At 49.3% G+C, this 280,754-nt stretch overlaps 8 protein-coding genes across 10 annotated transcripts; 5 read left to right on the plus strand and 3 right to left on the minus strand.

The window, feature by feature from the left end:
* The first annotated feature begins 10,496 nt into the window (after positions 1–10,496).
* On the plus strand, positions 10,497–14,488 carry ELOVL3 (ELOVL fatty acid elongase 3). The gene is given in 6 exon segments (XM_059821325.1): positions 10,497–10,519; positions 11,492–11,623; positions 13,319–13,470; positions 14,062–14,183; positions 14,185–14,286; positions 14,288–14,488. Coding segments are annotated over 6 exon segments (732 nt in total).
* Positions 14,489–23,243: 8,755 nt separating this feature from the next.
* On the minus strand, positions 23,244–31,033 carry PITX3 (paired like homeodomain 3). Its single transcript, XM_059821426.1, has 3 exons — positions 30,925–31,033; positions 24,785–24,990; positions 23,244–23,807 (listed from the first exon to the last, which is right to left on the minus strand). The coding sequence occupies exons 1-3, from the start codon at positions 31,031–31,033 to the stop codon at positions 23,244–23,246; spliced, it is 879 nt and encodes a 292-aa protein (XP_059677409.1).
* A 27,542-nt stretch (positions 31,034–58,575) lies between these two features.
* GBF1 (golgi brefeldin A resistant guanine nucleotide exchange factor 1) lies at positions 58,576–160,087 on the plus strand. Of its 3 annotated transcripts, none has more exons than XM_059821417.1 (40): positions 58,576–58,674; positions 59,980–60,046; positions 114,077–114,208; positions 119,348–119,466; positions 120,082–120,190; positions 120,552–120,612; positions 122,300–122,354; positions 123,822–123,920; positions 129,047–129,182; positions 131,432–131,661; positions 132,616–132,784; positions 132,955–133,166; positions 133,832–133,930; positions 134,342–134,536; positions 134,927–135,113; positions 135,551–135,691; positions 136,249–136,337; positions 139,796–139,998; positions 140,466–140,589; positions 140,895–141,020; positions 141,645–141,727; positions 143,967–144,203; positions 145,133–145,226; positions 148,118–148,294; positions 148,782–148,846; positions 148,948–149,065; positions 149,657–149,728; positions 150,388–150,482; positions 150,931–151,084; positions 151,302–151,524; positions 153,173–153,336; positions 153,635–153,881; positions 154,274–154,473; positions 155,468–155,618; positions 155,997–156,127; positions 156,488–156,589; positions 157,178–157,291; positions 157,530–157,707; positions 157,916–158,053; positions 158,403–160,087. In XM_059821417.1, exons 1-40 carry the CDS (start codon positions 58,579–58,581, stop codon positions 158,684–158,686), a joined length of 5,676 nt encoding a protein of 1,891 aa, XP_059677400.1. In that variant the 5' UTR covers positions 58,576–58,578; the 3' UTR covers positions 158,687–160,087. The 3 variants fall into 3 exon arrangements, with proteins under 3 accessions (XP_059677400.1, XP_059677397.1, XP_059677398.1); XM_059821414.1 differs by having other exon boundaries at positions 58,579–58,674; positions 154,274–154,461; XM_059821415.1 differs by having other exon boundaries at positions 58,579–58,674; positions 123,822–123,896.
* Positions 160,088–164,179: 4,092 nt separating this feature from the next.
* On the plus strand, positions 164,180–174,044 carry TMEM150A (transmembrane protein 150A). Its single transcript, XM_059821428.1, has 7 exons — positions 164,180–164,253; positions 166,418–166,465; positions 168,740–168,811; positions 168,971–169,038; positions 169,162–169,289; positions 170,281–170,458; positions 172,269–174,044. Exons 1-7 carry the CDS (start codon positions 164,189–164,191, stop codon positions 172,523–172,525), a joined length of 816 nt encoding a protein of 271 aa, XP_059677411.1. The 5' UTR covers positions 164,180–164,188; the 3' UTR covers positions 172,526–174,044.
* A 3,499-nt stretch (positions 174,045–177,543) lies between these two features.
* NFKB2 (nuclear factor kappa B subunit 2) lies at positions 177,544–185,789 on the plus strand. The gene is made up of 23 exons (XM_059821419.1): positions 177,544–177,776; positions 178,822–178,866; positions 179,334–179,412; positions 179,906–179,946; positions 180,049–180,147; positions 180,391–180,542; positions 181,336–181,442; positions 181,617–181,775; positions 181,880–181,984; positions 182,136–182,221; positions 182,350–182,488; positions 182,568–182,687; positions 182,800–182,982; positions 183,145–183,286; positions 183,434–183,548; positions 183,745–183,952; positions 184,043–184,212; positions 184,376–184,478; positions 184,611–184,840; positions 185,019–185,088; positions 185,192–185,364; positions 185,442–185,553; positions 185,638–185,789. Exons 1-23 carry the CDS (start codon positions 177,732–177,734, stop codon positions 185,757–185,759), a joined length of 2,805 nt encoding a protein of 934 aa, XP_059677402.1. The 5' UTR covers positions 177,544–177,731; the 3' UTR covers positions 185,760–185,789.
* A 1,234-nt stretch (positions 185,790–187,023) lies between these two features.
* On the minus strand, positions 187,024–223,747 carry PSD (pleckstrin and Sec7 domain containing). Its single transcript, XM_059821418.1, has 16 exons — positions 222,971–223,747; positions 222,788–222,890; positions 221,820–222,288; positions 214,878–215,321; positions 205,320–205,514; positions 204,717–204,797; positions 204,048–204,160; positions 203,162–203,220; positions 202,560–202,649; positions 192,772–192,815; positions 191,249–191,427; positions 190,325–190,395; positions 189,583–189,740; positions 189,093–189,237; positions 188,288–188,431; positions 187,024–188,026 (listed from the first exon to the last, which is right to left on the minus strand). Exons 1-16 carry the CDS (start codon positions 223,745–223,747, stop codon positions 187,787–187,789), a joined length of 3,312 nt encoding a protein of 1,103 aa, XP_059677401.1. The 3' UTR covers positions 187,024–187,786.
* A 14,558-nt stretch (positions 223,748–238,305) lies between these two features.
* On the plus strand, positions 238,306–240,471 carry FBXL15 (F-box and leucine rich repeat protein 15). The gene is made up of 3 exons (XM_009815709.2): positions 238,306–238,542; positions 239,299–239,801; positions 240,161–240,471. Exons 1-3 carry the CDS (start codon positions 238,360–238,362, stop codon positions 240,348–240,350), a joined length of 876 nt encoding a protein of 291 aa, XP_009814011.1. The 5' UTR covers positions 238,306–238,359; the 3' UTR covers positions 240,351–240,471.
* A 1,222-nt stretch (positions 240,472–241,693) lies between these two features.
* On the minus strand, positions 241,694–254,233 carry CUEDC2 (CUE domain containing 2). The gene is made up of 9 exons (XM_059821427.1): positions 254,042–254,233; positions 248,686–248,779; positions 247,693–247,836; positions 247,314–247,375; positions 245,745–245,878; positions 244,443–244,613; positions 244,038–244,099; positions 242,337–242,397; positions 241,694–241,944 (listed from the first exon to the last, which is right to left on the minus strand). The coding sequence occupies exons 2-9, from the start codon at positions 248,757–248,759 to the stop codon at positions 241,798–241,800; spliced, it is 855 nt and encodes a 284-aa protein (XP_059677410.1). The 5' UTR covers positions 248,760–248,779; positions 254,042–254,233; the 3' UTR covers positions 241,694–241,797.
* Positions 254,234–280,754: the final 26,521 nt, after the last annotated feature.

Genomic DNA, 280,754 nt, shown 5'->3' on the forward strand with positions numbered 1-280,754 from the left:
ATGCTCCAGCTGGTGATGCCCCATGCCAAGGGTTGACGGCTCTGCTCCGTGCTCTCAGCTGGGGCCATCGCAGTGCTGGCCCAAGCTGGAGAGTAACCTCATTGCCACAGCTGCTTTTGCTTCCACGTGTTTCTCTTTCCAGATGAAAAGCGCATTGTCACCTGCAACCTAGCGAACAGCAGTTTGGCTGGGCTCCTGGGATGCTCTGGGTTGGGACAGTGCCCAGCTCTAACTTGGTGGCTCCTCTGAGGCTCAGCAGTGCTGCCTTCCCTCCCCAAACCTCAGCTTGCAGAGGGGCTGCAGCGAAGGCGGCTTTGGATGAGAATCTCATTTGCTATCAAGGACAGATGAAAAGAGCCCATAGACCTAAGCTGGGACCTGTAACTATCCCATGGCAAGAAGTTGCTCTTCCTGGAGTCTCTTGCTGCCTCCTGGGATGCCCAAGCCTGATCATGGTCAGTGGTGGGTATGGCAACCCATCGGTCTTGCTCTGTAGCATTCCCATGTGGCTTCATGCCCTCGGAGCTGAGGATGTGGAGTCTAATTGTCCCCAATGGGGGATGGGGGGGAGATCAGAGCAAGGTGAACTGCTAACAGATATTAGGGGAGAAGCAGGGGTTGTAGATAAGTGGTAGAAGCACTGGCTACCTGGCACCTTTCTGCCTGCAAGTTGAAATTTAAAGGTTGATGGGGTTTGGGTTTTTTTGGGGGGAAAAAAGATATTGCCAATATGTTTTGCAGCATGCCTGCCTGTTGCCAGGTGCACTATGGTGGCTTTGTTGTCATGTCCTAGCAGAGGAGCGTGGACAAGGGTGCGGAGGTGAGGCATTTCGCTCAGTTCTTTGTCACCTCTGGGGTGGAAGAGGGAGATCATTACTGCTGCCTACATGAGAGTTTGGCAATTTAGGTTAAGGTTAAGCTGAATATAGCAAGCGGGGTGGGAAGTTTGTGGCTTGGTGACAGGATTGGATTGCTTTGAACTTAGAGAAGAAAAAAGAGCGAGAGGACAAATGCACCGTGTTTGCAAACTGATGCCTCAGCTGAGTGGCTTGTCTCCATCGCCCACATGGCAAAACACGCTGGAGGAGAGGGGCTGCTTCAGTTTGGCTGTCCCCCACAGCAGTCATCTCTGGCCTCAGAGGAGCTGCAGGAGAGGGTACCAGCATCAGCCTTGCCCAGCAAAATCCTCCAGGCTGGATGCAGCTCACCAGTGCTGGCACTGCAGACGAACGGGGCACCATGGCCTGATGGGGCCCGAGACCTGCGCGTTGTTTTGCTTGCAAGTAGAAGAGCAGAGAGAAATGATTGAGACCCAAGGAGCCTGTACGGGCTTACAAAGATTTGAGTTGATTTTCCAGCTTACTGAGGACACTGCGTTCTTGCTGTTCACAGTTTCAGAAAGAAGTTCAAGCCAGCACCAGGTGCAGCGTTAGCATGTTGTCTCCTATCAGATATGTTCTTAACTCCTTGAGCTTTTCACGACTACTTTAATTTCCAAATGCATAGCAGAGTTAGGAGGCATGTCTACCCAATGAGTCAAAATATATATAGTGTCTTAAAAAAACGATTTGACAATTTGGTGAGAACTACTTTTAATTGAGTAAAGCACAAACCTGCCCAAGGATCCTGTGAGTAAGAAGTGGCCATTCGAAAAGGATCCCTGAAGTGAAAAGAGTTCCCCAGGAAAAGCTGTATATGGGCTTAGAAATTGTCAGGAGCCATTCTTTGAGTTATGGGTTGTTCTGGAAGTATTTGGATATATTCGTTAAAGATAAGGGCTCCTCTAGCTTTTCCAGCTTTATTCCTGTCCTCTGTAAATCTTTTCTTTTCCTATTAAACATGTAACTTTCTCTCCTTACTTTTCTCCTTGTTATTCCTTCACTAGTCAATACAGAAGGAAAGTATAGCAAAGCCTTAAGCTAGTTATAAGGTTCGGTTATGAATAATAAGTAGCCCGTCACATACATTAAAAGCCTTGGTGGGGGAAGGGATGTAGGTGAGCTTTATCCTTCCGGCAGCTCTGCCGTCAGCTTGGTACCTGATCTCTGGACAAGGTGCCTCTCAGTTATCGTGTGCCCTCCCCTGTCACAGGCACTGAGGCAGGCAGGTAGGGCTGTGGCGTAACTTAGGAAATTAAAACCGTGGTTTATGAGGCAGCAGGCAGGGAACAAGTCTTCTTCCCTGCCCCCCCCCGCCCCCCCCCCCCCCCCCAAGGAAAAGTAGGACATGAGTCAATACTTTTCAGAGGGCTGAAGAAGCCTCACCCAGGAGCTGCAACCCCAGTTGAGCCCTGCGCTGTGCAAAGCTGCCTTCTGCCCCTCCATCTTGCTCTTGGCAAGGCGTGGGGGAGCCTGAGCAGGACGCAGAAACGCCAGCAGTCTCGCTGCTGTGTGCAGAACTCCCCGCGAGGGCCTCGGGTGGCTCTGCGGGCAGGGAGGCGTTCAGGGCGCGCGTGAGCCAGCTTTTCAGGTTTGCCCAGCACCGGCAGCTCCTCTCAAACCTGCTCAACACATGAGGCACAGCAGCCTTGTGAGCGGGAGCCGTCCCAGCGTTTGAGATAACCTGGGTTTGCAAATGCCTGTGTTTTCCAGGTGACGGACAGGTAGCTCAGCCCAAGCACTGGGCTGGGAGCAGCTCCTTGCTGGTGACGGGGAAGGGGTGAAGCCACAGGCTCGCACCACTCCTGTTGTAGCCCCTCTCTTAGGCCAGCGTCAGTGGCCGTGCCACCACTGGAGCACGCAGTGGTGGCTGCCTCAAATACTGCTCTCCTGCAGGACTTTGCAAGCAACTAATAAGCCACTGCTGCTTCATCCCCAGCACCTTTGTATGTGGGAGGGTCCTCACGTGTTCCCCTGGCAGCATCCCTACCAGAGACCCTGTTCATGGGCCACAGCAGGGCCACGTCAGCTCCGCGGCTGGTTTTTCTAGCCTGGTAAGGTGGTGGCACTGAACTGTGTCAACAAAATTTGGCTAATAAAGAGGAGCTCTCTCCTTCTGCAGGTGAGCGTGAAATCGCTCCAGCTGTGAGAGGAAAGCCTCAAGGAGGACAGGTTCCTAGAAGACAATGATTTTGACTCACCTCGCCATTAAATGATAGTGAGCAAAGAGCACCTCCGTGCCAGGAAACCCTTCTCTTTGGCTGATGCGGGGACCTGTGCATGGCTCAGCCCCAGCCACTCGCCCCTGACGGGCAGGCTCTGCCTACGGACTTCTGCCTCATGGTCTCCATGCACCCCTGATGCTCTTGAGATCATGGGCAATGCCTTCCTCTGATGCTTCCACATTGCAAATACTGCCCACAGCAGAAGGGAATGAACCCAAGTTTAGTGGCTGTCCAGTCCCCAGCAGTGGCCATTTGCCATTGAGACCACTGTTGGAGCGAGCAAGTCCCCCTGTCCTCACAGGGACCTCCCTGGGGCTGTGTCACGGCAGGTGGAGCTGCGCAGCAGGGCTTGCTGCTGATACCTATAACCACCCCTGTTCCCAGGAGCAGGGAATTATCAGATTGGTGCAAAGGTCCCAACCCTGATTTATTTGAGGAGAGAGGTTTCCTTGGAGAGGTGAGCTGTATTTCGGTGGTGGGGACTACCAGGCTGACCAGCTGTGTTGCAGGGGCCAGAGTGTTTCAGGCTCCTGGAGTTACAGGCAGTAGCTATTTGCCGCTGTGGTGTCAGCCCAAGGGGCAACACGTGGGAAGGGATATTCCAAAATAAAGCACCACTGTCCTCAGCATCAGTCTGCAGTTTGCTGTTCCTAGATCCTGGCAGAGAAAAGCCAGCTGCTAAGCTTGGCACAAGTTCCCAGCAAGGTGCGTAAGGGACAATATGACACAAGCCACCAGTGGTACCCGGCGGGAGTAGTCCTGCTGTCCGGCACAGGCAGTGGTGTCAGGCAGGGATGGGAGATGGAGGCGAGCTGCAGGACAGCAGCAGTGTGGTGGCACGGGGTGGGGGGGGCTTCTCTGTGGTTGGCTTACAGGAAAAGCCAGCTTGGTCACACTGGGCAGGGACCCTGCAGCAGCAGCTCCTCAGGTGGTCTGTGCCCTCTCCTGGTACTGGAAGTGAGAGAAATTCCACCCACAAATAGGGCAAAACTTTTGGACAGTGAAGTGATGAATTTTTGGCAGGCTTTAGTAGATGCACTCACACTTTTGGGCTTGTAAATCAGATTAGGTGCCTTTCAGAGAGGAGAGATGTAGCATGAATTACAAGTCACAACATCCTAGGGGTGCAGGGGGGTACGTGAATGGGCTACTCCTTGTTGGGGTGCAGGAAGGACCAGCCGCTCTGCGAGGCTCAGGGAGCCCAGTGTGATGGCAGTCAGTCGGGTAGCACCTCCTTGCCAGGGCCAGCCAAACCACAGGATGAGGGAAGCTCCCGCAGGGCCCTGACACTCATGGCAGCCCCGGCTTGTCTGGAGAGTGAAGGAAGCGAGTCCCGAAGGCAGTGCAGGAAAGCAGCTCTTCCCCCGGGCACTCGGGCAAGGCATGGTCTCAAACAACAGTAAGACCCGTGGTCCCTCCCAAGGTGTGCTTTGGAAGGGCTACCCGAAGGTGTGCAAATGCCGGGGAGACATTACACATGCCACAGGAGCTCCCGCACCGCCCAGCCGGCCGGGAGCTGGGCACCGTGCCTTTCAGGACAGCCGAGGGCAGTCAGCTGCTCCGAATACCTGTTGGGGTTCAGGAACCTCCTCCTTCCTCCCTCAGCCTCTTCCCTCTTGCTCAGGGACTGCTGCTGGGTAAGATGCCTCTCACCCTCCAGCTTGGCCTGTCCAACCCCAGCAAGGCCACTCTGCCTGCTCCTATAAAAGACTCTAGGTGGGAGGCAGCTGGGGTTAGTTCCTTCTCAGCTTCTTACAGCTACTCTCGGTGGTGTCTGTAGCAATCTTCTTAAGGAAAACTTTGAATTATCGTTTAATAATAAATTTGTACCAGTGCTATGGTAGCTATGCTGTTGATTAACTTCATCCCTGTCTCCTTTGAATTCAGTTAGATGTGTTCTTGTAAGGCAAGCTCTTCTGAGGTCGAACCATTTGCTGACATAAAGCTCAGCAATCTCAGTAAAGAGCTTTGCAGAATTGAATTTTCTTCTGTTATTGGTAATCCTGGAAGACCAGAGTGATCCTGCTTGATTGTGACAAGGTGAGTGTGCTCAAAGTGACATGTAGAACCATTTAGCACTGGTTCAAAGGAAACAAGATGACTTTTTGTTGTTATGAAATCCAAGAGAACAAGGAAGCTTGAAGGAGTTCTTAAAAACAGCATGGCAGCATTCACGAGGGTAATGGCAGCCCCATATATCTAATGTCTGGTCTTAGAAAAGTATGTCAAGTAATAGAAGAATAATAGCTAAACCATTCTTGAAAGCAACACAGATTAACCTGAGTATCTTGCAGAGCATGTAATGTTGTGTCTATTTTTTTTCTCTTTGTTGGCAAGTGGTAAACTCAGTGTTATAATCCCAATGATAGGAGTTCAACAGAGGCTTCGGCTGGAGTTAAACTTCAGTGCCCTTCATGCAAAGCTTCGGGTGAGGTGATCTATCAGTTCAAGCAGTAGTAATGCTGGATTTTGGACTCTAGGCAGGGAAATATTGATGGCTGTGCCCTGAACCCACCAATGAAGTGCATGGACTGCTATTAAGGCCAGTCTTTTTAAAATCTATACTAACTGAGAAGAAGGGTTGAATGGTTAATTTTCATTAAAACTAAACTGGCAAGAAGCTAAGGGCCCCAGCAAGAACAAAAGACCGAGATTGGTGAAAGATGATCTTAAAAATTAATTACTTTGCTCTCTTTTCTCTTGCACTTGCCCCCTGGATCAGCAGAGTGAGGGGTGGTGCTAAAGACATATTTTGGCAGGAGATGAATGAACAAAGCTGAGGGTAACTACAGATAGTAAAAAAATGTCTGAATTAGGATAAGGCCTGGAGGCATCTCAGAGGAAGTCTGAAATAATTAATTGTAAGCAGCGTGGCTGGGGTGGGAAGTTACAAGTGGCACAGGGCTGGAGCCGGCGGTGAGGAGAGCCCTGCAAGCCATGGGTGACCCTGTGTGCTGTGCTGCTGCCACTGCCCTCCACTGCTCACAGCTGCCTAACAGTAAAAATATCCCCCTTTTTGTCCCAGGTCTGGCTGAGGTGGTCTTCAGAGCCATGTTCTTGTTTCAGAAGAAAAATTTTTTTGTAATACCCCCACCTCCAGACCTGTGTGCATTCCCTCAGGCCTTGGCTCTGGATGCAAAGCTGTTTTCCCACTCAGCCTTAGCTCCTCTGAGTCAAATGGGCCATCCTTTTCCTGCCTGTATTTTGGGTTAGGAAGTGGGGAGGACCTGAAGAAACAACTGCAGACCTTTTGGGCAGCATGCAGATACCTTTCACAGTTCAGTGTTTGGATTATAACCCATCCACGGTTTGTCAGGGCTGCCCAGTAGCAAATGAAGCACCTAAATTGTAAGAAGAGGTTGAGTCTGATCAGGGAATTTGTATTACAGTAAGCCTTGCACCGAATGGGTTGGAAAAAAACCCAAATATCAAACCAAAGGGTTGAAGACTGTCCTCCTTCGCACGTCATACATTACCAACCAAAGAATCCTCTGACTGTATCAGTTCAATGCCAGATAAAGGAGTGTGGGCTCTTGTTAGAAGGACTTTCCAAAGGCATTTCACAAGGGGTTCTCCAAAAAGCTGCAAAACAGAAGGCAAGTAGCTGGTGGTGGTGAGCAAAGCTTTACCAGGGATCAAAATAGTCCCCGAGATAGAATCAAGTAGGATGAATGCTGATTTTTTTTTTTATTATTTTTATTTAAAGGCAGAAATGAGCACTTTCTTCTCTGGTTACAGGAACAGCATTTTAGTCCCACTTCTGTAGCCAGCGGGTTTTACAAAAGAAAGTGCTGAACTTTGATTTTGCTTTCTCAACTTTGCCTGGGATTGGCAAATAGACCAAGACTCTGCAGCCTTGATAGACTTCAGCTGGAGGAAAGAGATGATGTTTTGTGTGTGTCTGGTGTTGGTGTAACTTCTACTAACTGTAAGTGCAGTTGACTTAATTGGGCTTTGGAGCAGGAGAATGATGAAGTGGAGAGGGGCCAATATAGAGCCATTGGCAAGGCCTGGCTGTGTAAATGACCCCAGCGATATTCTGTTTGTCTTAGCAAGGGAGAAGATGCTTTGTATGTTTGAGAATGCAAGGTGGAGAGCTCTTACACATTGTAACCAATGTAGACAACAGCTCATGATGACAATTCGGTTAATGCAATGATGTTGTTATTGTGCTGTGGTTTATTTTACTCTTGTTTAGAGCACCAAATCTGTTCTGGCTGAGAAATTCTGAATGTTGTTTTGTACAAACTCTCTCTTTAATGAACAGTTCAGAAAACAGAAATAGGTACAGGCATGAATGCCTATAGATGTTTTTTTTAAACTCAGCCTGAGCTTTGAGACTTCTGTGATAAAGATGTAGCTGATCAGGTTGTTTAAAGGACACCTTCGATCTTAATCAGAAGTCCTTCAACAGGGTTTTTGTACATGTATTTGTTCAAGAACTTGTTAGGCAGTCAGACTGGTCTCCTTCAGCCTCTGAATTTTCAGCTGTGAAAACAGACATTGATGAATTAAATGGACAAATTCTCTACCAATCTCAGGTTCTCTGGATTCTGCCTGTGTATTCAACTGTAGTTTTCAGAACGAGGTTTTAAGACATAGCAACTCCAGGCAAAATCCCAGCTGCTCACTTAATGCACTTGTCTTAATCACTGTTTCCAAACACCAGCTGGCCTACTTACAGGCTTCAAAGAACAAAAGGTTTTGTAAATGGTACATGCTACCACAAAGCCAACAAGAAAGCGTCCTTAGAGGTGATTTTCATCATTGGTGTTTCATATGGGATTTGTAACCCTTAGCTTAGAGCTGTGATAGCATTCATCCGAAGGGTGATTGCAGATTATGACATCTTTGGGTTAATAGCTCTTGATGTCACCATCATTTTGTTTAACCCTTAGGACATTAGCTACCCCTTACGTTATTTTCTCTTTGGAGGTGTTTCACAGTGGTAAGAGCAACTAGGTCAGAGAGCAAGATCTAAATTGGAGCACTAGTAAGGACTCCAAGTAGTCCCTTCTGAGAGTTCTCATCCTCCCATTTAGTGGGTCTGCTTTGGTTTTGTCCTGTTTGGGAAACACTGTCTTGCCTGGCCGGCAGTGGGAAGGCGGTCCAGTCCAGCATGTTCTCCAGACCAGTCTTTTAGAGTACATGTGCATCAAGGAGACGATGCTTTGGCTAGCTCTATGCAAAATTGTTCTAAAATGTCCAGCTTTCTTGATCATCATACACATCCTTCAGAAGGACCATGCCAAAACACTGTACAGACATGAGGGCTGCTTCTTATGGCTGTATCTTGCCAGAATAAAGAGACGTTATTGCTGAACTGTGTCTCTTAATGACTGCCAGTCAAACGCCATTTGGGGAGCTGCAAGGAAGGACTATTTCCTCTGGTACCGTGAAGAATTTGAACCTATACTGTTTGTATCAGCCTATTTGGCTGACTCTTACAAAGAAATGCGGCTGACCAGAGGCTGGGGAAGCAGAAGGAAGACAGATGGACTGCTTGCAAGGAGCAGGCAATCCTCTCTTCTCCCTGGGCCTGAGGGCCCTGCTTCCGCAGAGGAGGAGAGCTAACAGCTCAGGAGTCTCAGGAAGGAGCGCAGCCAGCCTCCTGCCTGCTCTTGCATTTGGGGAGTGAAGGGCTCTGCTCAGTGGGTGATGCCTCCCTGCACTCCCGCGGGCTTTTGCTCCCCTCTAATGGCCAAAGAGCTGCCAGCCCCTTTGCTGGAGACCGCCATGTCACAGGCTCTGGTGACTGGTGCCAGCGGGTGCCCCTGTGCTAGCAGACCTGTGACCTGCCGACTGCAGCTTCAGGCTGGCTCGGGGGTTACCCAGCACTGCGTTGCGGACGGGGTCGGGGTCTCCTCCAGCTCTTCCTGCAGCTCCGAGTGCTGGGTTTTACCGTCCTTGGTTTTTGTTCCATCTCCCAAGAAACGCACCTGTGTCCTGGTGGCTGGGAGGAAGGGTTACAGCTAAACTTGGGAAAGAGGGGCAATGCAATCAGTAAATCTGCACAGATCTCAGAGTCCTCCCCGAGTCAGCGCCACCTCCTGCCTACACCACTGGCTGAAGCTCTCTAACTTGACGCTTGCACTGCAGCTCTTCCCTCGCCTTGGAACAAGTCGTGCCCACTGCCTGGGTTTTACCCAAACCAGCTACCAACAGTCTTTTGCAGACTGCTGTTTATGAGGCCTCAGTCTACGCGAAAATGTGCGTTTGTGCGCTCGCAGCTTTGGCTTTTGAACAGCTGTGCTATTTATTGTGTTGCACTACCTGCTGTTGCCCTTTTTTTAAAAAGCTCTTCAGAGCTGCCCAGCACCCAAAGCTGTGTGCTGCCCACACAGAAGTGCCAGAAAATGTAAATAATATCTCATTTTGCATCAGCTTTTGCATGTAGGGATTATTAGAGAATCATAGAATAGTTTGGGTTGGAAGGGACCTTTAAAGGTCATCTTGTCCAACCCCCCCTGCAATGGGCAGGGACATCTTCAACTAGAGCAGGTTGCCCAGAGCCCTGTCCAACCTGACATTGAATGTTTCCAGGGATGGGGCATCTACGACCTCTCTGGGCAATCTGTTCCAGTGTTTCACCACTTACGCAGGCATAAGCTTTGCATTAGCTGAATGTAAGCCTAACAGCCCAGGGTAATTTCTCCAGCATCTTGTGTCGAGTTCTTTGCTGCACTATGTGTTAAACCTAGGTTGGTTTCCAAAGTTAGGGAGTCAACCAGGACAGAAAGTTTGTTTCCTTATTCTTACCATTTCTTCCCGCCTCTTAAACCTACTTAAACCAAGCTGCACTATGTGTTACAAAATCATGGCTTACTTGCCATACCACCTCTGTTGGGATCAAAAGGGTTAAAAGATATTTTGGTCAAGAACACAAGGATTGTTCTTTGCTTTCATAGCATGGTCAGTGTGGTGGAGAAGCTGCCCCTGGGAAGGTCCATGTATGATATTACATTCTCTGCAGCCGAGAGGGACATATGGAATCAGGGCATTATCCTAAGCTTTAATGAAAGCTTGCAGTGCTTGTGCAAGGAGATCCCTCAATGGCTTCCACTGTGCTCTGATGTGTAAACCACAAGTAACAATCAATCACAGACAGTACGACAAGCTGATTTGGAGGTGGTTATGTGCCATCTTGGCCTGCTCACCCCTGCTTCCTGTGCAGAAAACTGGCTGTCCTCTGCACTGGTGGGGCTGGCAGGGTAGCTCAGACTAGTGTGGGTCTGTCTGAGCGAGGCTGGCTTTGTGTGCGCTCTCTCTTGTCCTGCAGAGACTGTCAGGTCTCTCTTATTTAAGGCCAGCCTGAACTAGCATATCCTACCTGGAATTAAAATAAATAAATAACATAATTTTTAAGAATCAGCTACTCTGCCTCCTTGTTTCCATGTCCCCACCTGTGTGGAGCAGGTACGTAACTGGTGACAGTACAGCTACAGAGTCAGCTAGCCAACGAGCAAGTGAAGACCTTGGTGGCCACACTGCCCCTGTCCCGCACGCTGATAACATTTTGCCACTGTCTTAGTTAGTGTAGCTGCTTTCTTGTCTCCCCCTGCATATCCACTGTGTTTAAGTCCTTCTACAGACTGCTCTGTACATCCTCTTTTGTGCCACTTGCTACGGAAGTGATTGATCTGCGAGGCCAAGGAGCCATAGATGGTTGTTGTTGTTTACCTTTCCCAAAGCTTAGTTTTTGTTAATTTGTCTGTGAGATTCTTAGGAGAGAGATTACCTACTCTATCTTCCCAGAAACCACTTCCCGCACTTTGGATTCTACCATGATTTGGCATGCTGTTACTCATCCTGGATGGTACCTGCAGTCTTTCACAAACACTCACGTGCTCTTCAGCCTTGGCGGAAGTCAAACGTGCTATCTGCTAGCAAAGTAGTCAATTTGTTGCTTACTGTCCTGAATTAGGGAATCTTTTAAGACTCAGGGTATAAAATGTGATATCTGGGCAAAAATCAATTTTCTTGTAATTTTGTCCACAGGGCGAATGAGACTATGCTCAGTCACCATATCAGAAACTAGTCCTCCCTCCACATGTACTGATGAAAAAGTGAATCTTTACTAGAAAACTGAAACTCTTGTTGCAAATAGCAATTTGAGCTTTAAATGAGCATTTAATGTATTTAGGGCTGCCTCAAATAAGATTTATTTCTCTAATGCTGTAGAAGCAATCTAATGGGAAACCCCCTCTCCAGAAGGATCCACAGCCTTATTTTACGGTCCTAAGGAAATTGCCCTTTCTCTTTCAGGTCCTACCTAGCCATCATGGGCTCAGATTAAAGGGATGGAGCCTTTAATGGGGCTACAGAAGTCCAGCTGGAAATAAGTCGGTCTGGATCTTTCCCTGACCGCTCCCTCTCCCCTACTTGCAGGCACAGGTCTCTATTTTTTGCTGTGGCTTATGTGATCCTGATCTTTGGAATCCAGCATTTCATGAAGGAATGGAGAGGCTACAAACTACGCGCACCACTGACCCTGTGGTCCCTCAGTCTGGCCTTGTTCAGGTAAGAGCCTTTGCAAAAGCCGGAAACAGCTGTAGACCTTCCCTCAGGACTGGATTGACGGGAAGTTCTGGATACCCATTATGTCATTAGGGAAATAAATGTTCTTTTTCCCCTTGGAGGCCTTTTCCCATAAGGGGAAGTGAGCTGCTCATACAGGTCGTTGGCTCCCCACCAGAAATACTCCAGCAAGTCAAATGAGTTGCAGAAGGACCACTGGGAACTGTGCTTGAAGATCATTGGTGGGTAGATTTGAATGTGAAGTCTGCAAGAGCAGAGATCCTTGTTCAAAGGGTGCCTGACAATTATAAGTTTGATTTGAGGTCTGTTACTCTTAAAAATGGAGATTTTTTTTCTCCCACCTTTTTCTAATCCTGTTGTGTAGGAGGTGGGGAAAATTCTGGTACTCTCACAGAAGCACCTTTCCTACTGTAAATCTAAAGAAGAGCATGAAGGAGGCTGGGAGGTCCTCTCTGGCCGGTAGCGTAAACCGGTTGAATGTATCAAAGTTGCTGGCAGTCACCAGTCCTTGGGTTGTCTTTCCAGTATGCTTTGATAGAGGGGAAAAAAGAAAAAAGTATGAGTAGTTGCAATGGCAGGAGAATGATGGTACAAAGACAGGGTTATTTTGCTGCCCATTTTTTAGAGACACCTTTTAAGAACAGCCTGGTACTACTGCCAGGTTCTAGCTCTGACTTTTTTTTTCCCCAGCCATGTAAGATGTGACGATCAATCTAAAATATCTACTTTCAAACTGTCCAGTCTTACGATACTTGTTTCCTGCAGTGACCATGAGAATGATTCAGCCCATGCTCTGTAATTAAACAAGCAGATGTCAATTTTCCAACATTACCCTCATCTCCACACCTTTTCAGTCTGTTTGGTGGGAGAGAACAAAACTAGACTACTGCCTCTGTAACTCCAGAGGAGTGTCTCTGCCTACATGCACAAGCTGGCTTTGGTCAAGTCTAAGGGACACTGGTTGCCCTCTGTGAGGGTAGGTGATGGCAGTGGTCTGTAAAATCACAAGTTGTGGGAGAGGGGGGCTCAGGGGATGACTTTTCACAGTCTGTTCGGAGACAAGCTCATACAAGTGAAACGTACAGGTTGATAACAAAGAAAAAGGGATGTTTCTTCTCATAAGCTATAGGAACTGCTTGCCACAGGAGGTTGTAGATGCTCCCTGGGCATGCACTGTTGGCCCCTGTCAGGAGGTGGGACACCAGGACAATTGTCCCCCTTTTCTGACCAGATGTGGCAGCTCTTACTCTTGAGTGCCTCTTCAAGCAGTGGAAGCAGAGGGTGTAACAGGAGAGCATTCTTCACTACTCGGACCTTGGCTGCTGCCGTCCTCCAGGAGCTGCTGCATGGCGCCAGGCAAGCCAAAGGGCCATGTTGGTGGCTCACAACCACCTTACTCCTTGTGCCTTGATGTTGTTCTGGTGTGAGCAGCAGCCCTTCCTTGCTTTGTCTTGCAGAAATATGTGTGTTTGAAATCCTGGCCTTGGGCAAGCCTGTGCTCAGCAAACGGAGAGCTGCAACCTGCTTGGAAGTCTAAGACAACAGTTTGTTTAGACATCCCCGAGACAGCCCTGGGCATTGAGGTGGAGTTAGCTGAACATTCTTGGGTGCAGAGCTGTTGGAGGCTCTGGTGGGGCCCTGGGCACGGTGTTCAGCTCTCCTCTAGTTTTCTTGCAGTGCCATTGGGGCCCATCGGAACTGGAAGCAAATGGCCTTCATCCTCCCTACCAAGGGATTTAAGCAAGTGGTGTGTAGTCAATCCTTCTATGTACACCCCATCTCCAGGCCTTGGGTCTATTTATTTGTGCTGAGCAAAGTCCTGGAACTGGGTGAGTCTGAAACTTCTTCTTATCCCATGTGTTCATAACTCCTTTGCTTTTACAATCAGGTTTTTTTACAGGTCTCTGTCCAAATGTTATTTGGAGAACAGGGCTGTCTAGATTTGCACGTGTCACTCATTTTCTCGCTCCCTGTTGCTCAGCCCAGACGACACGGTCTCTTTCCAGGTTGCAGCCTGGTGTTATTGCTCTGGTTTGATCCCCAGGCCAGCGCCTGGACTAGGCAATTATGCACTGGGACGACTGTGGCAAGGGCACTGCAGGCAAGCAGGCAGGAGAGGGCTGGGCTTTCCACCTGGTGTCCATCCAAAAAACTACAGAAGAGCTGGTCTGAAGTGCTGTGTAGGTGGAGCTAGGTAAGCAAGCCTGGGGCAAGGGGCTCTTGTACCACAAACGTGCCAGCGGGTAGGTGCCTGCATGGGCTTTATCGATACAGACAATTCCAATGGGAACCTAGGTTTTGGTGGGATCAAGCCACATAATGGCTTCAACATTGCAGCTTGCTCATTCTGCTTCACATGCAAACCTGCGCAACTGTTGTGCTTTTACCTGACTAACAACGCACCTCTCCCGCAACCCAAGGTGATGCTGTGTTCATTGTTCTCCAGAAAAAGCAGCTCATCTCTGTCCACTTGTACCACCACGTTACCATACTGATCGTCACCTGGTATGGCTATAAGGATGTGGTGGCTGGCGGTGGCTGGCTTTGCAGTCTTGAACTCCAGTGTCCATGCTGTCATGTACTCCTACTACACCATGTGAGCCGCAGGCTTCCAGGTATCCTGCTTCATCACCATGGCAATCACCTTTTTCACAGATGCTGCAGATGCTGGCATATATAATATTGAATGTCTTGATCATCTTCTGGATGGAGGATAAGGTCTGCCACAACACCTGGACAACTGTTTTCCTTTCATTCGTATTGTATCTCAGTTTCCTGGTGTGCTTCTGCAACTTCTTCTTCTTCAAGACTTATTGGAGGAGCACCCAGAAATCAAAGGGGGAATAAAATCAGGGAGGGAAGAGGAGACTGAGGTGGAGGCGGGGAGAGGGAAAGGGGAAACTTTTCACTCCTATCTGGAGATCAGGTGCCTGATGGGACAGGTGTGATGGGGGTTAGGAGGAGGTGACTCTGGATAACAGCCTTCAGATTAACTTGCACAATGGCCTTTGGTGTGTCTGCCTTGCAGTGGGTGTCAGAGTGAGGTGTGGGTTGTCGCAGGCTGATAGCAGGAGGAGAGGGGAGGTGGCCGGGGGTGCGAGCCCTCAGAGCTGTGGTTTTGCTTTTTCCTCTTCTCTGCAACACTCGGTTTTGCCTTGTGCCTTGCTGCCTTCCCAGGGACTGCTTGGATCCTGCATGCGCCAGGTCTCTCCTTGGGAAAAGGTAAGGAAACTCCTCTCAAAACAGCACTGCTCACTCCATAGTCCCCAATTCTGGGGGAGAGCAGGAGAGCAGAGCCTAAACCTGCTGCTACTCTCTGTGTGGGGCAGTAGGTTGCCCCAACCTGGTAGGTTGCCAGTGGGAACAGCACTGAACTGGAAAATCCCAGCTGTTTTTTAAGGTTGTGTAGGGAGGAGAAACAGGAATGTCTTTTTCATCCTGGAACCAAACTCGTAAGGCTCCTTCAGAGCTGCTCTTCCCCTTCAAACCAGGGGCTTCTGGCCAATATGACGCTGCCTGGTTTTAGGCTCACCCTGTTAACGTAGGGAGAGGAGGAACCATTCCCTACCTCATCCAGTGCCCCTCTCAGTCCTGTCCTGGGCCACGGTGAAGATCCCGCTCTTCCTCTGTACGCTGGTACTAGGAGGGCAGGATGCGGGCCAAGGTGCTCACGTGCCCTGGGACGAACCTCATCACATGTTTGTACTGTGGCCTTGCACAAGTCCTGCCTTCCATCTCTGTGCCTCAGCGTGTCCTCTTACCTTGGAGTAGCACCGACCCCTTCGTACCAACCTGTGGGGACAGGGGCTGCTTAAAGACCATTTTGTGGCCAGATGCTGCACAGACATTTAGCACTGTGCAGCACTCATGGCTCACCGTGCCCGGAGCAGGCAGAGACTGAGCTGGCTGCATGTCCTTTTTCCATCCAGGCCAGAGGGGTGACACCTTCCCCCCTGTGTCATCTTCCAACCCTGAAAGTAACCTGTGCCCTCAAACAGGGAAGCAGAGCGTGTAAGCCTCAAGCTTGTTGGCTAGCAGGTGAAACCCTGTCGGGATGCTTCCCTTCCCTAGTTCACACCAGTCTGGGCTTTACCAGTGCAGCAGTGATGTTGGCCCTCAGTCCCTGCCCCTCGCTCAGCTCCCTTCCCCTGGGGCTGGGGTAAGTGCTGTCCCCACTGGTATCTGCCTGGGCTGAGCTGGTAGCAGGAGGCCGATGGGACCCCTTGGGGGGACTGTGTGACCCATAGCCCCAGGAGGGGCTCAGTGGGGTCCTTCCCAAGTGCCACACACTCGCTGGAGCTCCCCAGGAGAGCCCTGGGTGAGAAGATAAGCAGTGGTGCTAAACATAGAGCTGGAAAAGCAACACTAAGACTGTGAACTGAGCCCAAGCAATGACCTGAGTAATGCTTTACCTGATCTGCTGTAAATGCTGAGGGGGTAGACACAGGTTTAAATGTTACCCCCCATACCGGTGATCCAGCTGAAAGCAGCTTCTGAGCGATGGGGTTATCCAGCGAGACGTGAGGGGCTCTGTCCAGGCTCTCCCTCCTCCTCTGCGGTGGAAAGAACTGAATCCTATGAACTTTAATGGCTGTTATCCAGGGTCTGCCCCTTGTGTGACATTAAACAATCTATTAAACCTGACTAGCTACTGCCTCAGACCCTGGAAGCTGAGCAGGGCCCAGCTCTGCCCTGCAGAGCGTGTCAGGCATTGCCTATGGTCCCAGCCCAGGGCCAGCCCCGCAGGCTGGAGGGAGAAGGGTCCCAGAGCCAGCTCCTCTCAGGGTGCATCTGCCACTGTGTGATCTGTAAAATCGACTAATAAATGCTGTCATGTATGTATTGATTTATTTGATGCCTTTTTCATACTTGACCTTTATTCTGAACTGTGAGAGAAGCGTTGCTTTCTCCATCTCGATCCTGTGTCTTCCTGAGGGTTAGCAACAGTGAGGTGTCCCGCAGGCTCTGTCCCTCTGTGCTTCCGCCTTCTGCAGTCATCAACAGCTGGTCCTGCTGCCCGAGCCCCTTTGCTCACCACCAGGGAACTAGAAATGAGAGGGAGATGGTAAAAAATGCAGGCTTTTGTTTTACCATCTGAACTGAGCATGTGGCTGCTTGAAGGCACTGTGCTTCATAAAGCCAAGATGAGCCTCAGAGTCTGAGCCTGGCCAGGAGCACCCCAGTGTCCAAGCCTCTGGGTGGATGCTGGCTCCTACCTGGTGAATGGGATTTGGCCCTTCCAGGCAGTGGGCTGGAAAGCTACTGCAGGGCTGTGGGCTGCACTTCCCACCCCGGGAGATGGCAGCAGCCTGCGCCCTGCCCAGCCTCCTCCGAAGAGCAGGGCCTCCGCTCTGGACTTCCCAGCATGGTGGGTGGGAGCAGAGCAACACCTTCCCTGGCTTTGGGAAATGCAGAAGCAGGCAGCTGAGGTGATGGTGTTTGGGGAAGAGGAATAAACTGGCCTCCATGTTTGGAAGCTCTCTTTAGAGAGGTATGGTGAACACATGGGAGTAATGGAGTAACCTCTCTCCTGCATGGTGCTATTTGGGGCACATTCTGTGACAGCTGTGGTCCCGGTGAGGCAGCCGCTAGCTCTCTCCTCACACGTGCCTACAGCTGCCCCAGCAGTGCTCCCTCAGCTGCGCCAGGCATCCCAGCGAGCACAAGAGCATTGAAGAAGCGGTGTGTTTCCACAGTTGCTCTTTTCTGCCTAAACTGCCTGATGTGCTCTTGGTACTCCAGAGGTGATGCTCTGCGGGATGAGGTCAGCCAGCACTGCCTCGCTCAGTGGTACAGAGCAGGGTGCTGGAAGCAGGGCTCTGCATCTCCAGAAGTTTTCACCTCAGGAAGAACTCTTTGCTGCTGCTGCATCCATGCAGGCTTCTGGGGTAGAAAGTATCTTTCATGGGTCAGGAATCTCCCCAGCAGAAGGAGGGTTTGCTGAGAGTGTCTTGTAGGGACTCTCTCCCCTTCCAAGAGGCATTGCAGCTTTTCAAACAGCCACATCCCTCCTCCCAGAATGAGGGTACCCCCTTTCCAATGCTGCCAGGTGGGCTCGCCTTACCCCGGCTGCCCTATGCCCTCCCCAGGGAATGCACGACGTGGGCCCAGCATCAGCCCCTGCCGTTCTCTCTGGCTAAACAAGAAATAAATTGCCCAGACCTAGGCAGGGGAAGACTTTGATTTCTCCTGTGTTTTATATTGCTGCTGCTGCTGTTTGGCAAGTTGTCTGGAGTGCTGAGCTGCCAGTGGGAGGAAGCGGTGGTGCTTGCTGGGGCTCGGGGAGATAATAACAGCAACCTCCTTCCCCAGGTCAGTACTATTTCCCTAAAGCTTTGTAGAAATGACTCCTCATGGTACTCTGTGAAGAAGAGGAAAGTCCTTCTTATGTGTTGCTGGTGAGCTGAAATAGCCAACAGACCTGTTTTGGAGGGGACGTATCTTGAGGTTTTGTCTATTTTGGTTCTTTTTTACTTTGAGGGCACAGAGAGCAATTAGTTGCCTCTCTTTTGCGGGAGTCGTTGCTCAGGGGGAGCCGTGGTCCCCACTGAAGGCGCCTTTGGGGACGCCTGTGCAGCTGGAGCCGCTTGGCTTCGGGGTGGCCGGAGCAATGCGGGGAGGATGCAGGGTGCGGGGGAGCAGCCCTGCAGCTCTGGCACAAGGCAGGGCAGGGGACGTGCTGCAGAGAAGACTTCAAGGGCAGGAGGAGACGGAGCCCCAGGCTGCGAGAGCCGGGGAAGCAAGGCTGGAGAGCCGGCGGGGGCCGGGAGAGGCGAAGGCTTTGCCCGGGGGCTTTTCCCGTCCTCCGGGCGCGGGCAGGAGCGCGGCATCCCCATCCCCGCGCTGCCCGGGCGCGGCTGCCGGCGGGGTCCGCCCCGGCTGCCCTGGGCGCTGGCAGCCGCTAGGTGGCACCACCTCCCCCGCCTTCAGCGGCGGCGCGGCGCGCCCGCGGCCGGGTCCGGCTGCCCGCCTCGCCCGCGGGGGTAAGGAGCGTGCCCCAGCCCAGCCCAGCCCAGCCTTTCCCGGGCCTGGCTGCAACCAGGTCCTAAAAGGCAGTTAAGACAGAAATTAGGTCCACCTCTTAGAGCTAGCTATCTACCTGAGCCCCGTTTTTAATAGCTCCAGCAGGAGCGTGGATGTTCACACCCAGCCCGCAGTTTGGAGCTCTATTTGGTAACAGCGAGCGTGCACCAAGCAAGAGACGTCAGAAAACAAGTCTCCGTTGTATTAACAGTAAGAGACTAACCAAGGACGGTGTTGTGCTGCTTTTTAGCAGAGAGGGGAAACACTGACGGCAGCCCCTGAGGAGACCCAACTGTTGGGTGCACTTTGCATTAGCCTTCAGATAGAGACAGCTATGGGGAAACGGACAGCACAAGCCATGCCGGTGATGGGGGCTAAAAGTCTGCCCTTGAATAAGGAAAGCGCAAGTAAGAGAGTATTTAGACAAACAGGAATTTTTCAGACCACCTGGGCATGGTGCACTTCACACAAAGTAATCCCAGAAATATTTCCTGTTATCTGTGAGAACTACTGGGGGACAGTGAGGCACGGAAAGACTGTAAAATGCAAGCTTTGTACCCCCCCTTCAAAATGGAGACAGGGGTCAGAAGCCAGGAGCTGCTGACAGTTAAATCCCCTCACCCACCCACCGCTCAAAAAATGCTGGAACAAGTAAACTCACTACTTGTAAGCAGTGGAGAGGAGTAGGAGCCATATGGACCTGTCAGAAACAGAATCTGGTCAAAATAATCTGATTTTCCTCTATGACAGGGTAAGGGCATGGTGAAGAAGAGACTTGGCTGCCATTTAAGTGGCTCTTGAGGATGATGTCAATGGGATATTGGGTAGATACAAAACCCATTGGATAATTATACCCAGCAAGTTATCTATGGTTCACTGTTGAAAAGGAAGGGGTCTGTTGAGTGAAGTTCAGGGACATCTGTTCTGAGTCTGGTTTTGTTCAGCATTTCCATTAATGCCCTGGATGATGGAGGAGAATGTGCACTTGCTAAATCTGCAGATTGGGAAGTATCCAGTGACAAAGTTACTCGCCTAACAGGTCTTTAGAATAAGCAGGACCCTGCTAAGAACCATCTGCTTGGGTTGCAGTACCAAGGAGATACAGCTAGGGAGGTACTGGGGACTTGGGGGAGAGAGAGGTCCTGGAGAAGGTCTGCAGGACACCTGCTGTACTTGTGCTGGACCAGAGAGCATGATGTCCGTGTGCTGGCCCCATGGGGAGGCTGTACTGGCTCAGCTGCATCAGGAAGGAAGGTGGCATTTGGAAAGCAGGGGACATCTCCCAGAGCTCTCTGCTGCTCACTTCGTTATTTACTGTTGGCCATCTCTGGTGTCTGCAGGTTTTAAGGTTTTCCTGAGGTTGTGTCAGTTATTTGGCGTCATTGTACAAAGCTCAGAGCTGGTGTGTGGTTTGCCATCTGGTTTGGATCCTACACGGCTACAGACCCCACCATCTTCTCTGTAGAGGATTGGGAAGGAGAAACTTGAACCAACTAGCCAGACTGCAGAGCCACTGGCCACACACTTGCATGCACCAGTTGCCTCGTATGGGTACTGAGTCTGTCCTGCTCAGAAATCAGACTGGTCTGACATAACATTAACTGAAATGTCTGCATGAAGTCCTCAGGCTGAAAAATCAGTACCTAAACTAGGTCTTCACTTTTGCACACTGGCTCCAACAGGAGATCATGAGAACCGTGTGCTGGATTTGGCCTTCTGCTCCGTATATTTGGGCATATCTTTCATCAGCTGAATCCTGCAACAGTCAGTAGCAGCCAGGCTTGTACATCCCCACCCCAACCAAACCTCATCTTCTCTGTGGGACAAGTAGAGGATCTTCACAAGCACCATAGCAACATGGAGAACAACCAAAGCTGCACAGAAACTGCTCAAGGCAAAGCACAGCTACTAGAGCAGTTTAAAAGGGAAGGATGAGTTCATCTTGCTCTTGGCTTCAGCTGGGGAGAGGAGAAGGGAGAATTTTCTTTCCCTCCATAGACATATCACCCAAGTGAAAGGGAAGCTGGGTCTCCCTTCAATTTCTTCTCCAGGCAAAGCTGTGTCTTTATGAGAGATGCTTGTTCTGGCTTTGCCATGTTCCCACCTGTGCTTGAGATCAGCATGGGCTGGAGGGGCAGGGTGCATGGAAAGGGTGCAGGGGAAGGACCAGATGTGCAAAGAGCTCAGCTCCTTCATCAGGGAATAGGAGAGGATTGTGGCACCACCTGGCTTGGGTTATCAGGGAGAGGAGTTGGACTCAGCTGCAACTCAGGCTCAGTGGAGGAGAGGGTATTAGAGAGAAGCCCAGGCCCTTTTTTTTTCCCTTAGGGGGAAGAGCCATGGCAGAGAAGGGAGTTAAGTACAATAGCACCAAGATGAGGTGTGTGTTTGGCGGGAAGGCTGCTGGATGGAGACTCCAGCACAGAATGGAGTCTAACCACTGAAGCTACCTCAGCGGCAAGGTAGGATCCAGGTTACAATGAAGGGTCTTGTCTATGTTTTAGATGTTTATGCTTGATCTTTGAATGCACTGTGCAGATAGAGTTGTACTTCCAGTGGTAGCTGTTTCAGTGTAGGCTAACTTGGCTCCCTCATTTTGGATTTGCTCAGAGCAAAGAATAATTTTGTTACAGTGAAGCTGGGCTGACATCTGTGACTGCTTTCAGCATCTGCTCACCAATGCCTTCAGCAGCAGCTGCTCCCTGTGGAATAGGCTTTGGCAAAGACTGAGCGGCTCATATGCTTTGCTTGTAAGGGACCCCTTACTGTGTCCTAGTGAGGATCCCTTCTTAGCAAAGAACTTGCTTCCTCTTTGCCTGCTAACAACATTACAGAAACCTGGTTTATGCCAGGTCTGCCTGTCCCTGTTCATCCAAGTAAGATATTTTGTTGTGATGTATTGGGTTGGCTTTTTTCCCTAAGAGAAGAGTAAAATACCAAGATTGTGTTTTCCCCTTGGAGCATGTGCCTGATGAAGGGAAAGGAGGCTGCACTGGGTAGTCGTGTCCTGCTCCCCTGCTGCATGTGGAGCTTCCTTGGGCCCTGGAGGAGCCTGTTGCATGCCTCTGCACTGGCTGAAGCAGCAGGTCACCTGCTGCATGGAAATCTCAAGAAAGCCACCTCTGTTTTACAGCTTTCTCAACAGAAACTGTGCAGGGACAGGCCAGCAGGGCAGGTTGCTGCAGTTGGCCCCTCCCTTGGGGACTGCTGTTTGGAACGGGAGTGCCTGGAGGGGCTCTCCTGCCCTGGGCTGCCAGGAGCCCAAAGGCACTGGCCCCATCCAGCACAGTGGGGAAGCCTAAGCCAGGAGAGGCTCGACCTTCCTGCCGCAGTGCGTGCATGCAGACAGGAGCAGGGAGAGGTCTTGTTTTCCTCTTCATACTGTATCTGCAGGCTTTTGTTCTCCTGAGGAACCAGGTGTTTGATTTGTAAGTGAGGAACAGAGATGGCTCCTCCAAACCTCAGGCCCCTGTTCTGACTCGGGCTGCCTCGTGCTGGCGCTCCCAAGGATGCTCGCTCTCACCTGGGCTGCTGGCGCTTGATTTCTGAGTCTTCAGATGCAGGTTCATGCTCTCAATAACCAGACAGGCAGAAGCCTTAAAGGGATTGTGCCAACTTTTATTTTATTATCTTTTTTGGAAATGGGATTTGGAGAAGGGAAGGGAAGGAGATGTGCAAGGGGGAACTGACTGTTGCAAAAGGGGATGCTTTGGATGTATACTGGCAAAGGTGTTCCTGTCTGACTGGAAATGACTGAAGCAGTAAAGCAGGACAGGCAGGACGCCGCCTCAGTGGATGTGCTTGCTTTACGGCGTTTTTGGTTTTAAGGTCTACTTTGTAGGTTATTTCACATACAAAACAAAAAAGCAGATTTTAATGTCTATATATGTATTTGTATATATGTAAGATATATACACACACATATTTTACATCCTCACAACTCCCAGTTCCTAAAGGCTTCAAGTGTGCAGGGCCATGCGTATATATGCATTATAAAGAGAGATGCCAATTAACTGAGACAAGGCTTTCCTTACTGGCTGTGTGATAATAAGCAGGCAAGATGCCTTTAACTGAAATCTCGCACGTGTGCAGAGAGAAGGGGTCAGCCAAGCACCGAACGGCAGCCCCTGCATTGCCCTGTCCCTGGCTGTTCCCTGCAGTGGTGGCGTCTGGCTGCCCGTGCTGTCCTGGGGATTTGGGGAGCTCACCCCTGTGGGGCTCGGAGGGGCAGACCGAAACACTTTTGGTTCTGCTGCCCGTAGGTCGGGCACCCCGCATGTCAGGGCTCCTATTTCCCCATGGGGCTTCCAGTAGGCTGTTTTGGTTTCTTTACCACGAAGGAGGATGTTTGGTGGGCAAGAGGGGAAGGAGTTTGGGAGGGGAAAGACAGTCAAAATTCACCATACAATAGTTAGACAAATCTTCACAGAGGTCCGTCTGCCTGCTCACTCTTGCTCGCTCTCGCTTTCTTGCTCTCTCGTGTTCACTCACATTCTCTGCAGGACGTACGCTGTTGTAGGGCTAAAGGTCTCCTTTTGTCAGGCTAAGGTCAAGTCCCTGGTTGGCGGAGGGCAGCCCTTCATACAGGCCTGTCCACGGCATATTGGCAAGGGCTCAGATTGGAAGCTGCCGTCTGCACCGCTGGGTAGGTGAAGTTAGCGTGCTGCTTGGCCTTCAGCCGCAGGCTGGCCAGGCTGGAGTTGCATGTGTCCCTGTACATGTAGGGGCTGGCTGTTGAGGCGTAAGGACAGGCACTGGATGAGACAGCAGAGTTGAGGCTCGGGCTGTTCAGGTTGTTTATGTTTCCCAGGTTGTTGAGGCTGGAGGCCGGTACTCCGGTCACCGCGGAAGGGACCATGGATGAAGGCATGGTCATCGACGCGATGGAGCTGGGTGGGGAGAACATGGGCTGGGAGGAGAGGGGACTGACGTTCATGGAGTTGAAGAACGGGAAGCTCTTGGCGGAGAGCGGGCTGGTAGCGAGCCCCTTGGTGGCCCAGTTGTTGTAGGAATAGCTGGAATACATGTCGTCGTAAGGCTGCATCAGTCCGTTGAACTGGGCTCCGAAGCTGTTCTTGCACAGTTCGGCCTGTTGGTTCCTCTCCCGTTTCCTCCACTTAGCTCTGCGGTTTTTGAACCAGACCTGCGAGAGAGAGAGAGGCAGGGGATGGAAATCTCTCTGGGCTGTCCCTGGAAGGGTCTTTGCCCAGCAAGATGAGAGCTGTTGAAGGGCCGGGGATGGTCCCAGGGAAAGGGTTGCAGCAAGACGTCTGGGCTTGCAGGGTCATCTCCCAGCAAGAATCACCACCTAGACCAAAACCCCGCCACTGCCATTTTACAAAGCACAGAATAACCCACCTCAATCAACAAACGGATGTCCTTTATATAGGGAAAAGGGAGGAAAATACTTGCTGTATTTCCAAGTGTCCGCAGCCCAGGAGGAGGGGTTGGGGTTGTGTTACTTGGGACCAAAGTATTTGGGGGATGAAGTTTGAGAGCTGCTGTGTGGAGGAAATAACATCTCTTGGTTTTGACTTCACCTCAGGACCAGCTTGGGGTGGAGTGTTAGAAGTCTGTCTTCTAACAGGAAAATCTGTTAGTGTTGGAGGGACTCAAACAATGTGACTTCCTAGGGCATGGAAGCTGCTGGAAGGCTATTCATGGTGCCGCTAACTCATATTTCTAGTAGCGGAGAGAAGCTCTCATTCCAGCTGGAGCCCTGCCATGCTATGCCTGTGACTGCACAGTGGTTTGGGAACCCCAAAGAGTGCCCTCCAGCAAGGCTAAGGCTGAGGGACGATGGCAGCACTGCAAGGAAGGGGTCTGCTGGGTCGGGGCAGCCAGCTGGTGGGGCTCTGTGGGGCAGAGCCTGGGCTTTGCATCTCCCTGTGTTATTGCGAAGTGGTACTGGATGGGGAAGGCACTGCCAGCACGGGGTATATGTGTGGCTGGATGTGACAAATCTTGGGTGTAGGGCCTGGTGAGGTGTCTTCAAGACAGGGAAATTTTCTAGCGCCCCTAATTCCTTCCTTGGTTTGGGGACAATTTGGTGGCTTGTATCACAGCCGGCTCCCTCGTTACAAGCTTGGCCCCAGGAAGGTGGGAGGGCTGCAGTCCTACCCGGACTCGTGCCTCCGTCAGGTTGGTCCAGACTGCAATCTCCTCCCTGGTGCTCATGTCTGGGTATCGGTTTCTCTGGAAAGTGGCTTCCAGCTCCTGGAGCTGCTGGCTGGTGAAGTGCGTCCTCTGCCTCCGCTGCTTCTTCTTGAGCGAGCCGTCTTCAGGGTTGGAGTCGTCAGTCTGGTTTTGCTGGGACTTCTCGGTGTCTACGCGAGAAACAGAAAGATGGGAGAGATCCCCTGAGTTAACTCAGGGGCTTGGATGCATTTGGGGAGCCTGTCCTTGGGGCACCCAGTGCATGCTAAATGAGGTCCTCCTCCGCTGCAGCCACCAGCAGCTCCAGCTGCACCCACAGGAGTGGTCCTGTCTCCCTTCCCCGCCCTTGCGAGCAGGCATCCACCCTGCCCCAAAACCAACGGTCCTGTGATGCAGCATGGCTGGACTCCAGGTGCCCACCAAAGCTGCTCTATCACTCCCCTTCCTCAGCTGGACAGGGGAGAGAAAATACCATCAAAGGCTCATGGGTTGAGATAAGGACAGGGAGATCACTCACCATTACCACCATGGGCAAAACAGACTTGACTTGGGGAAATTCGTTTAATTTATTACCAATCAAAATCAGAGTAGGATAATGAGAAATAAAACCAGATCTTAAAAACACCTTCCCCCCACCCCTCCCTTCTTCCTGGGCTCAACTTCACTCCTGATTTTTCTCTACCTCCTCCCCCTGGGCAGCACCAGGGGATGGACAATGGGGGTTGCGGTCAGTTCATCACACGTTTCTGCCGCTCCTTCCTCCTCACGCTCTTCCCCTGCTCCAGCGTGGGGCCCCTCCCATGGGAGACAATTATCCACAAACTTCTCCAACATGGGTCCTTCCCATGGGCTACAGTTCTTCACGAACTGCTCCAGCGTGGGTTCTTTCCACAGGGTGCAGTCCTTCAGGAATAGGCTGCTCCAGCGTGATGCCCCAGGGGGTCACAAGCCCTGCCAGCAAACCTGCTCCAGCGTGGGCTCCTCTCTCCATGGGTCCGCAGGTCCTGCCAGGAGCCTGCTCCAGCATGGGCTTCCCACAGGGTCACAGCCTCCTTCAGGCATCCGCTGCTCCAGCGTGGGGCCCTCCATGGGCTGCAGGTGGGTATCTGCTCCACCGTGGACCTCCACGGGCTGCAGGGGCACAGCCTGCCTCACCATGGTCTTCACCACGGGCTGCAGGGGAATCTCTGCTCCGGCGCCTGGAGCATCTCCTCCCCCTCCTTCTTCACTGACCTTGGTGTCTGCAGAGTTGCTTCTCTCACATGTTCTCAGTCCTTTCTTCTCTGGCTGCCATTGCACAGTTGTTTTTCCCCTTTCTTAAAAATGTTATCCCAGAGGCGCTACCACCATCACTGATGGGCTCGGCCACGGCCAGCGGTGGGTCTGTCTTGGAGCCGGCTGGCATTGGCTCTATCGGACATAGGGGAAGCTTCTAGCAGCTTCTCACAGAAGCCACCCCTGTAGCCCCCCTGCTACCAAAACCTTGCCACGCAAACCCAATAAACCTCATTTCACTGCTGTAATGGATGTCAGCTTCCAAGTGACTAGATTTGGATTCTCCAAACTTCCAATCTCTGGTTTTCATTTGTTGCAGTTAATATGGGTAATAGTGGCAGAACTTACCCAGGCCAGCCGTTTCCTACTCTGCCTAAAACTCTCTGCCTAAGACACCCTTTAGAAAAACTGAATGGAAATTGCCACTTTCTACAGAGCAAAAGACCCAGTAATGCTTTCGTGGACAAACGATGGGAAAAGGCAAATTGCCAATGATAGCAAGTTGAGGCTCTCAAATTAACTAAACCTGAGGAGCACAAATTTTTATCCTTCCTCTTTTCTTACTCCTTTACCTTCTTACTTAGGTGCATGTATTTCTATTTTTAAAAAGTAGGAAAAGGCCTCTCTTAGATCTTACCATGAAGTACTCCAGCATCTCCCTGTCCTTCTGCCCCTGCCTTCCTCCTCACTCAGAGATCCCTCTCCTAGAGGCAGGGTCTTTCATTTTGTTGCCCCTTACATGAACATCTTGAAACTCTCCAGTGTTCACACTAGTATCTAACTGAAAAGTACAGCTCAGCCTCCTCCTAGGCATTAAGCCCTGGCCTTAACGCTTGAGCTATGGGCTGCCATGGCTGGAGGTGGGCAGCCAGGTACTTCCCTGTGCCACAGCCCCTCCTGGGGCTGTCGGTACTCTGCAACAGGGGCAGAATGCAAATATAAATATATTCCATCATCAAATATATTCCATCATCAAAATGTCACATTTGAGCACTTGGGCAATCTATGGAGGACAACTACAGGGAGGAAAGCTACAGCTCATGTTTAATTCTGCTGGGAACCAAGACAAGTCACCATACAAGAAAGTAAGTCCACTGAAAATAAATAATTTCTCATGTTCATCTCCTCCTTCCTCTGATCTAGAAGCAAGGTGAAGCACTTCCAACTGAAAATCAGGTTTTCAGCAGGGAGGGGAGGTGTTCTTTTAGAGTGGGAAATACTCAGCTAAACTAAGTAGAAATTACTGCAAACAGTTGCCAAACTATTGCATCTGGGAGAAGAACCTTTAAGAAATCCTGGCATCACTCTGCTGAGATTCAGATTAAAAGGATTTTTTGTTTGGTTGTGGTTTTTTACATGGAAGCTAGCTTAAAAGGCTTCAAAGTCCAGAAAAATCCTAACATGGAAGGTGTCTTGTACAGCCCTTTAAAAAGCAGGGAGGCATGAAAACAGTAACCTGGAATACAGCTGGGCAAGGAAAAAAAGGGTTCCTCAAGTCAGATGGATGTGCTGTGGAAAAATACACCCCATAAAAGCTAAATGGAAAAGAGAGAGCCTAAGAGAGAGGCTGAAAAGCATCTGAGCCCTGACAGAGAAAGGACTCTGCTGCAGGGCAGTGCTGCACCCAACAGCAGGTGCTTTAACGGAGCCCGGCCCTGGGAGACACTCCTGTCTCAGGAACCTGGTGCCACTACCCATGGCATGTTAATTCAGAAACCTCTCCCTGCTGTTCCTGGGAAAACCCTCCTTGCACCTAACTTCCTCCCAAGGGAGCAATGCTGGTGTCACGGAGAGCATTTGCAGGAGAGGCACTCACTCTTCACGGAGGAAAGCCTGGGTGTAGTCAGAAAATGTTTGTTTCTATGTGTATACATTGCACCGACTGAAGCAATGTGGGTTCCCCACAGGCTCCCCACCAGCTGCCTCTGCTTCTGTGGCTCGTTTAATGCTATCCACCAGCAGGAAAGCTAAGGCAAGGAGAGCAAGCTGGCTATTGCTCGCAGCAGCAGGGCGCAAGCTGGTTCTGCTGAGCAGGAAGGTGCTGTCTCCCATTCCCAGGACCAGCTCGCGTTTTCATCCGCGGTGTACCCGCACGAGAACTTTCCCAGTGCACTCTTGAAACGGACAAAGCCATAGGACCCAAAAAGTGGAACGGTAGGAGCTGGCTGTGGTCTCATGGTACTCTCCTCATTCCCATGAGCATCTTCATGTGGGGCTCCCATGTTCAGCAGAAGTCTTGGAAGCATGCTCGTAATGCGGATCTATTTTATAATGGTTCTTGCCAAGAAGAGAAATCTGATTTCTCTAGCTCAGTGCTCTAAGACAGTGTTGGAAGAGGGAGATTCCTGCATTATCCATCTCTAAAACAGATTAAAAGGGGAGTGATGCCACCATGTCTGAGCTAGTTATTAGGAATGGCTCAGTACAGATGAAGGGACAACATTTGCTTTGTTTGTTCATCTGCTAAGTCTGGGTTAATTAAGAGCCTGATGCATACAGGGGATATGTTCCCACAGGAGCCCCTGACAAATGCAGATTTCCGAAGGGGCTGCTGCAAAGCAGGAGGCTGTGCCATAATTGGGGGCTCCTGCTCAGGACTGCCCTTCTTCATGCAGGAAGAAACTATACAGAGAGGGAAGGAGAATGGAGCAAAGATATCACTGGCTTATGGGCTGCATCTGGGTGGAAGAGTTCACCAAGTATCTTGCTTTGGTATTAGTCTTCTCCATACCATTTGGTGCAGAACTTTCTACAAATCTTTTGAAGTCCAAGGATATGTAGGAATTCTGTCTTTGAGTCTGGAAAAATCTCTGCAGCTACATGTTCCTCTTACTGTCTTCTCTGTTTCTGTACCTGCTACCTGTGGCTTTTCCTGAGCATCGCTTATAGAAAGTGTCATCTCTGTTTCTGCTTCTTCTCTATGCAGCGGTAAAGTGCCCTCTGTAAATGGTGCAGAGCTTGGGTGTTGCAGCGGGGACGAAAAGCGTGGCAATACAGGGAAACAAGGGATGCCACAGGAAGGACGGACCCTGTGGGTGGCCTGAATCAATGCTGAGGTGCATGCATACGGGGAGATGCAGGGCAGTGCCTCACCTCTTCCCTCCTCATCCTTGCTCTCCCCCTGACCTGTGCTGCCTGATGAAACCTAACATAAGGGGGTGTCACAAACCATGCCACACCATCGGAGGACACTTGGGATCTCTGAGAGCTGAGCCCAGACAAGCAAGGTTTGTGCTCCCTTCCTCTGACCCTGCAGATGAAGGAAGCAGAGCCAAGGAGGAGTAGGGAGGCTGCTCTCTTGAGGAGAGGCAAGAAGTGCTAGAAGCGCAGCCCTACCCCATCCCGTCCCGAGCAGCCCTCTGTGGCATGCTCTGCTCTGCCTGACATTGGTGACATGTGGCTGCCATCGGCCTCTCTGGTGCGAACGCACAAGCTGTCAGACTCTGCATGCAGGTACCACTGGCAAACACCCACCTCCCAGAACCATTTTATTTCTAGACCGTTTAAGACAGTGGGGAGTGACACAGCCAGGCACCCAGCGTTTATTGTCAACCCAAAATAGGCTGTGGAATATATCTCGTGCCCGTTCGCCCACTCAATGAAATGACTGCGGTCATAGCTGGAATTAGCTGCTCGTGCCTAATGGAAAAAAAGTCAGCTCCTAAATTGGCAGTTCTATGGAGTGCCAGGGTGGGCTTGATCGGGAAGGCCACTTGAATGGAGACGACTGCCGTGCATCCAAAGCAGCTGACGAGGAGCCACTGAGCTTGGGGATGTGCCCAACTAAGGTACGCGTGCAGTGGGGAATTTGGCGGGTGGATTCTCTGACCATAGTTATCCCAGCGTAACTCCTTTCACAATACTTAGTCTGGGGAATTTTAATCTGCATCATTATGCTTATTAGCTTTTGCACGTGGATGACCCTGGAGGCTTTAGGTGGGGAGCAGCAGTCTGTCCCTGGCCCTGGTCTCCCCTCGCGCTGCCACTAGCAGGGGCAGCTTTGCATTGTCCTGCCGCATCCAGAGCAACAAGAGATGGAGTGATCACAGGACAGATGCAAAATCCAGGGGAAGCCATAGCATTTGGTAGCTGATTTCTGAGTAGGTGTGAATGGTGATGTTTCTTCTTCAGAGCCTGATAAAGAATGCAGTAGACTTGGGGTTTGTTCAGCCTTTGGCAATGGTCAGAGACACTTCCTTGGGACAGGAGCAGCCCACTGTGGAGCCTTGCACCAAGGCACGGGTGACCAGGCTTTTTCAATTAAAGCAGTGGCAAGACAGTATTTCTCTTCCTTCTTACTGCCTGAACCTGGAAAGTTCAGCCCAAGGTTAACTCGTAGCATGGAAAGTTTCAATCTAAGCAATTTAAACAGAGTTAAAAAAAAAAAGGCAGTTTATAACTAGGGGTAGCCTTCTGTGCCTTGGATGAGATTTCCTATGTTGCGGGGAGAGCTATCCTGCTCTGGGGAGCCGCTTTAAGCAAATACAATAAAATCTTGGCTGGGCAGTGACCCAGCTTGCTTGAGTCCTGCCTGCCACAGGCTGTGCCCTCTGTCAACAGTGGCTTCCTGCAGCTGGGGCTAGGCAACCCCATCACTGGGATGGTGCTCTCTCCCTCCCGATGGCTGTCATTGCGATACGCGCCCCTGCGCCTCCCCCCTGCTTGCTGGGACATCCATGCCTTTGCGGCGCCGTGCTGGCTCGCAGTATGAGAGGAAGCTCAGTGTGTCCCCAGAAGCACCACAGCCAGCTCCTGCAAGCCACTGGCCACCTGGACCCACCCGCAAGGACAGGTCAGGGCCCCTCTTGCATCTTGAGCCTTGCACTCACCGCTGTGGTCCTGGCCTTTGCAGCTGTGCTCGTGTTGAGGGGTTCCAGAGTCCGAGAGAGACAAGGCTGGGCTGCGAGCCTCCGTGTCTGCCAGCAGGTTGAAATCCATGGGGCAGGGATGGAGGAGCGGAGGAGGAGGAATCTGAAAAAGCAGCAGGCACAGGGTGATTAGGGAGATGAATCTCTGTATGTGACCTCTCCCCACCGCCTCCGGGTGGGACTTGCCAACCCTTAAGGAAAGGTCTAGGAAAAGCAAAGGATCCCTGTGTGATCCTTGGACCCCTTTGAGTTTCCTGACTGGAAAATGGACATGCCAGGCTTTCTGCTGAGCTTCCCTATAAATCAAAGATCATCTAGTGACACTTCTATTTGCAGCCTTCAGAGAAAGAGCCTCCAATTTATAGGTGACATTCAGACTGAAATAGCAACGCCGGGAGCATGCTGTGTAACAGAGATCTGAGGAAGTGGTTCTGGGCCAGCCAAGGGCTGTTAGCACCTTCCCCAGACATCCCGCCTCTCCCATCCTCCCTGCCCAGCTTCCCTACTCTTTCTCCCTCGCTTCTGCACAAACCCGTCAAGCCCAAGTAAAGCTGTCCAGAGAGCACTAATGCAGGTGTACACGCACACATCCCAAAATAAAAGCACTCCTGTGCGTGGCACTGATAGGAAGGCACATCTGCCTGCACAGCCGCTGCCACAAGTAGGGACCCAGGCAGGGCAAGCGGACTCCTTTGGGGTACATAAGGGCCTCTGGAGCCTGAATTAACATGGGAATCGCATTACACACCCTTGGGCGCCTAGGAATGAGTGATCCTGGCTGCAGCAGCAGCTCTTTTTCACCCTTAGGTCATCTTGGCTGAAGGCTCCCTGTGTCCCCTCAAGTGACTGTCCTGTGCCTGCGAGCCACCTCCCCAGGCTGAAAGCATCCCAGCTGGGAGGCTGGCAGTGCTGCTCCCTGCAACTGCAGGCACCACTGGGACTCCTCTACCACCTCTCTCCACACCTCTCTGTCCCAGGATCAATTATTCCAATCATGTTCTTCCTTGGGGCCCCTGCACCCTCCACCTGTATTGCCCAACAGAGCTTGGCTGAGAGCACCACTTTGTTCTGGACCACACTGGACGCTCCTGAAGAGGCAGGCATGAAGAAGTAAGTGCTACAAGCCCAGCCACATCACCTTGGAAAGGTGAGCTGGCCCTGTGTCAGCCCTTAATCTGAGTTTTGGATCACAATCCTGCTGTATGCAGGACGATGCATTGCCACCAATGCAGGTGTAATGGTTTCTGAAGGCTGGACCGCTTCGAGGGGACCACAGCAGCTCCTGAAACTCCGGTCACCCCAGCTAATACCTCGCCTTCCTAGCTAGGGAGCCTCTCACTGTAAAACATAACAGCCACTGAGGCACCATGCTGGGATCTGGGGCCCCTGGGTTTAGCGTGGTTTGGACCAGGCGTTTGGGACGTCCAAACTGCAGGTGGAGGTCAGTTGTGAAGACTGGATTCTAGCTGGTGAAGGATTGCCTGGCCCCTCAAATCCATGCATGTCAGGAAGGGAGCCTGCCGAAGGCAGTATTTCATCTGGACTGCGCTAGCGTTTAGACATGTAAACAAGAGATTAATCACATAGCTGTTGCACCTCCTTTGGAGGTGGATGACAGTGACTAAGAATGTATTTTCAGAGCTGTCTAAAACCTCCTGTCAAATTGAGCAGGGCTGCGGCCAGGGCCCTTGGCAAGGCTGACCCCCATACCTGCAGTGTGCTTCCCAGGCTGTGGCGAGAGGGCAGGAAGCCATTTCTAATGGTTATCCACCTGGTTTCAGCAGCAGATCTCACTCACAAAACCTCCAGCAGTTTCCCTCGCCCCCCCCTTTGCTTGACCTCTATCCCCAGCCTTTCCCGGGCACTGACGAATCTGTCTCCACACCAGCCTCAATCAGCGCTCTCCGAAAGCAGCATCTAATGAAGGGACCTGATGCCGGTTTCCCAGACCTTTGCCTCGCTCCAGGCTTCTCATCTCCTGTGGGAGAAAAGTGGCAGGGGCTCCATCTTTGCTGTGAAGCTGGTTTCCATTTCCACCTCGTGGCGAGCCTGACCTTTGATGTCTGCCGGCTGTGTAAGCTCCTGGCAGCAGCAGGGCACAGCCCTGTTGCTTTCTGCCATGTGTACGTACACGAAGTGATGAGACAGAGGCTGTGTTTTCTTTAATACCTTTGCATGGAGTAGGGGGAGTCCATCTGCTGCTGATATTGCCATGGCTTTTAGCATTACTCTCGGAATTATGCAGAAACGCGCAGTGAATTAATTCCATGGATTAAGTCTTGATTAAGATGTGTGTCACTTTGCTGTCTCAGAATTTATTAAGAGCCCTTCTTGAGGCGGCGGCAGATGGAATTTCTGCCCAATGTTTGTAGATGATAATTTCCCCTCTTCTACAGCCATTTGCATATGATTGCATCTGTCAAGCACAATTTCCTCTCTTCTAGGGCTTGACTCTGTACTGGACCAGATTTAAGGAGGAATTCAGACTCTTGCCTTGCTCTAACTGAAGGACAGTGTCCTCCTGCACCGGGTCCTGTTTGCTTTGAGACTCTTTTGCACATCTCACATTGCTTTCATCTGTGCAAACTACAACAGAGATGTGAAAACCAGGGGGGAGTATTTTACAGCTGGTTCCATAGATGTAAATGACAACACAAGGGACAAGGCTCAGGGGAACCCAGTCCCAGTATTGCAAATTCATGCCCCATCCTGAACCGCACCAGTGCAGTGGTTATGAGGTTGATCCAACCCACTGAACACAACGCAGCGTGCTTGGTCTGCCTCAGAGATGCAGTGGGCACCTACATTAAAACTGGTTTTTAAAGTGTGGCCCATATTCAAGTTGAAAGTGGGACTTGCGGCTCAGAACAAGTTTGCTTTTTGAACTGAATTTAAAACTAGGAGGATTTTGGAGAGGAGATCTTGCATGTATATATGTAATTACATACCTGCTGCATGTGCCCTATGTGGTGGCATCAAGGAAAGCCACCTCAGCTCGCTGTGAGCAGGTCACGGAGAAGCAAAAGCAAAGGGAGAGGGGGATCTGCTCAGCATGGTTATGGAGGACCACAGGAAAAGTCTGCAATGGACAGCACATGAGCTCTGTACCAATGTATTTACCCAAAGGCAAACCCATGTCACTGACACAAAAGGCTGTAGGTATTATTCTAGATTATACAGCCTTTTCAGATTTAATTAAAGGAGCTTTCTTCCACATTGGCTAGATCTTGCTGTAGGCAGAGACATTAAGAAAGTCAACGCTAAACCTTCATGGCATTTCTACTAAGTTGTTTGCCTGGTCTCAGGGAGTTCCTGAAATTGGCACCTCAAAAAGTCTTTAGACAAAAAGAAATTTATCATCTCCATGTGAGTCTTCATCTCATTTTCTTTTAACATAAAAGAACTGTTTCTTTAGGGACAGCTCCTCCACTAGCAACATGCAGCTAGGCTCGCTCAGAGCTTTCAGTTTTATAAAAACTAGCCCTGGCTCCTAGCCTGCTCCGGCACCTGTAACTCCTTCCATCGATGTAAGTAATTGCTCCCAAGATAAAGGTTCCCAAATCTGTAACAAACACACCTTTTCTGCCAGTCGCTACCCGTGTTCATCCCCTCCCTGGCTGCTGTGCGACGGTGACGGTGGCCACATGGCGCAGGGCCCTCCGGCCGGCCGGAAAGCTGCTGTTCCTGCCCCACCGGCACAGTAGAGCGCAGGGGGAAGAAAGCAGCTCTGGTTCTATGCTTTTTCTCCTTTCAAACTCACCCCCTCTCTATTTCCATGTCAGTGCCAGGCTGCCCAAGCCAGGGCCATTGGGGTAGGAGGAGGAGGGCACTCCTACATGAGGAGGGCAACCTTGTTTACCCAAAAAGAGCAAGCGAGGGTCCCTGTGACCTCTCTCCTGGTTCTCAGTAACACGCTGCTCCATCACCCGGGAGCAAAGATGCCTTTGCTTGTTTTTTTTGGAGAGGTGGGAAGGAAACATAAAGGCTGACTGCGAGCCAAGTAAGGCTAATTATAGTGGTGGCTTTTGTGACATGGATGTTGCCCACTGAAAGCTGCCTTCAGATTGACAAGTGCGTGCTGCTCAACTCCCTCCGCTACCATCGGGGAGCAGGCTACCTGCTGAACCTGCTGCGGCAGGTTGATCTGGAGGGGAAAAGCTATCTCTTGGGTTGTTTTGATGTTACTTGGCTTCTCATGGGCATGCAGGGGTGCTTCAGCAGGGACCTGATACCTGGGGTCCCTAGGCAGCAGCACACGGACCACTGGTGACCCACGGGTCGGAGGGAAGCCCAGCTGGCCGGGCTCCCTCTGGCAGATCAGCACAGCCCTGTAGACCCGTGAGCTTCCCCCACTGCCTGTGCCTCTGGACAGGGCCACGGTAGCTGCAGCCTCTGCTTGGGATTGCTGATCCCCACAAAGGGTTCAGGGTTATCCCTCAGGCTGAAAGGTGCCCTGCAATCATTTGGGGGCACGGTGCCATCCCCTGAGGTAAAGGTATGATGTTACACCAGATGTCTTAGTGTCAGAGCTGCCTCTTCCTGCTCCACCAATCCCAGTAGTCAAACTGCAGGGAGTAACTAGATTCCTGATGGAGTCTGGCCGATTGCTTCACTCCTCTCATGCTCTCGTTCCATGTGTGCTGGCTTACTTTTAGCAGAGATAAACATTTGGGACTCTATTTAACTGTACATTTTCAGGAAGATGATCTGCCTCTGTACTTTGGTCCCCAAGAGGGGCTGAGCTAAGGTGGAGCAGCCCCTGCCTCTTCCTCTGCCCCATGTCAAAGGGGAAGGGGCTGAGGCTGCGCCTGTCCCCACCTGAAGAGCATTTTGTTCTCCAAATACATGCATTTGTTCAGGGGATGGTGCCAACAGAGTGCCCGCAGGCTGGGCTTTCAAGTGCCACAGCATGCACAGCACATGCATCGCACAGCAACCTGAGAGCCAAGTTCTCTTCTCCGGCTGACACGAGTGCTGCCTCTGAGGGGCTCTTTCCCTGCAGCTAGAGAGCAAAAAGGATGGGATGCAAGACAAGAGTTAATCTTCGTTTCCTCAGGACTGCAGAAATACAACTATGGGGAGACGAGGGTCACCCACTGCTAAACATCTCAGTGTAGCTTTAAGTCTCTAATCTTAATGGAATTGCAGCAGGAACCAAGAGCAACCATTAATCACTGGAAGATAAACAGCAGCAGCCAACCGGTGACCCAGAGCACAGAGCCATTATGGAACAGGAGAGCAAGCTGCCTGCCTCCAAAAACTTCAGGCTGTGCACATCCCAGGCTGGCTGAGCAACGCTTTCGGGCGCACACTCAGAAATGGATCATCGACCTACAGCAAGGGCTGACTCACAGGTTATAATAAACTTTATTTCTCGATTTAGTCCTTGCAGTTGGGCACTAACCCCTGAGCTCTGGCGCTGGGTGGTTTCGTAGCGGTGTGTGCTGCTTTGAAGCCTGGAACATGGTTTGGGGTTTTTTTCCTCCCATCAGTAGGAATTGCCAAAGCTCCCTGAGGTGCTTGGTATCTTACTGCTGTCAGAGCAAGTTGCCTGGGTTGGCTGGCACTTCCCCGCACGCGGTGTAGGCTGCAACAGCATGGCTGCAGCAGCATGGCTGCCCAGTGCACGGTGCCATACTAACTGCAGCAGCCTGGGCCCTTGCTGCCGGGATTCCCGCCTGCAGCCGGTAGCACAGGCTGGCTTTCTGAGGAGAGTGTCCAGGCTATTTCCACCCTCTTCGCTTTTTGTGCATGGCTCCGCAGAGAAGTTCCCGACAGCACGAGGCGGGGAGAGGATGGGGAGATAAGGTGCTGTCGCTGACTTGGCTTATGATGTAGGTAAAACCACTTGGCTGTTCTGGGACTCCATCCTTCATCTCAGAAATGATGTTAATGAGCCTAGCTGAGCTGGTAGAGGCAATGAAGCAAAATTCCTTTAAGTGCTTCCAGATCCTCAGATAAGAGGTGCTAGGGAAATGCCCAGCCTTGCTGGACACTGCCTAATGCATTCCCCAGGGGCTGGCGGCAGCCTGCAAGGTGAGAGCAAGCTGCTCACTTCCTCCGCTTCGACAGGAGCCTCCAGCTGTGAAGGTGGGTGACGGCCGAAACCTCTGCTCTGGGCAGCAGAGGGTTAATAAATTGCCCATATGCTGGAGGATTATCACAATGGAAACGTCCCAAGGATTGACAGCTCCATACCCATGTCCGCAGCAAAAAAAGCCCACAATGGAATGTGTCCCGTTCGCTTATTTGATGGGCTGCACTGTGCCCCTGCGCCGGGGAAGCGCCCTGCCGTAACCAAGCCCTGTACATAATGCATCATCCTCCCCAACGGGTGCGTCCGCGACCCCCAGACCAGACCGCTGCAGACCCCGCTGAGCTAAAGCGTGGGAGTCTGCAGAGACAGGGTGACGCACTTGGGCTTGGCTTAAAGCAAGCTATTTGCATTAATATCTTTGGACCCCAGTGCTGCCCTTAGCTTACCTGGATAGTTTTTGAAATGGCACCCAAAATTTGGAAACTAAAAGCTAAGCCTAACACAGAAGGAAAGTCCTGCCAGACTTTCTGCGAAGTTTTTTTTTCCCTAAACTAAACATTCATACTTCTTGCACTCTTGTAAGCATTGCACTGCAGATCTCGCCATGTCCGGCTGGGTTTCCGGTATCCCTTGGACGCTCTGCCTCAGGGGGGCTTTCAGCACCTTGGCTCCATCAACCAGGACTGGGATTTTCTTTCTGACAGACTATGCAGTTATATTAATAAAGCCATGCTTTGTTACGGCTTTTATTTTGTTTGTCAGGCATCTGGAACAAAATAAATCAGCAAAGGCTCAGTTTTGCCCAAATGAATTGCGATCGCACAAAGTTGCTGGCGCGGTGAGGCTCCACAGCACAGGAGTGCCGGGAGCGAGAGCATGGTCTGCAATTACAGGGGAAGAGAAGTCCTTCAGGGAAATTAATCCCTTTGCTTTGGGGACGGGAGAAAAGAGAATTACTTCAGTAAGAAATTCTGCCTGGGAGAATCTTGCAACCGAAACAAGGGACCCACTAAAGCGGAGTTCCAGCATTGGCCTGGCCCGGATGTACGGACCCCGCTCATCCCTGCCTGCCCTTGCCTGCTCCCGCAGCCCCGGCAGGCTGGCTTCAAAGCAACCCTTGCCAGCGCTGCGGGATCTGCCTGCGTCTGCATGGGAGAAATAGCTGCACAGCCACAGTGTACCAGGGACCGTGATTTCCCCTTGCACCCCCAACCTGAGCAGAAGCAGTGCCGGGAGTGAGACAAGACAGTTGCAAACCAGGATCCCAGGCAGGAGTGAGAGGCACAGGCAGCCTGCCTACAGCTCGGGGGCCGGGCACGCGCTGCTCGCGCAGCAGCAAAGGGCAGCAGGGGCTGGCATCAGCAGATCGGTATGCGTTGCTGTATTTATTTGGGCGATTGTACGAATTTGACTAATTATTCCGGCAGTCAAAGGAAACTGGCCCAATTCCCCTGGGGGCTGCGCTCGCAGCAGCGTGGCAGGGTCATTTCTGCCTCTGCGGCCGTAAAGTTGGCCCATTTTAGGGAGACTCAGATAGCGAGATCAAGGACTGAAGCTCTATGACTCCAGCTGCTGTCAGGAGTTTTGTATGCACATGGAGGGCAGCGGATGACTCAGACGTTACCGGAGATGTAAATGATTCTCACAATTAGTAAACAAGCTCAAGAAAGCCTCTAATCAAGCGGGTGATGCAGGGGGTTGAAGGTCAGGAAGGATCCCGCCATGCCGTTGGCACGTCACACCCTTACGGCTGGCCGACCTCGGTGCACTGTAGAGCTGCCCGTGTCTGCCATCCGTCAGCACTTCTGCTAGAAATCCTTTCTGGAGAAGTTTGACTTGATTATAAACATTTGTTCTGTGACAAAACTTGGCAAAATCAGCAACGAGAAAGCAGCTTTTTTTTGGGGTGGCGGTGCTCGATCATTGTTTTAAAACAACCTGGCGGAGCCTAGAGGGTTGCACGGCTGCAAAGGGAAAAGTACCGACTGCTAAGGGTGCCGTGACGGCCCCACCAGCCACCATGGCCAACAAGCGGCTCTGTTGGTTACGGCAGCGAGAGCCCAGAAGCGGCTGGCTCACTCCGAGGGATGTGTTGTCTCACAGTGCGAACCCGCAGTGCCGGAGGGAGCCGATGTCTGCTGTGCCTGGCTGTAAGGTTTCCTGATGATTTGTCTTTTTTTTTTTTTCTCCCAAGCAATTTATATTTAATTTTTTTTTAAAGCTCTCTGGCAGGAAAACCCGTGCAGGACGCAGGCTGCGGAGAATAAAACAAGCAGATGATCTCAGCCCGCAGTATCCCTCCCCTCTTCCTCGGGATACTGCGGCTGGTAGGGCTGGGGCAGGGGGAGGGTGGCTCCAGGAGGGATGCTGGCGCTCGCCCCCCCCGCCCCTCTGCCTTTATGGACCTTGCAACATGCCCTGAAGGTCAGCCTGTTTACCCAGACATTGTTCGAAGGGGGCTGAGGGAGGCAATTAGCCCTCCCCACTGCAAACACTGCTGGGTCCGATCCTGCAGCGTTTTGCAAGCGGCCCGTGCTGGCAGGATCAGGCCCGCAGATCGCCTGGTTTCCGCGCTGTGTGCCCGCAGCGAGCGCTTGGATCGTGCGTACCCCGGGCAAGGCGGAGGACCAGCGGGTGGGCGAGGAGGGAGGGCTGGCAGCCCGCCGGCCCCGCAGCCTCTCGCCCAGGTGCCCCGCTTGGGCTGTGGCAAACCGCCCCGTGTCCCTGAATCCGGGGGCACAACGGAGATCGCAAGCGGCAAAACAAGAGGTTTGAATTTCAGGATCCTGAAACGCACTGTGCCGCCTAAGGACCGCATACAAAGTCTCTCCCCCCGCCCCAATCCTTAGTTTTTCCATCTGCCAGAGGCTGCATCCCATGCGGAGCCTTGGGAGGTAGGCAGTTTGGGTGGGTAGGACAGCAAGCTGCAGAGCCCTAATTACTCATCCAGCCTGGCCCTCGGGCAATCCCATCAAAGCGGTTCAGAGAGAAAAGGGCCGGGGCAGGGGGAAGTGAGCTGTCTCAAAACACCGCCGCCTGGGTCACACCACCTCCCTCCCTTCCACCGCCCCGCCTGCTCTGGGGACGGGGACCTCGCACCCCCAGACACCTCTGCTCCCCCGGCCCCCCGCGGCAGCCTGCCAGCGCACCCCACCTGCAGCCCCAGGGCGGCCGGAGCGGCCTCCCCAGCCTCCACCGTGGCCTGGGACTAGCGGCACATCCGAGCTCAAGCACTGGCGGTTTTAAACACCGTTATTAAAACCCACCCAACACAAATTAAGCTGTAAACCCCTTTTAAACGGGACACAAAAGTGCCTATTGTTCGTCACTTGGGAGTTCCTCCCTGGTTAAGTATGGACCCATACCCAGACCGACCTTCATGGCTCGATTAATTTAGCTTAAAGATTTCGATTTTATTTTTTTAACCATCCTGGTACATCCAGTCCTCTAGGAAGTCTTACTTATTTTATTTTGGAGGAAAACTTCCATGAATTTACTTTAAAAAATAACCTTGCAATAAACGCATTAAAAATAAAAAACAACCCCAACTTGTACAACTGGAAGTTGGGATATTGTGGCACCAAAAATAAAACTGATGGAACAAAAAGGGAATTTCATGTGGTTTTCATTGTCAAGTCTAAGCTCAGAAACAAACAGGAAATAAAAATGGCTAAAACAAAAGAGATTTCTTTTCAAGTCTGTTCAAATCTAAGCGGGGAGCTGCTTTATTTGGGAGGGATTGTCTGTTTATTTGTTTTTCAGAAAGAGGAGTAAATAAAAATGTCCACACGCAGACAGGTCAACTTGATTTACGGTTAAATCCTCATGCTTCTCGCTGGTCATTTACAAGAAGCTTTTTTAAGAAAATTAGACTTGCATAAATGGCAGCACTGGAAGGGGGAGAAAAGGCGATGGGGGGTTGCTTCTACTTGAAATGAAGCTGGGGGGGGAGAAGGGACAAAGAGGGAGAACGAGAGGCGAAAGTAACTATGAACTCTCCGGCCATTTGTTTCATTTCATCTTTGTACTTTTTCAGCTTTTGTAGGCAGCTCTGCAGGCGCTGAGACTTCCAGCCCATGCCATCCCACTGAAGCTCCCCAAGTAGCAAATAAATGCGTGCGTTTAATAAGAGTAGTCTGCAGGATCAGGGCTATGTGAAATAGAGCGGCATACGTGCTATACCCTGCAGGCAGAAGTGTTTCTTAGGCGCTCAGATTTGGGATTGTGGAACTTGTTTGATAGGGGTTTACAAACAAGTGTCTCAATCACAGTAGCTCTGATGGTAATTTTGAGGGGTTAATTTAGTGCAGGCACGACCCAGCACCCCACATCAGCTGAGATCCCCACCAGCTACAGCCCCGTTAATGCATCTCTGAACACTTGGAACAGTTGAAAAATCAGATGGACAAAATTAACAGCAGCTTCTGCAAATTCAGCTCTGGTTTCCCTCCTCTTTTGCACTAGTTAACAGGCTGTAAATGTTTATTTTCTGGTGGAGCTGCAGTTTGGGAGATAGCAAAGAGCATCGGATTGAGGGTCAAGGGACAGAGGTTGTATTTCTGGCTCAGATCAGATCAGGTAATTCTGCCAGACCTCAGTTTCTCCTCTGCACAAACAGGGATACTTCCCTTCATGCTAAAGCATCCAGAGATCCGCCTATGGAAAGGCTAGGTAGCTCCCGAGGAGAGACATTGGAAGGTGCAGCTCTTCAGAAATGAGGGCTCTGAGCTTGAACTTGTACTCTGCAAATCAGCAGGAAATTTCCTGTTCAGCGTGCGGAGGACTGGCCCTCTTCCCGAACCTGCTGGGCAATGCTCTGACACCAGTGGGGAGGGAAGAGGGGGACCTCCCTTGCGCACTCCCCATCTCTTTTTAAAGCCTAATAACAACAGAAACGTTTCTCAGCTTCTGCCCAGCTAGATATCCTAGTTCCTTCCTGAAAAGAACTTTTAATATTTAATTGTTGCTGAAAAACAGCAGATCCATCGCTAACCATCCCACGGGAATTTGCGGCTCTGGCCAGTCTGCCGTACCTGTCTTCCTCCGGGGCTGGAGGGAGATGAGGATTTCGAGCAAATCCTTTCCCACAGAAGCAACCCCCTCTGCGTTGAGTCCATCCCCGGTCCCTTATGCTGCCGAGCCTCCAGGAACAGCCTGTGGACTCCCTTAAATGCCCCAAGGAAGCCCAGAGCTAATAACCAGCTTCATTCAATTCCCAGTCACATTATTATCCAATCTGCCAGAGGCATTAATATTCAGAGGTGAGGCAGGAGGAGGGCAGGGGTGCTGGCGAGGGGGAACGGCACACAAAGGGGAGGAAGGGAAGCGCGGCGGGCTGGCCTCAGAAATCCTCTTTCTCCAGCCCTCTGAAACCCCAGCCCACTTCAGCTAGGTGTTGACAAGAGAGGGTTTTTCCTATGGCCTCAGCACTAACTTCGATGCCAGTTGGAGGCTGTCCCCCTGCTAACAGCAAATGCCCGGGCTTAGCACAGCCCGATGCCCTCAGCCCTGGCAGCCCACGGCAAGAGGGAGAGCTTTGCCCCCTCTGCCACCAGGCCCTAAGTAAATAGCAATCTGCCATTTCCAAACAGCCAGATAATCGCTGAGCCTGCTCAGAGACGCCACCGTCTCCCATTTCTGACCCCCCTCCCTCCATGGCCCCGCAGTTTCATCCCGCTGCCTTCCCGACGCAGGGCACACAGCATGAAACCGCCAGTTCTCCCCATCTGGGACTTCGTTCCCAGCCCAGGTACCTCCCCTGTCCCCAGTGCTGGGGCACATGTGCCAGGTCACGAGACAGACCTCATGTCCCCAGCTCATCTCATCTTCCTTTTGGAGCAGCCTCCTAGATCAAGTTTCTGGCTTTTTCTTTTTGGCAGTCTCCAAAGTCAGCCTCACCTCTCAATCTCAAAGTTTTGGGTAGCATCTGACAGAGACAGAAATGCCACTTTTTTTGCCAACTCTCCGTAGGGGACATTAACCAATACTTTTGCAATCCAGCCACAATTTGCAGATCTATTAATTGCCTGAATTATGCCCTTATAGAAATGTAATAAAGTGAGGCTTGCAATGGTTTCTCTGCCAGAGAGAGATCCTGGTTTTTAAACCAGTGCCTTGGACAGGAGACAACTCGGGAATATAGGTGGGCTTTCATGGGGGGAGCCTGGGCTGTAGGTCATGCAAACCCAGTAATACCAGTAACAGCAGGAACACCACCACCCTTGCCCAGACCCCTCTCCAGGCTGTTGGGGACCCCAAGATATGTCCCCGTGAGGGCTCCCTGTAAGGAGTACCAGGCATGGCGTGACCATTTGCTAATGAAAAAAATCAAACGCTGCTCCGCTTCTGCAGATATTTGTGGAGACTGAAAGCAGCTACCATGCTCTGCTGGTCCCTCAGGAGCCAGCAACAGCTCTTTGTCCCTCACAGCAAGGCACCATCGAAGCCTGCACAAACACCCATCCCTCTGGCTCACCAACAGGCCAAGGGTCTGGGAGGGAGTGTGGGGAGCCAGGGAGACCCTGATCCCATCGCCAAAAAGGCAGTCCTTTCCCTGCCTTTGGAAGGTGGGACAGAAACAGTGGTGACACTCCTGAAAGGCACTTTCCTGAGCTGTTGCTTTTAGCATCTCCTGAAATTCTAGAGGGGATAGAGCCGTTTCATCCCTAGCATCCTCCAGGCCATGGGCCAGGCATGGAGGACCCACAAGCTTGGCGGGGGGATGTTAAATTCCCCTTTGCCTTCAGCACTAGTCTCCACTTAGAAGGTGCACTGATCATGGGCCCATCAGTCGGCAGGCAGCCTCCCTCTAAGGCAAGGGGACGGGGAGGCAGGCGAGGGACTCATTTTGATTCCTGCACCACCAGCTCGAAGCATCAGCCGGCTGCGTTAGCTGGGGGCTCACACCCGGGCTACGCGGGCCCCGGGGTCCTGCAGCAGCCTGTCCCTCTGCGGCCGCCCCTGCCGAGCCCAGCTCTGCATCTCGTAACCCGCCGGGCCGGGTGGGAAAGACGTGCGGAGCCCTGGGAGCTCCGGCCGGGGGACTGCTGCTGCGGGCTGCCCAGCCCCGGCAGGGAGCGGGGGGCTGCACCGACCCCGCCAGCGCCTCTGCAGGACCCTGGCGCTGCTGGGGGGGGGGGGGGGGGGGGGAAGAGCCCCCCCCAACCGGTCCCCTCAGCTGTCCAGCCGCGGGGGCGCCGGGAGAGGGGCCGACAGGTGTGCCCCGCTCGGCGGCACCGGGCCCGCCGCCCCCCCGGGGCCCCGCCAGCAGCTGCGGCGGAGAGCGGGCGTCGGCCCCCGCCTCGGCCGCCCTCCCCCGCCAGAGCCGCGGTGAAGCCGTCCCTCTCCCCCGCTCCCAGGAGGAGGACGGGAGGGAGGATAAGAGGGTGCCGCACTGGCGGGCTAGCCCGCGCCCCGGAGCCGCACTCGTTGAGCGGAGAATAGCCGGGGCAGCCGCCGGTACCGGGCTCCGTCGAGCACCCGGTGCGGTCGGCGGGGCTTCCCGGGCACCCGGCGGACCGGCGAGACGCCGGTTTGCACCGTGCCCCCGGCGCCGGGGAGGCGGCGGAGCCCGTGCAAGCGCCCGGAGGTCCGACAGCCGGCTCTGCCCGCAGCCTCCCGGCGCCGGGCGGCCGCGCTCCGCCGGGGCGGCTCGGAGCTCCCGGCGGAGCCGCCGCGGGAGTCGGCGTTCCCCCCGCAACCCGGCCACGTCTGTTATTCCCGGTCGGGCCCCCGGGAGCCCCGGCCGCCGGGCCGCAGCAGCCAGCGGCGTCCCGGGGCAGGTTCGTCCCGTCCGCGGGGGCCGGCTCGCCCTCTCCCCAGCGCTGCAGGGAGGCCGGCTCTGCTGTAAACAGGAGCCAGCCCGTTACATAAATACCATTTATCCAACTGTCCAAAAGCCGTCGGGCTGCCTTCCTTTTCCCCGGCGGCGTCTCCCCGCCTCTGCTCCCCGCGCCCTTCTCCCCCGGACCCTGCAGACAGCTGAGCCGCAGCCTGCAGCGCCGTTATTTACAGCGAGCCCCGGCTAATTTAAACAGCCCCTGCCCCGCTCGGCCGAGTGGAAAATGACTAAGTTTAGCAACGGCGAGAGGCTCCGGGCAGCGCTCGCCGGGAGGGGCCCGCGGCGGCCCCGAGGGGGCGGCCGGAGCTGCGGCACCCCGGCGGCGGCGGGCAGGGGGCCGCCGGGCCCTGCAAGGGCAGAGCGGGGGAGGCGCCGCGACCCGCTGCCGGGCGGTCAGCGGTCCCGGCAGCGGCGGGGAGCAGCTCCGCCGCAGGCGGCCCCGGAACCCCTCCTGGACGGCAGGGCAGGGATCGATCCCCCCGCTCTCCCCCTGCTCCTGGCTGCCGCCCCTTGCCCCGCGGGATGCGGCGGAAAGCGGGCCCCGGGCGGGAGCGCGGCTGCCAACCGCGCTGCCGGGCAGAGCGCGCCGAGCCGAGCCGAGCCGCCCCGCCGGGGATGCTCTCCCCCTGCGCCAGTGTCCGAAGGGCTGCGGCCAGCCGGCGCCGCACGCCCGGGCTGGCACCGAGGGGCTCACGGGGAAAGAAGCGGAGAACCCCGCCCGGGAGGCCGGGGACGGAGGGGCACTTACAGCGGCTCCAGATGCGGGCTCGGCTGGGCGGCCTTAATCCTGCGAGAGGGGCGAAGCGGCCCGGGCTGCTCTGCCGCTGTCAGAAAGTATATCCCCCCGGCTCCCCGGACACTCTGCGCCTCGCTGCCGGCCCGCGGCTCACGGGGAGGGCGGAGGCGGAGGGCGCCGGCCGACTGCCTCCCATTCACCCTGGCCATTCACTTTATGGCGGGCGGCCGGCGCCCCCCGCCAGCTGCACCGGGCGCCCCGCTCCCGCCCGCCCCATTCCAGCTGCGCGCCCGCCGCCGCCCGCCCCGTCCAGCACCGCCCGCCCCGGCCCCGCCCCGCACCCCGCCCAGCGCTCCCACCGCCCAATTGCCCCGCGCTTCATTTACATCCCGCCGCACCCCGGCCCCCGGACTCGCCGAGGCGGGCGGTAGGCCCCGCCCCCGTCCCGCCGGCCCCGCCCCCGTCCCGCCGCACCGGCGCCGCCGCCTCGGCCGTGCCGGGGCAGGGCGAGCGGCGGGCGGGGGCCGTCTCCCGAGCGCTGGGCTCCCTGCTCTGCCAGCCTTGAGGGCACATAGCGCGTGTCTATGTGTATATATATATGTATATGCACACTTACGTATTTTGGTATCGCTGCCGTTATCGTTGCCCGCGTGCGTTGTTCGCTGCTTGGCGATCCGGTACCCTGGAGCCCGTGCTGGGCATCCGCTCCGCTCAGTACCGGCGCGGCGAGCCTGTTCGGGCTTTTCAGTTAGAGCCACGAGCCAGGCAGAGCTTTGCGGGGGGAGCCAAGCCCGTAGCCGGCTGCTGGAAGCGTTCCCCTGGACGATGGAGCAGCAGCTGCAGGGGATGCTAATTACAGGCTAATCACTGCACGCACCGCTCCGGCTTTCGGCCGTACCGCGAAGCGCTTCTCTGGCAATACCGTGCCGCTTTTCCCCGGGACACGGGGGCTGCCGGCTGTGCGGGGAACACGGCGCTCCCGCCCGCTGATGGCTCTCTGGGAACCCACATGCTCCTTGTAATTTAGGCTCCAGCCTGGCTCCTACCGAAGTTCATGGCAAAATCCCGGTGCAGTGGTGCAGGGGGCGATCCCTCCCTGAAATGTCCCCGAACGCTCGTCCCCGCTACATCAAGCCTTGGGCGTGTTTGCACCCACATTTCACCCCAAGCAGACACGTCCCCTCTCTCCCAGCGCTCAAAGGGAGAGGTTTGCAGAAGTCGGGCTTAGCCTCTCCGTCCTGCCCTGGGATGCCCGAGCCCAGGGGAGAGCTTTATCCCTGCCAGGCTCTTACGGAGTTGGATGCGTGATTCTATGGTCTGATTTTCATGAGGTCATTTCCATGTCAACCTGCTCTCCGATTTATGATGCCAAAGGTCACCCTCAAGCTCTTCCACTGACACGTTTCAGAGATTAGGAAATAATGTTGTGAGAATAGGAGTGAATTTTAACCCTGGGTGATTTACGAGCCATATTTAGGGAGCCTGCTAAATGCATAACGTGGCATATAGATATGTGTGGGAAGACAAATGCACACAAAGAAGCACAGGATGTAAAGAGAGGTTAAGTAGACCCAGGCATTATGGATTACAGTTCAAAAACATGCACAAACACGTTAATTCAGTAGAAACGCAGAGAGTTTAAAAGGAGTCACAATGTTGACAACGCTTATGAGAAATTACCGTGGTTTTTTAACAGTAGTAATCTGCTTTTTTGCCTGCCAAAAATGACAGCAAGCTAGACCACATCTTTTTCCAGCCCAGATTTTAATCCATCCCGGCATAGGCTTGTCTCCATCAAGAGAAGCAGGCACAGTATAGCAGCGCTAGCACTTTCCACGGGGCAGTCTGTCTTTATCACCACCCGCAGCAGGGAAGCTGAAAACCCTGCTTGAGGTTTGCAGCAATGAAGGGACCGTATTTTGAATGGCCTCCCTCTCCCTCTAAACCTTTCACCATCAGTAGCCCACAGCAAATACAGTTAGTACTTAGGCTTTCAAGTAATAATGAAACAAAGGTATTTTTAGCTATTTCCCTCGGGCAATTGGAAATACGAACCAGCGCTATGTCACAAGCTTGCTCCCTGTGGAGCGCAGTACGAAGACTGCTGGATTAGACCATCCAGGGACCTGCACTAGGAGTCTTTCATCAGGACAACCTCGGTGCAACTGCTGGACTGACCCCTGAAGGGTCTCGCTGGGAGGGAGTGCTCTAGCATTCGTTGTTGAAATGTAGTAGCAGATCTTGCTGGTTAGTGCCAAGACTTCCTAGCTCTAGTGCATCTTGTCTTGCCAGTTGAAGAATTCACTGCTGGGGAAGACCAAGAACTTCACCTGGGTTCAGGAGGCAGATGTTACTATTTTATATACAATAAAAATGAAAAGAAAAAAAAAAAAGCAAGAGCAAACTAAACCCAGAGTGAACCTGACTCACATCTTGGCAGAGAGAAGGGATATGCAAAAGGAGGGAATTACTCAGCGTCTTAGACATACTTCATTTTTCACCAGCTGGGAAAAGCTTGTTCTCAGAGAAAACCCTGTCTCTGTCACAGGCAAACCTGGTCCTCGCGCTGGATGGGTCCACTGCTCTTGGAGAGCAGCGGAGTTGTCGATTGTTCATCATGATTTCCATCTCTTAACTGATCTTTTAGCCACACTGGGTCCATGCCATCAAATGCCTTGAAGATCAGGACTCAGGCTTGAATTCGGCTTAGCTTCTAAGCCAGAAGGTGGCCTGGGGAGCCGAGGGTAGGTTTGATGCATTTGTGGTAGCCAGGGCTCCCACTGCAGCACGCTTTTCTGGTTGGCATTTGCCAAGTGCTGTGGGCTTCATGCCTAGGTGTATCACGTAGCTGTAGTCTAGCCAAGAGGTGATGAAGATATGACTAACTGAGCCTGGGTTGCTCCTGCCAAAAAGGCATGGCTTGCCTCGGCCAAGAAGAGACAATGGAAAACATTACATTGGGATGTTCATTGGGAGAGTTTCATGTCACCGCGAAGTGCAGGAGTGTTCCTGGGAGGCTGCTCTGCACCTTCAATATTGTACTTTGTATAGTTTCCAGAGAAGGGTTTTAATATTTTTGAGTGTCTCAACTTAGTTCTGTTGCTTCAGTTGTAGGTCCTGGCCTGAGGGCAGGTTGCACCACATGCAGCACATCAGTTTTCCTTTGGAGAGCCTTCAGCTTGCTTTGGGCTAGCCTCTACCTGAGCTTGCTCTGGAAAGGAGCTGCTGCTCAGAACCACTGTATTCAGCATTGAGTAGCATTTTTGGGATGCTCAGCTCTGGGGAGAGCAGCTGTAAGTAGTTTCTAGCTATGACAACTGCTTGTACCTTCCGAGTCAACTCCCTCTTTCTGCCCTTTTTCTGGAGACCTTACTAACCCTCTGAGAAATAGCAAAAGCCTCCAAGAAGAGGGGATGGAAGTTCAACCTCTCTCAGACTATTTAACCCGCTGGAAAATTTCTCTGTTGCATGTGCCCATTGGTCTGATATCTGGGCTCTGCGGATGACCATGAACTGGCAGGGGCTGACCAAGAGTAATGGACCATGCAAAGTCGGTCCCATCCGTCGGTTCAGATTGCAGAGGCAGAGGTGGCTGGCAACACAGATTTGTAAGAGTCTCATCAAAGCCTTGTGGGGAGTACGCTATTACACTGGCAGTCTGGACCCAAAGGAAGGCAGTTGGTGTGCCCCATGGAGACACTGCTCTTTGCAAGGAGCTGGCTGCTCAGGTGTCTCAGGTGAAAGCAGGTGAGCTGACCAGGTACCTGGGCAAGGCCCAAGGGGATGATTGTCAGTGAGTTTGCAGCCCCTCCAAATGCTCCTTGTGGGCTGAGGAGGATTACTCACGACAGAAACTCTGCTGAAAAGCTGCATCTTTGCAGTGAGGATAAAGCCCAGCTCTCCTGACCAGGCACCAGGAAGCTGAGGGATTTGCACAGACTGTGCTTGTCTGATCTTTAGTTTCGTTGTACCACGCTGTGTGTGAGAACTAGTGCATTACCTTGGGAATAAAGGGACAAGGGACTGTCCTGTGTTCTGGTCCTACACCTGGATCCTTCAGTGCAAACAAGAGTGCTCCAACTTGCCCACGCGTGATCTGTACACAGCTGTGCACCGCTCTGGCAAAGTGCTGCTGGATCAGACAGTCCAGGCAACCCGGGTTTCCCCGCCGCTGCCGAGCTGGGGGCGTTGGTGCCGCACTGTCACATCAGCAGGATTTTCTGTGTGGCCAGGGCGGTGCTGGGCTGTCTGAGGGGTGACTAACGCAGTGCCGTAGTGCGTGCGAGTGAATTCTCTTCTCCCCAGGCAGCGCGGGGCCGTACCGTATTGTTTTTCTCTCCAGACAATGCAGTGCTGGATTGTAAGTAAAAATGCAAAGCACATTGCAATGTTTGCTCTTTATTAATGCACTAAGATGCATTCGGGTGAAGCAGAAGGTTCCTGGCTGGCTCAGTTTCAAGCTCCGTGACAGGCTTCCATAAATAACACCTTAGCAGGGTCCGATTCACCAGACTGGACTGGATGGGAGCCTGAGCTGCGCAGCTGGCACTGGAAGGGGCAAGAAGGCATGGAGAGGACTCCAGCCCCTTCCCTGGGAGGGCAAGCAGGCTTGGCTGACCTGGACTGAGCTGCACTGTGTGCAACGGCCAAGCCAACACCCGAAACCCTCTTCCCTGAGCGGATGGACAGAGTGGCAATGACAAACTCCCGTGAATTTCCAAATGGCTGGCAGATACCACAGGGGCTTTAGCGGCTGCTGGAGCAGGGCAGAAGGGAAGGAGAAAGCACTAGCAACTAATCTGCTTGTTCTGCAAATCTTCACTCATTGCTTAGGTGGCTTTTGCAATCTCTCTACACTAGGTATTTGACCGCCTGTTTTATAGCTGAGGAACTCAAGCTGAAAACTGCATGTACCATGGCATCAGCAGAGGCTGGGGTGATACATTTTAGCTTCCGAGCCCCTGCTTAGGCCACTGGAACATGCTGTTTCTTGATCCACTTTTGGGGAATAAATGTGGCTGCTTAATGCAATTACAGCTTAAACTTCCAAGGCCAAAGACTTCCTACATGTTATCAGGTAAAGCCCAGCTGAAGCAGGTCCCCTGGCCTCCAGCAGGCAGAGCTGTGAGAGAACAGCAGTTTCAGTCTAAGATACGTTGATTCTTGATCAGGCAATATTCAGGCAGCTATTCATGTGGAGAGGGAAAGATATGGTGACCACCATTTCCAGAGTGTCCCATCCCACAACACCCTCTCTGGAGGCTGTGCCCTCAAGAGAGGGACATGGTGATGTCTGGCCATCTTTTAGGGTGGCGTTGGAGTCAGCCTCAGATTTGGGTTTGGCTGGCCAGGGAGGAGTCCTGTTGCACATTCCCTTGGGGCTTTGTCTGAGAACTTCCCTCCAGCCACGCTGCAGCAGATGAAGTTGTGATCAGGACAGTGAATGAATACTTTTTGACCCTTTCACCTTTCCTGCACCTTCAGTTTGATCTGTGTTTTCCCTACAGCCAGAGCGTAAGATTTTGGGGTAGCTGCTGCTTTGACCACTCTACCACCTGCCACAACAGATCCCCAGGCTGACCTGGCTGCAGATGCCAGCGCTAGAAAACCGTTCGGTAACTGCAAGAACCTTCTGTCCTCTGCCCTAGGTTCAATGGGCAGAGGCTTAAACAAGCAGAGCAACCCCTGCAAATTACTGCCATTAAAGTACATTGCATTGACACTGGGGCATAGACATGGAAAGTGGCTGAGAAAGTTGTACCAGCACCAAGAATTCATTGTGCTAGGTGCTGTACATTTGCAAAGCTGTGATTGCTCTTGCTGCAAAGAGTTGGCCAATAAAGCAGCTTTGAAACTCTGGCTTCAAAGAGCAGTTAAACCAAATTGTGGTCCCTGGCTGCCAGGCTAGCTGGGCTGGATAAACTGAGGCCGTAGCACACAGCTTGTAGCCCAGTTTGAGCAAAGCATCAGTTGTGTTCAGGTTTGAAGAAAGTCACCAGGTGAGCAGGGCTGCAGAGAAAAGCAAAGCTGCGTGTGGCACGCTGGGTGCTGTTGTGTGTACTCTCGTAATAGCTGCATGCCGTGTTCCATCCACTGGAATTTTCCTCACGGCCTGCTCTGGGGGAGCTGTTCCAGCAACGGGAGCAGTAAAACTGTGACCCAGAGAGGCGCCCAGGAAGAAACAAGCTGCTTGCTGGGCACCACCTCCCAGCCGGCTCCAGAGAAGCAGCTGGGAGAGGCTGCAGGAGTAAGGTGGGAAATACTTGCAAAGCATGGAGGAGAAGCACTGCCGCGGCACGGCTCCACCCTGCCAACAAGCGGTGGCTGGTCCGAGCACCGCTCTGCAGGCCGCGTCCCTTGCAACCCTTCGCGCGCTGTGCTCCTCCTCCAGGAAGACCCGCAGGCACGCGCCCGAAGGGCCCTTTTGCGGTCGCCCGCCCTGCCCGGGTGTCCAGGCGGGCTGGCTAGGAGCCACCCTCCCCCCCAGCCACACCCACACAGCCACACCCACCGCCGCCCCGAGCGGCCAGGCCCACGGGCGGCCCGCCGGAACAGGGCCTGCCCCGCACCGGGGGCGGCGGCGAGGACGCCCCCCACGCCCTGGGGCGCGGCGTGGGCGGGCAGCCCGGCCCACAATGCTTTGCGAGGGCAGCCCTTCCTCCGGCTTCCGCTCAACCACCCTTGCTACGCCCTCTCAGGTGAGACTGCGCCCCGCGACCTCAGGGCTCCTTCGCGATTGGCCAGCGTTTCTGCTAGTTCTACCCTCTCTCCTCTCATTGGCTCTCTTCCGCTAGTCACTGGAGGGTCCACCTCCTCCGGTTTCAGACCGCGATCCCATTGGGCATCTTAGGGAGCTGCCTGCCGCATCGTGCGCGGGTTGGCTCTCCGGGCTGTCCGTCGGCGCAGTAACCAGGCAGCGGGTTCGGGTGCGCCTGTTTCCACGTCACTGAGAGCGGTGCGGAGCCGGTTTCGCTTGCCCGTGCCCGGGAGGACCCCGCGCTCGGCGGCCTCGCCGGGACTGCCGCCGCCTCCCGCTGCCGCCGGGAGGGAGGGAGGAAGGGGCGGGCGGACAGAGGGAGGGCCGAGCCCTCCCGCTTGCGGCGCCGCCCGCCTGACCGATATGTGAAGCGGCCGCCGCCGCGGGGAGCAGGCGCCGCCATTTTGGATGCGGGGGTCAGTGCCGGGCGGCGAGTGCCTGTCGCGATACTGTCGCGACGCGGGGGCGGGCGGGAGGGAGGCTGCGGCGGGGGAGCCGTGTGGTGCCGGCGGGGGGCGTGGACGGAGCCGAGGCAGCCCCGGGGGCGGGCAGGGGGCCGGGGGTAGGCCGCCGCGGGGGGTGCAGCGGCCCGCGGGGCGGGGGGGCGGTGGCGGGGATTGGCAGCCGCCCCCTCCGCCCCCGGGCGGTGACGTGACACGCGTGACGTTCTGCGCGGGGTGCCCCACGGGGCGGGCGGGGGGCAACCGGGCCGGGCCGGGCCGGGCCCAGGGGGGTACCCGGCTCTGGGCAACGGCGGGCCGCGGGCTGGAGGTGTACGAGACGAGCACGGTCAGGGCTCGGAGCGGGGCTCGTGGCCGCAGCGCAGCGCCCGGGCCGGGGAGGGAGGTGCCGGGTGTGCCCTGAACCCCCCCAGGCACCGCTTAACGTGCGCGAAGCTGTCTTGCTTAAAAGTCGGTGGAAACAGAGGCTTCCCATCATATAGCCAGCTGCTTAGCTGCTGTAGGAGGAAGGCTCAGAGTTAACTTCAGGTGTACGTTATGAGTTCAGCTGGTACCATGTTTCTTAGTTCAACAGTATGAAGTAATTGGAAGAAAGAAAATCCCCTTCTCCATATTTACCTTAGGTTTCATTTTTACTCTGCAGTTTTGACAGATAAATGTGAGTTCCTTCTTTTCTTGATTCCCAGGCGCTATCTCACTGTTGGAACTAAATGTGGAGACTTTGCCTGTCCCACCTTCCTTTCTGATGTGCCACCACTGTCGTGTTACTGCTGCTTATCTTTTAAAGGGCGTTCTTAATTGCCCAGAGTTTTGACATCACTGGACTGCACAGTTCCTTGCCATATTTATAAATTAGTACTTTTCTATTATTTTTGTCCAGACATTAGGAGCTAGCCTTTGGAAAAACATCCTGAGTTCTCTTAACTTTTACTGCCTGTGATGTTTATTGCAGAGTAGTTATTACATGAAAAACCCAAGCAAGTTAAATTTCCTGGTAGAGATTCATGTACCTTCCGTGTGTGGTTTAGAAGGAAGAAGAGATTTTTCATTGTCAGCTGGGCTTCTGGGTAACCTAGCTAGCTCTGAGTTAGGCAGGAATTTTTTGTGATTCATGGACTGAAGGGTGTTGTGTGTTCTGTTTTCATAGCAGTGTATTGTATCAGGACTCGAGTGGCCAAATCTAGGTCAGAGACTATATAGATTATTCATGCATTATCATAAACAGTGCAAATTTAGGACACATACTTTGAAATACTACCTTCCTTGCGTATGCAGTGATTATGTTGTTTTTTGTTATTGCTATTTATTGGAGGAGTTTCACCGGGTTTGAGTCAGTTACCATAGCTGAAGGCTAAAGTTAGCGATAGGAAGAAGTGACTTGATGGAAGTCTGCCAGACCTTGTCACTTCTGATGTTAACTCTTGCTTCTTTCCAGAAGAGTTGCAGATGTTTCCCTGCAGGGGAGGGAATGTTTCCTAAAAGTGTACCTGACACTTATTACGCTAATACCCAGGAAAAATTTGTGTTCCTATGTACTGGGATGTTTTGGGGTAGCATGTTCCAAGGTTGAGCAGTGGGGTGTTCGGTGCACGTGTGAGATAACATTTGCAGATGTGAATCTTGTCAGTGTTTTTATATGAATATTTCACATCTGATACTATTTCAGGAGTCTCAGAATAGTGATAATTACTGTCCACAGAACATTGCTGAAGGCTTTGAGAAGCATATGAATGCTAGATTTTGTTTTGTTATGACATGCTCAGGCATCTAACTTGTTTCTTTCATAGTGTTCCTAACCTTGTTAGCAGTGAGGCTGTGAATGCTAACAGCTTCTCTGTTTCTCGTGGTGGGCTGGGCAGCTGTGTTGCCTTGGTTTGAGGCTGTCGTTTTCACTGTGCTGTGTGTCGAAGTTCTGCGCAGGAGCGAAGTCTGAGGACTGGTCTGCAGATTTAAGCAGATGTATGAACCTATCATGAGAAAGAAAGAGGAGTTTATGTAGGACTAACTGAAGAGATATGGAGCTAAAAAGCATTTGAAATTTCATAGGTACCTTTCCTGTTTTTTCTGCATAACTCAAGACCACAGAACTTAATCCATTTGTTTCTGTACTGAGTCAGCTATCTTGTGTTTGATTGAAGATTGCTTTAAAGAAAGGCATCCAGTCTTGATCTGAAGTCATCAGGAGGTGTTGGAACTATGGCTTTGCTAGGGAGGTTATTTCAACTTTTTTAATCATCTTCAGCATTAGTAGCTGTGTTAACCTGTCCAGCCAACAGTTACACAATATCCCACTCTTCAGACCATACCTTTGTACCATTAAGCCTGAATTCATGTTAGCAATTTTTTTGTATGTTGAACAAACATTTAGTCGTTTTGCTTGACTACCATCATGCTCTCATAAACCCAACTGATCATTCAGTGCTGGTCTGGTAAATCTTGTAACTTTCTCTCTGCAGCTTCAGAGCATTAATGTCAATCTTAAAACTTCTTTCAATATAGTGCATCTATACTGAGCTCTAAAGTGTAAGCAGTTGTTGCTTATGATGAAGATACAGTTGAAGGAATGCATACTTGAATTATCTGATAGTTTAAAAGGGGTGGACTTTGGGAAGTGCAGAGTTTAGAGAAGCTATTTCCATTGCTTGAAATAAACTTATAAACTTTTGCAGGGATGGATGGTGCTTTTGGTGGGTTTAGCTCACAAGGTGCATCTCTGAAAATAGTTGTCTGGCTTTCCCCCCGACCCTGTAATTATTTTCTGTTTCCTTCTCCAGCACACAATTGCAGAGGTCCTTTGTGTGAATGAAGATAGGTGGCTATGGTTTACTTTGGAAAGTGTGTGTGCTATTGCTTGGTTAACTGCAAGCTTAAACGTAAAGCAGGATTTTCCCCTGTCTTTACCCAGTGTTTGTGGCGAAGTGGGCTGCATGTGTGATGTTCAGAGATCTGAGAGTGAATTTGTGTCTCCAGCGTGATAGGTTATTTCAGTTGCATTGGACCAGTAGGTTTTTTGGCATGTGTAAAGTGAATTTTTATACTTTTGAATGAAGCTACTTTTAATGGAATCTACAGTGAGGAAAGGAGTGCAGTCTCATCAAGTCTTCTCAAATAGTTAGCATTGAAAGGATATAACTGCAAAAAAACCCCTTAAGTTTTGCAGGATTTTAATATGTCAGGAGAGCCCTGCCAAGCAACATGGATTTCTTGCACCCTTGCTTGAAAGGGTGCACATTCAGTTTCCCAGCAGGTTAAAAGGAAAAGGTGTGCGTTGGAGGTTTGTGTCTATCTTCTTCATGTTTTGTTGCTTGGAGATAGCACCAGGTCTGGGAACAGCTGAGCATTGTAAGTCTCCTACATTCAGGAAGGACTGGGTTTAACAAACTTTCCCATCTTGATTCTTTTAGGTTAAAAGTAGAGGAGAAGAAATAGGATATAAATACACCTACAAGCAGAGTCAGTAGTGTGCAGAGTAGCATTTAAGCTTTAGCATCACTTCAAATATTGGCAGAACTATTAAATATCTTTGTATGTGCCAGGCATGTGATACATGTGTCTGGTATTTCTTCACATGCTTTTCCAAAACAGGTTGGGGGAGCCTTTGTTTCCATGTCAGTTTGCTAAATGCCTGGAATGGCACTGCAAAGTTTACATGTTCAATATTGTTTTGTAACAGCGAAGACAGGAAAAACTTGAGTTTTGGCAAATTTGAATGTATAAAGTATTTCCCCAAAAGTACTTCAGTGGACCAGAGTTTTGATCCTTGAAACTGCCTATGTAGAAATATGGAAAATACTGGAATTACTGAAAGAAGAAATAAATAAGTGAGGAATTTTACATGGAGGAGAAAATCTCCCATTAATAATGCCATGTACTAAAACAAAAACAACATAGTGAAGTAGAAAAAAATTGTGATCAAGGGTATTTTTATGCAATATTTTAATGCAGTCATATAAATAATATATGGAATAAGTTACTATTGAGGATGGGAACATCTCTCAAGCATTAGACACATGAGTAGGAAGAATATCTGTGGTTCTGTTGTATATAGCTGTGGAGGGAGGATATAAACCTTTGTTCTTCAGGGCACAAGCAAACTACTTGGCAGAACTATTTATTTTACTGAATCATCTAGTAGTGAATGAGATAAACTATTGATCTTGTCTGTCATGGCAGTTCCTATGTTATAAAATATTTTTGTCTTTGCCCCTAATTTATTGTGTAACATTTAGGAATACCATTATGTATAATTCATCTAATGAAGTAAGAAACAGTTTTGCATTAAGATTATTCATCCTATTGCAAACATGTAAAAATCCAAAAGAACAAATCTGATGCTTTCCCTTGATAAGGTACTTTTTTATAGTATTTTGCTTTCTTTCCGTTATTTACAGAGCTCTGAAGCAAATTAGTCTCTTTCACTCAGAGGATATTTGTATATTTGAAGTGTTGTTGATAATTTAAACATGTTAATTACTGGATCTGTCAAGCTTCACATTATGTATGTTATGAAATTTCTGTGGTGATGTTTCTGAGGTCTGGAATAATACACCAAAATTGTTTCCTTCCAGCTTTGCTTTTGCTATGTGGGCAGAAATCCTTCTCATATTCTCTGTGGTTTATTACCCCCTGCCCCACCCCCCGAGTCCTTTAAATGAGCCTGTCTGATTTGAAGTGTTATGATCAATGTTTCATCTGTTTTCAGTCTTTTGCTTCCCTATGGATGGCCTGTTGTGATTTCAAGCTGGGTTCCTCATTTTCCTTTCATATCTTCTGAAAAAGTCTCATTACTTGGCTACAATTTCACTAAATCCTTCTCATTTGCAGACATGGTATCATCTGACTCTCTGGCCTCTTTATAAGTCCTGTTTATTCTTTATAAGCAGTTGTGTCTATTCATTCCCCTCCATTCTTATTTCTTTATACTTGACTGTATCTGGGCTACAGCTAGTATAGAGAGAACAATGCTGTAGTTATCTTCTCTTTGTTTCTTTTTCTCAGACCATTACAAATATTTCTTGCTTGTAAATTTTTTTCCCTTCCTTTGGCTCTCTCTCTGGATACATCAGTTTAAGTTTTTCCCTCTAAGATCTCAGGCTACATGACAGTAAGTGTCTGCCTTTAGCTTTTTCACTTTTTCTCCCTGTGTTCCATCCAGTTTTGTCTCTAGTTTTGCTCATTTCTTTGTGGGGTCTTAGCGGTGACTTTTTTACTTGCCCGCTTTCTTGAAAGCTTTTTTCATGAAGCAAGTGTGAAATCAACATCTGTTATAAATTACTTTATTTTGTCAAAGTTTAAAGTCCCAAAGAGTTTTGCTCTGGCCAGCTTATTCAAGCCACTGATGCTTATTTAACAGAGTACAAGATTGGCTTTTGTGTTCTGTGTAGAGCTGCGGGACTTTTTCATAAGTGCTGGACATGCGTGTGTTATTGCATTCTCATGGATGTCTGTCCTGGTACCCTAACACTTTATCTTTCTGTGAACTCACACAGACTGGACAAAAATAAGGAATGTGCCTTGGCAAAGTTGTCTCTTGCTGCGCAGATGCCCTGTTATAACTAATTGTCTGCTCTCATGGTCTGGAAAACGGACTCTGTGGAAAAGCTTCTTCCTTTTGACAAAGTAACACTTTCTCTGCATGCACAAAACAAAGATCTGAAATAGTTTCTTGCATCTCTGCAGGCCTCCTGCTTGATTAGGGCCAACTTGATGTTTCATCTGAGGAAGAGAATGATTCTGAGGGGCTGGAGATTAATTTGAATTACCTTTATTTTCAGGATTGTCAGGATGGTGGATAAGAACATTTACATAGTACAAGGTGAAATCAACACGGTGGTGGGAGCCATAAAGCGTAATGCCCGATGGAGCACTCACACACATCTGGTAAGTTACCTTGAATTGTTGCTACCTGTTCAGGCTATGGCAGAAACCACCTGTTTTTAGAAAAGTACCTCCATTTTTTTTAGCACTCATTGTAGTACTTTTGTAAGTGAAGCTGGAAGAACTTTCTATAATGTTTCATGCTGAGCAGTTTTGGTTTCTTGTGTAGCAGTGACTGTAAAGAGGTATAAAGCTGGAAATCTTCTGCCTATATACCCTGTAAACTAACAAAAAACCCCACGTTGTATTCCACATGGGAATCATCTCATTTAGACTTTTATCACCTGGTGTGTCAGGGATTTTGACTATATGGTGGTGTTTTATTTAGCACAATGTTTTTATATATCTTTTGTGCCCTCTTAGAGAAGACAGTCTTCGTTATGAAAGCCATGAAATAAAAATTAGGAAAGTCATTATATATAGGGTATTTCTTAATTTTTCATACGGCATATATCTTTTCTTAGCTCTGTTTTGTGACTGCTAGCTATATTCGTTACTGAAACCTGTTAATAGATTGAAACCTGTTTTGTTAAAAGCCATTAATACAATGTTTCCAAGTCTAATGATGCATTGGTCAGTTTATGGCTTCCACAGTGTAAATGTGTGCATGTGGCGTACAGTATCTGTGGTGCATTTCAGAATGTTGCATCAATAGCAGATGGCTGTCATCCAGCACAAGTGGTTTCAGTTTGTCAAAGGGCAGGGCCCTTTTTCTTTTTAACAAGCGTTTTTCTTCATTAGAGCTCACTGCCACCCAGCAGGAGGTGTGGCTGCGGATGTACACAGCTTGGAGAAACTGCTGCTCCTCCTTATTTTAATATCATAAAGATAGACTAAGGCTAAAGGATGCAGCTATTCATATAAATTTTGCACTGTGATTCTTTCTTCAAGTTATTTTAATGGCACCAAATGTCATTGTAGTTCTGTTGCCATTAAAATCTGCATAGATTAACATTATAGCAAATCCAGATGAGCTATTTCAATATGGTATGAGCTAGATTTGTGCTGAAATTTATTGAACAGCGGAAGGCTAATAAGAAATACTTCTAAGGACAATAAAACCAAACCAGAATGCTCAGTCTTGAACCTATGTTTCCACATTTGAGCTGTATGACATTGGGGAACACTAGCAGGAAAATAAAAATGCTTGTCTTGATTTTGATGGAGTGAACATGCTGACAGTGATAAACTCAACCCACAGTACTTCTGTGAATATGAAGGTGAGGTCTTTACAGACCCATTATTAAGGTCTGTCTTCAGGAATATATTTGCCTCATTAATGACTTCCTTCCTATGTATAACCTATAGGATGAAGAAAGGGATCCCCTGCTGCATAGCTTTAGCCTCTTAAAAGAAGTGCTGAATAATATAACAGGTAAGCTTGTACAGAAATTGGTAGGTATGTTTACCTGCTAGGGTATATGCAAATAAATGTACAGGTGTACTTGTTTGTCTTATTTACTGTCCAGAGGTCATATATTGAATAACGAGAAAAGAGCAAATATGTATATAGTTCTAGACAAATAATACCAACGTAAACTAGTACTCAAATAGCACTGCTGCCACTGTCTGGAGATATATATATATATGTGTGTGTATATATATACACCCATGTTTTTATATGTAAATATGCATCTTTCTTCAATATACTGAAGCTTGTAGTAATATATGCAATCTGGTGTATTATTATGCATTGTCTTTCTGTGCTTTGTTTACGCTTTCTGATCTGTGAATGATGAGAAAAATCTGCTTAGAAAGTAGCCTCCCATTATCTGTTTTCTCCTCACATTCTTTGGTTTGTTGATTTTCATCGTCTGTTATCACTAATCAGTGAAGCACAGACTTCACTTTCCATTTTGGTATCTTGAAGCGGAAGTCTTACTTTGTGACTAGTTGCACTGGAAGGAACTGGAAATCTGTATTGATTACAGAAGTAAAACACAAGGCTATAATGTGTATTCTGACCAGGTTTTTTCTCCCAACCCATCTTTCTCCCCTTTCCTCCCCACGTTTTCTCTTTTTGTAGTTTCAGGAGTGATTGGTTAAGTGTAACCTAAGTATATGTTGAGAGTCTGGAAGTGAGGCTAATCCTGAGCTGCATGTGGCATTCTGCTGCTTCTTCCTAGGTTTTGTCTTACTGATTGTAATACTTGAAAGTAAGCTTTCTTTCTGGTCCCTTTATTACAGTGAGTGTTCAGAACTGCACTCAACCTAAGTTTGAGATGGACTTTTTGCATTTCTAATTGCGAAGCGTGCCCATTTCTGTGTCAGCGCTGAGCCTGGAATCCCATAAAAAGTATGTTCCCTAGAAGTACCATAGTGCCACTTCCAGGTGCTGATGAGAGGTGCTGAGGGCACATGCCAGTTCTGAGCCCTTATTCCTTCCTCTGTGGTGGCTGCCTGTAAATGTAATGCTTTACTTTTCTTTCACAGGCGAACTTCCCTTGATTGTGAGCAGGACTCTTCTGTCAGGTCATGATATCTTAGGGAACTCCTGCACAGCTTGCGTTTCTGGATAGTATCTTTGTTCTGGATGTTATGCTTGTGCCCAGACTACATGACAGTCTGGATTTGTGGTTTTTTTGTAAGCTCACTCACCTGCTGTAGGATATGCATACAGTCACCAAAAGTGTTTTGGGAGGAAATCTTCCTTCTCTCCCTTGTAGGAGATAAAATTTTCTTTAAAATAAGACTCCTGAAATTTGCCATTATTGCAAATATCTCTGCTCATCAACAAGAGCATGGAATGTCAGGATGCTCAAATAAATGCAGTATGAGTAAATGTCAGGGACTGGCCATTTATCTAGAGTAGCTAGATACAATGTGCTGCTGACTTGTTGGGGAAAAAATGCAAGCCCACTGTCTGCTTGTGTTAGAGAAAGCAAAGTTTAATGTACTGAGAGATTCAGAGACTCCCTGTATTAGTCATCACATAAGTGTGGTTCATGCTAAGATGATAATTGCTTAGATATGGTGATGATAGTGTGTTCATTTGACTGCGTGGGGTTCTTTTAAACAGGTCATTTCAGCTTCAGTGACTGCTGTTAACTGACTAGTGTCTTGAGGTAGGACATCGTTGCTATGCTCCATTTTTTTTGGTTTTAGACATGGACCGGTTACCAAGCAATACTTTGAATGATACAGAGTCTTCTGCCTCATCTTCCAGGCAATGAAAAGTCCAAGCTTAGGGGTTTTTGTGGGTGGGTTTTTTTGGTTGGGTGGTTTTTTTTTTTTGCCTAGACCTTCCTTTCATGTCTCTTTCATTAGCTCATGGAAACGCATTGCTTTTATATTTAAATTTATTCAAAGCTGTAATCTTTGACATTTGAGTTAGCTTTTAGTACAATTTTGCATTTATAGTAATATATATTATGTATTTTCTCAATCCCCCAAGAACCCATTTTAATCTGTTCCGGATGCAAATTTCAGGCTGCCTTGTCCCATCTCCCCTCTTGCTCTCGCCCTCCCTTCCCCTCCCCCATGGAGCATGTTTGATCAGGTGTGGCAGGAATATCCACTGTCAAGCTGCGCCCTTTATATTAGTCAATATTATCCTTCCTTCCCTCCCACTCCCTTCATTCTCCTCTGGGCTTTACCAGTTGATTTATAATTTTGGAATTCTCATCGGAGTCTGTAATACAGTTTGTTCATTATTTAACCAAAACCTGTTTAATGAGCAAAGAGAGGCAATGTAAATGTTAGGCATGTTGCAGTGGAGTACCTTTTGTTCTCCTCTGAGCTAGTGGGTATTAACTCTGTCATGACTGTGATGCTGAAATACCCTGGTCAAGGGTATAAAGATGCACCGTATGCCTCCAGCAGCTAAAGATTCCCATTTCAAAGTATCGTTCCTCAAGAGTAACTAAATTACATAATGTGTTTTATTTCATTACCAAAATAGTAAAAGCTTGCCTGCAACTAAGTAGTGGTATCCCATCCCATTTTTATGTCTAATGGGCTCTTGAAGGAAGCGTCTAGAGAAGATGCTGTTACTCAGCACAAACAATCGCATGATTATGGTAAGAGTAACTTCACTTCTACAGTTCAGCATACCTAGCTAAGGGCCTTGGACCCGAATTATGTGGACTGAGGTTGCTCTTTAAAATTCTGACAGAGAAACTTAATTTCTGTGGTAATTTAATGTAGATTTATAAAAACAGTTTAATAATATGAAAATGAAGAGCATGTCTGCTCTCATCCACTATAATTTGGTTTATTGTATGCCATTTTTACACTTTTATGGAATACATATATTTTAATTATTATTGATAGTAGTTGCCTGAAAAACAGGAAAAATAGAGGTTCTGTCATCTTGGGTGATGCGTAAGTTACTCCAAGATAAATTTAATGGCTTTAATAGCTGAATACTTGTTGTACTAAGATAAGCACTGTAAGCTTAAGTTTGATGTGGTGTCTCATATTTCCAATGCTTAGAAAAAGCAAAAATCAGTGTCCTGAGTTACGACCACATGGAAGCAGTTGACTATCAAGCTTTGTCCATGCATGCAGAATTGAAATACAACTACATCTTCAAAGATTATCTTAAAACTGATGGAAGCCTTAGTATTGATACCAGTTTGGATCTAGGGTCACTGCCACCACAACTTCCATTTGACTGCTTTTTAAAGTAAGCTGAGTATCTAGAAAATGTGTCTGGGTGTTGAAAGGTTTGTTCCTTTCGTCAGTTTTGTTATGGATTTAGGTCAACAAAAGGAAGCTTCTTTTTGACATCCAGTGATAACTGAGCATCTTCTCTTTCATGAGTGTTTACAAATTAGGATGCTCTTGAGCTCACTAGGGAGAGAGGTTTTATAACCATAAATGGATGGAAATATGAATTAATTATAAGCCTGCTTTTACATGATCTGATGAGGATTGTGTTTCCTTAAATCTTGCTGTGGCTGTTGAAGTCTTCAGATCATTCCAGTGTGGTGTAGAGGTAAGAGCAGGTACTTCTGTAGTTCTCATTGCAGAATTTGTGCTTTGCTCTGCCTTGGGGGATGAGTCAGTAACCAGGATTTTTGTGACTGAAATACTGCTTACTGGTGTATAGGATGGCTTTAGGACAGAAAATGACTGAATACAACTGCCTTGTACAAGGCAGCACTGCAGTGGGAGAAGCAGGTGTTTGTGGAAAGTGTGTACATCGAGAGTCTATTTAAATAAGGTTTAAACTAGGTAAACACACCTGTGAAGAGGTGTTTGTGTATATTCTAGGTCCATGAGTGCCAGACTGGAAGGTTTGAGTCCTTTTATCCTCTGGTGGTTCAGAGTTAGTGCATTTAAACAGAAGCTGCAAAGTAAGCTGTTAGAAGCACTCCGATTTCATGCACATTCATGACATTTTAAGTGAATGCTTGTACAGTGGGTTCAGAAGAATCTTTTCATGGCTTATTTCAGACAAGAAGCTGCTGCAAATCTCCATCTTTAGAGGGTTGGCTGGGGCATTAAGAGCTGGCTAAAGGTCAAATGATTGTAACCGTAAGAGAACCTTTGCCCAGTGTACTGACTTAATATACTTGTTACTGTAGCCATCAGTTTTCTGGTGTGTAGATTTGATTGCACACTCATTTTCTCATGTCTGAGCTCTGGAAACTCAGTTTTTAGGGAAAATCTGACATTCGTATAAAACAATATAGGAATTTTATCCTGATTTGGGATTAATGTCTGAACTTTTTCTGAAAGATCTTGTTTTAAGAAGTGGTAGATCAGTAGTAGATGTAAATGTGTGGCCTGTTCTCAGTGCTATTACATTGCTATTGAATAGAATCTGAGATACTCGTTGTGGTCTATTCAAGTTAAGAAATCAGAAAAAATAATGTGGTGGGTTTTTTTTTTTTAAGAAGTGTAAGAATTAGATTACATGGATGTGTGATATGTATAGTGCTGCAATGCTTGTTACTTTCCATTTTGCAGAGAAGAGCAATGCCATATATTATTTATTATTTATATCATGAGTATCTGCAGGAAGTACCTGGACTTATTAGCAAATAACAAATACTAATGAACTGTAAGCTATGATACTTCTCCCTTTGCATTGAAGGATTGCAATGTTATCTAGAGCAGATGTTAAAAAAAAAATCCACCTAAGCTTTTTTCTGTTGCCTATAAGCTTCATATAAAAGATCTAGAAGACTCACTGGTCCCCTAGGTTATGTCTGTTCCTGTTATAGCTTAAATATTTATTTTTTAATTTTTTTTTTTTTTAAATAACAGGTATCCATACATGTTAACTTGGTATTTTGGAAGACCAAGCAACTCAGGTTAACGTTTAGCTTTTGTTTCATTCTTAATAAAATTTTTAAGAAGAATGGAAAGTGTGTAAGAAAGGTTAGGAAATTGATAGAGTAAGGTTTCTTCCACAACTTTAACTCAGCCTCACTCTAACTAGTGGATGGCAATACAATTTTAGTCCATACCGAATGACCTGACACAGTGTACAGAAGTGGTAATTAATTTCTCTTAATATTTTCTGTCACCTTCTTACTATAAGAAATATGAAGATTAAGGTGACAACCTTAATTTGATGCTTTGCTTGCAGGCTTAATCCAGGCTTGATTTTTGCGAGTTGTGTTCAGACGATGCAGTAGAAGTTGTCATTTTAAAAGCAAGTTCCTAGTCTTCATGAATGCAGGCATCCTTTGAAGTGCACAGAGAATGTAAACCAATGCAGTATTTTTGCTTTGAAGCTGCAGGTACTTCCAAATACTCTCTCTGAGAGAGATTAATCTTCTTTTTAATCTCATTGTAGCATCAAATGAATCAAATTACTGTCTTATGGCTGAGGTCTTTGAATTTCCCTTAGATAATAGGTTTCTGTTGACATTTTTGGCGTAGATTTTTTTGGTGTTATTGGAGAAATAATAAACCAGACTTTTCCCAGGTGGTTGCTAATTTTGTGCTTTACTTTCTAAGCAATTTTCCTGGAGTGACACTAATGTGACCTAAGAATGGTAGCTGCACTGGGAGACCTGTTAGTATTTGTGAAGCTTATGGATGCACCAAGACAAGCACCATAACCTTTTCCAAGGCTTTTCTGTTGTGTGTGGGACAGCATTTATGCAGAGTATGTGGGGAGTCAGATATGGATGGGGTCACTCAGAACTCTAGTTGATTCTGTTGAATTATTCACTGAGTCCTTCAACATAGATTACTGAATGAAACTGGGTCTCCTGAGAAGGGGAAGCTTGTAATTGAGAGATTGTATAACTAAGACTGAACAGGCAGAAAGGGCTAAACTGCAGTTGAGTAGCATCCTTAATTCAGTAACTTTTTAGCTCTTGTGTTCATCTTCTATTTTGTGTTTCTGAGTAGTAAGAAACCTATTGAATAAATTCAAGAAAAGTGGGGTGACTCTGGGAATTTCTAGACCAAAAAAACCAACCAACCCAGTAAGGTGGTCTTCACACAAGGTATTTCTGCATTTCTCTTAAAGTCAGGACATCTGAACTGTCCCTTCTGCAGTCCAGCACCACCACCCTTGCAATACCACCTAAGCATACTTTTAATACAGTTCTTTGGGTGCAATTTAAGACTAGAGCTTGGAGCTTAACAGTCTTCCATCTGTGCATGGCTAATGACTGGCAGGTACAGGCAGGAGGTGGTGCTGTTGGAAGGAATTGTTTCCTGACCCCTAATCCTTAAGGACCCAAGGATTTAGATGGACAAGCACTCCTGGCTGTTGCTTGGCAGAGTTCCCACAGTGGGCTTGTTCTGTAACACCAGCCTTCTGTTACCACTGCAGGGCTGGGCTCTGAAGAGCTGCCACATGTGCACGGTGTGCAAGTAACTCTCTCTTGTTCCACACTTGTTGAGCAATTACTTTCCCACTTGTTGGGCGCTCCATTATTTCCTTCAGTTACTGCTTCTGTGTGAAGTGGAGCCATAAAGGAAATGGCCTAATGTACATACATTAGAGGGCAATAAATTGCAGTTTGATTTGGTAGAAAGGCAGTACCAGATGCTCTGTTGAAGTGAAGGTTCCTCTTAAGTCATCCATGGAGGTTTTACTCCAGGTTTTTATTGATGACGATGTCTTTGTTTTGGTCAAGACTAGTTAAAAGGAATTGTGGTCAATTAAGAGGCGTTAAGGCTGTTTGCATTATAGTAAAAACCCTCTGGAAGTAGGAGTGTACATGAAATTGCTGAATTCCTGTAGAAGTTGATTAAATACATAGCTCTTCTGTTCTGTCACCTTTCCTTCTTTTAACTGTGTTCTCCCCTCGCTAAACTGCTGCCATCTAACCTGTTAAAAACAATGTCTCAAAGGTGATTTACTTCAAAGAAGCAATAATTTGTGTCAGAAAGTGCAGGTGCATGTTTATATAGTTGCATAATATGTAATAGGGCTGCCAAGAAGTATTGGTCATACATACACAACAAGCATACTGAAGCATTCCTCACCTCAAAGGGTTTGTAGCTTAAGAGGGTAGAAGCAGAGAGAAATCATTAAGTATACAAAGTTGTTAAACACTTGAGAGTTTTTCTTAATGACTACCTCCATTTGTCCTTTAAACACGCCGTCGTTGGCTGATCCCTAATACCATTTATAGCAATATGTGAGTTTGAAGGAGAGGATTGAAAGAAGATTCAACTGGGCAAAATGTCCTTTTTTCAGGAATAGCGCAGGGATGTGTGATAAAGTGCTGCTTCTCTCCATAATTAGTGTGGAAGAAAAAAGCTAGCACGAAGAGCGGTAGAATGGGAGGGATTTAAAGGTAAGTATAAAAGTAGCAGGGTAATGGAGAACATTGTTATTAAAATAGCAGGTTTATTGGTTAGAGAACGTTAATAGTGAGGGATGTGCAGTTGGTGGCTTGCCCGTTTGAGGTAAACTTGCAAGAGCTTTTTCATTTTGAGGTAACTTGTACCTAGCTTGTCCGCTGTCTGAGTATTGTCAAATAGATTATTGCTGAAGGTTTGTTGTTTTGTTTTGGGGTTTTTTTGGCAATGAGGGGGGAAAAAAAATAGTTTTCTTCCAACATGTTATGGACCTCCTCATTGTAAGTTCTTAAAACAAATTTCAGATGGATAGTCTTCCCTTTGTAATTTGCCTTTAGAACACGATAAAAGACAGCAAATTTATCCAGGAAAGAGCTATAAAACTTACAGCTGCATGCAGTCCTATGAAAACTGTCATCCTTTAGATGGCATGATTTTTACTTGCTTTACAGCACATCTAAAAGCTACAGAGAAAAGGAAGTTTGGTATATATTGCCTATAATACAGTGGCTTAAAGGTAGGGACTGAGGTCTTGTGATATGGTGGATTCTGAGGCGAAAGAGATGGAAATGTCATGTCATGGATGAGTTTGAAGTGCATTCATTCCAGTGTTGGTGGTATCAACAGATACTTTCTGGGGAAAAACTTTGGGAGTGAATGGAAATCCGTGAATTTGTTACTAGAGTGAGGAAGGGTAAATCGTAAGTGAGTTAAATATATTTAAATCTTCTAGGGACGGCGAATCAGTACACGTCATCACAAAATTGTAGGAAATAAAACCCATCTTGAGAAGGAACATTTATCAACTAGTCATAGTTATTGTAGAAAATTGATTGATCTACATTAGTATTGTATGATGTACTGTATCCATGTGACTTGGAAATGCCATTGGAAGTGTTAAAGCAACCTGCTCTTCCTTTGAACTAATAATATTTGGACATTTCTTGTTTAGTTTAAGGGCACGGATAGACATGGACTCCTCATCACTCGAACTTCATGAAATGAATGTGTGCATGCTCTTTGCATGGTGCAATTGTGAAGTTGAAACTTGTCAGTTCAAACTACTGTTGTATTCAAGCATGTTGTGAAAGAGAGAGGAGGTGTATAGTTACGTGACAGTTGAGGAACAGGGCAAGACATTATGACAAAAAAAGACATTGTGAGATGGGTAGAAAGGTACAGGTAAAACGTGTTAGATGAGAGCTTGCACGTTTATGCAATAGAACTAAAGTTTGGGATGATACTGGCTTTAGCTGTCCTGTTAAAATGAATAGATTGATAAACTGTTTCCATGACAGCTTATGCTAATGTATTTTGCACTGTAATCACAATTTCACAATTGTAATACTCAAAGGGTGCACTTGATTAATGCTTGTTAGCAGAGTAAGTTAAATTCTCCAGTGATGGTGGTACTTTGATTGTTCCCCCTATCTATACCCTAATATAAGCACTTCAGAAGTTCTAATTTCCAGTTCTGTCCTTGTAGCAGTAAGCTGAAACTTATTGCTAGCCATAGTGAAACAGTAAGTTATAAACAGAGGACTCTTTCAGAAAGTGTATGCTGCCTTTGCTTGGTGCAGGAGTCTGAATGCTTGCATGACTGTAAATAATTCTCGATGTGTGTGCTACTTAGATGAGATGAGAGACATCAAAACAATGTGTTCACTTTTGATCGTGTTTAACTTAATTCTGGGAGGAAGTTTTTTATTAAAATGTGTCTTTGTGTTCTGTTACTTTTCAGGAAATTGTCATTTTTCTTGATACAGTGACAAAGTCTGCCAAGTGGCTGTTGAATTAGATTCCATTTACCTCTTAACTGCTTAAATAATTTAGGTGGCAAATTGTAAATATGAGGTTTGTTGAAATAAATCAAGATGTGGTTGTTATCTTGATTGTGGCGTATTGAAGGAGAACGGTCTATTAGATCTGGGTATAGCCTAGGGGAGGGGCTTTATTCTAGAAATAAAACAAGTGGCAGTGGTAAAATATGGTTGCTCATGTAAGCATCTTTAGGGACTGCACTTAAGAACTTGGATGTTCTTCAGAGCGGGATTAGACAGTTTATAGTGGCCTGTAATAGTTCTGTAATAACTCAGATGGCTGTCATGGCAGCATGGGAGGAGACATCATTAGCTGGTTCTCACTTCAGTCTGAGGTTTTAACAGTTGTCGTTCAGAAATACTATGTTTTTCTTTGCATACTCAGCTCTTAGTTAAAACATTTGGTTTTTTAGTGTCTGAAGTGCAAATATATTCAGTCAGACTTAAGATCTAACAAGCACTATCAAACTTCGCTTCTGTGCTTTCCCTCTCTTAAATATATTCTGCCTCAGTATGAAATTGGCACTTCAGATGTGAAGTGATCAGGGTGGTACAGGGAGTGGGGAGAACACAGTCCTGGGAATATTTACTTTGGTGGCATTGTTGATGATGAACACAAAAGTGTAGGAAATATGTTTGCTCAAATGTTTACCAGTCTGTTAAAATATGGTCAACAGGAAGAGACTTTTCTGGTTGAAACAGCAGTACTGTGATATTGTAGGAAAACTAGATTTTGGTTTGTCAAAGAGATAAATTCTAAAAACCAAACTTTTCTGAAAGTGTATGACTTCTTTGTGTGATACAGGAGTCTGAACACTTTCATCATGAAGGCTTCTGCTTCATTAAGGACATAAGGGAAGAAATATCCATGTTTGGTAAATAAAAAAAGTAATGTTTTCTTGGGGAAAAGGTTTTGCCTAGAGTGTTGGAAACATAGGAGAGGAAGAAATGAAAAGATTTGGACATTGCAGAAAGCAACAGAGCAACTCTAACAGAGTAGCTGAATGGCAGTTCAGTAACTGAAAAAAAAAGTTTTCTTCAGAGAAAAAGAAATTGCTGAAGAAATACATTATTAAATAATAGGGGGGGGAAGGGGGAGACTATCATAGGCATCCTGGAATGCTTAATTTAATGGTTGTTTGGGAATTGACTATTAAAGCTTTGTGTCAGAGGCAACCTCAACTTAAATTTTGCAAACTGTTTTCTCCCTTCCGCTTTTACTAACAATCCGTTAAAGATCTGAAAGTGAAGTTCGTTCTCATTCAGCTGCCTTTAAATTGTAGTTTCTTTTTGGATGGCAGTTCTTATGCTATTGAGTTTCACAACCCATACTGGTACTTGTTCACATGCACAAGACCCATGTGCTGCAGCGGAAGGTCACACACTCCCTTTCACTCTGCAGGAGCAGCAGGTGATGGTACCAGCTGTTCACATCCCTGTATTAGATGCCTGAATTTGAGCAGCTGTATGAGGCTGCTAATAAACTCTAACATGTAATGCAGTTCATATCTTGCCCACATTTCACTTGATCCTACTCTGCACTGGCCAGTTTTTTTTTTTAACATCTTTCAATGCTACCCATAAGATGCTCATTTTCTTTCTTGTCATGCTGGTCTCCACTCCTCTCATATGATGTGCCAGCACATGCTTGAAAAGTGTTCCAGCATTACAGATTTGAAAAGGAAAGGGTACCAGAAAACGTGCAAATGTACAGGGTTTAAGGAAGCAGGAATAATCTCTCTAGCAAAAATATTTTTAAATTTTAAAGTTTTAATGCTGTAGTGAAAATAATCTAGTCTGTTCTAACGGATGTACTTGTCCTTAAGCAATATTAGTTTTGGATACAAACCTAGGTGTTTTTTCGTTTGTTTGTTTTCGAAGAATGGGTCAAAAGTGCTTTCATTCTAAGGAACCTCTACCTGCATTCAGCTAGTTGAAGAGGTCTTGTTATGTGAATCTGCTATTAAAAGAAGGCTGCACTGGTTTTTAATTTCACCTCGAGTAATAAAATTGGCCTGGCCATGAGTTTTGATATATCCACAGTTGATTTCAACGTGTGGTTTTTATTTAAAAAGCTTATTTGTGACCTGTTAGGACCCTCTGTTAAGCCAGTTAAATAAACAATGGAAAGGTTGAAACTGCCTGTCTGCGCTTTCCAGAAAAGGGGAGGACGGAGCCAAAGGAAGGATATTTACAATTTTAAACCCTTTCAGCTTCTCTGCTCACCTCTTCCTCTTGCATCACTGATTTAGCTCCTGTCTCTTTCTCTGGAAGACTCATAGTACCTAGAACTGAGAAATACCTTGGTTCCACTGACTGGCCACCAATGTGATGACAAAGTCTTCTTGCTAATACGATCCTGAGAGGTGACTTTGGTGTTTTTTTGGTGTGTTCCCTGCCCCCACCCCATTGCAGTAGTCTCAAAAAATGCACTTTGGAATCGAAGCCATATTGAGGTAGGAGCGGTGAAGAGCATCTTTTAAAAATGTGGAAGTGGGGAAGAGAGTTTATTTGGTCCTTTGCCCAAAGGATCTCGGGGAACTTAGAAATTCAGCAAGAGTGAAGATAATTATCAGAAGTCAGGTGTTAAGTATTTTATAAAATTATGAAAATAAAAGAACCTAGCTGGGCCATTAGGGTTGGAAGAGATAGCATGAGATCAGAAGTGTATGTTAGAATATGGGAAGAATATAACTGTTAAAATAGTAAAGTGGCTTAGCTCAGAAGAAATAAAGCTAGCTTTTCATTAGATCCTATTCTTATTGCTCCACAACTCAACTCATTTTAGCTGGTCAGCATTCTTAAATTGAACTATCTGAAATCTAGAACTGATTTTCTTGCTTGGTATGTGTTGCTTTTCTCCAGCAAAGATGGCACAGTTTTTTGGGGTTTTTTTCTGGATGAGGAATTGGCTGTCCCATGGCACATTAGAGCTGTAAGCTCCTTGTTTAGCATCTAGCCTTTTTTCAGACAGCCTTACAATTTCTTTTTAGACACCCAGTATTAATTGGTTGAAACAGCCAGTTATTTTTAACTGCATATTTCAGATTTTTTTTTAACTGTTCAGGTGTCTCTGTCAGCCATAAAGAAAGCAGTTGAAGTAAATAGCTGTATCAAATGAAGTACCTCTTATCCCCACAACTGCTTCCAAAATAAACCGAGAATAATGCTTTACACATTTTGTCTCCTTTAACTCTAAAAGCAAGCAAGAGAGGAAGCATGGATTAAGATGTAGTGATTTCTAGGAGCTGTTCTCTGCTCAGATTCCTCTGTGCTTGGGCTGACTGACAGGGACATGTGGCTCAAGTGCATCTGGAAATATATCACTGCAAAATTTGGTTGGGTAAATATAGCAGGAGTGTGTTGTCAGGGCAGGAGATGGATTGTTCTGGGAAAGGAAGTGCTGTCTGTCTGTTGTCTGAATAACAATTTCCTATATTTCTGAGACCTACCTATTTCTTTCAGTGTAACTAAGGTACCAGCAGGATCTGACATACTTGGTGTGTTCTGTTGTTCTATGTTCTTATGGTGGGACAGTTACCAGAAATGGTAAAATTGGTAGGAGTAGCTATAGAGAACTGATACCAATGTATCCTATGGTGTTTAAATAGTAGTGGCACACACTTTGTTCTAGTTTAAGCTCTTTTTGAAAATAGGCAGAGACATCAAATGTGGAAAGTAACTCCCAGAGTTTCAGGACATGGCAATACTGAAGAATCCTGACTTTTGCTTAGGTGAAAAATTGTTACTAGCCCACATGGTTCCAGAAAACAAATCAAAAAAAAAAACCCCACCAAAACCCCCCTTGAAAATGGGCTGTAAGCCCATATTCTAAAATGCTTTTTTTTTGTTGGCAGCTATGTAGAAGATGAGCAGGAATAGAAAAAGCCAATTACAAGGCTTTCCTCCAGCAAAAGCTGATTGGCAAAGGCATAAAGCTTCTTGAACCATTGTGATATTGATTCAAGTCTCAATACAAATTATACTGTTTGTGGAGAAAATTGAACCAAGGGCGTTAGAGTGGCCTGCAGAAATCTATGTAAGCATAGGAGGGTGTAGACTCTATTTTATACAGAAAAGCATAATCATGGGCAATGACAATTAAAATCTTAACAGATGCAAGCAGTGGAAAATGGAACAGTAAATTACACACTTTCTGAAGTTTATCAAGGGAAGTTGGAGATGACTACAGATTGGAGGAAAAAAACCCCACCTAAACCCTACTTAAACATCAGTAATAGCCGACTGTGTTTTATCCCTCTCCATAAAGCATTGAACAACTTCATCTATACCATTTGCAGAAAATTCTTGAGCCAGTGGGTTGGTTTTTTTATCAGCTTGCTCAAGAATTTATGGAAGATGGAACCCCGTGCAATTTTGTGCATGGTAGCTGCTTGTGGTTAGTTACTGACTCTGTTGCTTGTCCTGAGAGGTTGCACACTGCTTCACACTGTAGTGAGCTCTCAGTCTGCTGCCTTGTGATGTGGCTGTGTCTGGGGTGGGGTTAGCAACCAACAGGTGCACAGCATACCACACAAATGTGGAGGCAGAGAATTTGTGGCCAAGGGCATTGGGGGTAAATAACTGTAGTTGTAAAAAGTGTTACATGAATGCTAACATTTTCACTGAGCAATGAGTCTGTTCTAAAATCTGCCCCACAATCTTCCAGGTAATAAGCTTCAATTTTTATCTTCAGAAGTCTGAAGAGCTAAACTAAAGTTGGAATTTTCTTTGGCATATGTGAAAAAATTAGTAGTTTGCTGGAGGATGCAACTGATTCAGACTAGAGGCTGTCCAAAAACTTTCTGTAGTTACAAGCAATAGGATAAGAGATGGGATTCTGTGCTTTTTGGGTAAAACCTGCATGACAAAGTAGAGAAAACTGTTTTGTCAATATACGGTGTTCTTCAAAAATACTTGTAAGCCCTCAGGATTACTTCATTTTCTTTTGATTGCACCAGGTGCAAATAATGTGCTGCTTGTCATGACTTAGGCAGGGATAAAACCTCACCATTTCTTATTTGCAGAGCCGACTCAAGACTCGTTACTCCACTTACTAGTTGTGTTACGCAGCACACCTGACTTGCCTAGGCCTTTTGCAATGCGAACCTCAACAGAAGGAACAGTACCTTTAAAAACAAAAAGAAGTCTGTGCTCATCTTATTGTTGCACTATTGCCTGCCTGCATGCCTCTTATCCCAGGTGTTCTATCTTCCAGCAATTGAGATTTGAAGTCTGCCCCTTAGAAGTCTCTGTTTCTCTTCAGACTGTCCAGACGCTGTTCCTCAAAGCCTTTTCAATGTAGTTCTTTATTCCATTTTATTTTTCCTTTGCCTGGCTCACCCTGGAATAAAACTGAAAGGGCTGAACATCACATTGCAGGTGAAATTTCACATCAAAGGACACATGTGTTGTCTCATCATCTGGTACTGGTAAACTTGTTTGTTTTTCTGTGCATCAACTGTCAGTATGTATGGCAACAAACTACTTTTTAATCAGGTATCTAGCAACAGAAAATAAATCAAGCATAACATATATTCAGAATATATTATCTTTGTTTATGTGTCTACCAGCATTTAATAAAAGGATGTTGTTCCTTTCCCCGACACTTACATTTTGTTTTAAAACGGCAAAGTTCTGCTGTGAACTAAAGGCAAGAAGCTGAGATTGTCTACAGTGCGTTGAAGGTGTAGTAAAATAATCAGACTGTGATATTAAAAAGAATTGCAGTTACTTAAATTTGAAAGAAATCTAGAAGGACTAAAGCACAAGAAGATTATTTGTAAAGGGCTTTGAAATTGTAAAGTATTATGTGCAATGAAATATGGAGTAGTATTGGGAGGCACACAAGAGGTGTGTTAGTTTGAATAAGCATAAGAAATGGGGTATCAGTATTAGCAGAGTTTATGTTTCCCACAAACACTTAAAGTTTCTGAACGTGAAGAGATGTGAACAGAAAGCCCAAGTATTCGTAGTCTGTGAAAAGTAATCCGTTTTCTTTCACTTATTAATGAGCGAGATGACTAAATGTCTTCAAAGCAGTAGAAAACATACAGATTGCTGTTGCTTATTTTTAGTCATTACATACCTCTTGCATGGAGTGCTCTGCAACATTGTAAGGAAATCAAATGTGGAGTATAAGTTCAAGTAGGAGGAATAATAGTAAATAATTTGTGCTAGATGAAATTAGAAGGAAAGGAAAGAGAAAGACTTGGTGACAAGTAAAAACCAGAAAAATGCTCAGAGACTGCAAATCTGGAACAATTGTGGACATTTTTGGACCTGCTGCTGTGGGGGAAGTGACTAGAATAGTTAACTCTTCTACAGGAGCTTTTTCTGTAGGGATTTCTTCTGGGACCACTATTCCACAATAAGAATGGCTTTGCTCTGGATGTGTCTGCATGATGATTTATTCAGGATGACTGTAGAATTACATGTAACTCTGATCTAGCTGTGTTGATAGGTGTTGTCACGTAAATAGGAAGCATTTAATCTCTGTAAGTGTAACTATTTTGCGTTCTACAACAGCCAGTTGCAACTGACTAGGTAATACTGAAAGCTTATGGTATCTAAGCCTTATTTAGTGGCAGTAAATGCTGAATTGTTAGCCTGTTCTGATAATCTCAGCTGTTTAATTGTATTAAGATGATAGTTGTTTGAACTGTTTTACTGTTTTAGCTACTAATTCTGGGACAAGAATGCATATAATAAGATAAGGAAAGGAGCAAACAGGGACATGTAGGTATATAGAATCTAAGTGGGAGCGTAGTTACTTTGTTCTTGACCTCCTCTAGAACACCTTCTGGGTGGTAAGATGTATGGGAATGGAGATGATCATTGCCTTTGTGAGATACCTTAGGGTCTGGTATTTTCTGAGATGAAACTCCACTTTATGAAAATCACCTGAAGTATTAGTTTAATTTAATCTTTCAGTCTGAGCCCACAAACTTAAACTGCACAGAACTTTATTAGCTACAACAGGCTGTTGTAAAATATTTATGCTGCAACCTTATTTTTTGGTTTTGAGAGAAGAATCACTTATGCTTAAAGATAGAAAAATCAGTGAAAGCAAGGCAAAACTTGGAACCAGGACACAGACCTTTCAAGCGTACCCTATGCATGCATAGCTGAAGTTTTATACCTGCAGAAGCTGCCTGAGTTTCTTGTAGTGCACAAACAGCACTTAGGGCCAAATGTAAAAGCCACAGAAGCTGCTTTGCAAAAAGAGCATGCTTTTCCAAAATTTTTTTTAGCTTTGTCTTCCATGACTCATGTTCCCTTTTTCTCTTTTGCTGTTACTTTCTGTTTATGCTTTATTTTTTTTCCCTGTTCCCATGTAAGCCCTTTAAGACAGTAATCTTTCTGTGTCAAACTTAAAACTCATGTAACTTTTCAATAGGAAACCCCCTATATTTGCCTGACACGGTTCTTCTTACTATCCGTTCTTTATGTCCCTTTGCACAGTCAGCACTGAGTTTTTGTTGGGCTTAATATAAAGGGGCTTAGAAAGGCAGGTGCTTCTGGATTTGAGTTTGAGACTTCCAGACATGGAGTGTCATATGTGCTTTTTTTTTTTCCCCCGTCTTCTTCTGTAATGCTCTGTAGTCTGTTATAGGTTGAGTTGTAACATTCATTAAACCATTCCTCACATTCCCTGCTTTGAAAGCTTATCAGGACTGCTTTGATTTAGTTATCTGGAACAAAAAAAGCCATTTGTGAAGGTTGGAATGGAGCTCTGGAGCAATAATATACCAGAGATCAGATTCAGGTCCCAGTTGTATTATTCCTAGGGATTTATTTGCCTGTGTACACACAGGAGCAGAGTGGTGCGTATGGAAGGCTTGCAGGAATGCAAATTGGACACATTTTGTTGGGACCTGTAGGGGATTTTCACTGCTTCATAATTTTTCAAAGGTTTGTTGTACATCAGGCAGCTACTGCCTCTTCTTTAAACCTTTAAATCCCCCCTCTTTTTGCTGTTCTAAAGGTCAGATTTTTTGACAACTGTGTGCAGGAACAAGATTTGTTAAATCCCTTCATTTTTATTCATACAAATATCGGCGTTCGGTGAGCAAGAGTCACCCCAGGATTCAGAGGCACATAAAGCTCAGTACAACCCTTCTGAACCTCAATTCAATTCAGAGATGCATCTCTTCGGGACTGAACCTCCCATCTGAATATTAACCCTTGGCACTGCACAGGGAATGCATGGTAGAAATTGCATCTCTTTGTGTCATTGAGAGGGCCGGCTTCACAGGGTAGCTGGTGTCCTCATAGCTGTGGAGCAGTGTCCTGAATCTTGTCCTGGGTGCTTCCTGAGCGTAGGGCTCAAGGCTGAAGAGCTGTCATATCTGGACATACCACATTTACTCATCTAGCACTAGTCCTTTCTGGTGAGACAGTAAAATACTTCATTTTGAACCTTTCCTGTTCTGATCCAGTCAATGAAGTAACTGAGTCCCCAGTGTTAAATCCCCTTGAAGCTATTTTTAGTTGGTTTTATACAGTGATAGGCAACTCAGCTTTGAAAAAGCCATGTGATGTGCTGCTGATCTTTGGGATGTGAATGAAGACCAGGTATCCCCTTTCTTAGGGATGACTGGCAGTGATTTGCTCTCTGGAGAGCTAGTCATAGGCATCATTCAGTAGCTGTGAATTCCTCATCCTTGCCTTTCTACAATGTGGGTGAAGGGAAAGGGTTCAGGAGAGGGAAATTCCTTTTCTTAGCCAGAATAGCTTCTGTTGACTAAGGCAGTTGACAGATGAGATCTGGCAAGTCATACTGTGGTGTTTTATACAATATTGTAAACCGTTCTGTTGAACAAAATGCTATGCTGGCAGGGTGGAGATTTTGTTGTGTAATTATCCATTAAAAAAAAAATTAAAACAAATTGTGTCAACATAGGGAAAATGGTCAAGGATTGTGCCTTTTTATCATCTGCTGGACTTTATACTGAGGTGGCTGTGGAGTGGCCATATGTTTCCTTTGTTTAAGTCTGCTGTAGGAGTTGATAATTTTGGAGGGAGGTGGAGCAGATAGCTGCAAAAGCTGGGCTAGGCAGAATATTGAGTGCTTATTTCATCACAGCAGGATTCTCCAGAGCTAGTCTGTCTGCTCCTCAAGCTTACCTGTGCTGTTTATGTCTGTCAGCAGATCTGTGCTGTTTATGAATAAGAACTGTGTTCCCTAACCACTGTCACTGTGTTTATATAAATTTATGATATGGATTGTTAGATGTGTGGAAGTCATTCTGCTTACATAGCATGTTTTGTGTAGAGTTATGTACAAAGCAGTTTTGTTAACTTCAGTCATGCTAAATTTTGCCCGTATAATATACATTCTCAGACAGTGCAGATATGCAGTATATTCAGAACCTAGATCTTACATTTCCTTTCCATCACAGCTAGCAACACAGTGTAGATGACTTCAAGGATGCTTTTCCTGGGGGCTTTTTGTGTATTGATGCAAAAGTATGGGGTGGGGAGGAGGGTTGTCAGAGCCGCTTTCATGACTTAGCATATGTACTGGATTTAACACACCTGAGATAACAAAAATGGTTAGACTGTGATCTGGTGTTAGGAAAAATAAAGAAAAATGTTAAATATTTTCGCACAGATCACTGTCAGCTTGCTTTAATATTAATGTATTTTAATTTTTTTTTTAGCTGTTGCAAAGACACTTCTGACGACGTTCTGCAGCTAGCCAAGAGTTTCTGCACAGCCTTATATGTAAATTGGCTAAGTAGGTACAGGCTTAGCTGGTTGCTTCTTGCAAAGTTCTCACCTCATGATGAGAGTGGTGAACAGTTATTTTGGAGCCCTAAGGACAGACCTCTGAGGCTATGCCTGCTCGCTCCTGTTTAGAGAAAGGTCGTGATTCTGACTGGACTCAATGCTAGAATACTATTTGGTGTTCTGAAGCAGAAAGATGATGGTCCAAAGTATGTTAGTGCGCAGTCTGCTAGCCAGGTGAGGTCCGCTTAAAGGCTGGCTAATGAAGAACTATTTTGGCAACCACTTATAATAATGTGTTAATTCATCACCTCCCCTGTGCAAATGGCTTTTGTTTTGCTAAGTGAAAAAAATGTGGTAGACAAGGATGACTTGAGCTTGACACCAGCAAAAGAAAGCTTGCTTGTCACTCTGCTTAGTGACTGTACTGCTGTGTTTATACCCCTCATTCTTGGAGTGGGGAAAGCCTGCATTGGGTTCCATATTGTCCAGGATGAGAAAGGTTGGGTATGGGAGTTGAAGAAAAAGACATAGTCTGCTTTCTCAAAATAACAAGACAGCTAACACCACCTTGGAAAAAGACCTGCTCTGTGGAGGAAGCATGTTCAAACAGCATTGCTAGAATAGCTGAATGGACTGTAATGGAATCTGTTGAAGATTAACCTTGGCGCTTTATAGGCGAGCCAGGCCTTCAGAAGCGTTTGACCCAAGTAGCAATTTTAAACATAAGGTCATGGTTAATCAGTCAGAACAAGAGTGAAGGGAAGTAAAGTGTATAAAACTTGTCCTTCTTGGTGATTGCATTAAGAGACTTTGGTATCTCAGAGGCTTTTTTGTTTCTTTTCAATGATCAGTTTAAATGTGTTCCACTCAACTTTCTGGAGCCTCAGAAAACTGAGGGGGAAGGGCATTTGGTGAGAATTAAGGTAACAGCTAACTAAAAAGGCATGAGTAAAATTAAAACAAAACAAGAGGTAATTGCCTTTTGTGTAGATAACCTGGCCTGCAGAGTCTTGATTGTGCTGATAATACAGGCCAGATGTGACTTGAAATAAGCCATGAGAGAGAGGAAGAGATTTCTGCATGGATAATGAGCTGTCTGGAAGCATAAAGAATTAATCTGTTAATTTGTTAGAAAGTGGGATGCAATTTATTGAAATAAGATGTGTACTTAATTTACCTCTTTTGAGTAACTTTTCCTGTTGTCTTTGTTGGAAAATATTTGGGATGACACCCTCACCCATTGCCCCTTGAAAGATGGATGGGAAGGTTTCCTTGGTGTTTTAGTAGCAACGGAGGCTGGTGACAGCTGCCTGATCTGACTCATCTCCAGCTTCATCCTGGTCACTTCTCTGTTCAGAAATGAAGGCATTTGAAGGACGTCTTGTCATGTTTCTCTTCCTTTTTGAAATTTCAATCACATTGATGGATCCCTTCTACTGTTAGTAATACATGTCTGTAAAGAAGAATGTAGTGTGCACTCTCTGTGTAAATTGGTGCCTAAAGGATGATGTTCCAGTATTCATGGACTGGTAAATGACCAGGTGTAGAAAGGATAGTAGTGAATTTTCTTTTAAGCCACCCATGTAACACCGAAAGTCACATTTTTTAAAGGTTTGGTTTTGGGATTGTTGGTTTTTTAGTTTAGGATTTTTAATATCTGAAAATTTGATTTCTATACATAAATCAAATGATTGGAATGATAGCATAATTCCTGCTGCTGCTCATGTTACCAGAAATAGCAACAAATGTGTAGTTCTGGTGTCTGTGTGGGCTTTGAAGTGACTTGTCACTGAGAGCAGAGAGGTAGTCTTTTGGGGTGAAACGTTGTTATCTGTTTAACTGGGACTGGAAGGACCAAAAGACTGCAAGTTTCCACGTGACTTGGGGCAAATTGTGGTGGTTAATAAAAGGCATTACAATGAGCTGCATTGGAGCAGCTGGTTAGGAGCTGTAAATCTGGCCAGTTAATGGCACTTTAAACAGGGAATGACAAGTTTGGTTTATGCCTGGTGTGAAGGAGGGTGCAACTGTTGTCCTGCTTCAGCAGCTTTCAACAATGTGCTGGGTGGATGGAGGGTCCCAGACAAATGTAATTAATCAGGTTTGGGGTCTCTGAAGTGTTGACAGAAGCATTGTGTAGGATACAAAATCAGCTTCTGAATTGCAGCCACTGTATTGCTGGATTAACTTTGACCAGTAGGGTTTGCAAGAGGCTGAATGGCAATTGCTTGGCAATTGGTCTGCTGCATGGGTTTTTGGTGGTAGTATAAATCAGAATGGTAGTAATTCTGATTATGGCTGATAAAGCAGTGGTGAAACAGGGTCTCTGTTCTTCTGTAGCACATCTTAACCTTAGCATGTGTACTGTTGGCTACTTCCCTGTATTAGAAAGAAGATGTGCCTGTTTGCTGTGTTGTATTAACAAAGCAGTGAATCCCCTGGTTCTGAATGGCACTTATTTCATCCGCTGTTAGCTATAGCAAAAATAAGTTCCAGCATTTGAGGAGGCTAATAATTTCTAGGGTAACCAAATCTGGCTTCATCATTCTTTTTCTTTGTTCATGTTGAAAGTCTTATCTCACAATTTTTAGTTTAATCTCTTGGTTTTAGAATGGTTGGTGGTATCTGTTTGAGCAGTTGGTATTTGGAATAGCAAAGATGGAATCTGTCAGGCAGATTACTTGGTGATGGGTTTTGTTTTTTACCTTGATATGATGGAGTTAGATTTCACACACACAGAATCACTAAGGTTGGAAAAGACCTGTAAGATCATCAAGCCAACCATCAACTAACACCACCATGCCCACTAAACCATGTCCCACAATTTGGTGGTAAGGAGAAGCACTCAACTGGCTACCTGCAGAGTTACCTTTTTACAGATCAGGAGCAGTTTCCTGTTTAAAATTTGGCATTTAGATTTTTGAAGCTTGTGCATGAGCCACCTTGGGGAAGGGGGAGTGAGGGGAGGGGCTTTCTTTTCTTTATAGGAAAATCCAGTTTAAAGACTGAAATATGGGACCAGTTTGTGTCAGGAAAGTACTTATTTTGCTACCTTACCATTGCAAGTAAAAATTTGTCGGATCTACTAGTGTTGCCTTCCCCTTCAACCCCAAATAATTGTAGCATGTCAGCTTTGTCTGGGCAAATACTAGCTTTGGTTTCCTACTTAAGACTAAGTTTTAAACAGAAGGCTATGATTTAATTGCTTTTTTCTGTGACAAGAAATTCAGTATGTCCTCTGTGAATGTGTAGGGTATTGAGTATAGAATGGATTTCTGAGAATTTGTCAGTAAGCTTCTTTACACTGAAATTAATTAAAAATGGAGATGTAGGGGTTTTGTCTAGAGCTGAGTTGGGTTTTAATGGAAGATTATTTTTTTCAAACTTGGGAATAGGGAATCTAGCTAGCCTAGGCACATATGGCAAAACTAGGTTTTAATAAAGAAGTTGTCCTTTAGTGACCTGAAACTTTGGTTTAGTGGGCATGGTGGTGTTGGTTGATGGTTGGACGTGATGATATTACAGGTCTTTTCCAACCGTAGTGATTCTGCGACTCTGCAGCCCAAGATGTGGATGGTTACAACAGTGGAGGTAGCCTGTTACAACACTGGAGGTAACAATCGCTCTTCCTGTGCAGCTGACTTCTATGCAGAAATTTCAAGTTGGTGTAAAGGACTTTGGATAGACCCACAAACAAGATACTTAGGTAAATTGATATTTAGATGAATGGGAACTGGAAAAATCACCTTGGCAGTCTGTGTCTTTAATTTCACATCTGAGAAAATTCGGCTAAAGACACCAACATGTAATGCATTGAGAGATACAAGGTTGAAAAATATAGTAATATTGTGTAACTGGTTATAACTCATACTTAGTTCTGAGATTTTTGTGAACAGTAAAAATTCCATAATATTGCAATATAGCAAATTGTTCGGCTCTGCCTCTAATTAACCTTTTCTAACCAGGAAGTCATTGTAGTATGCAAAAGTTGATTAAACTAACCTTCAGGAACTGCCAATAATGCAGTCATGTGATGCGGTGAATGGAATGTGGCAAATAGCTGATAAGTTGCTGTGAGGGGCATTGGATATGGGCCCTGTGCCTCCAAAAATTAGACAGCCCTATTAAAACAGTCATGCGTTAAATAACACATCACCAGGTCCCTTTGTGTTTCTTTATTCTCATCAGGTGTCAGAAACCATTAGGATCAAAGTTCTCCTTTTCAGTTAGATAATAGGCATTATGAAGTGGAGGAGAGAGAGGAGAGGCTGAGGCCAGCAGTCCTGGTACTGATTAAGGTTACCTTCCTAATTTCATTTCTTTTGCTAGGCAGAATCAGTGGTTTGCTTATGTGCAGCCTGCAGGCGATAGAATTAAGTTTTCGTTCTAGTCTTGTAGTGTCGAGGAGTTGTTTTCTAATACTGAACATGTATTGGTAGGCAGACTACGTAAATGAAGGGTAAAGTGTGAAATGAAGGACAATATGTGAAAGTAAAGATGTGTATGTACTTTTGCCCACAAATTAGAATTCTACAGGTGGTGGTTTTTCCACTCTTCCTTGAGTTTTTAAAGATTATTGGTAAATTAGATGTTCAAATGCAAGTCATGCAGAGGGTACTACAATAATGTGTGTGTTTATGCATGAAAATACCCAGTTTTCTGTTATCTTTGCACTGTTGTTGTATTGTGTGCAGGTAATTCACCCTACCCCGAACCCTTCTGTCAGCAATCACTTTACTCCCCAGTAAAAATTTATCTGTACTTTAAATGTTAATTTGTTTTAAGGGAGAAGGTAAATTTAAAGCATAGCAGCTTTTCTGCATAATACCATGTATAGATTACCTTTCTCCTGTTTATCATAGTTCATTTTGAAAGTTAGTATTGAATAGTATGTAAACAAAACCCTAATGAATGTCTCATTCTTATTCATTAGGTTGTATCCCTTCCGCTCCCTTAGAGAAGAGATGATGGAGTAGGTGTTGGTGGGTCATCAAATTGTGCGTTAATGCTTTCTTCTGATGTCCTCGCGAAGAGGACTGAATGCCTCCTCTTTTTGAATACGTAGAGGGATTTAACGAGAACTGGGAAATTATTTTCTTCTATTGCTTCCCCATACATCCAAGTAGTTCTGCTTCTGAATCCTGAAGTATTATTGCTCTGACGTTTAGGACTAGTTATTGCTCATACTGTGGTTCAGCTGCAGATTTTCCTAGGCTAAAGGGAGCAGAGTAATTGGGGAGCAATTTGACAGTCCCTATTTTCTGTTATTGGGGGATACACTTGGATAAAAGTAATGCCCATGGAGCGGGTAGAGTATGGGGGGGGTTTTTGCCAGCTTTTTTGTTTTAAGTAATTACTTAAACTGTAAGGCAGTTGTTTTCCTTATGAAAACATTTACTCCTCTGGGAACAGAACTCCCCCACTTTCACTCTTAGTTGACCAAGTCTTTTCCAGGGTTCTGTAAAATATCATGGATGCTCTTGGAGAGAGGGACTATACAGTAAAGGAGTTCATCTGCTGGGAAAAATTCCTCATATGCTACTCAGGTTATGGAGTTGCAATCAGTCTCCAATCTAGCAGTATCCATTTGTTCTCAAACGGTTGATTATAGTACATTGGGAGTCTGCAAAGCTGCAGTTCCTGGTTTGCAGTGGATGCAGAACGGTATTCAACAGTGATTTCAATGAAAATAGTTCACAGGAATCTGGTGAGTAATTGAACTCCATTGATTAAATCAAAGTGTGAGCTACTGCTTTAATGTGTTTATTTTCATAATATTATTTGTACTTTGGTAATTCTCAGAAGCTCCAAGTATGGTTAGGCCAGTTGTTTTCAAACGTTGAGCATGCATAAATGTTTCAGTTAAAAGTGGCACAGAGCAGGAGAGAGGAAGCATTCCTGCCGCTTCACAGATGGGGAATTGAAGCACAGAATTAACCTTCACGGGTTCCTTAGGAACTCTGTTGTACACACCCCAAGGAATTATATCTGTGTTTCTAATCTGGTGTCAAACTGCAAAGCCAGCTTTTTGTATGTGGCACGTTGAAGTAAATTGAAATGAGAAGGGATTTCCTTACTGGCAGTTTTTGCCACTTTCGTTTTATGTTTTAACTTAGCCAAATAGAGAGCTAAGAATAGGAGATTAAAACAAAATTGAAACATACACGCTTCTCCACTCCCCTCTTTCCCTGAGATTGTAATTTGTTTCTTGTAGAGAAAGGAACTGGAAGACAGTTGTGGGCGGTGGAATTTAGTAACTTTTTTTGAATATTGGCTAGCAAGCCTTTAATAATCTTCTTACTCCCAGTGGTGTCAAGTCTTCATGGCAGTGTGGATTTGCAGTCAGTCACTTCTATGCTATAATACTTACGTTGTAAAGAACAGTTATTATTCTGTATTATATTGTGGTGGATTGTACTGAATTTTTCTGAGCCTTTTGGACTGTTGATCATGATTTGTTGGTACAGCTCTGTGAATGGACACAGAGTGCGCAGTGCTAGAGAAGCAAGTCTTTAAGGACTTGAGTTCCTAAGCAGATGGACAGAGAAGTAACAGTTCTTTCATAGACTTTCTCTCGCTTTGAAGTAGAGATGTGAATGGTGGAAATTTCTTTATTATTAGCAGGTTTGGGGCACCATCCTTTTTTAGTCATTGGGCATGTTGATCAAAGAAGGAAACGAAGTAGTTCTCATGGCTGGAAGGTGAAGACTGGACTCTGCAACAGCTGTGGCTTCTGGAGTCATTTCCTGCTGTCAGGTTCATGCTCTGTATTAGAAGATGACAGCACTGGGCAAACTTGACTCATGAGCTAAAAAAAATCTTAAGTCATCATGGCATAGGCTTTTTGCACTTGTGGTGGGAAGAAAAGTTTTGTGGAGCTTTGACATTATTACTGATAAACTTAGTACTGGAATGGCTGGACCTGTTTTATTGGGGCCACGTTGCTTGTTTTGTAGTGATTGGTGTGAGCTAGAAATAACACGGTGTAATACTTCCTGGCCTGCATTTGCTCAGTGCTGCCGTGGGGCTGCGGAATCACTGAGGGAACAGTGTCTTGTCAAGATGGCTGTGTCTTCTTCCCACTAGATGAGCACGCTAGTTGACTTGTATGGAGCCCTACCTGGCAAAGAAAAAAACAGCATACAGCACAAGATGCTGGAAGCATCTAAAATTCTAAATATAAATTCTAAATGACTTTTCATTGATTCATATGCAGCCAAGGTCGGGGAAGAGGTGGCTAAAAAAAGAAAGCACATGAAAGATTTAAATTTCAGGACTACCTTCTGAACCTCCAAAAACACAGGTATAAATTAAATTTTTTTTCTCAGCTACTCAGTAGCCTCTGTAAGGTGAATGATACCATTTTGTTTCTGCTGTCATTTTTCAGTTGATATATTGCACTTGGTGTAAAAATTAAAGTGCGTTTGGAGGGAGACCAGTCTTACTTCAAGAATGACTCCTTTCTTCGTCTCCGGATTTAGACTTTGTAGTGGGAATTCAGGCTCAAGGTGATCATTCTTTCCTCTTGGTTTTTTACTTCCTCAGTGAGTCAGCAGAGGACTTTTGATCCTTGGACTGGTTGTTTAGCATTTTTGACCTTAATCACTTACACACGGACAAGGAGAATGGGGTTGTTTTTTGCAACTATTGCTGTTCTCACTGGCCTGTTCTTACCAAGTGTTTGCAAAGATGACAGCAGCTTTGTCATAAACAGTAAAGCTGCCTTCTGCTAACGTAGGCATGCATTTGTTAGGCTTCAGAGACTGATGCGTAGCTTGGACTCTAATCATATCTAGTTGTCAAGAGAAAGCTCTATCTGATTTCTGCGCCTGATCAGTCACTGACTGATATGACAGCCCATGTGTCCGAAGTGTTGAGCAGCAGGTAAGTGCTGACACTTTGATTGGACAGGCCACAGTTTGGGGATTGACAGCAATGTCTGCAATGACGTTGGAAGAGCAGCCAAGAATTTACTTTCAGTGGACAAATGGGATTAGTTACTATGTTTAGCTGACATTAAGCTATAAATTATCTGAAAGGTGGAAAGAGATTCCGCTCAAGAGTTCAGTTGAATTTCCATTTACTAATCTGGTCGCATTGGGTCTGAATGTTTACAAGGGCCTTCCTGTACTGTGTTCTATATGTTTTTGATGGATGTTCTTAGTACTTAATTTGTTACACCATTCAAAGAACCTAGTTAGAAATTAGGCCTGGTCATCCTAGGTGCTGTGTAAAGCCATAAATTCAAGCCCTGAGGAGTTTACATTATATTAACCTTGTTCTGAAAGCCGTCGAGTATTTGCTTAAAATTAGGCTGATCAGTAATTGTGTTGAGCGTGGTGGAGTTTACAGTTATCAATAATTTAATGTTTAATGGCTGTTTCATCTAATTCTTCTGTCTTCAAGGTACTTGTGCCCACACATTTATTACAGTAATTCCCAACTTCTTTTCAGAAGTAGAAAACAGTCTGCCTTGCTCAACTCTTTGTTGAGAAGATAGGTGGCCATTGGTACTGTGTAGGCCTCTCCAGTGTTAGATACCTGCTTGTAAGGAATTCCCAGCACTGAGTCACTTTTCATCTGTTAGTGCAATTACCAGCCTGAGCAGTCCTCAGCTTGAGTCTTAGGGGGTTTTATTCCTAATATTCAGCCTCCTTCCTCAGCAAAAGTAAGTCATTATCTTTTCTTTTAAGATAAATTATGTAAAGCAAGCGTAGCAGAGCTAACATCTTGTAGGTATCACAAGAGCTGGCCTTCAGGGGGATGTTTATTACAATCCCTAGGTGACAACAACTTTCTTTCTCAGTTCATTAATAGACTTTTGCCTCTTAATTCACCTTTATGCAATTTGCACGCATAGGTTGTTTTTTTTTCTTGTCTAATAGGTTACATTTTATTCATTTAAGTGACCTCAGTCAATAAAGTTTGCTGGTATTGCTTTTTTAATTTTGTTTATTTGTCCATAACTAGCTCTGACAGAAAATGGAGGGAAGATATTCCAGTCTCTGAAGAACAGGCAGTAAATATAAAGTAACTGTTAGCTTTAATAAAAAAAGCGTTTTGTTAATTCATTTCTACCTATTGCTGTTTCTGGCAGGAAGCTGCAGAGTGGTTTGGTGCATTAAAATGTCATACAAATTTTTCTCCAAGCTGTTGTGTATGGCTACTTTGCCAATTGTCTAGTAATTGTGCAGCCACAATTCCTGTTTGAAGTGAACCTTAAGAGAAGGAATTCGGTGTACTGCTCTACAAGCTTTGCTGGCTGGCCTATTCTGTTGCAAAGGTTTTGCAGCTGAAAAGTTTCAATGGTGGCTGTCTTACAGCTGCCAACTACTTTGCACATGTGATGTTTTTGGGGTGGCTGGACAGCTGGTTTTCTCTTACAGTGTTGTCTTTTGTTGCAACTTTTTCTCTATTGCACTTTTTCTTACTATTTGTCATATAGATTTAATTTTGTGTGTGTATTATGAAGGATGCCTCAGTTTGAGTGAGGATCCTCGAGGAGAAGTTTCATGGAGCAACTGAGTAGGAGAGAAAGGAAAAGAGGCTGTTTGTGCTTACAGGGCACAGGTGGCACTTCCTCACTGTATGCTTTTTGATGTATCTGTATTTATAGTGCTGGTGAAAAATTATTTCAGGAAGAGTCTGTTAATGAACTAATCTAAAAATTGGCATGTTTCAGGGTGCAACAGTTGTAATTCTGGTGTTGGTACACCAAATTTTATAGAGACTTTTGATACACTGTCTGACTAATGTGGTATTCAAAGTACTCCAAGTTGTTGAGAAAGATTGGAATTTTTCATTCAGTTCTTTTCAGTTATTGGTTACCTAAACCTTTAGTTATTCAGACAGATTGGAAATTAGAAATGACCAGCATTTGTATTCCCTTTATATTTTTCCTCTGCAGAACGTAGTGATTCCATCTGCAGAGAGGTAAAATCTCAGATCCCAGAGCTTGGCTTTACGTACCTCCACAGGTTTAAAGCAGTATTTGCTTTCAAGCCTCAAGTGAAGATTGCTATAAATAGCAGAATGGAAGGCTAGACTGATTGTTCACACTCTAGAGTTAGTTGTACACAGATGTTAGCTCTATCAAGGGTTTTCAATACTTTGACTTGGTGACCTTCTAATTTCTGGAAGCAGACTTCCTATTCCATAGTAAAGGCTTTGAATTACTGTTCTTAGTTCCACATGTAACCTGCAATCTATCATAAAGGGTGCTAACAAAATATTGCAGTCCATTAGCTGCTTGAGTTTTGTATCTATATTCCTTTCCTGTTTTCTTTTGAGAGAAGTTGATACTGCTAAATTTATTTTGTGAAAACAGGAATGAGAACCCTTCTCTATGAGGTAATGTTGCAGTAGGGAGGTGAAGCAGACTTCATCATCATCTTTTTTTTAAGCTCTAGTGCTCAAGCAGTACTGCATCAGAATAATCATTTATGCAAATGCAGTCATTTCATGCATGACCATTTAAAAGGACTCTGAAATTTAGACAACTGCAGGTGTAAGAGACAAGTATTTTCACTGAGTCAGCTTTTCTGTGCAAACATTTGTCACTTAGACTAAAAGCCTTGTGGATATCAGCTCGAGGCAGTCATGAGACTTAATGTGTAAGTGGTAAATTAACGTTCCCTTTTGTACCTCTCCTTAGGGATCACTTTATTTATTTAAACGGTTGAAGGTTTCCCTGTGCACTTCCAGTTTCACCCACTACCTTGTACTGGCAGTAAATAGCCTGCAAAAAATGTCATTTGCTGGGGGATTGTTTTTCTGTTTATTGGAGGTGACATGAGCAGTGGGGCAGCGGCAAAGAGGCCGTGTTGCCATTGCTAAATATACATCCCTGACAGTCTGATAATAGGTTCCAGGAAGTTCAGTGGAAAATTAAAACAAAGCAACATTTATAGCTGATTGAACTTGAAAAGCAGTTTTCATGTTGAATGGCAAATATGTGGACTTCAGCATTCCAGGAGACTGATGCAGCTCCACTGGATGGGCCTGACCTTGTGTGCAGAATGGACTGTGGACACAGCAGCAGGCAGAATGGCTTCATCTATAGAGGACTTCATGGCGAGGAAAAATTTGCTATCGTGCACAGAAATAGTTCTCACATACGCCTATATTTATACAGTGTCCACAGGTCTGAATAGCGTCTTTCGTATGAGGGTTTTGCAGCCTGTTAGCACTACAAGAATGTCTGGTACTGGGACTGTCTTTGTCCCTGCCAAAGTGCTAAAAATACCCTGCCATCTAGCCCCTGTCTGAAGCTGCAAGCTGAGTTTGCTTTTATTGTTTTTGTAAACTAAGGTGAAAGTTACAGATTGTGTTCTTGGCAGTGGTAGGAAAGTTTGAGTGTAGAGGGCTCTATTTTCAGTGTCTTGCTTTCTCAATTTAAAAGAACTGCCTCCCAAACCCTAAAAACACAGAAAACAAACAACTTAAAAGGTGTTTAATGTGTAATAGTATTTTGTTGGTTTTGGTTTATAAAGACCAAACACTTCTAGAAATGAAACTTAGTAGGCAGAAGAAAACTAGTTTCTTGCTCACAACATTGTGTCAGCTAAGTTACCAGAGTTACAGCTTTTACAGCTCAAAAAGCAAACTGCAAGCTGGATGGCTATCTTTCATTGAAACCCATCTTCTGAAAGTAGATTTGATGAGGACTGCCGTGTTTAAGAGAACCCAGAAATAGAGTTTTTAAGTGAGCTACTACAGTTTTTGAATATGTATTTCAGATTGGACTAGAGTAAATGTGAAAAGACAACTAATGACTAATGACTCCCATTTGGTCACAAGAGTATAAGGTTTACTACTTGTTTCTTTTGGCTGGTACTCTTCCTTAGAGTCTGCACATTCAGTATTAAGGGCGTGCATAGATGAAAACATGTCAAGTGCTCTAGCCTCTTGCAGTGTTAGAAGTTTGGCGGATGTTATTTGCTGTTGGACTAACCATAATGGTATTTGAGGGTAGCTTAATATGAACTTAAAATGTTCAAACCTGGGGGTGGATATTTAATATTTCTCAGACTTTTTTGTTTTGTTTTTTTAATAATAATTTTGAATAATGAGATTCAGAGTTCAGTTTTGCGGGGTTTTAAGTATCAAACTAAATATATACTAGTTTTTTAAATCAGCCATTCTAGAGGTAAAAACCGTTAAACATTTATGTGGCTTATTGGCTCTCTGGTTACTTGTCCTGAAAAACATATTCAAGAGTCTGCCTATATCTGAATGTGTGTTTGGAATGTCAAATGTTCCATCCATTCCAAAATAGCGTGGCCCGCTACACAAAATCCTTCCTCAAGCATCTGAAATGGTTTTAGCTGCATGGCCCGTAGCATACCTTTACCTTTTAAAAGGTGCATTGGGACTTGAGTTCTTTGATCGCTGAGGGCTAATGGAGTATAAAACCTGTGGACATTGCATCTTGTTGAATCTTGAATTTTCCTCCTGTGTCCTTTCCTTAAAAACAAACAAACAAGAAACTCCTAAAACCAAACAAGACAAACAGGTGTAGGAGTGTGAGCTGTGCACTTCCTTGCTGCCAGATATTTCTTATGTGAAAGAACAGCAAATTGTTTACAAATACAGAAAATGTCAACTCCATCTCTGCTCCATTCTGCCTCTGGAAGGGTTGGAAAGTGCACTTCCCATCTGCTCAGCCACATGTGATGGGGTTCCACTTTAAGTCTGTTTGCTGGTGTTTAGTTTATAAACTTGGATAAACTGGCACCATTCCCTCACATCACTTGCATGTTGGTGTAACACAAGTTCAAGACTTTGTCATATTTAATGCAGTGGTCCTTTCCTGTTCTGTCAGTTGTGAGCCCCTTGTTTCCAAGTGGGTGTACCGTATTCAGCTCTGGACTGTATCCACACTGAGTTTTTGAGGCTGCTGTTGTGCCTGGAGGACCTGCTGAGCTGCTAATAGCTTGTGACAGGCCTATACTCAGTTTAAACTGACCTCTGAGGGTTTTTTTGAGGGTCTAGAGTTTTTCAGTGAAGGCAGGGAATACTGCTGACTCAACTCCTCCTTTTCTATCTAATGTATTTCCCAGCTAGTCTCCAGGATGCACCTGTTTGACTGATTCTTGTAGCTTCTGGTAGTGCTCTGAATTAACTGTGAGCTGTAAAAGGCTACTCCTTTTTCAGCACTCAACTACATCTAAACTTCCAGTAGACCAAGACTGACTTCTGGAATTTTTGTGCTAATGGTTATGGTTGATACTTTTGCATGTCAATGAAGGTGAGGCCAGGACCCTTACTTTGAGATCTTTGCCGGTGCAATGATGAAATGCAGCACTCTGTCAGAAGATCAGTTTGTTTAGTTGTATCAGTCCATTTTTATGTTTTGGTTTAACTCAAACACTGCAAAAAGGGCTTTCTCTCCATTTTTAAGAACACCTTCTGCTTGTAATGATCATTCTTGCCAAGAATAAAGCAGGTCAAATCTGTTAAGTGTGACATCCTTTTTAACCTCAGTGCAATGAGTTACCCTTTCAGATTCCCCTGCTGCTCATCCTCTCTGAACACAGCTCATTTTAGCTGTTAGTTCCACAAACTCATTTAAAATGAGTAATTTATTATGAGTAATGAGGTGTGTGCTTTTATGTGAAAGAAAACAAATTGGCCGCTGTGCAAGCCTTTCAAATTCCTGAGTGTGCTTGGAGGTGTGGGTTACAGGAGAAGCAGATAGCAAGTGAAAACTGGGCTCAGCTGCCCAAAGTATTTGTAGTGTTGTGTGTTTATTTATGAGCCTGTCTTTGCTGGGGATTCGCTGCCCTGTATCCTGGTAGAGAAGACTCACAGGCAGAATGAGGAAGCCCTCATTAATCTTCATGCTCTTGTTTAGAATTTCTTACACTGCCTGCTGCAGCTCCTGTTGGAGCGGGGACTGGCCTCTCGCAGTGAATTGAAATGGCTAAGATTAATATTAATCCCTTTAATACTGCAGCTCATGATATAGTCATTAGGTGACTTGGAAATAATCCTGCCCACCTAACTAGTGTGATTTATTAAATACACATGGAGGATTTAGTGTGAATACAGCTTGGTGGAATAGGCATCAAATAAATACCGCTGTGTATCTGTGTTAATGCTGGCAGATTGGGACACAATTGCAGGACAGGCTAGGAAGAAACAGGAGTGCAAAGGATACTTATCATATGGTTCAATGGAGTTTACCTTTTTCGATTAGTAGTAATGATATTTCTGTCTGGACACAGTATGTGCCAAGGGGTAACCGCAACCTAAACAAGGCTTAAAAAATAGAATTAAGAGGTTGGGGGAAGCACGGGTACATTTATACACTGCACTCAACAGCAGAAATTGCTCGGCTTCCTTGCTGTACTGTGAGGAGACAGCAGATCCTCTTCGTTGTCTGCTCTGATCCTCCCAATGTAGTGTGCCAATTAACATCCCGTCTGCAAACATTCAAGGTATAGAATAGGAAGACAGTTAATTAGTAGTAAGCTAATGAGCTATTTCAAAATAACAGAGGCTCCTGTTACAACCGTTTGGAAAAATAGCTGGCTTTTTTCCTTATGTGCATGATAGAGGTCTCTGTGGAATTGTTTTTGATGGGTTATTTACTGGTTTTGATTAAGAAAGGGTTGTTTAAAGAAACTGAGCAGAAAACAGCGGTATGGGCAAAGAGTGTCTGTCTATATAGTTCTGAAGAGATTACTTCTTGACCTCAGCCCTGGTGACATGCTCATTTTGACATGGTAGGGAAGAGAGATCAAAGGTAAAGTTGGTCAATTTCTAGATGCTGGAGGTAGAAGATTGTGAGACTTTGGGAAATGATCCAAGTTCAGTCTCATCAGTGCCTGTTAAAGCTGACAGGCTGCAAGATGCTGCATTGTGAGTAGTACAGGTTTCCTTGCTTATCCTAGAAGAAACCTTAGCATGAGCTGAAGATGCCATGCAAAAGCTGGCAAGGAAGGATGAAGATCGGTGTGCAAAGATGTTAAGCTCTTTATGCATATCATTTCCTTTTTGCACTTTAAATATTTTTAGTTAAAAACACAAAATGTGAAGCTTTTCTTGAGACTGCTTCTTTTGAGATGCTTTCAGTAGCTCTCTCACAGAGAAAGGATGAAAATACAGACCCAACACGGCTGGACCAGTAGTGTTTAACAGGGTGGGAAGTAAACTAAGTTGTGGCCAGATTAATCCTTCCCAGAATGTGGTGCAAAGGGGCAGATTTCTTAAACCAGAGCTGCAGGCTGGAGAGGCAGAGCCATGTGTGAGGGACAGAGCTTGCTGAGCTGTACCTGACACGAATTCAGAAATTATTTATTAGTAGATTTTATTTTTCACTTAAATTTTCAGAAAAAGAAATGGAATCCTATATCTGAAGAGTACTTGAACTGCAGAGGGATTATGTCCATGGAAGGAGGACTTGCAGTTTGTCTTACTGACTTCTTTAATATAAATAAGAACAAAAAGTTGCATTTCAAGTTGAAATGCTTACCTAGGCAGAGATTTGGAAGATGTCTGTTTAGTGTCACATTAGTGTTTAACAGACTAGTCTTTCTGTGCAATGGGACAGATATTATTGACCACTTGCTAACTCTGGACCAGTCTGTTACTCAAAGTATCAGTCTGACACATTGGTCATGTTAACCGTAAGTTCTTCCAACAAGTTTTTTTTTCCTTCCTGCTGCTTCTGAGCTTTATTAACCATACTTTTTCTAGCTAGCTATTCTGCCTCCACAACTCCTATACCCTCTTACTTATTTTTGTTTGTTTGTGGTGGTGGTGTTTTTTGGTTTGGTTTGGTTTTTTTTTAATTTCTGTACCTGACATTTCTTCTGATCTTCAAAGACTTCTAGTTTTGGACTGAATCTTCTTTGAGACCTAACCCAGTTCTGACCATACTAAGATCTGTGTTGCTAGGACGTTGGCCTTTAAAAGGGTATGTATGAGACCTCACGGTATTTTTCTTACCTTTTGTCACTTGGGATCAGAGTATGAAGTTGTCTGGCACTTTAAGTGTGATCTATTTTGTTTTGAACCATGTAATAAAAAGCCAGAATTGCTTAATTATGATGGCAGCGAATAATTTTTCAGTGAGATGAGTTAAAATGTCTGGCCTGTTTCAAAGAGCGGATGGGACTCTGCTTGCCTGTTCAGTTGTCTTTATCAGTCAATGTGGGAATACAGCTGTGACTTCTCATAAGAGATGCAAGGTCATGCACTAGTTCTTCAGAGACCATATACAATTTCTGATAGAATAAATCTGGTTGTAGCTAAGGAAATTCAAAGTATGCTAAATATGAAGCTTGCTGAAACGTATGTTTTGGTCTTGTACATTTGGGCTTTTTGTTATATCTTGTCATTGATTCTGAAATAAGATTGCCTGATACGAAACTATAAGATTGACTGCACAACAACATACTTCGAATTATTGGAAGTTACCCACCCACACCCCTGAATCTGAACAACTTCTCCTGTGTCCTGGTTATAATCAAGTTTGTGATTGGCACTTAGTGGTCTTTTAAGGGGGTTTGGTTTTTTATGGTGTGTGGAAACAATTTTTTAAATTTTTTTTTTTTTTAAGAAAGCTTTGTATCAATTTCTTAGCCAACATCTAACAACATCCAATACAGAACAATGCCAGATTCTAGGGGGCCTTTCTCTCTGAGACAGAGAGGAATGTAAGGCATTAGGGTCTGTAGCTAACTACAGTTCTGTAATCTTTGAAATTCAAAGATTAGATGCAAGTAGTAGTGCTTGTGTGAGCACTGTGGTAGATAGTTGGGACGGGAAGTACAAGTCACTGTCAGTATATGTAAAAAGTTATAAATGAACCCCTGATTGCAATTCAGCTAAAGAAAATAAACTCACAGAGTACTTTTACTTTCATGTGATATGACTTAGGGATGAATCATGTCTGTTTTACTTGGAGTCTTGGTTAGTTTCTTTGGAAGAGGACACTGGAGAAAGAGGGATGTTTTTCTTGTTTGGTTGGGTTTTTTGGTTTTTTGTTTTTTAAAAAGTTGGTGTGTCCATTAATGAAAAGAATTTGGAGTGTGAAAGTAGGTACTTAAAGTCAGCTGGGAAGTCTGTTATGTAGCCATGGGGAGAGCAAGTGATTAATACCTTGCTTTGTTTTTTTTGTAACCTTTTAAGTTAGTTTATGTAGTGAAATGGACAGTGAAAACTGAAGCAGTGATTTACTCTAATCTGATCACCCTGCATTTACTAGTTCCTGTTAAGGAGGCATGGCTAGAAAATGGTCCTCATGTACTTGAACAGAACTTTGCGGGCATTTGGAAAATAGAGTCAATAAACCAGATAAAGGCTGGTATAGTTAATCAAGGTCTTCCCCACCTGCCTTCTTTTTAAATGTGGACACATTATAAACCCCTTTTGAAAAGGGCAGAGCAGAAGTTCTCTGTCCCTGCCTGGCACAGTGTTGGGCATCCTGGAGATGACAGTAATTGTATGTCTGTTTCTACTTTAGATATTTTGTCTGCCAGCTTTCTGCTTCTCCCTTTGTAGTTTGGTGAAAAATGCTTTGAGGAGAAGAAAGTGTTATTGTATAATTAATCTACTGTTATTTACTGGTTATAGGGAAGATAAGTATAAATGCTAGACCCTCTGTGCCTGTCTTTTGGCATTGATAACCTCTCTTGAGATCTCTCCTTTCAGTGAAGATACATCTTTTATTTTTTTCCTTTTCCCTTTTTTAAACGCTTTCCTGCCATTCTGTTACGGAACAGTCTTCTGTTAGAATAAAACCCTCTATTACAGGTGCAAATATTGTTGATTTTGTCCATGCAGTCTGCCAGACTTTCTCCAGACATTGAAGTATTCCCTAAAACGCTGATCTGGCTCTCCAGCAGAATAGTTCTCAATATCCTAGTCTTTATACCAATGTGGACGAAAACAGTATGCTATTTCTGTCCCCCTCCCTACACCTCTCTTTATGAGCAAGCAGAATAGATCATAGCCTATCATTTCTGAAGCTTAAGAAGTGTTTTTCTAACTGTAGTGTGCTTAACCAATTAAAACTTCTGTGAGAATCATCCACATCATGAAATATTGTCTTTTTTTCCACTGTTGACTCTAGAGGATCACAGCCTGCTTTGCTAGTTCCTTTGGCAGTCCACTGCTTTCAAACACTTTCTTTATCACACAGCCCCATGGCTGTAGTCTTCTAAAAATATGTAGGTTTATTGAGTCTGGAAAAGGCTGAGGGAGGCCTAATTGCAGTCTTCCACTATCTAAAGGAGGATCACAGAAAAGGCAGAGTCACTTCTTCTCAGAGGGGCTGAGAAATCCATAGTCATGAATTTTTTAACAGGAGAAATTCCAGTTGGGCACAGGGGGAAACTCTTTCTAGAGAGAGTTAAATACTGGGACATGGGAAGAGAGAGTGGAATCTCCATCCATGGAGACTTTTAAAGTTTGACTGGACAAGGCCTAGAGCGACCTGATACAACCCCAGAGCTGTCCATTTCATGAGCAGGAGGTTGGAGTAAGTGACCTCCAGAGACCCCTTCCAATCCAAACGTTTCTGTGGTTTTGTGCTGGTTGATCTTGGTAATTCTTAATCTCCACTGTGTAGTTATCTCTGACCAGCTAAGTGCTGCCTGCTTGTTTAAAACATAATCAGTTGATCTTTAAAATCCATGTGCGTGTGTGGGTGCGCACGCACTCTTCCCTGTTGACTCTGTACAGTTCCTCTTTTTATGTACTCAGATGGCACGGATGTCTTCAGTGTCAGCTCAGGTGACTTCTGTGCTGACATGTCTAGTCTTAAACAGTGGAATCAACTCTGCCAGACCATAGACTTGACTTTCCAGTATGTTCCAAAAAACGTGGGAGCAGGGAAGGGAAGGACAACTTCTTACCATTATCCACTCACCCCCACCCCCCCGCCTTTGGCACCTCATCTCTGCTTGAAATGTGAAGTGAATCTGAAGGATTCTGCTGTTCCCTAGAGCGTGTCATTATCCATTTGAAGGAACCTAGCAGGTGAAGCTGATATATAAGGAGCATTTCTTTTTCCCTGACTCTCTCAAATGCACACAGTTGTGGATGTTTGTATTCAACAGAACCAGTGTGAAATTTAGTCACAGCCACGGCATGTGTTCCAATTTTCCAGGGAAACTTTCTCCCAGCTGTGGGTTAACCCCTTCTTCACTCTGCTTTCTGCCTTTCCAGCATTTTGGGAAATTTCATTGAGCAGTTTCTGTGACCAAGGAAGCCTTGAGAGCTGGAAGACGAATTATCTCTCAGTGGTTGTATTGGCAAAGGGAATAAGATTAAGTAAGACTGGCTGTTGATGTGATGTATGTAGGAGTTTTCTAGTAATTTCTTTAAAACAATTGAGTCATTTGTATTTTTGTAAACTTGTTATACGCTCCCTGCACCCCTCCATTTTTGCCCTGTGCTAGTGGCAAATCTAAACTGAAGTTAAACTGCTGACAGTAGTCTGTAAGCGCAGCCTGCCTACTGTGAGCGCTGCCATACTGTTGCAAAGGCTCTTACCCCAGTAAAGCTGCATTCATCTTAAGAGTTTTGCCATTCTAACTCCTAGGCTTATATTACATTCTTAAGGGAAATGGTACAGATGCTCTGTGTTGACCAGGGCTAAAGGGTGTGCATTTTTTTTTTTTTTTGTCTTGAAGCAGACTGTTGTGCTAAGAGTGAGGGTTTCTTTCCTGTTTGTGGAAGGAATCTGCTTGTAGGGATATTCTTGTTTCAGTTTTGCAATCACTTGTTAAGACACCTATTATAATGAAGAATAAATGTGTTTGACTTTATTTCTCTGCATGAGGAAAGCATGTATTGAATTAAGTTTTTGAGTTATCGTTGTGTCCTTATGTAAAAGAAGGATGCTTCTCATCAGCATGCTGGTATAAAATGAACATGCTGGCTCTGTTTCCTGACTTCACTCCCAAGAAGAAATGTATTTTATATTTCCAGTTTTAAAAATCCTAATGTTACTGTGGTAGACAACCCTAGTCTATAATGTCCTAGTAATAAAGTTATTCCAAAGCACACGAGAGCGTGTAGTCATATTTTACACCATTCTTTGAAAGAGTTTTGTTGTTGTCACAAATGTGGAAAATAATGCATACTCAGCACTGCCCATAGTAATCAGCTTAAGACAGAGAGTGAATAAGATGCTCAGTTGTAGAGGGGACATGGTACTTCGTAGCACACTGTCTTCAGCTGCTCTTTCTCTTTGGCCATATTAAGTTATGTTGTGGCTTCCTTTGCTTGCTGCTGCTCTTTTCACTCATTTCTCTGTTTGGATTCATTTTGTACTGTGATTCAGTCCTTCACAGAGCAGGAAAATGACATCTTCAGACTGCCTGCTGCCAGATCACAGCAGTTTCAATTGGACACTTAAAAGCTGAAGCAGGTGCTGGAAACTCTATTCTCCCTTTGGTCTGATTCATTGAGTGCCAACCTTCAGCTGAGGAGTGGCGAGGGGAAGAGAATTGATTTTGTGACTAAAATCATGGACTGATGAAAATCTGCAGTGCTTCAAACAGTAGTGTGACGGCTCCATAAATTAACTCTGAACTTAGTGGCGCTTGAGGTGGTTGCAGTGCAACTGGGAGAACTGGTCTAGATCTGAAGCTGTGACTCAGGACCAAGGTGCTGTTTGACCTAAATATCTGCAGCAGATACCATATATTTTTAAGAGAAGACAGGAACAACATGATCTATTTCTGCTAGTTTTCTGGAAGTCCCCAAATTTGGTAAACTGTGGGGTTTTGGGTTTGTCTTTTTGTTGGTGTGTTTTTTCCTTCAGTTCAGTTACAGCCTGAGTCTGCAGCTTCTGTTTGGAAGGCTGGTTTAGAAAATCATGAATGTTTTCTAGGGATAGTTCTGGAATGAGCTCCTGCTTTGTATTTAATTGTTGCTGATACTAACCAGTAGAAGATATGGGAAGGGAAACCCTTCACTTGGTGAATGTTACAGTGGCTACATTTGTAATGTACAATGTCAGAGGCTTTTTTTTGTTTCTGGTAAGCACAAGTCAGAATAGGAATAATTTAGGTAGGAAGAGACCTCTTGAGTTCATCTGCTCCAATCCCCTGCTGAAAGCAGGACCAGCTTGGAAGTGAGATTGTGTTCAGGGTTAGAGCCAGCTGAATTCTGAATATCTCCAGGGATGGAGCTCCCACAACTTCTCTGGGCAAACCGTTCTGGTGTTTGACCACCTTTCTTGAGAAAATGTCTTTCACAGTATCTAATTGGCATTTCCCCTGTTGCAGCTTGTGTCCACTGCATCTCGTACTCTTCTGTGTTCTTCCATTGCTTTATGCCTATTAGAAGAGACTCTTTCCCTAAAAGTGTAAGGTAATATGAGAATGAAGAGACATTCTGGCATGTTTGGACTAGATTAGAGACTTTCATGTGCTATTAAGGAGAAAAGGCACAAAGAGTGCTTCTGCTGTGGAGTTTTTCAAGGGCTAGTGTTGATTCAAACATGGCCCTTTAAGGTCTGGGGTTTCTTGACCTGTAGTGTGTAACAACAGTAACAGTTGTGGTAGAACAGCAAGCACTGAGTCTTGAATAACATTATCAGTTGAATTTGCGTGTTTGGTTCCAAACTTTGATCTAGAAATTGCAGTAGTGTTTGAGTGAAGGGCATTTACTAATCTGGTTTATCACTCAGCATTCACAGGTGGAAGCAGTGCTAGGAGGAGAAAACTCCACAGCTGATTAAGGGGTGTCTGAGGAATGATTTTTTTGTAACACTGAGTGGGCATGAGAGATTAAAGAATTTTGAAAGGTTTATCTTCAGACCATGCTTAGTTATTAGTCTTAGCTTTTTGGAAAGCTAATTGAGACGTTACAGACCAAAGCCTTTTTGTAGAAGCCTTATGTTCTCATGTCTCAACAGTCTGGACCAGGACTTACGTGTAAGTGTTTTCAGAGCAAATACTAGCTCATGCATCATTTCCACTTGTTATTGGAGAGCAGTGAAAGAGTTAAAGTGAAACATCAGTTGGATTTTTTTAACCACCCTTAACAGGAATAACTTTTGCTTCTGCTCATCACTGATCCTCTTGTCTGTTGCCCGTTGTTTTTTTTTTTTTTTTTTTTGTTAAAAACATTCTTTTTAATTCAGTATGGTAAAACATCCGTTATTTGTAAGTTGATTGAGCATAAAGTATTTCATTATAATATGGTCATCCATCACTGGAGGCTGGGGACTGCGAAAAACATTAACTGTGCACTTTTGGCTGGAATGCAGCTTCTCCAGAATAATGCAGCTTCTGTGTAAAGTATGCAGCATAAAAAAATCGACTGTTCAGGAAAACAGGTGCTTGCCTTGCTCTCCCAGGGCTTTGGGATTTCATCCCAAGTTTTTGGAAGGGCCCTCGAAGTCCTTCTGTTACCTAGAGTCACTTTCTGGTTTTAAGCACTGGCCTCAAAGCTGAACAAAATGCTCCTCTGTGTCAAGTGGTTTCATTCTGACAAGGCCGTGAGAATTTACTAGCTGTTTAACTGCTGCTTTTTAGAAAATGATGTACGTTTTCTTCCCGTATTCTTTAGGTCCTCTGAAAGTTACGTTGTGTTATACAGTGCTTGTCATATTTCCCTAACTTAAATATAACTTGAAAAATAGCTTCCTTCACCAAGAGTCTTAATTAACGTTTGGTTTTGGGGAAACAGGGGATGATAGGGCAGGAAGCCTTTATTGGATTGCTATTACCGCGAGCTGCTTTTTTTGAGATTATTTCCGGGTAATCTAATGGCACAGCACTTAAAAAGGCCAAATGTGTCCCCTTTTCATATGAGGAATTGAAGCAGAGATGAAGTGACTTGCCTAAGAGCATGAAGGGGAGATGAGTGGCAGAGGCTGAGAGTAGACTGATTTACCTATCTGTGATCAAGGACCTTGCTACTATCTGATGCTCAGTTTATTTGCATATGTGCTTATGTCCTGTCAGAGCAAATTCTATAGGTCTAGGCTTGAAAATCAAAAGGAAATTCTTCTGTCTTTGCCTTTTTACCAAGTCTTGGGAACAAATGCTGTTGAAGTATAATGGTTCTATCCCAGAGGTCATGGTAGCAGAAATGCTAGGGGCAAGAGGTTAAAGCAGAGTTGTGTCCACTGACCTGTTCAGTGTGTGTTGTGTATTGCACTTGGAGAGCCAGGCGGCATTGTGCCCTAAGGGAAGGGAGAGGGACTGAAGAAGCCTACATAAGTGTGTGAACTGGGGGCTAGCTTCAACAAACAGCCCTGTTTATCTGTGTAAGTTGAACTTTTGTGCTGTGCTATCACTTTTAGATCACTCTTGCTGGACAGTGTGCAGTCAGTGATGGCCTTTATAAAGTTAGGACAGGATCACTCAGTTGAGCTTCTGAAGTACTCTAGTGGTTTCTTCTTGTCATGGGCATATGCTAGATCAAAAACATTAGCAGTAGACTAAAATAGATCTATTTGGTACTTTCTTAGAGACTGTAACCAGTATTCTCTTTCTAAGGTATAGTGCTAGTGGCCTGTTGTTGTGGTTTAACCCCAGCTGGCAACTAAGCACCACACAGCTGCTCGCTCACTCCCCCCTGGTGGGATGGGGGAGAGAATTGGAAGAGTAAAAATGAGAAAACTCATGGATTGAGATGACAGTTTAATAGTTAAAGCAAAAGTAGTGCACGCAAGCAAAGCATAACAAGGAATTCATTCCCTACTTCCCGTCGGCAGGCAGGTGTTCAGCCATCTCCAGGAAAGCAGGGCTCCATAATGCGTAACAGTTACTTGGGAAGACAAACACCATAACTCTGAATGTCCTCCTTTCTTTCTTCTTCCCCCAGCTTTATATGCTGAGCACGACGTCATATGGTATGGAATATCCCTTTGGTCAGTTGGAGTCAGCTGTCTCAGCTGTGTCCCCTCCCAGCTTCTTGTGCACCCCCAGTCTACTCACTGGTGGGGTGGGGTGAGGAGCAGAAAAGGCCTTGACCCTGTGTAAGCGCTGCTCAGCAATAACAAAAACATCCCTAAATTATCAACACAGTTTCCAGCACAAATCCAAAACATAGCCCCATACTAGCTACTATGAAGAAGATTAACCTTATCCCAGCCAAAATTGGCACACCTGTATACCAAGGAGTTACTCATACTCTTTATAAAAGCCTGCTGCTCAGGATACCAGTTATCTGTCATCTGTTAAATGACCGCCTCAGAGAAGCTGATGCAGTAGGGAGCAGGACCATGGGGTTGCTAATGTCAAGCCATATGGTACCTGAATCTTTATTTGGTGTTTGCAGTCTTCTCAGGAGAGGTATGAGCTGTCAGTATACACATGGACTATTTCTGCCCTGAAAATCTTTGTCTAAATTGGGAACATTAAGGTTGTGAGCAGAAAAATTTTGTCCCAGATTGCAACTGATCATTGACCAAAGGTGTTGCAGAGGGAACTTTGACTCAGTCTGGTGCTTCAGAGTATCATATTGCCTCATGGAAATAGTTGCATTCATAGGCTACCTGTACTTGTGTGCATTCTCAAATAGTAGCATAAGTAGGATTTGTACCATTGTTTAGACCTCCTGATGGAAATCATGTCAAAATCCTGGATAAGTTTATAGAACTGGGAAGAGCACAATGTGAAATCCGAAAATCCTAAAATTCTTGCATTTCTGTCACATCAGCTTCTTCAAACAGTGCAAGGGGAACAAAATCAACAGTATTTAACCTTATAGGCTGTAAGAAAAAAGTGTTCTTGGAAAGTTTTCTTGACCAAAACAATCCCAGCTTTGGTTTAAGGATGCCAATTATGGACCTTGCCAAGAAAGACCATCTCTTGCTGGGGTAACAGCTAGTTCAGGCTGAACCCTAAATGGCACAAAAGTCTTGTTGCTTGGAAGAGGAATCATTCTGAACTACCTGTACCTTTTTTCTGCTGAAGGCAATAATTTCTAAGTATATAGATCCTCTGAGTCTGGACGAGCAGGCAGAATAAGAATCAAAAAATACTTTTCCACCTCTCACCTGTTAAAAAGCTTTGCTCTTTCCTTTGGGATGGTGGTTTGACCTTAGTAGTTAATGGATTTTGTTAATGGAAGCTGAATTACTGTCTTCAGATGTGGTGAAGTATAATGCTTAGGGTCCCTGCTGGTGGAGAAACTAACTGCTTGTGTATTCCTCTGTCCAGGCTGCAATAAGGGCAAATAACTTTTTATGAATGTGTGGAAACCCTTCATTTCTTCACATAGATTTTTAGGTTGTTTTGATTCCTCACAGACATTTATTGTTTTACAGCTGATACCTGATTCCAGGATATGGGGAAAAATTATTTAAAGGAGTTGGGGATGAATGTAATATTGTTTCCATGATGCCCATCTTAAGATACATCCTATTTGGTGGTCACTGAAGTTGAATTGCATTCACAGATCTCTTCAGTTGCAAAAACTGTAAATGAGTGTTAAATCGCGGGTTTCTGATTCCCTTCATGTACCATCAGCACTTTGTATCAGTAGATCACTCTAGCACATAGCAGTATGCAGAAATTAATTTCTTTCCCCAGTCCATTCTCAGGAACATAATATTCACTTGTTTTCATTATTCTAGGAATCAAGCTGCCTTTTAATGGAGGCAGCCTGAATTTCTGCTTGTGTGTGTGTGTATGCTGTGTGTACACTGATTGCTTCAATTATTGCTGTGGGGAAAAAAAACATTGCTTAATGTTTTTACTGTTGCAATGTCTTAAGGCAACAGTTGGATTGACTGCCACCAGGCCAGTCTCTTCTCCCTTCTGCTTTTGTTCTCTGGTGTCCCTTTTCCACCCCTGTAGGTTTGAAACTAATATTCCCACAATGTTTTTGTGCCCTGCTCTCCCTGAGGCTCCCATTCGCATCTGTGGTAACTTAGTGCGTTGGTACTTGAGCTCTGGGCAATTGTGTCCTGCCATTAGCACTTGGGAATTTTACTTTCTGGTAATAACATGGTGAAGCACAATATCTCATAGATTGGTTCAGGTTGGATAGAAGAATTTGTGTAAATCATAACAGCAAAAGGTACATTAAATCTTGGAGAGATTTTTGTCATTAAAAGATTCTCTTTCCTCTTGGGCCACCAGGCTTTTCTTCATTTCATTCTTCAGATTTTGTCTGTCTCACTGATGCTTTTAGATTCTCTGGCAACACAGTAAATGTCTTAGTTTGTTTGGGATTTGTTGTTCTTCAATTTCCTTTTAATTTCTCCCCTTGGCACTCATGTGCTTCCCTTGAGGAAGGGGTAAATAGAACAGGGTAACGTCCAGACAGCTAACTGATGATAAAACTGTAATCTTTTTCTTCAGCCTCTTAGAAATAGTGAAGCTTTCCTTTTCACAACATGGTGAATTTGCAATGAGAGAGCTATTCATAGTGTGGTAGACACACAAAGCTGTGGAGAATTACTGTGCTTTAAAATACCAGGGAAGAAGTTTTAATTTCTCCTGGGCTTTTAAATTGCCTACTCAGTTTGGGTCTGGTACTGTGTAAGATGTATAAAATACCATAGTGAAGCAAGTCCAGTGACTGTACAGAGTTCTGTAGAGTGTCACAACCTAATTGCTCTTCCTTCGACATCTGCCAATTTCTTTTAGAGAAGAAAAAGAGTGCTTAAACTTGACATACATCAAACTTGTGCTGTCAGTAAGATGGACGGATCAGTCCATCCTCTGGACTTGGCAGTGTGCAATGCAGTTCCCCATAGGTTTCATTTAGCTTAGTTGGCCTTGTTAGAGCGGTCGTGCTCTCTTTCTCGTATTAGGAGGGAACCTTGAGAAACCTGGCCCTAATTCACAACAGCAGCAAGATCAATAACTATCAGCGTTTGGTCAAGGGCAGATGAATTTGTCATGGGATGACTGCTTTTTGCTTTGGTTTAGTTTGGTTTAGAAATTTCATTTAGAGTTGAATGTTACTGCATCAGAGGAGTGCCTTTGGGTTCTGAAGCTCAGAGCTGGTGCAGGTTCATCACAAGAACTGGCTGTTGTCACGTGCATGGTGATTTTCTGTAAGAAATCTTTCGAAACAATTTCACTGGTTCTAAACAGAGACAAAAGGTGAAGCTTTACCTGCATTTCACTCACCCCGTTGTTATGGGATGTTTTCTTTTTTTAAAGAATACATGTTAAGCTTCCAGTTACCTGTGAAACTCATTGCGATTTAGCTTACTGAAGGACTTTTTCCTTGTAGGTGTATAGGAAGGTTGATTTCTCTTCCCTGGAAGTTGTTCAGAGCTTTGTGTTAAGTAACTTAGACCTATAGGGGAAAAAAAACCCTTCAGAAAGGGCGAAGATCTCAAATCAGTTTTTGTAGAGCTATTGAGGAGTTCAGTTTTCTGGAGTAGGATTAAATGCCATTACAATTGGTACTAACAGTTTAGAGCTTGCATCTGTCTGAAAAAGTCACAAAAGTAGTTGTTTATTCCAGAACCTATCAGAGGCTCAGGTCAGCTGTATTCCCCATTTCTGTTCCCTGAGAGCAATCAGCCTCTCGATAATGGAGATCAAAATTTATTTAAGTAATTATGAATTTGTGTATGTGGCTTTATAAACCAGGGGTCTTGTTCTAATCTTTCTCTGGAATGTGCTAGCGTAATCAGGTGTTGCTCTAGTGTTCATCCTCTAGTATGACACAGGAGGAAGAGTTTCTTAGAAAACAAGTATGGATTAGCATTGAAATTACATTTAGAGGTAGATGGGTATTACTGTTCACACTGGCAATAAACACTCATGGAAGACCAATTTGGAAGCAGTAGCCTTTTACTATGTAGAGTTAATTATTTGTTGCCTTTCATCAGAATAATCATGGTCCTTTCAGAGGTATTCAGGTCACAGGGTTGGAGGAAATACTCTAGGATTTGTAGCAAGGTCTTCTCCTGGTGACCTTCAACCTTGCTATGCCAAATTACCCCTCAGTTCACTAACAGCTGTTCTTGTTTTGAAGCAGAGCCTTTTGACTATAACCTCTGACTAATACGTGTCAACCATTGCATCTTGACAAACTTTTTTCTGAGCTATTATTCCCATCACTGCTGTCTCTTCAGTGCTAAGAAGTAAGAGCAGAATTAAACAACATTGACTTTTGAAATAAGCTGCTATCCCAACAACTTTATTTTTTTCTGCACTCAGCAATCTGTATGACTGGCATTAAAAATTCAAGAAGTGAGTAGTCGTGTCTACTTTAAGACCATTTGGATAGATACCATGAAAGCTGGCACTTTGTGTAGCTCCATACTTCCTATTGATGGCATTTGTTTTCCTTGTGAATGAAGTGAGTATCTTCTACTTCTCATAATATCCCTCCCTCTGGAACAGAGTACTACGGCTGGGTGAAAAGCGCTTGGAGTAACAGTGGAGACACAGCTGGAGTTTTCAGTGTAATTTTGGTTGAAGATACTCTAGCAAGTACCTGCTTATGAAAAAGTGCCAGGGATTTTTAATGGGCAGTCAGAACAGCTGAATTTGAAGCATGGCATCAGATGAAACCCCTGATAACTAATGGCTGGCACTGGTGGGACTGTCAGTGCTCCTGCTTCGCTGGTAGATGTAAATACAGTTCCTACAGGAGACAATATTTCAGTTGAGTCTATGCCGCCCTGACCAAAAGATACCAAGAGTCAAGTGCTCAGTGTGCATTCTGTCATCCTTCTCCAAAATAAAAATCTCAATTCTGAGGGGCGCTTGAGATCTTGGCGCTATGGAACATTCATTTGTTAAAGTCATGTTTAATGAAAGGGAGATAAACACATGAAGCTGGAGTGTGACAAATGAAAGCATTTGTGCCATTGTAATGAAATTAGGCAAACAGAACAGGCTTGACAGCTCTGGGTTACCCCTGTCAAACTGCATTTGTAATTCTAGCCTTGCATTCATGTGCGGCTGTGAATGGCACTGTTTCTCTCTTGATATGGTGGGCCTGGGCCCTTGAATGACCACTTTAATTCACAGAGAATTAGCTTTGAAGAGTATATTTTACAGGCATACTGAAAAGGATTGCTGTTAATTCTCACTTCTCCTTCATTGGCTTGAATATCCTTAATTTTGGGCCTATGTTTACTTCTGTTAGATGTAAAGCTTTTGGTAACACTTACTATAATGAAGTATTGATTTCAGAGATACACAAAGCTTGCTTCCACACATCCCCACAGTGAGCTTGTATGCTGTATTGGGCAGTCCCAGCAGTCTTTTAAAATAGCTTGCAGTGTTTATGCGTTCTGGAAACTAGGTTGTTGGCTCCTCAGCTTCTCCCTAGCTGTCAGAATCCAGTTCTCTTCATCTATTAAGAGCTTAGATTGGGTTAAGACAATGATATTTTGGGGAACCTGTAGGGAATGTCAGGTGGCTACTCTTTTTGATGACCTCTTATTTATCAAGTTTAGTGGACATTGCGATCATTATTTTCAGGAAGTAGGACTAGAGATTTTGCTGATCATATCAGCTGCTAGGTCAGACTATACAAGTAACAATCCGTTCTCATTTCAGATAAGAAAATCTCTAGAAATGTGCTACGCCTTGCACCATGTTGCAAGGGCTGGTCTAGACCTTGCAAGAAAAACAAGACCAAAACAACCACAAAAACCCCTTGGGGGGAGGGATGGCAGAGGATTCTTTTCACTTGAAACCTTGAGTGCACCAGGACTGTGCAGAAGAAAACATCCATTCAGGAACAAATGAATGTGGATCATCTAGCTTAGCTTTTTTACACTTGTTACCCTACATTAATTGGCCTTTAGTGAACTGGAGTTAAATGTTGGACTAAACTTCCTAGCTAGAAGAAGTCAGGGCATATCTTTCAGTGCAGGTGCAGGGTGTCGTGTGTTCTGGTCAGTCTGGAGGATTTGTTTTCGGAGCAGTGAAACATGCGCCTCCTCTGCTCATCAGCTGTAGAGCTGCTGAAATTGTAGTTTTGCCGAGGGACCTAGAACCAATATGCATATACTGTGGCTGTTACCTAACTGACTCTATGTAAAGCAAATTTAAGCTCTGCAAATTTTTAGAGGAACAATTTACCATAGTTCTGTTCGCTAGATTTGTTAATCTCTAAATTAACCAACAGATGATCACAGGACTAACGCAAAGGAATTTCTCCTTTCCCTGTGATCCTGCATTTTGATCTAGATGAGATTAAGCCAGTATTTATTGCAGCAGTTAAGACTTCAGAAATGTTTTTGAAAATCTGAAGAGTATGGCTACTCAATACTTTTAGATGGTTTTAAAAGGCAAGTACAGTTTTGTCCTTTTTCCTTGTAACTTTTCTTCCCTCTAACTTGCTGAGAGAGACTGCAGGGACATCTCACCCTTGGGTGAGAAGACAATGTTTTGGTGGGTGAACAGAGAATAAAGCGCATATAAAGTCACATAGGCCAGAAAGTCAGTGTTTGCAGAAAGTGTTTTTGAGGATGAGCCAGGAAGTGCTTCCTGGTACCTCAGTTTTCTATGGCATAAACTCATTGAGCTCCTAGGCAGGAGTCCTGAAAAGCTAGATTTCTGCTCTGTTACAGTGTTATTTTTTGTCTTTTTCTCACCTTAAGAAGAAAAGAGGATGCCTGTTCGTTGTACAGTTCAGTGCGTAAGCAGGGAAGGTAATAGCACATGTTTGAAGCATTGCTCTTGTCTGAGCTCGTCTGCATTGGAGAGGTGCGTGGGATACAATTGAGACAGCCTTTCTGAAGGCTGGGCGTCAAAGGCCAACAGCTGCTGTATAAGAGGAGTCCGGGTCATGTGGTTTGGGTTGCAGTAGCCTGTCCTGGGGACAAATGATGTTGAAATAACTTGTCATAAACAATTTTTTCTCGTTCATTTACTCTGATTCGGAACGCATAGCCGATCCTGATAAGAGTCATTCAGGAGTGAAGAGTTGAACTGCCAGAGAAAGCAGCTTATGTGAGCGTTTTAGATCAGGAATGTGCCAACAGTGTGCTAACAATAAGAAAACTCTTCCAAGGGGGACCTGCTCCCGTACTTCAGGAGGAAGGGGATGCCCGAGGTCTGTTGCAGCTTGTTTGCTGAAGTGCCAGAATGGCTGGATGGGATTGCTGAAATGGGAGTTAGGTGCTTAAACATGAATTAGTTGTTTAAATATCTTTATAGACATGTGTGTCTAAGTGCAAATAATCCATAGGATGAATGAAGGAAAGCACTGTGGTCTCAAAGGAATTCCATCCTCATATTAAAATTGCCAGCCTGAAGAGTTGGCTTTCTGATACGCTACTTAAGATATTCTTTCCCTTCTCAACCTCCATGCACTGCTTTGGGCTAGCTGAGCATTTTTGGGTGTAGTGCTGGTGCTGCTCTCCGTTCGCTTCCCTGAAATTTTATTGAAGGGACCTGTGTGAAAAGAATGGGAAGTGCTTTCCAGCTGGTCCCCAAAGCAGTCTAGGCTTTTCATGTAAGATTAGGTCACGTTTTAATATACTTTTCGATAGCTCCGAGTAGATTGAAAAGGGAGGCTGCTTGTAGGAATCCCTAGTGAAATTTTGATCTTGTGGACACTTGTTCAGTTTTTCCTCTTGTAATACCCTAGGCTGAGGTCATGCTTGCAGAGTTGGTGGATTTTGGGGTGGGTTTTTGTTTGTTTTTTCTCCAGAGTTGAAAGTAGTTACCTAAGCAGAGAACCATCCTGTGTTTTCTAGTTAAAACACTGAGAAATGTCTCTTGCTAGGAAATATACTTGGAGAAGCATCTCTCTCAGCAATTCTCAAGTCTCTCACTGGTTATAGTTTCCTTACTTGTAATGCCTGAACCTGAACCTGGCAGAGCAAGAACCGGAGTGTTGAAAAATCGGAGCTGCTTTTTTGGAAAGATTTATAGAAGTTCAAGTATGTACTTCCAAAGATTCAATATTTACTTTATATAGCCTTTGTTTTGGCAAAGGAATTATTAAAGTTATAATTGATTTTATTGCCTTTTCTGAGGTTCTTAGGTTCTCTCAGGACAGCATAGTGTTGCTTTTACAGTTAAGGTGCCAAGAAAGATCAAGACTTTATGTAGTGTGTCTTTCATGGAGTTTTAACTTGCTGGGCAGAACAATTCCCTTCAAAGACTATGGTCCTACCTTACCAAAATACTGCAAAAAGAGCGTTATTCAGTTCCTGCTGTTCTGTGCTCTAGATTAAACTTGAGCTCTGGTAGTAAAAGCTAGCACAGAGTGCACCTTGCAGTTGTGATTGATCTGAAAGGGCTGGCAGGTTGGTTCTGGACACTGCCATGTTCAGTATATAAGGCTATGAAAATGTTTCAGGGAGAGAGCTTCTGAACTAACTTCACTGAGCTCAACAGGATTGAGTTAAAAGAAAAGGATTGATCTTTGACTTACTGACTTGTTTGCGAAATTTTTACTTGGTTAAAAACTTCCAGGTAGCTTTAGTGCCGCTTTCAGATGCTGAACTGATACTTCAGCCAATGAGAGTAATCTGCTTCAAGACAGGATATAGCAAGAATAGCTACAGTACGAGCGTTTTTCTGTGCTCCCAATCTTCCTGTTGAAGCAAGCACCGCTATGGAGATTGAGTTCTGCTTTGAAAGGGGAGCTGGTGACCCCTGTAAGTCCTCAATGCCTGCAAATGTGGCTGGTAGGAAGAGCTCATTGTAGTAATCAAGTGAATACTCCTCAGATGCAAACAATTAGCAGTATGATTGGTGTTTCACTGAAATGCAGATCTTTCAGACAGTAGTCCTTTAGTGGGTAAGTCTTGCACTAAAAATAGTCTCTTCTTGTTCAGCATATTGTTTAACTTTTTTCAATAACACAGCACCAACTATCCAGTCTGAAACATTTTTCCAGTGTACACAGTCAGTTTCAGAAAGCTTAATGTAAAATGCTGTGTTACCATAAAAGCTAGAGTCTCTGAATATCAGGGAAGCTAGCCAGAGCTAGCTAATTATGACAAGTCATATTGTGATCTTCATGTAAGTTGGGAATTTCAGTTGGACTGCAGAGAAATTTAATCTTTAACCACAGCAAGATTCACACCTTTAATTGAAAGAAAAAACCAAAACTCCTCCCACCCTTGTAAAGATAATGCCGATTCGTTGTCCTGAAAATAGATTAATGGAGGGTGTGATATCCTGTGTATGCTCTGCTAGCAAGTTGGTCTTCATCATCTCATTGCACCTGTGCAGCTATGTACATCTCCTGAAGTCCCATTTTTTTCTCACTAATCAAGGTGTAACTTTTTCATCGTGGGGCTCGCTGGATTGAAGGAGACTAGAGGAATTGACAGGATTATGATGGATTGATTAGGTGCTGACTGTTCTATAGAAAGGATCTGTTTTGGGGAAGAAGAATATGAGTGTTGATCCCTAGCAGTCTTACTATATTTAATGTTGTCCAAGTGCTTGTAACCAGACAAGTGCTCTATAAAGCACACTTAAATAAACATTGATGAAAGCATGTCTTATGATCCTCTGCATTTCCATGAGCTATTGAGAGGTGACACAATTGTAATGTCACACCAGGATATTATCTGACAAGTTGGGGGAGTTGTTCTTAAGCCAAAAAAATTGAATCATCACGTTCCTTTTAACCTCTCACAAGTTAATGGTATTAGCCTGATTTGAACTGGTGGCTGAAAGGTAAGAGACTGCATAATGATACCCAAAGTTCCTTTCTTTTAATTGCAGTTTTGCTTTAATTAATAGCAAAACTATTGCACTTTGATATTGTTCTCCATGGTCTTAACTATTTAAAACAAAAAACCCGTGCATTATTCTTCCTCCTTTGCTTCCTGACTATAAATTGTCACAGTTACGTTAATATGCTTTCTGATAGGCTTTTTACTTTGATACTTAAGGTTTTTCAATAGAAGGTATGATAAAAAGGAATTTCACTTATCTTAGAACCAGGAGGGTTTGGATTTATTTTTTTTGAAGTAAAATAATTGAGTTATGTTGGTAGATAGAAAAGGAGCAGCTTGTCTAAGGATTCAGGAATTACAGGCTTTTTTTTCTCCCCCGTCTCAAAGAAGCTCATATGACAGATAAGTGCAATATTGGATCATCAAGAATATAAGCACCAGTGCTCCTGTAACACCATTAGCCATTAGACTTGTTAACTATTATTAAGAATAAAATGTAGGTTTCAGCAAGTTGAGCCAAATGTTTGTACTTAAGTATTTCTGGTCTTGGGATTATCCAAGTTACTTTTAATACACTCTTCTTTGCCTGTGTACTGGCTGTATTGTGGTTGCCTTCACCTGCTTTTTAATGCTTTTTCTCCTGAATCCTCCTCAGGACTCATCTTGATTTCTTGTGTTGTTTTTTTAATTTGTTTTGGTTTGTTTGTTTGGGGGGTTTTGTCACTTTTCTTAGTTCTGGCTATTGTTTTCTGTATCTCTTTTTCATTCCTAAAGCTTCTGTTGATCATCTTGAAAAGTTTAGGAAGCTCATTAGTTGTTCTTTCTCCAGCTCAACGGTTCAGTGCATCTGTTGTCTTGTATTGCAGATTTAGAGAGGATACTTGCTGTACAAAGCAGCAAATAGACAAGAGTGCCCTTTTTTTCTTCTTTGGTTGAGAGGCTTGTACAGGTATTCTGAGAACAAGACAGAAGAGTTTTTAAATTCGTTTACCTTGTGGGGTTTTCCTGTCTTTGCCAAGCAAACTTCTAGTGTTGCAGAAATGCAGTCTGTATTCGGGCAAAGAGCTGCAAGAGATCCAGTTAACCTGGTTGTGTATTTGTACTATGCATGTGATTAGTATGAGGCTGTATGTGTAGTAGGATGTTACAGCAGTGGCGAAAGGTGGGGCAGGGTCTGTATAGTTCATGTGATAACACAATTCCAGGAGTACTAGGAAAATGCAACTGTATCTGCCAATTAATTAAAGCATGAATTTAGGCAGCAGTGACTCGGTGGTGTTTACAGAGTGGTCTTACAACAGGATTTGTTTTAGAAGGCTCCAGAAGGCTGTTTTGAAGATCATAAGAAAGTGAACTTCACAAACTATTGTTTTTAAAAATATATACATATATGTGCATGTGTGTATATATATTTATTTAAAAGCAACCCTGACTTTCCCACCAGCCTTCTGAAGTTAAGCTATGGCAGGCCGCTTTACTCTGAGATTAAGCTTGCTGTAGATTCTTAAAGAGAAAATGAATCCTAATGACTCAAGTGCAATTTAATGTCTCTTTAAAATTATTTTTATTTTAACAGAGCTCTCTGAAATTGAACCCAACGTCTTTCTTCGGCCTTTCCTGGAAGTAATCCGTTCTGAAGACACTACAGGCCCCATAACTGGATTGGCCCTCACCTCTGTGAATAAGTTCCTCTCATATGCACTAATAGGTATGTTATATGGCTTCCTGGGATTTACCAAAATGCCAGCCAAATGCATCTCCTTGAGATGTGTCTTTGGCCAGGATACATGCTTGCAGTCTTAATGAGGAGATTGGGGAAATAAGAGAATTGTCGTTAATGCTGGGGAGATAGGCATCTGCAGTTTCTTAATATCATACCTGCTGGTCTTTCATGGCACTACAGCAATGGCTGGAACTGGAGCCAAAGCTTCTCGTCTGCCCTGACGGCTGCGTGTGCTTATGGCCCACTGCTGGACTGTGGTGGTCACCAACTGCTTTTTAATGCAATCTGAGCAAAAGGGCCAGGGAGGGGAGAATACCAGCTTGGATTACAATGTTGTAATATACATAAACACAGTAGAATTTATTTAGTTTTGTGGATTAATATTTCTACTCTAGAGTGAGGATGTTTTTTTGCCCGGTCCCAGACCCTGTCCAGTGGTATGCCAGTACTCTTCACTTGTCACAATTGTCATAGCAGAGACAGTTTTGCTGCTGCCCAGACTTTCAAATGTGCGCATTCTCCTTTATATTTGTGAAAGACTAATAATGCACATGTGGTTGGTTCCCATGGCTCAGCTGGCTTGTAGTAACGCATTAGCTTGCTTTCTGTCTGCCTTCAATGTGTCATCCTGTTGTTAGTGGCGCTTGATTTTTCTGTGTAAATCCTGTTAGTACTTTCTGATCATACCTGTGTGAATTACAAAACTTGTTACCTATGTTTGTTTATACGTTGTCTGACTTGGAGAAAATTATTTTACCTATCCTCCCCCCCCCCCCCCCCCCCCCCCAAGTTCAGTGTTCTCAGACCTTTTCCTCCCGTACATTGTAAGTGAACACTGTTGATTTTTTGGTACTGTTGTTTTAAATATTTTGTTCTTTTGAGTTAGCATGAGGTAAGTTAGAGAAAGAAAGAGCTTGATATAGATGCAGACCTCTTTTGTGGGAAAGACCCAAAATTAAAATGAGCAAAAATGGGGACTTACAGGAAAAAAAGTTTTTTAGGAGTTTGGAAATTTAGTGTATCAAGGTATCAATTAGTGGGCAGTATTGGGTATAATTAAGTGGCAAAAAATAACTAAATTGATGCAATATTGATGTCACTTTGTAGGCCAATAAAAAAATCTTAATAAAAAAGCCTGTAAAACATGTCCCTCTGAAGGACTAAGCAATAATGCAAAATATGTTAATTTCAACATAGAATAAGGGAGGGACTCTTCTTCTGGCCTTTTATGGTCTGGGTGGGATGAGAACATCAGGCTGGTTTCACATGTCCAGGCAAATGTCCACACAGGCAACTGGCTACAAAGACTTGGTTTGAGGCAGAAACAGGAAAAATGTGGTTAAGAATTCGTAGCCTTTCTCTAGCTACTTGTTATGTAGAATATTAATTAGGTCACTCCAGCAAGGGCACATCCCTGTAACTGTTGGTAAGCTTGTGTCTTTGTAGCAGACAGTGGAAAAGACCCTCTGCCTGGCTTTTGTTGTGGAGCAGAACCTGTAATCTAAGACTGCCGTTGCTGCTTCAGGTGATGTTTACAGCGGCCTTGTCCTTTGTGCTGCTCCAGATACCAGTGAGGCTGGGATTAGTGGTGCTGACTGAACATCTGGCTAGGGTTGTCTTGTTAAATTAAAGCTTTTTGGTCTTCTATTTCTCTTTGTAATAGAAGACTAAAGGTAGTCTAAAGACTGTTTGCCTAAAGATAGGAAAAGCTTAAAACTGTACTTAGTATACGATTCTGTTTTAAACTGTACGGAACAAGGAAGGACGGACTCTGGCCTAACCACAGTGGGCAAATTTCAGTGTGGCTGAGATTTGTGGCGTATTTTGGGGCTGCATAATTTACAGGTGAAACCAGCACTTTTTTCAAAAGCATCATTAGCTGTGTCTGTTCTGTGAGTGAATGGCTTTTGCTCTACACACTGGGTCGAAAACCAGTGGGCAGTGAAAGGGCCAAACTCCTCTGATAATTATCTTTGTTTAAAATGGCTTTCTTTTCTCATTTCCAAAGCATTTCATTGCTAATCCTCGTGTCATCTCACTGTTTTTCTTATTCTGTCACATGTCAGCAGGTGGTGATCTGTCTACTTTTCAGGCCAGTGTTGCTGAGGGGTATGTTTTAAAACCAGTTAGAAAAGAATAATTCTAGAGTAGCCTTTGAGACTTCTGATCTCTAGTAGTCTGAATTGCAAAGATCTGCTCCGAGATTGTTGGATGGAGCAGTTCACTAATGGTATAGCGTGCAATCACAGCTCAGTTAGATAAAATGACTTGATATCCACCATGCGTGTTTTGGTAGGAATAGTGAGCCTTACAGAGATAATCCTCTGCTCTGAAATATGTACTACTGTTTCAAGAGTTATAGTCGAAATACTACATAGTAATTTTTAAAGTAAAAGAAAACTGTGCAACAATACTAATCTGCCATTGATTTTTATCCCTCAGATTTCCTTACTCAGCATTTTTGCGCTAGCTAGCTAGCTCTGAGCCTTTTTGATTAGCTCACACCTTAGCTAGAGGAAGACTAGTGGCTGAATTTCAGAATTTTATTTGTTGTATTTTCCTCAGAAAAGGTATATGCTCTTCTTATTATCACAGTATGTCCACAGCAGCATCTGGCTCCATTTCTGAAGTTAACTTTCTGTGGTGTTCCTGAAAACCACTTATCTGCAAGTTGAGTAGCTGTTGCTTGGCTTCCAGTGAGAGGACTTGCTGTTTGGGGACTTCAAAGCTTTTTCTCCCCTCTACCTTCTTTGTCTCCTTGGTGATTTATTCTAGTTCCATTAAAAGTGTTACTAAGCAGGCTTCTGGATTTCCCTGATGGTTGAGAGCCTCGATTTTCTGCTTTCTGCTTGTTTTTTTTCCTGCCTGTTCTGAGAGTATACCCCACATGAAATGCGTAAGTCTAGATGGGGTCTCCAGATCTTTGTGTTGTAGGTGGCAATTTTCAAACTGATATTTTACTTCACATAAACTTATTTTTGTTAGTCATTCTGAGCAGGCATTGACACATCTTTCTGTACTGTTTTCTCACAAGGGAACAAAGAAGCGGGTTGATCTTTTCTGTATCTTGTTTCTGCAAAGTAGAAGTATCTGTGCTTTTAATTGAACTCAAGAGGCTTTATAAATTGACCTGAATTTGTAGAGCTGTTCCAGGGAGCCAGGACTGAAGTAGTCAGGCGTGATGTGTGTTGGGAGAGAGGTGTGTTTATTACTGTTGAAGGTAGGGGCTAGAACAGTGAAGCAGTAGTCATAGACTGTTAAAGAAACATATGCACAACTTGCTTGCATTTCCTCTTCACACAGACTATTTATCCATAACTATGACTAAATATGTCCCTAAGCCTACAGCAACTCACATCTAGTGGAAGAGGCGACAGTGAGGTGAAACTGTGCGTTCTGCCTATGGGAGCCTTTTCTGCAGCAAGTGGCTTTTTCCTCTTGATGCCTGCTTAGCTGCTTTCCACTGTAGTTCTTAAGGTTGGTTAACAGTAATGCTAACGTAGGTGCTGGCATTGTAACACCACTGGTCTTTACCTGATGTAATTGAGGCAATCCTACATCACCATTGGTGGTTTAAGCTATTATTTCCATTTGTAAGTAAGAGTGCACAGGGTACCAACATGTAGCTGATTTTATTGCCTCTGGTAGAAGGGTGGTAGCATCTAACTGGATTATAAGCCAGTATTGAAGGTACACAGAGAACTGCCTTTGACAACCAGGCCTCTTATCTAATGCTTTGCAGTATCAGAGTTTGGTATCCCGTTGAGTGCTACTGCTGAAGCAGGTAAAAAAATGACTGATTGGTCTTAGACCAGACTCCTTGATAGCTCAGTGAGGTTTGACTAGAAAAGCAGGAGAGGAACTCACTCTCAACTGTGCAAGTGGTTTTTGTGTGTGTGTAAGACAACTATGTCAAAAGTAGGCAAGCTCTCCTCTTGATAGGGATGTGTAAGAGATAATGAAGGAGAAGTGCTGTCCCTATGCAGATCTATGGGATTCTGAAGTACATTGATGCCATTTCAGTTTTGTGCAGCTATGAGAAGTTTCTTATCCTGCAGTCCCTCAGAATCTCCACAGCATGGTGAAGGCTGCTCTCCTTGGACCACAATAAAGGCAGCTTTCTTTAATGCCTAGGGCTTAGCCCCTCCTAGGTGTGAACACAACTGGAGTCAAAGAGGGAGCCTGCAAAGCTTCTCTGCAGAGTATACAAGGTCTTACTTGGTTCCTCTGTCAGCTTCATTCTTGCTGGAGTTCAAGAGGCCCCACTGCCAATTAATGAGGTATTAACTAGTGTTTAGGTTGTCTCCTTTCTTTCCTAATGACTGTTTAGGTAGGAAGGTAACAAGATTCTTGCCCAGTGCCGTATTGTTTAAGTGAGAATGAAACCAAAGCCGGAGGCAGCTTTTCTGAAGCCACCGTAATGTGACACAAGATACGGTTACTAGCAACAATCTCATCCTAAACATTCTCTCAACTGCACCATTGTTTGTAGCTACAGAAGACTGAAACAGAGAGAAGGAGCCTTGATGAATGATTGAAGCGGGAGGCCTGCAACTCCGATATCTAAACTGTGATCGCGTCTGTCTACTGTTGTCTCTGGGGAAAGCTACTGGTCCACTCCTTCCCCAGCTTCTATTGCTTGGGAGGCGTGTAGAACAAGAGACAATTTTTCCTTCTCAGTCTAGTGGAACCTGTTTGGCGTTTTCTCCTCATGGGAGTAAATTTGAGGTTCCCTATGTTTAAGACCTGTTTTCTCTTTGTTCCCAAGAAGGAACTGAACGCATATAACAGCTGATTGTGCTATATTGTAGGGAACAGGACATAGTCTTACAAATTAACATCTAAAAAAAGTATGGAGCCAGTAACAACTGAAATGTAATTGTTTTCTTTGTTAGGTTACATCTTTTTGCAAATGTAAATAGGCTCTTGATAAAGTCTCTCTGAAAGCTCCCAGTTTCAAAATCTACTGGGAGGTGAGTTTTGCTGTTGTAGGGTCAACTCACTCCAGTCACACAAATTAAGGAAGCAGATGGCAACAAAGTATCTCTGTGTAGATGTCTCCCCACAGAGGTGGTAGGCTGTAGGTGGCCTTTCCATGTCATGTATTTTTATTCTGTTACTCAGATCCCAGCCATGAGGGCACAGCCGAGGGGATGGAGAATATGGCAGATGCTGTCACTCATGCCCGATTTGTGGGCACAGATCATGCAAGCGATGAGGTTGTCTTGATGAAAATCCTACAGGTAAGTGGAGAGAAATGGTAATTACCATAATGGTCGCTGCCCGTTATGGAACATATCCTGTTACACGGAGATGAAGAGGAGGGAGCAATGTTTTGACTCTGTAGGAGCTTAGTGACAGACTTTATTTTTAAACAGATGGCTCATATACCTGTGGTAAAAGCTTTTCCAAATGAAAATAATTAAAAGCTTAAATGAAATGATTTTTAAATTAAAGGCTTGATAATGTGGTAGTGTTGATAATCCTACCTTGTGCATGGTCTGTGTTAGTGAGGGGTGAATTAAGCATGGACCTCTCAAACTTACTTTTTTAGAAAAATCCTTTGTAGGGACAAACCTATGCCCTATACACCTCTTTGGTCTATGTACTTTTGAGCAGATAGCCAGTTAGTGAATTTAAATACTGGGTAGCATGCAGCATGTCAGGCCTCTTTTAGAAGTGGGTTGAGAGATTATTCTTGCCTCCTGATCTGTCTGTTTCTTGAGCACAGTGTTTGGTTTGAAATGACTCCTGGAAAAATTTTCTGCTCATGGCAGTCCTTGAGGAAGCCAACCTTCTCTTGGAAATGCATGCAAGTGTCATTGTACTATGGGACATACATGCGCTGTTCTTTGCAGGTTTTGAGGACCTTGCTGCTCACTCCAGTGGGAGCCCACCTCACCAATGAATCTGTGTGTGAGATCATGCAATCCTGTTTCCGCATATGCTTTGAAATGAGACTCAGTGGTAGGTTTGTTCATACTTCTGTAGTTAAGAAATTATCAGGTTTCCTCAGCATTAACTAGTTCTATTGTAGAACATGCAGCTGTGGAAAGCTGCTGAGCTTTATATTATTGTGTCTTTCTACAACTTCATGGAGAATTTGTTAGGAGTTCACTGTACAACTTTTGACTGCTCTTTTTCCCCAGCTTTGTGGTGCCACCTTGTGATTATATGCCCATTTGCAGTAATGCGGTGTTGGAGCTGGTTTTAATAAATTTGCCGTAATCTCTGTAAACAAGGCTCAGAGGGGAGTCTGCTTGAAGAAGCCTCTTGATAATATCACACTGAGTAATGACACCTGTGTTATTTGTTTTTGTCTTCGCAGAGTTATTGAGAAAATCTGCAGAGCACACTCTGGTCGACATGGTGCAGCTGCTCTTCACAAGGTAAACCTGCTTGTGTTTGCCTCAGCATTGCTGAGATGGCCCTCTGAGGACAGAAAGCTTCCACACTTCCACTTAAGGGCCCTCAGAAAAATCATCGAAAATGGTCATTATTTAGAGGTGGAAGGGGATGAAGGATTTGGCACTTTTCTCTTGGGCTGACCCTGTCAGACGGCAGGGAGGCAGAGGTAGGGAAGGTTGCCTGGTGTAAGGTGTTCTTTGAGAAAAGATGGACAGCCAAGTAATGAAGAGCTTTAGGATAGGGAACCAGTTTGAGAACAGAAAATGCAAACTTCACTCAAAAAAAAAAAAGTGGTGTAAAAAATATAGCGCTTTCCAGGAGAGAGAATGGAAATGGTGTTGAATAGTCACATGTTGATTTCAGGCTGGGAGCTTTGACCTCACATATCAAAGAGAATTTTAAACACTTGATATCATATGTCTTGGACAAATGTTCTGCCCTTTTCAGCACCCTTCAGGTAATTAAGAGTACTTCTTTAGTTTAAAAGTTATTTAACTTCAAAACTGTTTCTCCAGATAGTGAAGTAATCATAGACTTTCTCTGGGTATTGTAAAAAGGAAATGTGCAGGTATAGAAATACTTTTAGTAGGAAAGCATGGTAGTAAAACTGACAGCTTGTGAAACACAGCTGTCATAATATCTTTTTTTCCCATTGTCACACACAATTCCAGTGGGTTCTCAGCTTTTTTTTTCCCCTCTGTGCACCCTGTGTCATGCAGTGCACTGGATGAATGTGGAGCAGTGTCAGAATCGATCTCTCCAAAGAGGAGAGACTGCATTACTTTTTCTCCAAATGCATATGTGAATTTTACTTAGTGCTTATTTATTACTTATTGTGTATCCTCTCCTCTGTCCTTCTTGATAAGGCTTGGAGGCACCACCACCATCTGTGCCTGTGGACATTGGGATATAGAAGCAAGGCAAAGACAGCAACTGCAGGGATGGTTTGGCCGTCTTGCTTTCCAGAAAAAGAAACAGCCAAAGCTATGCTGCAAGGCTTTTATCCCTTTAGCAACCAAAGATTGAAGTGTAGTAAAGGAACAGAAGGGAGAGCAGGGTGTGTAGAGTTGCAGAGCTGTATGCATTTGTCATTTGGTAGCACAGGTGAGAACTGTCTACCTCCTTTACTTCTGAGACAGGGACTGCTTAGCTCAAAGCATTCAGCTTAAACTTAGATACACTGTGCACTATAATTGTGTTTATATGATGCAGAATAGAGGATCACTACTGGGATTTCTACAAAGTTAATGAAAAGGGTTGCCATGACTAGTAATAACATGTACACTGCAATAGTCCTGGTGTGGATGACACTCTAGCTCAGCAGCTGTTTTTAGCAGCATCAGAGAAACCTGTTTTGAACCAATCTAATTAGTCCACTGCTGAAAACATACACTGCAGGAAAAGAAACTGTACTTACATGACCATTAACAATGAAAATCAATATAGCAAAACCACCATTAGCAGTAATAGCATGCAAAGCATCTCTCATCTATACTTGGGGTTTTTTGCCTCAGCAGGAAAAGAAACTAAGAACATCTCTTTTTGTGGAGAAAACCTAATTTTGGTTTTCTAGTATCGGCAGCATGACTGGGAAGACCAGTCTAATTTTTTTCCCTTTTTGTTAACCCAAGAAAGTTTATATATTTTGGCTTGTTCTTTGTCTTTCAGGTTGCCTCAGTTTAAAGAAGAGCCTAAAAGCTACATGGGAACGAACATGAAGAAGGTAAGACTCAGCACTGTTGGCTGTTCTGCTCTTGTCTTGGGCTTGCACTTGTCTCTATATTGTTTGTTTTCACACTTGTGTTTCTTCATTCCTGCAAGTCCCTGGTTCGCTGAAAGAGCATGTTTAACTGCATAAATGGACGTAGCTTCATTAATTCTGTGGGATTAAGCCCACATAGTCCAGTAGTGAATCCTGTTAATGATACTGCTGCCTAAGTGTGTCAGTCTGGATTCTGGGAACAGCCATCAGCTGCTGTGGGCTAGAAAACCCCAGCAAGTTGTGGGACCTGATGGTAATGTCTTCTGATCATTTTCTGTCTTCTGCTCTCTCTCCAGCTTCTTTCTCATCTTTCTTCATTCACTACAGGTCTAATACTGAGCTCTCGGGATGTATTTGTCCAGTTCTTCCTATGTAGAAAGGAAAGTTTTTGAGGCTGGTGAAACAGCATGAAAGCATTATGAAATTGGGCTGTTACAAAAAAACCTTTGGTGGCTTCTAGAAGGGGCAGCATCCCATAGTGAAAACCTTACTTCACATGGGTAATGCCATCTCTGTTAGCAGCCAAATCAAAGTAGGCTGTTCTTTCTCTCCCTTTCCCTAAACGCACAGTTTTCTGAGGATGAAAGGTCCAGATTTGTTCAATACCACCATTTCCCTCTATACAGTGGAGGGCTTTTAGCAGCTGGATTCAGTATGGCAAATACTATAAATGTGACTGTATGTGATTTTATTAATGTAATCATTTCTTAGGTGGGGGGAGGTCCACTTGAGGAACTCATATATATGTCTATACATATATATATTCTTTGTACTCCATATAAAGAATGTCAATAAAAATACAGGATTCTACTGTTGAGAGCAACAGGGTGGGAAGAAGAGTGCTAGAGAAGAAATAACCACCTTTGAACTTATGCTGAATATACTATTTATAACATTATAACTTCCATTCTGGTTTTCATTTTTAATGAGTTGAGAAGAGTGGCAACATTGGGTAAATGTACATTTCAGAGCCAGGATAGCAGTGTTTTGAGAGACTGAATGCTTACTTGTAGGAATCTGAAACTAGCTTGGGGCTTTAGTTCTTTTGTAGTAACCTAATGATTGCTTGTTTCCCTTGCCGTGGGAGAAAAGTGGCAAGATTTGTGATGACGGTAGGCTGGCCTAAGGAAAGCTAAAAGAGATTAGGCTAATATAGTGCAGGTATCAGAATTTGTCATGGTCTGTGTAGAGAAGGTATAATGTGAAGGTGAGTTTGAATTTAGGAGGGCTACCCTTATCATGTGATGGCTGCTCCCAGCTCAGTTAAGAGATGCTCTGTCTTGTGTCTTGATCTGTGCAGTTACCTTGTACTGTCTCTTCGCTGTGCATGCCAGGAGTCTGCCCTGCAGCCTTGCACTCTGCCAGGTTATTCTTCTCTTTGGGTTTCATTTGCTTTGTTTAAACCATACATTTGCCTATCTTTCACAGATCTCTTCAGGTCTCCTCAACAAACTGGAGCTAAGTAGTGGGGAACAGCCCAAAGCCCTGAACCAATTAGAGAGGGTATTGCTCTTTAAGAACCTGAAGGTCTCTCACTCCCTTCTCCCTTCTTACCTTACTCCTCTCTTCCTTCTCTTGTAAACACCACCTGAGAGATAGTTTTGTTGTGTGCAGCAAATCTCCCTCCACTCATTTCACACAGCATGGCTTTGGAGGACAATGCATGCAGCAGTTGCTTTGCAATGTTGTGGCTGCAGCTGGGGCAGGCTTGGGAGGGAGACACCCTTGTTTTACTGTAGCATTCAGTGTCTTGGTGAGTGCCGCCTAAGACACCGTCACAGCATCCTCTGAAGGAAGGGAGTGGGAGGGTGTGGGCAAGATTTGAGTCCTCTATGACAGTGAAAAACTGAAGAAAAGAAACATCAGAAATGTAGACTGCTCTCTGAAGGCTCAAGAGTTCTGTGTCCTAGCTGTTGATCTTGGTTATAGGTGTAGCAGCATACCTGAGGAGTCCCTTGACTCAGCATGCCTTAGACAGTTTTATTCAAGGTGAATCTCTGAGCTTTGTTACTTGGTACAGGACCACAGAGTTCAATGCTCTCTGAAGCTTATTTGAAGGAGACTGCTGTACATTTTCAACATCTTTAGCTATGTTTCTTAAGTTAAATGCTAATGCAGGATGAGTGGGGCTGAACTGAATTACGAAATGTGTTAGTCCCTGCTAGTTCCCCTAGAATATATTCCTAAAGAAATATTGTAAGCCTGCAGACTGTTGTTTTTGGACTGATCATAGAAACTCTGAGAAACTAGCTTAGATGGGACCCATCTCAGCTTTCCATGTTGGTTCATAAACTTAATGTAGCTTTAGTTCTTCTCTGCCCTTAATGTTATTTGGTGCAAAAGGAGCTGAACAGAACATTTAGAGATGCATTTGCCATTCCTTTGTCCTGTGTCTATGGTCAGGATAGTTTGGAAAGACAGTGGCTGGAGACTTGCAGATTTATGTAGAGTTACACAGAAGAAAAGACTAAGAAATGTTTCCCTTTGCAGTAGAAAATGTTGTAGCTAAACACTGGGTTCTGCGGTGGTAGTCAAGAGGAACCCAGATCTGAGTTTTCACAGATTTTGAGGGTGGACTATGTTCACAGTTGTCTAAAATGCATAAATACGTTTCACCAGATAAACTTCATTAGTTGTTGCAGTGCAGGCAGGTAGGTAAATGAGATGACTGGACTGCATCAGTGTCTCCAGGACTTGGATCATGGACTGCGTTCTCTCTGCATGCTTTTGTGTCTTGAACGCTACTTGGTGTGCTGACCAGTTCCATGCTGCATCTAGAATGAGCTCATGTTTTAGTATAATCACTTTAGTTACTAATCATTGGCCCCTGCCCTTTTCTCTTGAGGCTTACAGTATCTTATGGAAAAACAAACGAGTGCAGGTAAGGTGGCTTGTAGAAAAATGAGATCTCACGGACCCTTTAAAAAGAATTTTGTAGTATTACATTTTTCTTCACCTTCCCAGACCTTAGCTGGAGTTTTATTGTTAAAACCTCATCTATCAAAGGAAGCATTTAGAGTCTTGTAATTTTTTTTTTTCTACAATTTTGTGTACAGGTTTCTTTATGCAAAGGTAACTCAGATAAATGTAGTGGAATGTGTACTGAGTTCCACAATGAATGAGCAGTAGCTCTGAGCTCCCTCTCTACTCTGATTTCTAAAGAATGGTTTTTAAATACCTGCTTTAGTTGTTTTTTACTGTGGAAGTACAAGCTTAATCTAATCTGAAGGACATTGATAATTAGAAAACTAATGAAACTGTTATATCACTGAGCATTGGAGAGGGAAGGAGAGTTCTAGATGATGTTTAAAATTCAGGATTTTTGAATGATCTATTAAATGCCATTTACCTGCAGCATTTAGTCAAGAAGGCAGCCATAGGTTTAAAATCTCAGCCTGTTACATGCAACCAAGGTTTCTACTGAAATCAGGAAATGCCTTGGTATTGAAGGTAAAAACAAGCATTAGAAATAGCTCCTTTAGTCAAAAGACAAAGTGCAGAAGTTTTTTGACATTTTTATACTAACATAAAAAGCAAGAAGTCATGGGAGTGTTACATTTTAATTCAATACAAAACACAGAATGAAAGATGTTACTTTGCTGTCCTTTGATACACGTATTGTTTTAGAATTCCCACTCTGTTTGTTGAAACAACATATAGCCCTTGACACTGGTGAAACATTTCTATTAAGCATTTCTGTTTGCTTCTGCAATTTTTTTTAAGCTATGCAATTGTCATTGTAGTTTGCTATCTCTTAAATATAGGAGATAGCAAAAGGAAAAAAAAGGGGGGGGAATAATATAGGAGGTAATCCTAGTAGGTAATTCTAATAAAAGGATAACTCTTTGTGTAGAATGTGGAATACTGGATGGTACAAGATGGAAAAGACCTACTGGGTAATCTCACTTGTCTGTTAAATTGTCAAAAAACCCCAAACCCCAATACCCAATTCCCTTCCTCCACCCGCCAAAAAAAAGCCAAAACCCAACCACCCAAAACCTTAAATAAATTTAGATTCTTGTCTGAATACTTTATACTTTGATTAAATGTTTGGGATTCTGTAAAAATCAACTGAGTCTTTTTGCATCCCTGACTAAATGGTTTTCCATCCCTGTGAGGCTGTTGTGACTTAGTCTCTGAAAGATGGCACAGGTTAATCAAAATGATGACAGATGGGCATATGTCCCTTATGAAGCTCAAGAGGAGAAATCCTGGAGTTAATATAAAGCACAGGACAATCGCTAAAAATGGGAAAAATGCTTTTTCGAAAGGGCTAGTGTTGGACTGAGATGGTATTTGGTGTTGTGTGAAAGGGGAGATCAGAAATAGTAATTAAATTGTCAGCTTGAACCTTCAGATAGGATGGTTCAAAAGTTACCTGTTTCTCAGGAGCATGACTGAGGGTAAAAGGAGTGGGACCAACATGGTTAGCTCCTAGCAATATTTTGGCTCCATTTTGCTGATTCAATTCCGTGCCCCCCTGCCTCCCCCCCCGCCAATTTTTAGTAGCAAGTAACTTTTTACCTGGCAAATCATGGCAATAGGATATAGTAACTAGAAGCAAAGTCTGTTATTTTGAAATTATGTGAAACAGACTTTCTTGGGTTTAACGCATAATGCTTCCAGATTTCCTTCCGACTTGAAGTAGTTTGGTACAATGAACTGTAAGTCTTCAGATTTTATAATTACTGAAAAGGGAGAAAAAAATAAATATGGCTACTTCTAGAATAGTTGGTAGCTAAAGTAAAACTACCTGGTCTAATTAGAAGCTTAAACCTTTAATGAATAAAACTATTGGTAATATTTAAGGCTCAGAGAGATTTTTAAATGAAAAGGGAAACAAACAGAGGTGAAACATCAGGGAAACAAACAGAGGTGAAACATTAGGAATTGACAAGAATGAAAGATAACACATTTTATATAGCCCTATGAAGTAGTGAATAAGAAAGATGAGAGAGCTGAAAATTTTTACATGAAAGGATTGTGATCCATAAGCATTTTAAAACATTTTGAAATCTACAAAATTTTGGTTTTAGCTGTGTGCTTGTCACATAACTGTTTGTCAGAAGCTATGATTTGGAAGGAGATTCTTGCTGCAAAATTTCGAAGAAATAACAAGGAGCAAAGTAATTCTGAGTCTGTTAATTAACAAGCTCAAAGAAACTGTAGCATAGCTAAAACTTGGGGATTAGTCATCAAACAAATAGAATTTGTGGTGCAAAGAAAAGTTACACAAACGGTTTACTGCACTGGGACATAACATTTTCACAAGCTTTGTTTAAATGAGAAAAATTAGAGGCCATGTACAACGAGTTAGAATTCTAGCTGGAAAAGGCAAAGAGATGGAAAAACAGTAGCGGAACCTAGAAGGTTTGTTGACATTTAACAAAAATAGTAGCTGGAAGGAGGCAAGTTGCAGAAAAAGGAAGAACTAAAGAATATAGCTGTCTTCTAGAGAATTTAAATCTGATGCTAAGGATATAAGAAATAAGGAATAATATAGCCGAAAATAGAACTTCACTGTGATAAATTTACAAAGAATACCGAGTAGGCACTGGTACTGAGACTTGCTGAACATGTACTACATGCAAGGTACCTGTTCAGCGGTTAAAATTTCACCCCAAATTGAAGAGGTCTGACAGCATCAGAAAAGTTGACTGGCGCTACCAAACCCAAGAGTAAGTGCAATCCTGCGTTTAGAGGAACTTACTTCAGAAGGAAGCTGTTTTCAGGCCTGCTGTTGCCATTGTCAATGTGACTAAATACCGTATTGTTTTTGGGAAGTTCTGGAGCGTCTGTGCGTGCCTGCAATAACAGCACACTGCAGCAAGTGCCACGCAGTCTGCATTGCTCCTACTGTGGTTCTTGTTTGTGCAATCAAAGATCTGTATAAGAACTAGAAGTAGGATCCTGGTCAAGAAGGATGTCAAGGGTTAGGTTATATTTAGATCTGAAGAGGAATAATGACAGAAGGCAGGTGAAAGCAGAATATGGGTTGTTTCTAAACCACTAGGGTGGTATTTGCAATGTGTCATGCACCAGGAGTGAGTGGAGTGTTAAGGAAAAATTGTTAATAGTGAAAGATAACTGGAGGAAAGTGAATGTGGCATTGCTACAAAGATGAAGAGTGAGTTGAGGCAAGAGATAAGTGACAAAGCTGCAGACTGTGCAGCATGGGTCTGGGTGCTCAGGCTTCATTCTCAGCCTTCTTGTATAGATGGTGAAACTTTAATTGAGCATCAAACCTAACCAGTGCTTGCTTATGTACTTTAATCCATGCCCTTTAGAAGTCTGGAAACTCTGGCGAAAGCAAAGAAGTTTGACATGTGCCTGTAGGTCTAAGAGAATTCTTTATCCTAATGCAAAGCTAGGAGGTATTGATACGGAAGAGGGAGGGCTGTGATAATTGAACTGTTAAGTATATATTATAGCAGAGTAGCTGATTCAGGCGTGGAGTGTTGGCTAATATGTGGGTAGTGGGGAGTCAGGGGCTGGTTTGCATGATTTTGAGGTGCTGATTAATTTGTGTGATATATTTAAGGCTGTTGCCTGACTTTGAGGGTTTTGAGACAGCCTTTGTGGGTTTGCTTGTATAATCCATTGTGCTGTGTGGTTTTGCTATACTGATATTCTTAATGATTTATGGTTTTCAGTTGAAAATGAGAGCTGGAGGAATGAGCGAATCATCAAAATGGAAAAAGCAGAAGAGATCGCCAAGGCCTCCTCGCCATGTAACTAAGGTCTCTCCTGGGACAGAACAACCGGCAGCCAATGCTAGTAACATCGCAGGTAAGTTGAAACCTGTTTCCAGAGACCAGACAGCATCCATTCTAGAGCTTTTTTGGAATCTGTCTATTTCTCTTAACATGTTGTTCTGCATTACATTTTTTTATATTAGTTCTCAGTGACTATAGTAATAAAACATATCATAGCTTTTCAGGTCCAGGAGAAAGAGTTTGAAGGAGATGGAATACATATTGATGGAGGAAAGTATGGTTCTGTGGCTAACTTGACATCATTTCTTTGCCTTCAGCTTGCCTTACAGGGGTAGTTTGTACAAAAGGGAATGGGGACCTGGAGAGGTGGCTGAGGTTATGGGCAACCATGTGGTGCGGAGGAGTTGGAGGGTGCAGCAAGTGCATGGAAGAGATTGAGAACAAGAACACTGGCAAGAGCAGAGCTAAGAGGAATGGAGCTGGGGAGAAGGTTTCCTGCAACAGGAGATTGCTGACTTAAGTGACATATTCTTTCCTGTGTTCCTGAAGGGTGTACCAAAGGGTGTGGTGGTAACAAGGGAAGAGCAAAGTGTGACTTGGAAAAACATACAGGTAGAAATGAGGGATGTGCAGAAACCTAGGTATCAAGGGTGAGTGAATGAATAGATCTCTCACTGCTGGTGTAAAGACTGAAAGTGTGCACCCACAGTCCATGAAATCTGAATAAAAGACTATACTAATTAAGGGACAGGAAAATATGGGGTGTGCTTACGACTGTTATTATGTAGGGAAGAATGTAGAGGGAACAGCAGAAGTACCTGAAAAGAGATTGTGTTCAGGAAACTAACGGGTATACGCATGAATCTTTTTTTCACGTGCTTTGATTCAGCCTCCAGAAGTGATAGAGTAAGTGACTAGTGCTGCAAGCTCAAGAATATAATGGGGGGGAGGCTTCCATTTCCTGTTGTTGTATAGGAGTAGACTAAATAGTTATAACTGTTTTTAACCTTTCCTCTGGATAAGTGAGTCCCTCTGGCTGCAAAGTACTCTGTTTCTTGAGCACTCTACATTTTGATGGCTCAGACATAAACATTAACAGTGAAAGGAAGCAGACAGGAAAATTGAAAGAATAGCTGTGTAAAATACCTAGTTCTGACACTTACTCTGTTACAGGAAACTATTCAGTGTAGTGTGAATAATTCCAAGTATGTTTCTACGGAACAGCATGATTGGTGAAAACTAAGGAAATAACAAATGCGATCAAATTGCATATAATGCAGAACATCCATCCAGAAGAGAACTTATCCCTACATAAACCATCATTGTATTTAAGTTTCAAAATAAATATTAAATTCCATTAAACAGTATTATAACTCCTGTAACATTTTAAAGAGAAAGGTGAAATGTGTTACAAAGCATGTCATTAACTCTAACCTCGTAGTGCTAAGTAATGTATTAATTGTGCTTTTTAGGCCAGAATCCTGGCTTAGCAGGTGAAGAAGAAAGGATTGCAAAATTGATCATGTATTCCATTTCTTTTCTTAAAAAATCAAGTAACATTTCCAAAAACCAAGTCAGCAATAAGACACTGCTGTGCAAAACCATACACATTTCACATGTAAATTCATAACATAACTGGTTTGTGCCTTTGTTATTGTGCCCTGCAGTATATCTTCTCTTTTTTAAATACTTGTTTTACATTTTTTAAGTTCTCCTCAGAACCATAAGAGCTGCGAATATGTGGGTTTCTTTTAAAGGAAAACAGATTCTTGGAGCACTATCTCATATATGGAAAAAGTAAAAATACTGTACTACTCCGTTTCAGACCCATTTGAATTCTATTGCAATTCCATTTGTTTAAGGCGAATTAAAGAAATAGGTCTTGCCTTCCAATCAAGTTAAAAATTGTCACTCTGAAGGAATGACTAATCCTTGATGCAAGTCTTTAAAGTGGTTGTGCCATGGTATCAAAGAGTAAAGTACACCTTTTGGACTATTTTCAGATCTCTTCTTAATTATGGAAACCCTCTGCACCCTTTATCTAATTGTGAATTATCATATTTGCTGAGTCTGTTAGATTCCAACTATTGTATTTTAATTTCGAGAACTGCTGATATCTCACCTGTTTATCTATTTGATTCATTAATACCTGGCAAAAGAGAACTTAATTTATCTACATTCTCTACATTAATGCGTAACTATCTGAGATTACTTGTAGTGTGAAGTAGTAATCAAAGTAATTCTTTGTTGCTTTATTCAATGTATGAACTTATGGTTGAGGGACAGAACAATACTGATCTTTTTGCTTCTGTTTCTCATCAGCAAGCGGAGTTACTTTCATAGATGCTCCTTCTCCCAGCTCCTCTGGAAGCTCAGAAAATGTTTCATCTGCAGTCAGTCCTGCTACAGACAGTGGTTTGGAGTTGTCCTCACAGACTACCTCCAAGGAAGACCTGACAGACTTGGACCAAGTCACTTCTTTGGGACTTAATGCAGGAATGCCTTCAAATGAGGCCAAAGTCACTGAAAATCAAAATCAGCCCGAACTCCAGGTACGTGGATATAACTTATAAAGAAAAGTTCCAACTCCCAGCATAATCAGTTGTGGATTTAGCACACTTATTCTCTTTCTGTCTTTCTTTTTGGTCATAGTGTTTATATTCTATTTCAAGACTTAGGGTCAGAATAAAACATCCTTTACTATAAGTGATTTGTAAATTCACAAACATTTATTCTTTGTTTTCTCTTGAGACCATCCCCATTGGATCAGAAATTATAACTGTGCAGCCCAACAATGCACCTACATACCTAGTTGTACTCCTGCCATAAACCTTAATTAAATGAGAAACTGTTAGAGGGAAACATAGACGAAATCTGCAGGACAACTCATTTTACTGTCTTTAGTGAACAATTTTTGTTGAGTTTGTAAAAATTCAGTTGTTGGTGTTTGTGCATGTGCGTTGCTGGTGTTGTGAAATACAACTAACCTGAACCAAGGCGTTTGTCAGTAAGTTTTCCTCCGTGTTGTCTCCACTTCCCCTACAACAGTAATACTGTTGAGAGGATGGGTTAGAGCTGCAGGAAACCTTGCAGAACTACAGGTATTTTGAATGGTGAAAATGCTAAGAAGGTATAGATAGAGATAGTGTGCTGAAATTATATAGCATTTAACACCAAAAAATGAGCCAAATCCTAACATCAGGGGCAGTAAGAACTGACAAGTTATAGGAGTGTCTTCAAAGTAAAGTCCTTAGTTTCTCAACCTTATGTAAAGGTTATGTAAAATGGATGAGAACTAGATGGAAGTGAAAGGGCAGAGAGGACTGCAGATTATCTAGAGGCACTCTTTTCTCTTAAATTTTGTTTTCCTGCTCCTTTTCCATGAGTGACCTGTGTAGTTTTAATAGTTCCAAATGAACAGTGAACAAGTCTTCCTTTTAGCTTGTCTAGTGCTTGTTAACTCTTGTTTTGCTTCTTTCATTCTCAAATGACTGATATCAATGAAGAATGAAAGTCTGAGGGAGGAGAAGATCCAGTCAGCTTCTGTCGAGTCTATCCCTGAGGTCCTAGAAGAGTGCACATCTGTAGCAGAGCATTCTGACTCTGCCTCAGTTCATGACATGGACTATGTAAATCCCCGAGGAGTACGTTTTACTCAGTCTTCCCAAAAAGAAGGTGAGAGGTGGGCAGTGTTGCTAAAGTCCGTTCTCCTTTCCACTATTTGTTTCACTTTCTGCTAAGAGGGTTATAAGCTCCTCAGCTGGTCTGTAACAATTTCATTTGTAAAACTTGTTAGGCACCTGCAAAAAACAAAAGCAAAGTTAATCTCCCTCATTTTCCTTTAGGAGCAGCACTGGTCCCGTATGGACTACCATGTATTAGAGAACTGTTCCGCTTTCTCATCTCGCTCACCAACCCTCATGACCGCCACAACTCTGAGGTGATGATCCATATGGGGCTGCAGCTGCTAACTGTTGCCCTGGAGTCAGCACCCATTGCAAACTGCCAATCCCTCTTGGGACTTGTGAAGGAGGAGTTGTGCCGGCACCTATTTCAAGTGAGTCTGGCTTATGCTAGCATGGCATGTGGCACTGTGGAGTCAGGTGTTGATTTGCATCAAAGAATCTATTGGAATTTAGTATTTTGAGGTTTGGCAGGTCTCAGTCTTCAAATAAGCTCTCTGCTGCATTGCAATGAGAGTTCTGAATTGCACTAGTGAAACAGTGCTGTTGCAAAGCCAGAGAAGTTGTCATGTGCTATTTTCGTCAGACCAGGAGCAAGAAGGATGAAGGCCATTTGAATGAACTGTTACTGTGGGGTAACACTGTGTTTTTGATATAACTGGTTTCGAGGTAATCATGAATGCAAGTTACCAGCTTAGTAGTAGGCAGAACCTTTGGAATACCAAGCTATTAATTGCACAAGGGCCATCTCAGAGGCAGGTCTTCTCCCAAGTTGTTCTTCACTAAGAGGGTCTGTGGACTTGGCAAAAGAACAAAGTTGTAGTAGGAAAAGTGCTACCACAAGCAGAGGCAAATTAAGTATATTCATCCTCACTAGCAAAAAGTGAGACCAGGTTGAATAAGGGATGGGTTTTTGAAATACCATTGCTATGGGAGGTGAAGTGTGGATCTCAAGGCTGTTGCAGGTGATGCCTGCAGTGCCACAGCACATAATGACTAGTCATTGTAATTCTTAAAGGGTTTTTTGTTTCTTGTTCAGCTATTGAGTGTTGAACGGCTCAATCTATATGCAGCCTCCCTCAGGGTGTGTTTTCTTCTCTTTGAGAGCATGAGAGAGCATCTGAAATTCCAGCTGGAGGTGAGTTTTTTGAGTATCGCCCTAGTAATAGTTTCTTGGACTTCAGTTAAATGCATATAACTAGGCAGTAAGATACAGTCTAAATATCAATTTACCTTTGTATAAATCACTCAGTGGGTTATGGGTAGGCTGTGTAGGCCTTTTCTTGTTGGATAATAAAATGTCTTTGAGACTGGTGTACTGCACTGCCTGTCTTCATACTATCTTTTTTAGAACAGTAAATGCAGGTGCGCTGAATGGTGGAACTATTTGAAACCTTTCTACAACCTCCTTCAGAACAAGCCATCGGTAAAGATGGCATGTCATGTGGGAAGATGAAACTTAAATATATTTCTCTAGTCCTCAAAGCTATTCACTGTCCTGCTTTCTTTTTTCTTTCCTTTAAACTGAGCTGCCCTGTGTTTCTGCCAGATGTATGTCAAGAAGCTGATGGAAATAATCACTGTGGAACACCCAAAGATGCCCTATGAAATGAAGGAGATGGCTTTGGAAGCCATTGTTCAACTGTGGAGGATTCCCAGTTTCGTGACCGAGCTCTACATTAACTACGACTGTGACTACTACTGCGCCAACCTCTTCGAGGAGCTCACCAAGCTGCTCTCCAAGGTGCTGAATCGCGGGCGGGCCGGGGTCTGCCGGCCTCAGCGGGCTGGAGGGAGGGGGCAGCGGGGTGCCGAAGGGGAAGCCAGTAACTCAGAACAAGGGTAAGCACAGATGCAGAACTTAAGAATAGGAGTGGTCGAAAGATTCGGGGTGAGTAGTCTCTAGAGATGAAGGCAGCCATTTAACATTTGGAAGCAGAAGAGAAAAGAATAGCCTTGATGCCTTAATAATGTCAGAGCAGATAAACCATTAAGTGTATGCTAGAAAGCCTTGTGGAAAAAGTTGAGGGTGTTCTGTTGTATGCTTTAGGCATCCCCAAGCTGTTGGGGAAACTTCCCCCATTACGGTGAGGGAGGCATGAAAATCAACTAATACTTATATTTTATTTCCCAGAATGCCTTCCCAGTTTCTGGACAGCTGTATACTGTCCATCTGCTGTCTCTGGAAGCATTGCTGACAGTGATAGATAGCACTGGGGCACATTGCCAGGCCCAAGTGCTGAGTAACATACATCAACAAGAGAAGGAAGTTGTCAAATCCAGTCCAGAAACCATGAACAGCACCAAAGAAACAAACAATAGTAAGACCCCTTTCTTTGATATTTTGCTATTAAGCTTAGTCTTGTGCTAAATTTGCAGATCTTTTTTGGTAGGTGACACAGTAAGCTCCTTTAAACATATGTTTTCAGTCTTCCTGTTGCATGTTTTATAACTACACACTGATGTTAATAACCTTGCTATTTGTAAAATTTGCAGATATTAAAATGTGCCCCTCATGTGAAGCTTTATATAAAGGCCATGTCAAGACTGGCAGTCACAACAGAAGGAGGGTATGCTATGGAATTCATGTAGACAAAATACTGAGGATACTGAGGAATCACAATTACTGGGGGGAAGTCCTCTGAATAAGCACGTGTTCAGTTTAGAGTGATCAGTTCATTATTTCTCTGTTGCTAGCTTTTTCCTTGGCTTATGGGTTTCTTTATGTGTGGGTTGGATTTTTTTTTAACTTCTACAGATAATGAGAGAGTACTCAGTGAGGGAAAATCTTGCAGTGCAGTCTCAGAGCCAGCTGCGGCATGTCCTCCCACCAGTGGGTGCCTTATGGCTGACCAGATGAAGGAGGGCTGCATGGAATTGGAAGGAGGAAGAGAGGCAGGTAATAGTCTCGTCTCCACGGTACCCTGACATTCTGAGTGCGTATATGCTGAGAATGGTCCTGACACTTGTTGACTTGTCCTGCTATACTATAGACTAGTGCAGCTACTGTGTGTTGAAAATTAGAAGCAGGTATGCGGCGAATATTTGTTTTATTGTGTGTGCTATATATGCTTACTAACTGTTGCATTTCTTCTGGGAGGGGCTTAGATCTGGTGGGTCACTTTGGGGCAAAAGCGTGTGAAATTCATACCAGTGCTTAGTATTTTTAAGGTAGTCAGGGGCTCTCCAGGGAATCAGCAATGTAGTCAGAATAGCCAGAAAATTAAATCTTGTGGATGTGTGAAATTGTCCAGGACAAGGAGCTACTATGCAATTATGCTGACAAAAATATGGATGGGAAGAATGCGGTAATTGAATAATAGGAGTGTGACTGCCATTTTGCAGGGCAGCACATTACAGCAAGACTCCATGACTGAAAGTTACAATGGGACACTATAGTGGGCTGAATGGTACTCTGGGGATAGGTTTGACTGTAATGATGCTTTGTCCTTCTAGCTGAGAAGAGTATTCCCAGGAAGCCTACTCGATTTTCTTGTATCCTTCCAAGCCCTCAGGAACTTATGGAGATTAAGAACAAAAAGAAGGTATGATTTGGAATATGCTACAAATGGATCTTTGAGTGTTCTCCTTGTTTCCCATCCCGTGTGGGCTTTGCATGATTGGTCATATCTCAGAAATTCTGAGTTCTAGTCTCTGCTGATAAGAATTAGTCACTGAAAATCCTGCTACACTGCAGAGACAGCAGTGATTATTATCTGTTCTGGTTTAGTTGTGCTAAAAGTTGCAAGAGATGTTAGATTTTGTGGCACAATTTGTGAGCTAGGTCCATCTGATTTCTGGGTGGGAAGGTTGCTGGATCTAGTTTGTATTATATGGAGATAATCGGATACTTTCCTCAAAAAGGGCAGGTTCCCTACTCTTATCAAAGCTGTAAAGGGGGAGTGTACCAAGAGGCCCCTAGTAGAAATTAACAGTCTAGCCTGCTATTCTGATTTGTTTATTCCCATGTTTGCTTTATCATAAGGATGACTGAAAAGATTGTGGCAAAGCCATTCTTTGTCTAGATGTCTGTTTCTTTGAACTTCATTAATCCAAGTTATAGTCTAAACTTTGTAGCGCTCTTCCATTCCCTGAGTGGTTCCAGTCTAGGTCTAGTGTTGACAAAGGTGCTCCATGCTGATGGCTTTGTATTTTTCTGCTGTCTTCTGTCAAACATCAAGTACTGGCCTGCTTGTTCACCTCCAGAGACAGCGGATGAATATGATATTTAAATTCCCTATGGGTTACATGGGACTGGGTTTTTTGGTTGGTGTTGGGTTTTTTTTTTTATTCACAGATGTTCTTTGTACAGATTTTGTCCTCTTTGCACAACATATACATGAGGTAGGTTATTTAGGAAGTGAGAGATTACTAATTTTCAATATGAAAATGACACACATTCTGGATGAAATCTCTATAATTACCTGAAAGGGAGTTGCAGAGAGGTGGGTGTTGGTCTCTTCTCCCAAGTGACTAGTGACAGGACAAGAGGAAATGGTCTCAAGTTGTGCAAGGGGAGGTTCAGGCTGGATATTAGCAAAAATGTCTTTCCGGAGAGAGTGGTGAAGCATTGGAACAGGCTGCCCAGATTGGTGGTGGAGTCACCATCACTGATGGTGTTCAAGGAACATGTGGACGTGGCATTGCGGGACATGGTTTGGTGGTCATGTGGTGTTGGGTTGATGGTTGGACTTGATGATCTTACAGGTCTTTTCCAACCTTAATGATTCTGTGAGTGGCCATAGTAGTTGTGGGGTAAGGGGCCAGATGATGTAGTAGAAAAAGAAATGAATGTCTTTGAACAATTCATTGGTGGTAGAGAGAAAGGTTTTTGATTTGTACCTGACTAAAAGGCTTCTGACTTCTCTCTCCAGTGTAGGTGTTTTTATTTTACGTTATTACAAGGAAGTGGTAGTCATGTCTGTTTAAACTTACTTAAACAAAAATACTAAAGGAAGTACAACAGATCTCTTTCTACTACCATACTAATCTGTGCTTTGTGATCCACTCAGGCAGTCTCTGGATCTGAATGTAATTTAAGGCATTGCTTTCTCTCGAGGAAGTCTGCTGCAGTACTTAGGAACTTGGTTCTTTACCTACAACACAGTGCTGTAGCGGGATAATGCGAACCGGCTTCCCGAGCCACAAGGCCAGTGGGGGAAAGTGTTTGTCAGCACAGTCTTCAAAGGAACCACTGAGTTTTGGCATTAGCTAATTTCTAAGAAATGAATATTGATCTAGTTACTGCTTAATTTGTAACCCTTTGCTTTGCATTAAATCTAGTTTTCACGGCAGCTTTGCTGATGGACTTTGTCTGAAAGTCCATTGTTGGGAGGGGAGCTTGTATAGTGCTTCTACTGTTTTAACTGAAAACCTCTGATACTACTTCAGCTTTACTGTGCTGGAAAACAAGGTTAGAAGAAATCAAGAGCATTGCCACTGGCTGAGAATTCCTTAAAGAAAGTTCCAGGTGGTCTTAGAAAAAGAGCATTGCCTTACACTACAGCAGAGGGCAGAAAGACATTTATATATCTCTGTTAGTTTGCCCAGGGAAAATCTTTCCTGACACTAAATCTGCTAATGGTTTCATCATAGGCATGTGAACAGGGCACACAAAACATTCAGCTTAAGTAATGTTGATGCTGACATGGCACCGGCATGTTCTGCTTCCTTTAATCTCTGAAGTACTAAACATTACCACAGCTGGAAGGAGGAAGAAAGCAGAAAACAAATTATGCATCAAATCAAAAGTTTTCTTTAATGTTTCTAAAGGCAATGACCAGAGCTCAGAAGCATAGAACTGACAAGATTATAAATGCAGTGCAAACTGCCAGCAGTCTGGTATCCTTTGAGGTGGTCTTAAGAAGTATAACCAGTCCATAAAATACTCTAGGTCTTGGGTTACAGGATTTACAACTGAACAGAAATGCTACTAACATCATACAGTCCCTTCAGGCCTGTTATACCAGGGCTGCACATGGTTATTATTTTGTTATGCCCTCACTGGGTACTTGTGTGCTCCATGCTATTTCACGGTCTGTGTTTCACTGCAATTTGAGGATGTTCACACAGGCAGGGGAAACGGAGAACTGTTGAGGTGGGGGCTTCTGAGGGTACTGAGAAACCCAGGGGAGCAAGTAATCATGATGGTCACGAATTTAGTTCACTAGGTCATCACTAGCAGTTTGATCGTGATAGGAGCTAACAAGGAACTGACATTTATTCTGGTGCCTTAGTAAAGTTCATACAGTTGTTTGTGCTTTTTCTGAACACCACCAAGAACATTCAGTTAACCCTTTCTTAGTCAGGTTTTATTACACTGTGACTGTGGTACAGTCTAGTTTCCTAAAATAAGAATTAAGCAGGGCAGAGTAGCTGACTTCCCTTCAAAACCAAAAAATGCACCTGCTCTTCCCAGCCTACAGATAGCTTTGTCATGCTGGAAATCCAGATGTTCACGGGACCATGTCTCACTAGCAGAATGTTTTCTGGTTCTTAGTTTAAGCTTTTACAGCACTTCTTCCTTGCACCTGCTGAATAAGTACCAAGGATTCTTGCTGCATGTCTCCTGGCAGTGAGGTAGAGTACGAGAGCCTGGAGCCAAGGGGGACAGAAGAGGGCATGGAGCAGTGCTGCTGTTGTAACTGGGTGGAGTTGGTCTTGCCACATGTCTGGGGTTCATCAGAGACCTTCCCCTACTCTGTTTACATACTAGAACAGGTGAGGCATTTGGAGTAGCAGAGCTAATTGCTCAGTGAAATGTCAAAGCTTTTCAAAGACAGCAGCTCGTGCTTGCTCTGTCCAGTATTATTTGATAGTGAATCCTTGTGATGAATTCATGTTTTCTGGCCTTGGTTAGCCTTCTTGCTGGATTACACAGTACAATAAACTTGATCATGCTGAGGTTGATCTATTTTCTACCTTGCTTTTGGTTCAAATGCCACAAACAATCTAAAGTAAGAAGTGCCCTTCAAGCTTGTAATTGTCAGAACGTCTCCTTCAGCTCCTGATAACTGGCACAGAGCAGTTCAACCAAAAGCCAAAGAAAGGAATACAGTTTCTGCAGGAGAAGAACCTTCTTGCCACACCCATCGACAACAATGAGGTGGCCAGGTGGTTACGGGAAAATCCTCGCCTGGACAAAAAGATGATTGGGGAATTTGTGAGTGACCGTAAGAACATAGACTTGCTGGAAAGCTTTGTTGGGTGAGTATCCTTCTGTATCCCTTTAATCAGAAAGGGTTGAAAGTTGAGTTCAGTGATTTTAAAAAAAAAAAAAAAAAGCAGTAGAACAGTAGTTCCTGGAGGCATTGGATTTGTATCACTTAGTTGTCTGTGTACCACCATGCCTTAATTCTGTGCATCTCTTGCATATAGTAACATCTTAGATACATATAATAGTATGATACTCGAGCTCCTGTCAGTAGGGCCAGTATCTGTGAAGACTGGAGAGATGATTACATACATAATCACCTGTAGGATTGTTGACTCTCTTTTATTGTTTTTTGCCTGTTCATGGTATATTTCTTCTCTCCTCACCCTCCCCTCTTTATTGTCTCTTCTCTGTGAAATCTGGTGTTCTGATGCTGAAACAAACAAGATTATAGTCAGTAAGTTTATCCTATCTTTCCCATTCTGTTTCAGTTTCTCATTGCATTTCATTCTTCTTGCAGGACTTTCAGCTTCCAAGGTTTAAGGCTGGATGAAGCTTTACGACTGTACCTAGAGGCCTTCAGATTACCAGGAGAAGCACCTGTAATCCAGAGACTGTTGGAAGCCTTCACAGAACATTGGAGGGTGTGTACTTGGTGGGCAGAAAGCTCAAAACTGCATTCTTTCTTGTGCATCTGCTTGCCATGATGGACATGTCAGATGAAACTACCTATATAAGCTTACTGTGCCCTGCAGGCAGCAGCTGTTGTTTTCTGGGAGATGGCAGTGGCACACAGATTTCTGGGGTGCTTTTTGGAAGCTGGAACCAGAGCCTGGGGTTTTTGTTTGTCCCAGAGATGATTCAGTGCCGTGGGTAGGAAAATGGCTGTCTTGGGTCACTGATATCACTGTTCCTGTAGGACTAATTTGTGCATACATTTGCCTTTCAGAAATCAAATGGGTCCCCATTTGCTAATAGTGATGCCTGCTTTGCCCTGGCCTATGCAGTTATTATGCTGAACACTGACCAGCACAACCATAACGTCCGCAAGCAGAACGTCCCAATGACTCTGGAGGTGGGTGTTACCAGTGTAAGCACCTGTCTTCTCTGGTTTTGATAGCAATGTAGTACCTGTTTTTTATCTCAATGGCATTCTCTTTTTTTTTCTGGCCTTCATCACTCATGTACACAATAAGCTGGTGCACAGCACTGCATTGAGTACAGTTGGAGAGGGGAGCTGTGGGCAAGGGGCGGTCTGAAGAAATACAAGCTTAGCAGACAGCTTGTCAAGTTCGTCAAGAGGCTTGCGTGTGTGTGAGCAAACTGTATCCTAAGACACAGTAAGAATTAGAAGATTGTTCTAGAACCGCTGTGGGTTTCTAGAGAGTGAGTCCTGTGAGTGTCAATGCAGTGGTACAGACATGTCATTCTGATGTCCAGCCTCAGCTAAGCATGTGTTATGTTGTGTCTCTTCTTTCCTTGTGAGCAGAGACAGGGGTTGCTGCACACTACTACCACTAGGAATAGCATTTAGTCTTATTGCCACTAAGAATAGCATTTAGTCTTTGAACTTTGAGGCTGCATGTTGAAGAATGCAGGAAAATCTCCTGGTCCCATGAAAAACAAGTGGAGTACTGATCCTAGCCAAGCAGATAAAGCCGGAGATACTAGGAATTAACGTTGGTGTAACTTTTTTCAGGAGTTTCGGAAGAACCTGAAAGGTGTGAATGGAGGCAAAGACTTTGAACAGGACATATTGGAAGACATGTACCATGCCATCAAGTAAGAATCAGTCTGTCATCTTCTTGTATGCAGAGAGCAAACTAGACTTGTTTGGTCTGTGAGACCTCTGGAGAGTACAGAGAGAGTCACGAATCATGTGCCTGTTTGTCTCAGACCAACTTCCAGCTCCATGTGGGGCTGTGGTAACAAGCCTGTCACAGTGATGGCACTGGATTTGTATCTTTGGATTCTTGCCATGGTATTTTCATCCAGAGAGCTTAAGCTAAAGTTAAAGAAGACATTACTTCTACCAACATGCAAAAGAATGGCTGAGCAAGACTAGCACATGTGAAATGCTGTATCTAAGAAGGCTCTGTTCTCCAGACCAGGCTTTCAGACTTCTTTAGAATGTTTTATGTAGTGCTAGAGATCTCATCCCCAGGACAGCACTGGTGCCCTGACATAACATATCCAGGTCTCAGTTCCATATGTTCTGCTTTTGAGCTTCTCGTGTGAGGCTGCTGGCTGTACCCAATCCCTTCTGCCACCCCTGAAGCTTTTGGCACACTGACCAGTATTTGAGGAGAATTCCTGGTGGCCGAGGCCCTTTTGTGCACAGACTAGCTCTGGGCGGGGAGCTTTAATAATAGCTCAGAAATCTAGCCTATCAGTAAATCCAGGCCCAGCCAATTTGAAGCCGAGATAATTACATATCTGAGGAGACAGGGTATGACTCTGAGTCTCAGCTGGTTACAAGTCTGCAGTGGTAGGCAGTGGCTCGGGCTGGAAGCAGGGCAGTGTGATTAGGCTGACCCTCCCTTTTGAGCCTTTTCTGGCAAGGTGGCGATGCTGCCTGTACTGAATATCTAGAAATTCTTCAAGAGGTAGCGCTAGCTTTCAAATAGAGCTCTAGTGTTGATTGGCCTCTCTCTCCTGAGGGTGTTCTTAATGTTTTGAGTAGTACCCTAAGAATATCTTCATCTCTTTGAGTTATCTAGTGCCTCTGTCCCAGTCTATTCCCCTTTATCCTCCCTTCACCAGGTACTTCAGCTTTTTCAGTATGTTCTATGGCTAAAACAATTAGTATCATTTCAGTATTGATCCATCTCAGATTGTGCCAGTGTCATAGTTGAGATTGAGGAACTGTTTGTTTTCTTTGTATTATTATGGAAAAAAAAATCAGACTGTAATCTGTACAGAGTAGTGCATGATCTCTTCAGGATCTCAGCATTTCACTTTTGAGCACAATTTCATTTCCTGAGACTTTCTGAGTAAAGCCATTCACTTGCTTCTGTTAATGTTAATCAAATACGGGTTCTTAGAAAAAAATACATGATTGACTGCAAACATATTTTCCTATATAATCTCAGTAATGATTGCTCTTGTCAAAATATGCAGGCACCTGAAACTGAGAAGAGCTTATTTCGTATGCATAAGTCAAGAGGGTTTTTAATAGTTGTTATTAGCACATGAAAATTGCTTTTCTGGCAACTGAAGCACATTATTTTTTGATTGTTGCAGAAAGATCTCTACTTTTCAGATTGGCTGCAATCTAGTATTCTTAGTAGATTTGAGACTCTTACTCAATTAGTTGGTCATTTGCAGGGTTATCTCTTGTGCAGTGTTACCCAAGTCTAGGGAATATGTATTTAGGCTTGATATATTTTAACCTAGGATTGCAAGTACTACTTGGCATTAGTCATAATTGTTTTATTATTGTATAGCCTTAATACAGTTCGAGTAAGGAGCTGTGGTACCCTGGTTATGAATCACCCATCATACATTTGGTTTCTTGTTTTATCTTTAAGTTTGTACCACTTGGCTTTCTGATATTTTATTTCGGCATAGTATGAGTATTTTCATTATTCTTATACAAAGGTACTCATGCCTACTGTTGACTGCAGTGGTATAACAATTTAAATTTTTTTATCTGGGAGTATTGAGATATGCAGAGCACTCTAATGGGGTGGGAGTTGGGATGGGAGGGGTGAAGCTGTGCCAGTGTGCTACCCAAAATTTCCCATCGTTTAACTGCAGTATGTGTTGCATTTTGCTTCAATACTATTCTTACACAGTTGCTGCTGGGTGCTGCTGAGAGCCACCACACTTTACATCGAGGTTGTCAAAGAGGGGCAGGGGAAGCAGGCAGTCCTAGGAAAATAGAATGTTTCAGGAGCTGGCAAAATCACTCCAGAGTAGGTATCGCTTAGCTTTGGGAGCATGTAATGAAAGGCACTGTGTAAATGTTAGGTTTGGCTCAGAATGAAAAGTTCAGCCTTTCTGCCTTCCTCCCTTGTAGAAATGATGAGATAGTGATGCCAGAAGAACAGACGGGCCTGGTGAAGGAAAACTATATCTGGAATGTCTTGCTACATCGTGGTGCCACTGATGAGGGAATATTTCTTCATGTGCCTCCTGGAAGCTATGACCATGATCTCTTCACGATGACATGGGGGCCAACCATTGCAGCACTTTCTTATGTTTTTGACAAGAGCTTAGAAGAAACAATCATCCAGAAGGCTATCTCTGGTTTCAGGTAACTCTTGCATTCATGTAGACCCAGGAGAGCTAATGTGGCCATTGTCTCCTATTTACCTGCTAGAGACATTACAGCAGATATCATCTGTTACTTTTCCTAGCAATTGAAGAGCATTTTATTGTGACCTACAGTCCTCTAGTTTTTGTTCTGTCATTTGTATTGATTCATCCCATCTTGGCCTCTCTTGGTTGCTGCTCACTGTGTGGCTTGACTGCTGTGTTGTAATAAATCAAAGTGCCTGGGTATGTATTTTTAAACTCCAGCCTGGCTACATTTAAAAGACCTGCTGACATAGCTGTGCTGCTTAGAAGTGAGGGGAAAGAGTTACTCTTAACTTGCACAGTGATGCTGGCAAAATCCCTGTATATGAACATGGCCCCATGTGTATGAGGCCATAGCTGTGGCTGAATGGGATGGGGGATTTTTTTTTTTTCTTTTATTCTTTCCCAGATGACAAGTATTCAAAAAACTTGGTATCTGTGAGAAACTGTATTGGAACAGTCTTTGGTCATGCTTAGATCCAGACCAAATGATGCCTTAAGCATAGTTTTAAAGCTCTGTTAATATACTACTGTAGCCATGATCTCTTGGAAGCTAGACCTTCAACACTACCGCCAATCTCAGCAACTCTCTCTTATGTCAAGACGGGAGATTAGGTATATTGGCGCAGGTGCAAGTGGTCTGTCTGTTTAGACTCACTTCTTGAAAGCGATCCTTGCGTCAGCACAGACAAATATCAGGATCTATGGATGAGGACTGAGATTATTTGAGGGATAATAGTACACTTCTATACATCAGCATTCATTATGAGTGGGTGGAGAGGAAGATCTAAAAAGTTGACAGAGAAGCTCTCTGATTTGCTGTCCTGTAGACAGACTTGTCTGTGCTGACTTATTACATTATTTTCTGTTTTCATCTTTCCCCAGGAAATGTGCAATGATTTCTGCTCGCTACGGCCTTAGTGATGTGTTCGACAATCTCATAATTTCTCTCTGCAAGTTTACAGCCCTCAGCAGCGAGGTAAGTTTGCAAGGAGGGGAAAGAAGCATGGCTTTTAGTATATCAGAGCTTGCTTCCGCTGTTAAGCAGTAATTTTTGCTTATTTTAGTTATCACTGTATCTGTAGGTATCTATCAGCCCCTGCCCAGAGTTTTCTGGAGGAGGCAATGAAAAGTGTGTAGTGAAGTAGGACTTCCATAGGACAGGTTCAAATATGCAAACTTCCTTCTACTCACTCACTAGTGGCAGTTTGTGCAGAGCAGAATGCCATGTTGTAGAAGTGTTTATTCCACCTACTTGATCTGATCTTAGATCTCCCTGTAATCAAGAGAGTGATCATCCATGATTCCAAGCAAGTTCATGCATTTCAGCTATTGAATATTCAGTTATAGAGCTTGTGCAGTGCCAAGAGGGACTGTTTTGTGAGCTTTTCTTCCGAAGTATAGGGGCTGTGCATCCACCCACCATAAAGGGGTTAGACAAACAAATGCTTTGAATTGTCGGTTGGTGTGTGGAGTCTTACAGTAAGATCGGCTGTTAGCCCCGCTTTTGGCAAGCCCTAAAGACCGTTTCCGTGGATTGTACTGTGAGTAAATTCAAGGTACGGTGGTCAGTGTAAGGGTTTTTTTGCCCAAATCTGTTTGTGTTACAGCGTCAGCCTGTTTTTCTCCAAGGTTTTTGATAGACTGTGTGGCACACAATGCTTTGTGCTAAGGAGAAGATGACAGCAACTCCTTTAAAGGGTCAGAACTCACAGAGAATCTCACAGCATTGCTCTTAGAACCAGTGCAAGACCCACAGTGAGCAGAATAGAATTGCCACACATACAAAAAAGGGAAACAAGATCATTCAAGACTGAAAGCATGGGAGTAAAAAGGCCAAGACAGGTGAATTTTTTTTTTTTTTTAAAATCCCTTGAAGGGACAGCAGAAAGGGAACAGTCCTGCAAATTAATCCAGTTAATGGAATTAGGCTGCAAGGAGATGGAGTTGTTTGGACTGGGCATTTTGTATGACTTACATTCTGGCATTGGTAGCAGTGAAAAAGTACCAGGCTGGATATTAAAAGACAAAGAAATCCCAAGCGGTGGCATTGCTTTAGATTCCCTTTTCCTTCACAGCTCACAACAGTAAAGATGAAATACTTGATCCTCTCCAGGCATACCAGACCTCGAGACTACCAGTAGATAACACAAGCAGAGGAATGCATGCCATGAAGCAACTGTTTGATACAGATTTACACAGTAGAAGCTACTAGAATAAGCCCTCAGAGGCACCAGCTATTGCCAGCTGCATCCCATCTAGTTGTGAGACTGGAATCTGGAGCAGTCCGAGGTCTGTGTAAATTAAGCAAGCATGTCTTTTGGTGATGAGGTAGAATCTGGGGCTTCTGGATCTGAAGGAGGCTGTGAGTTCTTATCTTTGGCCAGATTCCAAGTACACCAATTACTTTCTGCTGTCCTAAATTCCTGTAAAGCTTGGACACAGTAGTGGAATATGACAACTGAACAAATATTTGAGAGACAGTCTGGTGGAAGGGGAGAAGGAGGGGCTGCCTTCAGGGGCTGAGGAGACAAAACAAAGAGCAACTGTTAGAAAGCAAGGGAAGAATATCAAAGTGTCACTTAACTGCTAGTCACTTCCCAGGTCAGATCATCCTGGTGATCAGGCATCCTCTCCAAGTACTGCAATTGCTATGCGTGGCCACTTTAGTTGAAAGAGGAGGAATGGAAAGGAACATGAAGGGGGATTAAGTGATTTAAGAAGAGTGAGTGCCCCACTTCTTGATCCGCAGTTAGGACTCCTACTGACTCTATATAAGTAGTAGCAAAACCCCTGTGTGTTTTAATTCAGTGGTTGTGGCTTGTTGCCACAGTGCAAAACCAGGCATATTGTTGTTTGCACTCTGAGTCTTCAGTGATGTATGTATTCATGTGGTTTTCCATAGGAACAATGGAAAAAACAAACTGGTTGTCACATTTCTGCCAGACATGCAGATTGGCACTTCTAATGGAGTTCACCTCTAGATCAAGGACCCATTTTGATAATAGTTTCGCCAGCAGTCTGGCTGAAGCAAGAGCTAGTTTTTCTGAACTTCAGGTCTGGGATTGGAAGAGTCACATTTTCCATCCATCCTATCTCCTGTCTTCTCTCTCCTTTCTTAACAAAGGAATAAGTATGGGGTTTGTCCACATAAGCAAGAGAATGGCAAAGCCCATCTCTTGCCAAAAGGATCATTGCAGTGAGCTTAAGTAACTGCAGAAACACGGGGCATGTTACAGTGTCTAATACTAGCTCCCATGGTTTCTGGGTTTTTTGTTGTTTTGGCAGCATATACTTGGTTGGTTTAAATGAATTAGCACACTTTCTGTATTTTGAAAAGCTGTGAGTGCGTTGAACAGATTATGAGGAATTGTGATCCAGCAATTATTGGCAGAGACTGTATGTCAGGGTTCATCACTCATACTTTGAATCTTGCTGTTAAGTAGTGGTAGGAGTAGCTTTGCAAATCAGTAATGCTTTTGGCCATAGTATCCTTCTCTAACAGTAGAGCAGAGCAATTGCTGCTTCTGGAGATGTGGTACTTTTTGTAGAATGCATTGATCTTCGAATGAGTTCCCAGAGCAGAATAAATTAGTGTTAGTAAGTTTTCAGCAAGCACTTTCAAAATGTTCTGTGTTGTTGTCGTTCTTTGAGAGCTTATGTCTAGGTGGTTCAGTGATTCAGGTTGTATCAGGTAAGCCATCTTGTCCTTGTTTTTGTGCAAAGTGAATATGAGCTGAGGAGTTATCCAAGCATGGTACACAGAATTGTTGTCTTTCCTGTAACCGGTTCTGAACAGTCTGCCCTAATTTGTGTTGAAAAGAAAACATCTCTTACTGACTGATTGCCACCCCCTCTTCTTCCCTTCAGTCTATCGAGAACCTGCCCACTGTTTTTGGAAGTAATCCCAAGGCCCACATTGCAGCAAAGACTGTGTTTAACTTGGCCCATCACCATGGTGACATTCTGCGGGAGGGCTGGAAAAACATCGTGGAGGCCATGCTACAGCTTTTCCGAGCAGAGCTGCTGCCCAAGGCCATGGTGGAGGTAATAATAGCCGGCCCATGGGTAGTTGAAGAGTAGGGCAGTAGGAAGCTGGCTTTTTGTAGAACCGGTTCAAAGAGGAAGAGAGCTGTCTTGCAAAGGCCTGGCTTTCGTAAAGTGTGTACAGAGCTAGAAAGCCTGCAGAGGGTGTAGTGTTAGTTATGTGCAGGCTCCTGCTTCTTTTGTAGGGTTTCATTTTTTTTCTCATTTTACTTTTTGTTGGATTTGAGAAATTCCAGCATTCACTTTATTTGAACAGATTTTGAATACTGTGCAGAAGAGGGACATGCTTATAGGCACAGCATTGGTATTGCCAGATGGGGGTGACCCTTTACTGAAGGGGTGAGGGCGTGAAGAGCTGGGGTGACTGCCTACACATGGGCAGTTGGGTGTAGGGGTTCATCACTAAGTGAAACTTTACGGAGTTGGGGGGAAGACTACAAAGCAAGTAGACAATTGATCCATATACATTTTCTGGTCTGTCTTCCAGGTCGAAGACTTTGTGGATCCTAATGGCAAAATCTATCTGCAACGTGAGGAGACGCCATCTAACCGGTGAGTGGTGTCGATGGCCCAGACAGTCCTTTTTGTACCAAAGCTGGAGAATAATACAATTTCTTGTTTTCTTACTGATGCTTCTGTCTTCTGATTTGCAGTGGTGAATCTACAGTACTGAGTTTTGTTAGTTGGCTCAGTGGGACGGAGCAATCTGGTATGAGAGGGCCATCGACAGAGACACAGGAGGCAAAGCGAACGGCTCTGGAATGCATAAAGGTAAAATGCAGGCTGTAGAAGAACCTGCTTTTGTTCATGATGGCAGTACTATGTGGATAACAGGCAACAGAAGCATAAATATGCATGCTTCTAGGTAGTATTGCAGGTTCCAGAGGACTTGGGAATTGTAAGAAACTACAGAGGAGCGTATCTGCATTGACTGCTAAAGGGTCTTATATGCTGCTATGCACAAATGTAGTAACACATGAAAACAGGAATGATTCCCCACAAGAGGCTGGGATCTGCCCTTGGTATCACAGTCCTATAATTGAAGACAAATTAATAAATCCTCAAATGACTAATCTTTTCCAAGACAGTGTTAAAGTGTATGGTGCCAGCAAAATCTGAACCTGAGCTTTGAGCAGTGTGTGGACAGAGGAGTTATCTGTTAAAATCTGTCTAGCACAGATCAGGTCTGTTAAAGGTAATTGATGTTAAAGCAGTGAACTAGCTGGCAGGAGTTTTCTTCCAAGTAATTATGTTAAAGTCACTATCTGTATCTTTCCTGGGAACGTACTGTGTTTCTGGAGGATCTGTTTGTATGCCTTTCCGATCTGCCAGATGCACAGTTCTCTTTTCTGTCTTTTGCAGCAATGTGATCCTGAGAAGTTGATCACAGAAAGCAAATTCCTCCAACTTGAATCCCTCCAGGAGCTTATGAAGGTGAGAGAGATATTGGGTAAGGGATTGGACTGATGGTGGAACAAGTATGCTATACGTGATCATGGATATGTGCTGTGTACTCGCCTAGCTCTTTTGTCCCCAAAGGAGGTCTTGGACCTGTTTGGGATATGAAACCAGTCATTAGCTTAGCTGTTATATGTAACTTTGGTGCTGGCAGCCACAATTGCTTTAGTAGTAGAGGAAGACATTAAATTGTGGAATGCATTCTAAAAGTCTTGAGGAGGTCATGGTAAGTGTTTGAAAATATGTGTAGCTCTGTGTAGGAGCTTAAGGTTATGCTTTTTCATATTTTCTAGTGTGCTGTGTGCCTAATGAACGTTCTAAAAGGCCACCTCAGAGGCAAGGGCTGTACAGAAATATTTGACTGTGTGCCCCTGGGTAGTGTGGTACCTGGCTGCTGTGGGAGATGTAATAAGGCTGGACTCACTAGCCTTTGGGCTAGAGAAGCTCATCTCCCTGGGGGAGGGTAGTTACTTACCTGGTTCTGGTAGTGAGTTCTCAGGCTAGTGTGAAGTTTGAAACCGCTCCAGGGTGTGGAGTGCAGTTTTGCCCAGACTCAAAGCATTCTGTTGGTCCTCACTTGTCGGTCTCCCAATTTTGGGGGCTTGTGATTCACAAACATTTCCTGGCTTTTCTAGGCTCTAATCTCTGTGACTCCTGATGAGGAAACATACGATGAAGAGGATGCTGCCTTCTGCTTGGAGATGCTTCTGAGGATTGTGCTAGAGAACAGGTATGACCTTGAAATACATGCAGATTCACCGTAAATGTCCCTGCTTTACTGCAGCTGCTGCCTGGGTCCAGGGAATGAGTTCCTCATGTGCTTGATTTGCCAGCTGAAGCAGCATGTGGCTGTAATTTCAGGGCTTAGTGATTCCACTCTAGCATGTGCAACCAGAGGGGCTATTCGCCCATGAATTATTGCTTGATATCCTGAGATTTGGAGAACATAAACTAAACTCTGGAGGGAGAATTCTCCCACCTGATTGCTTTTCAAGTAATGAAGTAAATAAGAAATTTGACAGCTTTGTTGTTTCTATCTGTCTGTTCTTGTGTCTCCTGGCTGGAGTTTTTCATTGAAATGAAGAAATACCAGGTAGTCTGGAGTTCTAGGAGAGGCAGCTGGATCCTGCTTGTCTCATCTCCTTTCATCCTACCCTTTCCCTCCTTGCTGTGGCTAGGGATCGTGTGACTTGTGTCTGGCAAACTGTGCGAGACCATCTCTATCATCTCTGTGTCCATGCGATGGAGTTCTGCTTCTTGGTGGAGAGGGCAGTGGTGGGGCTGCTGAGACTGGCAATTCGGCTCCTTCGTCGGGAAGAAATCAGTGCACAGGTAAGGGATTTTTGAAGGTCAGCTACTGGGGTTTTGTGGCTACACCTGGCAACACAGGAAACCAACTGCTGTTGGATAGACCTACATTTAACCTGTCTGTGCTGCAGGTAACAACAAACAGCAGTTGTAAGTAGCTCTAAATAAATTAAGGGGGACTTTGCTGGAGAATAGAGTGTAAATAATAGGGTCTGTTATTCTTGTCTCCTTCTCTGGCCAGGTTCTCCTCTCATTACGTATCCTGCTCATGATGAAGCCAAATGTGCTGTCTAGAGTTAGCCATGAGGTTGCCTATGGCCTCCATGAACTCCTGAAGACCAATGCTGCCAATATTCACTCCGGGGATGACTGGTACACGCTCTTCACCCTCCTGGAGTGTATTGGGTCTGGGGTGAAGCCGCCTGCAGCCCTGCAGGTTACAGCAAGGGCAGATAACGACACAGGTAAGACAGGCCAGCTTTTGCTAGGAAATCTGATGCCTGCCTGCCAGATAAGCAGCTGCTTCCTCAAGCTTTTCAATTAGCAAAGGGGACTGCAAGAAAACAAAGCTGATATTAAACTACATTAGCAAGATTAAAGACCAGCACCTGCTGTTCACTCCTACCCCATGGTCTGTCCCTGTCTCTACTCTGCCATCTCTTCCTACTCAGTGAGCAGCAATCCAGGTGCTAGTCCCTGGGGGAGCAGTGGGAGGAAAACTGATACCAGTTGTAGCAGCTGTAGAAGGTCTTTGCACTACCCAGGGAGCATTTTCTGCTGGTTGTGGTCTGGTGCCTTGGGTAATACAGCCTTAATCTCTCATCTGGGTGTGTAATGTAAACCCAGCTGTTGTTCCTGTCATACTTGCTGCTTTTGTGCGACTGACTTCGTTTTGTCCCCTTTTTAAGGATCTTATGACGGGAGTTTTCTTTAAAATTCTGTTTCCAAATCCATTTGTGTTCAGCGTGCCTGAACCATTCCCACAAGACCAACTCACTATTTCCCATTTCTCTTGATTTTGTTAGAAAGACGGTCTTTTCAGCAAACTGTTCCTGTTTTGCTTTAGCCAGCTGGCAATGTATTTGAGGCTGACAGCTTCAGACTTTTAAAGCAAACAGCAAGAAAAAACTTTTCCAGAAGCCTTTGTTTTCCTCTTTGCTTTTCTAGAACTTCCTTGCTAGGTTCTGATGCTTTGTGCTAGATAGATGGGAGAAACCTGATTTTGCAAAACCCCTATGGCCTTTGCCTTCTGGGCTAATGCTGGGCTGTCTTCTCCCGTCTCTCTTTTTTTTTTTTATAACTGCTTCTGTCTCTGCTGATTGAGCAAACTACTTGACTGTGGCACCTTGCACATCAGAACATTAGTTCTCTTTACCTTTCTGAAAATGTTTGGTGCACTGTGTTCACAGCAAGTCTGTTTCTCTGCTAGTGAGTTTCTAGGTGTTGTTGAATGATGGGGAGAATGACTTTTTGCTTCTAAACAATGTAATATCAGTAGGTTAAATCTGGCCCTTGCAAAGATTTCTGTGCTTGGGACATGTGAAACTTATGGTTATCCTAAAGGTCAGGGAAGGTAGATCTGACAGGTGTGGAACACGCTAATGTAGATTGTTCATGAGAAAGACTTTACCAGCATTAGTGTGGAGCTGAGTGACCTCAGAGGCCCTACGTGAGTCATGTCGTTCTGTGTTGTGCTTTTGGAGTTGTCTTGGCTGAACCTGGCACCTCGCAGTAGTTCTTAAAAGTGTGTGGTACATCTGATTCTTCCCCCAGGGTCAGAGCATTGGACTTCCTGCCCTTTTTAAAATCCATGGTCACGCTGACAAGTGACATAGAGGATGGAAAGCCCCTTCCCTCTGAAGGGGAAGGCCAAACATACAGGGGATAAACAGTGTCAAAGATCTGTTTCCTGCTGTCTCCTGTGCATGCTCCTGTCATAGTTGTTCTTCCTCTCACAGGAGGAGAGGCCTGGCCCAGTTTCTTCCAGGGCCCACTGGTGGTTCCTAGCTGATGCTGATCTGACTAATCTGGATTGCTTCTCCCTTATCCACAGCTAGTCTTCCAAGTTCTTGATTTAACTTTGATCTAAAACCCATGCCTTCTGTCTTGAAGGTGCTCAGTCAGACAGTGAGGTCTCCTCCTCCTGTCATCCAAGTGACATGAGCTTGGACCGTGGCTACACCTCTGATTCGGAAGTGTACACAGACCACGGGAAGCCAGGCAAGATGCATCGCTCGGTGACAGACGTGGATGTCATGAACAGTGGCTGGCTAGTGGTGAGTAGCCAATGGGCTTCTGGTGCCTGAAGAAGACTACTTCTAGCATGGTTGTGGGCAGAGGGTGTGGTAGGGAGAGAAAGAACAAGACAGTAGAAAAGAGCTAAGATGAGCTGACAGTGTCAAGGGGGGATGGGGAGGAGATGCAGAGGGAGAGGAGAAAGCTTGGAGGCAAATGAGGAAGAAAGGCAAATGGATCCTACAGAAACATTACCTGTTGGCTACAGAAGAAAGGCCCTTTCAGTGTGTACGTGAGGTGCTGCTTGTTATGCTACTCTGTCCTGCTACCCCCTTGCAGGTGGGGAAAGATGACATCGACACCTCCAGATCTACTGCTGGGCTCAGCAGGCTGGGGCCATCTCCTCTTGTCAACCAGTACAGCCTGACTGTGGGGCTGGATTTGGGCCCACATGACACAAAGTCTCTCATGAAGTGCGTAGAGTCCCTGTCGTTCATCGTGCGAGATGCTGCCCATGTTACACCTGAGAACTTTGAGCTCTGCGTCAAAACCATCCGCATCTTTGTGGAGGCAAGCTTGAATGGGGGTAAGATGGCCCTTGGTTTGACAATCACGATTGGGCTTGGGGTGGCTAGTCAGCAAGAATTGTGAAGTATACTGTCAGGGAACAAGTCCCCAAGCCCCAGAAAATGGTCTGCTATGAGGAAAGTGTCTGGGCTCCTGCTGGCAGCAGGGACCTTATTCTTATCCCTCTCTGGGATGGAGGGGAGGTCTGGAGCTGATGTGGAGGTAGCAGTATCAGCTGTTGCTGAAGGCTGTTCCTGAGGGGTGCTGGGTACCTCTTCAAGCAGGTAGTTGTCATTTCACAGGACAGGACCCTTGCTGGGGATATCAAAAGGTGGCTGCTGCGTGTGTTGAAAGGCAGAAAATTTTATGGTGGAATGTGTATATGGTATGTTGCTGCCTTTCACTTTCTAGGCTACAAGTCCCAGGAGAAGAGGGGGAAGAGCCACAGGTATGACAGTAAATCCAGTCGGTTAAAAAAAAAGCCAAAGGAGAGCTCCACACGGCGATCACGGGTCTTGAGCCAGCACCAGGCACACACACACAGTGATGAGGACGAAGATGAGAGCATCCCTGCTAGCTACCACACTGTGTCTTTACAGGTTAGTCAGGACGTAAGTATAGCAAGGATTTCCTCCTCTCCTTTCCCATACTCAGGGCCTTGCTAGGGAGTCACTGGGATTCCTCATGGGGAGAGGTGGGGCTGCATCCTGGGTTAGTGGGCACCGGATGGCAGAGGGTGGCTTTGGTGGCAGCGTGTGGTTCTGCAGTGAAATGGGAAGACTGCGATTTGGACAGGCAAAAGCAGAATAGCAGTGGAGAGAAGTCCTCTGAAAAGCAAGGAGGGGTGGGGTCTGGAGCTGTGAGTCACTATAGTATGTAAGATGGATGTGGATCAAGGGCATTTGGAGGCTTGAGGTTCATGTAGGATTAGTGGGGAGTCTGACAGGGCACCTGAGCTTGTGGAGAGGGGAAAGCCCTGTGGGCTGAGGCACTGGGAATTCAAGTACAGAGGACTGGGATGAGGGAGTCATTTCTCTTTCCCGCTGGTACTCCAAAGGTGTGAAGGCACAGGCCTGCTGACTGCCAGGCTGTTGGGCCTCAGTTCAGTAATAAAATGACTAGAATACTGTCATTTGCCTATAGAGAGCTGTTCTGAGGGAACTTTGCTTGTGCTTCATGCTTTTTTTTTTTTTGAAAAAAAAAAACCCCAAAACAAAACAAAAAAAGGTTGCAGAGAGTTGTCCCTGGACAGCATAGCTGAATCACTGGGTTTCTCCTTCTGCCTGGGAGAGTCAGTGCTCTGTGCCAGGAAAGGCTCCATTCTTTCTTCTGGCAGGATTGGGATGCTGTTCCTCGAAGATGGGATTGACATGGCTACTGAATTGACACAAATCTTTCTGAAGATGCCTGGCACTTGACCGCTTAGGGAGGGCACAGACAGCAGGGCCTGACACCATCTGCATAGCTATCCGTGGTTATGTACATACAGGAAGCAGGCTTGAGTAGCTGTGAGCCTTTTCGCATTGCTTTGGGGAAGAGCGGAGACCTGGGTTGCTTCAAAAGTTAAAGTCCTGTGTTTTGCTTAACATGATGCTTAACTTGCAGCTCCTGGACCTCATGCACACCTTGCACACAAGAGCAGCCACCATCTACAGCTCCTGGGCAGAGGAGCAACGCCATCTAGAGACAGCAGGAAGGAAAATCGAAGCAGATTCCCGAACACTGTGGTCCAACTGCTGGTGTCCTTTGCTACAGGGTAAAGCCATCCCCTTGTGACGAGAGTGAGCAGAGACACTTGCAAAATGATGGCAGCACTCAGGAAAGTTGAGGAGCCAAGAACTAACTGCAGAAAGCAGGTGGAGGTTGTTTTTAGGGTCTGCTGTAATTGAAAAATAACTTGAATCAGATCTGGAAAGGTATCTTTAGCATGAGTTAGCTGCCTGCTTGCTTCTGAACCTGACAGTAGATTCCCAGTCTGCAGCCTGGAACAAGTATAATTCTTTCTTTTTTTTTCTTTTTTTTTTTTTTTTCCCCCAGAGGGTCTTTGATCTTCATTAGACTTTTTACCCTACACTGGGGAAGTGGGGATGTGACACTTTCTCTGTGGGCTTTGCCCTGAATCCCTCTCTTGCAGGTATTGCTTGGCTGTGCTGTGATGCCCGACGCCAGGTACGGATGCAGGCACTCACTTACTTGCAGCGGGCCCTCCTCGTGCATGACCTGCAGGCCCTGGATGCCCTGGAATGGGAGTCCTGCTTCAACAAGGTAACCTCCTGGCTGGGCTGGGCATGTAGGCAGGACAGCATTGTCATGAAGAGCAAAGCTGTGTGCGGGAGTGGCAGACTGGTGTCCTACTTTAGCTCTGTCTTCTTGCAGCTTGTTAACCACAACAGACAAGGCGTTTCCTACTCTGATCCTGTGAAAAGTTCCTCTCTGCTTAGGCTTCTGACAGAACCCCTTGGAGTATTGAAGTGAATCCACTCATTTCCACTTCCCATTGCTTCTCCCATGCTCTCTGCCTAGAAACCACCAGTCCCAAAAGCCAGCTCCTTCCTGTAAGGCTGTCTACGCAACTCTCATCAGTCATTTTTCAGCTCTGAAATATCAATGTGTCTGATCCAACAGGTGCTGTTCCCTCTGCTAACCAAGCTACTTGAGAACATCAGCCCAGCTGACGTTGGTGGGATGGAAGAAACTAGGATGAGAGCCTCAACGCTACTCTCCAAGGTGAGCATGCTTCTGCTGCCTGAAAGTTCAGAGGAAATCGTGTGCCTCAAGAAAACCACTGTTCGCTGTATTAGCTTCTCAGCATCTCTGATCTGAATAGGTGTCAGTTTGCTAGTTTGACTGTCTTCAGTGCTGGGCTTCTCCACCACCTTCTGCTGTTGGGACATGCCTTCTTTCCAGAACTGTCTCCATGATCCTGGCAACTTCAGAAGAGTTGTCAGGAAGGAGTTTGTGACTTTATGAAAGATGGAGAGAGAAGTATTTCACTTGACATCAGTTGAAGACAGTTTGTTCTAGCGGTGAAATGATGCATGTCACAAGCTGATAGTACTGACTGAAGGCAGAGAGTCTGGAACGGCTGGAAGACAAGGTGATGCAGACTGCCGTGGCCTCATGCAAAGGAGACAAGATCCACTCCTCTACGTATGCAGCTCAGAAGAGTGGAGGCCTCTGGTGTCCTCAGGCTGGGCCTGTGCGTGCTCCTAGCCTGCCACAAGGAAGGGGAATTCCAGATTTGCAAGACCAGCTTGTCAAGCTATGAGCAGCAGCCCTGATACTACTTGTTGACAGTAGTTGTGTTTTTTCTAGGTGTTCCTACAGCATCTCTCCCCACTGCTCTCACTGACCACCTTTGCTGCCCTGTGGCTGACGATCCTGGACTTCATGGACAAATACATGCATGCTGGCTCCAGTGACTTACTGGTAAGGTGCTGAAAGTGATGCTGCAGTGCTTTGAACAATCATTCATCGGTTTTAACTTTCTAAACTTGAAAGGTGTTTTGATTTGTGTTTTTTTAACCTTTTAATCCTTCCAAAACCATTTTGTTCTATGGTCTCTCCCCTTGGCCTCTGTTTCCAAGGCAGCCCATCGGCAGTTTTGAGCTTTTGTTCATTGCTCTATGTCCATTCTCTGTGTCCTGAGGAGTGTCTCTGATTACAGCTGGAGGCCATCCCAGAGTCTCTGAAGAATATGCTGCTTGTAATGGATACGGCTGGGATATTCCACAGCGCTGACTCACGGACGGGATACTCAGATCTCTGGGAGATCACCTGGGAGCGGATTGACTGTTTCTTACCTAGGCTGCGGGATGAGCTCTTCAAACAGACAGTCATCCAAGGTACGAGGGGCTGGGAAACCTTAAGAAAACAGGTCTTGGACCCAGTGTTTCCACCTTGTCCAGTACCCAGCTGCCATAGTGCCTGGATGCTGATGAAATGATAGTTGCAGGAGTCTGTGGGAGCTTGGCACAAGGAGGGCAAACTGAGGGTGGGCAAAAGGAGTGAGCAAACTGGTGTGTGGGCTCACTGCTTGTTTTGTTTTCCTAGATCCTGTCCCTAGCATACCAATGGAGCAGCAGCATCAGAAATCAATAGTGTCTGCCCTGCCCCCTTCTCCTGCAGGGGATGTGAGACCAGCCACCCACCTGGCTCCTTTGGAGAAGCCCTGTGAACTAGGTGCTAGTGGTGAGTCCTGTTTTCTTCTTGCTGGAATCATCTTCCCAGCACGGTGGCATGGATCTGCTTTTCCTTGGTTTACCATGATCTACCCTGACCAGACCTCTGGTGTTGTGGAACTGTTGTGCTTCCAAATGGGTGGGTTGTGGCCTTCTTGCTGAGGTTATTGGGATGGGCAGAGGTTGGGGCAGAATGCCTGTGATCAGCGCCTGCTCCTTAGGGCCTCGTATGAAGGTATGTGAAAGGGGCAAGCCTGAAAACGCCCCTGAGTTGATCTTCAGCCCTGCTTAGCTTTGAGCTGAAAGGTGACTTTGTCAGGGCCTGTGTAAGGATGTATTTTGTCTCTTTCTTTTTCCAGAGTCTGAGAGAGCCACTGCACCTGCCTCACCCACCATCAGCAGCTCTGCCCCTCCTTTCCCAGCATCAGCTCCAACAAAGACAAGCCCCGTTACAGACATACCTCCTACAACAGCACAGCCACCACTGATCCTGCAGCCTCTTGCCTCTCCCCTGCAGGTTGGGGTGCCACCTATGACTCTTCCAATCATTCTCAACCCAGCCCTAATTGAAGCCACCTCTCCTGTTCCCCTCTTAGCTACTCCACGGCCCACTGACCCCATGACAACCTCTGAAGTCAATTAGTTTGAGGGTGTCTGAGGACTGTCTGCTGAGGAAGCTCTGTGGGTGGAGGATGCTGGCCAAATGTCTTCTGGTAGTGGGCATGTTTGTTCTAGAAGATGATGCTAACCTGAGCAGAAGGGCTGCTGCCACAACCCCCCTGGAGCACGTCACATTCTGCTCCCTTCTTGTGGCAACCACCTAGAAATCCGCCTAGAAATCCCTGTCGTCTTGGAGGGGTGCCCGGTTCCACTTGACCAGTCTCCTTCCTGCCTTCACAATCTCAGGGGCCAGGTAGTGCCCACACTCAGCAGCCTGGGACCAAGCTGCCACCAGTTCATCTGGTGAAGAGGGAAAACTCTTTGATGTCACACCAGAGAGGGGCTGCAGTACAGGACCACCTCTCAGATTATTCGGTCCAGTCCCTGGACAATTCCCCAGCCATTCCCTAGCTTTCCTGCCCATGCTTCTGGTCACAGTGCTTTGTTTGGGCTCTGGGCATGCCTGGGTTCAGCAGGTTGAGAATTTTGTGTAGACATGTTGATTGCTTACAGTGTAGCTCCCAGCTTGCTACATAGGGTTTCTTGTCTGCTGTAGCCACATGCTCTCCTTCTGCAGCATGTATCACAGCAATCCCCATGCCAGATAGGGAGTAGGCAGCAGGGGAGTCTGGTAGGGGCAGCACTGCTTTCCTCCCTCCTTCTGTAAATGTAATCAGGCTTTCTGGTTGGAGAGAGCAAATTCAGAAGGCTCTGCCTGGTTGAACAGAAGAGAAGGAAATGCAGAGTCCAGTGAGCTGAGAGCAGAATACCATGGCTGTCTCAAACAGCGCTTGGGGAGCCACTCCCACGGGACGTACAGCACTGCTGTGTTGTCCACCACTCGCTACATTGGCCTCTTGGTGTCCAGCCCCATTCCTTAGGAGAACATCCTCTTCAGCTAGAGAAGATGTGGGGATCTGTGGCACCTGCTGACAGATGCCCAGCAAGTCTGCTGTGCTTTCGCTTGGAAGCTCTGCGGAGATTGCACACTTCTGCATCTTCTAGTTGTTGGGAGTCCACCTTCTCCACCTAGTACGTCCCTGCAGCTGAGGCCCTGGTAGTCATTCTTGTGCTTCTGCCTTGCAGCAAGGATGTCCCGCTCTTCCACCCCCTCATGCCCAGAGCAGAGCTGGCTGCTTGGCAAGTGCTGTATCTCTGTTCTTCCTCCTCTCCTCTCTCAGTTAGTTGGCTAAATTCTCAATGATACCAATCTTGGAAATCCCACTGGTGACTGGGAGGGGCATGGGCATGACTCCAACCCAGCGTATACTATACTGAGAGGAACTTACAGTTGGGGTGGGAGTACAACCAGTGTACATATAGAGTAAATGGCTACAAATCAAATGGACTTTTTACAGTGTAATAAATACATCCTGTAAATGAATGCTCCAGTGTTGCACTCCTTTTCTGTTGTGGTTCTGCGGCTCAGAGCTTTGGGAAGAGTGGAGTTAATTTGTCAAGATGCTGTGCCCAGCTGCCAGCCCCCTGGCTTGGTATACGAGGATTCTCCAACAGAGTGCTCTCTCTGTGGGGAGTGCAGAAGGACTTGGCCTTAACAAATGGTCAGCTTATGGGCGTGCTGCAGTGGAGGTTGGCCATCAAGGGGCTAAGGAGAAATGGTTCCCATCATGGGCAAAGCAGAGCTGTAACAGCGAGATTGCTCTTGCTTCTGGCAAGAAGTGTCGGCTGTAAAATTTCTGGTGCTATGTTGGTGTGTGCTCATGCACCGCCAGGAGTGAGGGCAGAGCCTAGGGCTGAGGAGCAGGTGCCCTGCGGTATCTCGGCATGCAGCTGGAACACAGATCTCGGTGACAACCTGGCTGGCTTTGGAGAAAGGAGCATTTTCTGTCTGGTGAGGAAGAAATCCTCGTTTCCACTGACAGGACTTGGACTTGGAGAGGGCATGAGAGATCCTGGTCTCTTCCAGGGCTAATGCTTGCCATGGATATGGATAACCACATGTACTTCCCTCCTGGTATTTTCTACTTTATCTTGTGGCAAGATCCACACAGTGCCACAGTGTCCTCAGAGCTGCATGAGGCACCAATGCCTTCCCTATTACGATTCCAAGAGACTCCTACAGGCTTGATAAGGGGCTGAAAACTTGGAGTTTGTTTGAATTGCATGAGCAAAGGTCTAAATATTGCATAATGGAAGAGTAATGTACATACTAGGAAAGTTCTGTTAATAAATCCTCGTTCCCTTACCCCATTTCCACCATTCCTGGAATATTTTCACTGCTGCAGCCTTCTCTTCCTCACCCTCCACTGCTTCCAGATTGTGTCCTTCCAGCCCTTAGATGTTTTCGTTTATGTATTTGAATTCTTGTGCTGCCCATGGCCCTTCTGTATGCAGCCCACCTCTCTGTCTTGTATTTCCGAGCCCTCACTTCTATTTACAGCTCTGTTTTTCTGAGCTGTCTCCAAAATGCTTGCTGAAACCTTTTAGATGATTAACTCTCTGTAAACCATTGCTCAATTGTCAAGGGCCTGGATGTCAGCAGTACTGCCCTCTGATCCCCGGATGGTCCTTCGACTTCTTGGAGTGGTGTCAGCTAATGGCAAAGCCCAGTTTTTCCTGCTGCCTTCAGATAGTTGTTTGGGGGATGCTATGTTTTAAACTGTGTTTGCAAACTCAGTTTTTACTGAGAGCGTTACATCTTAATTCAGGCAATTGCGGTGCAAAGCAAAAGCCACCCGAGGAAACTGCAGGAAGCGGGACTGGAATGGAAAGAATGTCGGCTGGAAAGACAGACAGAATTGCACTTAAAACAGTTTTCACTAGACTGTAAATAGAAATGGACTGGAAAACTAGAAAAAAATTCTTTGAATGTTGTTCGGATTTTGCAGTAATGAGGTTTCATGTGTTAGAGAGAAAAAAATGACAGGGAAGGTGTTTGAAGTGAATCAGAATCAACTGACAGGTAGCGTGTGCTGTGATACATATTTTTATCGATAAGTCTCTTGAACTCTATTTGTAACTTAAATTACATAAGACAGTCATACTACCAGCAGCTGTTGGTGAGGAGCTGTGTTCACAACACTACCCTTCAGGTTTGTCCCACGATACACTTTTTCTGGTCTTGGACTTCTTTCTTGTTTTTACGGGTCTGGCTCACTGGTTTCAAGAGGAGGCTGGACAGACGTCACCCTGGCTTGGATTTATGTACCTCTTCTGTTCCTATTTATATGAAGAACTTCCACTGCTGAAACAGAATAGAAGTAAGTTTTAATGCTAATAATGCTTTAGCATGTGTCGGTAGGCCGTGTTACTGTGGAGCTGGTGTTTTCCTCATTGGTGTGAAGCTTCCTAGAGGGAGAAAGCCCTATGGCATGTAAAACATGAGCTTGGCACTGAAACTTGTGAAACTGAAGCAATGCTGCTTTTTGGTTCAGTTTTTACATTGAATCTGAGCGTCTTCAGAAGACCTGGTCTGTAGGAAAGATTTCAGTGAAGTGTCTTCCAACAGTGAGCTGGCTTTTTTAGAAGTTACCCTCGCTCCTAGAAATGGCAGCTGTTGAACTCCTCTGGAAAAATCTGTCACAGAGCCTGTGCCCTGCTCCTTTGCCCCACCTGTGCGGAAGGCAGCCCAGCAGGGTTTGTACTGCTTGCCCCGTGGCCTGGGAGCAATCTGAGCCCTACTAAGGCTGCTGGAGGCAGCAGCAGCTGTGCTGCTGGCCCAGCGCCTGCTGCCCTGGCCGGCATTGTTCCCACCACTGTCCGTCCGCACGCCCGTGGGGGCTGCCGGGAGAGGAAGGGCCAGGCCTGCTGTCTGCTGGTGGACAGAAATTCAGGGGCCAGCTTTGGGAGCATGACTGGCTCGGGAGTAAAGTTCTGGAGTGCAGTTCCTGCAGCGAAAGGTCAGGGAACTGACGTGCTGAACAGCAAGGAGAGACCCTGGGCCTGGGAGGAGGCTGCCCGGAACGCGATTCAATGCATAAGAAGATGAGCTCCCCCGAGACTACAGGTCCCAGTGTGCAATACTACTCCTCCAGTTGCATAACCTGCACCCTGGCCCAGGCGAGGCGGTGGGCAGCGGGAGCTCCTCAGCCACGCAGGCCAGGGCAGGTGCTATTCCCAGGCAGCGGCTCTCCGCAGGAGGCAGCAGGAAGGTGCAGGCTTCTTGAGCACCAGCTGCTCCAGGGCCCCAGAGGTGCATGCACCCTTTGGCTACGCTGGATGTTTTGGAATGTGCAAACATAGGTCCCCAAGCAGCCCTGGGGTGGGAGGGTGGGTTATTGTTGAGTTACGGATAGGGAAATAGGGCTGCTGTGGCCTTGCCACAGCCTGGCTGCTCTGCCGGGGGAAGTCGTGCTTCCTCTTCTCTTTTCAAGTTTTCCATGTAAGAAAAATAGAAATGTCTCTGGGCACCAGGGTGGGTGGGTGGCTGCTAAACTTAATCCCTAGTTGAGCTATTTGTAGAAAGTGTCCGGGAAAGGAGAGGTCAGGCTAACCGGGTTGGGACGGTGTGTGAGGGCGGTGTGTGAGAGCGGTGGCTGGCAGTGTGTGAGGCAGCCCAGGTGAGAGCGCAAGATCAGTCATTGCAGGAGTGCAAACTGAGCCTTGTCCTCAGGAGGGAAGGCTGAGCCCATGTTAACCCTCTTCCCATGAGGAAGAAGAGGGGATTGAGCAGGGTCTTCTGTGCTCTGCCATTACCTGGAGCTGCACCTCCTGCTTCACCCTGCACTGAGACAGTGCCCTTTGGGCCACGCTTGCTGGAGGGGCCCACGGCCTCGTGGACATGGGCACAGGGATGGTGTCTGGGGCAGAGAGAGCATCCTCTGGGGCTGGGGCGGGAGGTGAGTCCCCAGCAGCCTGCAGCCAGCTGCTGCTGTCCCATTCAGGCTTGGCAAAGGCTGCTCCAGGCTGCAGCTCCAGCGAGGGGGTGTTTGCTGCTCTGCAGTGCCCTGCTGTCCCCTCCGTGCCCTTTTCTTGGGGCCGATGCCAGTGCTGGGGGGCGCATCCCCGCCCTGGGGGTCGTGTGGAGCAGGAGCCTGTCCCTGCGCCCCGGCTGTGTCCTGCAGAGGACAGGGCACAGCAGACCGTGCTCTGGGGCTTGCTCGGACCACAGCCTGCCTGCCCTGCGGCTCCGGGCAGTCCCCGCTCCTTGCCGGCCGGCTGCCCCTCCCCAGCCCTGCCCGGCCGGGGGTGCCGGCGCATCCCGCCCCCCCCCCGGGCCGGCAGCGCGGCCGCCACGTGGCGCCCGGGGCCGCGCCGGGCCGTCCCCGCTCCCCGCCGGACGGGGCGGGCCCTGCCCGCCGAGCGGGACCCGCGCTGCCCGGGGGCGGGGCCGGCCTGGGCCGTCCGGGCACGGCTCTGCTCGGCGCCGCACGGCCGGACCTCGCTCCGCCCGCCCGGCCCCGGCCCCGGCCCGGCCGCCCATGGGGAGCGCGGCCCGGCGGCGGCCCGGCAGCAGGAGCCAGCGGGGAGGCTCCCCCGGCGGCCCCGCTCGCCCGTAGCCCGGCGGGGCGTGCCCGGCCCCAGGATGCCGACCTGGGGGATCCTGCCCGTCACGCTGCCCGCCTTCACCATCACCGGCATGTGGATCGTGTGAGTGCCGCGGGGCGGCCCAGAGCCGCTGCCGTCGCCACAAACTGCCGGCGGCGGGGCCGGGGCTGCCGGGCTGGGGTCGCCCGGGCTGCGGGGCGGGGTGCTGGGGGGCGGGGAGCTGGGGGGCACCGCTGGGCCCGCGTCGTGTCGGGGCACTCTGGACACTCAGTCGTTCCCACGCCTCCCCATCACCCCACAGCCACCCTGCGTGGTCACTGCGTCCCCTGCAGCGGTGCGGGCGAGCGCCTGCCTGGCCTCGCGCCCCTGACGCCCCGTGGGATCGCGTGCCCCTGTCCAGGCGTGAGTGCGGCCGATGCTTAGGCAGCACGGGAATGGCCTTGGGAGTGATGCCACCAGCCCAGGTCCCGCAGTGCCAGGGCCATAACCAGCACGTGAGCACCCATCTCATCCTGGCCCCAGATGGGATGGATGGGAGGGCCAGGGGACGTTTGTCCCTTGTGCTGGGGGCAGAGGCTTTTCGCCTGGATGAGCAGCACTAGCTCACCCTGCCGGTCCCTTCCCCAGGCCTTGGTCCTGGGATCTCAGCTGGTCACGTAGGGCTGTCCTGCCCTCCTCTATCAGCCCCCCTGTGCCACTGCCACCGGGATGGTGGGCACTGGATAAGGAACTTTTCCCAAAGGCCCAGGGAGCCCCAGCATAGGTGATGGGACTTTCTGGGGTGTGGGATGGAGCAAACGCACCCCATACCACACAGGTCCCTCCAAGAGCTTCCCCGCTGTGGTATCCCCTGTCCTCCTTCACGACAAAGCCGAATGCAGACCCTGGTGCAGGGAACTCATGCTCCAAGTTTTTCACCTGGATGCCCCACGAAGCCCTGGCTGTCTCCCGTGGGTGACCCTGGAGGGGTCCTCACAGCCAGAGCTGCCCTGGGAGGGGGGGTCTTGGGCCCTTTTTTTTGGCCCCAAACATGACCTGCAGCCACCCGGGGGACACTGTGTCCCTTGTCACGCAGTGGCAGGGTGAGGCTAGGCGGTTGCATGTGGGAGCCTGTGGCCCATGCGGGGCCCTGCTGGCCATGCCTGGGGTGCAGAGCCGTGAGGGGGGGCCAGGGAGGTGGGGGCACATCCCGCTGGAGGAGGGCAGTGCTGTTTGAACCTGTCTTGGCTTATTGCCCCCTCCCAGGAGGGCATGGAGGGCTGGGACTGGGACTGGCTGCTTGGGGAAGACCTGTGCCGGGAAGTGGCAGGGCAAGGGGTCTGGGGGGGGGCATGCTCTTTGATGGGTGGCCCTTGGGGTGGGTGGGCAGTGCTGCCCCTTGGTTCCCCCCAGCTGTCCTGCTCTTTGCGGCGCCTCTCTTCTGGGATCATCCTTTTCACAGCCCAGCTGTTACGTGGCCAGCTCGGGCAGGAGAGGGGTTTTCTTACCGGTGTCGGGGCCTATTTTTAACCTGAGTTGTTTACGGCTGCTGGCGGCAGCAATTTGAACAGCCGCCACTGCTGTGGCTGCCAGGCAGGAGGGCTCCTTTCTGGCTGGGGGGGCCACGGGGCCTAGACCCCCCCTGGAGCTGAGCAGGATGCATGTCATGAAGCCCTTGTTACACTGACCAAGGTGCAGGGGTGACTCGATGGTGAAATGCTCGATGGAGCTGATCTGCCCAAAACGCCCTGCCAACACACCGGCTACTTCTCCAGACTTCTTTTATCTCCGGGTGCCGGCCAGCCAGGGGCCGGGGGAAGCACGGCAGAGCCCGTTGGACATCAGGTGACACCCTGCAGGGCCGTAGGCTGGTGGAGAGTCCCGATGCCGGGGTGGGGGGCTCTGCAGCTGAGCAGCCCCCCAGAGCCCGCAGAGCATAGCAGTGCAAATGGGAAGAGGCTCCGCAGGAGCAGCTGTATCCACACTGAACCAGAGCAGGAGGCGGCTCTCGGCAGGGATGAGGGTACCAGGCAGGGGGACCTGGTTCTGGCAGCGAGAGCTCCGCGGAGTGTGGGCTGGGCTTACGCAGTTGCTTTTCTTTTTCCTGCTTTGTAAAGCCGGGAGGTGCCCCAGGGTGAGCACTGGCCCAGGCAGGCAGCAGGGGCTTGTACCTTGTACCCCCCGGCTCCCCCGGCTGGTCCCTGGGGCTGGCCCTGGGTGCCGCCCAGGAGCGGGGATGCAGGGAGGTGGGTGGCTGCAGTAATCCCTGTTGTTGTCTCTCCCCCAGGTACGCCATGGCGCTCTCCAACAACCACATCTGCCCCGTCCACAACTGGTAAGGCCTGGGGGGGACGGCGGGGGCCCTTTGCCACAGACCAGCTAAGTTAAAGACGCCGGTAATGTCGGGTCCCCCTCCCTGTGCCGCTTGAACCGTGCCGTGCTCTGCCAGACCAGTGGGAAGCCAAGGCCCCCCTGTGCCGTCACCGTGCTGAAAGGCCAGGCTGGCCCAGGAAGGGTGCTGGGACGGCAGGAGAGGTGGGAGCATCGAGCTGGGTACAGAGCCACCTGAGATACGGGAGATACAGTGGCGACTAGTGATGGGGCACAGTCGCCCCAGGCTGTGTGTCTCCTGTCCGGCCCCCTGAGTGGCTTTTGGGAGCAGAGCCTCTTGTGGATTAGCTGCGGGCAGCGTTGGGCCCTGTGTTTGCAAAGTGGTGAGGATGCCAGTGCCCAGCAGAGCTATTGAAAGCCGCCCTCCCTTCCCCTCCCAGGCTCGCCTGCGGTTACGGCTGCTCCGGTGAACGGTCCAGCCCTGCTGCAAACCAGGCGGGAAGAAGGAGGTCATTGAAAAAACACAGCATGGAGAAAGTATGAAAATAAGTGGTCAGGGAATTACAGAGGGCCGTGTGTCTCCATGGAAAAGGTTGAAGCTTGCTTGCTTGAGGCTAAATCTGGCAGCGTCAGGGGCACGGGATGGCCCCGCGGCACCCGGCCGCCCCACGGGCAGAGCTGCCTGCAGCACCTCGGGATGGGGGATGAGGCGCAGGAGACAGGAGGGCTGGGAAAAAAACCCTGTTTGCTCTCTTGGCAACTTCTTCTGCAGTGTTTTTGGCTTGTTGTGTGTCCTTAAAAATCTGCCCAGAAAAATCCATGTTAGTTTAATTCTTGCTGGAGTGTTTGAAGGAGACGGGGAAAAAAAAAACCCACTGCCATTTCCTGCCTGATGGCTGATTCTGCCCTGGGAAGAATGTGTGTGTCCGTTGTCTCCCTGCACAGCCAGCCCTTAATGATGAATAATGCTTCCCGGCCTGGGGCTGCTCGCTTTAAACAAAATAATAATAAAAAAAACCCTCCCAAACCAAACACGGCCCCAAGAGCAGCCCTTGAGGAGGCCGTGGAGCCACGCCTCGAGGTTGGAAAACAAAGCCACCAGTAAATGAGGAGACTGAAAAAACACCAGAGCCCAGCCCAGCCCTTTCCAAAAAGGCCTTTTTAACCATGCGCTTGCTGAGCGGCTGGAGGTGGCTGATGGTCAGCCTCGGCCAGGGGCAGGGTGGCCCTGGCTTCCTGCAGCTCCCATCCCCGCCGTGGGGCTGGGGCTGTCTGAGGGAGCCCTTTGGGGCACAGCGCTTTGGGCTCCCTGCGTGCGGGGTGGGGAGGGGGCCCCACTCAGCCCTGCCAGGCAGAGGTGCCAGCTGCCTGGGAGATGCTGCAGCAAAGGGGTGCCCAAAAACCCGCTGCAAGTGTGTGCCTGCTCTCGGGAGAGCCGGCAGGGCGAGAGGGCGCATACCCCCGCGGGGGGGGAACTTTGGTTACGGTTGCAGGCAGTAGCTGTGGTACAGGAAGGTGTCTGGGGCTGATAAGAGCTCTGGGTCCCTGGGCTCACTATGGCCGCAGGAGGCACTTCCAGGGCTCTGCGGTGGCTGTGGGTGGCAGAGCCCTGCCCCAGCCTGGCGGTGCGGGGGGCTGCCCACAGGCCCCCGGGGTTGCCCTGCCGGTGTGCTGGGCTCCCCAGGGCAGCCTGGGGGCTTGCTCCTGTCGTGTCCCCCCTCGGGCAGCTCCTCCCAGGCCGGGTGGCACTGCCTCAGAGTGCTTGTGGCCGTGGGGGCCATTTCCCGCTCAGCTCGGTGCTCCCGCCCATCCCCTGTAAGCCTGGAGCTGTCGTGGCTGCGTGCTTGGCTCCACCCGTGATCCCACCCGGGGGATGTGTGTGCCAGGGATGGCATGTGGGTGCTCCTGCTGCCACCCAGGGTGTGGGGCTGCAAGAACCCCCTGAGCCCAGCACCCTGACCCATGCACCCCGCGGGTGCCTGCAGCCACCCGCCCTGCCGTGGCCTCTCCCTCGCAGGCAGGGACTCGGGGTGGGCAGCAGAGCCATCAGGCAGGGGACAGGCTGTGGAAACCCGGGGCATGATGCTCCCGGGAGACCTTGTGGGGCAGCGAGTCGCTCCCTGGAGGGGCTTGGCCCCAGGGTGCGAGCACATCCCTGGTGTCGGGGCTGCACTCGCTGGGGAGCTGCTCTGCTGCCCTTGCAGGGGCTGTGGGCAGGAGGCAGGAGGGTCTCGGGCAGTGGCTTGGCTCTCCCAGCTCGCCTCTTTGCTCCTCGCAGGAATTACAACCAGTCGTGTGGCGTGGACGGCCCTGGCTCCTGCTGCACGCTGGACCACATCCCCCTTGTCAGGTGAGCAGCCACAGGGTGGGAGCGTGGGGCCGGCCGGGGGTTGGAGCTGCTCCAAGAACCCCCGGGGCAACCCAGGAGCGTGTCCCAGGGAGGGGGGCAAGTGCCGCACCCCAGTGTCCCCCAGCTGAGGTGTCCCCGGGCCTTGCCTTGTCCCTGCAGCAAGTGTGGCACCCTGCCTCCCGAGAGCTGCTTCTTCAGCCTCATCTGTAGCCTGGGCTCCTTCATGGGTAAGTGCCCGCTGCCAGGGGAGCAGGGCTGGAAGAGGGGTGCCCTGCAGCACTCACCCCCTGGCCGGGGGGTGGGGGGCCACAGGCGGCAGGGTGCGATGGGGCTGTGTCTCCCTCCCGCAGTCATCCTGGTGGGGCTGCTGCGCTATGCCCACCTCCTGGAGCGCCTTGGGCCGTCCCTCCTCAACACCCTGGGGCTGGCCACCGGCTGGGTCTGCGCCGCCGGCCTCACCATGGTCGGCAACTTCCAGGTAAGGCGTCTCCTTGGGGCAGGGGGCGGGAGGGGGCCTTGGCTGGAGCAGGGTGGTGGCAGCGCTTGGCGGTGTAGGGTTTGTGGTGGTGGTTTTATTTCAGCCCCCCCATCTCTGTGCATTCCTTCACCTCTGCCAACCGCTACGGTTCCCCAAGCGCAGTGACTCCTCTTTGCTTGGGCGCTCATAGTTCCTGGTCCTGATTAAGCTGCCAGGTTTGGTTTAACCCTTATCTGAGACCCTTTGCACAGTCTGTCCCCTCCATGGGCGCGTGACAGCCCGTGGGCACGATGTGCCATCCAGGCAGAGAAGATCCGACCAAGCTGCCGATGCTCCCGCTGCCCGGCGGTCCCACCGTGGATGTTTGCTGCTCAGGGGCGATGCCAGGAAACGTGTCTGAGCAGAGCCTGAGCTCGCAGGGTCCGGAGCAGTCCAGGGCTTGGCGGCAGCCGGCAGCGCTCACCCCCATGCCTGCACTGCCAGGCACCAGCCTCCCGGCAGCTGCCTGCCCTCTGCCTGCACAGGCAGCCGGTCCCTTCCGCTTGGCAGGAGGCTGCTGCTGGCGCTGCGCCCCGCCACCCCCCCGGGAGAAGCTTTGCTGGCCCCGATCCTTCTTGCACCCCAGCTGTGGCTCGGCAGCTCTGCTGAAGGCAGGGCTGTGACCCCCAGGAGGGGGTGTGGGCAGCCCCAGTGATGCTCAGGGGCAGAGGACAGCCCCTGCCCCATGCCCCCGGGCTTGGCAGGGCTGTTGGCCCAAGGGCCTTGGGAGCTGCCACCCCATGGATGAAGGAAACGGAAGCACTTTGAGATCCCAGCAGCAGCCGGTGCCTCCAAATCTGCTCTTCAGCTGGGTGTCGGGCACGGGCCAAGCTGCCTGGACCCGCTCCTGGCACTGCCGGGACCCCTGCCTGGGCAGGAGCCCACCCCTTGGAGCAGAGCCATGCCAGAGGAGCGTCCCGGGGTGCTGGCGCTGATGGTCTCTCCCCTGCAGGTGGATCATGCCAAGGTGCTGCATTACATCGGGGCGGGGGTGGCCTTTCCCACCAGCATGCTGTTCCTGCTCCTGCAGTCCATCCTCACCTATCGCATGGCCAAAACCCGCGGGCAGTACTGGACCGGCCACTTACGTAGCATCCTCACTGCCATGGCCTTCATCACCCTCGTCTTCAGTATCCTTCTGAAGGGTGTGGGGAAGAGATTCGGGATGGGCTTGCGAAAGGTGGTCCTCGTATGGGGTACGCACCCCACATCCTCTATCCTTTGGTCTGGCAGTGCGGCATGGTGCCAGGAGAGGGGCTGGACAGGGCTCTGAGGGCAGGCAGCTCACTGCAGGAGTGGGCTGGAGGCCCAGTAGTATCGGGGCCATGTGGGGGCCATGGAGGAGAAGGGATGCTGGTGGGCATCTCTTGGGGAGCTGGGGTGCCCCAAACGAACCCTGCCCTGGCTGCCACAGCTCAGCCCAGCCACTGCTGCAGGCTCCAGCCCCACAGCTTGTAGAATGGAAGGGCTGGTTAATTGTTTTGGTTTTTTAATGAGACAAAGGTATGCTGAGCCCCCGGCAATGCAAAGTCCATCCGAGTTACCTATATGGCCAAAGCTGAGTACAAAAGCGCTCTGTGGAGGTGCCAGGCAGGCGCGTGGCAGCACCTCTGCCAGCTGGGGCTCACCGGCACCCGGCAGCCGACCTGCCCGTGGGACAGGGGAGGGCTTGGTGAGGAGGTGCTGGGGTCTGCAAACACCATGCCGGGGAGGGAGGGCATGGTGGCAGGCAGAGCGGGGCTGGAAGAATGGTCCCAAGTCTGTGACCGGGGAGCCAGGGGCTTATTTGTAACTGAGGTTAGGGATAAATTGGGAAACAAGATGGTGGTTATTGTGCAGGAAGGGGAGAAAGCATGCGGTGTCCACGGGTCCCAAAGAGGCTGGTTGGGGTCTGGCCAGGGGGAGGAGCCTGGGGGTGCTGGCAGGCCTGGGACGTGCCAGCGGGTCTTGCTCTGTCACTGCAGCAGGCAGGCGGGCGGGAAGGAGGCAGGGAGCTGGGGGGGGCAGGAGTGCAGCGGGCCGCGCCAGCTGGGAGCGACAGGCAGGGCATGTAAGGACAAGGGAGACAGGGCTGGTGCCCTTCTGCTGTGGCCATGCTGCTCTGTAAGCACTGGGGACTGGAAGTGGGAAAGCAGCAAGCTGTGGTGGGGACGGTGTGGGGAAAGGGCTGGGACCTCTCCTGGTGGGGTGGGGGGAGTGAGCAGAGGGCTCTGTCCTGCGTGGGTCAGGTCCCTGCCTCTCCGGCTCTCCCAGGTCATGGTCTCGCTGGCAGAAGGCAGGGTACTGCTGAAGGCTTCACCTGGAGGGTTGGGGGATGTACCTGCCTTCTCCCCTCACCCGTGGTGGCTCTGGCAGTAGGTTTCCATAGAGAGCCCCAGTGGGGATGAGAGAAGCATAAAGAAGCTCTGGCAGCAGTAGGACCTGGAGGAAGAAAGAGCAGGACCCCTCTCCGGGGTGAGCCAGCTGGCAGCACAGAGGGATGGGGAGTGCTGCAGGGCTGGGACGCAGCAGCCCAAGTGCCCTTACTGAGGGGATGGAGAGCTGATGAGTTTTATCGACTTTGACTGCATCCCGCGGGATGATGGGGAGCTTCAGCCTGGTTTGAGGAAGAGGCAAGGGGTGTGGGGAGGGTGAGGCCGTTGGGCACCCAGCTTGCCTTGAGGGCTGCAGCCCGAGTTCCCCCTGTCCTGGCCTCTTCAGAAAATCCCTGCCTGGCATCGGTCCCGTGATTTACCAAGGCCGGTTTGGGCATGTGTGCCACCACCTCACCCATGCTGGGGCCCTCCCAGTGCTGGGGGAAGCATGTGGGGTTTCTTGGGTTTAGGGGTGGTGGTGTGTTTCCTGCGGGGGGGGGCTGCTCACAGCCGCCCCAGTGTGCAGTGGCAGTGGGACGTGGTCCTCCATGGGGTGGTTGGGGTCCAGCTGTGCTTTCCTTGACAGGGATGCCCTCCGGCGGTGTGTTCTTCATCCAGGAGAGCTTCGTGCTGCAGCACGTGGCTGCCCTGTGTGAGTGGATGTTCATCATCGATGTCCTGGTCTTCTACGGCACCTTCACCTTTGAGTTCGGGGCCATCTCCACAGACACCTTTCTGGTCCTGCTGAAAGCCAGCCGGGCCCCCAAAAGTTACAAAGGCGAGAGCGGCGTGTCCAGCACGGCCCACATCCACAGCCATGCAGAGGGTCTGGCCATGGCCTGACCCCCACAGGGGGCGGCCTCCAGGCTCACGCTGGGGACCCCCAAATCGGGCTCTGCCAGTGACTCCCCCGTCCTGAACATCTCCGAGATCCCGGCTGCCTCTGGGTGCGTGGGTGCATGGGTGTGCACGCGTGGGTGCGCGGTGCCCTCCCCTCCTGGTGGGTGTCTCCTGCAGGAACTGCCCCCTCCCTGCCTGCAGGGTTTGGGGTCACTGGTGGGGTGCGGGGGTGCCAGCCTGGTGCTGCTGCCGGCAGAGCAGGGATCTTCCCCTGAGCCTTCAGAGTTGCCCTGTCCGAGTCGGGGGCTGTTGGAGGCAATCATACAGAGGCCCCCTTCTGTAAGGGATGTGGGGGAACAGGGGGCTCACCCTCCCCTCTCCATGCAGGCTTGGTGTGCTGGGGAGGGGGAATTGCCCTTCCTCCCTCCTCTGTGGCCATGGGGGCAGGGTTAGGCAGGGCAAGCCTTCCAGCCAGCCACTGTGACTGTCAGAGGAGCCAAAAACCCTGAGTGCCTTTTTCCTTCCTCGGCGGGTGATGGCAGTGCCAGTCTCTCTGCACCCCCAGTGAGGATGGCAGCAGGGGGTCTCTCCCTGCCTGCCCAGGTAAGGGTAGTGCCTTGCACTGCTGCAGGATGACACCAGCAGCCCCGGTTGGACCGCGCTGGCCCTCCCAGCCAGGGCTCTCCCTGTTCAGGGCCTTCTGTGCCTCCAGTCCATGACTTTCCCACGTTTTTTCAGCTTGGAGGAGAATTGCTGAGGCAGGTTTCACCTCCTGGGCCACGGGATTCCCATGGTCCCTGGCGGTCAGCTAGGTTAGGAAATGGGTCTCTGCGTTTACTGTCACACCGGGGATGTCCTGCAAGCACAGTGCCTGCAGAGTGGTGGCTTTCCCCTCCATAGCACTGCCAGCCTAAGCTGTCCTGCCGTGAAGCCTGCACGCCCCAGCCCCGGTCTCCCAGCTCGGGGGTGGGCTATAGCCAGCCCTCCCACCCGGGGAGCGCAGGCACAGAAAGGGGAAACACTGCCTGTGGGAGCAGAGGAAGCCCATGCCCTGTTCTGCTGGGACTCCCAAATCCGTCCTCCGGTGCCTTCTCCAGTGCTCAGCCTGGCCAGTGCCTGCCTGGTGAGATGAGAGCCCGTCCCGCTCAGCCCCAGCCTCTTCGGGCTGAGCCCCAGCCTGGGATGGCCCGGGCACGGGGCTGGGGTGGCTATGGGGGAGTGTAGAGGGGGATGAATGTGTGTGTGTATGTGCACGTGTATGTATGTGTATATATAGATCTACACATATGTATATATACATGTATATATATAAAAAATTTCCCTTGTCCCTGGAGAGGGGCATTTGCTGCTGCTGTGCACGTTGATCAGGTTGGGCTTCCTGATTTGCCTACCTGTTCAAAATCGGCCTATAAATCCACCAGTACATGTAGTTTGAGGAGGAGCATTTCTGACTTTTATATCTAATATATGTTTAAAAAAATATATAAAGAGAGAACAGTGACTTTACAATAATAAAAGTGAAAATCAGCCAAGGGCGAGGCAGACCATCCTTCCCCACTGTGCTGGACTGGCGACCGGCTTTGGGGCCGGTGCCCAAAGGGATGGGCGACGAAGGGTCCTGTGGGTCTCGGGGGACAGCCGTGAGCCCGGGGCTCGGTTCCCCGTCCCGAGTGTCAGGCTGGCGGAAGACAAGCGGTTTCGCCCGGAATGCAGCAGCCCAGAGACACCCGTCCCGTCCCGTCCCGTCCCGTCCTGTCGGGGGGTCCCCCGGCCCCCCCTGCCGCTGTCCCCGCCGGGGCGGAGCCGGGCCCGGGAAGCCCCGGGAGGCGGAGCCGGGCCGGGACTTTCCCGGGGCCGCGGCCGGGCCGAGGCGGCCGCGCTGGGGCTGGGGCTGAAGGTAAGCGGCCGGGCCGGGCCGGGCGCTGGCTCCGCGGGGCCGGGCCGCCCCGGGGCGGGCTCCAGGCAGGGGGACAGCCCGGCGTGGGGGCCGCTGCCCGGGGGTGCCGGTCCCCCGGGACGGGGGAGAGCGCGGCCGAGCCGTGCGCGGGCCGGGCAGCGGCGAGGGCCGCTGGTATCAGCGGGGAGCGCGGATCTCAGGCGAAGGCCCCCGGGTGCCCTGCCCCGGCCCCGGGGATGCGCCCGGGGGGTGCTGCGCCTCGCTGCCCGCCGCGCACAGCAGCCTCCCGTGCTCTGCCTGAGCCGAGCTCCTCAGCTCCGGCGGTGTGCACGCCGGGGTGATGCGTGCGGATGTATCCTGATTCCCAGTGGAAAGGGAGCTGGACTGGTCGAGAGGTTCGAAGTTGCAGTGCCAGAGCTGCCCGTCCCTGCTGAGGGGTCTGCAGCGGGCAGCCCTCGGCAGCTCCTGGCCTCCCGCTCGCCACGGCCGCCGTGGCGGTCCCTGGCTGCCTCTCGGCCCACTCTGGGAGAGATGTTGGGAAGATACAGGCTGTAGAGAGATGTGCTGTCTTGGCGTGGGGAGGAGAAAGCAGGTCCCAGCGCTGGTGCTGACACCCATTTCCCTGCCAGTGGGGAAGTTGCTTATTTTCCCGTTTCCGCGTTGCCGGTGAATGCCGCCCCATCCCGTGGCTCTCCCTCCACGCGCTGATCCCTGCCTGCACAGGGAGCAGGGCTGGCTTGCTGCCTGTCCTGAGGGGAAGAGATCCGTACCCACAGGATCAGCTAGCTCGGCCCCAAAAGGAGCCGCGAACGCTGACGCGGTAGCGATACCGCACGCAGAGTGGAAACCAGGGAGAGTGAGAGACAGCAAATGCCTGGCTGGTGCTGAGAGGGGTTTTCTGAGGGCGTGCAGATATACAGCTGGAGCCGATGGTTCATAACACAACAGCAAAACGCTGGTTTACAGGCCCTAGAGGAGAAAACCAGAATATCAGTGGGTGGCTGGGGTTTGCCAAAACCAACTTGATAGCCGCTATGGGAGTAAAGGCATTTTATGCAGAGAGATAACGAATGGCTTTGGTGCTCGAGGGCAGGCTGTCGGGGAGGGGAAGGCTTGGACAGCTTTTAGGGAGAGGGGATTTCTCTCTGCCACACTTGCAGGTCAAGGACTTGGTTTCCAGGAAGGATCTCAGAACAAAGTCCCTGTGAACGCTGTGTGAGAGGAACTCAGCAGCCTCTTGCCAGACCCTTGCCAGTAGCTGTTGGGACTCCCACGATGGAGCAGAGCACGGGATGTGTGCAGAAAGCAAGGTCAGGTATTTAGGGCCATCATTTGCAGGCATTAGCAGGCTCTGGTGGAAACAAAGCGCGCAGGGAATAGTATGTTAGAGGAGCAGCCAGGTGTGTGTCTGGAACATGTCAGCTGTACACCAGGGTGGTTCGGAGCAGAGCCATGCTCATGCCACCTCCTGTGTTTCTGGAGCACCCTTTCCCATGGCTGCTAAACACTCCTGCCACAGACAGACAGACGTACGTTTCCCTCCTGCCCGTAAGGCATCGGCTCTGCAAGTCAGACGGCTGTCACGGGAGGAAAGAAAATAGCACCTGCATTACTAGGTCACGTTCAAGGAGCCGCAGGCATGGAAGAACAGCTTTAACTCATGCCGCTTGCCAGCGGCTGGCCCTTAATTGAAGCAGTCTGTCTGGCACAGGAGTGCTGCGCCATGTGGCAAGGGTGCTGTGGCAGTGCTGCGCTCCGGAGAAGGGAGCTGGTATTGCTTGGGGCAGTGCATCACAGTCAGGTTGCTGCTCATTCCCCCCATTCCCAGCAATGCCCAGAGAATCCTTCCTGAGCCCTAGGAAGGTCTGAAGATAGCGAGGAATTAGCCCAGCAAAGGGGAGCTGCGGTGCACGTGCAAGCCCAGGGTCCAAGCCAGACGCGCTGGGTACCACAGAGCAGGGGATGCTACTGATGGGTCCCCTTCTGGGATGTGTGGGGGATAAAAGCCAAGTGTGCTATGCTCCTAGGGGAAACCCGGGGTGCTAGGAGCCTGAAGGGCATGGCTGCTCAGCACAGGAGGCAGGACTTACCTCGAGAGCAGGTCTGAGGTTGCCTGAGGTTGCTCGTCCAGGATCAAGGAAGCAGGCGACAACGCCCCAGCTCTGTTCGATGCGCAAGGTGGGCTTCCTCTAATGTGCACTGCGCAAGCATGCAGGCATACGGCCAGCAACATCCCGAGTGAGCCAGAGCTGCCCGGGCTGGGTAGACGCAAGCATGACCCCATGATATTCCTTAGTCAAGCTGTTCGCTGCAACAAGTGGAAGTGTCCGGGGCAGCAATGAGTGAGCTGTAAAAACCCCTCTAGAGGGGATGGGGCTGATGGCACTGGAGAAGGGGAGCTGTTCTGTTCAAGGGGCACAATCTGTTCTTCTCCAGCATCCTCGTGCCTGGGCTCCCCCAGCCAGGCTCAGTGGGTAGGGTTCGAGGTGGCTGTTCCCAGCACACTGAGGAAGGATGTTTGTCCCCTCCTTCACCTCTCTGGGAAATCTGTGACAGCAGATGAGGTGGCTGGCTGGTGGTGGCAGGCTGAGGCTGCCCGGGGAGGATGTCCAGCAGGATCCCGACAGCAGGCAGTGCGTGCTGCTTCCCACAGGCTAGCGGGGGTTGTGTCTGTGCTCCCAAGCTTTCAGAAACCCCTGAGGAATGGCAGGAGGAAGGTCCCACCTCGCTTAGCAGTGCTGAATCTCCACCTTCACCCTCCTTGCACACCCCACTGCACCTGCAGGTCCCTTGAATCCCACATCTTGGGCTGCGCCACTGCCTGGGCTGCATCCCGCAGGCAAGCTGGGCAGGGGCTGCTGGAGCTTGGCCAGGCTCAGGTGGCAGGCCAGCTGCGAAAAACCTCAGGCCTGGGGCCACAGGGCAGCCCCTCTGGAGGACCTGAGCGGCTGGAAAATCTCCTTGAAAAGCTCTTTTCAGCTTCTGAAGAATATGAGTCACGCACGGGTTGAACAATCCCCTTCCTTCCCCTCTTCTCCCACACACCCAAAATCCCCTGAGCGGGACCTGCAGCAACCACTGATTCAGAAATTCATGGTATGAGGGCACCGCGGAGTCAGATACGGGGTTTTTTTTTTCTTTTTTTTCTTTCCATTGCTGAGCGAGGAGAAGAAATGTGGAGCAAGAGAGCGTGCCTGGAGGCTCTGCTCTGATCCTGACCCTTTGCTAGAAGTCTCCAGTGGTTTCCCACCGTCAGGCAGACGTTGACCCCAGCGGAACCCCCGGCTACGGTAGCCGGCAGTCCCTGCAGCGATGCTGGGGCTGGATGGGTTGCTGAGACCAGCCTCTTCCTCCCCGGTGAGTAGGAAGGTGCGAGTGCTGTGGGTGGCAGGGAAGGGGCCCTGCTGCTGGCGGTGCCTTGCTGGGGTCGGCGGGGAGCATGCGGCACCGGGGTGGCAGAAGATGCTCCCACTGGGGCCTCTGGGGCTGCCGCTCCCGCTTTGAAACCAGATGCTTCCTAGCGGGAAAGAGGGAATGGGAACACGGATGGCAAACGCCTCTCTCAGGCCACCTCCGTGGGAAGGATGCAGGGGCTGCCGTGTAAGTGGAAATAGGGGCAGCAGGGGAGCGGGAAAGCACCCCTTTGGGTGCCTGGCGAGGGCGTGCCATGCACCTGCTTCGGTCGGCAGGGTCCTGGAGGGCTTCCCCTGGCCAGGGCAGAGACACTGGCCTTTGGGGCAGCACTTTGGGGCAGCTGCTCCTCTTTGGGTCCAGGGGGGCTTGAAAGAGACATCCCTGTGTGGGAGGTGCACCATCAAGGTGAGATGATGTGGGGTGGGGACCTGGGAGGCCCCAGGGGCTGCCGCTGGGTTTTATGGCACGGTCTGGGTGGTTTCAGCCATGCTGCGCTGCAGGTCTTGTCGGGAAAGGGCGCGATGGCTGGTCAACGGGGACTGGTGCCCGGAGCGGGGCAGGTGGCTGGGGGTGGCGGGAGCAAACCCCTCCGTGCTCCCGGGGGGAAACTCGGCTGCTCCCGGGGTGCCAGGCAGCGCCCAAGCGAGAGCAGCCGGGGGAGGCGGGCGGGCAGCCGCCGGGATTTCCAGCCCGCCCGGAGCCCGACGTCCGAAACTCCCAGGCGGCGAGGAAAGGGCCCGTCCCCCCGCCCGCGGGCCGGGCCGGGCCGGGGGAGCCGCCGGCAGGCGTAAGGGCAGCCGTGCCCCGGGCCGCGCCGAGCCGATCCCCGCGCCGAGCCGGGCCGGCCCCGGGCCGCGGCGGTGCGGGGCGGGGCGGTGACGCGCGGTCCCGTCATTTCCCGGCTCGGCGGGGTTTCTAGGGACTTTCCGGAGCGGCGGTGCCTTCCTGCCGCCGCCGGCCCCCGCTCACCCCCGCGCTCTCCCCGCAGGCCGGCGGCCGGCCCCGCGCAGACATGGACGAGCAGTTCCAGCCCGTGAGTGCGGCACGGATCGGCTCGGCCCCGGGGCGGGAGTCGCTGCCTGGTCCCGGCCCCGGGGCTGGGCTGGGGGCAGTGCCTGACCCACGGGTGGGGTGGGAGGTGGGGGTCTGCGGGTGCCCCCGGCGTGGGAGATGGGGCTCTGTGTCCACCCCCAGGGTGGGCAGTGGGGGGTCTGCAGGTGCACCGGGGTGGGAGGTGGGGGGTCTGTGCTTGCCTCCTGGGTGGGAGATAGGGGGTTTGTGTCTGCCCCCCAGGGCGAAGGGGGTCTGCACCTGCCCACCCCTATTCCCCGGGAGGGATGGGGGTTCTGTGCCTGCCCCCCCTCGAGGTAGGCACTGGGGGTCTGTGCCAGATTGCTCCCCCCCCAGGGTGGGAGATGGGGACTGTGCCTGCCCCCCAGGGCGGTTGGGGGTTCCAGCCGCAACACACTCATCGAATTCATCTTCCCTCCTGTCACCCAGTGCCTGGATGGGATTGACTACGACAGCTTCAATTTCGGCTCCCACATCATGGAGCAGAAGGAGCCCTTGATGGAGACGGGTAAGGTCCCCTCTGGCTGTGTCCTCCCGGGGGTCCCCGGCTGCAGCGGGGTTTCCCAGCAGGCTGACTCACGCCTTGTAGTTCCCAGCAGCACCACGGGCTGTGTCCCCGCTGGCCCCACTGTGGGCTGGCTGGGAATCCCTGCCCCGTGCCACCGGGATGGGGACTGTTTGGTCTGGCCCCACTGCTCAGTCTACCAGGGACCTGAGGCTGGGCTGTGACAGGTCCCCAGGGGCTCCCTGCTCCGCAAGTGCCAGAGCACCCTCTGGCTCTTCCCTCCTCTCCCTGCCACTCTGACCGCTGCTCCTGGCTGGGCTCTGACAGCACAGGGGCCGGGGGCCCTGAGCACCCCCACGGGACAGACAGGGGTCACCTCACCTTCAGCACCGTCCCCGTACCTCCAGCATCCTTACTGGGAGCACGCACTTTGGCTGTCCTGTGTTTCTCACCGGTGCTTTGGTTATGCTGTGTTTCTCTCCTCTCTGTCCTCCAGCGGAAGGTCCCTACCTTGTCATCATCGAGCAGCCAAAGCAGGTAAGGACATCACCCAGGTAAGGGCAGGTGTAGTTGTCACTCCCTGCTCTCATGGCGTCAGGTTTGGGCCACCCTTGACTGATCCTCTCTTTGCCTCCACAGCGGGGGTTCCGGTTTCGGTATGGCTGCGAGGGCCCTTCGCACGGGGGGCTGCCGGGAGCATCAAGCGAGAAGGGGCACAAGACCTATCCCACCGTCAAGGTGAGCACTGCCCTGGGGAGGGGACGGGACAGTGTCTTCGGCCAGTGTGCGCAGGCACCAGGAGGGTGCCCTGAAGGAAGGACGTGACCTCCATATTAAGCTCTGCGCATCTCCTGGTGCTGGAGGGATGGGAGGGCTGCAGCAGGAGGGGTGGTGACCATGCGGAGGGATAGCAGGGGTTTGTGGAAAGTCCTGCAGGCTCCCAGGATATTGTACCTGACTCCCATCTCCTTTCTCCGGCAGATCTGCAACTACACTGGGATGGCCCGGATTGAGGTGGACCTGGTGACGCACAGTGACCCTCCCCGCGTGCATGCCCACAGCCTGGTGGGCAAGCAGTGCAACGAGGCTGGCAACTGCATTGCGATCGTGGGACCCAAGGACATGACAGCTCAGTACGTGCAGGGGAGACCCGGGGTGGCCTTTTGCCTCCTGGCTGCAGCTTACTGGCTGGGGAGAAGAGGGGAGTTAGTGCATCCAGGAGTTGGGTTTGCTGAATGGGGCCAGGAGTGGGTTTAGTCAAAGTCATCAGTACAGCTCTGTCGCCTGAGCATTTTGCCCAGCTTTGGGTCCAGCACGTGCAGCTTGTTTTGGGCTTCTGTCCTGGGGTTGCAGCTCCCCTGCTTTGCAGATAACTTCTGTAGCCAGCCTGAGTCGCTGGGTTAATCGTAAGCGCTGGCGGGCGGCTCCCTGCCCAGGCAGCTGCGGAGGCATGAGCAGGCAGGCTCCTGGCTGCCTGGGTGCCCGTGTGCCCTGGCACTGCTGGCCCAGCAGCCCCATTTGGAGAAGAGGGTGTTTTCCCTGGGTCTTCTGCTGGAGTGGGACAGGAGGGGCCGGAGCTGTGTGCACTTTACTGCTGCAGTTGCTCTTACAAATCCAGGCCTGGCTGCTGGCTCCAACTGGTCCTGTTTGCATTCCCTCAGGCCTCCAGCCCTCCTGGTCCTCCCCTTTGGACTTGTCATCTGTGGGAGCCTGGAGTTTCCCAGCTGCCTCTTTTCTGGGCTCCTTTCTTCTCCTCTGCAGTTGCTCCTTTTATGCCTCCCACACACTGACCACCCGCTGCCCAAGCGGTACCACTCTGTGCTTTGCTCTGCTCCTTCCTGGCTGCGGGAGCCCGTGTGCCCCCTGGGCCGGCTGCTCCCAGCCCTGGCGCTCCCAGATCCCAGCGGGATCCCTCTTCTCCTCTAGGTTCAGCAACCTGGGTGTGCTCCATGTCACCAAGAAGAACATGATGGAGATCATGAAGGAAAAGCTGAAGCAGCAGAAGATGCGCAACAGGAGCCACCTGCTGACAGGTAAGGGCAGCCTGGGGCCTCGGGGGGGACTCTTTGCCCCGGGGGGAGCAGGGACCCACTGTGGGGTGACAGCTGCAGGGGCTGGGGTTAGCATGGGGCTGGGGGGGACGGGCAGGGGGACCTGGAGCCCCATCCCCTCACCTAGCCTGATGGTATCTCCCCCTGCCCTGGCAGAAGTGGAGCTGCGTGAGATTGAGCTGGAGGCGAAGGAGCTGAAGAAGGTGATGGACTTGAGCATCGTGCGGTTGCGCTTCACCGCCTACCTCCGCGACAGCAGCGGGAACTTCACACTGGCCCTCCAGCCCGTCATCTCAGACCCCATCCATGACAGCAGTGAGTGTGGGGCCAGGCCGGGGAGGGGACGGGGCAGGACGGGATAAGGATGTGAGGGATGCTCTGTCTGCCACGGCAGCTCCCAACGCCTCCTTGCTCTGCAGAGTCCCCAGGAGCTTCCAACCTGAAGATCTCGCGGATGGATAAGACAGCAGGCTCTGTGCGGGGAGGGGACGAGGTCTACTTACTGTGCGATAAAGTTCAGAAAGGTAAAAGCCATTCCCTCCAGCCGAAACCTTCCAGAGGGGCTGTGGTGGGAGAGATCCAAGGCCCCCAGGCGGCCGGGGGTCTGTGTCCCGTGGGGACACAGGCATCTCCGATGGGGAGACAGGCAGTGCCAGGCGCCCCTTCTCTCCCCAGATGACATCGAGGTGCGTTTCTACGAGGATGACGAGAATGGCTGGCAGGCCTTCGGGGACTTCTCCCCCACTGACGTGCACAAGCAGGTACAGGGGAGGCGGGGGGGGGGGGGCGTCCTGCTGTGCCCTGAGGCAGGCGGGTGCCCTGCAGGGTGGGGGAGCCCTGTCGGCTCTGGGGAGGAGCAGGGCTCCACGTCCATCTGTCCTGCCCACAGTATGCCATCGTCTTCCGCACGCCGCCCTACCACAAGCCCAAGATCGACCGTCCTGTCACCGTTTTCCTGCAGCTGAAGCGGAAGCGGGGGGGCGACGTGAGCGACTCGAAGCAGTTCACCTACTACCCCGTGGTGGAAGGTGAGCAGCCCTCGGGCAGGCTGGCATGCCTCCCGTCGCCGGGGCTGCCCCTCACCCCGCTGCCCGTCTCTCCCCACAGATAAGGAAGAAGTGGAGAGGAAGCGCAAAAAAGTCCTGCCTCAGTTTCCCCAGCACTTTGGGGGAGGCTCGCACATGGGTGGTGCCGGCGGGGGTGCCGGGGGCTTCGGCTCTGGAGGAGGTGAGTGGGGATGACTCTTCCCCTCTTCCCCCTCCCCTCTTGGGCAGCCGTGGCCTGGCGCTGGGGGGTCCCCAATCTGCTCCAGCCTCACCCATCCCCCCTTGCGCCGCAGGTGGGAACCTCAGCTTCCCCTACTCCCCTGGGCTGGCCTACAACAGCATCTACTCGCCCGGCCCCCACCCCGTGGGGGGCTACCAGGGGGGCGTACAGATGAAGGGCCCCGAGGCGGAAGGGGCCAGGAGCGACAGGCAGGCGCCGGCAGAAAGCACGTACTGCAAGGATCTGCAGAAGCACGGTAGGCTGGGCTGGAGTGAGGGCCGGGGGGCATCGCTCAGGAGAGCGGGCGCAGGTTGGGGACCTTTGCGGGCTGGGTGCCGCTCTCCCCTGCGCACAAGGTGATGCGGGAGGGTGGATGGGGCTGCTGCTCCCGGAGGTGACATCCTGCTTCACCCCCCAGCCCAGCTCTGCCAGCTGTGGATGCTGGCGCTGGCCCGTCGCAATGCCCATGCCCTGCTCAACTACTCGGTCACTGCCGACCCCTGCGTGCTGCTGGCGGTCCAGAGGCACCTGGCCCCATCGCAGGACGAGAACGGAGACACGTGAGCACACAAGGAGTTTGGGGGGAGAGTGAGGAAGCCTTGTTGGCCGTCAGAGCCATTATGGGGGCTCTGGGGGGGCAGGAGGTGACAGGGAGGACCCGGAGAGGCATGGAGCTGAGCCAGGGGCCATCCCCGCTCTCTCCACAGTCCTTTGCACCTTGCTATTATCCATGAGCAGACGGCTGTGATCAAGCAGCTGATCGAGGTCATCGTTAACATCCCCAACCAACAGATCATCAACATCTCCAATAACCTGCAGCAGGTACGTGTTTCCCGGGACAGCCGGTTCTCCTCTACCTGGGGCTCACTCTGGTTTCCTGACCCCGGGGGCTGCCATTGCTGCTCCCGATGGGGGGAGGCTGCAGGGCTGAGCACAGTGCGGCCACACTGGAAAGGACAGTGGTGCAGGACTCGGCTCCTCCTGTGAGCGCTGCTGAGGGGGTGCTGCTGTCCTGCAGACGCCGTTGCATCTGGCAGTCATCACCAAGCAGCCCCAAGTGGTCCAGCTCCTGCTGCAAGCCCGTGCCGACCCCACCTTGCTGGACCGCTACGGCAATTCCCTGCTGCACCTGGCACTCCAGGCTGGCGATGAAGAGATGCTAAGGACGCTGCTGGCCCACCTGGGCTCGGCTGCCCCTTACCTGCTCCGCCTGCCCAATTTCCATGGTGAGTGGGGCTGAGAGATGATGGGCAGGAAACCAGCAGTGCCGTCATGGGCTCAGCCGGAGGGCTGCTGAGCCTCTCCCCCTGTTGCAGGCCTCCTGCCTGTGCACTTGGCCGTGAAGGCAAAGAGTTTGGCCTGCCTGGACCTGCTGGTCAGGAAGGGAGCGGACGTGAACGCGGTGGAGAGGCAGGGTGGGAGGACCCCGCTGCACCTGGCTGTGGAGACGGAGAACCTGAACATGGCCACCCATCTGGTGAAGAAGGTACGGGGGGCAATGGTGGGTTGGTGTCTGTGGGATGGGGTGCAGCCTCCCCCAGAGCTCTGGGGGAGGTGGGAGTCCCCTGTGGTCTTGGGGTGACCAGGGGGCAGGGAGGGGAGCAGCGCCCAGGCAGCCCATCCTTGCGGCCTCGTGCCTTTCTCCATAGCTGGGAGCAGATGTCCACAGCCGGACCTTTGCTGGGAACACCCCCCTCCACCTGGCTGCCAGCCTGGGCTCCCCCACCCTCACCAAACTGCTCCTCAAAGCCGGTAAGGCGCTGCCCTCCCTCCCCTCCCTGCAGCCGCAGCTGCCCGTGCTGGGGAGTGCCCAGGCACAGGGCAGACCCCGGCACCCCGGGCCGACCTGCCCTTCTGGGGGCTCAGTCCACCCTTCCCTGACAGGGGCAGACGTGCTGTGTGAGAACGACGAGCCTGTGAGCCCGTCCTCATCGGAGGCCAGCAGTGACACAGACACCGACCCCGAGGAGCAGGAGCTGGCCATGGAGCTGGGGGAGCTGGCCCCGGCCATGGAGTGCGACACCAGCCCCGAGACCCCTGCACAGGGACGTGTGCAGGCAGGGCACAGGCAGCGCCGCTGCCACACGCCCCTGGACCTAACTCGGAGCCAGAAGGTGTGCAGGGGGTCAAACCCCCGGGAGCGTTTCTGCAGGGGCCACAGCAGGAATGGGGGCAGAGCTCCAGGATATGTTCCTGTGAGGATGCCTGTGCCCCGCCATGTCCTGGGGTGGGGAGGTGGGGTGGGTTGGCCAGTGCTTTGGGGGATGTTGACGTCTGTGCATCTGTCCGCAGGTGCGGGAGATCCTGCTGCAGGCCTCGCAGCAGAGCCCCGAGGCAGAGCTGCCCTCTGCCCCCCGGCCAGGTGAGCAGCTCCTCTCCCCTCAAAAGCACTGTGCCCAGGCAGGGCAGGACCCTCCCGGCAGCGGGGATGGGCAGCACATGATGGAGGCACCTCTCCCGCACAGGGAAGGTCCTGTCGCTGGACAGTGAGGCACTGCAGGGGCTGGAGCAGCTGCTGAACCAGGACTGCAGCGGGTCGGACTGGATGGAGCTGGCTAAGCGCCTGGGGCTCTGCAGCCTGGTGGAGACCTACAAGGACACCCCCTCGCCCAGCATCAGCCTCCTGCGCAGTTACGAGGTCAGTGCCCAGCCGTGGTGGCCCTGTCCCCCCTGCCCATCCGGCCACAGGCCCTGCTCAGTGCCCTCTCTCTGCAGCTGGCGGGGGGCAGCCTGGAGGGGCTGCTGGAGGCGCTGGACTCCATGGGGCTCCGCAAGGCTGTGAGGATGCTCCACAAAACCGAGGCGCTGGAGAAGCTGCAAAGCACAGGTATGGGGAGTCAGGGGCTGGGGGGCATCCCTGCTGCCTCCCTGACCCCCCCATCACTGACAGCACCCACGGCTTGCTTTGCAGAGCTGAAGGAAGACAGTGCCTACGGCAGTGAGTCAGTGGAGGAGGAGCAGGCACCCACACTGGCCCTGAAGCCGGGGCCAGGGGGAGAGCTGCCCCACAGCCAGCAGCCGCAGGTGCACTGAGGGGCTGGCAGCCCCCACACCTGCCCGGGGGGGACCGCATGGCCCCCCACCCTGCCCTGCCCACGCAAGTGCCTTCCGGACTTGGGGCCCGGCTGCCTGGACTCAGGGGGATGGGATGCAGCCAGCTCTTGCCCCTCTCTGCTCGTATTTAATGGTCCCTCTTCTGAATAAAGGGACACAGTTTCCATTAGCCTTTGCCCTCCCTCTCTCCAGCCCCAGGCCTGAGCCGGCAGGCACTAACCCCCCTGAGCCCGGCCTGGGGCTGGCAGTCTGGCAGCAAGGAGGCAGCTGCCAGCCCTTCCTCAGCATCCCTCCATGCCAGGGCTGTCCCCAGCCGTGGGGGAGAAACCACAGTGCACACAAGAAGTGAAGAGCGAGTTTTACTTCAGTAACGGAGAGATGAAGCTGTACAAAGGTTTTTCTCCCACCCGAGCCGCCTGGGGCAAGGGTGGATTTTTTTCCTTTTTTTTTTTTTTCTTTTTTTTTTTTTGCAACAGAGTCAAAAGAGCAGAATAAAAAGTTTGACACATTCGCAAAGTCAGTGCTGAAACCAGCCGGGTCCCAGGTGACAGAGAACAGCATGTCTGACAGCCCCCACCCGCAGCCTTTCTGCCGTCCCCAGACCCCTCCCTGTGCACCCTGGACACTCCTGTGGCCACACTCCACCACCAGCACCTCACTCCAGATGAGCATCCTCCAGCCCACCCTGGGGTGCTGGGGGCTGCCCCAGCCTGCCCCTCACCTGGGCAAGGAGAGAGCCCACGGCCAAGAAAGGGGCTGCACCACCACTGCTGCAGCATGAGGACCTTGCAGCGCTGCGGACCAGGCTTTGTTGGCAGCCTCCGAGGCCCTGGCCATGCACTGGAGAAGTGGCACAGGAAGGAAAGCTGGCTGTGGCCCATGCCAGCCCCATAGGGCAGTGGGGAGCCCCAAGTCAACCCTGGCTTCAGGGATCACCCCCTCACTGGGGGTACTTACGCATTGCTGCCCAACATGCCCCAGGTACGATGCTCACAGCCAGGCGGTGCAAATGGGCTGGTCCAGGCTGCCGGAGGGGTCAAGAAGCACCGTCACATCAGTCCCCTCGTGCAGCCACGACTGCAGCAATAGGTGCTGCCATCCCAAGGCTGCCTCTTTGGTGCTGGCAGCTGCAGGGCTGTCTCTCTCTGAAGGGCTGCTGGTGCCGGAGCGGGGCTGGGGAGCAGGCAGCAGCACACACAGGAGCCCATGCTCAGCTTACTGGGGGGGTGGCAGGGGGCGTGGGGGGGGGCTGGGTCTCCCCCTGAGTCCGTGTAAAAACCTCCTCCCCCCGGAGTGCAGTGCCTACAGAACATGGCTGGGTTTATGGTTTTGTTTTTTAAACAGTTCCCAAAAAGCATCAAAAGTAGCCCAAGAAAACCCTCCCTGGTGGTCAGCTCAATCTGGTACTAAAAAGTGCAAAACTGTATCACAAAAACTGTTCAAAAGTTGTAAGAAAGCAGGGAGGGTGCAGAGGTGGCTGGGGTGGCAGGGAGGGCGCCAGGTGCCATTGCCCCGGCTCTCCTGGCCACCAGCCCCAGGAGAGGGGACAGGCCAGGGCTGGCCCCCTCCTGTCTGCCCCCATGGCACAACGGAGCTTGAGGAGAAGTGGCCGCTGGCTTTGTTTTGCTGCATTTTTGTCTTTTTTTTAACCACTGAAGAATTGAGTCCAGTGGGTGGGTTTCGGTTGTTCCCCCTCCCCAGGGCAGGGGGACTGGGTCCTGCACCCAAGTGCAGGTCAAGGAGTGGCAGGAACAAGTCCGTTGGGGCCGACGGTGCGGGCAGCTCCCATGGGCAAGGACTGGGGAGCGTCCTGCTCTGCCACCATCTCCGGCAGAGGGGCCATGGCCCTGCCTGGCTGATGCTGGTGCCCGGGGAAGGCTGTCATCCCCCCAGCTTGTGCCGCAGACAGACGGACTCATGGAGGGTCTTGGCAGGCACATGGCCTCCATCCCGGTGCTTGGGGGGGCAGGAATGGAGCTGCAGCATGGGTGGCTGATGCCCCTCGCTTACGACTTCTGGGGGTGGCCAGGGGGCTGGCGGCCGGTGCGCTCTGAGACGTTGCGCTTCACCTTGGTGGCTGTGCTGGAGGGCTCCGCATTGAGCGAGGGGCTGGAGCGGGATTTTTTCAGGCCATCGTCATCCCCGCCCACTGTGTCGAAGAGGGTAGACTCGAATGCTGCCAGGTCCTCAGAGCCGGCCTTCAGCTTGGCCCGCAACAGCATGGCATAGGTGCCATAGCGGGATTTCTGGGGGGGGCACAGTGCAGCAGAGAGAGGGGTTGACAAGCTGGGCACTGCCCCTCAGCCAGCATTGCGGGGTGGGGGGATGCTTGTGGTCCCTCCACCCTAGCCAGCATCCCAGGGCAGGGGGGATGCTTGTGGTCCCAGAGCATGGCAGTGGCACAGTGCAATTCAGCTGACAGGGATGGGGGGGTGTCCCATCACTCAGGATGGCCAAGCAGGTAGGGGCAGAGGGGCTGGGGGCAGAGGGGGGTTCTCCCAGCTCACCTCAAACTCCAGGTACTCTTCCTTCTGCTTCAGCTCCTCGTACTCCTTGCCCTTCACCTTCTTCTCAGGCAGTGAGGAGCGATGCTCCAGAAGCTCTGCTGACATCGTCTTGAACTTGGTCTCGTGGCTCTTCACCTGCTCCTCCTGGGGAAAGGTGGCACCATGTCAGTGCCCTGCTCTGTCCTCTGCTCTGACCCCCCAGCAGTGTGAGCCCAGCTGGGGCCAGAACAGTTTCCCCCCTCCCCCCTAGGTCCAGCCAGGATCTCACCTTCTGTTCCTGGATGTTTTGGTTTTTATTTTTTTTTTTTTTTTTAAATGGCACGCAAACGCACAGGCCCTTGGAGGCAATCTGCTCCCACCTCACAGGGGGCTGGCTGCAGTCTTAAAGCAAAAGAATTTAATCCCCTCTAAAACTAGGCTGGTGGGGTTTTTTTTAAATCCTTTCTGCTCTATGAATAACTACCCTGGCATGCACGAGCACCAGCTAATCCCCCCAGCCGGTCGCCTTTCAAGGTCCTGGCCCTGGCAGGACCCTGCAAGCCGTGGTGTGGGACCACATTCTCCTCCATGGTCTGACTCCATCACCTGTCTCCCATCCCTGCTGCCAGGAACAAGACCTTGCTGCCCACCCCAACAGCAGCACCCCTTGCTCTGTGTTTCCTCCGCCATGCTCCCTTGGCCCTGTACCCTCCTGGGAAGCAGCCAAGCGCATGGCACCACATGAGTCCCTCCACAGGGGACAGTGCCACCAGCAAACCCAGGGGGTCTGTCCCATGCTCCCGGCTGCCCCCATGCCACGGCCCACCTGGGACAGTCTTGTGCAGGAGCTGGGCAGCAGCGGGCGGCTGAACTTCTTCTGGGAGCCAATGGCCGCGGGGAAGGGGGGCGCGGAGAACATGGCTGCCACCACATTGATGCGCGTGATCCACGAGTGCATCTGTTCGGGGTTCCTGGGGAGAAAGGCCAAACCACGGATGAGCTCCAAGTGGCACTATTCCATGTCACAGGCAGAGGGACCTGCCCTGCAGACGAGATCCCGGTCCCTCAGGCCTGGCCATGGCCAGCCATGGCACCTGGGGCTCTAGCCCCAGGGATTTGGGCCATCACGAGCCCATCAGGGTGGGAAGAAGAGAAGCTGGGCAAAGCACAGTGCTAACATTGGGTCCCTTTCCTTCCACAAAGGGCTGGGACAGGAGGGAGCAATGTGGCCCTAAGTCCCATCCCACCCTCCACCCCAGTCAGATGAGCCCCTGCGCCCCAAAGTGGGGCCCAGCCAGTGATCCTGGGGGACTCACTGTGCTTGGAAGAGGAAGACCCTCCAGTCAGCTGTCCTGAGGTAGAAGACGTTGGGTCGCTTGCTGTAGTCAGATGCCCGCGTGGCAAGTGAATGGTGGATGCTAATAGCGTTCTTCAGCTCCTCTTCTGCCAGTGCCTTCCCTGGCTTATACTCCTCCTGCGAATCATGGGGCATTTCAGAGCCAACTTAGGGATGCACCCCACCATGAGTCAGCTCTACGAGGCCGTGGGGACTGCAGGCGAGTGCTTGCAGCGGTGGGGCTTGGACATCACCCTCCACCAGGCTGCTGCAGGCTCTGCCTCCAGCTTGTGCTATACCCATGGGGAGAGGCTGCAGAACCTGGGTGCATGGGCTTGGCAACAGCACGGTGGCTGTTCCCCACTGCCCTGCAGCTGGGCAGCGTGTATGCCTGCAGGAGACTGGATTTGCAGCCTAAAGCCCCCGCCAGGGCAAAGGCCCCGGTGCCTCCTCTCTGCCCAGCCAAGCCTTCGCATGCAGGGCCCTCGGTCGGCAGCCACTTTCACTGCCCAGGCTGAGCCTGAGCACCCCAGGAACAGGGATGCCACCAGGTCCCCAGGCAACAGCTCAGGCAGGCATGGTGCTGTCTGCTTACGCCAGGCTTTGCAATGCCATGCGCTGGAGCCCTCTCTCACTGCTGTGGGGACTGCTGTGACCTCTCCCCCGGGTTGGGGACGATCCCTCTCCCTGGCACGGACATGGGTGGCCCCACTGCTGCCTACCTTCTGCAGGTAGAGAATCATCCCCTTCAGGATGGCATGGAAGGGCTTCCAGCCGCGCTTCCCTCGGGGTGCTGCCAGGGAGGAGAAAGCAGCCCAGATATCAGCCCCAGCGCCAAGCTGGGGAAAGGCACCCCCCACCCCCCCACCATCCTCCTCCAGCCAGCCATGCCACGGCGCACGTCACCCCACCCCAGGGACGGGCGGCAGGCCAGGACTGTCCCCGCACACCTGAGCCCGTGCCGGCTGCGTGGCTGGCAGATGGTGCTGCTGGCAGGGGGGCCGCCTGCCGCCTCCCGGGGCCGGCACCGCTGTGCTCCCTGCCTTGCCGCCCACCTCGCCGCTTGCGCTTGGCTTCACCACTGCCTCCCCACTTGGGGATGGGGACAAGGCAGTGCTGTCCGCCAGGTAATGCTGGCTTTGGAGGGCAGCTGCATCTAATCAGATCAAGGGGGTATTAGATGGCCAGGGCTTAGAGGGGATTTCAGGGTGGAAACAGTGAACGTGCCCAGCAGCTCCCAACCAGCAGCAGCCCGCTGTGTGACTTGTTTGCTGCACCACAGGACACCTTCTTTCATCCCTGCCATCCTGTGGAAAGGGTGCATCCCCCGGGGAGCCCATCCCACCTCCCTGCCTGCCCCCTTCCCAGGACCATGGGTAGGGGCTGCACTGCCTGCTGCCATCTCAGCCTTTGCCCAGCCCTGATGGTGGGGGTGGATGGGCAGGGAGAGGCTTTCAGGCTCCCCAGCCTGGGGGGCTGAATTATGCCCAGCACAGACAGACAGACAGGGCACAGAGGGCTGATGCTGGAGGCTGGCATGATGCTACAGTCAGACGACATGTAGTGACTCCTGCCCTGCTCCCCACTGAGTTTCTGGAGCTCGCCAGTGCCCCCAAGTCCCTCCCATGGGCTCCCCAGGCACCTACTTTTCTTGCAGTCGGGATCAGCGTGGATCTTGCGCACTAACAGTCCATGCTTGTAGGTGGCGATGCTGGAGTCTTGGGAGAAGTCCAGAAAGGGGTTACTGCAGCTGCTGATGCGCTTGATGGACTTAGGGTTGGGGTCTGCCAGCTCTGAGAGGGACTTTCTCAGCTCTTCCTCATCTCTGCCAGGCACAGATTTGGGTGGGGAAAGGGTTTGTTACCCTTCTGGGGACAGCAAGCCTCCTACTTGCTGGTGCCGCTTTTAGGCCTGGCTTCTGAAAGGGAGGCCAGGAGCAGCAGACTAGGCTGAGCAGTCTCCCACCACCACTGGAGAGTATCCCAAACCCAGTCATGCCTCTGTGCCCCTGCCCCTCTAGGCTGCCAGCTGAGGTGCTGCCCGGCCCCTTGAAAGACAAGGCATGGGGGTGTCTGCTGGTGGTTCAGGGTGGGGGGCCCTGCCTGCCCCAGGGAGCTAGGAGCCTTTATGGACAGGGCTGGGACTGGTGCTGGCCAAGCTGACGAGCCAGGGGCCGTGGAGGAGCAGCACGCTGGGGTTTGGCACCACCACAGCCCCCCGGCCCGTGGTGTACAGGCTCGCAGGCAGGAGCTGCCAGGAGAGAGGGTCTAGAGGGAAACCCGCTCAAAGAGAGACCCAGGTTGCGGTCCCCACTCCTTCAGGGCAGCAATCAGGCTATGGGGCTCAGAGCCACCAGCAAAGGGGTGTGGGGAGCCTGTGGCGGGGAGGCCTCGGGCAGCACCAGCCCCAGGACAGGAGCGCGGGTGGGCAGGACGTAGGCAGCTCCAGCAGCAGGAGAGGGCAGCCCCCCGCTCGCACTCTCCACCCAGGTCATGGCCCCTTGCACTGTGGGCAGGCTGCTGCAGGCAGGCTGCATCGGTGCTGCTCCCTCCACCCGGCAGGAAGATGTGGGAGCCCAGAGCTGCTGCCTCCCCCCTCCCTCAGACCGGCTCGCTGCTAATTAAACCCCTCAGCATCTGCCGGCGTCTCCATGGCAGCAGCCCGAGAGCATTGGCTCAGCGCTGGCGGTACCGCCGAGCTGATTAATCCCCGCAGCGCGGGCGCTGCCACTCCTGCTGCTGGAGATGGCAGCTGTGGGCGAGGGTGCGGGCACCCTGCGGGGCCCCAGCACAGCCACAGCCCCCCCAGCGCCTGCCCGCTCCCACCCCGGGCATGGCCGCCAAGGCACGAAGCAATGCCAAAGCTGAGGGGAGCTGGCCTCAGGCAGCCTTCCCCCAGCACGCCAGGGAAGGGGTTCCCATCGAGGTGCTGAGCGCAGCCAGGGGTACGCTGCCACCGCAGCTCTCGAGGCACCCTCATCCCATCCCATCTCAACTCATCCCATCTCACATCCTCACAGCCCTGCAGCATCATGGCTGATGGGACCTCTACGGCAGGGCGATGCTCCGGCAGGGAGGGCAGCAGGGGCGAGGAAGCCCCTCGTGCTGGCAGGGTGGCCCCACTGCCCGCCCAGCACTGGGCAGCAGCATCCCCTGGGAGGGATACTCACATGGCCCACTGCAGCTTCTCATTCTTGATGGAGCCGTACAGTGCCTGAGGAGAGAAGAGCGGGGGATCAGCAGGAGAGTGGTGCCAGGTCAGGAGAGCTGCTCTGGTGATGCAGGGGGCACGCCAGGCTGGCTCAGGGGTAACGGAGGTTAAGGCAGCCCCAGGCCAGCTCATCATAGTCCAGCCCTGGCCTGGCCTGGCCAGCCGACTGGCCTTGTTTCGGGGCTACAGGTTCCTTCTCCTGGGCACCCCAGGACTTGCAAACCCACACACCCCCTGGGCACAGTGCTGGGGCATGGCCCTGGCTGTCTCCCCTCTCCTTCCCTCCCCCTCTGCCTGCCCGTGACAGTGGCATGGCATTAGCAGCACGACAGCGAGGTGCACCAAACATTTCCAATCCCATGGGATATCCACTTCTCCCCACTCCAGGGTGTCCCAGGCTGGCCAAAGGGATGACCTTCAGGAGGCCCAAGCCCCAGGAGAGCAAGCCTTCGGGCCGGACTTCAGTGGTGCGTGCCTGCACCCTGCTCAGCAGGACTTCAGCCTGCCCCAGTGCCTCCAGCAGCTCCATGCCACGACACACCGCAGCCAGTGACCTCCCTGCCGTTGGCCGCCTGTCCTGGGCTGGCAGAGGCAGGCTCCTGGCAGCACCCAGTGCTCCACAACAATGTAATGCTCCCATGGGAGGCTGCCCAGGAACACACTTAAGCTTCGGGAGAGACTTCAGCAGGGTGCTGGCCCTGGACTTGCAGAGGCCCCAGCACGCCGTCATTCATGAAGACCTCAAAGGACCTCGTGGCTGGTTGAGGCAGGATGGGTGTTTGCCTACTGCTGGGCTGCTGCTGCTTGGGGTGGCTGTGGCCTGTCCCGACACCCTCCCCAGCACCCCCCAAGCACCCTGCCCTCCCTGCCAGCCTAAACACCACCAAGCTGAGCAAGGCAGGACCTGCTGCCTGCATCTCAGCACAGGAACAAGCTGAGTCTGCCTGCAGTGGGATGCTCCCGGGCCCCACTCCCAAGCGTTTGTCCGGTCCAAGCTGGGTGCAAGCCAGAAGGGCTTGGCACAAGTTTGCAGCTGGGGAGGCTCCAGAGAGGGTTTCAACACAGCACTCGCAGAGGGCTTCGGAGCAAGATCTGGAAGGTATCATCCTTGGAGGAAAATAGTCGAGTCTCGCACAGGCTGTTTGGGCAGCTGTCAACATCCATCACTGGGTCGGAGACTGCTGCTGAGAGATCTTGCTGGTGGCTGAGAAAGTACAACTGGAGGCATGCAGGGGCCCAGGAAAGACGGCCAGCAGACAGGCTCCAGAGGTGTCTGGGGAAGGGACATCCATCACTCCCCCAAGAGGTGCAGCGGCCAGGACGGAGCAGGGACCCAGCTCCTCCTGCACTTCCCTGTCGGGGAAACGCTGCGCTGGCGCAGCATCGGCTTGTTTCTCAGAGGATGAAAGGGATCGCCCCGATCTGCAGGCAGAAAGCAGGGTTCACATGTCTCCTGGGAAGACAGGAGGCTCATGGAGGGGTACGGCTTCATTGTCTGAGAGAAGATTAGACCGCGGCCCCATTTGTGCAGCACCAGCGCTGGAGGGGCAGGATGCTGAGGTGTGAGCAGGGGGTACCAGCGGGAGGGCTGGCAATGAGGTGGCCAGAGAAACACAGGTTGCAAAGAGACCTAGAGAAGAGCCTGGGCGAAAAAAACAACCTGAAGTCCTGCAGAACATGAACTGGGAGCAGAGCAGGGAGGAGAAGCAGGCATCTCGGAGCAATGTGGATGATAAGGAATCGCCACAGGAAACAGAAGGGAAGGGATCTTACTGCCAGGGACGCAGCCAAGAGATGCTGAGAACCAACAGACACAAAAAGGAGACTGGAAAACTGGCACAGAGAAGTGGGGACTGGAAACTGCAGAAAAGCTCCTCGGAAAGAGCGGACAGGACAGGATGCGTGGCTTGGCTTCCACCGGGCTCGGTGACAATAGAGAGGGGTCAGCTCCGTGCCCCAAGGAAGTGAGATATGAGCCAGCTGAGCGGGGATTTTGGAGGACAGGGCGAGGCACCGCACCGGAGGGGACCATGGCCCCCAGGGCCCCCAGCCCCGCGCAGGGCTTGCGGGAGGATTGCTGCTAAATGCCGAGTGAACGAGCTGATGTCAGAGGATGCTCAGGGAGTAATTCTGGATGGCACAGTGCCGGAGAAGAGCCCAGCAGAACACTGCGCTACAAAAACATGGGCTCTGGGACTGTCGGAGAACACTTCAAAGGCTGAACTGCCTTGTGGCTTCAAAAGGCTCCAGCCGCCCTGCGACAAGCCCCAACAGCATCCCACAAGCCTGCTGCGGGCAGGAGCTGCCAAGTACCCCCACCTCAGAGACTGGGATCAGGGGCTGCTCAGCACTCCTTTGCGGGGGGACAGTGAGAAGCAAACAGGGGGGCTGGGCGGATTGAGAGGGCAATGCAAAGCTTTACGTCTACACTTAAATCCTGCCAAGACTCTGCTTGGCTAAACGCCACCTCCAGCTGACACCGCTCTCAGGAACAAAGCTGGTGGACTCAGCCCAAGTCCTAGCTGAGAAGATGCACTCCAGCCACAAAGCCCATCCCACTTTTCTGGTCCCACAGCAGTCCCGTGGCAGTACCACTGCCCATCAGTCCACTAAACTCTGGGCTTTTTGATGCACGGACCGTTTCTGCTGGGGAAGCACAGGTGGTGCAGGCTCCTGAAGCCTAACTCACAACCACGTCAGCAGAGACCAGAGACACAGGTTTCATCACTCAGCAGGTCCGTCTCTCCAGGCTGTCTTTGCTCCGTGGATTCATTCCCCCTGGGCCGAAAGGATGGCACCTCTTGGCCGCTCTGAACGTGCAAGCACTGCCTAAGAGAAAGCAGGGCACTGGCCCCATGCCGCCGCCACAGCCGACCCCAAACATGGTTCGAGTTTTTTGTCATCACTGGGTTATGAGCTCACTGCTGCAGCACGCAGGGCCAGCCAGCTCTGCCCTAGACATTTGCAACACTGAAGAGACCTAGGAATATACTGTCCCAGTGGGATTTCTAACTGAACCAACAACAACATCTTTCTTTGGTGCCCTCCCTCCCAAAAGTAGGCTGAGAGGACGTCCGGAGTCCTGCTCTAGCAAACATCTCCAGGAAGGGCGGAGGGCTGCACTGGGCAAAAGGCAGGCAGCTCTGATGCTCCAGCCCAGCCTTAGCACCAGCCCCACTGGGGACGGCCCTATGCAAGCAGGGCATGGAGAAGACATCCCCCTTCAGCTCCCCAGCTCAGAGCAGACCAGAGGGGAGATCCAGTGCTGATTTGGGGAGCCAGGCAGCAAGCTGGCCTGGACACAGCTTTGGCACAGATGGGACTGTACTGAGGGCCTTAGGCCAGCACTCAAGTAACAGGGGGGTTAAGTCAGGAAGCTAGGCATCCAGCAGAGGATTTTAACCCTTTCTGGGGTGCCTCTTTTATGGATCATAACTCTTATGGTCACGTCCCCTTTCCAGTCTGCTCAACTGTCAGCACTGCAAGATGCCCTGTGCAGGTCAAGGCTCCCCTTCCTCCTGCCAGTCCTGTGACCAGCCGCAGCTGCGTGACATTCTGCAAGACAGATTTCACAGCCACCAAGCGTCCTCCCTGCAGTCATCTTCCCACTCCCCGTGCCTGGCAGCATTTCAATACGAGGGCTCAATTGCTGGCTTTCCCCAACTTTTCCTTAGCACAGTATCTTTCTCTACATCCAGCCACAAAGCTCTGTCAGGTCCCCCAGACCCCCCAACTGTGTGGATATGAATGGCATCGTCAGATTAGGGAAGTGTATCAGTGGGAACCGTACCTATGTCAGGTCCCTTATTCACCTTCACAGCCCCCCCTCCACCTCCGCTTGCCTGCCCAGCACACACAAGCCATGCTCAACAGAAACTCATCACCGGGGATGCACCAACCCTGCTGCGCACAGCCCGTGTCTCCCCCTCCCCTCCACTGCAGAGGGGCTCCTGCACGCACACAGAGCAGAGTGACTTGGGGACAGGCTTTTTTCCCCACTGGGTGGGCTGCCACAGGGACAGTGTCCTGTGCATCACCTTGTGCCCTGCTGCAGGCAGCAACAGCAGGCAGCCGGGAGACGGTTACCCATCACTGTCCCACGCTTTCGACTCAGCAACACCATAAGCTGCACCAACATCTTTTAAAACATTCCTTGCCCAGCCGACTACCCACCCCCAGGACGACAGACCCCTCTGACCCTCCCAGCACAGCCCCACAGCGCGGAAAGCAGCAACCAAGCGTCTCCCTTCCAACTGCATGTTTCCATTGAGTGCGTCACAACTTAATGCTGCCCCCAGACCGTACTGCGCTATGACAGCATCACCACTTGTCACGGCCCTGATGTCCCCACTGGGCTGGTTTTGACCACGGGGGCAGCCCAGGCTGCTCAGGGGTACCCCTGCCTGCTTTGCCCTGTAACGCGGGGGCCAGTGAGGACTCTTCTCTCGCTGCTACACCAGCGGCAGGCACCCAACCGAGGTAGGATGCGCCCAGAGACAGCCTGTTCACTGCTCCCTACCTAGGATCGATGCACACCAGCATAACACCTCCAAAACGGATGCCGGCTCACAGCGAGCAAGCTCTTGGCAGTAAAAAGCCCTTTTTTGTCCAGGCAGCCACTCCTTCCTCTCCAGCTCCACTCGGCTGGGAGCTGGGGCTGCGGCACTGCCCCTCCGTGCTGCCTTGCAGCAATCCCCGCCACCCCATCCACCCCAGCCGGGTGCCAGTCTGCCCTGGCCGGACTGGCACAGCTCAGCGCAGCCCTTGGCAGGGAGCCCGCCGAGCTTGTCACTTATGCTAAGCCGAAGGGCTGGTCCCAGCGGTACGGCTCTGTCCTGGATTCTTCTCGCAGCGATGTTTTCGAGCAAGCGTTGCTGTCAAGCCATCGTAAGCTGCGCAATGTCACCCAGGTCTTGCCGTGCTCCCGCTACCCCCCTGCACGGGGTGGGATGGGGGGAGGATGGCAGGGTTGGAGACGGGGACCCTCGGGCGGAGGGGGGGCTGGTGGGGACCCGTCTCCGCAGAACGCAGGCAGGGGAGGGAGATGGGGCTGGCTGCTCGCTACGTCCATGCCAGGGCTGAGGCACCGGCAGCGGGCGGGCCGGCGGCTGTCCGGGCGGGTCCGTCCGTCTGTCCGTCCGTCCGTCCGTGTCCGCGCCGGAGCGCAGGGCGCTGTGCATCCCCCCGCGGCGCCCCCCGCTTACCGGCTTCTTCTTGCGGCGGCTCTGGAGGCGACTGACCACCAGGTCGGTGTAGAGCACCGGCTTGAGGGTGCGGGAGCGCTGGGGCCAGCCGTAGCAGAAGGTCTCCACGCCGCGGTAGTTGCGCCCGTAGCGCACCGAGCACATGGAGCGGGACCGCATGCGCCCCGCGCTGCTGTTGATGCTGTTGACGCCGATCATCCTGCCGGCGGCGGCGGGGAGGGGCGGCGGGGTGCCCGGCGGCCCTGCCCGGCCCTGCCCGGCCCTGCCTGCCCTGCCTGCCGCGGCCCGCTCCGCCGCCGCCGCCTGTTGAAGCCGGGCCGGGCCGGGCCGGGCTCGGCGGCTGCTGCCCGACAGAGGCGGGGCCCCGCCCCGCCCCGCCCGCCGCAGCCAATGGCGACCCGCGGCGCCCGGCCGAGCCGAGCCGAGCCGAGCGGGGCCGAGCCGAGCCGAGCCGAGCCGAGCGGTGGAGCCGGGCCCGCGGAGGCAGCGGCGAGCGTCCCGCGGGGTGGGACACCATCCCTGGCGCTGATGCCACACGAGCTGCTGCAGCTGCCCCTCCCTGCCTCCCTTCCGCCCCGCAAGGGAGAGCGGGAGCGGGTGACTGGCCCCTCCCGGGCTCATGGGGCTGGGGGCAGCGCTGGTGGCACCTCAGGGGCTTCCTGGGCTCCATCGGGCGGGCGGCGCCTCCGCTCTGTGCCAGCTGGGCAGCCCTGCCTGCACCAGGGACCTCCGGAGGGCTGAGCTAGCAGAAGACCTCAGATCTTCCGTCTTCAGCACTCACCCCACACTTAACCCTCCCGCCCCTTCCTTCGAGGTCAGGCCAGAAAAATCAGTAGCTAGAGCCGCCCGGCTGGTTAAGGGCAGGACATAGATGCTCCAGGGAGTTGTTCCCGTAAGGAAGCAAAGGGCTGGGCATCCTTGCAGAAGGCATGAGGATCGATACGTAATTTAGTTAGGCTTGACTGAGTAGGAGATGCAGCCAGTGGAGAAGGGGAAATTTTCCACTCTGTCCTGACTGTTTGCCATAGTGATCGCTGGGTAAGATTTGTGAGGGAGGGGGCATGGGTGCCCAGCCCATCGGATGTGCTGGGCTGCCCCTGAGGCCGGGGGGAGCCATGGGAGAGCGGGGCAGGGCAGCATGTCACTCCCAGGGGAAACAGGCAAACAAGAAATAGCCGGAGGGATTAGCCTGAGCAAGCGTTCCTGAGATTATAGCTCAGAGGTGGGAGCTGGGGCTTTCTTCCCACATTGCTAATCACTTACCCAGCACTCTGAGCGTCTGAGCCCTGCTGTTGTGCCTCCAAGTTGGAAGGTGGGGGCCCATCCTACCTTACTCCCCCGGGGACCCAACTGCATTGTCAGGCTTAATTCATTAACATCTGTGAAGTGCTCTGGCTCCTAGGCTGGAAGGCAGCACAGATCTGGCTCACTCCTGCAATCACTAAGCAGCACCAGGGAGAAATGGGGTCTGATCCAGCCCTACCATGTTGCTACCAGCCAGCAAAGCACAAGGTTAAGCTAAAAGAGTAAGGAAGATGGGGAAGAGCTAAGGTTCCACAAAGTGATCAATCACGTAAAGGTCAAATCCACATCTGAAACGTAACAGACAACCAGCAACAGTGAGGGAAATCCCAGGGGTTCTGGGCTAAATCACAATGAAAAGACAAGAGAAACATCTCAAAAGCTAACCAAAATACCACCAGCTCCCGGACGTCCTGCTTTGCCTCCTTCCTTGCGGCGTGGGCAGCTGCTTTCATTTGGCCACAGGAGTTCGGGTCCAAGCATGCAGATGTGGGCATCCTCTGGCACGGCATTGTACGAGTTCTTATACCCCCGCCATGGTGCCCTGCCCCAATGGGGAGGACACCTGAGTCGGAGAGCTGGGCAGCCCTGCCTGCGGAGTACGATTCTCCAGGGGAGCTTTCAAAGCCAGAGAAAAGGGTTTCCAGCAGCAGCAGCTGAGTGCCGGTAAGGCATTGCTACCTTAGCTCCAGCAGCAGTGCCATGCAGGGCACGGTGAGGCACTGCCAGTGAGGGGAACGTGGTGCTCAGCTGTGAAAGCACAAGCTTTCAAGTGTTTTTGTTTCTTCTGCATAAAACTGGGATTGTTTACATGTATTATCTAGTAGCAGATAAAGTTGTCGTCTGACTCAAGCTGCCACCCGCTCTCAGACATCATGCTGCATTTGTCTTGGGCCTCCCGGCAGCCAGAAATGAGGGGAGCACCCAGGCTCCCAGTGGGTCTATTCCTGATACTGTCCCCAGAGTCACAGGGGATGGTGGCCTTGTGTCCCCTGCAGCCACCTAGGTCCTGCCCTGCTGTCCCTGTTTCCCTGGCAGCGAGTGCTGTGGGTGGGGGCCACCTCAAGCCCTCCAGCTCTGAAGCCTGTGGGGCAGCAGCCTGAACTGTCTCCCTGAGCAGGCTTGGAAGAGCCCCCGGGATCCTTCTTCTGTGCTGCTGGAGCTACCCAAGACCCAGCCCTGAACTTTGGGAAGCTCCTCTGAAGCCTGCCAGCCCTTCCCCTCCCCTGCTGCCCTTAGGAAACGCATGTGCTCCCGGAGGGCTAAAATTAGCCAGCCAGCTGTGTGGCACGCTTGCACAGGAGCCTCAGTCTCTGGGTACAGCCTGCCAACCAGGTCTGCCAAGGAGGCAGCATCGTACCGGGAGTAACAGGACTAGCACAGGCTGCCGCAGGGAGGGCAGCGGGAGAGGCTTTCCCCATTTCTCTGCCCCCTGAGCCTGCGCGGGGCCCCAAGCACCAAGCAGCCGAAAGCAGTGGGCAGAAGGGAGAGGGTGTCTTCTCCGGCTGAGCCTGGCAAAGGCTGCCCAGGAGAGGCACAGCCTCTTCAGGTGCCTTTCCTTGCCAGGTCCCTCCTCAGCGCAGGCTGACAGCGCTTTCCACATCTCACCCATCCTGGGACCCCACTCTCCCTTGCAAGGGCAGGGGCTCCCCGAAATGGAGCGGTGCTTCAGGTGAGGAGCTGCAGCCTGCCCCACACGCAGTTCCTCATGTTGCCTTTTGCTCCCCCTCCCCAGCACGGCTCCCATACAGAGGCGGCTGAAAAGCTGCGGTGGGAAGCACCGCAGCTGCAGAGGGAACAGGCAATTTTTAGCAGAGCAGCCTCCCCACTGCTGGGCTGCACGCAGAGCTGTGCGGGGCTGTGCTGCAGCGCTGCAGCCTCCCCCCGCTGCCTTACACCCAGCAAAGGTCTTGGCCCCTACCCATGAGAGAAAGCCTGTAGCTTCATGGAACTTGGTCACTGCCCTATTTCCCACTTGCTGAGATCTGATGGGATAACTTGATCTTCTGTGTTTAAACTGGCGGTATTTTGGGGGGTGAAGTTTAACAGGGATGTGGCAGTGCCAGAAGTGAGGGTACCAAATCACCGGGCATCAGGGACTGCAAAGGGGGCACACTGAGGAGTCTGTGGGGCTCTGATGCTCTAGGGCACAGCAGCAGTGGAGGGCAGGGATTCAGGGTCCTCATTTTGGATGTTTCTATTCCGTTTCGGGTGCTTAAAGCCTTTTCTGGAGCTGGGTTTAAAATTAGAGGAGAATTTTTCCTGAGTAACTCCTTTCACTGGCAAAGCGTGGGCTGAGAGGGAGGACAGCCCTATTGAGAGCTGCTGGTAACCCCTTAATGATGGGGCGAGCAACACAGCCAGGAATAGACCCACAGAGGCTGAAAAGGGATCTCAGCTTTTCACCCCCTGTTGCCATTTTTCATAGACCATCTCCCCCCATTGTTGCTCCGGCACCCTGTGGGAATCCATCTTCCACATCACAAGTATTTGCCAACTGTAGTGCTTCACCAACAGCAATGGTGCCCGGCAGGTCCCATGGGAGCTGATCCTATTCCCATGGCCCGAGACGGGGAGACAGCAGCTCAGAAAACCCTCCCGAGAACCGGCGATGCTGGACAAGCACAGCAGTCCGAGGCCGGAGGTGCTCGCTGAATGCTGCCCTCCCTGGCCAGGCCCCGCTGGGAACTGGGTCAGGCAGGGAGAAGACAGGAGTCCCCCTGGTCACAGCAGTGCCGTGAGTTCCCTGCTCCAGGACTTTAACCACCAGCCCACCCTCCTCATAGCCATGCCTTGCCCATGTCACCAGAAACATTCTTTCTGCCACCAGAGATGGCTCCAGTGCCAGGGTCTGGCCATGGCTTTGGGCTCCAGTGCTCTAGGGAGCCAGGAAAGGCTGAGTACCGTGGGGTCAACGCCATGAAGTCTCTGGCTGCAGCTGGGCAAACCAACCCTAGTAAGCTGGCCTCGCATGTGCCCCCTTGCCTGCGATGCAGGCAGAGCAAGAGCAGTGAGAGCGGCAGGACCCCAGCCAGAGCTCCGGTGTCCTCCTGGGGGAACTGGGCAGCCCATGTTCCCCTCAGCAAGGCAGGAGGAAAGATGTGGGCCAAGGGACCACCACCGTTCCTGCATGAGGATGGACACAATCATTGCATCCCATATAGTCATCCGTGTGATCCCGCCCAAAGCTCTCGCTTTTGCTCCTGCTGCTTGGCTGGCCAGGGAGAGTGACCGAATTTACCTTGAGCAGCTCCTTGGGGAAGTCAGTGCCTCCATTGAGCCCCTCCAAGTTGCCAATGAAGTCAGAGCAGGACATTCTCTTCCCGATGTTCTGGGGGAGCCAAGGGGAGAGAAACGCTGGGGGTTACCTTTGGGCCAGGGGGCTGGTGCTGGCTGGAGCAGGTCCCACAGCCCAGGACCAGACCCCCTGTCTCTGCAGTGGGGTGAGGGACCAGCCAGGTCTCAGGGAGGCTGCTTGAAGATGTGGGGAAGCTGCTGGCTTTGCTTAGACTCCGGGAGTCTTAAATAGCCCCCTTTTTGTAAGGTGAGAGCTACCTGCTCCCATGGGAGCTAGTTTTGGAATCTCACTCCCACCCTCTCTCCCTGTCCACTTTTCTTTTCTGTCCTCATCCCACTTCCACATCTTCCAGCTCAGCACATCTCCTCCAAAGCCTCACTCTCTCCTTCAACAGCTCCCTCTCTCACTCAGCCTTTCTCCTCTCTCCTCCCCAGACACATTAGGGATGACCAGCCCTCACGTGTCCAAGGTCCCATACCTGTGGTTCAGGGAGGTGGGGACAGACAGTGCAGGGACAGATGAGGCTGATGGCAGTGGGAACTTACGTGTCCATGCAGATCTGTGTTTAGCAGCATCAGGGCGCAGGTGAGGGTGTGGGCTCCGTCTGCAGCACAAGCACAGGACAGGAATTAGAGCCCCTGGCTCGGTCCCGCAGCTCGTGCTCCAGCCCCTCAGCATCCCAGGCAGGGCACAGGGGCTCTGAGACCCCAAGACAGCCCCGAGCTCGCTCCTCCCACCCGGGCACGCAGGGCACACAGCAGTCAGCGTGGTGCTGGCAGCACGCGGGCGACTAGGTAGGAGGCCACTGAATTACAGCTGGTCCCAAACCTGAGCGTACAAACTCCCTTCCAAGCCTGCAGCCCCTTCAGCCAGGCAGCGATGCTGCAGCTAATCCTGCAGAGTTCCTAGCACGGCAAGGTGGGACCAGCACAGCCCTCTGCCAGCCAGGCAGCCCAAACCTCACCTGCCCCAGAGCCAGCCCAGAGCAGACCCAGCACGTGAATGCACACAGGAGAGGCGCAAAGACGTGAAACAGTACGAAGTGGGTGACTGTGCCGCCCCGAGTGCCGGGCACCCAAGTTTTCTCACCTGGCTATTCCCTGAGCCGAGGGTCTGAGAGCTGGGGTCTATTTGGTGAGGAGGGCCTTCTCTCGCCTCTTGTGCTAATCTGCTCAAGGTCAGAATTAAGGATGGGTTGAGCCCTAATTATGCATCATCCAACCAGAGCAGATTTAAAAAAAAAAAAATCTAAAGCATCTGTCATTCGAGGGAAATGACATCTTTGTAACTGGGGCTGTCTCCTAAGGCGTCAGTACAGGCTCTCAGCCTGCTCTCTGATTTCAGTTTGAACACCTTCACAGAGTTGACAAACGCATAGGCTCGCCTGAAACACACACACACACACACACACGGACACACGCAGTTTCTTACCCTCCGAAGAGATGGCATTGGGATTACATTCGTAATAGCGCTGGGAAAAATGAGCCAGCACTCGCTCTCGCTCTTGCGTCTCTCCCATCAAGGCCAGCTCCTTTAGAAAGGACCTGAAGAAGCAGCAGCAGCATTGGCCACACTTGAAGCCCACCAGCAGCTTCTCCAACTCACCTTGTGCAGGACTGGAGCTGTGCTTTCTGGTCTGGAGACACCCCTGTGTGCCAGATGAAGCCCTGCCATCGCACATACCTCCCAACCCGCTGCCGGACTCCCCTCCAAGCCCACAGCATCATACCCTGCTGGCACATTGCAGAGACCTACAGCTGGCCGTGGGCGCTACGCCGGGGAAGGAGATGGGGATGACACCAAGAGGCTCTGGGCTTAAGGCCTGGAAAGCCAGTCCTAGATGAACCTGACTGTCACCCAACTGCACTGACTGGTGAGTTAAGACAAGGGATGCTCTTTCGCGGTTGTGCGGCTTGAGAGACCACTTTGGGACTCAGCCCCCACCATATAAGAGGTAAGGGGATCTCCAGGTGGGAGCCATGGGGTCTGCTTGCTCCCGCAGATCCCTGTGTGGGTGCGGAGCTGCGGAGGGCATGGTCTGCTGGACCCCACTTGGGTGGCCACCACACAGGCACACATGTACATGCACTCAGTTCTGACCTGAGAGCCTGGTCCAGGCTCATCCCTGTGAACACGAAGAACTTCAGATATTCCCCTGCCACCATCTTGCTGAACTCGTTGCTGAAATAGAAAAGGGGGGAGTGAGAGTGGGATCAATCAGACTGTGGGGACAGCAAAAGGCACACAGGGGTGGGGTAGATTCCAAGAGGCTGGGAGCTCCCCAGGGCTGTGGGAAGCACGCTGGGGAAAGAGACACCCCACATTCCCATGAAACTCACAGGAGTCACCCACAGATCCAATGCGAATACTGGGCATGTAAGAGAAACTGGAGAAGCTAGAGCTGGAAGGGCCCATGAGAGGTCAGCTAGCTGTCCCCCTGTCCCAACACCTTACTGAAGCATCCAAGATGCAGTCATGATAAGAAGGTACCAAAACCTGGATGTCTCTTAGGTTTTAAGACCTTTAGAGAGAACACCTGATACATCTGTACCAGATGTAGCAGTCACGGGGAGTGGGGTCTGGGGTCCTGTCAGCTATTCTGTGCCAGCCCGGTGCCCTGCAAGAGCAGCAGCTGTGGGTACACCGTGGGTGCAGGTGGGCCACTTGCAGAATGGGCCATTCCTTGTGAATACCCACACGTACTTCTTCCCCAAGTGACGGGCCACATCTGCTTTTTTAAAGCCATCCAGGTTGTAGAGCCTCTTGGCCAGGCGTTTGGCGGCCTCCAGGTCAGCCTTGTGCCCGTTGGAGAGGGTGTCCGTGCTGCCCAGGGCCAGCTGCTCCACGCTGTCCATCTCCGAGTCCGAGTCCGAAACCACCTGGCTCAGGGGATGATCACTGCAATGGCAAGGGACACTCCATGTTAGCCTGCCTATAGATCCTCTCCTCGTTCAGCTTCTTGGGAAATGCAGGTTCCTCGCCCTGCTTTGGAGACCAGCTGCTCACTGCTGGGACCCAGGATGAACAACACTAGTTAAAGACACTCCGAGGTCGGGTCTGGGCGCTAAAAGAAGGTTTGGGGATGCAGCTAGAGGAGAGATGGGGTGACAGGACAGCTCCAGTGACTGGTGACAGGACCAAGGCACCCAAACCCACGTCCAAACTGGATGTGGAGAGACAGGACAACTGCTTTGAAGTCCCCTACCCTGAGCCTGTGAAACTGCGTGTGTGGGCTCAGGCTCTGCCAAGTTCAGCTGTAGTGGAGACTTGGAGAAGAAACATGTGCACATCACATGCTGTCCTACAGATCTGCACTCATTTTTTATCCTGGACAAACTCATTGTGCTGCTCTCGAGCACAGTTTCCCACCCACTGACTTCACAGCACTTCACAGAAGGGAAAAACAAGGCAGAGAGGGCAAAGACGAAGGAAAACTCCCCTGGCCTCCCAGCTCACAGTGGGGTGTACTGTCTTCTTCAGGCTGCCCATCAGCTCTCAGCCCACCATGCCTTAAATGGCCACGTTAGGAGAGGTTCTTGGCTTAGCCCCCGAAGCAGTCTGACTCAGCGGCGCAGAAGTTATCCCAACCAAAAAAATGGTTGAGTCTAATCAACAACGAACGTTAAGCAACTCTGACCTCGCCCAAATTTTCTGGCAGCCCTTGCAATGTTCCAGTCTGATTTATTTTTAAAAGTCTTTAATTGACTTTTAAGAGGCCTGCTCTCCTGAGCCAATTACCCAGGCCAATCTCCTTGAGGCTCTGCTTCTTCCACGAAGGACGAGCCTCCTTGCTGCTCAGCGCTGCCCATCCCAGGGGAGCCCTGTGCAGCACTGACAGGCTGCCCTGTACCTTGGGGGGCTCTCGGGCGCTTTCCTCCGGCATCCCGACATCCCCAGCCAGCGTGCGGCAGAGGAAGCTGCTCTGCACTCAAACCCGTGGGCCAGACACCTCCCTGGCAAAAGTGGCTCTGACACCCTGCGAGTCCCTGGGGAAATGCACTTGGCTCGGACCACTGCTGAGCTTGGCATTGCTGGGCGGTGATTGTGGTAAGGCCCAGAGCAGATCTGTGCCCATTGGACCCAGCCCTCCCCAGGAAGCCTGTCCATCACCCCATACCACCCTGGTGGGAGCAGCCACAAGAGTGGCCACAAGGTCACTAGGAGCTCAGCAGCCCTGAGTCCACCTGCTCTGGGGAGCTGCGCTGGGCAGGGGGCTTCCAGCATCACCATCCGCATCACCAGCACCCCCTGTCCTGCGGGCATCCCTCCCACCTGCCTAAAACCCATCCTCCCAAAATACGGTGACCACATCCAAAGGTGCTGCTGGTGTGGGCCCTGGTGCCCGCTGCCCTCCAGCTGTGCCCAGCTGGGTGCTGCTGGGCCAGTGCTGGGCACACTCCTTGGCCCCACTTCGGCTCCTTGTGTGGCTGCAGCCACCATGCCCTCAGCCAAGGACAGGGCTCACAGACTCTTTGCTGCCCAGCAGCAGAGGAGATGAATCCATCCCAGCAACTGGGTTGTGGTAACTGTATTTTTTTATAAAGCTCTATCTGCTATCGCAGGGGCACAGGCACTGTCCCCTTCCCAGCCCAGCAGCTCCACGGCTGCTTTTCCAGTCACAGGCTGAGCTACGAAACTCAAAGCCACCCTTCCAACAGTCCCCATGCTCCAACTGCACCTCCAGAGCAAGTGGCAGCTCAGTCACCCTCTGAAGACCTTTTCATTCTTCTCAACCACCATCACTAAAAACTCCCAATACCCTTCTGGACCTTGCCTGTCTTGCGTGAGAGGTTGTCCTCCCCCACATGGCCGGTTGCTGGAGCCTCCAGGGACAAACCTAGAGCTCCGAGTCTCCCCACGTGACCTCTCTTCCCAATCTGTGGTCCTCAGCTTTCCTACCTAGTGCTAAGCACCCAGGCATGGGGCCATTTACAAAACCTCTCTTGTCCTTCAACATCCGTATCTCCCTGCAGGCTCCCAACCCATGGCTGCAATTCTTGCCTTGCTTCTTGCAACAGGCATGCAGGGATCACAGCCTGGGTCTCAAAGCAGCTCTACCAGTGAGATCTACTATCCCATCCCTCACCAAGTCCCCATACTGATTTGGGGTTTTACATCAGCAAAGCATAACCTTGCTCTCAGGATGAGGCACTACCAAGCTGTGCAATGAAATGGGGTTTCTTCCAACGCTCAAGCCGCCACTCTCATGCTGTTAAATATGGACCATCAGCCTCAATAGGTTGGGAGGGCCCCATTCGTGGCACCCGTCTGTCACCACTCAAAGCCCCAGCTGGCTCGGCAAACATGCAGCTTAAAGAGAGAAAACCAAGAGTCCAATCCTCAAGCAAATGGAGAACAGAGCAAAGAGATGTGTCCATGTCGGAGGCAACTGAGGTGATGCTAATTTTCTTGCCAATGAGTTAATGTCTCAGGATGGTTGATTTTAGTGTACTTTCTGAAGTGACATTTCAGTTTGGCTTGAAGAAACACAGAGATAATATTTTTTACATTAGATACATTTTCAACCCGAGAACTGGCTCACACGAGGAATAAAGATCAAGTTTGGTATTGTGTGAATATCCTCACAGTGTGCCTGAAATGAGTCATCCCCGAGCGGACCCAGCGCTAGCTCATCCCTCTCCCTGCTGCCCGCCTAGGATAGCCACTGCTGCCCCCCATGCTGCCGGGAGCACGGGTTCCCCTGCCACCTCAGAGGTGTTAGCTAGAAAGCCCGGGTCCCCAGCACCTGTGTCAGCAGCAGTGAGGTGCTTCTTGGGGTCTCCGTGAGGAAGGCATGTGATCCAGCTCAGGGTTCACCCTGGGGCAAAGGCTCTTCCTTGACCACCTCCCACCCCAGCTCAGCACGAGGACCAGGTTCTGCCTCCAGCCCAGAAGCAGCTGCGGGTCCATAGTGCTGCTCAGCGCCTTCTTCTCCAGGGCCAGATACTTCTCCAGGGCCCAAATGTTCCTTCTTGGGGCCAAACACTCCTCTCCTGGAGCCAGATCCTCATCTTGCCCCAGTATTCCTCCTCTGGCCGACAGCCCAGGGCCCAGCAGGAGAGACTGTAGCACCTTCCCTGGCTGCAACGCAGCGTGTCACCTCAGGAGCCCTGATGTCTTCTCCACCTTGCCACCACAAACCGGGCTCACCCGGCACCATGTTCTCTCCATGGCTGTCAGCAACCAGGAGCAAATCTCTCCTGGATGTGAGGCAGCAATAAGGCACTAGCTCAGCAAAGCCTGCCCTGGAGGGCTGATCTTCAGCTCCTGGCTGCCAGCAGGGATGTATCTGCATGGTGGGACCCTTCCCGCACCAACGCCCTGCTCCCCAGGAGCAGGGAAGGAGAGACATCCCTGGGGACAGGCTGGGCCGGGTGGCCATTGGTTTCAGCTGGGGGTGCTCAGCTGAGCACCTGGGTTGTCCAGGTCCTGCCTGACACATTTCCAGGTGAGACACCTGCTGTAGGAAACTGAAAATCTCCAAACACAATCCAAGTGCCACTTGCTCCCTGTGGGAGGCTGGTTTGCATCCTGCACCATTAAGGGGCAGGGCAGGGAGCCCGGTCCGAGTCTGTGAGGGACACATATATGAGGCACAGCAGCACTCTGCCCTCAATTCCTGATGCCCTGCATGCATGGCTAGATGCCCAATGCCTCCACCAAGCGAGCCCAGCCTGCCTAATATTGCTGCTAAGAATGTACCAGACCGGATCTTTGGCTGAGCTAAATAAAAGCAGCTCCCTCCATCGGTCTCAGCAGAGCGACTTTGATTTATGACAGCCAAGATCTGGGCTGGTTCATTCCTCGCAGAATTGAAGTTAGGGCTGGGAGGACACTTGAAGGTCAGCCAGGCCAGCCTCCAACCACAGGCGGGGCTGGTCCTGCTTTCTGGCAGCTCTGGAGTCCAACCTGGTCCTCAAATCACCCAGCCACAGCAGCACCCGCCAGCATTACTGCTGCCAGATCCAGGTAGGACCAAACTTTGGGCAGCTGTGCCCCTCCTCAATCCTGTTTCTCTGCAGACTTCCAGAACCTCCCCTGCAGCACCAGCCCTCTCCGGAGATGCTTGCCTGTCCTCCATCACTCCATCCCACCAGCCCCTCTTGTGGGGGGCACAACCACTCCTGCAGAAGACAGAGGCTGACTCTGCAATCCCACCAAGCAGTTTCTGGAGCCAGCTGAGAGCCTTAAAATCCAGTTACTCACCCGCTGGGTGTAAGGTTGTCTTATCCTTCAGACACAGATGCCATGGGGTCAGCGCAGGGAAACGTGGGTCTCTTGGACCCTTGGGCAAAGCCCAGCCTAGGAGCTCTGGGTCAGACCCGGGGGCTGGAATTAATGCCTGACACGAGGGGCTACATCCCACGGGGGTGTGCCGCTGTCTGTGCCTCTGTGGGCAGCCCTGCCAGCCCGGGGACCCTGCCTGCTGCCCCCATCCTCCATGCCATGGAGCACCCGTCCCAGCCCCCAGCATTGCCACCCCATCCTGTGCCCCAGCTCCTGCTACCCTTCACAGCTCAACGTGGAAATTCTTGGGGGAAAATCCCCCCCAGGCTTGTACCCCATTTCTTGCCATGCCAATGCTTGTGGGGAGACCTCTTCATCCTGCACCCCAGCCTTGACCCCTTTCGGTGCTCCCATCCCACACCATCCCTCCCTTCCCCTATCTCCAGCCTTTTCCTCGTTGCCCTCCTTCCTCTGCTCAGCCCTCTCCCCCCACCCTCCCGCGTCACACCCCGAATCCACCCCACAGGGACCCAAACTGGGTGCAGCCCTCAGCGCCTCATCTCACCAGTTTGCCCAGTGCCAACTGGGAGCTCAGGCCAGCTGACAGACCTGCGCTGCCCTCGGGAAGGGGGGGGGGCACCGGCTCACCGACTGCTGCAGTAACAAAAGGGACCTTATAAAGAAACACAGCGGAGCTTATTGGCAGGGCCCGGGCGCTCCAGCACACGCCAGCAGCCGCGATCTGGCAGGGAAGAAGGTTTGACTCCCGGCGCATCCTCCGCCCGGGGCGGCCGCCAGCCCTGCGGGCCCCCCGGTCCTCCCACGAAGCCGCAGCTCCAGGGCCGAGCTCTCCCTCTAGCGAGGCTCCGGGTGTGCTGCCCCTCACGGTGGTATCTGGCCCTTTTCACCAGGCAGTTCGCAGTCACCCTCTCTGCTGCTGCTTCTCCTGCCTGCCCTTCTTTCTGTCCCACCTCAGGCGATGCCCCCGATTCAGGTCCCGGCAGAGCCTACCTCACTCGCCTCTCGTGGGGGTAGCATGGGGGGCAAGTCACATCCCCTCCCTCCGCCGGCACTCCTCAGGGACCAGCACTGCTGTGTCTGGGGCCAAGACTGGCTCCGGAGGAATGGGACGGGCAAGGGAAGCTGGGCGGCTGGATTTCAGGGGGCTTGCATCCGCAGGGAGATGCAATTTGCCCATTTTTCCCCATCCTGCCTGTGGGGCTGGCAGCCCCGGGCTGCCTGTGTATGGGATTGCGGCAGGTGAGGCGGCGCTCGGGGCTCCCGCTCGCACCCGGCAGCACTGCAAGGCCCGAGGATTTGGATCTGCAGTTGCAAAAGTCTGGCTGCCACCACATGAGCAACCTCCCTGCAGTCCCCAGGGCTGCCCCAGCTTCTGCCCCACCATCCTGCAGCACTGCATCTGCCCCCAGCCAGCCCCGCCAGCCCCAGAGGGACCCCGCCAGCCCTGGAGGACTCTGCCCCCACATGTATTCTGTGGGTCACCGTCACGGCCCCGGGGACGGACTGCTTTAACTGCAGCCCTCTGCCCAGCAACAGCAGGGGACCTGCACACCCTCACCTCCTGCCCAAAAGGAGCGATAACCTACTCACACACTGGTGGTGCCACCATGGGGTGTCTTGCTGTGGAGGGGTGGGGAGGGGGGTCCCACACTGGGACCCTTGCTGTTCAGCCACTGCTCCCTCCCTTTTAGCCAAGGCCACCGGAGGAGGCGGAGACATCCCAGCGCCCAGGGAAGCCTTGCCAGGTCTGCACTTAGGCACACTCCCCATGTCAAGGTCAAGATAAAAGCGTGGTCTCAGACTATCACAGGCTGAGGGACACCAGAGCCTTGGCATGAACTGTGAGGCTGCGTGAACCAAGGCCACCAGCTGCATGGGTCACCGCCTCTCCCCAGCAATGCAGGGGGCATCACTGGCTTGGCTGCCTCTGCCACGGAGAGAGATGGAAAGTCACAGGCTGCAGGGCCATCCAGACCCAACCGTTGCAACGAGTAACATCAAAGGTTTCGGGGGCACAACAGGGATGGCCGTAGGGCAGCACACACAGGTCTAGACCCGCTGGTGCTCGTCACCAGTCACCCCTCACACCAAAGCCCTGCAGCCCGAGGTCACCTCTGCCAATCCTGAGGCTGACAGACAGAGTAAAGCACAGCCTCCAGCACAGAGCCCCCCTGCCCGAGGTCCCCAGTCCACCTGAGCTGGTGGCAGTCGGTCTGTACTGCTTGTGACCATAGGTGGTGGCAAATCCCCTGCTCTGGCCCTTCTGGCACCAGTGGTGTTGCAGAGGTTCCTGAGCTCCTTTACCCAGCAATTTCCAATAAAGACCCCTTAATGGGAGCGTAGCAAGGATACTCCCTGCTAGAGCAGATCAGCCCTGCCAGGCACCAGGGGCTGCTGACTCCAGCTCATGGGAACCTTTGAGCAGCCAGCCCAGACACTTCTTCAAACTACTTAGGAAGCTTCAGCTTCATGGTCAGCTCCACCCAGTCTAGAAAGCTGGTAGCACCAACTTTAGATGGGGAAAGAGGAAACTTCTTGCATCTATCCCTTGCCAGAAAGCCCTGCTGCCTGAGGACTGACCCTGCAGATGATGGGCTGTCTCAGACCCTGGTACCCCATGCCTTCCCTGCTTCCCAGTCTAGCTCATGCTGCCAGTCCCAATCTCCACTCCACTGCACAAGACACCAGATCCCAACCACACCTGCCTCCCTGTCTGCCATCGCTCACAGGGGCTGCAAGGGGAGGCTCGCTCCATGCCAGGGAGCAGAGAGCTGGGCTGCTGCCTGCCGGGGGCCTGCGGCAGGGCCCTGCTCCCCCACACCTCATTTCTCACCTCTTTCCTGCAGCCTCCGCTTCAGGCTGCTGTGGGAGCCAGGGAACCTACTCACCTGCTGCAGGGCAGCATGGCGGGTCTGAACATCACCTGCACCCCAGGAGATGGGCAAGAAACAGGGCCTGAACGGGACTAAGAGAAGAGCTGTGCAGCAACCTACCAATAACAAAGGGAATTGTTTCTAAATGGGGAAAATAGTTGCTTGGGACTCTCTGCGCGAGTGTAACAGAAGGCGAGGTCGGTGCTTATGGTGCTATGGAAAGCCCAAGCCTCGGGGTCCTGAGGCCAGGGAGTGCAGTGAGGGCTGCAGCTGGGTTTCCCTTGCACTCCCCTGCCACCAAAGCAGAGGTATTCCCGCTTGTGAGGGCTGGAAGAGGAGAAGAAAAGACAAGAGGCTCAGCAAAGGTGGGCTCAGCAAAGATCCAGGGCAGTTTGGAGGGGTACACAACACCCCTCCATGGCCTGTGCTGCAGCCCAGTGCTGCTCTGAAACCTGAGCTAGAAGGGGAGGACAGCGCCGCAACGTCTTCGGCACTGCTGGCACGCTCTGCGCTCCACTGACTATAAACCGGTGAGGAAAAACCTCTGTTAAGCCACCTTATTGCTGCTCCTGCTGCCAGCTGTGTCTCTGCACCCTCACAGCTCCCCACGCCCCTGCAGCGGTGTTGCTGTGCCGTGATGGCACCCTACGGACGGTAAGTCAGACACTGTCCTCTCGGTTTCTCCAGGGTGCTCTGTTTCGGTCCCTTGCCTTGGCAGAGGAATAGGAAGCCAATTCTTCCTGCAGAGAGCACTGACTGTGGCTGGGTACTGCTGCCTTTCACTGCCTCGTGCCTCTCGGACATCACCAGTCTTACTGCACAAACCTTGCCTGGCGTCTGTGCCACCATGTTCCTGGCTTCAGTGTCGCAAAGAAAGGAAAGGCCTAACCTGGCACCTCTCTGCCCCAAAATGCCCTTGAAGTGATCCAGGGACTCCAGAGCAGACGCGATACCCCGCTCTCCTCTCTTGACTGCAGACACCAAAGAGGACACAGAGCTCAGATTCCCCCCTGGCCACCCCAAGCGGAGCCTAGGAGGATGGTGCAGGTTGCGACGAGACATGACATAGGTTTGGTCTGGAAAAGACCAAACCGAAAAAAGTTTGGTGTGGAAAAGACCAAAGCCTAGAAAGCGGATGAGGGATTCAGGAGGCTCTGGCATTGCACAGAAGGTCACTGGGCAGAGAGACCTTGCAGGGAGGCAATGCAAACAGGAAGGTCAGTGATGGCATGACTGAGACACCGAGTTCTCCGAGAGCCGCCAGCTCTGCAGCTGAACCACTGGACCAGACCTGACATCCAGACTGGACCTGACCATGGATGAGCATACCCTGCAAAAGGGAAAAGACATGGCCTGCCAACCTGCCACAGAACAAGTGCTTCAGCCCAAGACCTTGCTGGAAGGGGGAGGAGTGCAGGAAGGTAGTGTCTCAGCCTGCGCATGGTCTCACACAGGGACAGGCTGGAAGTGGTGGGGCTGAGCTGCTCCAGCCCACTCCTCCAGAGATCTCCCCAGGCATGGAGCAGCCATCCCCAGCCCGGGTGCAGGCAGGCTCGGAGCAATGTACAGAGAGCCTCTGGTGGGCTGTGCTCATCTCTGCCCTCCATCTCCCAACATACACGAGGCTGAGGAGGTTCAAGAGGCCAGGACAATAGGTACAAGACCATGGGACTCTCGCCCTCAAGAAACAGGAGGCTGCTATTTGGATGGTGAGAGATACGGCAGTATCTGGAAGTCTTGGCCTCCAGGAGGGAAAGGCTGTTGAATTTCTACTGGTACTCGACTTCTGACTGGCGCCTCCGCACAGCCACCACGGATGCTGGACTGTCCTGCCTTGAGATTGAAGTCCTGGGACTCCCTGCTTGCTAGGCTGGAGGAAACCTCACAGCCTTCCAGCACCAACAAAGCTGGCAAAGATGAAAAAGGAGATGCACTCCCACTGACATGTCTACCACAACACCATGGTGATCACTGGCCTGATCGGCCACTTCACAGAAAATCCAGCACACCCAGTCCTGACCTTTCCCCTCTTCCCCAGCAACACAGGTTAGGCTCTGGCTGCAAAACATGCCACACAGGGTTAGACTCCACACCGAGCCTTGGTGGCCCAGCTGGACAGCAAGCAACTTTGGTCACTCACCTCATGTTGGAGGCCAAGGGAGTACCAAAGCTGTCCTCTGAGCAGCAAGGGCTGTGCTGAGCACCCTTCCTTTGTCTCCCCCGCTCCTCCTCCCTCGCCGTCCAGGGGCCATCTGTGGCTGAACTGGTCCCAGAGTCCTGCTCCAAGTGAGCCAGAGGAGCAAAGTTCTCCTCAATCAGCTTGGCGCTGTCTTGGATCTGTCCCTGTATTTCTGGGGTGAGGGTTGGGAGGTCGAAAGTGAAAACGGTCCCGTGGGTGTGGGCTGGGGAGGAGAGGATGTCAATGGAGTCCAGGCTGGTGTAAGACGTGCCTTTGGCTCGATGGGACTCCATGATGCTCTCAAAATGCTTGCTGAAAGAGTCCATACCATCCTTGGAGAGGCTGTGCCCTAGGAGGAAGGGCACTGGAGACTTGAGCATACCCTGTGTGTCTCGGTCCATGATCCTAGAGGGAAAGAAAGTGAGAACTGGTCACTGAGGAGCAAGGGATCAAAGCCCTGAAACAAAAGCCCACGAGCTGCTCCAGAAGGAAACTGGGGAGGGCAGAAATCTCCTCTGAACATCTGCAGACCTCCAAGGAAATGCCTCGCCTGTTCAAGACATCATGGGAAGAGGGACTGGGCTGGCCTCCCTCCAGACATATGCTTCTCCTTTAATGCGCCACAGACTTTTGTTCCTTTAGTGGCTCATCCTCATAAGAAGCTTATGAGATGGCTACTGCTCCCAGTCACTCGACTTGAGCTTAGATCCAATAAAGGGCTCAAGCACCAGAAGCAGGATGTGGTTCAGCTCCATTTCCAAATCTGGAAGTGGCTGAATTTTCCACAAGCCTTCAGAGCTCCCAGCACCCAGAAGGCCTCTCCTGAAGCTGCTCAGGACAGCGTGACACTTTCCTCCATGAACACAGCACCGTGGTTGCTGAGTACCGCACTCAGAGCATGACCAACTCCCACCTGCAAGGTCTGCTGGCAGGTCCCAGGAGACGTCTGGGACCCAGCACAAGGCGATGCTAACTCCCAGGTTTCCCCAGGCAGTACGGAGGGAGCCTCACAGCCAGCTCTGGGCTCAGGGACCAGAACTGGCCCGTGTCCTAGAGGCCAGGCTTGGTCCTGGCTCATCATCTTGTCAGGGATCAGCCCCGCTTGTCTCCAACACAAGTCTGGGTTCAGCCCAACACCGGAGTTTCTAAACCCTGAAGCCCTGAGTGTTTTGTCCTGTAAATGAGGTGAAGTGCAGCCTGCCCATCTGTGGGAAACCAGGCTTGTTAGCTAAAAAGTAAGAGAATCTGACTTGAGACAAGTCAAGCGTCATGCTTATCTTGCACCGATAGGCACTGGCAAGGACCAGCCTCGGGCACAAGCAGGAATTGAACAACTTATCTTGCACAGATGTAATGGATTGCAGTCCAACTCCCGAACAAAGACCCTATATCAACTGAGTGACACCTGGGGTGAGGTGGAGGCCTCATAGCCTGATGCTGCTTCAGTGAAACCAGAATGCCTTTCTCCCCCCACCCTTCTTGATCGACAACACAACAAGCCTTATTAAGAGCCAATCGGCACACAATAATTGACTCAGTCCCACCTCGCCAAGAGCATAAATCTGGCATTTAGAATCCTCCATTTCGAGGATGAGAACTTCAACTACCAGATGGGTTGACGGCCTGGACCTCTCTCCTCCCCAAGCAGGGATGCCTCTTTGGTAAGAATTGCGCCTCCGACTGCGTCAGATGTTACCCGGGAAAATATTACTAACAAAAGCACTGAATTACTAACTTGAGCTCGACTTTTGCAGTATTTATCAACGGCAATTCCAAACTTGTTATATCTGTTGCCTTAATAAATAATCTATCTTGTCAACTTTGTGAAACTGTTTTAGTGAAAGTCCTTGAGAGGGCTCTGACAGGCAAACGTTGACTCTGATAAGTGGCTACACACATAATCCTTTAGACATGAACCATTGACCAAGTCTGGGACTACGGCCGGATCCAGCCGCACCTAAGCTCCCCTCTGAGGAGGAGTTTAGAAAGCAAGGGGGTCCGTCCTGAACCCTGTGACTCAACGGGAGGTTTTCCCTCAGCCACCTGTCAGACTCGTACTCTTAACGTGACACCATCCATCTGAGCATGTGACAACAGGGACGTTTCCAAGCCAGGGAACATCAATGCTGCAGCTGTACAAGCATAAACACAGCCCTAAAAGCCTACTCTACTCATAAGCCTCTATCATTTTATTAAAGCGGCAGAAAAGCACTTGTTATGCCACTCTCTCCTCTGATTAAAGGAGAGGATCTGCTCCAGCTTGTCATAACGTTTGTTATGAACAAACAGCTTTGTACAGAGGGCTCAGAAGATGCATTGCTGTTACAAGCACCAAATTATTTTCATTCATTAGCCTTCACATACTGCTCAAAAATCTCACCCTGATTACTTCAGCAGGCCAAGAGCTGGCAGCTTGACTCCCCCAGAGTGCTGGCCAGCTTCAAGGGGAGAGCAGCTAAGCCAGACGCAGCTAAGCAAGGCAGGATGGAGGCTGCTCTCACCCATCCACCAGCATTCCCCTGGCTGTGCAGCACCGCTCGATGCTCTTACCATTCCCGCAGGAGCCCCAGGAGCAGCCACTTCTGGGGTGGCTTTCCAGCAAGGACAAGGCAGAAGAGACCTCTTTAACACCTGCAGATGAGCTTTACAGATGCGAATGTGCATTCACTGTCCTTACCACCCAGCTGTGTGCTACCAAACCGAGCTAACACCGCTGACTTCATCTTGCGCCTCAAATCCATAAGGAGGGCGATGGGCTGTGCCGGGGATGACAACACCAGCAGACGGAAGGGACCTTGTTCCCAGGAGAGGGAGCTGGGCTCACTCTTGTGATCAAGTATATTGCCACCAAGCCACAGAAAAATCACAGCTGGTTTTGTCCACACCATCCGAGCTCTGGAAGCAATCTCTCCGCCCCGAAATACCAAGCACAAAGCCGTTCAGCTCCAGAAGGATCTACTCGCAGCAGCATGGGCACAATGCTGCCTGCACACACCTCTCTTGCTCAAACCTAAACACTCCATCAGCCCCCGCTGCGCTGCCCAGTCGTCCCTGGCTGCCGCTCTCTCTGCACCCCGCTCTGGCCCCCCCGGGAAGGGTCACCACACCGTCACCAAGCCAGACAAATGCAGCTGGGAGGAGCAGAGGAGGGGAGGAGACGCAGAGGCTGTAATCGAGCATCTGCGCAAGGGTGATGGGCAGTGGGAATACAAATAGGTTTCCAGTCTTGAGCTGGGGCAGGAGAGGTGGTGAGCCTTCCTTGGAAGAGGGTCAGGTGAGTACCGAGAGGAAGCAGATCCTGGGAGCCGATGGCCGAGCTGCATTACACATCAGCACCAAAGCCAGCAGTACTTCAGACAAAGGTCTACCTGCAGGGACCGCGGGGGCCTGAGCAACTGGACTTCAGCAGTTGCGTCTGACAGCTGATGGAGGGGAAGGGGCTCGCCCCGTCCTCCCCACCTGGTGCTGCAGAGCCGTGCCATCCCCGGTGGAGGGGAGAAGAGGGGAAAATCTCTCTCCTCAGGCCCTCAGCGGTGTTCTCTCTCTGCCAAATGCTCCTGTGACCCTCCAGACCCCTGACTGCCCCAGCCATACCCCACTCCTCCTGCCTGCATGGGCACAGCGGGCACTGTGGGGGATCCCAGCTCAGCCCAAAGAAAGTGAGACCGTACAGCACCACCCAGCAGCCCCTCGCTTTATTCCTCTCTGAACAAAGCTTTTGTGCAGACCAGCCCCAGTGGTTGCACTCCCCCAGGATCCTTTGCACATCTCCTCCAGCTTGGCAGCTGCCAGCTTTTAAGGCTCAGTGTCCAAGTCCAAGCCATGCTCAGCCGCAGGTGCTGACCATGGGCACTGCAATCCCCCGCCGGCTGCCCACACTCCCCTGCCACATCCACGCCGACACGCTGCCCCCAGTCCTCCTCCACCAGCTGCAGGCACCTGCCGGCGTCACCCCAAGCATCCCCTCTCCAGCCCTACCAGCGGGAGCCTGCGGGACGTGGGAGCATCACCCCGAGCTGCAGCTCTGTGGCCACGTTGGGCTCTGGGACAGAGGTTCAGTCTCAGCACAACACATCACAGGCTTGTGGCTACTAAGGTAAGGTAAGCCTATGCTTAAGCGTTTGATGAAATCAGGGCCGTAACCATTTTTTAATCCCCAACAAGACTTGCCCTGCAGCTATTTCTCTCTCCGCCAAACAGTGAGCACAAAGGCTCTCGAAAGGCTCCCCAGGTAGCAGATCCAAGGGCTTTCCCAGGCGAGGCTGCTCTGCTTGCAGGGAGAAAAGGCATTTCTATCTCCCGCCAGCCCTCTGCACTCTCAGGGGAGCAGGGCACACCCCAGCAAAGCCTCGTCTCCCTTATCAGCCCAAGGCACCAACGCTGCGGGCCAAGCCGGGCCCTGCCTCCAGCTTAGCCAGCACATCTGCCAATGCTCGGGGAGGAAGGGAATTGAGTCTGTTCTCACTGACAGGTCTCAGCTCTCTGGGACTAATGGGAATAAAGACAGTAAAGGCTTAGACTAGTCATTAGAGTTGGTAGATGTGACTCTAAATATATTCAAGGAGCGGATTTGCTGGAAGAAGACACCATTTCTTCCGTTGCTTTCCCTGTCTCATTTGATTTGGTCTTGGGTTTTTTTAGCCCAATGTCCAGCCAGCTGTTAGCACGTTCTCTTATTTTGGGAGGGTAAATCACCGAAGAAGATGCCCTTTGCACAGAATATGAAGGACAACAAGATAGTACCAAGCCAAAATCCCCCTCGCAGTGGATGCTAAACCTTTAAGACTAGGTTTTCAAAGGGATTTACATGTCTAAATGCTTCAAATCAGCACCCAAAGGTGCTTCAGGAATTTTGTAGGGCTGGTCCTTCCCAGCTACCGGGACAGGCCTGGGGTACAGCAGCTCCTGCAGCAGCAGAATGGTGCCAGCTCCAGGGAGCCTGGGGGGCTTCTTAATCACCCCAGCATCATCCCTCCTGTGGGCAAGCAAAGCAGAAAGCTTGAAGTAGAAAACATCAATACTGGTGACTGGTAAACAGGGAGAAGGACTGCAGCTGCAGAGCTCAGAAACAGTGCGTAAGCAAAAACTCAGAGCTGCGATGCACAAACTAAACAAGCTCACAGCTGATTTTCAAGACACTGCCCACAGGTCTGCATCTACCTGGGGAATATTCAGGGGGCTGCAAATCAAAAGAGCCACTGGTCTACAAAGAAGCCATGTAAAATGAACATGATGCCCCTATATACACATCAGTAATTATACTGGGAGCACCCTCTTTAGGGGCAACAATGCATTTAAGGACACATACAAGTTTTCCAGTGCTGTCTGGGGGGCCCCAGTAAGGTGCCTCAGAGGGCAAAAACCAGGTCTAGGCTTACAGCTCGTAAGACTTGTAGTGGCCTAGTACATATTTGGAAATAAAATATCACTATGCAAGATAACTGTTACAGTAACTTGAAGAACTTTCTTGCAGTGATAGTAACTTTACACCTTACTCAAAACTTCCATCACTATTCATTTGGAAAAAAATATATTAAAAATGGCTTATTTTCAGCTTTTCTCTAGAACCCAAAGTTTTTGAGGACGGGGCGGGCAGCGGGGAGGGATGTATCCATCCCCTCCACTAGAGATGCAAGGGCTGGACAAACTGCCAGGAGCCCAGCTCCCCTCGGGATGGATACCTTCCCTCCCCATCAGCCCAGCACCTTTGTGCTTCTCCTTCCAAGCGCAGAGGCACCACTGGGGGTTATATTTTCATTATCTTTTTCCACCACCGACTTCAAACCCTCCCTTTTCCTTTTTTGTCCACCTAAATGCTCCCCGCCTGCCTTTTGCACAGCTAGGTGACTGCATGCTGCCACACGGCATCCCAGGCATCGCCTTGGCTTTGTGCTTCCCAGGCGAGACCTCTCCCCACTCCTGCGGAGCACTTGCTGATGATGCTGAGCCCCCTCGTCTCACCCAAGACTCTTCACCGATACACACGTCATCTGCTGCTCCCTGCCAGGGCCTTTCCCCTCCAGACGGCTGTCCCGCACAGTGCTCCGGAGCTCCTTCCCCTCCTGATGCCTCTTGGGGCAGGCAGATGATGCCCGTCACTCCTCATGGTCACACCACCACTCCAGAGGACATTCCATGGCAGAGTCTTGTGCCACCAGGCCAAAACACCATCTCTCATAGGTCTGAATTGCCAGTGCACTGCACAGGGCAGACGGCAGCTCAGACAGCGTTAACTGCCCACGGGTGGGCAACTGAATGATAATCTTGGTGTCACCCACTCCACCAGCCTCCCAGTACAGAGTATTTTGCCACTTACGCAAAAAATGACGCAAAAGACAACAGCGTGAAAAGGTGTTTTCCAGCCCAAGGGATCTCCCACTCTTTCCCAAACATGGCAAATACCTATTGAGCAAAAGGGATTGCTCCTGCCGCCGAAGCACAGCTGTCTGTGGAGGGGAGGGCAGCCTGGCAGTGCCTGCCAGCACACAGCAGCTCCAGGACACGGTCTGGGCTCAGGTGCCCTGATGCTGTCACCCCAATGCCCGGCAGCACAGGGCAGGATGTAATTAACCTGGCAGGACTTGCGCTGGGAAGCCTCGGCTCAGCCGGGCGACCTGAGCTGCAGGGCTCACCCCAGGGGAGTGGGCCCACGGCACAGCACCCAGGGCTGGATCACCAGCGCTGCCCCACACATCCCATGGGGCGGTGAGGGTCCCCTCCAAGCCCCAGCCCCAGTCCTATCCCAGCCTGGGGATCCAGGACCCCATCTGACCCCCACGCACAGCTCAGATGAAGCTACTGGGATTTTTGGCTCAGACACTCTTTTGGCAGAGCCCATTTTGCCATGCAGGGGATAATAAGGAGGACGAGAGGAGCTTTTTGCCCTCACACATGGAGCCTCACCTTTCCCTGTTTTCCTTCCTCGTCGCCTCAAACACCTCATTGTCCTCATCTGCGTCCCTGTCCTGCAGCCCATCCTTCAGGCAGCTGGTGCCCGGGGCGGGGGGCTCCTCTGCCATGCTGTTTCTCCTGCCCAGGGTGTCCCCAAAGCTTGGGTTGCTCTCGCTGTCCTTCTGGCTCTCAATTGCTGAATCCACCTCCTCCTTCTCAGCCAGGATATCGTCGATGTTGGTTTCGCGATAGCACCTCAGCGGCACGGTGTCCAGGTCTGTCTCGGAGTACTTCACTGTCCTCCTTATAATCCCAGTCTCACAGGAACCAGGCTTCTGGCTGCCTGGAGGAGACATCTCTATCTCCACCTCCACGTGGCTCAGGCTGTGGTCGGGCACCGACCTCGGCGGCTCGGTGGACAGCAGGCAAACGGGCTTCTGCGGGGGCTCAGCCAGGGGAGCGGAGTCAGGGGCGGAGGAGCCTGCAAGGGAGCCCTGAGCACTCAGAGTCGTGGGGAGATATGCCAGGGAGCCGCTCCTGCGGTATCACATGCGCACCGAGAGCAGGGTTGCGGGTGTGATGGGCACTGGGGAACGGAGAGGGTGAGCCAAAAGGAAAAAGGGTGGGGAGGGGCAGAGACAGGGTGCTGTCATTGCCAGTGCACCCGCAGCCAGCCCTGAGCCCCCATCTAAACCTCAAGGCCCTTCTGCAGAGGCAGCCGGGGGCTGGGGTCAGGGCTGTGCGTCACCCCCTCTGCACGATGCTTTGCACAGCCCCAGGGGACTCTGCAGGGAGGTTGGTGCATGCAGGATCTGGCCCCAGGAAGACGTGAACTGGCCAATCTTGGGGGAATCTCAGCTGCCCGGTAGGCACTGACAAGTCCCGAGGGATGGGCAACCCCAGAAAGTCCTGGCAGACATTCAGACTTGCAAAGGGGAGCTTGGTCTGGCCGACAGCATCCCCCCCCCCCAACTTCTTACCTGTCTTTGGGGCATCCGAGGAGCCATAGAAGAATTCCCACTTGGCCCTGGCGATGCGCTGGGCGTGGGCTGAGCTCTGCCGGGGGTATGGCCAGGCACTGCCCTGTCGGAAGGGAGAGCAGTGAGCGGGTGGCGGACCCCGGGGCAGGGCCCGTGCCCGGCGCGGGGCACGCAGGCACCTACCTGGGGTCGGGGCTCCGGCTTCAGGGGGCTCCTGGCGAGCGCGGGGCAGTCCTCGGGCAGCCCGTTGGCGAGGGAGCGGCAGAGGCCGTCAGCGTCGAGGGCACAGGGCTGCTTCCCGCAGGGACGCGCCCCCCCCGGGGTCCTGCCCCCGGCCAGGAGCGGGTCGGATGCGGAGGCCTCCAGCTTCAGGGCGCGCAGGAGCCGCTCCTGGGGCAGGGGCGGGGGCCGGGGGGACGCCGCGTCCCCGCCAAGCTCCAGGCTGCGGCTGAGGCTGCGGGGGCCGTTGTCCCGGCGGGGCTGGGCGGGCGGGGGGCCGGCCAGGGTCCGCACGCTGGCCTTCTCGATGAAGCGGAAGGTGACGACAGAGCTGCGTCCCTCCGGGGCCGCCGCCACCAGCGGGCTGCGGCTGCCCGGGGAGGAGAGCGCCGGGCCGGGCCGGCCCCGCCGCGGGGTGCAGGGGGCCGTCAGGCGCCCCGCGCCCGGGCAGCTCCCGTTGCCGAAGGCAGCCGGCTCCGCCGGCCTGCGGGACAAGGAGCCGGTGCTGTTGTAGAGGCCGAGGGGGCAGCGGCGGGCGTCGGGGGCCAGGCCCTTGCGCAGGAGGTGGAGGCGGCCAGCGTTGAGGTTGGGGGTGAGGCAGCGCGGGGGGCTGCGCCTCCCGGCCTCGGGGCTCCCCCCCGCCAGCCAGGGCCTCCGGTCCACGCCGCGGGCGAACGGCAGGGGCGAGGCGGCGCAGCCCTCCTCGGGCTGGAAGCGGACGGGTCCCCCCGCCCGGGCCATCCCGCCGGAGGAGGGCACGGAGGCGTCAGGTCCGGAGCCCGGCGGGGCGGCACAGGGGCGGTGAGGCGGGTTCCCGGCACCCTTGAGATGATGGCCGGGCCCAGGGGCAGCGCATCCTCAGGCAGCCCTGAAACAAGGGCGAGGAGAGCTGGTTAGGGGAGGGAGGACACAAGCAGGAGCCCGGCGCCACGGGGAGGACAGGCGAAAGGTGCCCTGCCCTCGCGGCAGGAGGGAGTGATGCTCCAGGTGAGACAGCCCCCTTCAAATCCCCTCCTGCTGCAAGCCGCTGGCCAGGTTCCTTGTGGGCATGACAGCAGCACCACCGCGGGGATGCTGGCAGGCCTTTGCTCCATCTCCAGGCACCCCGGGGTGTTTGCTTTCTTCCCGGGGTGCCAAGGATGCTCAGGCACTTCCCCCCCAGACCAGTACCCCAGACACAACGGGAGAGCACACTATGCACTTTAAAATGGGTTTCATTCATCCTGCCTTTGGTTGAATAAATTTACTACCCAGAGCCTACTAAAGTCCCTTCAATAAGGGGGAAAAAAATGATACACTGGATCACTGAGACATCCTCCAATTAAACTCCTTGAGCGAGCGTAACACGAGCAGCATGCGCAAAGAGCCTCTCTCTTTGGAGGTCAGCTGGGGTTTAAAGTGTGTCACACCAGCACATGCCGCAGCCGCTATCGGTGGCACAGACAGAGCTGTCAACACTCGCAGATCCAAAAAGCAGTGGTTACAACAATCCTGCCCTGGGGGGACGGAGCACACCCAGCCCCACACACAGGTCGCCTGCCTGCCTCTGCCCAGAGATCCTTTATCCAGAGGTGAGACCAGCCACCCCACAGCAGCAGGGCGGCTGGCTGCAGGGGAAGGCAGGACTCGGAGCCCCCACTGGCACCGCTGGCAGGGCTGCTGATGTTCTTCTTTCTCCCAGTGGAGCTAAAACTTGTACTCATCCTTCCCAGAGTTTCTCCGAATTCCTGGTGTGCGGAGAAGACTCTGCCTTGGCTGCTTTTGCCTTCTGACAGACGTCGAGATACCGAGTCCCTCACTTAGATCTCATCATTTGAAAGTGAGAAACCAAATGCCAGCTGCAAACGGAGGAGAGCATGATTTCTTCTCCCTCTTTCCGAGCACAAACCAGACGAGATTAAATTCCTGAAGGATGTGGGGCTGGATTTTCAATGGTGTTTAGGCTCCAGAGATACAGAGACATAACTCTTCATAAAATAGCCCAAATCACCACCGTGGGGCAGGCGCCCATCTATCTGCACTATCACACTGCTAAAAAAATCAGGCTTCTGCTGAGCAGCAGCAATCTGTAATTCACTCACCACAGAAAAACACTCTCCTGTTTAATATGTCAGTTAATGTTTCTACAATCTTTTTCCCCTGTTATGGTTGTGTTCACATTCAAGGTTGCTGAAGTTAACTGATAAATAATAAAGATGTGGGGTTTATATATTTCAAATCCACTTTTTATCTCAATGCAGACTGACACACATGCCAAGGAAAAAAAGTTATCACTAGAAATAGTTGGCATTCACTGTAACATAACAAATCTATAAAAAACAGCCTATCTCAATACGTGTGAGTTATTGCTAAAATAAATGGGATAAGCACAGCATGTCCTTCTGGTTATCTAAGGAGAATTATCAAATTCAGAGTAAAGGCCATGCCCGCCGGTGAGCCACCGAAGCCGGATGGCTACACTATCCAGCGGAGTGAGCTTTTCTTTAATAATGAAAGGTAGAAAGCACAAATGCAACAGAGATGAAAAATCAGTGATGGAGCTAAGGCTTCCTGCTTGCTGATTTAAATCATGAATCAAATTGATGCTCTTTAAATCACTGTGATGAATGGGTTGGGCTGTAAGGCACTGGTGGGCTGGACGGAGCCTTGCTGGTCCCACTGCCTGAAGGCAGAAGTCCTGCAAAGGAAAGCTTACAGCAAGGCTGACCGGGCAGCCCAGGGCACGCATTCAAAGAGAAAAACTCGGGAGCTGCAGTGTGATAGCCGGGAGCTGCACATCAGTGGGGGATTTCATTTGTTCAATAAAACATCTCATACATACAAGAAACTTGCTCCTCCTGGCTGTCCATTCTTAGCGGCTCAAAGGATGTCCAGGGATTTTTCCTGGCTCTTGCTTTGAGCTGTAGCCAGTGCCACAGGGAATGGTTACTCCCCATGCAGGCGCTTGCCTAGCTGAGCGGGGTGATGCGGGGTGAAGGCAGCAGACAGCAGGAACCGCTTACGCTGCGGGGGAAGAGCACACCCACGCCAGGGGTGTGGGGACAGCAGGCAGCAGCTGGGGGAGGATGCAAGGGGAACGGGCAAAGAACAGGACAGGGATGGGAGGGAAGCAAGAGGTGCAGGGCTGGGGGCTGAATTCACACGATGGGCCGTATCTGTGTGCTGGGCATCGTACCGCTGCCAGCAGTGGTGGCAGGGAATGGGGGAGACCAGGCTGTGGGTGCCAGGCCATCTGGCAGAGCTGAGGCAGAATGGTCCCCAGGAGGTGCCTCTGCACTCTGAAGGGACACGCAGAAGTTTCGGGGGTGCACTGGTGACCGAGGAGGGGTGCCTGGCGGCCCTGGGCCCGCGGGACAAACAGGCGACCCCTTCCCGAGGGGGTGTCGGGGCAGGGGACATGCCCCCCCTCCCAAGCTGGGGCTGGGCCTGCCCTTCCCTCCCCGGCCCCACCAGCCTGGCCTCCCTCGCCCGGCACTCGCGTCTCGGCGGGATCAGCCCTGAGTGGATGTGACATCCATCCGGATGAGGAGGGAGCCCCCCCGGCCACGGGGGCCGGCGGAGCCTCCCGCCGCGCCCCGGCCGGGCTCCCCCTGCCCGGGCAGGGGCCCGCGCCCGTCCCGCCTCACCGGCACACCGGGGCCGTTCCGCGGCAGCGACGGGCGAGTCCCGGCCCCACCGGGCATCCAGGGGTGCCAGCGCACGCGGTGCCGCCGCCCGCCGGACACCGCTGCCGGGAGGGCGCAGAGCTTCCCCGGGCCCCGCAACAACTGCTGCAACTTTCCCCGCTCCCCCGCCGCCCCGCTCCGGCCTCCGGCCCCCGCCGCGCCTCACTGCGCTCCCCCCGCGCCTTACCGGCAGTGCCGCCGCCGCATCCTGCGCGCCGCTGCTCTGCGCTGCTGCTGCTGCCGCTGCCGCCGCTGCCGCCGCCGCCGGCGGCGCGGCGCGGCGCGGCGCGGCGCGGCGCGGCGCGGCACGGCACGGCACGGCACGGCACGGCACGGCACGGCACGGCTGCCCCGTCGGGTGCGGCGCGGTGCTACCGGCCCCTGCCTGCCGCTCCCCGCTGCGCTAATCCCGGCCCGGGCCTGTCACTCTGCCCCGCTGACAGCACCGACAGCCAATGGGAAACCCCCGCCGGGCGCCGCGCCCCGCCCCGCCCGGTGGCACCGGCACCCGCAGAGCGGGCGGACCCACACCGGCCCCGGGGTGCATGGCTCCGTGTGCAGGCGGGCGGGCGTGTCCCCGTGTCCCAGGTGCACGTCCCGGTGTAAGACCACGCAGGTCCTGGCGTGCCGGTGCGCGCATCCCCATGCGCCAGAGCGAACCTGGCCTCGTGCACCGGCGGGTGCGACCCTGTGTGCCGCTGTGCATGTCCCAGCGTGACACCGCACACGTCCCTGCGTCAGTGCGCGCATCCCTCTGTCCTGGTGTGCACATCTCCGTTCATCAGCGTGCACATCACCACACGCAGCGTGCCCCTGCTCAGAGCGTGCACGTTCCCGTGTGACTGTGGGCACCGTGACCTCGTGCATGAGCATGCATGGCTCTGTGCGCTGTGCCCTGTAACCCCACCACTGCCTGGGGGCCACGGGGACGAGAAGACAAAAGTTGCCATGTGGCCTGGGCCACCAGCCACCCCCCGCAGGCTAACAGCCCTTGCCCTGGGGCACAGGCCCTGTGCTGGGGACTCTCCTCTATGGGGGAGCCTCACCCAAAGCACACCGTGGCCACAGGTGCCAAGGCGTCCTGGGCTACCATGGACCTGACACTACCGTGTCACCAGCCACCCCAAGGATTGGAAATGCCACCCCTGTCTCAGGAAACCACTTCATGCTACAAGGAAAAAAACCCATCCTTTGTGTCCTGCCCAGGCGCGGGGGCTCTGCTGACACCGGAGGCGGGTGTGAGCAGAGCTGGCATGGGGCAGCCAGGTGGCAAGGCAAGGGGTGCTGTCGCAGGGGTCCCGGCCACCATGTTGCCACTGCACTGGGTCTGCATATGGCAGCTGCTGGGGCTGGCAGCCAGCACTCCCTGCCCACCCAGGCTGCCAGATCGATTTGCTATTAAACAGCACTTTATTATCCAGCCCAGCAATCGTTATTAAATGTGTGCAAGAGGAGAGGCCCAGGGGAGCTGGGGTCTCACATGCACGCTGTGCCTGCAAGAGGAATTTGGGGAGAGATGCCCCTCGTTGCTGCTTTCCCTTCCTGCAGCGAGCCCAGCTCCATGCCTGCGTGACACTGCTGTCACCCAGAAAGTGTGTCCCCTTCTCCCCTCCCAGGCATGGGGATGTGGGGAGAAAGCAGCAGGCTCTCCTCATATTTAATGCATTGAAGCACTGCCATTTTCTCCCTCCTTCTCCAGACTCCTGCCTGTGCAGGGCCCCTCTCCCCCACACTGGGGACCGCAGGTCCCCGAGCTGCCTCGCACACAGACAGCTTTCCTGGCAGACTCAGAGAAGCTGGGCTAATTAGGGGCCTCGCTGCTGCAGGATCAACGACCTGATTCCTTCAGCAGCTTCTTGATGGCAGGAGGGTGGGGAAGGCTTTCCTCTAAGCCACAGCAGAGTGACAAATTTAACCAAGTGGAAGAGCTCAGAGCTTTCCTGGTGTGTCTGTAGCAGGACAAAGCATGCCTGTGCCTTCCCAGCTCCTGCAGGCAGCTCTGCTGAGAGCTGCCAGGGGTAAGGGAGAGGTCCTCCCCTGTGACCCTGGCTGGAAATCCAGGCCATCCATGGAAAACACGTTTCCTTCCAAACCATGCGTGTTTTCCACATAGCAGCTGTTGCGCTCCCTACTGCACTCTGCTCCATACCCCCCTCGCCTTCCCACAGCCCTGTAACTCCTGAAGGATGTGGGCCCACATCCATGAGCTGGGCCAGCACTGACATAAGCCTGGCTTGATCAGGATTTAGCCCTGGCTCCCCCAGCCCCTCCTGCTGTGAATCCCTCCCTAGCTGATGAGGGGCAAGAGGGAGCTGGGAATCTCTCTGGCAGAGGCAGAGAAGGAGACAGGTAGAGTCCCCCATGCTCTACATCACAGCACCAACCCAGCTGGCTTAGCTAGAGTGTCAGGAGTGCTATGCACTGGGAATCCTCTTTCCTGTCACTTGGGCACTTCAGCACCTCCAGGCACCACATCCTTCCTGCATGAGAGTCCACCCAGTTCCATGTCATCCCTTTCAGCCTCCTGGTCTCTGCCAGTTCCTCAAGCCCAGCCACAGGCAGCTTCCAGGAGTTTTCTTTCTAACTTTGCCAGCATTGCCTTTGCTCATCTTCACAAACCTGCAACACACCACTGCCTCCTGAGCCCAGAAGAGTGTGGGTGTCACCAAGGCAGCACAATGAGGAACTTCTTGCTTGGAAGAGACCAACCTGGGATATCATTGTCCTGGCAGCTGTACAGATCTGGATGACATTTGGGTGGGGAGGGGGTAGACAAGGGCTCCTTCCCCAGTTGGCTCCAGGAAGAATCACACACTGCTAATCCTTAGCCTGTCCTGAGGCACACAGACTGCTCCTGGTGGTCGCTAGAAAGGCATGTGGCACAGCTGGACCATGCCGGCACGGTGTCTGGTGGTAAGCACCAAGGCTTCCCAAGCCTGGCTCTGCAGTGGGTAACTGCATGACTTCTTGGCCCTCGCAACACATTTGCTCTCATAGCAGCAAGCGGATGCAGGACAAGGGCAGTGGCATCCTTGCATTTGCTGTGCCAGCTCTACCCACTGAGTGGTCCTCGAGCCCCCTTGGCCACTGGCTCTTGCAGACACACACAGATACCGCTTTCCTTCTCCTGGCCCAACAGCTTCTCCTGCAGCTGCAGCTCCACTTGGAGCAAACACCCTGGTGTACCTCCAGGCTGCTCCCCTGAGCGCAGCGGGGCTGTCAGAGCCATTTCCTTTGGCATAGTCTGTGCTTCAGGCACTACAAAGGGCATAAGGGCCATACGGGCCATACTCTGACCCACTGTTGCCAAAGTCAGTGGGGCTGTGCTTTGGCCTCAGGGCACAGCATAGCCCTGCAAGTGTGGACAGTCACTCTGTCAGCAGGTGGGTGCCCCTCACCCAGCTCACTGGAAGCACCATGGAAGTAGCAACTCCAGCCCTGCAGGAGATGGGTCCCAGAGAGGGCAAGGGAAGCTGAACTCCCCTCATCTCTGCATTGAGGGCTCTGGGGCAACTGATTAGGTTGCATGTGTTCCCTTAGGGCCTAGACTTAACTACATGGCTCTAATTAATGCCTTCTGCCTCCGGTGCCATCATCCAACTGCATCCTAGCAGTATATTAAAAAGCCACTGCAGTATAAGCCAAGTCTTCAATGGGCTGATGCACTTATCTGTTATTCCACCAGGCTGGTGATTAGGGATAAATGGTGAAAATACCCTTCCTTAACCATCTATTATACAAATGCTGCTTTACAGCAGGGCAAAAAGGCAGTGCTGGAGATCCTGCCTGCCCTCCCTACCCAAACCTCAGGCTTCTGCCCAGACCTGGATCAGGGGGGAGCACACCCACACTGTCCTGCGCCTCTTGCAGCTCCCTTGCGTGGGGTGGGCACGTGGGACCATGGCAGGATTTTTCAGGGTGAAAGGCACTCTGGATGAGGACACAGACTGCAAAATGTCTTAGCAAAGAGAAGAGGCAGTGCAGACTACAGTCTATGCAAGGGATAGCTGCTGCCTGCCCAACTGCCAGTGCCCTCCCCAGTGTCCCAGCTCCCTGCCTGGGGCTGCCCCCTCCGGCAGGAGGGACATGGGCTTGGAAGAGCAGAGGCATAGAGAGGAGGTGACGAAAGCTGTGTGCTGAGCCTCAGAGTGAGCTTTAACAAAATATTTCTGTAACACCCCAGGAACACCTGCTGTTGCAGAAATCCCCTGAGCCTGTCCCAGCCCTGGGCAGCGCCTGCACAGCGAGCGGGATTCCCCCTGCACCATTGCTCAGTCAGGATGAAGGCAGAAAAGCGAGCATGGTAAAACCTGTCCTGGGGATGTGGGAGGTGGGGCCTCAGCACAGCTTGAGCCATAAATAATTTCCCTACACACCAGTTAGGGGAACAGTTGTGTGGGAGTATCTCTTGGTAGAAAGATGCTCAGGGAAAAGATGGTCTTGAAGGAAAGCAGGAGATTTCTGGCTGTTGGGGAGTGCTCTCCGCTGAGGACGGAGCTTCCTGGGTGCCAGCAGGTTGCTCATCAGACCCACCTCACTGTGGTGTGTCACTGCACCAAAGAGACAAATTTAGTCTGAAACAACCCAATTCACTAGTTCACTGGTGTAGCCTCCCAGGACACAGTTTATCCTCCAGCACAGGTCTCGGGAGCTGCTCTCCAGCTAATCTCCACAACAGTAAGATGTGATCCCTTTCCCCCCACCTTGAGCCTCAAGATTCACATAGAGAAAGGTGAAAGGGTGTAAGGGGGAGCAAGAGCAATTCTGCATAAGATACTCCATGCATTAAAAGAGACAGCAATCCCCAGGCACACAGCTTGACCCAGCATAGGGAGAATGTGGTCACATACAGAACTGTATGAAAGGTGTGGAAACCCAATATGGTCAGCTAAGGAGGAGTAATTACAAGCATAGCGAAGAAACTGAGCAAAACTTGCCACCATGGAGATGTGTGGAGACACACGCAAAGGACATGCTGAAAGCTTGGAGGCAGTGAATTCCTGAGGAGGATGCTGCAGAACAGCCCTGCATTGGTGTGTAGAGCTCCTCATGCATGTTCCTCTTCCAACCCCGACTTGCACAATGTGGCCTTGCTTTACTTCTATTTTTTTTAGCCTTGACTGTACAGTCAGATTCTCTTCTCAATAAGAGGAATGTGGCAGGTACAGTGAAGGGCTGAGCAAAAGGCATCATGGGTTCCTGTTTCACCAGTTTAAGACTGGCTCCTGGTGGCACTGTGCACTTCCAGCACTCACTGGAAGCAGAGTTTGCCCTGTGAGCTCAACACCTTCTCCCATGCAAGCAAGTCCAGCTGTGGCCCACTCCAATCCTGGGAGTGATGGAGGGTGTCAGACTTATCCTGCAGCCAGATCCTTTGAAAGAACCTGGTGACAGTCCAATGAAAAACAGTGTTGAGAGATGTTACTCAACTTCTGGGGTGCTGCATGCACCCAGCTCTCACATTTTAAGGAGTGAACATTGCAGAGCTACTGGTGTTCTTGAAAAGAGCTTGTCTCTTGCCTCACTTGAGACTAGTAGAAAACTGTAAAGGAAATGCCCTTAAGTCTTTGCAAGGCTAAAGGTGTTTAACCAGCAAGGTGCCAAGCCATCATATGAGATGGTCAACCTTAGGACAGCAGGTTAGTGTTGGCTTGGCACCATACCAATCTCCTAAAAATAAGTTGCACCCTCCCACAGCACAAGCCTCCAGGGACCCCAGCAGGCTTGAGGAAACCCAGCCGACCTCTTAATACACCTTTGACATGGAAAGAACTGCATTTTCAATGCAAGCAGAAAGTCAAGGGGCAAGACTTGCCCAAGATCAGCCGGCAAATCCGGACCACCTCTGGGAACCAAAGCCTGGGATTCCTGATTTGAGGTCACCTCTTCTAACCACAAGACTCTCCTCCCTTCAGGCTTCAATTCCCTAAACCTCATCCCCACTTCCCAAAGGATGATATCAAGACCAAACTGCTCCTCTAGACTCTTCAAAAATACAGCTAGGCACCAGCACTGCCTCACAGCAGTGGAGCTGGCTGAAGTCTCTGTCCACTTCAGGGAGACACTCATGAGGATTAAGATGCCAGCAGAATCAGACCCTAGGCCATGCCCTGGCTCAGAGAGCAGCCAGCACCATATGTTTCCAAGGAAGATACAAGAAAGCTGCTGCAGCAGTTGTTGTGAGCTAATCTGCTTCCTCCCCTCAGGGCTCAGCTTGGTCTCTCGTCACTATGGATCAGCTCAAGGCCTGACACAGGAGCCCTGCTTTCCCTCACAGGACATCAGTGGTCACTGGGATAACAGGAAAGCCACAGGACTGACCAGTGTCCCCGGCTTGTTGAAGGTACCTGTGCAATACGCTTCCTCAGCTGCCCTGCAAGCACCACGGGTGTCACAGCCCAGCACTGCTTCTGGGAACAGGCAGCTTCAGATGCACTTGATCCAAAACAATGTCTTACAAGGGGACAAAACAGAAGTGATGGGCATATGCGTGGTGAGTCATGACAGATGCAGTTCCCCCTTGAAAGGGAAGCACCTCCAAGCTCATGCCATTGATCTTGCAAGGGGCACCCTCTTTAAGCCAGGAGCTGGGGCTGTCTGAATGACACCAGGCACACACTGTGCCATGAAGCTAACAGGACATATGCTGGAACCATGCCAGCTGGGTTAACTTAAGCGCTTGTCAGCTCCATTTCTCATGTCTTTTCTCCACCAGGCTTACAGTTGAACTTATAGCACTTACAGCCACCAGCAGATTTGCACATGAACAGGATCACAGCCCTTTTTATTTCCTTTTAGAAGATAAATTAAGAGAATTGGTTGGTCTTACAGGAGCAGTTGTGATAATCTTTCCCACATCCTCTTTAAAATCTAGAAGCTAGCAGTTACGCAAGCTTATAGCAGGAAGTTTTTAGCCTGAGCTCTCCCCTCATCCTACTGCTGACTAGGAAGGTGAATTCCCCTGGTCTTAAGGGATCTCCCTGACATCAGGGCCAACTCAGGAAGCTGTTTTGGCAGACCAGTTTGCAGTATCAGGGCTCAACTAGAAATGTGCACCTAACTGAAGCTTAAAAAGGAGCCTTACAGACATCTCAGGAAAAATGCAGACCCAGCTTAGGCAAACCATATGCCACCAGAAAGGCAGAAGCTTATTACAACTCTGGACTGAGCAGAACAGAACAAAGCTCTGGTCCTCCAAGCTTGCCTGCTTTGAGTTGTCCCTTCACTGCTAAGCTACACTAGATAGCACCACCCAAGCCCTGTACTGCAGTGCTGTACAGCTGTGCCACAGCCACTCTACCTACAGGAAAACTTTACACACATGAGCACAAAAGTAGTACTGGTTTGGGATCCTTACCATTGGTGTAGTCCTCAGTTGCTAGCTCTACTGGACATCCTGATGGTGTAAAGCTGTGTCTCAGCATACACTCCTACAATACAGTAAAAGGCTCTAATGCTCTTTCAGCATCTGCAGTCAATCTGTAGAGAAGAAAGAGAACACTCTGAGCATTACACAGCTGGAAACTGTCCATGACTCCTAGTACATGGCACATACATCTCAGTAGCTGTAGCCTCAAACCAACCAACTGACCAACCAACCTCATCACAGACCAACAGTTGTATGGGCCCTGGGGGCACTAATAAACCTTAGTGGCCCTAACCAGCCTCACCTGGAACCTCCACCACTCCTGCCCATAGGTCCAGGAGCTCTATTTAAGATCAGCCTGGGGCTCTTAGTGCCTGTTAAGGAATGTTGTAGGGGTGCTGATCTCCAGCTTAGTTTAGCTTAGCTTAGTTTGGCTATTCTCATGCTGGGCTATGGGCACTGTTGATCTGGACCCTGCCCTGTAGGCTCATGTCCTAGGTGGACCTCAGCCCTGCTTGTTGATAGGCTGATCCTAGTTGTCCCCACAGGGCACTGGACAGGTACTGAGTGTCTGGTCTCTGGCTGGGGAGGCCCCTGCCCTTTCAGGGGCAGCCACCCTTGCTGTGCCCTGACACAGCTAACATGTTCACCCTTCTCTTCCCCATCTTGCTTGCATTCCCCTAAATGCTGAGACAGCAAACTCAGGGCTGCACTGGGCTCAGGGGCTAAAGAGGTTTGCCAGACCAAGGACCCCACCGCACTTGCTGTGGTGTGGTGTTAGGGAACCTGTTTTCAGGCTGCAGGATCCAAGACCTGTTCATTGTTTCCCAGGGCAACGCTGACCCTGAGAGCTGCATCTGGAAAACAGCCAGCACTGCCTGAGATGCTGCAGTGCCCCAGCCCTAGCACAGTGACTGCTGTCCTGCAAGCAGGCTGAAGTGAGCTGGATTAGGCATGATTTCTGAATGGTGCCATGAGTGGCTCAGCAGAGATGGCCCTGCACTAACCAACTCTTGAGGCTCTTGCCTTGGCAAGATCTTAAAGATAGGAGAGTCTTCACCTTCTCCATGTGCAGTGCAAGCCAGGAAAAGGTTGGGATGCAACAGAGTTCAAACAAACACAACCATGTCTCACTTCTGCCTCTATTATAACAGTGCCTTCCAATCTCCTTGTGGTACCCAGAATCTGTCTGGGCTGACTCTCAGCCCTCCTCTGAGCCCTGCTACCAGCAGGCTCCTGGGGAAGTGACTCAGGCAGCCCAGCTGGATCAGATGAAAAGAAAAACATAAACAGAGGTTGGTGTGGGAGCAGAGCAGGTCCCACTTGCCAGCCCAGCACACGTGTTGCTCAGGAAGGATAACAAGCAATCCACAACACAGCTCTTCCGAGCAAGGACTCAACACAAGCTGCGGGCTCCCAGCCAGGTCTGTTTTGGCACAGAAAGCCTTCAGCAAAGGCCAGATGTAATTGAGTGTTGCACTCCTTTGGTCACTGGTGCTCCCTCACCTCCTATCCAGACCAAGACCACTATTTCAAAAAGCTTCCTTTGTAGCCAGCTTCAGTCACAGTCATTCACTTACAGGGGCAATATTAAGGGACTCCATGTCAGACGCCACACTTCTATTTCACAGCAGGAACTCAAGAACGGGGTGAGCACACGGTTGAAACCTCCTGAAAGCAAAATGAACCACCGCAGTCTAGAAGCAGGATCAGCACTCCCAGAGCTTTCTGTGCCCCCACTGCAGGGGAAGGAAGGGCTGTCCCAGGCCATGGCTAGGGGTATTCTCAGCTGCTTTAGAAAACTGAAAATCTCTGCCTCACTTGTCCTTCTGTGAATGAGAAAAGCACTGTGCTAACTCAGGGAGCCCCTGGGACCCTCGAGGGGGAAGTGCTACATGTCCAGGGGCAGACAGGTGGTGTGGGTAGCTACCCCCAGAGGACAGGCACTGGGGTAAGAAGACCTTTCCCCAAACCAGCCTCAACATTGGGACGGAATGAGCAGACCAGGGTGCATAGACAGGTCATTGCTTTCCAGGGAACCTGGGACTTGTTCCAGGGAATTTGGGACCAGGGATCTGGGACTTGTTCACTGTATGTGGGCCCTACTCTTTTGCCAGGTGGATCTTTTTATAGTGCCTGTTGCCAGCAGCGATCAGCAGCTTGATGTTGCACAAGGCGGCAGGGCTCAGACTGGAGCCAGCGATGGGGTCACCCGTCCCGGGCCAGCTCTGAGGTGCGGTGTGCGTCAGTAGGAGTGCCGTACCAACGGGGGTGCCTGCCCCGCAAACCGGCAGCGGGGAGGAGAGCGGCGGGGAAACAGCAGCGCCTGTTTCTGCGGGAGCCCTGCCTGGAGTCGTTATGGCAACTGCGCCGGCAGGAGCCCGGTCCGCTTCTCCGCGGGAGCTGCCGGCGAGGGGACGGACCCCGCTCGCTCCCCGGGCCTACGGGGGCCGGCGGGGCACCGGCGGGGGAGCGAAGCGCGGGGAGCCGGTTGGCAGGGTGGGGGGATGCGGGCTGGGGGCAGCGGGCCGCGGGAGGGCAGTGCCGTCCCGTCCCAGGCCCTGGGGGGGTGGGGAGGCGGGCAGCCCGGTACCGGCGGAGGAGCGGGGCCCAGCGGCTGCCGCTCGGGGGTGCTGTGAGAACTGTGAGCCTCGGGGGCCGGCCTTTCCCGGGGGTCCTTCCGCTCCTGCGGGCGGGGAGGGGGCGGCAGAGCCCGCCGGAAGAGCGGCGGGGCCGGGCAGGAGGTTTGGGGGCCGGGCCGGGGGTTCTGGCGGGGCGGGGGGCGGCGCCGTCGCTCACCGGCAGCGGCGGGTCCGGGCTCCGCGTGGTGCTGAACGGACAGCGCCGCCGTGCTGCGCATGCGCGAGGCCGCCCCCCCCGCCCCGGGGCAAGGGCGTGCGCTGGGGACCGGTGTGCACCGGGGACCTGAGCCGGTGGGCGCTGGGGAGCCGGGGTAGCCGCGGGGCTGGAGCGACCGGTGTACGCCGGGGATCCGGTGTGCGCTGGGGGACTGGGTAACTGGGACAGGTGGTGTGCCCGGGGGAGCTGGTGCGCACGGGGAGCTGGGGTACCGGGGCCGGTGTGAGCACCGCGCCGCTGGGAGCAGCCTGCGGGAGCCGCTGGGGCACCGGTGGGACCTGTGACGGCGGGGCCGCGCTGGCCCGGCCGCAGCGCTGGAGTCGCTCTCTTCTGCCCGGTGCCCCGGCCTGGCAGGGCCGAGCACCCCCCGCCGCCCCTAGGGCTGCCGTTGTCCGGCGACTCCCCGTGCCTCCCGGCCGGGCCCCGGTAACCCGCGGGCTGCCGCCGGGGCGAGGTAAGGGGGCGGGCCCGGGGGCGTGGCGGTGGGGCGCGCGCACTTCCGCCTGCCGGCGTGACGTCGCGCCTGGAAGCCGGCGTCGGGGGCGGGGTCAGGCGCAGCTGTATGGAGCAGCCGGGGTTGCCCCGGCGGGGCGGCAGGTACGGGGCCGGGGCCGGGGCCGGGGCCGGGGCCGGGGCCGGGGCCGGGGCCGGGGCCGCCACCTCGCCATGGGGCCCTGCGGGGGTGGTGTGGGGTGTACAGGCCCCTGGCTGCGGCGGCGGGCCAGCCCGGGAGCCGGGCCCAGGGGCGGCTCTGGGGCCGAGCGGGGCCTCGTAGGGCGGCGGAGGGGGAACGGCCGCGGGCGAACCCCCCCAGCTGCCGGTTCTGCTGAGGCCGAGTCTAACCGCGGCCTCCAGCCGCAGCTCGGGGGGCTCAGGGCTGACGGCACCCCTCCGCTCCTTCTTTGGCTCCTGCCCTTCCCCTCGGCGTCCGAGGCTGCGGCCTCATCTCCGCAGAGATGCTGTGTCCCCGCTCCTCGGGGGGAGAGCTCTCGGGGGGGAGCCCGGAGCCTTGTTGCTCCCCGCGGGAAGGAGGTGCCTGCCCTCTCCCCCTCGCAAGGTGCCCGAGTGGTTCGGCCGTGGATGCGGGGGACTAGCTGCCAGGTAGAGTGATGCTTAGACGTGAAAGCTGGGCACAGCTTCTGTGCGGGTGGTGTGGTAATGTGCAGCAGTCACTTGCTGCTTTGCTGAGGGACAGGGACTCCTTAAGCAGCTGGTGGAAAGCCTCACCCGAGCTCTCCTGGAGGGCAGTGCTCGGATGCCTAAGCAGTGAACGTCCCAGGCTGGGGAGGAGGTGACGCAGGTGCGTGCCCTGCTGAGGGCTAGCCAAGGGGTTTTACCCTGTGGGCTGACTGTGGGAGACATTGCTGAATCTTTCTTTCTGGCTGTTCCTCCTAGAGGCACCTGGCAGTAGGTGTGAGGTGATCTAGCCTGGCTCTCACTGTAGCCCGGCTCCCTGGCGTTTGATGATGAGTTTGACCCCCTCCAGGGGATGCCTCCTGGACCTGCCCTGGGAAGACATCTTGGTTCCACATATCCTCTGTCATCTGCCGCTGCAGCAGCTCCTGTGCCTGCAGAGGGTCAGCAAGTCGTTCCAGTCTCTCGTCCAGCTGTACCTGGCCAACATGCGCTGCTTTGACTCAAGCCAGGTATTGGATGGCTCTGAGGCTGGGGGAGGCACAGATGTCCTACGCTCTGGAGCTAACAGGGGAGCATCTGACTGTGGGGAGAAGAGACCCCCGGCAAGGAGTCTGGTTTCTGCTTAGGAGCTTGGGTTAATGGCTCGGGTGTCAGACTAGTGACGGATGGGCTCAGGGAGGAGAGGCTGTGATTCAGGGCCCGGCAATGCCAGTGTCTTTAGCAAGAGGCCTTGGGAGGAGTGAGCCTGGAAGCTCCACCCAGGCCATTATGGGGCACCTGCTGGCAGAAACACAAGCCAGCTCCAAAGTGGCAGGGCGTGTCAGTCCTCACAAAGGTTGTGCAATAGGGTAGGTCTGATGGGAGGTAACTCTGTGCCTGGTCTTCAGGGAAAGCTTGTGCTGGCCCTGGGAGACACTGCCTGGGACTCAGAAAGACAGGAGTAGTTGCTGTTCTGTGAGGACACAGAATGGTCTAGCAAAGATCTTTTGGAGAGCAGAGGTGTGGACCTCATCACGAGTATATGATGATGATGATACAGTGATGATGGGGGATGGAGAAGCCAGAGCATCTTCTAGCTTGTGGCAGTAGCCTTGGCATGAGGGGAGGAGAGCCTGATGGCAGGGTTTGCCCTGGGATGAGGAGAGGGAGAGGGTGGCTTTGGTCACCACTGTCACAGTGGAAGAGAGGGTAGAGAGTATTTGGTGAGGATCAGGCTGATCTGAAACCCTGGGGGATGCCTCATTCTTCCTGGGTTCCCCACACAGATTGGACCTGCCATCCCTCGAGCTGCTTTTGTTAACCTGCTGAAGGACAACGAAGTACTGCAGCAGCTGGCGCTCCAGAACTGCTCCGACTGGCTGACGGACAGGGAGCTGCTCCCTGTCATTGGGCAGAACCACCACCTGCACCACATCCAGCTGAAAGGCTGTGCCCAGCTCAGCCGCCACGTGCTGGTAGCCATCTCGCTGAGCTGCCCCAACCTGCGCCGACTCTCCCTGGCTCACTGCGAGTGGGTGGACAGCCTGTCCCTGCGCAGCCTGGCTGATCACTGCAAGGCACTGGAGTCTGTGGACCTGACGGCCTGTCGCCAGCTGAAGGATGAGGCCATCTGCTACCTGGTGCAGAAGTGCAGCAGGCTCAAGTCTCTGTCGCTGGCTGTCAATGCCAATGTGGGTGATATGGCAGTCGAGGAGATTGCCAAGTGCTGCCCCGAGCTGGAGCACCTGGACCTCACAGGGTGTCTACGAGTCAAGAATGACTCCATCAGGTAGTGAGCAGCATGGGGATGGCAGGTGTCTGGGGTGGGGAGAAGAGAACCAGAGAGAAAAGTCAGATTTCTTCATGCTGAAAGCAATGAGAGCGCAGTCTGGGGGAGAAGCCACTAGCAGACCCTTCAGGAGAGGCACTGTGTGCTACTAACAGCAAATTTCCCAGCATGTCATGGAGGGAGGTCTGGGATCTGACCATGTCCCTTGAGTTTCTCTCAGACCACTAGGGTGCTTCTCCCAAAGGACGGTGCATGTGTGGCACAGTCATGAGTGCTGGGCTGCTGGAAGTAGAGAAGAGGGTGAGTCGTGCACTCAGGAGTCCTGGCTTGCAACCTGCATGTGCACTCTTTCTTGGCAGGGTCCTGGCTGAGTACTGTCCCAAGCTGCGCTCGCTGAAGGTGAAGCATTGCCACAACGTGGCTGAGTCCAGCCTAAGCATCCTCCGAAGCCGTGGGGTGGAGCTGGATGTGGAGCCTCCGCTGCAGAGGGCTCTCGTTCTCCTGCAGGATGTGGTTGGCTTCGCCCCTTTCATCAACCTCCAGATCTAGAACTGCTGCTGCCGGGGAGGGGGTGGACTGACGTGACGCTGGTTTATCCCGGGAGGATGCCGGAATTGGCTGCTGCAGAGACATGCAGAGGGAGAGGTTGGTCCTGTTGGTGAGGCTGGCCTGAGCGGGGCTTACTCTTTCCTCTGGGGCTGTTTAGCAGCCACTGGGTGTTCTCGAGTGGGCTTCGTTGGTGCCTCTGGGGAAAGTAACTCCCTCTGCAGTGGCATGGAGAGAGTGAGAGACTTGCAGGAACACCATGGTGCTGAACAGGCCTTGGCCAGGCCAGCTAATAGATAGGATTTGTTATTTGTTGTATTTTAAATCTCCGTGGCAGCTGTCCAGAGAGCAGTAGAGTGTTTGATGGGGACTGTCCCCTGGGGTGGGTGTGCAGAGCATGCCAGCAGAGCTGTTGGGAACAAATCAGGCCAGCTGGAGCAGAAAGGAGAAAAGCCACCAGCCCTCCTCTTGGGAGAGGGCAGGCCCCTCTGGGCTCCAGGAGGAGGGCGAGTGAGCTGAGCTCCAGCCCGCGGCCACTGTCCAGCTTGGCACCAAGGGGCTGGCGTGGCCCTGGCACAGGCAGTGTGTCTGTCCAGGCCAAGGGTGCCGATTTAGGCTAGTGCAAGGCAAGAGTTGTTTTCAGGGAGAACACGCTTCTTCCTAACTACAGTTTCACTGATGGAAAGGTACCAAACCTAGCTGTGCTGTCACTGAAAGCAGTTGGTCATTGCCATTTGTTTCTTCCAGCTTCTGACTTAACGTTTCGGAAGCGCCTAGGCCTGCTACTAAATCTTGCTCTGTCTTGCGTGGCTGGAGCTTTGGCACTCAACAGTGGTAAGAAATGGCAGTAGCCGTGGCCACACTGTCAGCTGGAGTTTATGGGGTGCTGCAGGTTGTGTTGGCAGGCAGAGCTTAGCTCTGGTCTGGAGTTCACCCTCAGCCCTTGTATCCATTAGCTGCTGTTTGGTTAACAACCTACATCTTGTGGTGAATGTGATGAAGAGAGTAATTAGGGGAAGGGAGGATCACCCTGCTCCTATCTTTGGCCCCAGGAGGGATCAAAGGCAGCTGAACTATGCACCAACTCACATCATCTTTATTAACACTGGCACTCCAGGCAACAGTGCACACAGACTTGTAAAAAGCTTGCTGCAAAAGCACAAGCCACATCTTGGATCTAAAAATGTCCCATGCAAGGAGTAGCTGAGAATGCCCACACCCTGGAGAGCCACTGCAGTGTGCCCCTGGGGGCAGAGGGACAGCTACACAAGGAGGGAAGGCTCCTCCTTGTCAGCCGGGTTAGTTGAGGAAGCTGAAAGCAGTGTCCTGGCTCCCAGGTTAGTTCCAGTTAGTGACAGGTGGAGGAGTCCCCTCATCCCCAGTGCCAACATGTTCATCCTGGCATGCCTGGCCAGCGAGGTGGAGGCGGAAGAGCAGGAGGACCTGACTGTCAGTGGAACTTGTACTTCCTGGCTGGTTTGAGGCTGATGTATGTTCTCTTCATCTCCTCACTCTCAGGCTTCTTGATGTCTTTGTACCTCTCTCCCTTCGTACTCACCACCTGGTTATCGATATAGCGGATCAGCTTCTTGGGAGCCTGGAGAGGAAAGACATTAACACCAAGTGGACAGCCAGCCACACTGCTGGGAAAGGGAGGGGACGAGCAGCAGCAGAGCTGTGTTCTGGGGCGCAGGTGCAGGAGACTGGGGTAGGCTGCTTTACCTGTCCTTTGTGTTGGAAATCTTGGAGAAAACTGGGAAGGAAACTGTCTGATGGGGGGAGCAGAAGCCACTCTAGTCAGGAGTGGTAGGAACTGACAGACCCTGCAGCACCTTAGCTAAGCTAATCTTCCCTCTTTGCTGACTAGCATCTCTCTGAACAGTCCTGCTTTGGGACTGCCCCTTTGCTTTTTGGACTTGCAGTCTGATGTTTAAACCTTGTAGGGAAAGGACATTCAAACTGCTAGTGAGCTGGCATTGTTCCTCTTACCTCTTTGGGTGGAGCCGGCCGATGTGTTTTCTGATCATCTGCACTATCCACCATCATGTATCTGAAACACAAGAAGCATTTAACTGAACACAGTAACATGCATTGCCTGGGGTTATTCACAGCCTAGGTCCTTTCTCCCCTGCTGGTTAGTGGCTGTGCAATGTGTCCTACTTGCCTAGATTGCCGCTAGAAGCACTTAACATTCCCCCATGGATGAAATGAGCAAGTGTGTCACCTTTCTGGTGAGAATCCAGCAGGATTCTCCTGGAGTAGCATCCTTAGCTGTATGTGAAGGTTATTGAAAACTCAGGCTGTCCAGAATGCTGACAACCCCTGTAGAACTGAGATGCTGAGGTCTGGTGTGCTCTGCCATTGGGGCAGCTTTGCTCCTTCTCAGCCCAAGTGATGGCAGCCAAAGGAGACAGGTGAGATTACAGGACCAAGCTGGCTGCTTCTGCCCTCACGAGATGGTGTTCCTTTCACATTCCACCTAGTACTTGACTACAAAACAGGTCTGTGCTGGAAGCAACTTCATAAAAGCGTCACCTCATTCCCTGTGTGACTGAGACGTCAGGGCCCAAGCATTTGCTTGCTGTACTGCTGAGTTACTACTCTTTAAGACTTTGGTGCTGGTTTAGTAGGTGGACAGCACAGCTGACTTCTCCCTCAGTACTTATTATAGTTGCTCCCGTGTGTCTTCTGCTATGGTGATCTGCTCTCTGTACCTGTGCTTGAGTGATGTTTAAAGTACAGGATGTTGCCAAAATGTCATTAAAGTGAAGTTCCCAGAAACATAACTATCAGCTGGTGCTTTTTTTGTTCCCTTGCATGTTACTCTGAAACAAACCTGCAAAGGAGACAGGCAAGGACAGGGATTGCTAATTCTGTCTGGATGCCATTCTGCTTTGCTTTATCTTCCCTAGCCCATCAGCTGTTTATTCTATCACTGGGGAAGAATGTGAAGTGGTGGAAAAGACGTGGCTAGATAGACATGTGGAATCTGCTTGCCTGCAGGAGGACACTCGTGAGAGCTGAGATCTTAAAGCTGATCGATGAAAACCACAGTGTGGGCTCTCCTATTGAGAATTAAATGCTTTTGGAAATGAATAAAGGTAAACCAATCTAAAGCCACTTCCATTCCCAAGAAGTCCATAGGAGGACTTCAGAGAGGTTTCTTTAAACACATTGAATTCACACCTTCAGCAACTGAGATTTAATCTTCCCACTGCTGCTGTACAGGCAGTCTCTTAAAGATATCTTTAGCCTTGTTTGGACTGTCTCCAAGGATGGAGATATGAATGAGTTGCTGTAGTTCTACAAGTCACCATGTGTTACCTGAGCTGCAGTATGATGTTTGTGCCTTGAACCTTTAACCGGGACCTCAGCTGACAGTACTGTGATTTACACTGTACCTGTAGGAGGCTGAAACCTTGCACACAGCCAGTGCTGTGACCCAGCTGGTGCAGGTAACCTGTTTCTATGCCAGAGCTCTAAAAGAAACCCAAACCTGTTTTTTCCCACCTGATGATTATACTTGTGCTTAGATGTGTTCAGCTATACCCAAATCAGCTTCACAGCATCCTTACTAAGCATTATACACCCCAAGTTCTTTATAGACCACACTGTCATTCTGACCTTACCCAAACTGCCACCTCCTCCTTTACTGGGAGCAGAATAAGGGGTTCTTTGCTGGGTACTTACTTCTGTAGGATAACCTGTTTTAGTTCCTCGTGGTTGGGTGCTCTGCGGGGTCGTGCCAGTTCCTGGGAGGAGACAAGGTGGGTGCGTGAGCAGCACATGTGGGACATGCAGCTTCCCCCCTGCTAGCCTGGTGAGCCCAGCTGCTGGTGCAGCACTCCAGACCCTGTGGGAAGGAGGGTGCCAGCCACAGCTCTTCTGGGGTGCTGGCTCGGCTGTGGGCACAGCTTGTATTCAGAGAGCCAAGGGAGGGAGAGGGGCTGTTGTTCTGGGTGATCCCCTTGGCTCATTGCACAGAGAGTTCCTGTGGTCAAAGCTTCTACTTGCAGCAGACAGCTGGGCCACCTGTGTGACCCTGAGCTCTGCGCTGCTCCTTGGCCTGCTGCCACCCAGCTCAGAGTACAGTACCTTCACACTCGCACCTGCTGGGCCAATTTCCACCTTCTCCTCCACAATTAACTGCACTGCCTCCTCCAAGTTCCCCAAGGCCATGGTAAGTGCCTTCTCCACCTGGCTCACGGTACAGGCTGGGAACATCTCCAGTAGCAGCTCCACTCCATCCTTCAAGTCATCGCCTTCCTAGTTGGAGCAAGAGACAGAGGTAAGTTGGGGATGTAGTAAGGAGCAGGCTATTGAAAAGGGCCTGGTTTTGCATTAAGTCAGGAAATTCAGCTTGCCGTTAGCTGAAGGCTCGCTCTCCTTGCAAGTGTGACTAAATCCCATTCCTGAAGCTAACAGGGGATTGTATCTTTGCAAGGACAAAGCGTTACTCTTCCTTAATCTCCTCCCCCTCTATTTCAACCTTCTTTGAAGTAGGGCTGCTGTGAACTGGCCCATCTGTGTGGCCATGCTATGCGTCTCCTAAGGGGAGTGAACTTTCTGGACGCTGTGGTGCAAATGCTTGAACTCCCCCTCACCTTGTGAAGTTACATGTGCTTTGATCAGAAAGGGATGGGACTGCTAAACAGTGACCTGTGGCTACATCAGAAGAAAGTGCAGCAGCAGCATTTGCTAGAAGGCTGTGGACACAGAATGACTGAGCTGCAGAGCAGGAAGACATCAGTACTGGAGAAACAGTAAGCAGAGCATGGGGGAAGAAGGTGGGGGGATCTGCCAGGTGCTGCAATGCCTATAGCATGGGTCATGCTGAATGGTGCTGCAGGATCAGGACTGCTGGGCCAGTGACTCAGTGCTATATAGCTCAGTAAGTGCACAGAACAGAAGGTCATTGAGGGTGGGACCAGCATCTTCAGGACGGACACCCAGACGTGACTGTTTCTGGTGCTGATACTGCGTGATAGCTGGGGAGAGAAATGGTGATCCAGCTCAAACTGTGGAGTGAGGCTAGGGGAGCAGGGTGAAGCGGGCTGGGGCCTGGCTAGTGCTACAGAGGCATCCCCACAGTGCTGCTGTGGGATCTCTGAGGCCATGGGACAGGCTCTCTTAACCATCGCTCTGGCTCATCCTTTCCAGTGGCTGGAAAGGATGAGCCAGAGCGATGGCTCACGCTCTTCTGTCAGCACATAATTTTCCACTTACTGACACAGTCTTGCCCAGGCCATACGATGGAGATCAGAGACACCAGTGATGCCATGTCACAGCCTATGCTGTGGTTCCTTCCAGAGCCAGAAAACGCCCTCAGGTGGTGCTGGTAGCCTAGTGCTGGGTGACCGTCCCCAGTGCTCCTGCTCCTCTGCGGGGTGCTCATACCTGGGCCCTGGCTCCCTCTGTTGGAGTGCACAGCCTTTCCCCGTTGCAGGCTCCGGCTCCAGGCTCCTGGCCCTTGGTCAGGTCTTCAGAGGGTGCTTCGCTCCTGCTTTCCACAGCCTTTTGGCCAGGTTTTTCTTAAAGACATAGTGATATCTTCTGAGGAACAGTCCCACTAAGGCTAGAGCTCTGTGCTTTCTGTTGGCATTAGATTGCTAGTGCATTGTGTGCCAACGCAAATCCCTTCTTAAGTGACAAGACTGGGAAGGACTACTGTTCCTCCTGCCCTCAGCAGGGACAGCTGCAGCTCTGCTCACACTGACCTCCAGGAAGGCAGTGCTAGTGCATGCTGGAGTGCCCAAGCGATGCACTTCCAGGCCTTAGCGGGCATGGGCTGCTTGCAAATTCAATTCAACCTGTCAATTCTTGGCCCTCTAGTGCTTTGGCTGTGGATACTTAATGGTATTTTTGTTACATTTCTAAGAATTCCCTGGTGCCTGCTCTAGCTTTGAACTAAGGTGTGATTTTGATTTTGAATTTGGGAATAAGCTCTGTTAGTCCCCAGGCTGTATGTGAGCCAGCACATCCTGTGGTCAGGTTACTCTGATGCACCTCTCTTTACAGGCTCTTTCTATGTCACTGTAAGAATCATTTCACCTCTGTTCTGTCCTCTCTAAATCTGGGATGGTGCTGTCCTTCCACACTCTGGCTATATCAGGATCCTCAAAGGGTAGGATGCAGGGGACCAGAGCAGTAGGTTTTGTCAAGTTCAAGAAAGCAGCAAGTAAGGTAAGACAGGACTGTCTGTTCTATGCTGTGTAGCCTTGTGGCTCCTGTTAAGGCAGCAGTGATGTTGCTAGATAAGCAAACCCCAGACTGGTGTGTCCTGAAAGGTTTAATATCCAGGCACTTCACCCATCTGTTCTTTAGTGGGAAGTACCTTTGGGGCTGATTAGTATACCAATCCAGCTGATCTAGGAATGCTGAGGTTAGAAAGGGTCATTGGAATACTGTAGTCTTCTGCAGTCCTGCATAGTGCAGGCTAGAGCACATCATTGCTGATTTTGCATCCGTGCCAGGGTTCATAGGTGAATGGGAAGTGAGCTTTCAGGATGCTCAAAGTCTAGAAGCGATACACATAATCAGTTGGACTCTCTATTTGATGATGCACCTGACATGGGCTGTCCAGTGGTAGTGTGGCTTAGGCAGATGGCTATCAGAGGCAGGTGGAAATGCTCACTTCCAGAATTAACCTACAGAAAAATTTAAACAAGCAGCCCTGTATCTGCTGTTTCTTCCTTATTACTCTGGATTTGATCTCAACAGAGCTATCTGGAGATCTGGTCCAGTGTTTGTCATGCCAGTATGTCTTGGACAGTATTTCATATGACTCAAACCTCCCATGTATTAATATCAAAAACCTGACTGAACATTACAAAAAAAAAAAAAGAGATCCTAAATGTAGCGAACAAGACTGTATTTTATCCTGTGACATTGCTCAACTCCAAACACTAATACTGAAAACATGTGCAGAATATACTTTCTTGTGCTGAAATTGTCTGTGTAACTCACCTTTGTTGCGAGCTTCACCAAGCCTTTCTGAGAGGGAGAACATCATTTCACAAACATCCCCACTGCAAGAAACAGAAGCTGTATGATTAGTGTGAGGAATAAAAGCTGTAGCCTATCCTACTTGGCTACCCATTTACAGAAAGACAAGGCTTGATGGGAAGCCCAATAAAATAAACTGGTATTTCAGATGGTTGAGGCCTAACTGCAAACTATACTGGGATTAGCATTTGTGTATTCCAGCAAAGCCTGACTTAATCATAACAATTTGGTACTAATACCTCTTCAAGTGGGTATAACAAAACAATTTATGGTACTTAGGGACTTGGGTCCAGGCCCCCAGTGCATGGCATGCACATACAAAGCAATAACATTCACGTACCTGTGGATTTCTGCAAAACCAGGAATATACGCCTCCATCATTTCCACAAAGGTGTCCATGTCAAAGGTCTCCTCAGAGGACTCTGGTGAGCCCAGCTCTTCCAGGACACCCGTGATGTAAGAGAAGAAAACATCATCCATCCCACTGGAGACAGAGAGAACACAGGACATGGCAGCAGGGTCAACTGCCAATTTTTTCTCTCTCTCTCTATCCCCATTCCCCCTAACTTTGTGTCTTTCTAATAGAGCAGCAGAAGGACCTACGTGGAGTGTATTTTATGGGAAGATCCCACCAGTAAAGCCAGGTAGCAGGTGGTCAGTGGTTGAGTGGGAAGCATTTACAGATAAAATACTGCATGCTGTCCTCCTGGGCAGCACTGAATGAAAGCCGCAGCATGTGCTCCTGTAGGTGCTTCAGCTGAGCTAATCAAAATATTCCAAGTGCTCAAACCCTGACTTTTCTACGCTGACTGGTGTTTCAGGTGAGGTCATCATATTCTGCCAAGCTGCAATTTCTACGGGATGCAGTGTTCTCTGCTTGCTGCTCTCCACGCTTGTGTCACTGCTGCCACCAGCTGCAAAACCAGCTGCCGTGTTCCAGCTTCAAGGTGGCTGTATCTCTGCATGCAGGCACAGGTCAAAATAGGGAGAGCCCTGACATAGCATTACGCTGCTCAGAAAGCCCTTTGGGAACACTGTGGAATGAAGGGAATCCCACATGCTAGTCTTTATTACTGGACAGGAAATTAATCATCTTGGTCGTCAAAGAAATGACAGTGCTAGATTGCAATGCTAAACGATAGTTGTTCAAGCATTCTCATCAGAGCCTGTGCAAATTATCTGCATCCTGGATCTGACTTAAGGAAAAGGAACACACAGCACAGAACAGGAAAGCTACAGAGCTCCACTTGGAGTTCAGTATATTGTGCAGAGGGACAATTAATGCAGAGTTCAAGCTAGAACAATCATATTGGATCTTTCTACCTCAACACACCTGAGATCTGCAGCAGGGATGTGGGATTGGATGAAGCATGTGAGTGTCTCTCGAATGATTCTTTCAAGCTCCATGTCTCTCTAAAGCTTTTTCTCTAAAAAAAAGAGAAGGAAAAAGAAAACTCCATGTAATTTCAAATGCAAGAAGCAGATCAAAATATCAATAAGATCAACAGGTAGGCATGGTATAGGCAAGTGTGCTCTTCCCATCAGAACAATTCATAAAGTCCTCCAATGTGTCTTGTCATCCCTGGGTAACAGCAGGCAAAGACATCACCAAAAAGCAGCAGTATGAGGATCCACTCGAAACGGCGCCCACAGCAGCCCAGTGTCTTGGGCCTCTCCTGCTTGTGTTGATGCTGGCAGTACGCAGCTGTACTGTACATTTAAAATGTCCCCTCCAGGAAGCAAAGCTTGAAACGCAGATATGTCCAGCTGCAGGACCTCAGAGACACCTCCTGAGCTGGAATGCTCTGCTGTCCGGTGAGGATGCAGCGGGTAGTGGGTTTGCATGCTCACTGCAGAAAGGGGTGGACCTTCCAGCTAAGAGCGTTCGCAGTGATGCTCGGACTCAAAAATGAGTGGGAGGAAGGGTAACGTCTCCTAAAGAAAGGACAACCTAGAGCATATTTTACAGGGAAATACCAAGCAGGGCACAGACAACTAGTCTGCCAGCCAAAATATCAAAGGTCTCCAGGTCAGGCATGGACTGCCAGTGGAATCCTGCCCAAACAGCAGCCCGTTGTTGTGCTCGGTAAATGAGCCATTCTGCAGACGATGCAGTTGCAACAAGGGGCGCTTGATAACCCAAAACTCAGGGGAGTTCTAAGAATCACAGCGATCCTACAGAAGCAATGGCAGAGGGGGGCTGCCCACAGCCCTCCTTCAGCTATCAGTACTGGGCCTAGACTGAATTGGGTGGAGAAAAGCCGTTCCTTAACCATTCCTTTCCCCTGAGGTCTACAAAGCTGCTGGGTGGACAAACTCCTGGTGTGAGCACCGAGTTCTTCCTGAGGAAGGAAACTAGCCCTGCGTATAAAGAAACTGATGTGCTCACTGGCCAGAGAGCTTCCAAAGGTCATCATGCTCCCTCATTCCAACCGCCCCAGGACCTGACCAGGTCTGTTTGACACCGATGTTGCGGAGCAGTCGTGTGGGTTGCTGAGAGACGATTCCCATGTTCCCATGGGAATCAAAAAGGTTTGGCATTTCCTGAGATGAGACTTCCAGAGCTAGCAGGATAAGCAAAACCACCCCATGGTACTCAGCACTGCTCTTGCAGGACCTAGAGAGAACCAAATCCCAGCAGCATGTTGGCAGGTCCATCTGCAGTTGGACTTGGCTGCACTTGGCCACCATTGCAGGTGCCAAGAGCACACACGCACTCCTCTGTTTATGGCTAGCCCAGGGAGCACACCCAAGCCAGCCAGACCTGCCTCTGGCTATGGTCACGTTGAGGCTCTAGTGATTCGACTCTCGATACCGAGGTAGAAAGCTGTGACACAGGCTTATGCAAAAGTGCCTTGCTGGGTATATGGCAACCCACATTGCATCTCCCTGCAGTGATTCCCCATCAAATATGCCCAGTCTGTGCTCTTCTACTCTTCAGGGCTTTGAACAAACACAGGTTTTGCCTCCTGAAGGACCATCTCTTACTGAATCGCTGTGCCAGTGCCATGCCCTTGGGGCAGCAGAGAGACAAATACAGAAAGAACCTCACAGCAGCGGGACACGAACAGCGAGACATACTCATGTAGAACTGCCCCAATTTTCACTGTGTTCAAAGCTAAACGCAAAAGGCATCTAATCCCCTAAACTTTCCTGCAGCTACTATTAGTATCAACCTTCCCACTGATCTAGATCCAGTAACTAAAAAAGAAAACAAACCTTCTTTACATGTGCCTCTCACTCTCACTTGGGGAAATGAACAGTGAGTTAAAAATGCCCTACCACTGTATGACCAACATACGTGTATTCAAACACAGCACGTGCAGAAACAGCCACAGGAAGGCATCACCAGAAAGGATTATTTGTTTGCTGTTTCTGTCTTAAGCTAAAAAATTTCTTTGCCTCCTATAATTTCAATTAGAAAATTCCCATTTCACAGCATTAGAGGAAAACAAGAGTCCAAACTTTTTCAGGTAGGAGCTCTTCATGCAAACACCCGAAGTGAGTTCCTGAGTTCCTGTGCTGCTTTTATTTTCCAGCCTCACAGGATCCTTTCTTCGCATTTTTCTTACTTTTGCATGTCATGGCCTGCAAGTGTGGATGCTGGCTGTAAAAACAACCACATGTAAAAACACCTTCCCACTGCCCGTTTGTTGTTTCTGTGTGTTTTGTGTGTTCTCTAGTGGTGTGACAGAACCAAGCTTATCTTTGTCACCTTTGCAACATATCCAGAAAAAAAAGGTGAGCTTTGTTCTACCCTTTGCATACATCAAAAAAACAGTTATAAGATTTTGAATCTCACTGTTGGCAAGAATACTGTCATAAGCAGCACGTTTTTCCCCCATTTTAAGCTGAATCTGCAAATGCTAGCAACCACCAAGTCCCCTGAACTTGCAAGTAAAAGAAAAGTAATTTTCTTTTCTACAGAAATCAGGGATGGGAAATCAACATATAGCAGTCAAAACGTTCTTACTACAGTCACTACTATTAAGAATACTACTTATTTCCTTCTGACGCAGTCTTCATGACATCCTGGGAACTGGAAGTCTAAAAGATTTTGTCCATTTCCATGAAAGAGATAACTCTATAGTAACCAATAACATATCCTGACAACCCAATTACCTGAACAACAGAGCACAATTCACCATGTCAAAGGCACTTTTGTGAGGTCCATAAATTAGCTGCTGGTAATTTATTCTGATCAATAGAATGGGCAAAGTCACTCATCTCCTTAATCAAAGGCACTTGCAGGCAAGTGTCAGACTGGGACAAGAGAAACACAGAAAAAAATAATTCAGCAACAGGGGTATCGTAGCTACGGCCAGTCACTAACTGGTCTTGAATCCATTCCCCAACCTCTGACAACCACAAGAAATGCTGGTGTGAAGCATTTGAAAATATTCAGGTATTTTCCTGTGGAGTTACCACGCTGGATGTGAACAAAAGTTGTTTCCTTGTCTCTGTGACTGGAAAGAAGGCAGCAGGTTTTAACCATTGGGTATAAATTCTCTCTGGCATCACAGACAAATCCATCCACCAGCACACTTGGATTTAAGGTTTACATCCAGAGAAGGCAAGCCGCCACCTTTAGCCTGCCTTTGAAGTACTTCTTCAAGGGTCAGCCATCGCCCTTTCACCTGAAGAACCCATCTCTGCTCCTATAAAACCAGAGGCACCAAGAGAGACAAATGCACTTACATTTGATCATTTACTGCTATGGGGGAAGAGATTTTATTCCCTGGTAAACAGTCCTTACAAAACTTAACGTCTAGGGGATCTGTAATGCACAACAGTCTTGGCTGAATGAGGTTTGTGGAAGACAAGTCCTGAAGGTCCTCTGGCCTTTCAGAGTTGGTGGGTATTTTCTTGAAATAGAGGGACCTGATTAAAAACCTACGTACAAATACTTTAAAATGGATTCTTCAAGGAATAAGATGATGTTGCTGCATATTCCTCCCCATACAGCCAAGTTTAAATTACGTAACTCAGGACACCAAAACACCTTATGCATTATACCTTCAAATGCCACATTTTTTCTAGTGATGACCTGCAATAGTTAAGGGGGAGATTTACTAGAAGGGCTTATCCTATGTGCACAGATTTATAATGCACAGAACGATCTAAAACCCAAAGACAGGAGAAATCACTCTCCTGAGAGTTCAATTTTACTGAAACGGTATTACCATCATTTTAAACTTCCAGCCATAATTGCAATGTGGATTTTAAGATCTCTTCAGCAGTTGTCAGCTGATTCAAACACATCTATGAAAGTCCTTCTGCATTTCTTGGGGTTTATTATTAAAGAGTGAGCAGTGAAGCACTGTATGTCATCTCATTAAGACAGGCTTGGTTTGAAATATCAGGAGTGCTTACTTGATCCACATAATATCGCGTGGCATATGTATTTCCTCACCTCAGGCAGAGAAAAGTGGTACTAGTTCTCAAAATGTGAATGTGAAAATTATTCCATACTAGATACTTTGGCCAGCAGCTCAACAGAGTTTGCCACCCTACTGTCTGTCTTGAGAACCTAGTAATCTCCATCATCCTTGCGTTTTCCTTCCTAACATGTTAATGTCAAATTTGGGATTTTTTTTGTAAAACAGCTGCAGAAATAATACCCGTCTAAAAGCACCATAATCCTTGTGGTGTCTAAAATACCTATTTATGCTATATTCAAGAAAAGTTGGCTTCTTTTTGTATGAATCTACCTTCCTTAAAAAAAAAAAAAAAGTGAAAATCTGAAGTGTTTGCATACAGCTAGATCATTTCCAAAGGCTCTTTCAACTCAAATTTCGGTAATCATTCTCAAATGGTCAATGTGATGGGATGGGAATGATTGATTATGCCTTGGACTTTACATTAACAAGACAGACTTGAGAAAACCAATTTAGGAAAATGTTTCTGAGCTAAGAGGATCTGCCATTTGCATGTATATCAACTTTTATGAGATTATAAATTTGCCTACCAATGACTTGAGGTTTCTGCAAGTGGAAGGAGATGGGTGTTGTACAGCTTAGATTCTCAGAACAGGTTAGAGAAACTTCAGGTAAATCTGATCTGGCTGAGGGATTGACTAAAACACCTTGGGAAGGTTCCTTTAGCTCAAGTTTCAGTAATTATTCTTAAGTGAGTAAGTAATGGGACAGGGACAGTTCACTCTGAAAACTTGTTATGAGAAAGCACAGAGCACGTCTCATGCAGTTGTGTGTGCACGTGCGCGTGTCTGTGCTTGGGGAAGTGCGGATCCCTGGGATATAAGGAGCTCTCAGCGTAGCCTGTGACATACAGCCTCAGAGGAAATCTCTCAAAAGCCAGATCTGCAGGACAGAGAGAGAGCTGTGGCTATATTCCACTGAACTAGTTTACCTCCTGAAACTTTCCAGGCTGAATAACACCTTACAGACATAATTTTAGTGCTCCCATTTTTTGTTTTGCTTGCTAAAGAAGTCCCTACAAGGACATTCATGGTGTGGTTACTATGGGAAAGCAGGCTGAGGTCACTGTGCACGTTAACACAATTAACTACTTCATGCTCTAACATTAAAATAAGGCTTTTGTTAATAACTTAGTTCCACTAAACTACAGTAATAGAAGATAGTAGTATCAGTGGCCAGACTTCTCCCTCCCTGCAGATCTACGCTGGACGGCTGCACTTGGGTGGTGCTCTGCTGAGACATGGCCCTTACCTGAGCAGAAGTATTGCCTGTGCGAGGATCTCCGCTCACGGCCGGTGTTTACAAAGTCACTTCAGTGCCTGCAGAAGAGTCGACAGTGCATCCTATGACTCCTTGGCCCAAGCCATGAATGAGGGAGCCCTTCATGGGAAAGGAAAGCTGAATTAGCTGGAGCGGGAGCACAACAGAATCATTCTCTGTACATTGCTGTCTTTATGCTTTATGTCACTCGTGACTGTTTCCCCTAATGCAAAGGGTACAGCTTTACCCTTTGGAATAAAATGTACTACATGAAAGGCTAGCTTGGATGTGAGAATAGCGCGCTTGTCAGCCTTCAAATTCACTGCCGCGTCGGGATGTTTTTCAACATTTACAATTTCTGTAGCAAGGCCTGCAGTGGTCTCTGAACATCACTGACGTATTCCAAAAGCACCGGTGGCCTCAGCGCCACTGTGAAGCAGAAGCTGTTTCTGGCGGCTTTAACGGGACAGACCAGAACGTGAGTGTTGGGTTTCGCTGCTGTCGCCTGCTTGTGGCGCGTCGCCACGGCCAAAGCACCGCAAAGCCCCACGCTGGGTGAACGGCTGGTGCCTACCTCGCACCGCCACGCCGGACCGCAACTCCCGGCTGAGTAACTCCGGGGCGTTACCGATGTTCGCGGCGGCTGTCCCCCCTCACTCGCGGGCAAGACCCATCCCCGAGGGGCCCGAGAGACCAACGGCGCGCCCGAGACGACCCCCCCGTGCAGGCCGAGCCCCCTCCGCTCCCCTCGCTGCGGCCGAATCTCCACGCCGCTCGCACAAGGCGCCTGCTCGCACCGCAGGCGGCCCTGCGGCGACATCGCCCCGCCCGGGCTGTGACACGGCCCCCGGTCCGTGGCGGGCGGCTCACGGCCCGCAGGCGCCCCCCCGCCCCGGTCCCTCTCCCCGGGCAGCAGCCGGCTCCCCGCGCCTCCCCGCCTTGCGGACCCGGGGATTAAGCCAAACGCCCGGATTGCTCAGGCTGCCGCCCTCCCCGAGGCGCCGCCGCGGCGACACCGGCCGCGGCGGTGACAGGGGGCTGCAGGCTGGCTCCTCGCAGCCCGCCGGCAGCGGTGCCCCGGAGGCCGCCGCCGGTCCCCACGGCCCGGCCCGCCGCCCCACCGCGCGGCCTGCCGGGGTCACCTCCGCCCCGGGGGGCCCCGCTCCCTCTCCCTCCCGGCGGCCCCGCGGAGGGAGGGGTCGGGCGCGCGGCGCCGCCGGCGGTGGGGGTCACCTGATCGCCCGCGCGCCCCCGCCGCGGCCTCGCTCCCTCCCAGCGCAGGTCCCGCGCGGCGCGGTTGAAAGCGTCACGTGGCGGCGCCCGCCGCCAGTCATAGAGGCGGGCGCGGGAGGGTAGAGCGGTTTCGTGCTGGCGTGCTCCCTGCGCCGCCATCTTGGTGGTGGGCAGGAGGCTTGAGGCGGCGGGCGCGGGGTGGTCTCTCCTCACCGCTGCGCTCGGCGCCCTCCGAGCCGCCCGCCGCGGAGCCCTGAGGAGCTGACGTGCCTCCCAAACGCCGGTGTGCCCTGGGAAGCCCCTGCCGGTGCCCGGGCTGGCGCCCCGAGGCGAGCGGGGTATGGGTCAGCACCTGGGGCGAAGGCAGAGAGGGGAGAAAACACAGCACAAGGTGGCAGCCGCGAGCACGCCCAGGCCGTGGGGGTACAAAGGCGTCTCTGTGGGGCGCGGGAACGTGCGGTGCTTTGCAGTCACCCTCATGAAGACTGAAGTGAAACTATCCAAGCACAAGAGACGTGTTCCCTGGTGGAAAAGGAACATTTTCAAGTTTGGGCAAAGCTGCCTTGCTCTTCGGGGTGCTTCTCCGTGGCCGAAGCTCTCGTGGGGTGGAAGCACTGTCTGGGGGATGTTCCCCAAGCTGCTGTCTTTGCCAAAGTTGGGAGCTGCATGCAGAGTCTCCTGGCTCTGTTTCCTCTCCTGCTAAAAAGCCTCCCCGCTCCACCCTGCGCTTATTCCTTTATTCTGGCGATTTGGAGGGCTGCTGTACGTTAGGGCAGCCGCGGGCTCTTAGAGAAGCCGCAGCAGAGCTGTGCTGTGGCACAGGACTGCAGCTTTTGCCCTGCTCGCTGGCTGTAGACCCCTTCCCCAGCCAGGTGAGATGCTTGTTAGTTTACTTGCTCTGACAATGAAAGTAGGTGCTTCCTGGAGCAGCGTTGGGGAAGTAATTCTGTGATGCCAGGTGCTTCTCCTTCATAAAAATCCTAACGCAGCAAGGCATAGTTACTCTCTGACTCATGCTGCTCAGTAATGTGTTCCTAAATACCAAACAAATGAGCCTGATTCTGCCTTTGGCGGTACCAGGAAAAATCCAGAGTAACACCAGCTGGGTAAGGAACATCACTCCATACTCACTGCAGTGTCATTAAGAGCAGAGTCTGTTTCCATTGTTTATTTCCATTTAAATGGAAATAAAGGTGTCCCTTGACATTGTATGAATATACTTCATTGTAGGAGTATTCACTGTCTCTGAATTCTTCTGCTTTTGACTGTTTTTTGCTGCACTTACCCATACATTAACTGAAACTGATCAGCTATGCTGCATTATCTGACCTCCAATCTGTGGTTTTACCTTAGTTTGGGAAACAGTTTGAAAATTGACCAACAAGCCTTCAATTTCTAGGATGGGTTTCAGCTTGTGTGACCGTGCTATATAAACGACATGCTGAAAATGCAGCTGCTTCTGGGGCAGGTACACAGTAGAAATTGGATTACATCACAGTGAAGTGGAAGGGGAATTTCTGAAGAAAATGAAGCAGCACACATAAAGCCCCTAGAAATTAACAATCTTTAAAGTTAAGAGAAACAATTGCAGTGACATTGTCTGACCTAACTTCCCTTGTCAATTCTTGAGTGAACTAGAAGAGAACTTCCTAAACTAGTTTATGTTACGAAAGTATATGAGGTTCTACCAGCTTTTTCCACAGGTGGTTCATGGCACTCTATTTGTCAGCAGAATTTAAGGATTTATTTGTTTTGCCTCAGTCTGCTTTGTAGTTTCCTTGATTTGCTTGGAAACCTTGAGGACCATGAGAAATTTTGAGAGTTCTCAGATGCCATCAGTTCAGAAAATTTGTAAATCCTTACAAATCCTATGATTTGTAAATCATAGGTTTCAGAACAACAACAGACAGGACCTCTGTTTGGTTTTTTTTCTACTACAAAGACTTTGAAGTTGACCATCAATCTGGCTGATCATCACGGCAGTCTGTCCTGGGGGTAATGAAGGGAGGAGAAACCCATGCTGGGCTGTGAAGCAGAGGTCTGAGAAAATTTAAGTTAAAATGCCACTAAAATTCTCCTATAACTACTTAGACTTCTCTATTTCAGTATACTTTGCTGCAATTTGAGATTTCATCTTCCCACCTTACTCTAATCCAAAATGATGTCAAAGGGCAGTTCCTCCTTTTTTTTTTCCATTTACACTAATGGAAGATGACCAGTATTGTAGTACTGGTAATAGAGACCAGAACAAATATGGCATTTAATAGCTTCCCAATGTAAAGTAAAATTCAGAGGGTTTTGACCTAAAGTTCAATAAAACCTCCCTAGGGATTCCCCATACAAACCCACAAAACACACCCTTCACTAAGGCTCCAGGCAGAAGGGAGCAACATCACAGGAAATAGTTCTTGGAGAGTCCTTCTACTCGTCAGTCACAGGCTACTGCAAACCAGGGAAGTTAACACACCGTCTGTTTATTTGATGGGATTCATATTCTTTCACAAACGTGATGAATAATGCAAGTGTGTTGAATCAATTGTTCCTTCTCCAGCTTATTATTAACTCCTTGTTGTATAACGTACTTGAAATAAGTTTGTCTGTGGCATTTTAATATGTGGGTGGAGGATATTTGTAAGTGAGTAATTTTAACTTCTCTTTTACATTTGAATTGAAATTAGAGAACAAAAAAGTATCCTTTCCACCTGGTTTTGCCCCCTGCTTAATGCAGGCATGTTCCCTACAATGGGTATTCTGCAGTTTTTGTCTACTCTAGCTTTGAAAGGCTCCAGCGATGGGGCTTAATCTGAAGAAAGGAGCTCATTACTGGGACGTGTTTCTTGATATTCTGTCTTTATTTCCCTTTTTTTTTTTTAGTTAATCCTATCACACGTTCATATGTGTGCTTGAGACTGTCCAAAATATTTTCTCGGTCCTGTTGTTAAGCCTAGATATCAGTGCATAGCTTGAATTTTTGTCCACTGCTTTTATTCTTACTAAACCAAACTGCACTTTAATTGTGATTTTTCTTCAGTCCGCTACAGAGACACATTTTTGCAATTTAGAATAAGTGTATTTTGAGAACAAAGTCCCCTTTTTTTTTTCCTTTAAACAGCAACGAGTGTTCATTCTCAGAGCTTTACGGAAATTTAAACAACTTATGTACACCCCTTTGAAAGCACACACTGCTCCCAGATTTTCTGCTCCAACCAAAGGAGACTCCAACTCTCCAATTCCAATTTTGCAGGGACTTGGGAGGACTGCGGCTTTTCAGGACAAGCAGCAAGAGTGGGGTCCTGGAGCCCTCTGCTGGGTGTATTATAGAAGCCAGACAGCTGAAAGCGTAAGTCAAACTCCGAAAATGCTATTGCTATGCTCTCATATTTCTTTTGCAGTTGATTACAGATGTGCTTAATTTGAAATCCAAAAGATGTTTCTTCTGAGAAAACTCATGTTACAATTTCCGAGTCTTACAGGTAAATTAATCTGCATCTCGAGGTTACAATTAGATTTATCAGAGCCTTTTTGTATTTACTCTTCCTTAGTAACAGCAAAGTTCTATGCGAATGTTTCCTTGGTTCTTTTTGTCACTCTTGGCCTCCTCTTATTTACTGCTACATGTACATCTTACCACAGTTACAAAGTTGTGTAGTCAAATAACAGACAATTCTGAGGTTGTCTGTGACAAATGAATCTGTTTCATGCCTGTATTGTGACTTATTTAGCTCTCTAGTGTTCACAGGTATAAGAACTTTTCTTTTTGGCGACAGAGAAATGAGCAATTTATCTAAAAATAAATAGAAAAGTACATGAATAATAAGTAAATGAATAATTTGTCATCTTTCTGTAAGGGAACTCACTGTGCTTTACATTCGTGTTTTATAATTTTATATACAGTGGGCTGGAGCACAGAAAGATGACATATGTTTCCAAAAGTCTCAGTATGAGTCTGTGGCAGAGCCAGAAAAAGCATTCAGGAATTTGTGTTCCCTGACTCACCCTACAGTTAGAAGTGTGCTGCTTAGGAGCATTTTTGAGGATGTGAAAAAACAAAATAATTGAGGAACAAAGGGTTTTTTCAGTCTCTGATTACAGCATGTTGGGCAAAGCTAGTTATAAGGGGCCAGGGTGTCTTGAGCTGCTCCTTTGATTTGGCCAACTGTAAAGGAGTAGTAAGAAGATGATAGTGAAGAGCCCTGAAGAGGCTTTTGTTCTGCAGAAGGCCCTTGGTGCTGTCATACAGGATGGTGATATACTTAGGCCAGTGGGAAACGTAATTCTAAAGTTGGTGGTAGTTACAGCAAAAAGAACTTCCCAGCTGACAGTGTCTGATGATCCCACGGCTAGGAGGGGCTTTTAGACTGCTAAGTATTTGGACATGGTGTCATGGGTGCAGATCTTGTAAGTGCTGTGGACTCTACATTCGACAGCTTTTCTCAGCTTCTTGTAGGTGTAGCTAGTTAGAGTTCAGTAATGGGCTGGGTCTCAGTCATCACGTATGACTCTCACAGCACACACGTTTTGTTATTTTCTGGCAAGTGTGATACAGGGCTTTCTCAGTACTATTTCTAGGCTTGGACAACAGCCTTTTACCAAGGAATGTTGTGTTGTTCTGAAGCAACTGACATTTGCAGCATCCAGACTGTTGTGATTTCTTGCATTTTACCTGTGAATGCAGGCCCTACTGCCAAGAACAACTTTCTGACCCTAGAATAATTCTTCTCAGCCATGTGCCAATGTAGGTATTGGACAGTTTGCCAGGCCAAGGCCAAACTCTTTTAAATTTAATTTATTGGAAGCTTGTTTGTCATGTGTATTATAGATAAAATATTGACAGGATCTGTTCTTCTGTTGCATTCATATGTGAAAGTCATTTTTGTCTTCTGTTTTTTGTAGCAGCTAACTCAGCCAGAATTCAAGTGTGAAGGCTTTCCCTAATTTAGAGGAATTTTCAGAACTGGAAAATTAGGCTACATACCTAGCTATATTTGAACATGTCTCTGAATTTACATAATAAATGCTTGACTTTTGCAGTTGGCAGAACTAAAATATGGAGAGGATCAGAACATGATTTAAGCACTCTGTCGTACTGCTATCTCTAATTTCTTTTGTTCAGTTCTATTTCTTTTGTTTGGACGTAATGGGAAAAATCTAACTCGCTATTTCTGTACCGGAAAGAGCTCAGGACACTCAGGTTCTGATTCTCACCTCCCTGTATCTTTAGTTATTAGCCTCATTTCACAGATGGACAAAGTAAGGCAAACAACATTTGACCTTTTTTCTTAAAACCCTTTGAGATCTGCTGCTGAAAAGTATATTAAAAAGCTACACACTTCTTATATAATTATGTTGCTTTTCTTTAACATATCCAACCACTTAATCTCAGGCAGACTGAAAAGAGGAAACATACTCAGCTGGGGTAATGTACCTGCCTGCAGAGCATTCTGATTAAATTATACACCATAAAATTATACTTGAGTAACTCATGTAAGGAAAAAAAAAAAAAAGGATGCTCCCTTCAGGAGTTCCCTCAAGAGCTCCAGGCAATTTGTGTCTTTTGGATTCTGATGGCTGTTATTTCTGATATCTGGAAAATACTCCCAGGATGTGCATCCAGTTCCTTGTCTTCTTTTGATGCCCTGCTCTTGGAGGGTTCTGCTTTTTAGATTTGACTGGCACATAGAAGAAGAAGGAAAATGAGTTTGAAAAATTGGGGTTAGGAGACAAATTCGTTCTGAGCAGCAGTGAACACAAGTTGCAGTATCTGAGAACAGGCATGGCCTTCAAAGAAATGCTTGGTAATGTCAATCAGATTTCCATAGGTACATAGTAGCAAAACCACTGCAACAAGTGTACAGTGGAGGATGAATGTTGTTAAATAGAACTTGCCATCTTCTAGTTTGGGCTGTATAGAAATTATCATCTTCATACAGCACGGTCTGGTTAACCAGAAGTGTAAGTTTACTCGCTTTTTTATTTTACTGTACTACCGATTGCTTCCCGTTGAATCAATTAAACCTGCAGTTTATGAGAGAAGCGCGCTCATTTATTTGAGGTAGCCCCGTTGTTTCGCTTGTTGCTCAAGCGCGAGTCCTTGACCCCGGTTTTTGGGCAGGAGGTGGACTAATCTGTGCGAGAACCGTGGCAGAGCAGAGAAACTGCCGAGGGGTGCTGGTGAAGAGCAGTGCAGCAGCTGAGCACTAGATGCCACTCTGAGGCCGCAGTAGGAGCTTTGCAACTCTGGAGCATCCCGGTGGAGAAGGCGAGGAGCGTTAGCTCCCGGAAAGGCCCGTGTGGGAGGGAGACAGGCCGCGCTCCTTGCATACCCCTCCAATGACGCTAACAGAACAAACAGCGAAAAGGTGAATCAGGGGCCAGCGGTAGTGGATTCAGCCCCCATGTGAGTCAGGGCCAGCAGCAGGTGCTTCAGATGGGAACTAAACTCCAAAGCTAGCAAATAATCTCCCAGCTTCAATGGCTTTGTGCACAGGTGTCCTCACTTCTGACCTATTAGCCAGATGGCCTCAGAAGGAAGGAGGAAGAGCAAGGTGAAAGGGCAGTTATAGCTCACTGGATGGGATTTCATGAGTTTAAGGATTATATGAAGACCTGTGGCTCTTACAGCATTTCTGCTGGTACAGTCCCTCTGCAGGTAGGTCTATAACAGTCTGGGATCAATAGAAATGTGGTTAACAATCCCTTCCTTCACCATTCCCATACATGACCTAAACATTGCAGCATTGTACTGAGAACCAGACATCAAAACTGTCTATAATCTGACTAATCTAATAACGGGCATGAGTCACAAACCTCAGCATGGGTTTTGTGCAGCTCAGAAAATGCCAGAGTATCTGAGGAAAGGTTTGGCTTGTTGTCAAGATAAAGGTTAGTTGTGGAGTTTGGATTCAGATCAAGGCTGAAATGTGAACTGAAGTTTTGATGGGGCAGCATCTTTTCTGGGAAGGGAGTCTGCTTTACTGAACAATTTGAAAGTGACCACTTTCTGTGAATGACCTAGACTATACATCTTTTAAAAAAAATGCTCTGTGTTCATACAATGTAATGTTAGCAACATGAGCATGTTGCTTTAAAGTACTGAAGAAGCCTCCTGAATAGCGGTAGTGAAAGCAGAGAAAGAGATATATTTATATATATCTTCCTTTATATGGAAGGATTTACAAATGCAACATCAGAGTTTTGAGGTAACTGTGTGGTTTGTAGTCCTCAGCCTTGAAGATGAATGCATGTCAATCTGGAGGAAACGGGAAAAGATAAATCCTGGTAACAATCCTTGTCGTTGATGCGTACTATTTCTCTTCAATTACTTGGTATTCCTACATAATCAGGAATAGTGTGCAATGCATTGCTAAGTAAGTTATGTTGGTCTCAAATAGCAGGCTTATAGAGAAAATAAGATCTTCGCTGCTATTAGCTACAGGAGTTTTTTAGGCAGGAATGGTAGAGGTACATGTCTCACAGCTGAGTTTTTTGGAGTGCTAACTTCCTGGGGACACTAGCATTGCTTTAGTGGCCTGTAGTGTTGTGCAACCTTCCCATGTGAACTGTGATTAGATCCAACCTTGTTATGGTAGAGGTATTGAGGGGGGGAGCAATTTGACCTTAAAGTACTCAAAAAGGATTGCTCTTGGCAAAGTGCAAGGATAACGCCCTGTCTGGCTGTTTTATTCTCTGTACCAATTGGTCTGTACAAAGAATAAATATCTGTTACAGTAAACATCTCTTTGAGTTAGCTCAAATGGTAGAGGATTGTATTTTGGTGCTGAAGTTCCTGTATTTGCTCCTTGCTGACCAGTTTAACCATCTGTTACGTGAGGGTCATAAACCTTACTAGTGTAACATAGCCTGCACAGGCTAGAAATTTTGTGGCACTTCAGAAGTCTGGCAAAATGGATTCCAGTAAAAAGTAACAGAAAGACATATTCTGTCCTCCTGCCACCGCCTACCTTCTGGAAAAATTACCTTCTAGCAGAGTGATTGTTCAGTAATGTACAGAAAGCTGATATGTATTTGTCTGTGTATCTACGAGTTCATGAAGGTATATTGTCCTGTGTAAGGTAAGTGTCTAACCCCACTAAGTAATCCAGCTGGGGTCCCCTAGGTGTGTGAAATAAAGCCTGTGTACTTATCTAAGGCAAGATGTTGGGTCAGTTTCTGTTTACCCTAACTTGAATTTAAATGCCAAAGTGACTACTTTGAAGTAGAGCATTCTCAGGTATTAAGGAAGGAGTTCGGTCTTTCGTATTTAAATTGCACTGCCATTGCACGCACACTCTATTATCCATGAAGCCACCCAAGTCCTAACCTGGAATTTCAAGGTTTTCTGTCGGCAACATCCATCTTCTGTGGCCCTCCTCATATTAGCATTGATCTACAGGGGAAATGGAGAACATGGCTGTGTTATTACATACCCGGCTGCAATTTCTGTTCTAGTGATTGAGTGTACATACAGAATTTTTGAAACATAGCCATTCTAACTTATTTTGTCTTCCTGTCAATAGCATGGCACTTGTCCAAATTATGGATCAATATCAGCTGATCTTTTTATGTTAAACTGTAATGAAGTTGCCTCTCTTATTGGAGATGTGATCCTGCTTCAGGCAATGCTTTTAACTGAGAACTTTTTGGAATGGAAATCGGGGAGAGGGGAAACAGAAGTGGAGGAAAGACATGGGGAGGAATCAGCAAAGCTGGGGGGGAGAATAGCAGCAAAAAAAGAAAGAGGTAGGGACAGAGGAAGAGGGGGACTGTGTTACGAAGAGAGCTGGCTTGTTAGGACTTGCAGTAGTGTGGGTAAGAATGGTTAGCCTCTACTCTGTTGTTCGAAGTACTGTCAAAAAGCCAGTGGTAGACACTGGGAGCGAAAGCCTGGCTCTCTTGAAATTTCAGGCATTACCTTTAAAGTCTATTTGTGGTTGCCTCACTCTGTTTCATACAGTTTGTGAAATCAAATAATTTAAAGAACAAAGGAGAAATGGGATGAGGCGCAAGGAGTGGGGAATGAGAATATAAAAGGGGATATTAGATCAGCCATTCTTTCCCTTGCAGGGAAGCAGTACAGGATCATCTCTACAGTGATTTCTCCAGGTCTTTATCTAGCTCTGAAGAGCTTCAGGGTATCAGTGTTATGCGCTAGCTGTAGCACAGAGCAGGTGAATGCCTATAATTTCTTAGTGCTGCCCCTACTTTTACTTTAATCTCATTTCACTTTCTTGAACAAAATGTAGAGGGGAGCTTTTGTCATCCCATTTCTAGGGTAAAAGGTTTGTGGAAGAAAGAGATGGTGTGTTAGGCTTTTAGAAGAAGAGTCTGCGGGGAACTATATTAATTTTGTAGGGAAAAACAGCAAGAGGGGAACTTGGTGGGTTTGGAACTTATAGTCAGTGGCTGAAGTCAACAGACACTTTCCTTTCTAGGAGCAAAGTGATGCTGATATTTTGGTGGGGTTTTTTGTGAGCCGTTTAAGAATAAGTGGATTTCTTTCATGGCCTTTCCCACAACTGTCTCTGAGCCATCTGTTACATCTAAGTTTTGGTTGCTGTGGATATGTGCAAGCCGGAGAACCCAGAAATGCTTCAGAGTCCAAGTGCATCTCATTTGTGTCTTTGTCCCGTATGGGAAGGCAGGGGTGAGGCCTGAGCATACACCAGTTTATACACTAGTTCCCCCTAGTTTCTCTGCAGAAGCAGGTAGGCACACCAATAGGGAGGGACCTGTGGGACACACCAGCGTGGTCCTTGAGCTGGCTGACAGGAGAATGCCTGGGGGGCACTGCAGCAGGGACGCCTTGCTCAGAGTAAATGCAGCCAGTCTTGTGTTCTAGCTCTCTACAGAGTATATGGAGTTCCCTAGAGGTATTCTTCCACGAGGTCTCCCTTGCTCTGTAGTCCCAACCAGCAGAGCTTTACTTCTACATAATTGTATGTAAGAGACTGTTAGTTTCTTAAGCAGTTTCTACCTTCTCTTCCTCTTATCTTAATCTCTTTCAGTCCTACAAAGCAGGATAGGAAAAATAGCAAAACACCAAAACGCATCCGTACAGGTATATCACATTTTATGTGCAAGGGTCTTCTCCAATGCTTTTTCCTTTCATTATCTCACCTTCCTCAGTTAGAAGGATATTTCACTGCTGTTTTGTCTTGGCACTTCCACAAAATCTTTGGTGAACTATATGAAAGCACTATTATAAAAAAAATTCTCACCCATCTTACCCCACAGTGCATAGATGTGAACAGAGTTTGCAATAAAAAGAGAGGGGATCTTTGCATGAAAGTAATTCTCAAACTGGAGTTACCTAAGAGCTCTGCTTAATTAGAGGTATTTTGTAGGAGGTGTAAACTTTTTTGCTCTTATGAGACTCACATTCAGCCTGTTCTTCATTCTCTTAGTCTTTTTTCATATTATGCTTTATGACCATTTCTGCTCTCTCTTCCCCCCCGTGCCCGCCCCCCCCCCCCCCCGACTGTGCCAGTTTATAGCTCTTTCTGATTCAGGAAGCTGTGTATGTACATCTTTCTAAATGTTATTATCACTCTTATTTACTTTATGCGAGCATCTAGAATGACCCATACAAACACAGAGTATTGGATTTGAGAAGCACATGACCAGATCTTCGTAAGAATTGAAAATGATTGGGTAGGGCTGATAAAAAAAACTGAGATAAGTAAGGGAAATTGAGGAACAAAGTAAATGGTTTTACTCTCAGAGAACTGTAGCTCAGTTTGGAACTGAATTTATATTGCACAGTCTCCTATAGATACCTTTAATCCTAAGGATATGTCTTCCCTTCTTGGACCCTTAAGCAAAGAATACCTAAGCAAGACCTCTCCATGTCAGGATAATGCTAGAGTGAACAAAGAAAAAGTTAAGACTGCGTGACTATGGTAGTCAAGATGCTTTTGAAGTTTCAGTCAGTCTCTGGCATCCAATTCAGTTTCAGTCTACTACATTATTGGGTCCCTATGATTTAATTAGTGAATTTGTAAACTTTTTTTTTATCCCTAAATACTAAAGATTGGCTAGCTATAACTTTGGGGGCAACTTTACAGTAGTTCTGTGCCTCCAAGCCTATAATACCTAAATATCTCAAGAAACTTTCCTGGTTTGGTAAGTGAGGGCAGTGTTAGTCCAGTTCTGCAGATAAAGAACTGAGGCACAAAGACAATAATGATATTTGTGGAGTCGTACAACAAAATTATGGTAAATCTGAATGGGAAACACTTTTCTTGTTCTATGGAAAAACTCTAAATTCTGAGAAATTGTTCCTTCTTGAGCAAGGATGAGAAATTAAAATTGTGAGTACTTTTTATGAACTACAATGAGAGAAAACTCAAGCATTGGTTTGAGTCCCTGAAGAGGATTAAAGATTTTGATGATCTCAAACTGTCAAATGGAAATGAAGAGCTTCTTTTTAAAAAAAGAGCTTCGTATTGGGAATAATTTTTAATACGAAAACTAGAATCTTTCAAACAAATTTAAAAATATTTTTTCGTCAAATGTTTTACTATAGTTTGTCAAAAGTGGTTGCTCTCTGAAAAACGTTTTGTTGTGCTGAATCTACATTTTCAGCCTGAAAGATATGTAAAAAAAATCCAAGTAGCTATAGTTCCTGGCAAAGAAGGTATGGGGAAGCGGTATCTTTTGCAGCTAGGTCTTTTGCAACCTATATTGCTACTTTAATCACTTTAGTAATTTGGGGAAAAAAAATAAGACTTCTACCTAGCTTTTAGAAGAGTTTGATAATCTGTTGGTGTAAATCAGCATAGATGCACTGAGGTCAGTGAGGTCTGGCTGACAATCTGCTTGTAACTGTGCCACCAAGCTGCACCCTTTTTCTGAAACAAGATAAGCACAGGAATTATGTATAAGTTAATATGTTGTACTGACAGGAGACAGTATTGTCCTCAAACCTGGGAAGGAAGGTGGAAGAGGCAAGAAGCAAAGCTGGAAGATATGCAAAAAAAAAAAAATCCCCCAAACCCAACAAAGAAGTAACTTGCCCTCGCCACTAAAATCTTCTTTAAGGAGACTCAACATTCGTCACAAAGCACATGCTGGCAGTGCTCCTGCTCAGCAGGAGACTATAAACATATGTCCCAAGTCCCACACTTTATGCGACTATTTACACAAGCGTAAAGTAAATGGATGTGGTTATCCCCGTTAACTGGTACTCATCAGTACACAGGCTATACTTGCTTTGCTTTGGTGTCAGGGGCAGCAGGGTAGGAGTGAGCAAAGCTTAGAAAATTCAGCCCAAGGAAAACCAGGTGGATTATTGGATGTTGAAGTAGGATATTTCCAATAATGATCTGTTGCTTTGCTTGCAGCACCAAAAAAACTGGAGGGTATGGAGCTAGCGGGAGGATAATTCTTTTAGTTTAAAACAAGCATTTTTTTCTTAGGGCCGAGATGTTTACATTTAGTGTGGTTGGTGGTGTGTTTTTTTTTTTTTAAAGTAAAATTGAACTAAATTTTAAGAAAGCATTACAGATTTGAGTTTAAAGAGGTATACATTTTATATTCAGAATATCAAATTGAGTTATTTTATTTGGATTTTCAGAAAATTAATTTGTGTAGGCTGAAATAGACAGTTCTGAAAGAAATTTGTAGTCGATGTAAATCTGCATTTCAAGTGCTTGCTCAATCATTCCAACTTAGAAGATGCAGAAGAAAGATTTGTTTGTCTAGGTTCTTATTTCTGAACTGTTTCATATACAGAATACTTGTCAGCTTGGACCATTAGGCACAGACTGTTGAATAAAGACAGATTGTGAAACTGGAAAGGGGTAAATTCAGCTGTAGTCTTAACTTTACTGATAGTAAGAGAGTTACACCACCAATGAACTTGCCTCACTATGGAAATTAGAAGTCAGACTTAATAGTGGGTGTAAAAAGAAGATGGGCAGTCATGACTGTGGAAACATTATGTGGGATAATTGTGTGCGTTACAAGGGAATAAAAATTATAGAATTGTAGTTCAGGGCCTTGTCTGTCTTCAACTAGCAAACAGTTTACTCTAACTGGTTTAAACCCATTCCCGGCAAAATTCAGTTGATTCCAGTGGATTTACACCAGGGATTAATTTAATCTTCAGTTTTCATACTTTTCAAGCCCCGAAGGACACTCTCACACTCTGTGTGTGTGTGTATATATGCACACACACACAGAGTGCCCTCTTGGATACCACAGGCTGCAGTATTTCACTCAGTTGTTCAGGATCAAACCTAGTAACTGGTATGTTTTGAAAAAAGGCATCTTTCTGTGGTGAAAGGTGTCAAGAAATAGAGGAAGCGCTGTTGGAAATTTGCTGGTGTAATCAATTGTTCTTTTTCTTGATCAAGGCTAAGACTTTGTTTCTGTTCCTAATTCTGTGGCAGTTAAACTTCCTCTCTGTGCCTTAATTTCCCCGCCTATAGCTTGGAGATACGATATCTCATCTGGAAATAAACTTAAAATCCACAGCAGAATACTGATAAATGTGAGTAAAATATCACTCTGTGATTGCAGTCAGTTCTCTCCTCTATCGTTTTGTTCTTCTGTGTTTCTCATTTTGCTTTTCACATCCATAGATCTCTGATATTTTTACTGAATGCAGTAAATGATGTGCTGATGTTCTACTGTCGTCTAATTGTATCTACATTTTCTTAAAGAAAAATAGAAATTAAAACAATTTTAGAAAAAATCGCATGCATTTGAATAGAGAAAATACCAAGTTAGTCTTTCATTTGTTCATAATACAGCACTTCAAGAACATGTTTTGTTGCTGTTATTTACATAGCTGTGTAATAAGACAGGAGGTTCACAAGTTTTTTTGTTCCATTTTACATTTCAGCTTTCTTTTATTAATTACTGTAGCAAATCTGTCAGCTGAGGATCTCATAGCTGTGTCATTTCAGCTTTTGAGATAATCATGGCAATGTTGAAGTTGGAATTCAGATTTGGCATCTCAAAACACATGGTTTCAAGAGCCCAGAGACAGTGGTATATAGGGCTTGCGTTATGTTTCTACCCAGGAGAGAATGTGGCCTGCAACCCAGGGACTTGGTTCTGGATTGTCTCCTCTTTCAAGTTGGGCATTTGTAGCTCTTAGTGCCAGTGTAAAAGAGAACTGTCTGATATTTTCCTTGTTGATAAGTTTTAGGGACAGGGACTGACAGCTGGAGGCTCTGTAAGGAAGGACCCATAACCAAAGGGACCCATGGCATATAGGCACTTCATTAGAGTTCAGTACTATGGTGACAGGTACCTTAGAAGTGAGATCTGAAGATTACATTATATGTCAAATGTAAGCCCCAGTTTCCAAGTGTGATTTGCTGTCAGTAATGGTGTCATGGGCATGAACGTCTTAAGCAATATATACATCACTGACAGGAAAGGCTCAGGAAGAGGGTGCAACGTCTCTGCTTCTTATCCTGGTTTGGCATTTTATTAGATGTTGGGATCAGTTTAGTCCCTATTGTTTCCACAGACAGTATGAGGCTCTTGCCTGCAGACTGCTTTACAAAGGGTTGGCCCCTCTTGAGCCCTACCAACAAGGGCTCTGTAGTTTCTCTTGCTCCCCTGTTATCTGTGAACTGAGAAACACCACACGATCACTGTCTTCTTTGCCTGTGTAGGTCTTAGAGATTGGTAACAGTTGCTATTTTTCCCCATGCCGCCTTGGTGCTGCCCTGTTCCCTCTTCAGCTGATGCTCCTAGATCCCGCTCTCCTGTTCCTGATGGTTTGGAAGGCTTGGTCCTGGGGGCTTGTCCTGCCTCTCCAGCATTCCCCTTGCCTGGTGTTGCCCTGTTGCAGCCTTGGTCCCTGGGGGCCTGTGTATCCTGCGTCTCCAGCGTTTGCCTTGCCTGGTGCAGCATTCAGGCGACACCTTAATAAAAAGCTTTCCTCCCTTATCTCCTCTCTGCTGCTGTGCCACTGGGCTGGGGATCGGGTTCCCATCTCTTTCACACGCACACCTGGTCATAAAACACTGGGTTTGTTTTTAACCTCAAACCAGGGAGCTTTAATTAAAGAGACAGTGACCTCTTTTATGAGTTTGCTCGCATAGAGTTTCAGGGCTATTGTCACATACAGCTCACATAACAGAGCACCATTGCACAAAGCTCCATTTACACATCCTTCCCCGGCTTTTTTCCTCTCCTCTTTTTGTTTTCCAAACGCAGAAGGAGGTTGTTTTCTTGTTTACCCCTAGGCAAAGTTGTCTCTCATGTTAGTAGCCTATGGTTAACAGTCTCTTTGAAGAGAACCTACCTTTCTTACTAACAACACATAGATGTCATTAGACTTGGAGAAATGTTATTCGTTAATCTATGCAGGAAATCATCTTCCTCTCCCTAAATTTGCTGGATATGAATGACTGACTAAAACAGATGTTGTCCTCTGCTCTGTTCTTAGCTAGTTCTTGTACCTGTATAATGGAATTTGTGTGTTTCTTGCGACAAATAGTTCTCAGTATTCACTGTTGTATTTACCTGTATTCATTAATTTTCAGGTGCAATAAGTAGTCAATAGAAACAAATAGAATTTTTTCTATATACTCAAGAACAATATGTGCAGGGACAGGCAGCAAAACTTGTCCACAGTTTTACACAGAATAGTTTACATGTAATTTACAGAAAAATGTTCACAAATACAGACACATGTATTCCCATGCACGTATATTCAAAGATACACAAACAGAAAGACACACAGGAGCATGTACACAGCCCACAACTTATTTGAGGTATGCAGACTTCTGAAAAAGACACTTATGCACAGAAGAGACACAGCTGGGACACAGAGACAAGCAACCACATAACTGGTGGAATACAGAAACATGCATGGAGGTTATGCACACAGAAGAAAAAAAAAAACGTGGAAGAGTGTAGGTGCCCCCAGAGAACGCCCTGTACATAGACCTTCAGAAGCAGGTACAAGGATAAGTCTGCAGGAAAACATGTATGTAGAAACTTACATATGCCCAGTAACTCTGTAAGTCATATATAAGTTACTGTGGACACATACAGCGTGTTCAGGTGCTGGAACTTTCACAGAATTTTGCAACGTCTTTGCTTTCAATGGCATTGCTTTCAGTAAAAGCTCACTAACATGAAAAAAATTACATGGTTAAGCTGCAGAGATTGTAGATATGAGAACACATGCCTTTACATATACAGATAGGTAGATATATATCTGTATTTGCATCAATATATTTTTTTGTACTTAATACAGATTTGCCTAGACACAAGTATACCACACACACAGACCCTTAGACACACACAGATACACCCAAGTCTATGTTCATTGAGAGAGACTCACTCGATATCTGTGTATGTGTGTGTTGGGAGAGGGTCATAACCTCCTCCATTCTTCTCCTGAAGGGGTTTGGATAATGAAGGGAAAAGAAATGAGGCCTGGGGCTAATTTGTAGTGGCATTTCCTGGCCTCTCTTCTGCCAATGAAGCTCCGTTTCATCTTTAGCCTTATCAATTCTGCAGTCATGTGGCTTTCCGCTTGGACGCCTCTGTCTCTTCACCCTCCTCCCCAATCTCCGATGCTAATGGAAACTTCGTTAATGCCATTAATCTACTGACTGGGACAAGTCAAAAACATATCCACGCAATTCAAGCCAGGGCTGCAAGTGTCCCGGGGCTGCCAAACAGAGGCACCCCCTGTGTTCATTGCATTCCTGAAAGAACTTCATATTGATTTATTTCTTTCTTTCCTCTCTGCTTTCTTCCTTGATGACACTGCATCCTTCAGAACAGGCACCAAGTAGATGGCCTTTTCTTCCTGATCCCTCATAATGATATTTCTGCAAGAATCCTCTCCCTACCCTTCCCTAGTTGCAGTGCTGGTGCCTTCTTTCAGTGCCCCCTCATGGCAGGCTTTTTTTCTTACGCTGTGTTTGGTGACAGACTTGTTACTGGTATTTTGTCCTCTTGCCTAGTAGAATTTCATAACTAACCAAGTGTGGTGAGAACCTACCTGAACTGTGCTAAAATAAAAAGTGTTCCACTCTACCTTGATATTAGCTGACAGGATACAGGGAAGTGTTTCATTATCCAACCACTGTTGTTTATTGATTGTGCAGTTGCCACTAGTTCTGTACTTGAAGGGCTGTGCTGTTGGGGTGCCCTGTCCTCTGAAACATTCTGAGCTCCCCTAAATCACTTCTGGGGAGCAAGGACATATCATTGCTTTGCATTTTACTAGTATGCCGGGTTTTGTAATGCTTCACCATTGCCTTCTATCACAATTGCATATAATTTTTGGTAATGTACCGTTCTCTTAGCTATGACTTCAACTTACCCTGCCAGTGCAGCACACCTGCAGAAACTCGCAGCTCTGAGCGATGACTCACCGTCTCTTTATGCCATAATACTGTCCAGTGGCTGAGCATGTGGAAGTTCCACATGTCAGGATTACGCTGGCTGAGGTCTCACTGAGAAGAGAAAATAGGCTCCGTTTGATACTTGTTTTAGGAGAAATTTTCCATGATAATCAGAGTTCATAGCCAGCTCTTGAGAATGTCAGGATGTTGAGTGATCTGTATTTGATCTAGGAATCTTTTGTATACATAAATGAAATAGTGACAGTGGAGGAGGAAAAGACAGCTAGGAAAGGCATGCCATCAGAGTTGTGACATATGGATATGTTTAGAAAAAAAGCATCAAATTGATGAAAACGCGGAGAGAAGTTGGCAGTTCAGCATGAGCTTTGATGATGTCAGGCTAAATCTGGAATGATACGGGCCATGACAGAAGGCTGAGCCTTAGTTGCCACCTTCACACAGACATCACAGTAAAAAGGGTTTGTTTTACAAGGAGAGAAGACAAAGAAGTTTCAAGTTCTTCAGTCCTGGCAGGGGTTGAAGTCAAAAGTTCATTCTCATGTAGTTTTGGGTACAGAGAATGCATGTCACTTCCCACCAGCCAGGAGATGCTCCACTGAACATAGCATCTTCCTCCTCCAGCCAGTTTTGGGATGAGACATACTTTTTCAACTTCAGGGAAGATGAATGCATTGCACTGTCTGATACAGAAGGATTCACGCTGATTGGTACCATGCTTGGTTTTTGGGCATCACTGAATGAGAGGGGAGGGGAAAAAAAGGAAGAGCGTGTGTTACATCTTGGTATAAAAGTAAAAAGGTAGCTGGGATACTCAGTGCCCCAAAATTCCTAGTTAGGTGAGTGGGATGGTATCTGTAAACCTAAGGCCAGCCCCTGCTGGGACACTTTCAGTGCCCCAGTGAAAGCAGAGAACTAAAATCAAATGCTTGTAGCCTTAGCAAGTGTCAGGGCAGTTAACAGTTCATAGAAGAATGCTCATTTTGGTTCAGCTGTTAAGTTTGCCTTCCTTTCTTCGTATCCTGTGACTGGGGGTTTTGAAATGGAAAAGTGCTTGGGGGGGGGAAATAAAGTGCTCATAGTGAAGAGAAGTCTAGTGCCCTGGGAGGTGCTGGTAGGAGATTTTTAGTGTCTTTTTACTGAGCGTGCCTTAAGGAAGCTTCCAGTACTTAAGTGAATTTCTTACCTGGCGTAGCACAGCAATAACACACAGCCTGTGATGCTGCAGTGGTTATAATGTGCTAATCCTGGAGTCTGTGCCACGTGTATGGAGGGAATGATTGTACCACACTGTCCTGTAGTTAGATACATTACTACGAAAAAGATCTTCAAGGGAGTGAGTAGTTTGTGTGCACCAAGCTGCTCCATTCCAGGGGGCACCTTAATACAGAAGCAGAAGCACCAGGCAATTAAGCCCTATCCTAGATATAACATTGTCCTGTCCAGTGACCTCGGCAAGTCATTTCATCTCTTTCTTTGTATAGGCTTTTCCTGTTTAGTCTACTCATATCACAAACTTCTTGAGTAAAAAGTGTTTCTTCCTATGTGTGCATCCAGCAAGGGAGATGGTCCTCATCTTGGCTAAAGTCTCTCAATCCTACAGTAATATAACAACCTATGCCTCCATATGGCAGGAATTGTGCATTAGACTGAGAAGTAAAAGGTGCTTTAGGCTTCTGACTGGTGCCAAGAAATAAATCAATTCAGCAAAGCCTGCATTAGCTACCTTGGGTACCAGGAGCATCCCAGCTGTGGCAGCATAGAGCCTATTGAGGTTAAATTTGGATCATGTCATGATGCAGCCTTCACGCTGGGAAAGATGTTTAAAATGTCAGTGCTGTATGTCTTCTAACTGTTCCTATTTGAATGCCACTGCTATGCAGAAAACTTCTGCTGCCCACTGGTTGGTATGCTCTGACCCATCTTTTGCTCAGCCTTTTTTAACTGCTAGCCTCATAGAAGCTGTCATACTGTTTTGCAGATTCTGCCCAGCTTCCATTTTGCCATGGAAAATGTTCCAAAAGAAGCGGTGAATGCAGTTCTTAAGTGAAACAGTATTTTGTTGCAGTCATGATACTCTAAAGACAAGGAGTAGATAAAGTTTACAGGTTGAAATAATGTCAATATATCCATTGGTCTAAAAATCAGGCTTTTTTTCTACCTTGCTCTGTTTTCTTTTAGAAAATTTTTTTACTTTTTCTTTAAATGAAATCTGTGGGGTGGTAGTCAGGCAATATAGCTTTCATTTCTGGTTCTGTTACAAATACGCATTTTGATCGTGAGAAAACATATTCTGTCTTTGCATTACCCAAACGTAAAGTGAAGAAGACAACAATTCCTTCTCACATTCTTTTCTGTCTTGTCTAACGTAGACTTGTCCAGCGCAGTGTCCCTTTTTAGTCAGTGAGCCACAGCCTGGGTTGATGAGCTGCTCTTGTCTCTGTTAGGCTTTTTTGTGCAGGCTGCATGGGCTTCTGTGTTTAGATGCAAAGGCTGGAAACCCACCCATATTAAAAAATCTCTTTACCTTATCTTTTAACCACTTATGGGTAGTACTTAGTGCGTTGTGATATTGATATGCTTCTGTATCATTGAGGGATAAACAAAATGTAGTATTGTAGCGCTGTCTCCTTTTGTCTACCTTTATAGTACTACTATCTTTGCTTTCCTCTTACTATAAAATTGATTTCATTCTACCGATAAGCGTCATCTGAGTAATCCTTAAGCTTTTCGGGGGGGGCGACACACACGGACACACAACACTATTTTGATGAGTACAGCTGTTTCTGATGGTAACTGCAGCAAAGAGCTGAAGGCTTTGTTTCTCTAAATTCAACAATGATGGAACAAAATCTGGGGAGTGGCCTTGCCTGGAAACATTTAGGCCTACCAGTTCATGGCAAGTGAAAACTGATGTGACTCATCACAAAATGTAGTACATTTTTTTTGTGATGCTGAGGGCAGAGAATTAGCAATTCCCACAAACACAAATGAATCTATGTTTTAAAATCCTTGCAGTCAGCAAGGGAAGAAACTTCTTTGCTTTAATGAAAGCACAATAAAAAGTAATACTTGCGGAGTTTATTTAATTCAAAGATGCCAGGCTCATTAGACAACTGATGATAGAACATGATTCTGCCTCTGATTAGTACGTAAGAATCATGTTTACTACTTTCGAAATACAGTCACTTCTAGGATGGGATATTGGAGATGTTTAACTTAAGAAATCCCCACAAACCATGGGAGGCAAATTAGAACAGGAAAAATAGAAGAGAAAGGGATGCAACAGAGGGAAAGAGTCATCATCCTTACTACCCTTGCCAAAAATAACAGTCTTGTACAGTCTTGTAACAAAGATGTTGTCAGAACCTCTGGTTTATAGTCTTAGTGGAGAGTCTTTAAGTCCTGCAGCATGGTGCCTCCTACCACCGATCAGAGATATCAGCTCACTGTTTTAGCAGCACCGCTGTACACAGCACAGCTCTTCGGAGGACTATGAAGCAGTGAGCCAGCCAGTCTTACTTTGCGTATGAGAACTGATAGGATCACAGCACAGATGACTCCAAACCACTCTGCTTGGCCTATAGGTGTTTAAATGGGGACAAAATCCTGCCCTCTTTCTCCAGAAAGGTAATAGGTGAATGCCATTGACTTGAAAGGGAACAGGTTTATGCCCTGTTTTTGCAGTAGGTGCAAGAGGGTGGTGGTCCTTGTTTCTAAGAACTTGCAAAAGCTGTTTAGTTTCATGTAAGAAAGCTGACCAAATAGGGTACTGACTGCTTAAAACTGCAGTAGAAATATTTACCCTGAAAAGCCTATAGTCCAATCTGTTGGTTTTCAATATGATTCATGAAGCCATGGTAGGCAACCTGCACTGACTCCTTGGTATCCCAACTACAGCATTCACCAACTCATCAGTTCTTGTATCTGCGCTGGAATGTAATAATAAAGTTTGAGAGCTATCGGTCTATTAGTTCAAATTCTTGGGAACTCCTAATTTAAACAGGCAAAGGAGGTGGTGTTAAATGTGTTTTACAGAGTGTATAAATGTCCTGGTTAGATCACAATTCACGGTTGATTTTTCATCTCGCACATGAACTCATCTACTCACTGAAACTTCAACTGATATGCTCTTGAGAGGCACATCTCTTTTGTGGATGGGCCTGAAGAGAATTTATGAAAAGAAATGTTTCTTCGCAGTACTGAAGGAAGAGCTATAGGAGAAGCTGGAGGTTGGCACTGTACAAACTGCTGCTCTAAGGTACTGTTCTGGGCTTTGGTGCTAACAAGGTACAAACATGCTTTTCTTTTTTCTTTTGTTGCTCCTTATACCACAGCTGAGGGGATGGAACCTTCTCTATTCTGCTAAATTTCATCTAGCTTGAGCTGCTGAAAGCCACTGTGGATTGTAGTTTGGTTGCCTATATGAAATAAATGTGCTGGTCTCAGCCAATTCCCTCAGACAGCCCTATGAGTGACAATAATGGTAATGTAGTTGTTTATTTCGGGTTCTTCTGAAGTGGGGCCATGAAGGAGGGTTTGTCCTATTGCTGCTCTTATTTTATGATCTCTTTAAAGGACAGAGGAGGATCAGGACTTGGGATAAAGGGATAAAGTCCTAAGACTGACCTCGATGTCCAGAACTCCAGCCTGACTGTAAATCCACCCAGAGAACAGTTACCAGACACTGTGATGTGAGTCTGGGCTCCACTTTTCATCTGACAGTGCAGCAGTTTAGGAATCGGCACTCTGTTTGCCCTACTTACCCCGGTACTAGCTTCTAACACAGGAAAGCTGTTGGCACAGGCACCAGACTGTCACTTTTGTGCCTGAGGGAGGAAGGAGAGGAGTCCTCACCCCATCTTCCTTTTCAGACAGTCTCCAGGAGTTTTGGAAGGAGCTTTTTACAAGCCCCCTTCTATTGTTGGCTAGGAGACAAAGGACAGAGGAGCTGGATTTAAGCATAATGACGTGAGCTCCTCCATGCAGAAAAACCCAGCTGAGAGACCCCCCCTGCTCCACACATACACAAAAAAAGGAAGAAAGGGGGAGAAAATCTTTGAAAATAACTAATTAAAGTTGTTTTAGCCTCGCTCTCTCCCCTCCAAGGGCGCCTAATCTCACAGGGGGCAGAGGGGGAGAGAGGCAAGAGGAACAATGAGAACCATCCCCCCCTTCTCTATACCCCACCTCCTGGTCTCTGAGGTTTTAAAACAAGAGGCCACTTTAAGTTAATGAGCTATCAGCTGACTGGGAGAAGTCTCTAATGAAGCCTGATGTTCACACATTCCCTGGCTTGCTGAATAGGCCTCTGCCAACCCCATAACTGTCAGAAAGTTTCATTCATAAAATCCACATGCTGGGGGTGGTGGTGATGGGGGCAGGGAGGGAGCTGGGTGGAGATGGAAGTGGCAAGTGTGGGGTGGAGGTCTCCATATAGAGCAGTTAGCCCCAGAGGCCAAATAGGAACATGCGTGGCTGGGACTGGCAGGCTGGAGGATCCCAGGGACCCGACTCCACTCCCCATTGTCTGGCTAGTAATTAGGAAGATCCTCCAAATGGTTCTGGAGGACATTGAAGTCTGTGGGGATAATTAGTGAAGATTTGGGGGATGTTCCAGCTGTTATGTCACCAGCTTTGCTAGGGCCACAGGGGCAGGTGATGGTGGGATGAAGCCTAGGAGCCATTCTGGGGCTTTGCTGTGTGGGCCATGGTTTGCTGAGCCTCATGTCTCCTGGCAGGACTTTAGGAGCTGTGTTTGTGTGGGTCATTGGGGGAAGGAGAGTGGGAACATGGGGAAATCCCGGAGGAAAAGGTATAACACTGTGGGAGGAAGGAAAAGTCATGTTTACTTTAACATAAATAGACTTACTGGTTCTAATGTGTGCTGGAGCTAATTCTCCTTGTATAGTGCATATGCTTGTGGCAAGAGCAAAGAGGAAAGATGCAGATACATGGTCAAAAACTGTTTTCCTCCAAGGGCTGGACTATGGTTTGAGCAGTGAATCAGCATTGTAATCAACAGTAATCAACGACCACTGTATTCTTGTGGCCTGCAAGTTTTGACATAAGACACTTCCAGGTCTTTCCTGAAGTTCTGAGCAGCAATGTCAAGCCTAGATTTCTTTTGGGAGTTGCTGGATCTAATGGCCTGAGCACAGGAGTAAGATCTTGGAGCACTGGACTTCTATCTCTCTCTTTGAAACTTGCTTCTCTGGTGTATGTGTTTAATCAGTTACAAAAAAATAAGACTATACAACTCAAGGCAGGAAATGTACTGAAGATGATGGGCCCCCTTTTGGTCCCTTCCCAGTCCCCAAGTCAGTATGCTGCAGCAGGATGAGGGCATAATTGTTGAGCGTCACTTAAATTTCAGTTGTGCCAAAAGGCACAGTTAAATGAGAGACAGTCTCTGCCTCGGGGAGCTTACAGTGTGAATGCACAATTCAGACTGAATGGAAAAAAACACTTAAGACTTTCAGTCAAAAACCACTGAAATAATAGTAGGATGTCTGTTGACTCTGATGAGCTTTGAAACATGATCATCTGCCTGCTATTACACAGGGTGTCTGAATCCAGGGCTCTGAAGTCAAATCCTATCCAGGACATAACTACAAGGTCAATTTTGTTCATACATTTCTTGTATATACTCTTAAGAGAAATGGGTGGGATTTTGCAAACTATATTGAGAAATTAGGGGTGAATATTCTTGACACACAGGGTAACATGTACAGGGGGCATAGGTGGCGTTAAGAGCATTGGATTCTGTGAGAAGATGAATATGTTGGGAAAGCAGCTGCCTTTAGAGGTTTCTATGGACCGGAGTACTAAAATGAGTCATGAGTCAATGCCATAATATTTCATTCAATAAAACCTCTGGCTTTCCATCTATTTTGTCCTATCATTGAACTTTCACTAGAGTAGCATGGGGAACTGTGTGGTTCTTTGCATATGGCAGAGGCAGTGCTGGAGAGAATGTAACTGGGATTTGACAGTAGACTGCAAAGGCTGTGGTGTGGTTGAAAAATCAGGAAGTATCTTTCCTCTAACTTCTTTTATTAGGGAATTTAATTTTCCCTTCCTTAAAGTTGGTAGCTCAATTACTGAGCATCGTTGCATTATAACAGTACCTGAACACTTCATCTTTATTTGCCGCTATTCCCATTTCAGAGATGGGGAAGCAAAACACAAATTTTAGGGGCAGAATCCACAAAAGAACTTAGACCTTGCACTACTTGGTTTCCAGGCAGCTTGTCTGCAGTGAAATTCAGACATCTGAGTTAAATACGGGCACTTGTAGATGTAAGGAGGCAGTACATGGGAATGGGGAGCTATGTAAGCTAGTGGGTGAGAAGTGCTGGGGAGCAGGGTAGGATGTGTAGTCTGGCAGTTAGGCACTTGCCTCTCGCCCGGAGAGAGAGATATCTGTCTTCACATAAGGTTCATAGCTGTGAATATCTCCTTATTTAGGTCTGCTGTCCCTGTAGGAATACAGGACTCAAAACTGGATGCAGGCCATAAATGGGAGACTGTTGAATTTTTCCATGGTGAGGCTTCTTAAGTTGCTTCTGGTGAAGAGCTTCCATTTTTTAGAAATAATCAAATATTCTGGATGAGAAAGGAGTAGACTTGCACTGTTGGCCAAAGACTATAGAATTTGCTGGGCTGAAGTGAGGGCAAACTCACAGAAGAGGAGAAATCTCTGATGACTAGCTAGCTATTTACACACTATACAGCAGATCATGGACTCTACACCTGGTCACCTTGCCTCTTCCATGTGCTGAGCAAGGGGCAACTTGGGAATGAAGACATGTTCAGTTCTATCCATATCTCGCTGAACACCAGTTCACATGTGTTTTGAGTTGGGCCTGAAGCTGTCTATTTTTATTGTTGTGGTGCCGTTCATTGGATTAGATGCTGACTAGTTCTCTAGCTTGGCTTTTCTTCTGCTTTGGCTTTTCTTGCCCTGGTTCAGGAATGCAACACTAACCAGATCTACTTCAGGTGAAGTCTGGATGGTCTCTACTTGTGTTGCCTTTGATTATTTTATTTGGTTTTTAGCTCTTTGTCACTATTTCCTATCATCAGTATTTCTTTTGGTGGCTGGCATACAAATTGCTGACAAA

Source organism: Gavia stellata, chromosome 9 (genome assembly GCF_030936135.1).
Source record: "Gavia stellata isolate bGavSte3 chromosome 9, bGavSte3.hap2, whole genome shotgun sequence".
NCBI classification, from domain to species: Eukaryota; Metazoa; Chordata; class Aves; order Gaviiformes; family Gaviidae; genus Gavia; species Gavia stellata.

What these genes read in the sequence shown, in the direction of transcription:
- FBXL15 (XM_009815709.2), top strand. Translation starts at nt 238,360, where the DNA reads ATGATGAGTTTGACCCCCTCCAGGGGATGCCTCCTGGACCTGCCCTGG. An exon ending in GCTGCTTTGACTCAAGCCAG is followed by an intron (nt 238,543 to 239,298) that starts GTATTGGATGGC and finishes TTCCCCACACAG; the next exon opens with ATTGGACCTGCCATCCCTCG. An exon ending in GTCAAGAATGACTCCATCAG is followed by an intron (nt 239,802 to 240,160) that starts GTAGTGAGCAGC and finishes CTTTCTTGGCAG; the next exon opens with GGTCCTGGCTGAGTACTGTC.
- GBF1 (XM_059821417.1), top strand. Translation starts at nt 58,579, where the DNA reads ATGGTGGATAAGAACATTTACATAGTACAAGGTGAAATCAACACGGTG. An exon ending in CAATGCTAGTAACATCGCAG is followed by an intron (nt 129,183 to 131,431) that starts GTAAGTTGAAAC and finishes GTTTCTCATCAG; the next exon opens with CAAGCGGAGTTACTTTCATA. An exon ending in TTGCTGGAAAGCTTTGTTGG is followed by an intron (nt 139,999 to 140,465) that starts GTGAGTATCCTT and finishes TTCTTCTTGCAG; the next exon opens with GACTTTCAGCTTCCAAGGTT.
- PSD (XM_059821418.1), bottom strand. Translation starts at nt 223,747, where the DNA reads ATGGCCCGGGCGGGGGGACCCGTCCGCTTCCAGCCCGAGGAGGGCTGC. An exon ending in ACACAGATCTGCATGGACAC is followed by an intron (nt 202,650 to 203,161) that starts GTAAGTTCCCAC and finishes TGGCTCCCCCAG; the next exon opens with AACATCGGGAAGAGAATGTC. An exon ending in CCTGCACAAGACTGTCCCAG is followed by an intron (nt 188,432 to 189,092) that starts GTGGGCCGTGGC and finishes ACCTTTCCCCAG; the next exon opens with GAGGAGCAGGTGAAGAGCCA.
- TMEM150A (XM_059821428.1), top strand. Translation starts at nt 164,189, where the DNA reads ATGCCGACCTGGGGGATCCTGCCCGTCACGCTGCCCGCCTTCACCATC. An exon ending in ATCTGCCCCGTCCACAACTG is followed by an intron (nt 166,466 to 168,739) that starts GTAAGGCCTGGG and finishes TGCTCCTCGCAG; the next exon opens with GAATTACAACCAGTCGTGTG. An exon ending in CTTCATCACCCTCGTCTTCA is followed by an intron (nt 170,459 to 172,268) that starts GTATCCTTCTGA and finishes TTTCCTTGACAG; the next exon opens with GGATGCCCTCCGGCGGTGTG.
- CUEDC2 (XM_059821427.1), bottom strand. Translation starts at nt 248,759, where the DNA reads ATGGAGCTTGAAAGAATCATTCGAGAGACACTCACATGCTTCATCCAA. An exon ending in GGTTTTGCAGAAATCCACAG is followed by an intron (nt 247,376 to 247,692) that starts GTACGTGAATGT and finishes TGTTTCTTGCAG; the next exon opens with TGGGGATGTTTGTGAAATGA. An exon ending in TGGTGAAGCTCGCAACAAAG is followed by an intron (nt 245,879 to 247,313) that starts GTGAGTTACACA and finishes TATGTCTTTAAG; the next exon opens with AAAAACCTGGCCAAAAGGCT.
- NFKB2 (XM_059821419.1), top strand. Translation starts at nt 177,732, where the DNA reads ATGCTGGGGCTGGATGGGTTGCTGAGACCAGCCTCTTCCTCCCCG. An exon ending in GTGCGATAAAGTTCAGAAAG is followed by an intron (nt 181,985 to 182,135) that starts GTAAAAGCCATT and finishes TTCTCTCCCCAG; the next exon opens with ATGACATCGAGGTGCGTTTC. An exon ending in GCCCTCTGCCCCCCGGCCAG is followed by an intron (nt 185,089 to 185,191) that starts GTGAGCAGCTCC and finishes TCTCCCGCACAG; the next exon opens with GGAAGGTCCTGTCGCTGGAC.
- PITX3 (XM_059821426.1), bottom strand. Translation starts at nt 31,033, where the DNA reads ATGGATTTCAACCTGCTGGCAGACACGGAGGCTCGCAGCCCAGCCTTG. An exon ending in CAAAGGCCAGGACCACAGCG is followed by an intron (nt 24,991 to 30,924) that starts GTGAGTGCAAGG and finishes TTTCTCGCGTAG; the next exon opens with ACACCGAGAAGTCCCAGCAA. An exon ending in TGACGGAGGCACGAGTCCGG is followed by an intron (nt 23,808 to 24,784) that starts GTAGGACTGCAG and finishes TCTCTCTCGCAG; the next exon opens with GTCTGGTTCAAAAACCGCAG.